We start from the raw sequence: 279,753 nt of genomic DNA, 5'->3' as shown, positions 1-279,753 counted from the left end.
CACCACTCACAGACTGCACAATGCAGATGCAAAACGGCTTTTTCAACAACAAAAAATGCAAAAGCTGGCAATAGAAACAGAAAATGCTGGAATTACTCAGCGGGTCAGGCAGCATCTAACTCTGTTTTCTCTCTCTACAGATGCTGCCTGGTCTGCTGAGTATTTCCAGCATTTTCTGTTTTTATTTTTTAAGGGTCCAGACCTGAAGCAGCCACTGCGGATTTCACAAAGTGTTTAATTCACTGCCACTTCTCACACGACAACGCAAAATCGTGGAGCAGAAACTGATAGCCAAGTTCCGCACCCATGAGGACGGCCTCAACCGAGATCTTGGGTTCATGTCACGCTACATGTAACCCCACCTGACGCAGGGTCATCCAGACTCGAGTCGACATTGGCTTGTTCTCTCTACACAGATGCGGCCGGACCTGCTGTGATTTCCAGCAAAAAAAATGTTTTTTGTCTGTTCTTTTGTTTTTCATACAGACCCCAGCATCTGCAATATTTGATCCCTTGTGACCCCACCTCATTGTTCTTTGATGTAATGTTTTCCTGACTGACCTGTTTAGACACCATTCACACCTTTGATTGCTGTGATTATCTCTCTGCCGAGGTGTGATAAATGGCAGTTGGAAACATTACCTGTAAACATCTGACATGATTCTCTGACTATATAAGCTGTGTCTTTATGCATTTCTCCACTTCACCTGACGAAGGAGCAGCGCTCCGAAAGCTTGTGATTTCAAATAAAGCTGTTGGACTATAACCTGGTGTTGTGTGACTTCTTACACTTCTCTTCCAGGAATGCTCTTTTGTGTGTAAAGTTAAGGCACATGGGATTGGGGGCAAGGTACTGACTTGGATAGAGAACTGGTTGGCAGACAGAAAGCAAAGAGTTGGAATAAACGGGTCTTTTTCCGAGTGGCAGGCAGCGACTAGTGGGGTACCGCAGGGATCAGTCCTAGGACCTCAGCTATTCACAATATATATTCTTCTTATCGTGTCCACGGACAGTCTATACATAGCCCAGCCAGAACTGGACACATTTTTGCGCCTTGTTGTTGGATTCGGCAAGATCTGCAACAGTGCAGGGTTCCTCTAACGATGGGCATTGCAGGAGATGTTGCATAGTCTGTGCCTCAGTTCCACATATATATTAATATATATTAATGATGATCTAGACGAGGGAACTAGATGTAATATCTCCAAGTTTGCAGATGACACAAAGCTGGGTGGGCGTGTGTGCTGTGAGGAGGATGACAAGAAACTCCAGGATGATTTGGACAGGTTGGGTGATTGGGCAGAAGCATGGCAGATGCAATATAATGTGGATAAATGCGAGGTTATCCACTTTGATGTCAAAAACAGGAAGGCAGATTATTATCTGAATGGCAGTAGATTGGGAGAAGGGGAAGTGCAACGAGGGTTAATAAATGAAAGTCAGCATGGATTTGTTAAAGACAAATTATGTTTGACTAACTTTGTCTTGTTTTGCTCACTTTGTACAAAAATAATAAATTTCAGGACAACGGAGTATTACAATTTAAACTCTTTTAATGAAGCATCAGGTCTGTCAACTCATACAGCACAGCACCGTGTGGACAAGATGGAGTCAGGACCCCCTGGGTCTTCTAAAACAATAGTAGTCCTTACAGATGCCTGCAGGCCAATGACAACTCAGCATGTGATCACGTGAATATAATAGGTATTCCTTACAGATGCCTGCGGGCCAATGACAATTCAACATGCAAATGTTACATCCCCTTTTAAAAAGGAAAAATGTTATGCATTACTTTTGAACCCTTCTTCTACATAATGTTCTCAGTAGCATCAACATATAAGTAAACTCAACATTTAACTAGCACTGAAAACATCTCAACGTTTTCTGAAGGGGGAGGGGGATCAGCCAGTTGTCGTGGTACATGTAGGTACCAACGATGTAGGTAAAAAGAGGGAGGAGGTCCTACAAGCTGAATTTAGGGAGTTAGGAGCTAAATTGAAAAGTAGGACCTCAAAGGTAGTAATCTCTGGATTGCTACCAGTGCCACGAGCTAATAAGTTTAGAGAGAGTAAGATAGATAAGCTAAATACGTGGCTTGAGCAGTGGTGCAAGGGAGAGGGATTTAAATTCTTGAGGCATTGGAACCAGTTCTTGGGGAGGAGTGACCTGTACCAAGGGGACGGTCTACACCTGAACTGTGAGGGAGCCGATGTCCTCGGGGTAATATTTTCTAGGGCGGTTCGGGAGGATTTAAACTAATTTGGCAGGGGGATGGGAACCTAGGTAGTGGAAAAGAGGGAAGTCATATGAAGTCAGAAATAGATGGTAGAAAGGTGAGAAGCAATAAGCAAAGGAGAGAAACACAAAGGGCCAAACTAATTCATAATGAGAGTGTGAAAAAAGCAAGCCTGAAGGCTTTGTATCTTAATGCTAGAAGCATTAGGAACAAGGTGGATGAATTAGTTGTGGAAATAGAGGTAAACAAGTATGATTTGATTGGGATTACAGAAACGTGGCTGCAGGGTGGGCAAGGCTGGGAACTTAACATCCAGGGATATACAATATTTAGGAAGGATCGGCAAAAAGGTAGGGGAGGTGGGGTAGCATTGCTGGTAAAGGAGGGGATTAATGCAATGGAAAGGAAGGATATTAACTCGGATGAAACGGAATCTGTATGGGTAGAAATGAGAAATAGCAAGGGGAGGAAAACGTTAGTGGGTGTGATATATAGGCCTCCAAATAGTAATATGGAGGTGAGGGAAGGCATAAAAAGGGAAATTAGAGAAGCGTGCGATAAGAGCACAGCTGTCATCATGGGTGACTTTAATTTACATATTGATTGGACTACCCAAATTAGTAAAAATTCTGAGGAGGAGGAATTCCTGGAATGTTTTCGGGACGGTTATCTGGACCAATATGTCGAGGAGCCGACTCGAGATCAGGCCATTTTAGACTGGGTATTGTGCAATGAGAAGGGACTTATCAGCAATCTTCTTGTACGAGGCCCCTTGGGTCAGAGCGATCATAATATGATCGAGCTCTCAGTCGAGATGGAGAGTGAGGAAATTGAATCAGAGACTAAGGTCCAGAACTTAAATAAAGGGAATTACGAGGGTATGAGACAGGAATTGGGTAAGATTGATTGGGTGGTGTTTCTGGGGGGATTGACAGTGGATAGACAATGGCAAGCATTCAAAGATAGAATGGAAGAATTCCAGAACATGTTTATACCGGTTTGGCATAAAAATAAACCTAAAAAGGTGACTCAACCGTGGATAACGAGGGAAATTAGGGACAGCATAAAATCAAAAAAAAGGGCATATCAACTGGCAAAAAAAAGCACCAGACCGGAAGATTGGGGGCAGTACAGGATACAGCAAAAGAGGACAAAGGGATTAATCAGGAAGGGGAAAATAGAATACGAAAGTAAACTTGCAGCAAACATAAAGACAGACTGCAAAAGCTTTTATCGGTATATCAGGAGGAAAAGACTGGTAAAATCCCAAGTCGGTCCCTTGCAGTCCGATTCGGGAGAATATATAATGGAGAATAAGGAAATGGCAGACCAATTAAACTCATACTTTGGTTCTGTATTCACAAAGGAGGACACAAATAACCTCCCAGGAATATCGGCAAACATAGGGACTAATGAGAGGGAGGAGCTGACAGAAATTAGTATCTCTAGGGATATGGTGTTGGGTAAGTTGAGGGGACTGAAGGCCGACAAATCCCCGGGGCCTGATAAACTACATCCTAGGGTACTTAAGGAGGTGGCCCTGGAGATAGCAGATGCTCTAAGGATCATCTTCCGGAACTCCATTGACTCGGGAACAGTACCCGTGGATTGGAGGGTAGCTAATGTTACCCCAATATTTAAAAAGGGGGGTAGAGAGAAAGCAGGGAATTATAGACCAGTAAGCCTTACATCGGTTGTGGGCAAAATGCTAGAGTCCATTATTAAGGATAAAATAGCGGAGCACTTGACAAATGGGGAAAGGATCGGACAGAGTCAACATGGATTTACAAAGGGTAAATCGTGTTTGACTAATCTGCTGGAATTTTTTGAGGAAGTAACTGGTAAAATAGATGGGGGAGAGCCAGTGGATGTGGTGTACCTTGACTTCCAGAAAGCCTTCGATAAGGTTCCACACAAAAGATTATCATGCAAAATTAAGGCTCATGGAATTGGGGGCAAAGTATTAACGTGGATAGAGAACTGGCTGGCGGATAGAAAACAGAGAGTTGGAATAAACGGCTCGTTTTCGGAGTGGCAGGCAGTGACCAGCGGGGTGCCGCAAGGATCTGTCCTGGGACCCCAGCTGTTCACAATATATATAAATGATCTGGATCAGGGAATTGGATGCAATATTTCCAAATTCGCTGACGACACTAAACTAGGAGGAGGGGTGGGCTCTGATGAGGATGTCAGGAGGCTACAGTGCGATTTGGACAGGTTGGGGGAATGGGCGGATACGTGGCAGATGCACTATAATGTGGATAAATGCGAGGTTATCCACTTTGGGGGTAAAAACAGGAGGGTAGATTATTATCTAAATGGCAATAGATTGGGAGATGGGGAAGTGCAGAGGGACCTGGGTGTTCTTGTGCACCAGTCACTGAAGGAGAGCATGCAGGTGCAACAGGCGATTAAGAAGGCAAATGGTATGTTGGCCTTCATATCAAGGGGGTTCGAGTATAGGAATAGGGATACCTTACTACAGCTGTACAAGGTGCTGGTGAGACCGCATCTGGAGTATTGTGTACAGTTTTGGTCGCCCCATCTGCGGAAGGATGTTCTTGCCATGGAAAGAGTGCAACGGTGATTCACCAGGCTGATACCTGGAATGGCGGGAATGACCTACGAAGAGAGATTAAATAGTTTGGGCTTGTACTCACTGGAGTTTAGAAGATTGAGAGGGGATCTCATCGAAACATATAAAATTATGGCAGGCCTGGACAGGCTGAATTCAGAGAGAATGTTTCCAATGGCCGGGGAGCACAGAACCAGGGGCCACAGTCTAAAAATAGCGGGCAAATCATTTAAAACAGAGATGAGGAAGAATTTCTTCACTCAAAGAGTGGTGAGCCTGTGGAATTCCCTGCCACAGAGGGCTGTGAAGGCTAATTCAATAAATATTTTCAAGAGAGAATTGGATATATTTCTGAAGGCTAAGGGGATTAAGGGTTACGGAGAAAAGGCGGGGACGGGGTACTGAACTGGTAAGATCAGCTATGATCTCAGACGAAGATCAGCCATGATCTCATTGAATGGCGGAGCAGGCTCGAAGGGCCGAATGGCCTACTCCTGTTCCTATCTCTATGTTTCTATGTTTCTATGTTTCAATAACGATGTACTGTTTTTTTAGGGCAGCGATCCGCCTACACTCTTTGGCAGTTCACAAGTCAAGGATAACTCTAGGCTTGACCTCTCGTCGGAATGACGGTGTTGTTCCTTGGTGTTCAGGAGGTGCCTGCGATTGCGGCAGTACACCTGTCCTGGGGTGCGGACGTGATACGATCGCTGTGTCAGCTGGCTGGATGACGACTGCTGGCTTCCAGTAGTCATGCTCCTGGACTCTGATGGATTCTCCATTGTGCAGCGGCGGCAGTAGTCTAGCTGACCTGTCATAGTATCTCTTTTGGTGTTGCTGTCTCTGTACACGTTTTGCATGCACTTGCTTGCAGCTGACGACCTGCCAGGGCCTGTCTGGGATACGGTGAGGTATCATGGGCTCTTTGACATTTGATGGGCGGCGTTCTAGACAAATGGAACATTTTCCGACAATGTCCTCAATGTGTTTGCACATTCCGGGCCAAAACATAATGTCAAATGTGGTAAACCACTTTTATCGTTCACTATCGTTACACTATAGTTATCACTGTTGTATTGTTATCACTGTTCTCACTGTTGTATCACTATACGAGGTCGCCTCTTGTCGCGCTGTTATACCTGGGCTGACCACCTCCGACTCCGCCCATGGCTCCACCTACCTGCCCAGGTATAAAGGTAGTCGACTGGCTGGTATTCCTCCTTGTTGGACCCGATCGCCCACGAGGGTGGGCTCTGTTATTTAGTCAATAAAAACCTTTAGTTACGTTCCTAACTCGTCGCTTTTTATTGGACGAATTGATAGGTATATCAATTTTATTGACTACATTTTAAAGATGTCTACTACTGGCCAGCCAGAAGCCCTCCCAGAAGCACAGCCACAGCAGCTTCCAGACACTGGGCTACACCAGCCACACCAGCCGGCTTGGCTGCAAGCCCTCAAACCACCGTACCTGGATCTAAACCCACAGGCAGCAAACTCAGCCCTCAACTTCAAACACTGGCTGGACTGCTTCGAATCCTACCTGGAAGAATCCGGCGTCCCTCAGAGATCCAAACTAAGAGTTCTGAACGCCCAAGCGAGCCCGAGAGTATACGCACTCATCCAGGACACGACTACATACGAGGCCGCTATCAACCTACTGAAACAGCAGTACCGGAGCCCGGTAAATTACATGTACACCAGGCACCTCCTAAGATCCCGCCCGCAACAGCCAGGAGAGTCTGTAGCTGAATTTTTACGGGCGCTAAGAGCACTCGGCAGGAACTGTGACTTTAAAGCGGTGACGGCTGTTGAAAATACGGAAGATAATATCCGCGATGCCTTTGTGAAAGGCCTACGGTCCGACTACTCATGGCAAAGACTGCTTGAAGCTAAAGACTTCGACCTGGACAAAGCTGAAGCCCTCGCTCTCTCCCTAGAGGTGGCCCATCAGGACCAGGAGGCGTTTTCCAGGTACTGCTCGCGACCCTGGGACTCGGGCCCGACCCCTACCGCAATACCCTTCGCAGCGCCGCCCCCGGGACCTACCTCAGCGTCGGCGTCCCGGACCCGACCGGGACCGCCACCCCCGGTACCGGCTCCGACATCGGGCACCCGCGATCGGGCCGCCGGCTGCTTCTTTTGCGGCCAGGAGAAGCACCCGAGGTCGCGCTGCCCAGCCAGGAACTCTACCTGCTCAACCTGCAGGAAGAAAGGCCACTTCTCTAAGGCCTGCAGGAGCGGATCTTCAGAGGCCAGCAGTGCCTCATGCGAACTGTGGGGGCGGCCATCTTCTTTCAAGGCAACTGAGGCCAGCATCCCCACACGTGAGTCATGGGGGCGGCCATCTTTGATCAAGGCAACCAACCCCAATAGTGCCTCATGTGAGTTATGGGGGCAGCCATCTTCTCCGCCATTTTGTCCTACCTCGTGGGAGACGCCATTTTACCCACCACGCCCGACTGCCACCGGGCCCCCGGACCCGACGACCGCCTCGCCCGCAGACGACAACGACTCGCTTACCTACACACTAGCCTCCGTCACTCTGGATCAAGCCCGCCCACACCACCTGTCCAAGTCGATGATGGACATCAAAGTAAACGGCCACGCCACGACCTGCCTGTTCGACAGCGGAAGCACGGAGAGCTTCATCCACCCAGACACGGTGAGCCACTACTCCCTCCCTGTCCTGCCAACGCGCAACCGAATCTCGATGGCATCGAGGTCCCACGCCACGGACATTAGCGGCTACTGTGTTGTGACCTTGTCGGTTAAGGGTACGGAGTATAAAAATTTTAAACTCCTCGTCCTCCCCCAGCTCTGCGCTGCCGTCCTACTAGGGCTGGACTTCCAATCCCACCTCCAAAGTGTAACCCTAGCATACGGTGGACCCCTCCCCCCCACTCACAGTCGACAACCAGCGAATGTTAAACCGCCCACCGCGTAACACCTGCAGCCTATCCACCCTCAAGGTGCCGCCACCTTCCCTGTTCGCTAACCTCACCCCCGACTGCAAACCCGTCGCTACCAAGAGCAGGCGGTACAGCGCTGGGGACAGAGCCTTCATTAGCTCTGAGGTGCGGCGCCTCCTGAAAGAGGGCATTATCGAGGGGAGCAACAGCCCCTGGCGTGCCCAGGTCGTGGTCGTTAAGACCGGCGATAAAAATCGCCTGGTCATCGACTACAGCCAGACCATAAACAGATACACCCAGCTGGACGCATACCCCCTTCCCCGCATATCTGACATGGTCAATCAGATTGCACAATACCGCGTATTCTCGACCATCGACCTTAAGTCGGCCTACCACCAACTCCCTATCCACCCCGAGGACCGCCAGTACACCGCCTTCGAGGCGAATGGGCGCCTATACCACTTCCTTAGGGTCCCCTTCGGTGTCACCAACGGGGTCTCGGTCTTCCAAAGGGAGATGGACCGGATGGTTGACCAGAACGGACTGCAGGCCACATTCCCCTATCTAGATAACGTCACCATCTGCGGCCGCGACCGGCAGGACCATGACGTGAATCTGGAGAAATTCCTCCGTACGGCCCAACGGCTGAACCTCACCTACAATAAGGAGAAATGTGTGTTTAACACCTCGCGCCTTGCCATCCTTGGCTGTGTAGTAGAGAACGGACTCATCGGCCCCGACCCCGAAAGAATGCGCCCCCTCATGGAGCTACCCCTCCCCCACTGCCCTAAGGCACTTAAGAGAACCCTGGGGCTCTTCGCCTACTATGCCCAATGGGTGCCCAATTATGCGGACAAAGCCAGACCCCTCATGAAGTCCACATCCTTCCCCCTCACGGAGGAAGCGTGCGCGGCCTTCTCCCTCATCAAGGGAGACATAGCCAAGGCCACAATGCACGCAGTGGATGAGTCCATCCCCTTCCAAGTGGAGAGCGATGCATCCGACTTCGCCCTAGCCGCTACCCTTAACCAGGAGGGGAGGCCGGTGGCCTTCTTCTCAAGGACCCTACAGGCCCCCGAGATCCGACACTCGTCGGTCGAGAAGGAAGCCCAGGCAATTGTGGAGGCGGTACGGCGCTGGAGGCATTACCTGGCAGGCAAACGATTTACCCTCCTCACCGACCAACGTTCGGTTGCTTTCATGTTTAATAACAAGCTGAGGGGCAAAATCAAGAATGACAAGATCTTGAGGTGGAGAATCGAGCTATCCACCTACGATTATGATATCTTGTACCGGCCAGGTAAGCTGAACGAACCCCCTGATGCTCTTTCACGAATTACATGCGCCAGCGCGCATATTGATAGACTTCAGACCCTCCACAACGACCTCTGCCACCCCGGGGTCACCAGACTTTACCATTTCATTAAGGCCCGCAACCTGACCTACTCCATCGAGGAGGTCAGGACCATGACCAGGAACTGCCAGACCTGCGCCGAGTGCAAACCGCACTTCTATAGGCCGGACAGAGCAAGCCTGATCAAGGCCACCCGCCCCTTCGAGCGCCTGAGCATCGACTTTAAGGGGCCTCTACCGTCATCTGACCGCAATGTGTACTTCCTCAACATCGTTGATGAGTAGTCCCGTTTCCCTTTTGCCTTCCCCTGCCCAGACATGACCAGTACCACGGTCATCAAGTGCCTGAACGACCTCTTCGCCTTGTTCGGGTTCCCGAACTATATACATAGTGACCGGGGCTCCTCCTTCATGAGCGAGGAACTCCGTCAGTTCCTACTAGCGAGAGGTATTGCAGCAAGTAGGACCACCAGCTACAACCCCCGAGGGAACGGCCAGGTGGAAAGAGAGAACGCGACGGTATGGAAGGCCGTCCTCTTAGCCTTAAAGTCTAAGGGCCTCCCAACCTCCCGCTGGCAGGAAGTCCTCCCGACAGCGCTGCACTCCATCCGGTCACTACTTTGCACTGCCGTTAACGCCACCCCCCATGAACGAATGTTTGTCTTCCCCAGGAAGTCGACTACGGGAACCACTCTACCAACCTGGCTGACCTCTCCGGGGCCCGTCTTGCTGCGAAAGCACGTGAGGGCCCATAAAACGGACCCCCTGGTCGAGAGGGTGAACCTCCTGCACGCCAACCCCCAGTACGCCTACGTGGCTTACCCAGACGGGCGGGAGGACACTGTCTCCTTACGAGACCTCGCACCCTCAGGCACTCCGGAGACACCACCTTTACCCCCCCCCACCGCCCCCCCAATTCCAGCCCAGGTAGACGGCATGCCGGAACCCCACGAGCCTTCGCCGACCATGCAGACACCAGCATTAACACCGGATACTGCAACACCGCCGCTGCGACGATCGGAGAGGCTTACGAGGCCTCCGGACAGACTGACATACCAGAACTGGTAGTACACTTCACCCCGCCGGACTCAAATCTAAACAAGGGGTGAATGTGGTAAACCACTTTTATCGTTCACTATCGTTACACTATAGTTATCACTGTTGTATTGTTATCACTGTTCTCACTGTTGTATCACTATACGAGGTCGCCTCTTGTCGCGCTGTTATACCTGGGCTGACCACCTCCGACTCCGCCCATGGCTCCACCTACCTGCCCAGGTATAAAGGTAGTCGACTGGCTGGTATTCCTCCTTGTTGGACCCGATCGCCCACGAGGGTGGGCTCTGTTATTTAGTCAATAAAAACCTTTAGTTACGTTCCTAACTCGTCGCTTTTTATTGGACGAATTGATAGGTATATCAGTCACGTGCTCTTTGTTTGCATTTTTCCCATGCCCATATGTCCAGCATGAATTTTTGTCAACATCTCTTCTCTGAGACTGGTAGGAATGATGATTTTCTCCCCTTTGAAGACGATGCCGTTGATTTGTGACAGTTCCGTCTTTGTGGTTCCAGAAATCAGATATGCTCTGAGGGCATTTCTTCCTTTCCTCAGGCCATCCTTCATGTATGACTTTGCTCAGCAGTGTGAGTTGTGCATCTTTCTCTGTTTCTGCTCGGATCTCCTTCAGTTTTGAGTCACTCACAGGTAAGCTGTTGTACACCATGTGCACCTGCACATCCATGCCTTCACTGAGGCTGCTGTCCTGGTAGCTAAGAGACTTTCTGGAGAGCGTGTCTGCGACAGGAATGTCTTTGTCTGGACGGTGAATGATTGTGAAGTCATACTTCTGTAGCTGAAGGATCATTCTCTGTAGCCTTGGTGGGGCTGCGGCTAGTGGTTTCCTCATGATTGACTCGAGGGGCTTGTGGTCGGATTCCACAATGACTCGTCAGCCATAGACATAATGGTGGAAACGCTTACATCCAAACAGAATTGCATATAGCCCTTTCTCGATTTGAGCATAGTTGATTTCACTGTCTGAGAGAGATCTGGAAGCGTAGCCGATGGGCTTTCCTTCTTGCAGTAATACTGCGCCTAGTCCGTACTTTGACGCGTCCACTTGTAGTCTGAGCTCTTTGTTGGGGTCGAAGTAGGCAAGAACTGGTCCTGGTTCTCTGGTGATTAGGTCTTTCATTTTCTGAAATGCTGTGTCATGTTGTTTGTCCCACAGGAACTAATTGGATTGTTTGAGCAACTGACGCATGGGTGCGTTGATTTCGGAGAGGCTCAGGGCAAACTTGGCTAAGTAGTTAACCATGCCTAGTACTGTCTCTAGCTCTGCGCGGTTCTTCGGCGGCTCCATCTTCTTGATGGCGGAGATTTTCTCTGGATCCGGCTTAATGCCATCAGTTGAGAGGCGATGCCCGAAATAACTGATCGCGGTGGATCCGATTATGCTTTTCTCGGGGTTGAGCCGGATACCTTTCTCCCGTGATCTTTGTAGCATCGCACGGAGGTTCCTGTCATGTTCCTCTCTATTCCTGCCATAGATGAGGATGTCGTCTACGATTGCGACTACTCCGTCGAGGCCTTCATAGGTTTCGTCGATCTTCCGCTGGAATTCATCCTGAGCTGAGATAAGACCAAATGGTAAATGCAGAAATCGGTAGCGTCCAAATGGTGTGTTGAATGTTGTTAGCTTAGATGACTCTTCCGTGAGCTTGATAGTCCAGTATCCTGATCGTGCGTCCATTACACTGAAGTAACATGCTCCCACTAGCTTGGGTGTGATGTCATCTAGCGTTGGTAGAAGGTAGTGAGGGCGTTTGATAGCCTTGTTCAAATCTCTGGGGTCGAGACAGACTCTGAGCTTGCCTGTACATGGTTTCTCAACCACTACTAATGCGTTGACCCACTCTGTCGGTTCTGTTTCCCGGACGATGATTTCTGTATTCTCTATGCTCTGCAGCTCCTCCTTCAGGCGACTACGTAGAGCAAGGGGTATCCTTCTCGGTGGGCAAACCACAGGGGTTGCTGCTGGGTCAAGGTGAATAGTGCATTCACCTGGGAATAGTCCGATCCCTTTGAAAACGTCAGCAAACTCCTCCATGACTGTCTGCTTCTCAACTGGTGCTGTCAATGATAGCACTAGCTTGACGAGGTCCATGTCTAAACATGCCTTTAGACCTAGCACTGGAGGTGCTTGAGTGTCAATAATGTAAAAGTCCAGCATCATGTCGCTTTCTTTGTACTTGCATTTCATCACGCATGTGCCTTTTACAATGAGCTGATCACCCCCATAGCCGGTCATTCTGCGTGAGGTGGGCTGTAGCTCACACTCATCCTTCAAGCTGTGATACTCGGAGGAATTACATTAACCTGAGATCCAGTGTCTAGTTTAAACTTAAGCTCTTTGCCCTGTTTTCCTATCTCAGTATCGGCATAGGCTTGCTCAGTCTCTGAAATCTGTTTTTTCTGTGACACAGAATCAATAAACAGTTCCTCTGCATTTGGCTCTCTATCTGGCATTTGGCTGTCACTCACTGTGTGTACTGTTTTTCCGAAAACAGTCTTGCAAACTTTAGCAAAGTGGTTCCGTTTACCACATTTAGTACATTGCCTTCCTTTGGCAGGGCAGTACTCCTTTTCTCCATGCCAGTTGTTTCCACAATATCCACAGTTTTTGAAGCATTTTATGTCTGTGTTGCCCATTTTTAGAACTCTCGCTGTTCTTTCTGTTCTGAAACATGCTCTCTGGGCAGTGTTCTTTGGTGTGTATCTATTAACTGCGTGCACTGTCTGTTCACATGAGCTGCTCGTGGTGCCGGTTATGGTTTTCAACTGTGCTTGGGCTATCTCATGCGATCTAGCTATGTCTATAGCTTTGTCCAGCGTTAGCCCGGACCCAACATTCAAAAGTTTCTCTCTCACTTTAGCTGAATGTATTCCAAACACGATGCGGTCTCTGACCATCTCATCTTTAGCTGCATATTCACAGTCTTTTACCAGCAGTTTTAACTCAGTCACGAACTGTTCAAACGACTCACTAGCTCCTTGTGCTTTCTCCTGAAACTTGTACCTAACGAATATCGTATTTGTCTTGGGCATCACATATGCTTCAAAACGGTCAAAATAACTTTTCAGTACCTTTGCTTCATCCGCGGTGAGAGACCATGTGTTAAAAATGTCTCTCCCTTTTTCTCCGATCCATAGGAGTAGGTAGCTGCATCTTTCTTCCTCCCCTTTGCTTTTCAACGGACCCGAGAACATTAACTCCACGTGTTGCTTGAACTTGCACCATTCTCTATGTAAGTTCAAAGATTCCCAATTCATTCGAGGTAAGGGAGCTCCAACGATGTCCATTTCAAATCCCTGTTCTGACACCATGTCTTGTTTTGCACACTTTGTACAAAAATAATAAATTGCAGGACAACGGAGTATTACAGTTTAAACTCTTTTAACGAAGCATCAGGTCTGTCAACTCATACAGCACAGTACCGTGTGGACAAGATGAAGTCAGGACCCCCTGGGTCTTCTAAAACAATAGTAGTCCTTACAGATGCCTGCAGGCCAATGACAGCTCAGCATGTGATCACATGTGAATATAATAGGTATTCCTTTCAGATGCCTGCGGGCCAATGACAATTCAACATGCAAATGTTACAAACTTGATTGAGGTTTTTGATGAAGTAACAAAGAGGGTTGATGAGGGTGGTGCGGTTGATATTTTGTATATGGACTTTCAAAAGGTGTTTGATCAAGTACCACATAATAGACTTAGCAAAATTGAAGTCTTTGGGATTAAAGGGACAGTTGCAGCATGGATAAGAAATTGGCGAAGGGACAGAAAGCAGAGAGTAGTGGTGAACAGCTGTTTTTCAGACTGGAGGGAAATGTGCAGTGATGTCCCCCAGGGGTCGGTGTTGGGACCACTGCTCTTTTTGATATATATTAATGACCTGGACTTGGGTATACAGGGCATAATTTCAAAGTTTGCAGATGACACAAAACTTGGAAATGTAGTGAACAGTGAATAGGATAGTAACAGACATAGTGAGACTGGTGAAATGAGCAGACACATGGCAGATGCAATTTAATACGGGGGAGGAACAACATGGAGAGACCGTATAATTTAAATGGTAGTATTTTGAAGGGGTTGCAAGACCAGAAAGACCTGAGGGTGCATATTCACACATGACAGATAAAATTTAATGCAGAGAATTGTGAAGTGATTCATTTTCGTAGGAAGAATAAGGACAGGCAATATAAATTAAATGGTACAATTTTAAAGGGGGTGCAGGAACAGAGGGACCTGGGGGTGTATGTACACAAATTTTTGAAGGTGGCAGGACATGTTGAGAAGGCTGTTTGAAATGCATACGGGATCCTTGGCTTTATAAATAGAGGCATAGAGTACAAAAGCAAGGAAGTTATCCTAAAACACTGGTTAGGCCCCAGCTGGAGTATTGTGGCCAATTCTGGGATTTACATTTTTTGAAAGTGGTCAAGGCCTTAGAGAGGGTGCAGAGGAGATTCCAGAATGATACCAGAGATGAAAGACTTCAGTTATGTGGCGAGACTTAAGAGAAACTGGGGTTGTTCTCATTTGAGCAGAGAAGGTTAAGGGGAGATTTGATAGAGGTGTTCAACATCTTGAAGGGTTTTGATAGAGTAAATAAGGAGAAACTGTTTCCAATGGCAGAAGGGTCAGTAACCAGTGGATTTAAGGTAATTGGCAAAAGAACCAGAGATGACATGAGGAAAAAAAATTTAAGCAGCAAGTTGCTCATGATGCTATGCACTGCTAGAAAGGGTTGTAGAAGCAGATTCAATAATAACATTCAAAAGGCAATTGAATAAATATTTGAAGGGGGAGAAAAATTGCATGGCTATGGGGAAAGAGCAAGGGATTGGGACTAATTGGATAGCTCTTTCAAAAAGCCAGCACTGACATGATGGGCCAAATAGCCTCTTGTATCATTCTATGATTCTAGGAGTAAGAGGATTGACCAAGGTCTGGTTTGGTGTTAAGGGCCATACCGCCACTGCAGCGGTATTGGGGTAGGTGGTGGAAAGTATAGCCAGTAAGACAGAGGAGTAGGGATTGGTTGGAGTAGGGATTATGGGTGGTAAAGTACCTGAGAGAGGAGAAATGAAAGGTGGTGTGACAAGAAGGGAGGAAACAAGTTCTAGCTCCGATGGAGAAATTCTGTGCAAGATAGACCCATGTTAGGGTTTGCAGAAAGACAACAAATAAAAAGTGTTTTGTATCCACCTTTTCCCCTTCCTCACACAGCTGCTGTTGTCTTGATTTACTGTTCCAGAGAGGGAATATGATCATATTTATTTATGCGGCTACAGTGCATCAGTAAAACAATTTGTTATTGAATAAACAATTAAAAAAACTTTTATGTCTCTGGGGAAACCTCTTACAAACCGGTATATGTTCTTTTATTGTAAATATTCAACCAACCTTGATATAAAACAGCATAACTTCAGGCTTATTGTGAGCAATGCCATAGGACATCCACTAGTAATATATTAAAAACAGTACTTTTTTTTGTATTCATTCACAGGATGTGGACATCACTGGCAAGGCCAGCATTTATTGCCCATCCCGAATTGCCCTTCAGAAGGTGGTGGTGAGCTGCCACCTTGAACTGCTGCAGTCCATGTGATGGTACTCCCACAGTGCGGTTAGGTAGGGAGTTCCAGGATTTTGACCCAGTGACGATGAAGGAACGGCGATATATTTCCAAGTCATGATGATGTGTGACTTAGAGGGGAACTCGGACATAGTGGTGTTCCCATGCACCGGTTGCCCTTGTCCTTCTAGGTGGAAGAGGTCACTGGTTTGGGAGGTGCTGTCGAAGAAGCCTTGGCGAGTTGCTGCAGTGCATCTTGTAGATGGTACACACTGCGGCCACATTGCACCAGTGGTCAAGGCAGTGAATGTTTAAGGTGTTGGATGGGGTGCCGATCAAGCAGGCTGCTTTGTCCTGGATGGTGTCGAGCTTCTTGAGTTGTAAAGGAATAGCCATATTCCAAGAGATACACCATCCTATGAATGGAATTTTGACTTTATTAAAACATGACATACTGGGTCTGGAAATCTAAAAGCCTCAATGACACAAGCTGTAAACAGAATACAGGCTTTTGAGATAAGATGAGTTGTTAACACAAAGCTGTAAATACCATACAAGCTTTTGAAATGGGAATTGGTTGTTGACACTGATACAATGGCCCTATTGGAGAAGGGTTGGAGCTTCCAGAAAGTCTGAGCTTTGGAAAGAACACAATAAGATTTACCCAGTTAAATTGTTTTAAACAAACACTTTGTAAACAGGTACATGAAAGAGCACAATGGTATAATGTTAAGGTGTCATAAACCAACACTATGGGAAACAGAAACACAGAACATTAAAGAACCATATGCCTTCATAAATATGACACCAAATGAAAGACAGGAGACATAAGTCTGTAATACAACCAATTGAGGTAGCTAGGAAGACAATCATGTACTCGGTTGAAGTATTTTTAATTTACATGTTGTAAAAAGATACAAACAGAAGACTTTGTAGATATGACATCAATAGATGCACCAAGCAATCACATGGTTTTTGTATTGAACTTGGAACACATAGGAGACTCGAAGTCTACTTACAACCAGCTAAGGTGATTTAAGAATTGAATAGAAGACCTTCGTAAAAATGGCATCAAATAAACCACTGCTGTCATGTTGTCTTTATGATAAGTTTTGAACACCTACACAGCAGACAGAATTCTGCAAGCTATCAGCTGAATTGACAGTAAGAATAGAAAGATGTCAACAGAAAGATGACTAGAGATAATTAGCTTACATCAGCAGAAAACTTCAAAGGATATACAGGAAACGTTTTTATCCGGCACTGATGGGACCGGCGTGGTGCCGGTTGATCAAAAAGTCCGGATTACAGAGAGGTATACTTACCAAGGTATGAGAGCCCCATACACAGCCACAGGTGCAGGAGCCCCGGTTACACAGCACTTGTGCAGGAGTCCCGGTTACACGGCCACAGATCCAGGAGTCCCTGTTGCACGGCCACAGGTGCAGTAACCCCAGTTACACGACCACAGATCCAGGAACCCCGGTTACACGGCCACTAATATATAGTAAAACTTACCTGAACCTACTCCTGAATTTTGCCGGTTAAGAGAGATTTCCGGATATTTAGGTGCTGGTTAAAAGAGAGTTTCCTGTACCACTGAAAAAAGGGTATAAAATAAAGAACTGTCAAATAGGAAGACAGAAGTCGCTGGAAGGGGCAAGCGATTCTCAGCTTCAGAGAACCACTCTGTAAGTCTACAACTCTTTGAGTCTCGGGTAATCAAGGTATTTGATTTTGGTGGATATCCTGGATTAAAAATAAGAAGTAGAAATGTAAACATGTAACGAAGTTAAGATTTGAGAATAAGGATCTCTGAGAATAAGAATTGTAAGCTTTTTGTTTTTGAACTGTTAATGTTGCGACTGAATCACCAGCTGTTAACGACATGCCGGTTCTTTAATAAATCTATATATTTTGAGAATTGTCTCACATAGTACTTCTGTACCAAACTTGCAAACTCAACCTCTGTACACTCTTTGGTGAGGAGTTGCAGAATTCTGGGGGATATCATAATATCCGGAAGGTTACAGTCTAGTTAAACTTATTAAAAGTGCTATCTGGAGGACGGTAACATCTTCAAGTCGTTCCTTTCCTTTAGGGAGAGATAGTCTGGACCTTTAGACCCAATTAAGCGTCTTATAGGATTCGGCTATCTTTAACTTTAGTTGAAGGTGAACGTCTGGGGAATACGCCTGATCCGGGGTAGCCCAAAAACGGCTACGACTAGTAATTATCCCTTCAGAGTGTTGTTGGAGCTGCACTCATCCAGGCAAGGGGAGAGAATTCCATCACACTCCTAACTTGTGCCTTGTAGGTGGCAGAAAGGCTTTGGGGAGTCAGGAGGTGAGTCACTCACCTCAGAATCCCCAGCCTCTGACCTGCTCCTGTAGCCACAGTTTATATGTGTGAGGGTGCCAGTCAGTTCCTTCTATAGCCTCTAGATGGCACCTTCACTTGTTTGTTCTCTCTTTTAGTAAGACCAAAAAACAAGTTAAACAAGAAAACTGTAACTAAAAATCTAGTAAACTTATAAATAAAAATTCAACAATCAAATTAAAATTTGGTCATTTAAACCGATTATGCACTCCAGTCCCCGCGGCACCCACCGGTCACGAAATTGCTCGAGCACGCCGGCGGACACCGCATGCTCCATCTCCAGGGCCACCCGGGCGCGAACATGGCCGCGGAAGCGAGGGAGGCAATCTGGCTGGATGACCCCCTCGACCGCCCGCTGCCTGGACCAATTAATGGTTTTTTTTGCCAGGCCCAGGAGCAGACCCACGAGGAGGTCCTCCAACCTGCCCGCTCCCCTCCGCACCGGGTGACCGTAGATCAGGAGCGTGGGACTGAAGTGCAACCAAAACTTGAGGAGCAGCCCCTTCAAATAATGGAAGAGGGGCTGCAACCTCTCACATTCAATATATACATGAAATACGGACTCCTCCAGACCGCAAAACAAACAGGCGGTCTGGGAGTCCGTAAACCTATTTAAGAATCTATTGCACGGGACTGCCCTGTGCAATACCCTCCAGGCCAAGTCCCCAATAGAACAAGGGAGGACTCCCGCATAGAGAGCCCCCCATTGGGGACCTCCGCCTCCGTCGGAAGGTAAAACGGCACGCCACGGCGTGTCCGGACGGCAGGCGAAGATGGCAAAGTGGAAGGTGTGCAGGAGCAGCCCGTACAGGAAACCCCTCCGTGCGGAATGAAAAGGCACGGAGGGTATTTCCTCGAGACGGCTCAAGTTGTGAGGCGTCGATCCCCGAGGGGAGTTTCGGGGCAGGGCGCCGATAAGGAATTCCGTCCGGACGGGGGTAAGCTTGGACGGGATCGCCCCACGCGCCCGAGCCGCCTCGATACACCTCGTGGCGCCGGGGGGCAGCATCGCATTCACCGCCCCGATGGCATCGACCGCGAGCCGGACGTTCTCCCAGGACATGCGTCGCGCCAACTCCTCTGGCACCATCCAGCCCGCTCCTCCGCCATCGAGTAGGTCCCCGACTCTAGTCACCCTACCAGGCACAGCCCTGCGTTCCGCCAGCCACCCGAACTCGCGGACGTGGAGGTGCGGATTCCTGAACAGTGGCTCCCGGAGGACAGCCGCCATTCCTGATGGGGGAGAGCTCCGCCTGGAGGCGACGTAGTTCCAAACCCATAGTAGTTCCTGGTAGAAGACAGGCAGCTCTCGCAGGCTCTCATGCCTGCCGCTCACTTCCACAAACAGGAGCTGCATGTCGTAATTGAGGCCGTGCAGCTGGCGGACAAAATACGTCGCCAGCGCACACCATCTCGGAGGATTCTCGACGTACAGGTATCTCTGCACCGTCTGAAGACGGAAAGTCGCAGCCTGGGTGCGGGGGCACACCAGCGCCTGACCGCCCTCCCTAAGCGGGAGACTCAGAACCGCGGCAGAGACCCAGTGCTTCCTTTTGTCCCAGAAGAAGTCGACGAGCTTCTTCTGTCTCTTGGCGACAAACGCAGGGGGAGGGATCAAAGTGACGAACCGGTACCACAACATGGCGGCCACCAGCTGGTTTATGACCATCGCTCGACCCCTGTAGGACAACACTCGGAGCAATCCTGTCCAGCGTCCTAAGCGTGCGGCGACTTTGGCCTCCAACTCTTGCCAGTTCGCCGGCCAGGCGTCCTCGGCAGGGCTGAGGTAGACTCCCAAGTAGAGGAGGTGCGTAGTGCTCCAGGCAAAGGGCCTGAACTCCTCCGGCAGGGAGTCCACCCGCCACTGACCCACCAGGAGTCTGGAACATTTCTCCCAGTTGATCCTGGCGGAGGATGCGTCCGAGTAAATCTGCTGACATTCCTGCATCCTCCGCAAGTCAACGGGATCCGTGACCATGAGGAGCACGTCATCGGCGTAAGCCGAGAGGACCACCTCCACGCCCGGCCCTTGCAGAGCCAGTCCCGCCAACCTCTTCCGCAAGAGGCACAGGAAAGGCTCTACGCAAATGGCATATAGCTGGCCGGACATGGGGAATCCCTGACGCACCCCCCTCCCGAAGCGAAGGGGCGCCGTCAAGGACCCGTTAACTTTAATCAGACACTCCGCGGCAGCGTACAGAAGTCGGATCCGGGCGACAAAATGCGTCCCGAACCCGAATGCGCGCAGAGTCCCGAGAAGATACTCGTGATCCACCCTGTCGAACGCCTTCTCTTGATCCAGGGAAAGGAAGGCGACCGACAGACCAGCCCTCTGGGAATGGTGGACCAGGTCCCGGACCAGATGGATGTTATCATGGATGGTCCGGCCCGGGACCGTGTAGGACTGGTCGGGGTGGATCATGTGGGCCAGCACGGTGCCAAGGCGAACAGACATGGCCCTGGCAAAGATTTTGTAATCCGTGCTGAGGAGGGAGACCGGGCGCCAGTTCTTAAGGAGGCGGAGATCACCCCTCTTAGGTAGCAGGACAATCACCGCCCTGCGCCAAGAGAGGGGCATCTCCCCGGTCGCCAAACATTCCCCCAGGACCCGCACGTAGTCGCCCCCCAGGACGCCCCAGAACGCCCTGTGGAACTCCACGGTCAGCCCGTCCAGCCCCGGGGACTTCCCCCTAGAGAGCTGGCGGAGGGCGCCGGACAGCGCCTCCAAACTCAGAGGAGCGTCCAATTTTTCGGCGCCCTCCAGGCCGACCTTCGGCAGGTCCTCCCACAAAACTCTGTGCGCGTCCTCGCTGGACGGATCCAGAGAGAACAGAGCCCCGTAATAGGCGCGGGTCTCCGCGCGGATTCCCTCCGGATCCGAGACCAGAGATCTGTCGTCGGCCAGCAGCTCCAAGAGCTGCTTACGGACCCCCCTGTCTTTTTTCCAGCGAGTAGAAGAAGGGGGAGCCACGGTCCAGGTCCCGCAGGAACTGGATCCGCGACCTCACGTACGCGCCTCGGGACCCGACGAGCTGCAGGTCCTTCAGCGCGCCCTTCTTCTCTTCGTACACCAGCCGCAGGGCCGGGTCCTCGACGACTTGGCCGAGACGGGACTCCAGGTCGAGCACCTCCTTCTCCAACTGCCCGACCCGGGCCTCCCGCCTCTTGGTCGACCCCTTCGCGTACTCCTGACAGAAGAGACGGATGTGAGCCTTGCCCACATCCCACCATAGCCTCAAGGAGGGGAAGCCCCCCCCGCTTCCTTCTCCAGCCGGCCCAGAACCGACTAAACGAATCCCGGAACCGTGCGTCCTCCAGCAGCAGATTGTTAAAGTGCCAAAACGCGGACCCCCCCCGTGCGCGCGGCAGAACGAGCTCCGCCCACACCAGGTGGTGGTCCGTGCATGGCACCGGCCGCATGGAAGCCGCCGGAACGCAGGAGACGTATGCCCGGGAAATGTAGAGGCAGTCGATCCTGGACGCTCCTCCCCCAGACCTCACCCAAGTGAAGGCGCTGGAGTCGGGATGGAGATTTCGCCAGACGTCCACCAAGTCGAGGGACCCGACCAGGTCCCTCAACTTCCCCGTCGCCGCCGGGCATGGCAGGGGGCCCGTACGGTCCCTCGCCTCGAGGGTACAATTAAAATCCCCCCCGAGGATAACGCACTCGCCCGCGTCGATGGAGCCCAAAAGAGTGGACACTTCTTCAAAGAAGCGCGCCTGCTGCGCACCAGCCCCAGGGGCGTACACGTTCACTAGATGGAGCGGCACGCCCCCTAGGCGAACAGTGATCTGGAGCAAGCGGCCCGGCACGAGCTCCTTGACCCCCAAGATCTCCGGCTGAAAATGCGGGGCCAGCAAGATAGCCACCCCACTGGAAACACTGGAGAGGTGACTCTTGCTGACCCCTCTTTGCCACGTGGCCTCGTCTCCCGGAACGGTGTGGGTTTCTTGCAGGAAGCACACCGCATACTTCCCGTCCCGAAGGACCGAAAAGTTATTAAATCTGCGGCTAGCTTCCCTGCTGCAGTTGATGTTGAGGCTGGCTATGGTTATCTTCATTTCAGAAGCATAAACCAACCCCTACTTATGACTAACGGGGGAAGGGAGGGCGGCCGCTAGTCGACCGCCACTCCCTTAGCAGCCGTGAGGAATAGCCGGAACTGACGCAGCTCGGGCGGGCCCACGCCCGCGTCCGCGCCCATGGTTTTGAAGGCGACGTGGGCCGACCCGATGAGCAGCGCCAGCCCCGACCATCTGTCGAGGGCCCGCCGGGTGCTGTGGCGACCCTGGCACGTGGCCACAAAGTCCCGGAGTTCCCAACTGGGAATGAGAATGAGGGGGGTCCCGGCGAGGGGCGCGAGGTCATCCATCGCCTCATCGGCGATGGAATCCAAGTCCTCCTCCGCCCCCACCACCGAGTCCCCGTCCTCCTCCGGGGGGTCGCCACCGGCGGCCGACCCGTCCGCCACGCAATGCGCAGCGAGCGGCTCGGCCGCGACGGCCGGCCCCGCCTCCGCCCGGATCCCACCCCCAGGATCGGTAGCGGAGGATTCCTCCCTGGGCTCCTCTAGGGGGGCCGGGCCAGAAGACGGCGGCGGTTCGGAGACCCCCTCCGCCCCAGGCGCCGGAACGACCGGAGAGACCGGAGAATATGTAAAACCGATCCCCTCCAGGTCGCCGGGCGCCAGAGACACAGACAGAGGGACCTCCTCTACTACGCCACCGGCCTCCGACCCAGCAGATGGGGTAATTTTTGTACACACCTCGACGAAGTCGAGCAGCACCTGGGAAAGGTCCGGGCCGCTCTGGGCGAGCTCATCCTCCGCGAGCCCGCCCGACCCGGACCCCAAGCCGCCCGACCCGTCGAGGGGTAATGCCACCGATAGGGGATCAATTTCCGCCGCGGGTTGTTCCGCGACCCCCCCCATGGGCAGGGTCTCGTCCCCATCCCCGGGAGGCACGAGCTGGGCAGAACCTCTGCCTCAGCCTCCCTAGGGACAGGCAACCTCTGCCGTTCGCCCGTGATGGTGTTAGCGGTGGGGTGGTGCGCAGTACCCGCGGCGGGCGACGACTCCCCCCGACCGGAGGGACCTTCCTCCTCCCGGTCCTCCTCCTCATCCAGGGGGTCGCGCCTTCTTTTAAGTGCGGAGGGGTAGAGGGAGACCTCGATTTCTGCAGAGGCCTCCCCCGCTCCCTCCGGTGGAGCGGGTTTTCGGGTCCCTCGGGCCCAAGCCCGGCCGCAAGTTCTGGCGCTACCGCCTCGGCGGTCGCGGCCACAGGCTCGGGCACGAGGTCCCCCCCGCCGCCGCACTCCGCGATTAACGCGGCGACGCTCTCGGGCGTCAGGGGCTCCATATTATGGGGCACGCCCTCCACGGGGGGACCTGCCCTACGGTTCTTGGTTTTCAACCGCGCCTTCTTCCCGACCGGACGCCCCTCCTCCCCCCCGCCGGAGGCCTGGATGGCGTCGACCTCCGACGACGACCGTACCCCGGTAGCATTTGTTTGGGGGGGGCACGGCTAGACCCGGGGGGAGGAGCGGCGGCGGCGCCAGCCTCGGCCACGCCAGTCGCCCTGGCGGCCTTGGAGGCGGGGCAGTTTTCCCGTACGTGCCCCACCTCCTTACAGGCGTGGCACCGCACGCCGTCCGTCGTCCAGAAGACGCGGTATGGGGTCCCCTCGTGGAGGACTGTAAAGGCCCCGTCCGTCTCCCCCTCCCGCGCCAGCTGGACAAAAGCCTGGCGCTGGAAGGAGAAGACATGGCGAAGGCTGGCCTCCCGGAATCCGAGCGGGATCGGCGAAATCCCCGACCTCACCTCCCCAAGTTGGAGCAAGTGGGGGAGGAGGAGCTCACCGGAGATAAAGGGCGGGACGTTTGATAGTACAACCCTCTATGCAGTGGCCTCAAGAGGGTCCACCGGCAGGAAGGTCCCGCCCACGGTGAGCCCCTGGGCGATGGCCAGGGCCACCGCCCGCTCGGACTCCAGGAAGAACACAGCCTTCCCATACATTTTCGAGGCGGCGACTATGGCCGGAGGGCCGACAACCCCAGCCATAGCCTTAACGCACGCCTCGATGGTCATGTTGGGGTGGGTGTAGCTCTTCACCCCAAGCTTCTTTGTGATCAGGCGGAACGGCGACGGGGCAGCAGCAGAAGCGGGAGCAGCCGCGGCTTTAGTCGCCACTGCCGCATACGTTCTCGCCGGCCCCGCCACCGCCGCAGATGTGGACGCCATAGTGGGGTGGATCTTACAAGAGCTACACACACCCCAAAGTCACAGGCCTGAAAGTGTTAATGGCCTTGGTGTAGGTGTCTTCCCCTGAGCAGAGGGAGTGTAAATTAACTGGCCCGCCTCTCCCCTTGATGGTATTAATTGGGAGGGGGGCCCTTTCTTCCCTCTGCTCAATGGGTAATTAGTAAATAAAAAAGAGGTGCCTTTTGGAGAGGCAGAGAGAGGACAAGGAGAGAGAGAGAGGGGGGGTGGGAAGGAGGGGGGGCCGCAATGGCAGGGTCCCCACTCAAGATGTTATTCGGTGGGTGGGTGTCGGCAGGGTGCACTCCCCCGATGGAAAACAAAGTCTTAAGATGGTCTTCGGGCAGGGGGAGAAGATGTCTTCGCCTGGGTAGGCTGGAAAAAGCCCAGGCTCAGCCCACACCAGGTCTTCTCGATGTGAAGGAAACAAGCTTCACCTGGGCAGGCTCCAGCCAACCCAGGCCAGGCTTTCCGGCCCGTCTTCTTTCCTCCCGCCGCCTAGAATGCAAAGTCTTTAGGGGTAATGCACAAAGACACCCACCTGCAGACGTTGAAGATGCAGCAGCTCCTCCCCTCCTTCCAAGTTGTAGTGGAGTGGTATTCTCTCCCCTCTCTCCCTCTCCTGGGCTGGAGGCCAAATGGGAGGCAGTGCTGGAAGGCCTCTCCAGTTGAATGCTGGCCTCCTCCTCTGTCCTCTCCTCCTCCCTCTCCAGGCACCTCTGTAGATGGTTGGTTGTGGGTTGCTCACAGCAGCAGCAGGAACAGCAGCTCAGCAGCACCTGGTTGTGGGTTGCTCACAGCAGCAGCTCAGCAGCACCTGGTTGTGGGTTGCTCACAGCAGCAGCAGGAACAGCAGCTCAGCAGCACAACCTGCTCCTCTGAAAGCAAGTTCTCAAATGAACTCCTGTGAAGGTGCCAGTCAGTTCCTTCTGGAGCCTCTACATGGCACCTTCACTTGTTTGTTCTCTAGCCTTTTGTTAATTGTTTCCTAGCCAGCCTCCCCTTTTTTGTATAAACCAAAAAAAAACATTAAATAAATAAACTATAACAATCCTTTAAATAGACCTAATAAATCAAATTAAAATTTGGCCCCTTAAATCAATTACGCACTCCAGTCCCCGCGGCGCCCACCGGTCACGAAAGAGCTCGAGGGCGGACACCGCGTGCTCCATCTCCAGGGCCACCCGGCCGCGAACATGGCCGCGGAAGAGAGGGAGGCAATCCGGCCGGACGACCCCCTCGGCCGCCCGCCTAGCCAGCCTCCCCCCTCTTTTTTTTTATAGACCCAAAAAAAAACATTAAACAAATAAACCCTTTAAATAGACCCGATTAATCAAATTAAAATTTGGCCCCTTAAATCAATTACGCACTCCAGTCCCCGCGGCGCCCACCGGTCACGAAAGAGCTCGAGCTCGCCGGCGGACACCGCGTGCTCCATCTCCAGGGCCACCCGGCCGCGAACATGGCCGCGGAAGAGAGGGAGGCAATCCGGCCGGACGACCCCCTCGGCCGCCCGCTGCCTGGACCAATTAATGGCTTTCTTGGCCAGGCCCAGGAGCAGGCCCACGAGGAGGTCCTCCGACCTGCCCGCTCCCCTCCGCACCGGGTGACCGTAGATCAAGAGCGTGGGACTGAAGTGCAACCAAAATTTGAGGAGCAGCCCCTTCAAATAGTGGAAGAGGGGCTGCAACCTCCCACACCCGACATAAACATGGAACACGGACTCCTCCAGACCGCAGAACAAACAGGCGGCCTGGGAGTCCGTGAACCAACTTAAAAACCTATTGCACGGGACTGCTCTGTGCAACACCCTCCAGGCCAAGTCCCCAATAGAACAAGGGAAGACTCCCGCATAGAGAGCCCCCCATTGGGGACCTCCGCCCCCGCCGGAAGGTAAAACGGCACGCCACGGCGTGTCCGGACGGCAGGCGAAGATGGCAAAGTGGAAGGTGTGCAAGAGCAGCCCGTACAGGAAACCCCTCCGTGCAGAATGAAAAGGCACGGAGGGCATCCCCTCGAGACGGCTCAAGTTGTGAGGCGCCAAACCCCGAGGGGAGCTTTGGGGCAGGGCGCCGATAAGGAATTCCGTCCGAACGGGAGTAAGCTCGGGCGGGATCGCCCCACGCGCTTGAGCCACCTCGATACACCTCGTGGCGCCGGGGCGCAACCTCGCCTTCACCGCCTCGATGGCATCGACCGCGAGCCGGACGTTGTCCCACGACATACGCCGCGCCAACTCCTCCGGCGCCATCCAGCCCGCTCCTCCGCCATCGAGTAGGTCCCCGACTCTAGTCACCCTGCCAGGCACAGCCCTCCGCTCTGCCAGCCACCCGAACTCACGGATGCGGAGGTGCGGATTCCTGAACAGCGGCTCTCGAAGGACAGCCGCCATTCCTGACGGGGGAGAGCTCCGCCTGGAGGCGACGGAGTTCCAAACCCATAGCAGTTCCTGGTAAAAGACAGGCAGCTCCTGCAGGCTGGCACGCCTGCTGCCCACTTCCAGAAACAGGAGCTGCATGTCGTAATTGAGGCCGTGCAGCTGGCGGAAGAAATACGTCGCCAGCGCACACCATCTGGGAGGATCCTCAACGTACAGGTATCTCTGCAGTGTCTGAAGACGGAAAGTCGCAGCCTGGGTGCGAAGGCACACCAGCGCCTGACCGCCCTCCCTAAGCGGGAGACTCAGAACCGCGGCAGAGACCCAGTGTATCCTGTTGTCCCAGAAGAAGTCGACGAGCTTCTTCTGTATCTTGGCGACAAACGCAGGGGGGGGGATCAGAGTAACCAACTGATACCACAACATGGCGGCCACCAGTTGGTTTATGACCAACGCCCGACCCCTGTAGGACAACACTCGGAGCAATCCTGTCCAGCGTCCTAAGCGAGCGGTGACTTTGGCCTCCAGCTCGTGCCAGTTCGCCGGCCAGGCGTCCTCGGCCGGGCTGAGGTAGACTCCCAAGTAGAGGAGGTGCGTTGTACTCCAGGCGAAGGGCCTGAACTCCTCCGGCAGAGAGTCCACCTGCCACTGACCCACCAGGAGTCCAGAACATTTCCCCCAGTTGATCCTGGCGGAGGATGTGTCCGAGTAAATCTGCTGGCATTCCCGCATCCTCCGCAAGTCAACGGGATCCGTGACCATGAGGAGCACGTCATCGGCGTAAGCCGAGAGGACCACCTCCACGCCTGGCCCTTGCAGAGCCAATCACGCCAACCTCTTCCGCAAGAGGCGCAGGAAAGGCTCCACGCAAATGGCATATAACTGGCCGGACATGGGGCATCCCTGACGCACCCCCCTCCCGAAGCGAAGGGGCGCCGTCAAGGACCCGTTAACTTTAATCAGACACTCCGCGGCAGCGTACAGAAGTCGGATCCGGGCGACAAAATGCGTCCCGAACCCGAATGCGCGCAGAGTCCCGAGAAGATACTTGTGATCCACCCTGTCGAACGCCTTCTCCTGATCCAGGGAAAGGAAGGCGACCGACAGACCAGCCCTCTGGGAATGGTGGACCAGGTCCCGGACCAGATGGATGTTATCGTGAATGGTCCGGCCCGGGACCGTGTAGGACTGGTCGGGATGGATCATGTGGGCCAGCACGGTGCCAAGGCGAACAGACATGGCCCTGGCAAAGATTTTGTAATCCGTGCTGAGGAGGGAGACCAGGCACCAGTTCTTAAGGAGGCGGAGATCACCCCTCTTAGGCAGCAGGACGATCACCGCCCTGCGCCACGAGAGGGGCATCTCCCCGGTCGCCAAACATTCCCCCAGGACCCGCACGTAGTCGCCCCCCAGGACACCCCAGAACGCCCTGTGGAACTCCACGGTCAGCCCGTCTAGCCCCGGGGACTTCCCCCTAGAGAGCTGGCGGAGGGCGCCGGACAGCTCCTCCAAACTCAGAGGAGCGTCCAATTTTTCGGCGCCCTCCAGGCCGACCTTCGGCAGGTCCTCCCACAAAACTCTGCGCGCGTCCTCGCTGGACGGATCCGGAGAGAACAGAGCCCCGTAATAGGCGCGGGTCTCCGCGCGGATTCCCTCCGGATCCGAGACCAGAGATCCGTCGTCGGCCAGCAGCTCCAAGAGCTGCTTACGGACCCCCCTGTCTTTTTTCCAGCGAGTAGAAGAAGGGGGAGCCACGGTCCAGGTCCCGCAGGAACTGGATCCGCGACCTCACGTACGCGCCTCGGGACCCGACGAGCTGCAGGTCCTTCAGCGCGCCCTTCTTCTCTTCGTACGCCAGCCGCAGGGCCGGGTCCTCGACGACTTGACCGAGACGGGACTCCAGGTCGAGCACCTCCTTCTCCAACTGCCCGACCCGGGCCTCCCGCCTCTTGGTCGACCACTTCGCGTACTCCTGGCAGAAGAGACGGATGTGAGCCTTGCCCACATCCCACCATAGCCTCAAGGAGGGGAAGCCCCCCTGCTTCCTTCTCCAGCCGGCCCAGAACCGACCGAACGAATCCTGGAACCGCGCGTCCTCCAGCAGCCGGTTGTTAAAGTGCCAATACGCGGACCCCCCCCGCGCACGCAGCGGAACGAGCTCCGCCCACACCAGGTGGTGGTCCGTGCACGGCACCGGCCGCACGGAAGCTGCCGGAACGCAGGAGACGTATGCCCGCGAAATGTAGAGGCGGTCGATCCTGGACGCTCCTCCCCCAGACCTCACGTAAGTGAAGGCGCTGGAGTCGGGATGGAGATTACGCCAGACGTCCACCAAGTCGAGGGACCCGACCAGGTCCCTCAACTTCCCCATCGCCGCCGGGCACGGCTGGGTACCCGTGCGGTCCCTCGCCTCGAGGGTACAATTAAAATCCCCCCCGAGGATGACGCACTCGCCCGCGTCGATGGAGCCCAAAAGAGTGGACACTTCTTCAAAGAAGCGCGCTTGCTGCGCACCGGCCCCGGGGGCATACACGTTCACTAGATGGAACGGCACGCCCCCCAGGCGAACAGTGACCTGGAGCAAGCGGCCCGGCACCAGCTCCTTGACCCCCAAGATCTCCGGCTGAAAATGCGGGGCCAACAAGATAGCCACCCCACTGGAAACACTGGAGAGGTGACTCATGTTGACCCCTCCTTGCCACTCCAGGAGCCACGTGGCCTCGTCTCCCGGAACGGTGTGTGTTTCTTGCAGGAAGCACACCGCATACTTCCCGTCCCGAAGGACCGAAAAGTTATTAAATCTGCGGCTAGCATCCCTGCTGCCGTTGACGTTGAGGCTGGCTATGGTTATCTTCATTTCAGAAGCACAACCAACCCCTACTTAAGCCTAATGGGGGAAGGGAGGGCGGCCGCTAGTCAACCGCCACTCCCCTAGCAGCCCGGTGAAGAATGTCCGGAACCGACGCAGCTCGGACGGGTTCACGCCCGCGTCCGCACCCATGGTCTTATAGGCGACGCGGGCCGACCCGATGAGCAGCGCCAGCCCCGACCATCTGTCGAGGGCCTGCCGGGTCCTGCGGCGACCCTGGCTCGTGGCCACAAAATCCCGGAGCTCCCTGATGGGAATAAGAATGAGGGGGGTCCCGGCGAGGGGCGCGAGGTCATCCATCGCCTCATCGGCGATGGATTCTAAGTCTTCCTCCACCCCCACCACCGAGTCCCCGTCCTCCTCCGGGGGGACGCCACCGGCGGCCGAACCGTCCGCCACGCAGTGCGCATCGGGCGGCTCGGCCGCGCCAGCCGGCCCCGCCTCCGCCCGGATCCCACCCCCAGGATCGGTAGCGGAGGATTCCCCCCCGGGCTCCTCTAGGGGGGCCGGGCCAGAAGGCGGCGGCGGTTCGGAGACCCCCTCCGCCCCAGGCGCCGGAACGACCGGAGAGACCGGAGAACACGTGCAACCGATCTCCTCCAAGTCGCCCGGCGCCGGAGACACAGACAGAGGGCCCCCCCCCGCTACGCCACCGGCCTCCGACCCAGCAGATGGGGTGATTTTCCCGCAGACCTCGACGAAGTCGAGCAGCACCTGGGAAAGGTCCGGGCCGCTCTGGGCGAGCTCATCATCGGATGACTCGCCCGGCCCGGTCCCCTGGCCGCCCGACCCGTCGAGGGGTAATGCCACCATTAGAGGGTCAATCCCCGCCGCGGGTTGTTCCGCGACCCCCCCCACGGGCAGGGTCTCGTCCCCGTCCCCGGGAGGCACAAGCTGGGCAGACGCTTCTGCCTCAGCCTCCCCGGGGACAGGTGACCCCTGCCATTCGCTCGCGATGGTGATAGCGGTGGGGTGGGGCGCAGCGCCCGCGGCGGGCGACGACTCCCCCTGACCGGAGGGACCTTCCACCTCCCGGTCCCCCCCCTCGTCCCAGGAGTCGCGCCTTCGCTTGAGCGCGGAGGGGTAGAGGGAGGCCTCCATGTCTTCAGGGGCCTCCCCTGCTCCCTCCAGAGGAGCGAGTTCTTTGGGTCCCCCGGACCCAAGCCCGGCCGCAGGTTCCGGTGGTCCCGCCTCGGCGGTCGCGGCCACGGACTCAGGCATGGGGTCCCCCCCAGCTCCGCACTCCACGAACAATGCCGCGATGCTCTCGGGCGTCAGGGGGTCCATATCAAAGGGTTCGCCCTCCGCGGGGGGACCCACCCTATGGTGTTTGTTCTTGCCCAGCGCCTTTTTTCCGACCGGACATCCCTCCTCCCCCCTGCCGGAGGCCTGGATGACGTTGGCCTCCGACGACGACCGCGCCCCGTTAGCTTTTGTTCGGGAGGGGGCGCGGCTAGACCCGGAGGGAGGAGCGGCGGCGGCGCCAGCCTTGGTCGCGCCAGTCACCCTGGCGGCTTTGGAGGTGGGGCAGTTTTTCCGCACGTGCCCCACCTCCCTACAGGCGTGGCACCGCACGCCGTCCGTGGTCCAAAAGACGCGGTACGGGGTCCCCCCGTGGAGGACCGTGAAAGCCCCGTCCGTCTCCCCCTCCCGCGCCAGCTGGACAAAGGCCTGGCGCCGGAAGGAGAAGACATGGCGAAGGCTGCTTTCCCGGAGCCCGAGCGGGATCGGGGAAATCCCCGACCTCACCTCCCCAAGTTGACGAAGGTGGGGGAGGAGGAGCTCACCGGCGATATAGGGTGGGACATTCGACAGGACAACCCTCTGCGCGGTGGCCTCCAGCGGGTCCACCGGCAGGAAAGTCCCGCCCACGGTGAGCCCCTGGGCGATGGCGAGGGCCACCGCCCGCTCGGACTCCAGGAAGAAGACAGCCTTCCCGTACATTTTTGAGGCGGCGACTATGGACGGAGGGCCGACACCCCGGCCATAGCCTTCACGCACGCCTCAATAGTCATGTTGGGGTGGGTGTAGCTCTTCACCCCGAGCTTCATGGTCATTAGTCGGAACGGCGACGGGGCCGCAGCAGCAGCGGGAGCAGCCCCGGCCTTGGCCGCCGCCGCCGCATAAGTCATTGCTGACCCCGTCACCGCCGAAGAAGTGCTCGCCATAATGGGGCGGTTTTTAAGGAAGAGCCACACACACCCCAAAAGTCACAGGCCCTAAGATGTTAATGGCCTCAGTAAGTGTGTCTTTCCCAGAGCAGAGGGAGTGTAAATTAACTGGCCCGCCTCTCCCCTTGATGGTATTAATTGGGAGGGGGGCCCTTCCTTCCCTCTGCTCAATGGGTAATTAGATAAAAATGAAAGAGGTGCCTTTTGGAGAGGCAGAGAGAGGACAAGGAGAGAGAAAGAGGGGGATGGGAAGGAGGGGGGGCCGCAAAGGCAGGGTCCCCACTCAAGATGTTATTCGGTGGGTGGGTGTCGGCAGGGTGCACTCCCCCGATGGAAAACAAAGTCTTAAGATGGTCTTCGGGCAGGGGGAGAAGATGTCTTCGCCTGGGTAGGCTGGAAAAAGCCCAGGCTCAGCCCACACCAGGTCTTCTCGATGTGAAGGAAACAAGCTTCACCTCGGCAGGCTCCAGCCAACCCAGGCCAGGCTTTCCGGCCCGTCTTCTTTCCTCCCGCCGCCTAGAATGCAAAGTCTTTAGGGGGAATGCACAAAGACACCCACCTGCAGACGTTGAAGATGCAGCAGCTCCTCCCCTCCTTCCAAGTTGTAGTGGAGTGGTATTCTCTCCCCTCTCTCCCTCTCCTGGGCTGGAGGCCAAATGGGAGGCAGTGCTGGAAGGCCTCTCCAGTTGAATGCTGGCCTCCTCCTCTGTCCTCTCCTCCTCCCTCTCCAGGCACCTCTGTAGATGGTTGGTTGTGGGTTGCTCACAGCAGCAGCAGGAACAGCAGCTCAGCAGCACCTGGTTGTGGGTTGCTCACAGCAGCAGCTCAGCAGCACCTGGTTGTGGGTTGCTCACAGCAGCAGCAGGAACAGCAGCTCAGCAGCACAACCTGCTCCTCTGAAAGCAAGTTCTCAAATGAACTCCTGTGAAGGTGCCAGTCAGTTCCTTCTGGAGCCTCTACATGGCACCTTCACTTGTTTGTTCTCTAGCCTTTTGTTAATTGTTTCCTAGCCAGCCTCCCCTTTTTTGTATAAACCAAAAAAAAACATTAAATAAATAAACTATAACAATCCTTTAAATAGACCTAATAAATCAAATTAAAATTTGGCCCCTTAAATCAATTACGCACTCCAGTCCCTGCGGCGCCCACCGGTCACGAAAGAGCTCGAGCTCGCCGGCGGACACCGAGTGCTCCATCTCCAGGGCCACCCGGCCGCGAACATGGCCGCGGAAGAGAGGGAGGCAATCCGGCCGGACGACCCCCTCGGCCGCCCACCTAGCCAGCCTCCTCTTTGTGTTTAAACCATAAAAAATACATTAAACAAATAAACTGTAACAAAAAGTCCAATAAACCCCTAAACAAAACTTGACAAATCAAATTAAAATTTGGTTACTTAAATCGATTACGCACTCCAGTCCCCGCGGCGCCCACCGGTCACGAAAGAGCTCGAGCTCGCCGGCGGACACCGCGTGCTCCATCTCCAGGGCCACCCGGCCGCGAACGTGGCCGCGGAAGAGAGGGAGGCAATCCGGCCGGACGACCCCCTCGGCCGCCCGCCTAGCCAGCCTCCTCTTTTCCAACCAAAACAAGTTAACAAATAAACTAAAAAATCCAATAACCCTTTTAAATAAACCTTCACCAATCAAATTAAAATTTGGTTGTCTAAATTAATTATGCACTCCAGTCCCCGCGGCGCCCACCGGTCACGAAAAAGCTCGAGCTCGCCGGCGGACACCGCGTGCTCCATCTCCAGGGCCACCCGGCCGCGAACATGGTCGCGGAAGAGAGGGAGGCAATCCGGCCGGACGACCCCCTCGGCCGCCCGCCTAGCCAGCCTCTTTTTTTATAAACCCAAAAATAAACCCTTAAACAAATAAACCCTTTAAATAACCCGTTTAATCAAATTAAAATTTGGCCTCTTAAATCGATTACGCACTCCAGTCCCCGCGGCGCCCACCGGTCACGAAAGAGCTCGAGCTCGCCGGCGGACACCGCGTGCTCCATCTCCAGGGCCACCCGGCCGCGAACATGGCCGCGGAAGAGAGGGAGGCAATCCGGCCGGACGACCCCCTCGGCCGCCCGCCTAGCCAGCCTCCTGTGTTAATTCTTAACGGCCTGTTAGCTGTTCATGGGTTGCACCTGGTTTTCTTGGTATATAAGTTCTATGGTTGTTTCACTCTGCTCAGTCCTAACCAGGTAACCGGAGGGACTAGCCCTTGCTCTGTGGCTCCTGACTTTAACTAGTTGGGTGCCATGGTTCTCTCGAGCTTTGTATTTAAGATGTATTCTCGAGCTTGGCGTTTAAGATGTATTCTCGAGCTTTGTGTTTTAGAAGTATTCTCGAGCTTTGTGTTTAAGATGTATTCTCGAGCTTGGTGTTTAAGATGTATTCTCGAGCTTTGTGTTTAAGAAGTATTCTCGAGCTTTGTGTTTAAGATGTATTCTCGAGCCTTGTGTTTAAGAAGTATTCTCGAGCTCTGTATTTAAGATGTAACTAACTGTGTCCTTGTTTCTTAGTCTTGATAAGGAGCTGGGCTGGACTGGCGTGTTGCCATGCTGGCGCTTGTCTTGAGCTCTTGAGAAGCCTGTTACCCCTGCAGCAGCCCTTCGTGATAGCTTGTTTCGAGTTACGTCTCGGCAAGCTGGTTGTGCTTGTGGTAAGCTTATCCCAGCTCATTATGGACAAGTATGATGCCTCATGGAAGCTGTCCTGAGTTCCTATTCTTGACTAGCCATTTTGTAATTTGTCTCGCGTTTTATGTATATTGTTCTTGTCTCGAGTTCTATGTTTGATGTGGGGTTCCTGTCTTGAGTTCTTACGTATGCTGTTGTGTTCCTTGTATGAATCTAGTTATGTGTGAATCTTGTTAAGTAATGAATAATGAATAAAGTATTGTTTCTTAAGATTGTATACCTGCCTCGAGCCTGGTTTCTGCACTTGGGTCCAGAACCTACCTTATCCGGAGATCACGGCCTCGTGGCTCCCCAAACCCTGACCATATGTGGCTGGTCCAGTTAAGTTTCTGGTCAATGGTGACTCCCAGGATGCTGATGGTGGGGGATTCGACAATGGTAATGCTATTGAATGTCAAGGGGAGGTGGTTAGACTCTCTCTTGTTGGAGATAGTCATTGCCTGGCACTTGTGTGGCGTGAATGTTACTTGCCACTTATCAGCTCAAGCCTGAATGTTGTCCGGATCTTGCATGCAGGCACGGACTGCTTCATTATCTGAGGAATTGCAAATGGAACTGAACACTGCAATCATCAGCGAACATCCCCACTTCTGACGTTATGATGGAGGGAAGGTCACTGATGAAGCAGCTGAAGATGGTTGGGCCTAGGACGCTGCCCTGTGGAACTCCTGCAGCGATGTCCTGGGGCTGAGATGATTGGCCTCTAACAACCACTAACATCTTCCTTTGTGCGAGGTATGACTCCAGCCAGTGAAGAGTTTTCCCCCTGATCTCAATTGAGTTCAATTTTACTAGGGCTCCTTGATGCCACACTCAGTCAAATGCTGCCTTGATGTTAAGGGCAGTCACTCTCTCCTCACCTCTGGAATTCAGCTCTTTTGTCTATGTTTGGACCAAGGTTGTAATGAGGTCTGGAGCTGAGTGATCGTGGCAGAACCCAAACTGGGCATCGGTTAGCAGGTTATTGGTGAGTAAATGCCGCTTGATAGTACTGCTGACTACACCTTCCATCACTTTGCTGATGATTGAGTGTAGACTGATGGGACGGTAATTGGCCGGATTGGATTTGTCCTGCCTTTTGTCGACAGGACAGACCTGGGCAATTTTCCACATTGTCGGATAGATGCCAGTGTTGTAGCTATACTGGAACAGCTTGGCTAGAAGCGCGGCTAGTTCTGGAGCACATATCTTCAGCACTACAGGTGGGATGTTGTCAGGACCCATATCCTTTGCCGTAACCAATGCACTTAGCCGTTTCTTGATATCGCGTGGAGTGAATTGAATTGGCTGAAGACTGGCTTCTGTGATTGTGGGGACCTCAGGAGGAGGCTGAGATGGTCACCCACTCGGCACTTCTGGCTGAAGATGGTTGTGAATGCTTCAGCCTTGTCTTTTGCACTTGCCTGCTGGGCTCCATGCTACATGCATAGACATCAAATTCTAGACATCGGTTTTGACATCACATTTTGCTACAGATGCGGAACAGTTTTAAAATATTGTGTGGGTCTGAGCTGGAGCCTGAAACTGATAAGTATATAATAATATGAAAAGTTCCCAGAACATACAATTAAATTATGAATAACTTCTCTATTCCAGTTTGTAAAGTTCCCTGCCCAAAAAATAAATAAAATTGTGATATTAATAACCTGGGGATCCTTTTATTTGACTAGATTTTGTGGCCTTAAAGGTTCACTTTACATACTGAATATAACATTGTGCATTATATAACAATTCTATCCTTGTAAAACAGCATATCATCTGGCTTGCTATAAGCAATGGCACAGTACATTTGCTAATAATATTACACAACTGTGCAGTTCCTGTCTCTCACGCTTCAGGTGTTACGTTCTGACATCACACTTCCTGTATCACATTCTGGTATTGCGCTCTGGTATCATGCTCTGATACCAAATTTTGCTGATTGGCTCAAATTTGATATTCAGAAAACAGCAATAAATCAGAACTCTAACTGTGACCAGTGAGCAAAGTCTACCAATTAAAAAAAATGAACCAATTAAAATCAATCAAAAATCTTTTACACAATTCTTTAAGCCACATAAGTCACAAATCAGTAATTACGAGAAGTGATGAAAATCTACCAACGAAAATAACTAGAAAATAAACCATTTATTTGTTCAAAAATTAGCAAAATCATTTCAGCTGCTATTTTCTCAGTAATTGAAATTTGAAGTGTCAAAAATAAAGTTTATAACACATCCAAGGCATAAAAAGTATGCCTATCACAGCAACTTGATTGAGATTACCCATAAAATTGTCTTCTGTGCCTTTGAAAACTTTCATGCAAGTATGTACCTGGATGCTTCAGCCTCTTTCTCAAAAGCCTGGGATTGGAATTAAATATTCTTCCTAAAATTGTTCTCAAAAGCCTAGGATTGGAGTTAAATTTCTCCCCAAAATGTTCACCCTGTCAGCCGAAGGGAGTGACTGACAACACCCGTGCCTGCAATTCCCAGGATGCCAGAGTTTGAGCATATGCAGTGTGGATGGCGGGATTTTTCAGGGGGTCAGCGGGCCCGTTCGGTGGCAGGTCGGGTGGGAAAAAAAAATTTTTGACCGGGTCAGGGGCATCAGCCCCGACCACATTGCTGCGCAGGAGGCATGGGATGGCCTCACCATGGCCAGATTTACATCACTTGAAGTTGTACACCCTGGCTGCCACATGATGCCCCAGGTTGGCACCACCCCATACCAACACCATAAAGCATCCGTACAATGCCCAAGCCATTCCTTTCACACTCATTACCACCGTTATGTCTCACCATTCACCGCAGCTCACTAAGCCACTTCCAAAGGTGCACACAAATCTGTCCAAGAACGCAAAGTGTTGAAAATAAAGGTTTCAATGTTTGGCACCACATTAACAGAAACTTTACATGAACATTGCATAAAACACCCAAGTGCCTACCCTTGTGTGTTAGTTGGTATGATTGGACTAGGATGAGGATGAGTGTGAGGGGTGGCTAGTGAGATGGGGAAGTGATAATGTAGATAGAGAGGGATGGGTGGAGGTGCAAGGCAAGTTGGTGTGAGTAAGGATGTGTAGGAGTAGGGTAGGGAAGGCAGAGTGATGGGGATGTGATGAGTGGCACAGCAGGATGAGGTTGGGTGTGGCTTTCCAGTAACATTTCGTAATCTACTGAGATCATTGAAAGGTTTGTGCCACTGCAGCCTGGTCCTCCTGATGACATTCCTGCTTGTGTCTTCCTGTGCAATGTGCAACCAGGCTGCATTCATCTCCTGGGTAGGTCTCTTCCGCCCATTGGGAAGAGAGCCTCCCTGTGTGCTGTGACGCATATGGAGGGAGTCATGGGAGAGCTTGGGTGCAGCCATGCACCTCTGTGCAGTGCTTGTCAGTGTTTGCAGCACCTCAATGCTGTAGAACACTGACAGCACAAATGTCAAAATGTGCATAGTCCCTTTAAGGAAACCGACTGCTGGCAAAATATGTCATCAAATGACGTCATCAGACCCGCTTCCTTCAATTGGCCGGCAAACGCGCTGGGCGGGCTTAACAAGCCCAATCCGGGGAAAATCATCTTGGATAGTGGGCTAGAGCAAGGCCGGGGTCTACCACCGACATCGCCCGCCACGGGCCCGCCGAGGTGGGGGAAATTGCGGCCGATATCTCTCAGCATGGATCACTTTTCAATCTCGGTGCAACAACTGAAAGTGTGCCTTTCCTTATGCTATAATAATATTTATGAAGTCCTTAATTTTTCCAAATTATTTGAAAACAAGCTGAATTTTGGAATATTTTAAGATAAGGTTTCACAGGAAAACTATATTCAAGTGCTAATTTTTTTAACTTCACAGACAGGCTAAGAAAAGCTCCCGAGAGAAAGAGAGAGAAAAACACAGCGGCAATGGGTATGCAAAATACCGTATTTTATAAGGAACCAATCAAAAAACAATTGTTTCTTTCCCTTGGGCAGAAATCTCAGAATTTTATTTCTAAATTCTAACTCCCACTGCAACAGATTAACCTCTGATCCATCATTAGCAATACTGCAGCAGATCTGCTAGTAATATTATAAAATCAGTAAAACCGAATGCATTTATCTGGTCATTATCACATTGCTGTTTGTGGGAGTTAGCTGTGTGCAAATTGGCTGCCGCGTTTCCTACATTCCAACAGTGACTACACTTCAAAAAGTACTTCATTGGCTGTAAAGCGCTTTGGGATGTCCGGTAGTCGTGAAAGGCGCTATATAAATGCAAGTCTTTTTTTATTTCCAACTTGTCCATCATATATGAAATATTTCATTGTCGCATATGCAAATTCTGTGCAGCTGATTGGCTCAAATTTTACATTTGTAAAAAAGCGACAATTTAGGACTCTAGAAAGTGCCAATTTGTACTCAGCAAGCTGAGCAATGTGATAATGAACAGATACAGGAAACTTTGTGCTATCTGGCACCGATGGGACCGAGTTGCTGCCGTTCCCTCAAAACTGCCGTACACTCCAGAACTAATGTTGAAACATACGGAGATTTTCATCTCCGTATGAATCAACAAACCCGCCTCTAAACAGTCGGCAAGCGTCTCTGTAGCGTCTCTAGCTGAAGCTGTTGCTTAGCTACAGACGTTGCAGAGCTTGACTGTTCAAAAAAAGCAAAGAAAAGAAACGAAAAGAATAAAAAAACGGCTCCTGATTTTTGCCGGTGGCTCGAGCTTGCCGGATGGTTCGCCTCCAGATAACACAAAGTTTCCTGTAGTCTGTTTTTTTGTTATGTTGATTGAGGGATAAATATTGGCCAGGACATCGATGCTAGATCAATTGTTAATTTTAAATTGGAGATTGATAGCTTTCTGTTAACCAAATGTATTAAGGGATATGGGCCAAAGGCGAGTATATGGAGTTAGGTCGCAGATCAGCCATGATCTCATTGAATGGCGGAGCAGGCTCAAGGGGCTGAATGGCCTACTCCTGTTCCTGTGTTCCCCTGCTCTTCTTCGAAATAGTGCCATGGGATCTTTTATGTCCACCTGAGAGAGAGCAGGTTTAATGTCTCACCTGAAAGACAGCACATTCGACAGTGCAGCGCCCCCTCAGTACTGCGCTGAAGTGTCAGCTTAGATTTTTGTGCTCAAGTCTCTGGAGTGGAACTTGAACCCATAAACCTTCTGACTCAGAGGCGAGAGCGCTACCAACTGAACCACTGGCTGACACTCTAACAATGAGCAGTGATAAAAATTTACCAATAAAAAAGTAGAAACTGTACCAATCAAATCACTTAAATAACAACAACTTGCATTTATATAGTGCCTTTAACGTAGTAAATCGTACCAAGGCGCTTCACAGGAGCGTTATCAAATAAAATTTGACACTGACCCACATAAGGAGGTATTAGGACAGGTGTGACTTACTTAAAAGCAGTCAAAAAATTTTTAGCCACAACAAATCAGTAACTAAGAGAATTGGCAAAAATCTACAAAAATAGAAATGGGACCAATCAAATAGTTGATTCCCCCCCTCCCCAAGTAAATTTTACAACATAACTTACTTAGAAAATTAGCTGTGTTTATGTACTTTCATAATGTTTTATTCTCTGCCTCTTTCAAAAGCTTGTCACTGAATATTCTTCCCACAGCTATCCTCTTATTAGCTGAAGACAGTTAATAATTAAGCCTGTACCTGCAATTCCTAGGATGCCAGTCTAAGCAAGTGCGGTCTAGAGAATCACCCGACATGCATCAGACTGATTACTCTCACCTAACAACTTAAGGGATGTTTTCCCTCGGGCTTCAATTAATATTGTGTGTTTATTTTCCCAAAATATTTCAAGACAAGTTGGAGCATGAATTTTAGAAACTTTTTGAGAGGTTTCACAGCGAAAATATTTTCAAATGCTTATTTTACTTCACAGAAAGAGGTTGAGAGGCTGCTATGTATGAGAGCGAGAGAGAGATCACTACAGTACTTGTGCTTTTTTTGTTTATACTAAGAATTCAAAATTATTTTTGATATAATGATTTTTTTGTCCAGTTGCCCTAGGTAAGAAAATCATAATCAAATAACACTTGCTTCCTTTCACTCAAGATATACAGCTATCGTCAATACATGCTCCAGCATCCTCTCCCTGGAGCCGCATAGTATCTTACCATGAACAACACCATGGGAAATCAGCTAATGTATAATGTATATAAAAGTCTTGCATCTAGTGTGCATATGTCACACACTTCAGATGTCACACATTGTTACAGATGCAAAATAAATTTTGAAAAAGTCATCCATTGAACTATGGATCCTTAAATCTCTAAATACCTGTCATCTTTGTCATCTGGTTGACCACCATTTATAAGTAGCTACAATTACCTTGGTTTGCCAATTTAGAACATTGTCCTTAAAGACACAGGGCAGTTAAACATTGCAACTGTGCTTGAGATCCAAGATTATCCATGAGTAATGCCATAGGAAATCCACTTTTGTTGTATTAATACCATGGTTTCTGCAGGGGTACTCCTGCTCTTACGTCAAAGTTCCTGCTGTATTTTTGGTGGAAGATCAGTGGAAACACCTCAGAAACTGACGGCGGTTTATGCTCTTTCTCTCAGGTTTCCATTGATGTTCCACTGAAGTTACGGTGGGAAATCATGCGAGCCCCGCAGAAATGTTATTCCCATACATAACGGCATTCGGGTTTTCTGTTGTAACATGTTACATGTTGGAGTTTTTACCCTAGATAGTTTAATTGGGTTCAGCAACTCATACCATTCCTATGGACAAGCTCTTACGCCGGATGGCTCAGAGTGTGCGTTTGCCTGCCCAGTATCTAGGTAAGTTGTATAGACTCCAGGGATTGAACAGAAAGCTTTGGCTTATTGGTTATATTACTTGCTCTCGTGTAACTTTTCTCGTCTTCAGAAGGCAGTAGAATAAACACTTTACTACACCGAGGTTTAGGCTATAAACTGTGAAACAGATTTATTAAACAATAAATGAATAAGTGAACAAAAGCAATGAGACACTGTAGATTTACAGTAGCTATAGTATAGTATCGTTTCAGCCGTGGCTCAGTTGGTAGCCCCCTCGACTCCGAGTCAGAAGGTTGTGGGTTCAAGTCCTACTCCAGGGATTGAGGGATTGCTGCACTGTCGGAGGTGCCGTCTTTCCAATGAGACGTTAAACCAAGGCCCTGTCTGCCTCTCAGGTGGACATAAAAGATCCCATAGGACTATTTCAAAGAATAGCAGGGGAGTTCTCCCCAGTGTCCTGGCCAATAGTTAGCCCTCAATCAACATCACTAAAACAGATTATCTGGTCATTATCACATTGCTGCTTGTGGGAGCTTGCTGTGCACAAATTGGCTGCCACTTTTCCTACAATACAACAGTGACTACACTTCAAAAAGTACTTAATTGTCTGCAAAGCGCTTTGGGACATCCAGTGGTCATGAAAGGCGCTATATAAATGTAAGTCTTTCTATAGTCTTAGCTATTCCCTTACAGAAGATAGAAAATCACAGTAATTTCTGCTATACTAAACTGCAATGTAAATAAAACTGGAAGGTCTTGAACTGTATTACCTGATCTCAACCATGATCGTAGTAAACGTGCTCCAGTGGTCCTCAGGTACCCTGTGTTCGGATGGGGTGTCTGGTTCCAATCACTATCCAGCACCCCACAATGGAAAAAGGTGTTGGGTAAGAACAGGATTGGGCTCAGCTGTTACACCTCCAGTGATCAATTAGCCCGCTGGCACTCAGTGTCAGGATTAATTGTCATTTGGGTCAGGTCCTCCAGGGCAACTGCCACCCATAGAGCCCCACCCCAACAAGGACTCAGTGATTTCAGGAGAGGAAGCGAGGAGAGAAAATTGATGAGAAAATATGTTTTTGAACATATCTTATTAGTCTTGCCTTAAGAAATTTGTCAACCATGTTGTCTCAAAAATGAAGCATTCTTGTCAATAGTGTATGATGGTAATGGTTTCTTTCTATCATAGTACATATGGTGTGAAAAAACAGTTTACTCATAGAATATTGCCCAGCTTGTTTTGATACAAAATAACATAAAGAAGATGTTATCTCTGGTATCAGAGAGGGAAACCAAGTAATTCAATTCAAATACAAGCACCTTGTGGGTTTTGTTTGAATACATGTTTGATTGACAACTATCTGAGTTTATATTTTATATATTTAAATTTCCTTTTTTTCCTGGCCAAATTTTGAAAAGTATTTCTCAGCCTGTCCAATTTAGTAGTCCCTCTGAAGCCAACAGTGAAATAGAGAGACTCTATGGATAGTCAGGAACAAACCACCACATCTTCCAACTTGGGTGAGCAGAAACCAGGAAATTGGATAGCTACTGCTTCTGCCCAGTCTCTGCTGAAAATGTGTTTACCACAACTTATGCTTGGGTTGTATGCCCATGTATTTCATCATGCTCATTTCAGTGGTAGCCTAATTACACATGCATTAAGGAAATTATTTCCACTATTTGGGCAGAAGTCCTGACCAGTTGTACTTACGTCCATGAATTGCAACACACTAAGTATGCTGTTTGTGTTGTGTGCATCTCTGTGTGAGAGTGAGGGGGAGGGAATGACATAGGAACTATTTAATACATAGAAATACATACAAAATGGAAACAGGCCATTAGGACAAACCTGTTGAAAACGTAGAAAACGAGGTTAAGAAGTGTGTGTGTAACACTCAAAATACTAATTTGTAACATAACATTGGAGGCGAGGGGGATGGTGGCGTCTTCATCAACGGGGCAATGTCCTTGTTTACCCTCCATGAAAGCAGTAGTTCTAATTACATTTATCCATCCTGTTTCCATATCCCTTCAACCCCTTTTCCCTTCATTTCTGGTACTAGACCACAGCACAGGGCCTGTTTGCACAGTGTAAGGGGATACCCCCTGACAAATCCAAGTAATTTTAAAAGCTATATGAGGCCAGAAATAGAAGCATTTTAAGATTTTGTCCATGAAAAGTTCGGAGGAAGTGGTTGCTACATTGAGGGTTTTTTTTTGCATCTGTGGAGCATAAGCTTAAAAATAAATCTGTACTGAGAGTATAGAGGTTTATGCACATTAAATCCCAGAAGGCTCTAGTAATGGGGGTTTGCTTTTTTTCCCTTTCTGGAGATCATAAATGATTAAGAGATCTTCAGTTTGCTGATTGGAGCACCAGACCCATGTGATCCCAGGTACGCTTCCACACACGATGCGCTCCTGGGATCCATGGGCCACTGCACTGCCCTCTACTACGTAGTGTCAAACAGCAAGTTCACGAAGGAGGGTCCCCATCAGGTAAGTGCGCATTCGGTTCGGATACCCGCGGCATAATCCTTAATTACGCCGCCGACTGCAAAATCCAGGCCAATGTTTTCTTCATCCCTTAATGCCCTTGTAGGGAAGATTGTCCAAAGTGATCTCCAAAGAAGCTATGGGCTTGTAATTTTGGTGTGCTCCTTAAGTTTGTATCTACTCTCGTGCACAAGGTGCCACCTTGCTTTGTAAAGAGAGAAGTAATCTTTACATTGTATGCACAGTGACAGGAATGTGCCAAAGCTGCAACCCATCCTAGTGTCATTAAATGACCATGCATCATTCAAATAGGTTGTGTTACAGTACTCATGAACGAAACCCTTTGAAGATGCGAGTGCGCCAAGGCTTTCAGTTGGAAGTTACTACTGTAATGCGTGTTCTATGGGTATACATTGCCAGCAATGAAAGAGCTAGGTTGAGTTATGGTTTGAAATGGGCCAGCAGTAATTATGCAACAGATTGCCAAGCAACACTTTGTCATGCATACTTGGACCATGTGCATGCTAAATGGTACGACATGGTAGGCTCACCATGGCAGTTTCCTTAAGGTGTGCCACCTTCATCCTGATTGCCACTGTAAAGTCTGTGGGTTATATGGTGAATTAATACACAGACTACAAGAGTAACTTTAACAGGACTTTACTATTCGAAGGTCAGGGCGAATCTGCCCAATAAATCCTTACACAGCACTTATATACCGGTGTGGTCACCACCGGTATTACAGTATACAGTAGCCAAGATAAAGTAATGCAACCCTTAAAATAGTTCTCTTAAAGGTGGAACGTTACATACACTACAATCCTCCCTTTTTAGGTTAACAATATATACATATTCCCATTAATATAACATCTTAACATATATACAACTTTATGTGAAACAGTTCACAGATTCAGTCTCTCTGGAGGCTTCCGGACACTGTCCGGATAACGCCTCGGTGGTGTAGTCGTTTTCGGTGGTGTAGTAGGTTCTTCTGGCAAGGTCGATTCGGCTTGAAGGACCGTTTCAGGTTCATCGGATTCCAGTATTACCGGATCGGAGGTAGATGCTCTGGGTATCTCTGCTTCAACATTAGACGTATAGAGTTGTGGAGTAGGTTGGGCCTTTGTGGATGATTCTATGATCTGGTCAACATGGCGCCTTATTATGCTTTCACCAATGTCCACGGTATACATCAACGGTCCTAGCCTTTTTCCAATAGTTCCCGGCTGCCATTTCTCGGTACGGTAGTCCCGGGCCAAAACTTGTTGACCTATCTGAAAGGATCTAGTTGGCCTTTCATTCATGCCTTGAAATTGCCGGTTCTCTACGTCCCTTCTGACGTTTGGCTTAATCAAATCCAGCCGGCATCTTATTCTTCTATTGAAAAACATCATGGTGGGAGTTTGGTTTGTGACCGCATGTGTTGCATTCCTGTACGCCAACAAGAAGTTATCTACCTTATGTTGTAGATTTATGTCTTCATTACCCATGGCCTTTATGGCCTTCTTGAAGGTCTGGACAAACCTTTCAGCTAATCCATTGGTGGCGGGATGGTATGGGGCGAACGTATAGTGCTTGACCCCATTGCTTTTTAAGAACTTCCTGAATTCTTCGGACACAAATTGCGGTCCATTATCAGAACAGATCTGTTCCGGCAGCCCATTCCTGGCAAATATGGTCCTTAATACTGTGATGGTTTTTTCCGTGGTGGTGGAGGACATTTTTATTACCTCCGGCCACTTGGAGTGTGCATCCACCGCGATTAAAAACATTGAGTCCATAAATGGACCAGCAAAGTCGATATGTACCCTTTGCCATGGAGATGAGGGCCACTCCCATGGATGCAGAGGAGCTTGTGGTGGCGCGTTTTGGACCTTCTGGCATCCTAGACAGCTCTTGGTTATTTCTTCGATGTCTCCATCAATACCTGGCCACCACACAAACGCTCTGGCTAGGTTCTTCATTTTCACTCCACCCAGATGCCCCTCGTGAAGCTCCTTTAGTACTTTCTGCTGGAGTTTGGGTGGAATCACCACTCTAGATCCACACATCAAGGTTCCTCGGCACACTGACAGCTGTTCTCTTCTGTGCGAAAATGCTGGCAGCATTGGTTCGCCATGTACTGGCCATCCCTCCACCGTTAAATCGTAGACTCGTGAGAGAGTCGGGTCATTTCTTGTTTCCTTTTCGATCATGGAATTTGTTACTGGTAGACATTCCATTATGGTTGAGTGGAACATCTCCACTGGGTCCACTGTAGTCGCCTCTTCTTCCACTGGCAACGGTAGGCGCGATAACCCATCAGCATTTCCATGCTGTTTGGACCTTTTGTATTCGATGTCATATTGGTGTGCCCCTAGTAGAACGGACCACCTCTGTAGCCTTTGTGCTGTCATAGTGGAAACGGCCTTGTTAGGGTTGAATATGGACACCAACGGCTGGTGGTCTGTCAGCAATGTAAACTTCTTGCCCTGCAGGTAATGATTGAATTTCTTTACTCCCCACACAAGGCTGAGAGCCTCCCTATCTATCTGAGCATAATTTCGCTCAGCGGAGGTCAATGATCGGGACGCAAATGCGACTGGCCTTTCCGAGCCATTTGGTAACTTGTGTGAGAGTACAGCTCCAATACCATAAGGGGAAGCATCACAAGCTAGACGAAGAAGTAGCATTGGGTTGAAGTGAGCCAACACTTCCTCAGAGGTAATCAACGCCTTGCTTCTGCGAAAGGCCTTCTTACAGTCCTCGCTCCACTTCCATGGTACTTCTTTCCGCAACAGAGCATTCAGCGGATGCAGCACCGTGGATAGATTTGGTAGAAACTTATGGTAATAATTAATCAACCCCAGAAACGACCTCAACTGTGATACATTTTCCGGAGCGGGGGCCTTCACGACTGCTTCGATCTTGTCAGGTGACTTGTGCAGCCCCTCTTGGTCAATGACATGACCGCAGTACGAGATCCGCTTCTGGAAGAACTCACATTTCTGGCGATTAACTCGAAGGCCATATTCCTTCAACCTGGTGAGCACCAGTTTCAAATTTGTGAGGTGTTCCTCCTCGTCTTCTCCCGTAATCAGGATATCGTCCAAGTAACACTGAGTGCTTGGAATACCCTGTAAGACCTGCTCCATGGCCCTCTGCCAAATTGCTGGAGCCGAAGCTACTCCAAAAACCAGTCTATTATATCGATACAAGCCTCTGTGCGTGTTGATTGTGAGATACTGGCGTGACTCTTCCTCGACCTCCATCTGTAAATATGCTTGTGCCAGGTCTATCTTGGTGAAGTGTTTCCCGCCAGACAATGAAGCAAAGATATCCTCAATCCGCGGAAGCGGGTATTGTACCGTGTGAAGCACCGGATTAACTGTGATCTTGAAGTCTCCGCAGATGCGGACCTTCCCCGGTCCCCCTGGCTTGCTACTTGATGAAGACTTCATGACGGGAACAATGGGCGTGGCCCACTCACTCCAGTCCACCTTCGACAGTACCCCTGCACATTCAAGCTCTTCCAGTTCTGCCTCCACAGCAGGTCGTATCGCGTAAGGTACCGATCTGGCTTTGAAAAATTTTGGGCTTGCATGTTCTGCAATCTTGATTTTTGCCTTAATTCCTCTCAGTGTTCCCAGTCCCTGCTGGAATACCTCTTTAGCTTCGTCCAATATTCTGGACAACCGTTCAGGTTTGACATCTTTCTTTCCGAAATCTACCGTCATTGTGTTTAGTGAGTGCCAGTCTATCTTTATTTTCCTGATCCACTCCCGTCCCAGAAGTGGTGGACCTCCCTCGGGTAGCACATATAAGTCCATTCCTTGGTGATCTTTGCCCTTGTGTCTCACCTTGACTTTTATCTTTCCGATGGGGTATACTTTATGCCCCGTGTATGTCTGCAATACTATCTCCGTATCCCGTAGGGGAATATGTTTGAATAACTTTTTGTAATCTTGTTTATTCATGACCGTCAACGCCAATCCGGTGTCCACTTCCAGCTTCACTTGGACTTTTGCAATCTGCAGTGTGACCCAGATAGTTTGTCGGTCAGCTTCTTTACTCACATTGTGAATCCTCAGACTACCCAGTTCCTTGCTGTTGGGGTCTGAATCCGAATTCAGTTCATCTGGACTCTTCACAGTCACCTTATGTACCTTTCTGTACTTCTTCTGCGGTGACTTATTGTTGCTGGTCTTCTTTCCTGACCGGCATACTTTAGCTATGTGACCAAGTTTGCCACATTTTCTACATTCCTGGTTTTTAAACCAGCATTGGTTCTGGTCGTGTGTTGTCTTCCCACAACGGTAACATTTCGCTGTACCCGAAGTCATTTGATCCACACTGAGTACCGCTGTCTTCAGCTGCATTTCCGCTGTGCCTCTCGCTGCGGCTTCGTGCGATGCTGCAATAAGGACAGCCTTATCAAGTGTAAGATCGTTCTCTTTGAGCAGTCTCTTTTGTGTTCCTTCCTTCGACATCCCGCACACGAACTTGTCTCTCAGTGCCTCTGTCAGATTTACCCCAAACTGACAGTCTTTTGCTAGCCTACGCAGTTCAACCAGGTACTCCGCGTTGCTTTCCTCCTTTAGTTGCGTTCTCCCGTAAAATTTAGTTCGTTCCACTAACATCAGCGGTGTGGGGTTCACATGATCCTTCAGGACAGCAACAATATTAGCGAAAGACTGATCCGCCGGTTTAGCTGGTGATAGAAGATGCTTCAATAACCCGTATGTCTTCGCACCCATTGAGTTTAGTAAGGTTAGAGCTTTATCATAATTTGCTATCTTATTGACCTTACAATATATCTCGATGCGTTCTACATACGTGGTCCAATCTTCCACATCAGAATCGAATTCGTTGATGTTGCCACGCTTAGGCATCTTCACAATCTTCCTGAGAAACAACAACGAAATTTTTCTTTAACTTTTTTTTTTCCAAAAATGGCGGTTTCCCGCGCTTGTCTTCTTCCCCCGCCCACTTTCAAAATGGCGGTTTCCCGCTCCTGTCTTCTTCTCCGCCTACTGGCGGGAGGGGTAAGCTTTTCCCTCGGGCGACGACCGCTGGCTTTCGGGGTTCGCAGCCTGCGTGCCGGCTTCAGTGCGTTCTTTGTTCCCTTTTCTCAGCAGGGCAACCGGCGCTGGGGACAACCCGTTGACGGCGAACAGTTCCAGCCGCTGGCTGAATCTCCTCGGTCTCCCTCGCTCGGCTCTGTCTCTCCCGCTCGCTCGGGCTCTGTCTCTCTCTCAGCGGCTTCCAATCGCGCCTCCCAGCCCTCTTGCAGTCCGGTCCTTTCCTCCCCCGGCTGCGGCTGAGTTCTCCGCGGTTTCTTATTTTTATTTCTTCCCGCGCCTTACGATCCCGGTCACAGCGCCTCGCGACCTCGGTAGCTGCCCGGCCTTTCGCCGGTCGCGGTCGAGCTGTCTCACGACGCTGTTGCATCTCCCAGCCCGCTTGTAGCCCGGTCTCTCACACCGGCTGCGTTCCCGCTGGTAGCCCGGTCTCTCACACCAGCTGCGTTCCCGCTTGCACCGCGGCTTCCGTGCCCCACGCTGCCCCAGTCTCAGCGCCTCTGGGCCCGACTTCTGTCCAGCTCCTTTCCCCCCCGACCGTGGTCGAGTTCACCGCCCTTCCTCCGTTCTTTTTTTTTATTTTCCCCCTACTCATAGTCAACGTGGCCGACTTGCTTCTCGTGGCTGATCGGCTCACTCACCACCGTGGCAGAAGGGACGATCACTGCCTGTTGCTGATGGAAGGCTTCGTGTCTGAATTCTTCCTTCTTCCTTGCTCTGCAGACTCGAGTCTTCTCTCAGCAGAATGACGAGGGCGGGTGCCTCCTCTCGATGCTCGTTAACTGCTTCGGATGTATCGCTGCCGCAGGGTAAGATCGAACTCGTCGCCACTGTAAAGTCTGTGGGTTATATGGTGAATTAATACACAGACTACAAGAGTAACTTTAACAGGACTTTACTATTCGAAGGTCAGGGCGAATCTGCCCAATAAATCCTTACACAGCACTTATATACCGGTGTGGTCACCACCGGTATTACAGTATACAGTAGCCAAGATAAAGTAGTGCAACCCTTAAAATAGTTCTCTTAAAGGTGGAACGTTACATACACTACAGCCACCTCCAACCAGGCACGCTGCCCTCCTGTCTTCTGGGAAGGTACTCTGGAGTAGCAAACAGAGCAACTTTCCTTATACAGTAGCACCTTTACTTTGCTAGCCATCAAGCAGAGGGTTGAAGAACTGTGTCATCAATAATCCAGACTGCATTTTCTGGCTCCACATTTATTGTGCTAGCCATTGGTTTATGGCAGCCTTTTGATTGCTCCGAAGAGATTTCGTGAAGGCTGCAATAATACAATTGCCCTCATATACAAATATTTAACTTTAAATGACCACACCTTTAACATTTTCCCAGCATCTTTTAAAAGGTACTAAAACACATTTGAGCACCCAGTCATAGGCTCTCTATGGACTGCATAATTTAAATATATTACATATACACCCATCATGGGAAATGCTGTTTGTAGCATTCGGGCAAAGTGTGTGTGTAAACTTGCGACATTCCAGTCCTGCTATTTCAGCACCAGGAGCCGGGACTGGAAAATTTTCGCAAAGGTGTCTCTATCGTTGGGATTATATATCTTGGCTAGATTTCCTGAAGTTGTCAGCATTGAAAATAAAATAACATTTCTTTTGGCCCTCTGAAGAAATGTAAAGAACTCATCAACATCTGGAGACGTGGAGTAAGCCTCACAGATGTTCAAGAATGAGGATTCCACCTTTTTATTTCAGTGCATCACGTTCATAATCCATGAGGATAAAGGCCATGTGGAAAAATCTACTGTGACTACAGTACATGATTTTGAATGATGCAAACAGTGAATTGTAGTTTCCCTGGGCCAGCTTTAATTGTCAATATGGGTGCTTAAATTTCTACTGACTGGTATTTTTTAAAAAGCTGCTTACAATTCTAAGTAGATTAACAACTGGCACACTGAACTTACTTTAACAAAATGAAAAGCAGCATTATAAGAGAGCTGAGAATGCCTCAATTAAGTGAGAATAGCCAGTGCATCAATTGCCTGATCTCTTATTTCTATATTGTGTAGTAATTGCTGGTTCAAATCCAACTGGGTTTCTTAGCCCTTTTCTGCCCCCTAATCTCAATAGTTCACTGCCCATAATGATAGATTGAAGAGGGCAGCAGATATACATCCATATGTATACTCACACGTCAATAAACTCAAATTGCTAGCCTCCAACAACTTTTTCTTTAAATGATGAAATTAAATCAAAGTAGCCTTTGCTCAGAAGAATAGAAAGAACATAAGAACATAAGAAATAGGAGCAGGAGTAGGCCATTCAAGCCTGCTCCGCCATTTAATGAGATCATGGCTGATCTTCTGCCTTAACTCCATTCACTGGCTCTATCGCCATATCCCTTGATGCCCTTTCTAGTCAGAAATCTATCGACTTCTGTTTTGAATATATCCAATGACTGAGCCTTCACAGTCCTCTGGGGTAGAGAATTCTAAAGATTCACCACCTATGTGAAGACATTTCTTCTCATCTGAGTCCTGAATGGCCTACCCTTTATCCTGAGGCTGTGGCCCCTGGTTCTAGACTCCCCAGCCAAGGGAAACATTCTCCCAGCATCCACCCTATCAAGCCCTGTAATAATTTTGTATGCTTCAATGAGATCCCCTCTCATTCTTCTGAATTCAAGAGAATACAGGCCTAGTTTACTCAATCTCTTCTCATACGACAGTCCCGCCATCCCAGGAATCAATCTCGTGAACCTTTGTTGCACTCCCTCTATGGCAAGTATATCCTTCCTTCGGTAAGGAGACCAAAATTGTACACAGTACTCCAGGTGTGGTCTCACGTAGGCCCTATATAATTGAGTAAGACTTCTTTACTCCTGTACTCAAATCCTCTTGTAATGAAGGCCAGCAAACCATTTGCCTTCCTAATGGCTTGCTGCATTTGCACATTCACTTTTAGTGACTCATGTACAAGGACACCCAGGTCCCTTTGAGCATCTGCATTCCCCAATCTTTAACCATTTGGGAAATACTCTGCCTTTCTGTTTTTTCTACCAAAGTGGATAACTTCACATTTATCCACATTATATTCCATCTGCCATGTTCTCGCCCACTCACTGAGCCTGTCGAGATCCCCTTGAAGTCTCTTCACATCCTCTTCGCAACTGACACTGCCACCTAGCTTTGTATCATCAGCAAATTTGGAAATGTTACATTTAGTCCCCTCATCCAAATCATTGATATAGATTGTGAATAGCTGGGGCCCAAGCACCGATCCTTCTAGTACCCCACTAGTCGCAGCCTGCCATCCTGAAAAAGACCCGTTTATCCCTACTCTTTGTTTTCTGTCTGTTAACCAATTCTCAATCCATGCTAGTATATTACCCCCAATTCCATGTGTCCTAATTTTGTTCACCAACCTCTTGTGTGGGACCTTATCAAAGGCCTTCTGAAAATCCAGATACACCACATCTACCGGTTCCCATTTGTATACTCCACTAGTTACATCCTCAAAGAACTCCAATAGGTTTGTCAAACAGGATTTCCCTTTCATAAATCCATGTTGACTCTGCCCAATCTTACTATTAGTTTCTAAGTGCCCAGTTATTGCATCCTTTTATAATAGATTCCAGCATTTTTCCAACTACTGATGTGAGGCTAACAGGTCTGTAGTTCCCCGTTTTCTCTCTCCCTCCTTTCTTAAATAGCGGGGTTACATTTGCTATCCTCCAATCAGCAGGAACCGTTCTAGAATCTATAGAATTTTGGAAGATGACAACCAATGCGTCCACTATTCCAATGGCCACCTCTTTCAAAACCCTAGGATGTAGGTCATCCGGTCCTTGGGATTTGTCGAATTTTAGTCCCATTAATTTTGCTAGTACTGTTTTTTTTACTAATAATTAAGTTCCTCATTCTCGTCACACCCTTGGTTTTCTCGTATTTCTGGGAGGTTTTTTGTGTCTTCCTCCGTGAAGGTAAGGCCTCAGACCGCGGGTGTCGGCGGGAGGTGCGAGCGGGAAGCTTTAAAAAGCTTCAGAGACCCAGGTAAGGCCTTAGACCGCGGGTGTCGGCGGGAGGCACGAGCGGGAAGCTTGAAAAAGCTTCAGAGACCCAGGTAAGGCCTCAGACCGCGGGTGTCGGCGGGAGGCGCGAGCGGGAAGCTTGAAAAAGCTTCAGAGACCCAGGTAAGGCCTCAGACCGCGGGTGTCGGCGGGAGGCGCGAGCGGGAAGCTTGAAAAAGCTTCAGAGACCCAGGTAAGGCCTCAGACCGTGGGTGTCGGCGGGAGGCGCGAGCGGGAAGCTTGAAAAAGCTTCAGAGACCCAGGTAAGGCCTCAGACCGCGGGTGTCGGCGGGAGGCGCGAGCGGGAAGCTTTAAAAAGCTTCAGAGACCCAGGTAAGGCCTCAGACCGCGGGTGTCGGCGGGAGGCGCGAGCGGGAAGCTTTAAAAAGCTTCAGAGACCCAGGTAAGGCCTACCAATCTCCAGTCTCCGAAGTCAGAGGGAAGGAGAGGGGTAAAAAGTAATCCAAGTGTGACGTCACCAGAAAGCGGGTAAGTGATTGGTTGGTGAGTATTTCTCTCTTTTGAAGCTTAAACTCTGTGGTTTATAGTTTCTAAGGTGCGATATTCGTCATCTAGAATCGAGACAGAGGGTATTTAAGAATAATATTAATAAATTTAATTAATTACATAGAATGGGAGATCAGGTGATGTGTTGCTGCTGCAATATGTGGGAGCTGGTGGACACCATTGATGCTCATGGTGATCACATTTGCAGTACGTGTTGGCTGCTCGAGGAATTCCGGCTCCGTGTTGAAGAGCTGGAGTCCGAGCTTCAAACACTAAGACACATCAGGGAGGGGGAGAGTTACCTGGACTCTGTGTATCAGGAGGTAGTCACACCAATTAGATTAATTAATTCAGATGTAGTCCGTGGCCAGGGTCAGGATGGTGTGACTAGAAGTGAGGCAGGTACGGGGATCCAGGAGGTAGTGTTGGAGGAGCCGCAGCCCTTGCTCTTGTCCAACAGGTTTGAGGCTCTTACTCCCTGGGAGGATGGGAACGGGGACTGCGGGGAGGATGAGCAACCCGGCCACAGCACCGTGGAGCGGGGGGCCATTCAAGTGGGGGGAGATAAAAGAAATGTTGTAGTGGTAGGGGATAGTATCGTTAGGGGGATAGATAGAGTTCTTTGCAGCCGAGAGCAAGAGTCCCGAAGGCTGTGTTGCCTGCCCAGTGCCAGGGTTAAGGACATCTCCTCTGGGCTGGAGAGAAACTTGGAGTGGGAGGGGGAGGATCCAGTTGTCGTGGTCCATGTTGGTACCAACGACATAGATAGGACAAGGAAGGAGGTTCTGCTGAGGGAGTTTGAGCAGCTAGGGGCCAAATTAAAAAGCAGAACCACAAGGGTAATAATCTCTGGATTACTACCTGAGCCACATGCAAATTTGGCTAGGGTAAATAAAATTAGAGAGTTAAATGCGTGGCTCAAAGCCTGGTGTGGGAGAAATGGGTTTTGCTTCCTGGGACACTGGCATCAGTACTGGGACAGAAGAGAGCTGTTCCGTTGGGACGGACTTCACTTGGCCAGTGCTGGGACTAGGATCCTGGCGAATTGAATAACCAGGGCTGTAGAGAGGGCTTTAAACTAATTAGTGGGGGGGAGGTTTTAAGAGAGCGAAAAATAAAAATGACAGCGGAGAAGGCAATAGAGCAAGGTAGCAGTGGGGGAATTAAAAACCAGAGCATGTCAGGAAGGGACAGAATGTATAATGATAAAGGTAAAGTAGTAAAAGTGGTAAAAGCAGGAATAAATTGTCAGAAAACATATTTGAAAGTTCTTTATCTGAATGCACGCAGCATTCGTAACAAAATTGACAAGTTGACGGTACAAATAACTACACATGGGTATGATCTGGTGGCCATTACGGAAACATGGCTGCAAGATAATCATGACTGGGAACTAAACATACAAGGGTATTTGACAATTAGGAAGGACAGACAGGAAGGAAAGGGAGGTGGGGTTGCTATGTTAATCAAGGATGGAATCACTGCAATAGTCAGAAATGATATTGGGTCAAAGGATCAGGATAGTGAAATAGTTTGGGTGGAGATAAGGAATAAGGGGAAAAAGTCACTAGTGGGCGTAGTCTATAGGCCTCCTAACAGTTGCAACTCTGTTGGTCGGAGTATAAATCACGAAATAGTTGGGGCTTGTAATAAGGGAACAGCTATAATCATGGGGGATTTTAACTTTCATATTGACTGGACTAATCAAATTGGGCATGGCAGCCTTGAGGAAGAGTTCATAGAATATATTAGGGACGGGTTCCTTGAGCAATATGTAACTGAACCAACCAGGGGACAGGCAATCTTAGATCTGGTCCTGTGTAATGAAACAGGATTAATAAAAAATGTCCTAGTAAAGGATCCCCTTGGAATGAGTGACCATAATATGGTTGAATTCCAAATTCAGTTTGAAGGTGAGAGAGTTGGATCTCAAACCAGCATACTGAGCTTAAATAAAGGAGACTATGAAGGTATGAGAGTAGAATTGACTAAAGTGGACTGGGAAAACAGATTAAAGTGTAAGACGGTACAAGAGCAGTGGTCTACATTCAAGGAGATATTTCACATCTTTCAAGATAAATATATTCCACTGAGGAAAAAGGGGAGTAAAAGAAAAGACAGCCATCCGTGGCTTAGTAAAGTAATAAAGGGTAGTATCCGACTGAAAACAAGGGCATATAAAGTAGCCAAATCTAGTGGGCGGATAGAAGATTGGGAAGCATTTAAAAGCCAGCAAACAATAACTAAAAGATTAATTAAGAAAGGGAAGATAGATTATGAAAGTAAACTAGCAAAAAATATAAAAACAGATAGCAAGAGTTTCTACAGCTATATAAAAAGAAAAAGGGTGGCTAAAGTGGACATTGGTCCCTTAGAGGATGGGACCGGGAAACTAGTGGTGGGGAACATGGAGATGGCAAAGACGCTGAACAAATATTTTGTATCAGTCTTTACAGTAGAGGACACTAAAAATATCCCAACACTGGACAAACAGGGGGCAATGGGGGGGAGGAGGAGCTAAAGACGATTAAAATCACAAAGGAGATGGTACTCAGTAAAATAATGGGACTTAAGGCGGATAAATCCCCCGGACCTGATGGCCTACATCCTAGGGTCTTGAGAGAAGTGGCAGTAGGGATTGTGGATGCATTGATGATTATTTTCCAGAACTCCCTGGACTCAGGAAAGGTCCCGGCAGATTGGAAAACTGCTAATGTAACACCTTTATTTAAGAAGGGAAGTAGACAAAAAGCTGGAAACTATAGACCAGTTAGCCTAACATCTGTGGTTGGCAAAATGTTGGAGTCCATTATTAAGGAAACAGTAACAGAGCATTTGGATAAACATAATTTAATAGGACAGAGTCAGCATGGTTTTATGAAGGGGAAGTCATGTTTGACAAATTTGCTCGAATTCTTTGAGGATGTAACATACAGGGTGGATAAAGGGGAACCAGTGGATGTAGTGTATTTGGACTTCCAAAAGGCATTTGACAAGGTTCCACACAAAAGATTACTGATCAAGATAAGAAATCACAGGATTGGGGGTAATATACTGGAATCTGTGGAAGATTGGCTATCTAACAGAAAACAAAGAGTTGGGATAAATGGTTCGTTCTCGGGCTGGCAATCAGTAACTAGTGGTGTTCCGCAGGGGTCAGTGCTGGGACCCCAACTCTTTACAATCTATATTAACGATTTGGAGGAAGGGACCGAGTGCAACATATCCAAGTTTGCCGACGATACAAAGATGGGAGGGAAAGCAGTGAGTGAGGATGACATAAAAAACCTGCAAAAGGACATAGCCAGGCTAAGTGAGTGGGCAGAGATTTGGCAGATGCAATATAATGTTGGAAAGTGTGAGGTTATGCACTTTGGCAGAAAAAATCAAAGAGCAAGTTATTATCTAAATGGAGAGAAACTGCAAAGTGCTACAGTACAAAGGGATCTGGGGGTCCTGGTGCATGAAACACAAAAAGTTAGTATGCAGGTGCAGCAGGTGATCAGGAAGGCCAAGGGAATCTTGGCTTTTATTGCAAGGGGGATGGAGTATAAAAACAGAGAAGTCTTGCTGCAGTTATACAGGGTATTGGTGAGGCCACACCTGGAATACTGCGTGCAGTTTTGGTTTCCATATTTAAAAGATATACTTGCTCTCGAGGCGGTTCAGAGAAGGTTCACTCGGTTGATTCCGGAGATGAGGGGGTTGACGTATGAGGAAAGGTTGAGTAGGTTGGGACTCTACTCATTGGAGTTCAGAAGAATGAGAGGCGATCTTATCGAAACATATAAGATTGTGAGGGGGCTTGATCGGGTGGATGGGGGGAGGATGTTTCCACTGATGGGTGAGACTAGAACTAGGGGGCATCATCTAAGAATAAGGGGCTGCCCTTTCAAAACTGAGATGAGGAGAAACTTCTTCACTCAGAGGGTAGTAAATCTATGGAATTTGCTACCCCAGAGAGCTGTGGAAGCTGCAACATTAAATAAATTTAAAATGGAGATAGACAGTTTCCTAGCAGATAAGGGAATTAGGGGTTACGGGGAGAGGGCAGGGAAATGGACGTTGATGCGCCTCAATAACTTCAAGGCTCAAAGTTAACTGGATAAAACAAGGCTTTTATTAGCAAAGAAAGATGCCTGTGTCTTCACCTAGCTTTCTGCTGCAAGACAAGCCTGGGCTTGTCTTAAGTAGGGCCAGGTATGGGCGGAGCCGACACACCCAATGGGGAGAAAGGGGGCAGTGCACTATATACAATGCAAGGTAAAACACTGGAGCAGGCAATACAATATATGTAGTTAAATACAGAGTCTGATGAATGACATATTTCATCACAGACGTGAGTCTAGATTCGGATCAGCCATGATCCTATTGAATGGCGGAGCAGGCCCGAGGGGCCGTATGGCCTACTCCTGCTCCTACTTCTTATGTAAGACAGAAACAAAGTATTTATTTAATTTCTCTGCCATTTCCTCATTCCCTATTATAAGTTCTCCCGTCTCTGACTGTAAAGGACCTACATTTACCTTCGCCAGTCTTTTCCTTTTCACATACCTGTAGAAGATTTTACAATCCGTTTTTATATTTTTTGCTCATATTCCATTTTCCCTTTCTTTATCAATTTCTTGGTCCCCCTTTGCTGATTTCTAAAAAGATTCCAATCCTCAGGCTGACCGCTTTTTCTGGCAACTTTATAAGCTTCCTCCTTTTGACTTAATACTAGTTTTAATTTCTTTTGTTAGCCATGGTTGGATCACTTTTCCTTTTGGGTTTTTATGCCCTAGAGGAATATATGTTTATTGCAAATTATGCATTTTTCCTTGAATGTTAGCCATTGTATGTCCACCTTCATACCTTTTAGTGTAGTCTCCCAATCTACCATGGCCAACTTGTCCCTCATACCCTTGTAGTTTCCTGTTTAGATTGAAGACCTTAGTTTTAGATTGGACTACATCACTCTCAAACTTAATGTAAAATTCAATCATCTTATGGCCACTTGTCCCTAAAGGCCCCTTTACCACAAGATTATTGATTAGCCCTTTCTTATTACACAGTACCAGATCCAGAATAGCCTGTTCCCTGGTTGGTTCCTCCACATACTGATCCAGGAAACCATCTCGCATGCATTCCAAGAATTCATCCTCCACACCATTAGTTGTAATTTGATTTGCCCAGTCAATATGTAGATTAAAGTCCCCCATGATTACCGTATTGCCCTTGTTACATGCACTTCTAATCTCTTGATTGATACTGTGCCCTACATTACCATTACTGTTTGGTGGCTTGTACACAACTCCCACCAATGTTTTCCACCCTTTGCTGTTTCTTAGCTCCACCCAAACTGATTCCAGTTCTACATCACGATCTGCCAAGCCAAGATCTTTTATCTCTACCGTACCGATGTCATCCCTTATTAACAGCGCTACGCCACCTCCTTTTCCTATTTGTCTGTCCTTCCTAAATGTTGAGTACCCTGGAACATTCAGTTCTCAGCTTTGGTGACCCTGCAACCATGTCTCTCTAATGGCAATTACATCATACCCATTTCTATTCGTGCCATTAATTCATCCACCTTGTTGCGAATGCTACGTGCATTTAGATAAAGTGCCTTAAACTTTGCCTGTTTAATATTTTTCAACACTTTGCCTCTCTTTACTGTTGGTCTTTGTTTCTGCTCCCTACTAGTTTTGCTGACTACTTTTCTAACTTGCACTTGCAGCTTTGTTTCTCTCTGTTCTGGGCCCACACTTAGGCTCCCAGTCCCGACAAACTAGTTTAAATCCTTCCCACCAGCACAAGCAAACCCCCGTGAGGATGTTGGTCCCGTTTCTGCCGAGGTGTAACTCGTCCAGCTTGATGCCCAGCAAGTTTATGGCTTTATTACTACAGAGGTGATTGAAAAAATTTTGGAATTAGTTAAATTTCTTTCCCTTAGGAAATTCTTTATAGTTCTTTGTTTGGGGGTGGAGCTGAGACATGATCTACTTTCAGATCTTTGCAAATACTACTCCTTGAATTGGCCATTTGGCATGCACACACAGCTTTATATGACTCACTCACGGATTTCCCCTTTCCTGTTACTTCTGCTCACAAATTAAGGAATGTACACTCAGACCTACATCTTAATATTTTGGCAAACAACCATAATACTCCTGGGATTCTTATATTGGTCTTTTCCATCCATGGATAATGCACACTTGAGAGGACACCCGTTTAATTTTCAGCCTTTAGTTTTGGCACTTAATCTGATGACTCCATTTCATTAACCCTTTCTGAGGTGAAGATTCTAAGTTTCTGACTTAATTTATGTTATCACAGACTGCAGCAGTTCAAGATGGCAGCTCACCTCCAGCTTCTCAAGGGCAATTAGGGATGGGCAATAAATGCTGGCCTTGCCAGCGACACCCACATCCCATATATACCAATAAAAAAAAAAGAGGGTTTGTTAGACATCTCTTGAATTGTGTCAGGTTTCTACAATTACTGTCCCAAGGAGAGCCTTATGTTTTATCACAAAGGAGATGGAAACTACCAATCTTTTAAATTTATGTTGGTCAAATTGTTGCTGAAAAGCAAAAATTTGCAGGGCTATGGGGAAAGAGCAGGGGAGCGGGACAAATTGGATAGTTCTTTCAAAGAGTCGGCACAGGCACGACGGACCGAATGGCCTCCTTCTGTGTTGTATGATTCTATGAGTTTAAAGTAGAAAGTGAACCATTTTGAGCTTGAGTGCCATAAAGTAACAAAACTTAGATTTACCATCAGTTGCTCAATTTCTCCCAACAGTTTTTCCAACTATTGGCTTGTGGTTCATAATTTTCTTGTTTGCACTTATTGCCATTTGCTGTGTCTCCCCATTACAGGCTTTATTTCATGCAAGAACAAACTAATCAATACACAAACTTCAAATGAACACTTTCAGCTGCCATGAAGATTCCCAGGTTGCTGTTTGATACGGTGGGTGCAATCAAGATTTATTCTTGTGACTTAGTTTTATTTTGATTCCTTTTTTTTTGGAACTTGTACCTCCCGTAGCACTAGAACTGGTCATCGATTTACCATAATTGTATTTCAGTCTTTGAATATAAATGGCTATATTTTAGTGCAGTACATTGTAACTATATATGTGGCTGACCTTTATGAATTGTGGAGGAACACTATTGATGCTCCACAATTTACAGGAAACTTTCGTTTAACCGGAGGTTAAATGTCCGGAAAGCTCTATCCACCGGCAAAATTCAGGAGTCGGTTCAGATAAGTTTTTTTACTTCTCGTTGCTTTTTTTCTCCAGTCGTGGCTCTGCAAGGTCTAGCTGAAGCTGTTGCTTAGCTACAGAGATGCTTGCAAGCTACGCCGACTGTTTTGAAGCTGTTGCGAAGCAACAGGGTTTGTTGCTTCACACGGAGCTCAGAAGCTCCGTATGTTTTAACATTAGCGCTGGTTTCTCCGGCAGTTTTGATGGGACGGCAACAGCTCGGTCCCGTCAGTGCTGGATACCAGAAAGTTTCCTGTACAATGCACCTTCAGTTTAGACATTGTGACCATATACCCTTAATCAGAAGTGTGATTCTAATTGTAATTAGCCTCACCATGGAGAAAATCCTAATTTAATTTGTTGAGTAGCTTTATTACCGACAGCAACCATAGACAAGGGTTAGTAAGAGAGTCTTGAGCTCTGCTGAGACAGATTAATCTTATGCATCAATAGCAAACCGGGGCACAAACTGCAACTGAGTTTGATTAATCTACTAAAAATAACCAGACTATAACATTCTCAAAAACACAAGGGAGATACTGCTTTTAAAGAAATAAAACCATTTACTTCCTTTAAACATTTTCTCTAAAATTATGTACCTTTGCCTGTGAAGTGATGAGAGCAGCTGGCACTGTTGCCAACAGTTTACACAAATTGACTTTAATGTAATTAGTTTCACAAATTTGTAGTTCAAAGCAAGATTTTTTTTTTTTTTAGTATGCTCACATAAAAATATGGAATATACATTTATCAAGAATGCTTTTTTAAGACAACTGTGTATACATTAGAATCTGTAACAAAAATATTTTTTGTAGGGATCTTGGTCATGCCATGTTACAATACCTATTTTAGACACAATGTAAAGGGTAGGATTTTATGTCAGCTTTCAAGCTAAAAATAATTTACAACCAGCAGGAGCAAACTAATACTGTACAATACACAATTGGAGTGATGAACACTTTTCATTTTTCACCACGGAGGACTAATATAAAACAACCATTGATTCAACTCTGCCTACCAAGACACTCCACCAATTAGTTTCTTCGCTCTCCCGCCCTCCAGTGATATGGAAATTTAGCATTAGAGATTGGTGGGTATATTAGGTAACACTATACGCTTGATTGCAAATATAGAAACATATATAATTTGATGTGCACTACACCTTTACAATAAATGACATCAATTTCCATACAGTGATATAGTGTTACATGCCTATTAGATTCTACTGTACAGAAGTGCAAAATTAGCTGCAGTGATTTTAGTGTAACTGTTGCTGAAGGTTACTGGAGAAACCAGACTGTATATCACAACACAGAATTTAGAATCCAATTATCAACTTGGAGCAGATATAGTATGCAAACAGCAGAGATTTGTTCCAGTCCTTAAAAATAAATTCAGTCTGATGTGTGAAAAGTGCAGGCACTATGGGAACACATCTGTGTTATTATCCCTCTTATTTTCACTGAGTAACATCACTGAAGTTGTTCTTCCTGGTTTTAGGGAGTTGAGGCGAGCAGATCTTGTAAGGTCTTTGCAATATGTGGCGGCCGGGTTGGGGCTTGATCAATTAAGCTTTGACCCATTGGTTCAAACAGAGCCTTTGCCAGTTTAGCTGCAGCTACACGAATGTTTCCTCCACTACCAGGAAGTGAACCACTATTTGTCATGTTTCCCAGAAGATGCCACAAAACCGGCAAAACCTTTTGCTCAACAATCTGAGGCTTCCGTGTGTATACAGCTGGTACCAGATCTGAAATGGAAAAACAAAATGGTAAATCTGAGTGAGTACTGTTTTTTTTTTTTTTGAAGATGAAAGGTCAATGTACTAACCCACTGCTGCATCCAGTGAGACATTCAACGTGATTGCTACCCAGTGAAAGTACGCTAGCCTAGTGGTTACGGCCAACAACCTTGAGATAGATTGAGAGGTCAAATCCCATCGTGGTAAATTTGTGAAACTAAATTCAAAAAATCTGGTCATTTGTGGACTAGTACCAGAAAGTAACCATGGAAGCTGTGGGGTTGTTGTTAAAACCTAACTGGTTCACTGTCATTCAAGGAAAGGAACTTGCCACCCCCGACTAGTCTGGCCTACATGTGACTCCAGTCACACATTGAGGTGGACTTTTATTGCCCTCATGGCAACTAGGGGATGGGCAATTACAGGAAACTTTGGTTTATCCAGAGGTTGTATGTCCGGAAACCTCGACCCATCGGCAGAAATCAGGAGCCGTTTTGTTAGGTTTTTTTTCTTCTCGTGGCTTTTTTTCTCTTCTCGTGGCTTTTTTCCCCCCAACAGTCGGGCTCTGCAAAGTCTCTCTGAAGCTGTTGCTAAGCTACAGAGACGCTTCCAAGGTACGGGCCGACTGTTTAGAAGCTGTTGCTAAGCAACAGTGTTTGTTGCCAGATACGGAGCTGAAAACCTCCATATGCTTCAGCATTAGCGCTGGTCTGTCCGGCAGTTTTGATAGATCGGCAACAGCTCGGTCCCGTCGGTGCCGGATATCACAAAGTTTCCTGTACTACTGGCTTGCTAGTGTTGTCGATATCCCAATAACAAATAATAAAAAAGTGAAGCTGTCATCAATCTAATTTTACAACCTCCATAATTCAACTCTGGTGGTTTCTACAAGTGATTATTTCCACTGTTCCAGCAGCAAAAGAACCCTTGCACATCAGAGAGTATTTGATCATCACTACACTTTCAATCATATTCCAAAACCAGATATCAGTATAATAGCTGGATGTCTATGCCTTACATCCACCATTTTGAAGGGGAGAAGAATTGATTTTGTACTAGTATATGTATTTCTGCACTCTCAGACTGTGTTAATTAACTTACATTAGCAGTATAAGGAGCAAGATCATTTCTGCTTTCAATTTTCTTTTCTCATGAAATTCAATTGAGTCCCTCTACATCATTCTTATCTAGACTTTCTCCAGTGCACAAAAGTCTATTTGAAAGCAGAGTGCCTGAGACTCCATACACTATTACAAAGATGATTTATAATGTTTCGACTTTTATCAAATCCCAGCATTTGATTAGTTTTATTGGTAACAACTTCATAGGATCATAGAATCTTACAACACAGAAGGATACCATTCGGCCTATTGTGCCTGTGCTGGTTCTTTGGTAAAGCTATCTAATTAGTTCCTCCCCCCCCTCTTTCTCAATAGCCTGGCAATTTTTTCCTTTTCAAGTATACATTTCCCTTTTAAAAGTTACTATTGAATCTACTTCCACCACCCTTTCAGGCAGTGCATTCCAGATCATAACTCTGTATAAAAAAAAGTCTCCTCATCTCTCCTCTGGTTCTTTTGTCAATTGTCTTAAATCTGTGTCCTCTGGTTACCAACTCTGTAGAAATGGTTTCTCTTTATTTACTCTACGAAAAAAACCCCATAATTTTGAACACTTCTCCCCTTAACCTTCTCTGCTCCAAGGACAATTCTCAGCTTCTCTAGTCTCTCCATATAACTGAAGTCCCTCATATCATTCTGGTAAATCTCCTCTGGACCTCCTCCAAGGCACTGACACCTTCCTATAGTGTGGTGTCTAGAACTGGATACAATATTCCAGCTGTGGCCTAACCAGAGATTTATAAAGGTTCAGCATAACTTTCTTGCTTTTGTACTCTATGCCTATATTTATAAAAAGTCAAGGGTCCCATATGCTTTTTAACCGGCTTTGTCAACTTGTCCTGCCAATTTCACAGATTTGTATATGTGAACCCCCCCGGTCTCTCTGTTCCTGCACCTCCTTTAAAATTGTACCATTTAGTTTACATTGCCTCTCATTCTTCTTTCCAAAATGCCTTACTACACGCTTTCCTGCATTAAATTTTAGCTGCCATTTATTTGCCCATTTCATCAGTCTATGTCCTCCTGAAGTCTCCTACTATTCTCACTATTTACTATATTTCTAAGTTTTGTGCAATCAGCAAACTTTGAAATTGTGTCCCCTATACTCAAGTTCAGTTCATCAATATACAGTATATCAAAAAGAGCAGTGATCCTAATACTGAACCCTGGGGGGACACCATTGTATACTTCCCTCCTTCCTAGTTCTATGTGAAGCCCATAGGATTAAAGGAACAGTGCCAGCAAGGATACTAGATTGGCGGAGACAGAAAGCAGAGAATAGTATACTCTGCTTTGTCGCAGCCAATTTCGGATCCATGCTGCCACCGCCCCTTTAATTCCACGGTCTTCACATAAAATAAACAGCACAGAAAGAGGCCATTCGGCCCAACTGGTCGACTACTAGTTTGAAATTCCTGTCCTTCAGCTGAGCAGTGACTATGGGGCCGAATGAATTCACTCCACTGTTGTTGGTTCTGAACTAGCCTGGTCGCTTCAGTCATCTGTATGGCTTTTGTGTGACAGGTCACTCTTGACACGGTCTATCCAGCACTCCCTTGGCTTCTTGTTTCTTCTGTATGCTGGGCAATAAAATGTATTCTAGCTGTTTCCATTCTTGAAATGATCCCATGCCATCTCTTCCTTAGATCTTCTGTATAATCGGGTTTCTTGTCCAAGTCATCATCTTATAGTATCATTCGTGATTCCTTGCATCCTTGACACTCCCACTATTCCTCTCAACTAACTCACCTGAACAGTGAAGTGTGGACGTCGTTTAACTGGGCGACAACTGACCTGGCATGAATTGTCTCTCATCTTTCATAATTCATCCACTATCAGAGGTTTAGAATTCACCAAGTGTTCAACTACTACTCCTTGGCTACTCTCACTAAGTTTAGCATGCCAACCGAGGTAAGATCCTGGAGTGTGGCACTTGGAGCCAGTAGTGAGAGCTGGGTGAGTAGTCAGGACCAACTGCTACTAAAGCCACCCAGTATTTATACTCTACACAAGCCTCCTGCTGCCGCACTATTTAACTCGTCCCACCCTGCCCCCATACTCCTCTATTCCCTCTTCCTTGTGTATGCATCAAGCCTTCCCTTAAATTTGTCAATATGATCTGCTTCTACCACTCCACGTGGCAGCGAGTTCCACATTCTCACCACTCTGTGCAAAGAAATTCCTCCTAAATTCTTTATTTGATCTGTTAGTAGCTATCTTATATATATGTCCTCTTATTCTGGACGCATCCACAATTGAACAGTTTCTCCATACCCACATCATCAAATTTCCATATCCTAACAAGACTGTACGTAAAAAAGATTCTCCTAACTTCTCCTTTTGGAGATGATTTAAAATTAACGTTGTCTAGTTACCGAGGCAATGACCAGTGTAAATAGGTTTTCCACAATTCTCCCCTTAACCTTCATTGTAATAAAAGAGCTCCCATTTCTCTAGTCTCCCTTCATAACTAAAACTTGTCATCCTTGGTATCATTTTAGTGAATTGTTTTTGGATCCAAGTCCATCTGCTCCTTTTAAACTTTTACCATTTAGTGTTCAAATTTGTCTGCATTAAATTTCATCTGGCATCCATTTGCCCTATCTATTAACCTATGTTTTCCTAAAGTCACTCCCAGTTCCCTTCATAGTTAGTCATGCTCCTATTTGTGTGTCGTGGCACCTGGAGGGCAATACTATTTACTTCCTTCAGTCTGAAAAACAACCATTAACTACTACTCTGTTTTCTGTCCTTTAACTAACTTCCTATCCATGCTGCCACACTCCCTTTAATACCGTTTGCCTTTATTTTAATCATCAAGCCTCCTATTTGGCATATCAACACTAAGATCTTTACACACATCCACTCTTTTTAAAATTAATACATCCCATTATTTCCTCAAAGAACGAGCGTTTTACAAGTCCACAGACTGTCCTTAATGAATTCATATCTTTATAGATGACAATCAATTTTATCCTGTATTATGGACTCTAGAAGGTTACTCACGACCAACACTAGGCTGACTGGTCGATAATACCTGCTTTGTCCTTCATGGCAAATGTTTTGCACAAGTGGAAAAAAATTGGTGAAGCACCGTCATTTCCATACATGATTCTATTTAAAGATACTGCTGCGACATAGTTGACAAAACTATTCTTCTCCAGGAAGGAGTTTACATTTTCAAATTTTTTTTTAATAAAGTGTTTCACTGCCTGAAAAACAGCTTTTTTGCCCAGCGTTCCAGCCAATCAAAAGCCCCATTCTGAAGACTAATACGATTATATAAATGTGACCTTTGTGAAAATCTTCTGGAACGGCTGCTGTCGATAATACTTACAAGCAGCTAATGCAACCGGAGAGTGCCTGGGCAAGTAAACTGGTTTGTGGCATTCAAAGAATTAAAGAGGAAACTCCTGTTAGGTAGGAAATGCTTTCAATGCATTTCTGAAAGGATATATAGGAACATAGGAACAGGAGCAGGCCATTCAGCCTGTTCCACCCTTCAATGAGATCATGGCTGATCTGCAATCTAACCCCATATACCTGCCTTTGGCCCATATCCCGTAATATCTTTGGTTAACAAAAAGCTATCAATCTCAGATTTAAAATGAATTGATCTAGCATCAATTGCCGTTTGCGGAAGAGAGTTCCAAACTTCTACCACCCTTTGTGTGTAGAAGTGTTCCCTAATTTCACCCCTGAAAGGTCTGGCTCTAATTTTTAAGACTATGTCCCCTAGTTCTAGAATCCCCAACCAGAAGAAATAGGGTAGATGGAGAGAAACGCTCTGTTCCCCTTAATATCCTGAAAACTTCGACCAGATCAGCCCTTAACCTTCTAAATTCTAAGGAATACAACGCTAATTTGTGTAATCTCTCCTTGTAACTTAACCCTTGACATCCGGGCATCATTCTGGTAAACCTACGCTGCACTCCCTCCAAGGCCAATATATCCTTCCTGAGGTGTGGTGCCCAGAACTGCTCACAGTACTCCAGGTGTGGTCCAACCTGGGTTTTGTACAGCTGCAGCATAACTTCTACCCCCTTGTACTCTAGTCCTCTAGCTATAAAGGACAGCATTCCATTAGCCTTTTTGATTATTTTCTGTCCCTGTTCATGACATTTTAGTGATCTATGTACCTGAACCCCCAAGTCTATTTGGACCTCCACTGTTTTTAGCTTTTCACCATTTAGAAATCAAATCAAATCAAATCAACTTTTATTGTCATTGTTAGTGCACAAGTGCAGTACAACGAAATGTAAGCTTGCGGCTCCCGAGAGTGTGCAATTTGGATTAGGACACTTAAACATTCAACATACATTTATACATTTGGCTTGCAGTATATTAGCATAAATATGACCATAATAAAGTGCATTGGCAGATGTGCAGGCTTTAGTGTTTATTTGTGGAGTTCAGTAGGATGACAGCCCTGGGAAAGAAGCTGTTCCTAAATCTGGTCGTACGGGTGCGAATGCATCTGTAGCGTCTTCTATCCTGTTCTATCCTTTTTAGTCCAAAGTGGATGACCACACATTTGCCTACATTGAAATCCATTTGCCACAGTTTTGCCCATTCACTTAATCTATCAATATTTGCATTGACTTATAATGGAAATCAGCTCAGATTACCATGAGATATCTGGCACATATCTTTCCAGCCAACTGTCGAGACCCAGGAATGGCACCTATCCTGTTCATCACCATGCCAAATTGCATGTCTGTATTTCTTCCCTAGTGTGGTGTTCTCCTTCTACATAATAGTATTGGAGAAGAGAAATACACTTCACCTGCAAGTCTCTCAGTCATGTCTTGTTTTGCTTTTCCGTTCAAGAACTGAGCCTTGTTGCAGAAATGTTGGAGTAGCAGTAAGTTATCTGAATACAAATGAAAAAAAAACAATATTTAAAGAAAGGACTTGCATTTATATAAGAACATAAGAAATAGGAGCAGGAGTAGGCCAATCGGCCCCTCGAGCCTGCTCCGCCATTCAATAAGATCGTGGCTGATCTGATCCTAACCGCCAATCCACTATCACAGGACTATCTCCTGAATCTAACAGAATTAGACACACGAAACAGGAGCAGGATCAGGCTACACGGCCCCTGGGCCCGCTCCGCTACCCACAGGGCCATGACCGATCCGAACCTAGACTCATGTCCAAATTCCTGCCCGTTCCCCATAACCCTTAATTCCCTTTTCTTCTAGGAAACTGTCTATTTCTGTTTTAAATTTATGTAATGATGTAGCTTCGACAGCTTTTTGGGGCAACATATTCCATGGACCTACCACCCTCTGAGTGAAGTAGTTCCTCCTCATCTCAGTTTTGAAAGAGCAGCCCCTTATTCTAAGACTATGCCCCCTAGTTCTAGTTTCACCCATCATCGGGAACATCCTCCCCGCATCCACCCGATCCAACCCCTTCACAATCTTATATGTTTCAATAAGATCGCCTCTCATTCTTCTGAACTCCAATGAGTAGAGTCCCAATCTACTCAACCTCTCCTCATATGTCCATCCCCTCATTCCCGGGATTAACCGAGTGAACCTTCTTTGTACTGACTCAAGAGCAAGTATGTCTTTTCTTAAGTATGGACACCAAAACTGTACGCAGTATTCCAGGTGCGGTCTCACCAATACCTTGTACAACTGAAGCAATACCTCCCTATTTTTATATTCTATCCCCCTAGCAATGAAAGCCAACATTCCATTGGCCTTCTTAATCACTTGCTGCACCTGCATACTAACCTTTTGAGTTTCGTGCACCAGGACCCCCAGATCCCTTTGTACTTCAGTACTTTCCAGTTTCTTGCCATTAAGATAATAACTTGTTCTACGATTTTTCCTGCCAAAGTGCATAACCTCACACTTTCCAGTATTGTATTCCATCTGCCAAATCTCTGCCCACTTACTTAGCCTGTCTATGTCCCCTTGCAGGTTTTTTATGTCCTCCTCACTCACTACTTTCCCTCCCATCTTAGTATCATCTGCAAACTTTGATATGTTACACTCGGTCCCCTCCTCCAAATCGTTAATATAGATTGTAAAGAGTTGGGGACCCAGCACTGACCCCTGCGGAACACCACTGGTTACTGATTGCCAGTCTGAGAATGAACCATTTATCCCAGCTCTCTGCCCTGTTAGATAGCCAATCCTCTATCCATGCCAGAATATTACGCCCAATCCCGTGATTTTTTATCTTAAGCAATAATCTTTTGTGTGGCACCTTGTCAAATGCCTTTTGGAAGTATAAATACACTACGTCCACTGGTTCACCTTTATCCACCCTATATGTTACTTCCTCAAAGAACTCCAGCAAATGTGTCAAACATGACTTCCCCTTCATAAAACCATGCTGACTTTGTCTTATTAAATTATGATTATCCAAATGTCCTGTTACTGTCTCCTTAATAATGGACTCCAAAATTTTACCTACCACAGATGTTAGGCTAACCGGTCTATAGTTTCCAACCTTCTGTCTACTGCCCTTTTTAAATAAGGGTGTTACATTAGCACTTTTCCAGTCTGCCGAGACCTTTGCCGAGTCCAGGGAGTTTTGGAAGATTATTACCAATGCATCCACAATCCCTACCGCCACTTCCCTCAAGACCCTAGGATGTAAGCCATCAGGTCCAGGCGATTTATCCGCCTTGAGTCCCATTATTTTACCGAGTACCACTTCCTTAGTGATTTTGATCGTGTTTATCTCCTCCCCATAGCCCCCTGCTTGTCCAGTGTTGGGATATTCTTAGTGTCCTCTACTGTAAAGACTGATACAAAATATTCATTCAGTGTTTTTGCCATCTCCATATTTCCCACCATTAATTTCCCGGTCTCGTCCTCTAAGGGACCAACATTTACTTTAGCCACCCTTTTTCTTTTTATATAACTATAAAAACTCTTACTATCTGTTTTTATATTTTTTGCTAATTTACTTTCATAATCTATCTTCCCTTTCTTAATCAATCTTTTTGTTATTTTTTGCTGTCTTTTAAAGTTTTCCCAATCCTCTATCCTCCCACTAGATTTGGCTACCTTATATGCCCTTGTTTTTAGTCGAATACTATCCTTAATTTCTTTACTTAGCCACGGATGGCTGTCTTTTCTTTTACACCCTTTTCTTCTCAGTGGAATATATATTTTTTGGAAGTTGTAAAATAACTCCTTAAATGTACACCACTGATCATGTATCGTCTTACCCTTTAATCTATTTTCCCAATCCACTCTACTCAATTCCGCTCTCATACCTTCATAGTCTCCTTTATTCAAGCTTAGCACGCTTGTTTGAGATCCAACCTTCTCACCCTCTAATTGAATATGGAATTCAAACATGTTATGGTCACTCATTCCAAGGGGATCCTTTACTAGGACATTTTTAATTAATCCTGTCTCGTTACACAGGACCAGATCTAAGGTTGCTTGCCCCCTGGTCGGTTCAGTTACATACTGCTCAAGAAACCCATCCCTAATACACTCAATGAACTCATCCTCAAGGCAGCCCTGCCCAATTTGATTTGTCCAATTAATATGATAGTTAAAATCCCCCATAATTATAGATGTTCCCTTATTACAAGCCTCAACTATTTCCCGATTGATACTCCGTCCAACCGAGTTGCAACTGTTCGGAGGCCTATAGACTACACCCACTAGTGTTTTTTCCCCCTTATTATTCCTTATCTCCACCCAAACTGTTTCATTATCCTGATCTTTTGACCCAATATCATTTCTCTGTATTACAGTGATTCCTTCCTTTATTAACATAGCCACCCCACCTCCCCTTCCTTCCTGCCTGTCCTTCCTGATCGTTAAATAACCTGGTATGTTTAATTCCCAGGCAGTCACCCTGCAGCCATGTTTCTGTAATGGCCACAAGATCATACCCATATGTAGCTATTTGTGCCATTAACTTGTCTATTTTGTTACGAATGCTACGTGCATTCAGATAGAGAACTTTCAAATGTGTTTTGTGACACTTTTGAAGATGTGTCTTTCACATCTTCAGGATATCCCAAAGCGCATCATAGCCAATTAATTTACCTTTGAAGTGTAGTCAATTGTTATATAGGTAAACATGATAGCCAGTTCACATATAGCAAGGTTCCGCAAACAGAAAATTAATGAATGGCCAGACTAATCTGCTTCTTACTGATGTTTGTTGAGGAAAGAATGTTGGCTGGGACATTAGGAGAACTCACTACTTTTCTTTAATCGTGCTATGGGATGTTTTATGTCCTAAACAGGGAGATAGGGCCTCTGTTTCAGTCTCATCCAAAAGACGGCGTTTCTGACAATGCACTCCAGTACTGCACTGGAGTGACAGCCTGGATTAAGTGCTCAGGTCCTCAATATGGCCTAGAAATTCAGTATAGCCACTTTTGGGGCGGTAAAGTCGGGCGGGCGCTAAAGTTAGCGCCCGCCGGAAAGTGGAGGCCACTTCGCCGATATTCAGTAGCTTTGGCCAAGGAGTTTGGGCGAGCGCTGAAACTGGCGTTGCACCCCTATCTTTAGGCGCTAAGCCGGCGGTGCAGAGTGATAACGCCGAGGCCGGGCGCAGCGCAGGTGCGGTCATGTTTTGATTGACAGCAGACACCCTGACGCCGGCCAGCTCTTAAAGGGGGAAGGGTCGACTTGGTCTGCTGCCACGCCCTGGATAGTGGAGCCCTCCAGCTAGGCCTGAACACTGCTGCTGGACCCAAATAGCGCCTGAAGCCATGCAGAAGGCCCGTGAACGAGCGCAGCACTTCTCAGAGCATGCTTTGAGGGTGCTGCTTAGGGGTTTGGAGAAGAAAAGAGATATCTTGTGCCCGGACAGTGGCAAGAAGGCTCCCAAGAGGCTGTACAGGAGAGCCTGGAGGGAAATCGCCCAGAGGGTCACAGCCAACAGCGATGTCCCCAGGACTAGTGACCAATGCCGCAAGAAGTTCAACGACCTCACTCGGTTGGTCAGGGTGAGTACCCTTTCCAGTGTCCTCCTCATCCTTGCATGTGCACCTCACATTATGGGCAAAGGGACCTCAAAGGCCTAATGGCCAGCCCTCCTCCAGCAGCTCTGGCACTGGCATGATCATCAGTAGCACTTTCTGCACTTGACACACTGGCCAAGCTATTCGACCATGGGAGGCAGTGCACACAACAACAGGGCACCACACTGGCCAAGCTATTCCACCATGGGAGGCAGTGCACACAACAACAGGGCACCACACTGTACTTAGAGGCCGTCCTTTCTCTTGCAGGCCAAGCTGGCGCAGAATCTGAAGAGCCGGACTGTCACCGGGGGAGGCCGTGTCCAGTTCCAGGGGCTCAGTGACCTGGAGGAGCGCGTGGCTCGACTCATGCGTGCCCGGGTGATTGGCCCCGTTGCTATTGGAGATGCTGACCCTGTGCTGGGCCCCAATGGTAAGGACATGACCGTTTGGACCTCTCTCGTTCCCCTTGCGCTTCAGATCTACATCCTTTGCCACTGTCCCACCAATGCGCATAATGCCACCACTCATGCCTCCCTCGCTGATGCCCTGTCCTCACTCTAAAGCTACTCTTGCGCCTTCCTGCTTTCAGCTGGTGAGGAGGAGGTCCCTGAAGCTGCGAGTGTCAGTCCCTCGGAAGAGGAGGACGACGAGGACCAAGAGGAAGGCGGCACATCGGGGGAACCCTCATCCGCGCCAGGGGATGGCAATGGAGGGGACACGTCTTGCCTGGAGGAGAGCCAGGGGGAAGTGTTGCAGGGGGGTGTAGCTCCTGTGCCCAGTGGCGTCCAGCCACGCGGGAAGGGTCGGGCAGCACGGCTGCCTTCTCCCCAGAGGGGGGAAGTGTTGCAGGGGATGGCAGTTGCTGGGCCCAGTGGCGTCCAGCCACGCGGGAAGGGTCGGCCAGCTCGGCGGCCTTCTCCCCAGAGGGAGAGTCCGGCCTCCAGTCCGGAGACGGTCCTCGCCCAGGAGGTGCGCCTCCTTGATCAAATGTCCGCGGATTCGGAGCGGCGCCACACTGAGTTCATGGGGGTTGTGGGACAGTTGCCTCAGGCCATTGAGTCCCTGGCTCATAGTGTGGCCGATTTCGGGGACTCACAGGCCAGGGGTGTCGAACAACTCGCGGCAGCACAGGACGCGAGTCGAGAGTTCATGAGTGGTGCCGTGCAGACACTGGCTGGTCTGATGCGGGCACAGACCAGGGCAGTACGGGCACTCACTTCTGCCACACTCGCTGTGTCACGGACGCATCGCCAGGGCACCCGCCGCGCTGCTGCAGCACAGTGGTCTGGCCTTCACCAGATTGCTGCGCTTGCTGCAGTGCCAGCCCGGCCGAGTGCCAGTGTCTCTGGCGACCAGCGAGCGCCTGGCATCAGCCAGCTTGCCCCCATTGCTGCAGCCGCCACTGCCACTCCCCCAGCAAAGCTGCGACGAGCTGCTGGAGAGACTGATGCTGCCCAGCCACAGCTGCAGCAGTCAGCAGCCGGCCCTGCCTCGTCTAGGCCGACACCCAAGGGCATCTGCCGTCACGCTTTGTGCCCCTCAGGAGCCTTCCCCCAGCCTTGCAACACCCACAGGGCCCAGGTTGAGGCGGAGCAGCAGGTCGGGCAGGGGCCGGAGAAGCCTGCACAAGGACTCGCCCTCTCGGCACACCAAGTAGAGTGTGTTGCCAAATGTTTTTTTATATGGGGGTGTTTGTGTTCTGTATGGGGGGGGGGGTTTATTTTGGTAAGGCCGAAGATGATGGCAAATGTTTTTTTAGATGGGGGTGTTTGTGTTCTGTATGGGGGGGTTTGTCTTGGTAAGGCCGAGGATGAAGGCCAATTGGATGGACAAGTTTTGTTATTCCTCCCCAGGTTGTGGGAGTGAGATATGTTTTTGACTGTTTTTTGGGGGTCTTGTCTGTTTTTGTGTTTCATGTGGGAAGGGCCCTGAGTTTGTTAAATAAAGCTTTTTATTTATTCAGCTTGTCCATGTGTCATGTTTCAAGTGGTTGTTGCGTTAACCGGCTGAGGGCTTGCGGAGCGGCTGCATTCAGGTGCGTTCATTGCCACAAGCCATTCCCTGACAGGGGGCCTAGAAGTGTCGTTCAATAAGCCGCCGGCGGACGGCCCTTGGGGCTCCCTCCTGGGCTGGTACTCCTCCTCCTCCTCCTCCTCATGCTCCTCCTCCGTGGTGGTCCAACGTGAGGTGGCAGTGCCGGAGTCCTGCGGATAGCCAGGTTGTGCAGCATGCAGCAAACGACGATGAACTGGGAGACTCTATCCGGCGAATACTGTAGAGATCCGCCGGAACGATCCAGGCAGCGGAACCGTTGCTTGAGGACGCCAATCGTTTGCTCTATGATGTTCCTTGTGGCTTGATGGCTTTCGTTGTATGCCTCCTCAGCAGGGGTCCTGGGCGCGCGGAGCGGGGTCATAAGCCATGTACACAAAGGGTAGCCCTTGTCCCCGATAAGCCATCCCCTTGGTGGAGGCTGTGCTTGGAACATGTCAGCCACAGTAGTCTGGCGCAGGATAAATGCATCGTGGCTGCTTCCTGGAAAGCGGGCATTGACAGCTAGGATGCGCTGCCTGTGGTCACACACCAGCTGTACATTGAGGGAATGGTAGCCCTTCCGGTTGCGGTAATCCTCGGCATTGTCGATAGGTGCCCGCATAGCCACATGCGTGCAGTCAATGGCGCCCTGCACCATGGGGAAGTCGGCGATCCTGGCAAATCCGACTGCACGCTGCTCCTGCCTCTCTAGGGTCATGGGGAAGGAGATGAATTGGTGTCTCCTTGCGAAAAGGGCATCGGTGACCTGCCGGATGCAGCGATGCACGGCGAACTGGGAGATGTTCGCTATGTCCCCAGCAGCGGCTTGGAAGGAGCCGCTTGCATAAAAGTTCAGAGCCACCGTGACCTTCAATTCCACCGACAAAGACGTCCTGCACATCAGCTGTGGACGCAGATCTCTGTGAAGCAGCTGGCAGATCTCTGCAACCACCTCCCTTCTGAAGCGCAGCCTCTTCACACAATGCGCGGCAGTCATGGTGAGATAGGACACCTGCTGCCGGTATTCCCTGAGTGGGTAAGGCCTACGTTGCCGACGCCTGATGGCCCCTCTGCGTCTAGGCATGGCTGCCCCTCTCACACAGCGTCTGCGAGCCCTTCGCACATAATGCTGGAACTGAGGGTTGGAACCCCATGCAGCCCCCATAATATACTTGCAAACAGTCAAATCACAATGAGTCAAATTTCCAAGCTCTGGCCAGAAGCCAAAAATACCTCTCCTATGTTGTCCCAAATCAGTAAGGTCTGTTCCTTGGTCTCTGTCCAGAAATCCAAAGCACTAAAGTCATTGCAGCAAAATGGCTGGCCTTTATACCTCAGTCTAAGTGCCCTTTAATTAGCGCTCCCCGAGGCCCACAGGGCCTCTGCTGCGTTCCACTTCACAGTTCTTAACAGCGCCACGCCCACATTGGGCGGGCGCCACTGAAGTTCCGGTTTGGGGCGCACAAACGGCGTTGCACGACGAAATGACGTCATAAGGTGCGCGCGCTTGCGCTGGCGCAAAATGTCAACTGAAGTTGGGCGTAGGCGCAGATCGCTCTGCGCCCGGGCGCAAAGTGCCTAGCGCTCGAAATCTACTCCTCTTATGGCGCTAACGGCTGGCGAACGCAACTGAATTTCTAGGCCTATGTATTTAGATGATGAACTTTAGAAAAAAATACTAAACCAGCACATTTGTCTTGTATGTTTAATCCAGTTCAAAAAGAGCTGAAGACATTTTCCTAAGCGATTGTGGTAAAAAATACCGTGAATTTTTATGCTAATCAAGTTGAGGGATGTTACTGCTGTAATTTCTGATAACCAGTGACCGTTCCAAGCACTACTAAGTTAGACCCCAAACATGAGCCTCAGTGCCTCCCCTTTGCCAATGCATTATTTTTCTATTTGCAACACTAGCCACCCTGTGGTTTCCAAGCAAGACTGCTAGTTTTGTACTGTGGGCCTAACTCATTTCACGCAAGACCCTTACAACCAGACAGAAGAAACTTCAATCCATCAGCCTGATCTGCATTTGTACCCAGGTCCCAGAGATGAATGGCTAGTGTCTATCTAATCTACTGCACCAAGTACCTACTTCCCTAATCTTCAAAAATGGGTAAAAGAAGCAAGGCCCCATCTTGCTTATTTATATCAAAAATCTAGCATATGGTGTACTTACTTCCTGCCCATAACTCAAAATCATAACAGGAAGTACTGTTTATGCTTTTTATGTCAACATTTAACACTGAAAAATCACCAAGTAAACATTAATGTAGGGAAAACTGTATCTAAAGATGTAAACATTTAATAACAAACTGTGGCAATCACTCAAAATGCTGATAAAATATTAATTTACTATTTTTGAGTAACTGAAATTTCCATTGACCAAAATAAGATTAAGACTAAAAAAAACCGACATTTTAATATATGATAAAGCTCACCCAATGAAATATTACTTGTGTCTTGAAATAAAAACTTTAAAGTTTTTATTTCGAGGCCTCAGTCCGTCTCAAAAGCTTGAGCTTTACTGGATATTTTTACCTTACAACAGTTAGCGCTTTCAATGACACGTACTTTGAGCATGGGCAGTTTGCAGAATTAGACAACATGCAATCTGCATCAGGAGTTGAAGGCTAGAATGGTGCATCCAGTGTAGATGACAGTTTCTTTGCATTTTTCAAAAGATTATAAAAGCAACTGGAGATTTAATTCTCAAAGCGTTGTTTCAGGCAAGCGATGATATTTATTAGGAAATGCTGTTTTCTGTGTGAACTGCTCAATCACTTTAGAGAGGCAGCACCTGTGATTAGGAAGACCAATGACTGTGGCTACATTGTTGATGGTTAGAAAAGAAAACAGTGCAGTTGTTATGATGCTGGACCAGTAATCCAGAGGCCTGGACTAATAATCCAGAGAACATGAGTTTAAATCCCACCATGGCAGTTTGAGAATTTGAATTTAGTTTTAAAAAACTGGAAATAAAAAGCTGGTATCAGTAACAGTGACCATGAAGCTGTTGGATTGTCATAAAAACCCAATGAGTTCACTATTGCCCCTTACGAAAGTAAACCTCCCGTCCTTACCAGTGTCTCCAGTCCCACACCAATGTGGTTGATTCTTAACTGCCCTCTGAAGTTGCCTAGCAGGCCACTCGGTTGTATCAAACTCTGTCAAGTAGAGATAGGCACTAAATGACGGCCATGCCATTGATGCCCATGTCCCAAGAATGAATGTATAAAAAGGGCCCCCCCGCCAATGTACCCAGATTCCAGGATCCCTCTCCTAGAAATCTCGCAGGTTTTCTTTTTGGGGAGGGGGTCCCCGGGTCCAAAAACTAGGGCTGCAGGAACACTGGTGCAGGAACCTATCCCAGTACTGTCAGACTCTGGGTCCTCTTCTCAGTGCTCCCTGATCCCAGGGCTCTCCCAATGCTGATAAGTCTGTGTCCGTAGTAAACTTATTTGGCATAACAGCCTTGTTCTTATAAAACAAATCTTGCATTTATATAACTTACAATGCCATGGAAGATCTGCTATTATAAAATTTCTGTTGATATATCTTTTTTATATGGCATTTTAAACAGTCCAAGATGTTCTGAGTTCATGATCAACCTAGCCAAGGCAGTCTCCTGAAAAAAAGCCATTTATGTTAAGTGCATCAAACATTACTTCCTCTTTGAAACTTTGGCTGCATGTGAAGCTTGTGGGCACATAATGGTCACGAAGGCTTGTTCTCAAGACCAAGCTATTATATATCGCCTTTAACGTAGAAAAGTGGCCCAAGGTGCTTCACAGAAGAGTGAGGAAAAAGACACCAAGCCAAAGGAGAATAGTAGAGCTGACCAAAAACTTGGTCAGAAGTACATCTCAAAAGGAGGTAGAGAGGCAGAGGTGGTGAGGGAAAATTCCAGCGAGCATGGATGCCAATCGTGGGTGAAGAGAGAGGGAATGCACAAGAATTCAGAGTCAGAGAAACAAAGATGATCCAAATGTTGGAAGACAGCATTTAACATGTTATCTGTTGAAAAGTAAAACTGATTAAAAACATTTGGAAAGGCATGGGTTAATCAAAGAGAACCAGCATAGATTTGTTAAAGGCAAATCGTGTCTGACTAACTTGATTGACTTCTTTGATGAGGTAACAGAGAAGGTTGATCAGGGTAGTGCAGATTAATTAATTATATATATATATATATATTATATATATTATACTAGCTGGGGAGCCCCGCGTTGCGAGGTCAATTTTGGGGCGCGAGGGCAATTTTGGGGCGTTTGGTCTCCCTGCCCCTGTGTGTCCCACCTCTCCCTGTCATGTCCTCTCCCTGTCCTATCCCTCCCTCCCCTCTCTCCCTCCCCTCCCCTCTCTCCCCTCCCTCCCTGTCTCCCTCTCCCCCCCCCACTCCCCTCTGTCCCTCTCTCCGGCCCCTCCCCCTGCCTAGCGCCTGAGGTCCGGTGCCGTTGCTGAGGTCCCCCGCGTATCGCGCGGCTGATGGACGGCCGCTGCGGGCGGGCGGGCAGCGCATGCGCGGTGAGTGTGGGCGGCGCATGCGCGGTGAGTGCGGGCGGCGCATGCGTGGTCAGTGCGAGCGACCCGCGGGAGCCGGCAAGGCCGTTAGCGAGCGGGAAACTTCGGGCGGCGCGCCCGCGCTCCGTCCGCGACACCTGAGAGGGGGAAGTAGAGAGAGACAGAGAGGGAAGAGGAGAAGGAGAGAGAGGGAAGAGGAGAGAGGGAAGAGGAGAGAGGGAAGAGGAGAAGGAAGAAAGAGAGCGAGAGAAATTTTTTCAGCTTCAGGCCCCGAGTCCCCCCTGCGCGAGGGTGAGGAGGAGGGGGGGGGGGGGTTGCTAAACACAATATAAAACTCAAATAAATTGTTAATTAATTGCCTAACACATAATTGAAATATTTACCTTAGTTCCCTAACACACAGAAAGTGTGGGGGAAAAAATCGTGGAAAATCAAGATGGCGGCCACTCACCTCGGTTCAGAAGGATAAGGCCCGCCCACACACACACCGATTGGTCGACCGGTCAGGTCACCGAAGCGTAGGATTGGTCAATCGTCGAGTCACTCGACACTCAACTGTAGGAAGACCTCGACGTCACACGGTCGCTAATGAGATGCTAATGAGCGGAACGCTGAACGTTTTTGGGATACCGCGGGCGGGATTTTTGTCCGGCCGAAATGTAAATACGCCTATGACCGGTCCGGAATTGCAAGCTTTCTTTTGAGGCGACACGCGCGTTGGTACGCTCTGTAACTTCCAAACGTATAGAGACCAGGCGGACAGACAGACAGACAGAAGAGCCGCTTTATATATATAGAAGATATATATATAGACTTTCAGTAGGCATTCGACAAAGTGCCACACATGAGGCCTGTTAAGAAGATGGAAGCTCATGGAATTATGGAGAAAGCGGCAGTATCAATATGGAATTGTCTCAGTGACAGGAAGTAGAGGGTGCTGGTGGATGGATGTTTATCAGACTGGGAGGTGGATTGCAGTGCTGTTCCCCCAAGGTCAGTTTTGGGGTCTAGTACTCTCTTCAATTCTTATAAACCCCCTAGACTCAGGTGTAGGAAGCAGCATTATAAAGTTTGCAGATGATGAAGGGAATGCAATGGATGTTGTCTACATGGATTTTCGGAAGGCGCTTGACAAAGTACCACATAGAAGGCTGGTTAACAAAATTGAGGCTCATGGAATAGGTGGGTCAGTGGCAGCTTGGATAAGGAATTGGCTTAAAGACAGAAAACAGCGAGTTGTGGTAAATGGCTGTTTTTCAGACTGGAGGATGGTAGACAGTGGTGGTCCCCAAGGGTCAGTGCTGGGACCACTGCTTTTTTTGATATGACCTGGATATTGGAATACAGAATAGAATTTCTAAATTTGCCGATGACACCAAACTTGGGGTGTGGCAAACAGTGCTGATGATACCAATCGACTGCAACAGGACATAGAAAGGCTAGCAGAATGGGCAGATGGAATTTAATACAGAGAAGTGTGAGGTGATGCATTTTGGCAGAAGGAACAGGGAGAGGCAATATACACTTAATGGCACAGTTTTAAAGAGTGTGCAGGGACAGAGGGACCTGAGAGTTAATGTGCATAGGTCCCTGAAGGTGGCACGACACATTGAGAGTGGTTAGCAAAGCATATGGGATTCATTAGAAAAAGGAATGGTGCCAGAGGACTGGCAGACAGCTAATGTTATTCCTATATTTAAAAAGGGAGACAGAACAAGTCCTGGGAACTATCGACCAGTTAGCTAAATGTCAGTGGTAGAAGAATGGAATCTTTACTCAAAAGGTGTAATAGAAATACGTCTAGAAACCAAAAATATGTCAGTACAGTACAGATTTCAAAAGAGGTCATGCTTGACCAACCTTATTGAATTCTTTGAAGTAACAGAAAGAGTAAACAAGGGTAATGCAATAGATGTAATATATTTGGATTTTCAAAAAGCCTTCGGTAAGGTACTGCATAGTAGACTCATGACTAAAGGTCAGAACATGTGGAGTCAGGGGACAGGTAGCAGAATGGCTAGCAAGCTGGCTACAAATCAGAAAACAGAATAGGGATTAAAGGCTGGCAAAAGGTGGGAAGTGGTGTTCCACAGGGGTCGGTGCTGTGACCACAGTTGTTCACAATTTACATTAATCATCTGGACTCGGGAATCAGAAGTATAATTTCAAAATTTGCAGGCAACACCAATTTGGGAGGTGTAGTTAATCGAGGAAGAATGTGACAAAATACAGGAAGACATTAATCAGCTTGCAAAATGGACATGTAATTGGCAAATGAATTTCAATATAGATATGTGTGAGGTAGAACATTTTGGTAGGAATAATAAGGAGGTCATATACCTCCTGCATAGAGGCAGAGGGCATGGCTGAGGTACTAAATGAGTACTTTGTATCTGTCTTTACCAAGGAAGAAGATGCTGCCAAAGTCAGAGTGAAAGAGGAGGTAGTTGAGATACTGGATGGGATAAAAATTGATAGAGGAGGTACTAGAAAGGCTGGCTGTACTTAAAGTAGATAAGTCACCAGGACCGGATAGGATGCATCGGGAAGTAAAGGTGGATATTGCGGAGGTACTGACCATAATCTTCCAATCCTCCTTAGATATGGGGGTGGTGCCAGAAGACTGAAGAATTGCAAATGTTACAGCCTTGTTCAAAAAAGGGTGCAAGGATAAACCCAGCAATTACTGGCCAGTCAGTTTAACCTTGGTAGTGGGGAAGCTTTTAGACTTGTTGTTTTAGTTATTTTTCGGACTGGAAGAAGGTATACAGTGGTGTTCCCCAGGGGTCGGGACTAGGACCACTGCTTTTCTTGATATATATTGGCCCAGAAATTCAGATCCCCACGGGCGAGTACGCGCTGTGTACTCACCCATAGTGCTGGTTTCGCGCATGCACTGCGTGTGTGCTGGAAACCAGAACTTCCGTTCTCTTGAAGGAAGGGGTTTGAAGGTCAAACGCGTGCGCCGGAGAGGCAGCGTGTAGACCTGGAACTTCCGCTTTTTTCCACAGGTTTTTCAGTGCGGGCAAGTCCCTAGCAGCTGCGCGTGGAAAAAGCAGGCACAAGGCCTTCTTTTAACAAGGTAAGAGGTGAAGTAAGCGAAATTAAAACTTTTTTCCCCCACAGGTTTATCATTTTAAAATACTTTAAAGAAAGGTAAGTTTATTTTTAGCCCCATTAAAAACTTTAATTTTTTCAAAAATTTAAATTTTTGTTTAAAATAGTTAATATGTAACTTATAGTTATTTTAAAAATGTGATTAAAAAAATTATTTGAAGTTTTACTTAGGTTTTGGGGCCGATCTCTATTCATGGATTTGACAGGTCTTCCTGTCAAATCTATGAATGTGGATTCCCTGCTCCGATTGGCTCCCCATGGCCCACGTGATCTCAGGGATGCTGCGAACTAGTTGCACCCCTGGGATACGCGTGCCCTGCACACCGGCAGCTGGAGCAGGCCCAGGATCGGAATTCCACACAGGCCCACAGCACAACGGCAGGCGCGCTATGTAAGTGCAGGTCGGGGGCTTGCGCCCGCGGGAAGCCTCCGACCCGAATTTCTGGGCCATTAATGACTTGGACTTGGGTGTACAGGGCACAATTAAAAAATTTGCAGATGACACAAAGCTTGGAAATAGTGAACAGTGAGAAGGATAGTGATAGACTTCAAGAGGACATAGACAGGCTGGTGGAATGGGCGGACACGTGGCAGATGAAATTTAACGCAGAAAATTGCAAAGTGATACATTTTGGTAGGAAGAGCGAGGAGAGGCAATATAAACTAAAGCGTACAATTCTAAAGGAGGTGCATGAACAGAGAGACCTGGGGGTATATGTGCACAAATTGTTGCACTTGACAGGGCAGGATGAGAAAGCGATTAAAAAAAGTTTACGGTATACAGGGCTTCATAAATAGAGGCACAGAGTACAAAGGCAAGAAAGTTATGATGACCCTTTATAAAAACACTGGTTCGGCCTCAACTGGATTAGTGTGTCCAATTCTGGGCACCGCACTTTAGGAAGGATGTCAAGGCCTTAGAGAGGGTGCAGAAAAGATTTACAAGAATGGTTCTAGGGATGAGGGACTTCAGTTACATGGATAGACTGGAGAAGCTGGGTTTTTTCTCCTTAGAGCAGAGAAGGTTGAGAGGAGATTTGATAGAGGTATTTAAAATCATGAGGGGTCTAGACAGAGTAGAAAGAGAAACTGTTCTCATTGGCGGAAGGGTCGAGAACCAGAAGGCACAGATTTAAGGTGATTGGCAGAAGAACCAAAGGCGACATGAGGAAAAACTTTTTACGCAGCGAGTGGTTAGAATGCGCTGCCTGAAAGGGTGGTGGAGGCAGATTCAATTGTGGCTTTCAAAAGGAAATTGGATAAGTACCTGAAGGAAATTTTTTTTCAGAGCTACGGGGAAAGGGCAGGAGAGTAGGATTAGCTGAAGTCCTCTTGCAGAGAGCCGGCACGGGCTCGACGGGCCGAATGGCTTCCTTCTGTGCTGTAACGATTCTATGATATACTGCTTGGATAATAAGAGTCTGAATGAGGTAGAGGAGCAAAGGGATCTATGGGTACAGATACATAATCACTAAATGTAGCGATGCAGGTGGTTAAGGCCAAGCTCATTTCTAGAGGGAAAAATCTGAAAGGCAGAGAAGTTATGTTAAACATGTATCGAACCTTGGTTAGACCACATTGAGTACTGTGCACAGTTCTGGTCTCCATATTATTAAAAGGATTTAGAAGAATTGGAGAAGGTGCAAAAAGGATTCACAAGGATGATACCAGAAGTGAGAGGATATACTTATCAGGAAAGGCTGAACAGGCTGGGGCTCTTTTATGTAGAAAAGAGAAGGCTGACCTGATTGTGGTCTTTAAAATAATAAAAAGGTTTCATAGGGTAGATGTAGAGAAGATGTTTCCACTTGTGGGGGAGACCAGACGTGGAGGTCATAAATATAAGATAGTCACTAATAAATCCAATAGGGAATTCAGGAGAAACTTTTTTACCCAAAGAGTGGGAAGAGTGTGGAATGCGCTACCACAAGCAGCAGAGGCAAATAGCACAGATGCATTTAAGGGGAAGCTAGATAAGCACATGGGGGAGAAAGGAGTAGAAGGATATGCTGATTGGGTTAGATGAAGTAGGATGGGAGGAGGCTCATGTGGAGCATAAACACCAGCATTGACCATTTGGCCTGTTTCTGTGCTGTACACTCGATGTAACTCGATGCATGCCACCACCGTATGGGAAACTCGGTGCAGCCTTTATTGGAGGGATCCCCCGCCGAAAAATCCAGGCATTGGGAGCGTTGTTTCAGGATGCTAATCACCTGCTCTATCACAGTGCGAGTACTGCTATGGCTCTGGTTGTAGCAATGTTCTGCTGGAGCACGAGGCTGATATAAGGTGGGGGGGGTCATCAGCCAGGTGTTCAGAGGATAATCTTTGGTTACCAGGAACCACCAATGTACTGCCCGCTCCTGTCAGAAAACTCGTGACAGATTCAACTCCCTCAATATGGTGGCATCATACCACCTCCACGGGAACCGTGCACATACCTTCATAATCCTCATATTATGGATGGTTGATAAACTGGATATTCTCCTAGTGAAATCCTTTCCAATGAAGGAATGCGGTCTGGCTCATGGAAAGGTACCTGAATAGCCACGTGTTCAATCAATAACCCCTTGCTGTTGGGGAAAGCCAGCAATCCCCGAGAAACCAACAGCTTGCTGATGTTGGCTCCTGCTGTCAATGGGAAAGATGTGGATGTTTGCCTTCTGAAATAAGGCGACTGTCACTTACCGAATACAGGAACGAACAGCAGATTGGCCAATATGTGCCATGTCAACTGCTACAACCTGGAAGTACCTGGAGGAAAAGAAGTTCAGGGCCGTTGTTAACTTGGACGGCCACTGGCAAAGCATGCCCTCCTTGAAGGTTGGGCTCCAGGTCAGACTGCAGTAAGTGACACAGTACAGTTATAGCCACACAGTTCAACTGCAGCATTCACAGACACTGTTCCTCTGAGAAGTTGTGGTAAGTGATGCTGGGCTGGGGACAGTCCCCACTCCCCCTCCCTGCTTCTTCACAAGAGGCCTGCAGCCTCATCAGCAAGTTGCAGCTCCCCGTTGCTGCTGCTCCTTCACTTCCTCCACTGACCATATAGGGGCACGCAAAACCACTCATTTTAACGAGACCTTCTACCTTCCAAGAGGCTAGAAGGCGGCATTAACAACTTCTCACACAATTATAGGGAGAAATGAATAATTCCTATTAGAACAGATCATATAATCCAGCTGTTTACCTGTAAGTGCCCCTTTAATTAACACTCCAAACACACTCTCAACGTACTACAACGCCCAGTTTCCTGTGTGGGCCCTGTGCTTAGTGGTAATCGTGCTGAACAGCCGGACAACTGCAATGGGGTCTTATCTGCATGATAGAAACTCTACTTAAGTAATACTGGCACCAGATACAGATGGGCACCTGGGCTGCCCAGTCCTAACTCGTCAAGATGGCAGCTACCATGCAAACAGGGTGGTAAGTACTGCACCGCCAGTTTAACCTCGTTTGCGCCATCCTCCTACCTTGTTTCAGGGTGTCAAAAGCCAGCTTGGAGTAGTATAAGTTTTCCCTATTCTGTCCTCGCTTCAATCTTTTTACATCATGATGAGAGGGGACTCTGGGCAGAAGTGTGTCCATGCCACGTACTTCAAAAGATTCCATTAAACGATTCTCAAATGGACTCTAAGAAAACCCCCCATGCAGCAGAATGGTTCATTTATCCAATTAATTTTATCCTCTCTGCTACTCCTGATGTTGACTCCTTCCTGGGGTGCAATTCCACAGTTGCCAGGTGTGCCCTACCACCTCACAAGTGACCACTCCAAGTTTTGGCAAACTATTTTACCATTGGAGGCATCATAGCAGTGCGTGATCCTGTCCCCACCGGACATCCAATTGGGCATTGCAGGCAGGAATCTCTCAATAGTAATTAGGAATGGGAACCCTAGTTGATATTTCCCTCCCGAATGCAGGGGTGATAAAGATAATGTATTGACCTGGTCACTCAAGCGGAGATCACTTAGCTTCATAGAGGGCATAAAGTCTGATGATGAAATTCAAGGTGGCTGATGATACACATGTACCAACTGTCCAACTTACCTCTTTTCTTCCATTTTCAACACGGTATATAAAAAAAGTCAGAACTTGTAATGTACTCGACCTATACAGATACTAAACTTTAGTCAGATAGGTGTACAAATACATACCTTTCTACAAAGTGTTTTTATTCTAAACAAATGTCCTTCCATTGATGTAGTCAGACTATGTCTATCACCTAACATATACACACATACTTAGAGACAGATAATATAAACAAACAAGATTTTGATTACAGGACAGAATATCTTGAAACAATTATTTCTGCCACTTCTACATACCTGTATGCTGAATGAGGGTGTGAATAACACTGATGGCAGCATTATAAATCCCAAGATTCTTGGAATTCAGATTGTTGTCTACAATAGCAGGGACAAGTATATTCAAAACTTGAGCCAGATTATCCTTCAGTAATGGAATTATTTTCTGCATGGTTTCTAATGCCATCTGATTCACTTTGCTGTTGAAGTCATGCAATCGAGGTTTGAAGGCATCAAAGATCTAGAGGGAAAAAGTTATATACATATCTTTATATGGTCATTTTAAAGTCATATTTTAGTAAGGCATATCATTGCTAGGGAATGGAGCTTTTACTTTTCTCGCTTCACATTAAGCATGAGGGGAATGGTAGTATAGTAGTTATATTACTGGACTAGTAATCCAGAGGCCTGGACTAATGATCCGGAGACAGGAGTTAAAAAAAAAAATCATTCCTGGGATGTGGGTGTTGCTGGCAAGGCCAGCATTTATTGCCCTCAAGAAGGTGGTGGTGAGCCACCTTCTTGAACCGCTGCAGTCTGCACAGTGAAGGTGCTCCCATAGTGCTGTTAGGGAGGGAATTCCAGGATTTTGATCCAGCGCCTATGAAGGAACGGCGAAATAGTTCCAAGTCAGGATGATGTGTGACTTGGAGGGGAACTTGGAGGTTATGGTGTTCCCATGCGCCTGCTGCCCGTGTCCTTCTAGGTGGAAGAGGTCGTGGGTTTGGGAGGTGCTGTCGAAGAAGCCTTGGCGAGTTGCTGCAGTGCATCTTGTAGATGGTACACACTGCAGCCACGGTGCGCCGGTGGTGGAGGGAATGAATGTTTAAGGTGGTGGATGCCAATCAAGCGGGCTGCTTTGTCCTGGATGGTGTCGAGCTTCTTGAGTGTTGTTGGAGCTGCACTCATCCAGGCATGTGGAGAGTATTCCATCACACTCCTGACTTGTGCCTTGTAGATGGTGGAAAGGCTTTCGAGAGTCAGCAGGTTAGACACTCGCTGCAAAATACCCAGCCTCTGACCTGCTCTTGTAGCCACAGTATTTATGCGGCTGGTCCAGTTAAGTTTCTGGTCAATGGTGACCCCCCAGGATGTTGATGGTGAGGGATTAGGCAATGGTAATGCCGTTGAATGTCAAGGGGCAGTGGTTAGACGCTCTCTTGTTGGAGATAGTCATTGCCTGGCATATGTGTGATGCAAACGTTACTTGCCACTTATCAGCCCAAGCCTGAATGTCGTCCAGGTCTTGCTGCATGCGGGCATAGACTGCTTCATTACCTGAGGAGTTGTAAATGGAACTGAACACTGTGCAGTCATCAGTGAACATCCCCACTTCTGACCTTATGATGAAGGCAAGGTCATTGATGAAGCAGCCGAAGATGGTTGGGTCTAGGAAACTGCCCTGAGGAACTCCTGCAACGATGTCCTGGGTCCGAGATGATTGGCCTCTAACAACCACAACCATCTTCCTTTGTGCTAGGTATGTCTCCAGCTAATGGAGAGTCTTTCCCCCGATTCCCATTGACTTCAATTTTACTAGGGTTCCTTGATGCCACACTCAGTCAAATGCTGCCTTGATGCCAAGGGCAGTCACTCACACCTCACCATGGAATTCAGCTCTTTTATCCATGTTTGGACGAAGGCTGTAATGAGGTCTGGAGCCGAGTGGTCCTGGCGGAACCCAAACTGAGCATCGGTGAGCAGGTTATTGGTGAGTAGGTGCTTCTTGATAGCACTGTCGATGACACCTTTGTTAAGTCTGTGTGTTCCAGTTGTATTAAGATTAATTACTGACACAGACTACAAGAATAAAGTTTCAACAGGTCTTTACTAGTTGGAGGTCAGGACTATACTAAATACAATATCACTACACAGTACTTATATACCGGTGGTCACCACCGGTATTACGTATACAGCAGCCAGAGAAAGTAGTACATCTCTTAAGGTGGAACAGGCTTAAGTTCTCTTAAGGTGGAACAGGTTACATACACCACAACCTTCCATCACTTTGCTGATGATTGAGCGTAGACTGATGGGGCGGTAATTAGCTGGATTGGACCTGTCCTGTTTTTTGTGGACAGGACATACCTGGGCAGTTTTCCCACATTGTTTGGTAGATGCCAGTGTTGTAGCTGTACTGGAACAGCTTGGCTAGAGGCGCGGCTAGTTCTGGAGCACAAGTCCTCAGCATGACAGCCGGGATATTGTCGGGGCCCATTGCCTTTACTGTATCCCGTGCACTCAGCCGTTTCTTGATATCACGTGGAGTGAATCGAATTGGCTGAAGACTGGCTTCTGTGATGGTGGGGACCTAATGAGGAGGCCGAGATGGATCATTCACTTGGCACTTCTGGCTGAAGATGGTTGCAAATGCTTCAGCCTTGTTTTTTGTGCTCGCGTGCTGGGCTCCGCCATCATTGAGGATGGGGTTGTTCGTGGAGCCTCCTCCTCCTGTCAGCTGTTTAATGGTCCACCACCGTTCACAACTGGATGTGGCAGGACTGCAGAGCTTTAATTTGATCCGTTGCTTGTGGGATCGCTTAGCTCTGTCTACAGCATGCTGCTTCCGTTGTTAAGCATGCATGTAAGTCCAGTGTTGCAGCTTCTCCAGGTTAGCGCCTCATTTTTAGGTACGCCTGGTGCTGCTCCTGACATGCTCTTCTACACTCCTCATTGAGCCAGGGTTGGTCGTCTGGCTTGATGTTAATGGTAGTGAGGGATATGCCAGGCCATGAGGTTACAGATTGCGGTGGAATACAATTCTGCTGCCATTGATGGCCCACAGTGCCTCATGGATGCCCAGGTTTGAGCTGCTAGATCTGTTCTGAATCTATCCCATTTAGCATGGTGGTAATGCTACACAACACGATGGAGGGTTACTGCTACCAATACTGTCTGCAACAGGTAGATTGGTGAGGACGAGGTCAAGTAGGTTTTCCCCTCATGTTGGTTCTCTCTCCACTTGCTGCAGGCCCAGTCTGGCAGCTAGGTCCTTCAGGATTCAGCTAGCTCGGTCAGTAGTGGTGCTACTGAGCCACTCTTGGTGATGGACATTGAAGTCCCCCACCCAGAGTACATTCTAATGTTCAAATCCCACCACGGCAGCTGGGAAATTTAAATTTGGTTAAATAAATCTGGAATTAAAAAGTTAGTATCAGTAATGGTGACATAATTGTTGTAAAAACCCATCACTCATGTCCTTTCTGTCACCCTTACCCGGTTTGGTCTAAATGTGACTCCAGACTCACAGCAATGTGGTTGACTCTAACTGCCCTCTGAAATGGCCTAGCAAGCCACTCAGTTGTACCAAACTGCTACAAAGAACAGCGGTTCAAGAAAGCGGCTCACCACCACCTTCTCAAGGGCAATTAGGGATGGGCAATAAATGCCAGCACTGCCACGAATTAAAAGAAAATGCCACAGATCAGGCATAGCATGGATTCGATACAGTATAACAATGCTGCCTCTACATTACTGAAACATGGCTACATAAAGAACAGGACTGGCAACTTAAATATTGCAGGTTATAACAATCAAAGGCTAGGGAAGGAAAGGGGGGGGTGGGGTAGCTAATTAAGAGATAACAAAGGCAGTAGAAAAAAGGTACATAACTAACAGAATGATACAAACAGAATCCATATGGATTGAAATAAAAGATAAGGGATTGATCACGCCAATAGGGATATTCTACAGACCACCCAATAGTGGAAAGGAGGTGGAGGAAGAAGTATGGAAGCAAATATGTGAAGTGAGAACATAAGAACATAAGAAATAGGAGCAGGAGTAGGCCAATCGGCCCCTCGAGCCTGCTCCGCCATTCAATAAGATCATGGCTGATCTGATCCTAACCGCCAATCTACTAGTAAAGGACATAGAATAATAATCATGGGAGATTTTAACTACCCCCAAATAATACTGCAAGAGGTAGTGATAGGGGTACAGGGAATGGAGTTTTTACAATGTGTGCAGAACTCCTTTCTTATCCAGTGTGTAAAAAGCCCAAGAGAGGGAGCACTGTTGGATCTAGTAATGGGAAATTAACCCAGACAGATAAGAAAAGTAAGCGTAGGGGAACATCTAGGAAATAGCAACGACAATATAATAAAGGTTTAAGAAAGATTGAGAAGGACACAAGAAAGACAAATACCAAAGTAATATATTGGGAAAAAACTGATTTTTAGGATACAAGAATGGAACTAGGGAAAATAAACAGGAAAACTTTACTGACAAAGAAACAGAACAGCAGCCATAAAAAACAAAGCACTGGGGTTCATTTCTAGAGGGATAGAATTGAAAAGCAAAGCAGTTACGTTAAACTTATAAACTATAGAATCTTGGTTAGACCACACTTGGCGTATGGTGAACAGTTCTGGTCTCCATTTTATAAAAAGCATATAGAAGCACTGGAGAAGGTGCAAAAAAAATTTACTAGGATGATACCAGAACTGGCAGGTTATACCGATCAGGAAAGATTGAACAGGCTGGGGCTCCTTTCTCAAGAGAAGACTGAGGAGTGACCTGATGGAGGTCTTTAAGATTTATGAAAGGATTTGATACGGTAGATGTAGAGAAGATGTTTCCACTTGCAGGGGAGACTAGAAGTAGGGGCCATAAATATAAGATAGTCACCAAGAAATCAAATAGGGAATTCAGAAGAAACTTCTTTACCCAGAGAGTGGTGAGAATGTAGAACTCGCTACCACAGGGAGTGGTTGAAGTGAATAGTATAGATGCATTTAAGAGGAGACTTGATAAGCATACCAGGGAGAAAGGAATAGAGGGTTATGCTGATCAGAGTTAAATGAGGAAGGATGGGAGTGGAGCATAAAGGCCACCATGGACTAGTTGGGCTGAATGGCCTGTTTCTGTGCTGTATATTCTATATAATTCTACGTAAAAAGAACTGAATTGAGATTGACTAGATTCTTCAATAAAACCCTTGCAGGAGCGCACAGGTTTTCATGCAGACAGTCAAATCAGGTCACAGACGTAAAAGGACAGTGTACTACGCCACAGTGTCTCTCAGTTATTATGCATGTCATTTTTATTGTTTAACTGGGAAGGACAAAAAAAAACACCGAAATCAGGGCGGTCTTGCTAAATTGTCAAATACAGATTCATTTATGGAGATGGGATTATGTAATTGGAATGTAGTATGTGGCACGTCATTTAATGATGTTTTGACATTAAATGTGCTGTCCTTATAAAACAATTTATTTTTGGAAAAGAAACAAAAGTGAATTAATAGAACTACATATTTGCATGATCTGCCCTTTTTGTTACATCCCCTCCTCCAAATACAGAACCTCTACAAGGCTTTAAAAACTAGACCTTGATTCAGAAAACATTAATAAGTTTCAATTATTCATTTATCAGTGATGATTTAAATAGTTGCTCCTAGGTTACCTTAACGATGTTAACTATAACAAGTTCCTGGTTGTTCTGACAATCTGTTAATAACTGCTCGATCCCTCGGCTACGATCCCGAAAGTCCTTTGCACTCAATAGGCCTGTAATTTCCTTGAGGTATTCTGCATTTTCCATCAAGTTTCGCGGAGATGGTTTCCATGTATCACGTAAATTCACTGCTCCTTCTGCGATATCCCTGTTATGAATTAAAATCCATAATCATAAAACTTTCTTCAAATATGAAAGTGTGTAAAAAGCTTCTGTTTAAAAATCAACCCAAGGTGTGCTCACATAAAAACGTATTGAAAAAGGGATAATGTTCTCAAAAATGATCTGCATTAGAAAAATAGTTACCTTTGCCCTTTCTTGATTGTACATTTTTAATGTGGGTTTGCTGCTAAAGACTCAGTTTGATTTTCCTTAGGAGTTCTATCTGCAGCCAACTATAAACATCATTAATTGAGGACCCTATAGTGCACCTAACTACACTGAGGTAGCACCTTTACTTCAGGCGGCTTGAGGGATGACCAATATGAATAAAGTAATAGGAACTCAATCAGGAGCTGCAACAGAACTGGGAAGTGAAAATTAAAAATTAGCCCACACACAAAAATAATTCTAATTCGGGTTCTCAAAATTATATTTTTTAGAAGATAGCTAGCTGTGGAAATGTTTCTGATTTCTTCCTGAGATATACTATTACTACTGTGTCTCCATGGTTACAATTTATGTTCCGATCTGTATCATAACAATACAGCAGAATAAAGTGGTACATTTTTGCAGTCACTAGATTCTGCAACAATGAAAAATTGCCCAGTATGGTACAATACTCAAGTTATAAACAATATATATTGTTGGATTAAGTATAGATTATGCATGGAAACCATCTTCACGAAACTTGATGGAAAATGTTGAAAACCTGAAGGAAATTACAGGCCTATTGGATGCAAAGGACTTTAGAGATCGTAGGACTTTTTTTTTGGGAGAATGGAAAGAAGTGTGAAGAGAAAGAGCGAGCAGAGAAAACCCAGACCAGTGGGGATGTCCTGCCTGGGCAAAGTTTCACATCTTCCAGCATTTGACCTCTCAACAATACAGGTCAACTAAAGATGCATGTGTTACTGTCTAGTAACTGTAACAAAATTAATGAATGTAACTTGCAGATAACATATGAGAGTCAGCAAGATGCTAGATTCAAATATATTTCTCCCCCCCGCGCCCCCCGGCTATTACAATAGTTGCATTGGCATGATATATTCTACATACTGCATTCAAATTATAAAATCCAAGTACATTGAAAAAATAGAAATTCAGCCACTACATTACAATGTTCTTTTCGCAAAGAGCCAATTATTGATTAACTGCAAAGTAAATTTGATAATACCTTCCTGTTAAACTTTGTACTTCCCTGGAGCTAGATGAAGCTCGCATACTTCCTCCACTACCAGGATGTCGTCTACCCTTTGCTGATGGGGTATCTAATGGCATTTCTCCAAGGCCCTTACAGAAATAAAAGCATAATTGGGTTTAATATTATCAGGAAAAATAAGTCAATGTGCCAAAAAATTCAATCATTACTTTAAAAAATGTCATGCTATAGTTAATAAAGTGGCAAAAATATTTACATTAGGAATGACTGAATTATTGACAGGTCCTTAAATACCAACTGTATTGTACCTTTTGTCGAAGATTATTAACAGTATCTCGAATATAAGGCAGGTCCTTGGGTGGCAAATGCTTTTCAAGCACTTTGTCAAAATCATGGTGAGACATCATAATAAACAACATCTTGCGTCCATAGTATCTGTAATATGGCAAGAAGTCACTGCATCACCTACAAAGACTTATGTTTCAATACCTTAATTACCAAAGTAAAAAGAGTATGTAACCCAGGGATAATAAACTACAATCAAAATTCCAGTGGGTTAGACATCTTGACAAAACAGAAACCCAAGCAGGGGTGCATCCTACTGATCTTCTCAGGCTTTAACCTAATGAAAAATGGAAAATTCATTTTTATACTCAATAAACATTTTTGATTAGCAGGCAAGCAGCTAAATGTCCTAATCTTGCTAAATACAGATTTACAAGATTGAGAAATCTTCCTCCTAGAGTGCCAGGTTACATATCTAAATAAGAGAACATCTACTATTGGTCTTGAATAATGCTTACATCAGAACGCAGTAAGACGATTAAAAAAGTTAGAATTGAGTCAGCTTGGCTCAGTTATTATTCTCTCAGAAGCCTGGTTCCATCCTTGCCTAGACTACACTTGGAGCACTGTGTGCAGTTCAGGTCTCCATGTTACAAAAAAGGCTTATTCGGAGTGTAAACAAAGGCATAGACCAGTTGGACCAAATGGTCCGTTTCGATGCTGTAGATTCTATGTAAAAACTAGTGCTACTGCTGACATCATTGAAATTGGAAATTTATCACCCTGGGAACAACTGAATCAGCCCCATGGTCTACAAGTTGAATCACTAGATTGTTCTATAAAACTCAGCATTAAAAGACATTTACTTGCCTAGTTTCTTGTGATCCATCCTGTGCAAATTTTGCTACAGCAAGTATAATTCGATCAGTTATATCTTTAATTCCAGGTAAAAGCCGTCCTGCTCCCATTTGCTCCACTACATTGGCAAGATGCTGTGCAGTACATTTTCTTACCACAGCATTAAGATGGCTGAACAAAGGCAATGAAGATACAATTAAAGATGTGTTAAAAAGGAAAATTAGTCAGATTTCTGAGTAGTTATGCTAATTAAGTTATCCGTTGGTAAACCTTATTAACTAGAATATCAACCAGTCACCAAGGAAACACAACCTTCAGGAGAAGAGGGTAGGGGAGAAAAACAGGCAGAGAAAAGTGAAGAGGGCATCAAATGTTTCTTCCAACTACCATACGACTTCCTCATATGGCCTTCTTCAGTTCTGTTAACTAGAGGCCATCAACTGGACTTCAACAATACAAAATAAAGGCTTTCTTTATTAGAAAAACTTCATTAGAGCAAAAGTATGCATAGGATAGGTAAAATAAACACAAGCAAAGCAGACAGCATGCTCACAGAAGCCCCACAATAACCCTGTTTACTTATTTGCCTTGTTGGGATGTGGCTTCCCTCCATTTGGCTCCTTTCCCATTCAATCAGAAATTTGTTGTGTGGGAAAACTGCAGGTGCAAATCTACTTTCTAGAATACCAGCAACCAAAGAGATGCATTTGACAGCAGCCATATTTTCGATTATCAATTTATGCAGTCACAGATTTTAAGTCTGAAGTGCGAGATAGATGTTTGGACAGAGGCCTGTCCTGAACTTGGAATCTTGTGACACAGGCTTCAAACCCAAGAAGATAGACTTTGGTTGACGTGTAGAACTTGATACCTTATTTTCCTCCTCATTCCTTCCCCAACACAGAAGGAACAAATAGAAGAACAGCAAGATTTATAGTCCAAATTTCAGCTTCTGCATGTAATAAGCTGGCCACCCTTGAATTTTTCCCTCCTAAAATTCAGTATGTGTGTTCATTGAATGACTATCCACGTTAGAGTAGTTGTCATGTTACTGGACTAGTATTACAGAGGCCTGCACAATAATGCAGAGAACACGAGTTCAAATCCCACCATGACAGTTTGAGAATTTGAATTCAGTAAAGGTCACCATGAAGTTGTCGGCCACACCAATGTGGCTGATCCTTAACTGCCTTCTCAAGAGGCATAGCAAAACAACCCAGTTGTATCAAACGTTCTCGGTAAAGAAATGCCGGCCTCGTCAGCGATAACCAAATCTCAAGAATGAATTTTAAAAATTCACAGATAATGAACATGGTAGGCAGACAGAGCTTACTGAAGTTAACTTTTTTCTTTAAAAGGGACTTTACATAAAGCCAACTAAAAATTCAAAACAAAATAAAAAAAATGTTGAATGTCTCACTCAGGCTCAAAAAGTATTCTAGTATTGATTGAAAGGCTTCACATGCTCATGGTGACATTCCAGTGAATCAGATATAGAAAATGGGAGCAGAGTTGCTGTGTTAGGCCACTTTTCTATATACTGCAAAAATGGGAAGACTCTTAATACATGGGGAAAGGCGGCAGTGATTTCAATTTCATTTTTTTTTAAACCAATGAAGTTAGACTATTGTACAGAATAAAATAAAGCAAGATTTAATTTTCACAATCAACCCTTTTGATCTCTCTGCAAACCATATCAAATAGAATCCTCAACAAGAATCAAAGGAAATGAATAAAACATAGAAACAGTAATATGTTCCTGTTAAAATATACATATTAAAATAAGTGTTATGTTTACTTCAGTCCGCCATTTATTAAGGATGAAAGCGCTCGTGCTGGGGTAACGTTGATGACCATTGCATTCAGTGCTTTGTCCACATCCTCTCGTATGAAGGCATTAGATTCACTTGCTTTATGCAAAAGGATTTTAACACTATTATCCAGCTCCTGATCCATATTCTTCTTGAAAACTGTGTACATGTCTCCTAAGCAGAGCACTGCTACTCGTGAAACACCAGAGCGTAGGTTTTTCACCTGTAAAATAGGAAATATACATAATTGATTCTGAAAATACAGCTTATGGAAACATTTAAAATTTAAATTCGGTTCCTAAATCATTTTACTATATTTGCCTACTTAAATATACCTACCTGTTTATGCAGGTTTCAATAATAAAAGGAATTTGCATTTATATTGCGCACCTTGAACATACTCCGCATGTCCTAAAGTGTTTCGCAGCCAATGAATTACTTTTGAACTGAGTCATTTATATAGGCAAAATACAGCAAGGCCCCACAAACAGCAAATTAAGTTTTTGCTGGTGTTAGGAAGAATGTTGGCCGGGACACTGGTGGGTGGTTGGTGGGGGGGTGCTTACAAGAAAACAGAGATTTGGTTCAACAATTCATCTGAAATATGGCCCCTCCAAAAATGCAGCATTCTTTCCGATAGTCCACTGAAGTAACAGCCTAGATTTTAGGCTGCACATAGTGACACCACTATTCCTGGCCAGAATGGAGATGATTGGCTGAGGGGAATTACCCATTTATCTAACGGGGGGAGGGTCTCATCATTTACCCCTCTCCAGGATTATGGTATATGTCTAGATAGTGATTAGTGAAAGTAAACTCCTAATCGTGAAGGATGCAGGCCCACTTACAGGAAAGATCGGTGATGCTAACCGAAAAGAATCTCAGACAGATCTGAAATTTGTAACTGATACCACTGCAATTTATATGTTTGGGGTTCTCACTATTATTTGTATTTTAAAAGAGCACACACTGTTTGAATAGACAGGAGTTCCAAATGATTTTAGGAATTAGGAATAGGAGTTGACCATTCAGCCCCTGGAGCCTGCTCCGCCATTCAATTAGATTATAGCTCATCTGCACCTCAACTCCATTTACCCACCTTTAGAAACATAGAAGATAGGAGCAGGAGTAGGCCATTCAGCCCCTCGAACCTGCTCCGCCATTCAATGAGATCATGGCTGATCATCCAAATTCAGTACCCTGTTCCGGCCTTCTCTCCATATCCCTTGATCCCTTTCGCCTCAAGAAATATATCCAACTCCTTCTTGAATATACTTAATGAATTGGCCTCTACTGCCTTCTTTGGTAGAGAATTCCACAGTTTCACCACTCTCTGGGTGAAGAAATTCCTCCTCATCTCTGTCCTAAATGGCTTACCCCTTATCCTTAGACTGTGACCACTGGTTCTGGACTCCCCGACCATCGGGAACATCCTTCCAGCATCTAGTCTGTCTAGTCCTGTTAGAATTTTATAAGTTCGATGAGATCCCCTCTCATTCTTCTAAACTCCAGTGAGTACAAGCCCAATCGACCCAATCTCTCCTCATAAGTCATTCCTGCCATCCCAGGTATCAGCCTGGTGAATCTTCGCTGCACTCCTTCCATGGCAAGAACATCCTTCCTCAGATAAGGCGACCAAAACTGCACACAATACTCAAGGTGTGGCCTCACCAAGGCCCTGTACAACTGCAGCAAGACATCCTTGTTCCTGTACTCAAACCCTCTTGCTACGAAGGCCAACATACCATTTGCCTTCTTAACCGCCTGCTGCACCTGCATGCTTACTTTCAACGACTGGTGCACAAGGACGCCCAGGTCTCGTTGCACTTCCCCTTCTCCCAATCTATTGCCATTCAGATTATAATCTGCCACCAAAGTGGATAACCTCGCATTTATCCACGTTATATTGCATCTGCCATGCTTCTGCCCAATCACCCAAACTGTCCAAATCATACTGGAGTTTCTCGGCATCCTCCTCAGCACACACGCCCACCCAGCTTTGTGTCGTCTGCAAACTTGGAGATATTACATCTAGTTCCCTCGTCCAGATCATTAATATATATTGTGAATAGCTGGGGTCCAAAGAGCGATCCCTGCGGTACCCCACTAGTCACTGCCTGCCACTCGGAAAAAGATCCGTTTATTACAACTCTTTGCTTTCTGTCTGCCAACCAGTTCTCTATCCAAGTCAATACCTTGCCCCCAATCCCATGTGCCTTAATTTTACACGCTAATCTCTTATGCGGGACCTTATCGAAAGCCTTTTGAAAATCCAAATACACCACATCCACTGGTTCTCCCTTATCTATTTTACTAGTTACATCCTGAAAAAATTCCAGTAGATTAGTCAAGCACGATTTACCTTTTGTAAATCCATGTTGACTTTGTCCGATCCAGTCACTTTTTTTCCAAGTGCTCTGCTATTACATCCTTTAAAATGGACTCTAGCATTTTCCCCACTACCGATATCAGGCTTACCGGTCTGTAATTCCCCGTTTTCTCTCTACCACCCTTTTTGAACAGTGGGGTAACATTAGCTACCCGCCAATCCATGGGTACTGTTCCAGAGTCTATAGAATTTTGGAAGATGACCAGCAATGCATCTACTATTTCTAGGGCCACTTCCTTAAGTACCCTAGGATGTAGATTATCAGGCCCTGGGGATTTATCGGCCCTCAATCCCATCAATTTCCCTAACACCATTTTCCTACAAATACTGATTTCCATCAGTTCCTCCCTTTCATTAGACCCTATGTTCCCCGACACCTTTGGGAGGTTATTGGTGTCCTCCTTTGTGAAGACAGAACCAAAGTATGTATTTAATTGGTCTGCCATTTCTTTGTTCCCCATTATAAATTCCCCTGATTCTGACTGCAAGGGACCTACGCTTGACTTCACCAATCTTTTTCTCTTCACATATCTATAAAAGCTTTTACAGTCAGTTTTTATGTTCCCTGAAAGCTTACTCTCATACTTGGCCTAACTCTAGTTTATGTCCCATCGTTCTTGATTCTCCCACCAGAGGAAACAGTTTCTCTGTATCTACTGTATCATATCCTTTTAACATTTTAAACATCTCAATTAGATTAACTCTCAACCTTCTAAACTCAAGGGAATACAAACCAAGTTTATATAACCTGTCCTCATAATGTAACCTTAAGCCCAGATATCATTCTGGTGAATTTGCGCTGCACCCCCTCCAAGGCAAATATATCCTTTCTGAGGTGTGGTGCCAAAAATAGAATGCCGTACTCCAGATAGGGTCTGACCAAGACTCTATACAACTGAAGCAAAACTTCCTCCCCTTTGTATTACAGCCCCCGTGAGATAAAGGCCAACATGCCATTGTCTTTTTGTACCTGTCTACTAGCTTTCAGTGATTTGTGTACTTGGGACTCCCACCCAAATCTCTCTGCTCCTCTGGAATTCCTATTTTCTCACCATTAAGAAAATACTCGGATTTATCTTTTAAGTCCAACGTGGATGATTTTGTACTTGCCCACAATGAACTCCATTTGCCACAAATTTTCTCACTCGCTCACACTGTCTATGTCCTTTGCAATGTCTGGCTACCATCTGAACTACTTACTGTCCCTCCTAACTTAGTGTCATCTGCAAAGTTGGATATACAACTCTCCATTCCTTCAAAGTCATTAAGAAATATGATGAAAAGTTGAGGTCCCAGAACAGATTCCTGGAAACACCACTTTTCACATCCCGCCATTAAGAGTTTGTACTTTTTATCCGCATTCTTTGTTTCCTACCTCCCAACTTATTTCCAGCCCATGTCAAAAGGTTATCTCCAATTCCATGCACTCACATTTTCAGTAAAGTTTGAGATTTGCTGTGCAATTAGAATAATTTTGCAACCATATGAAAAATAGTGATTAACATCCATTTTTCAGATTGCGGCCCCAATTTTGATGCTGGAATTTTATTTGAACACATTTTATCCTGGTTTCACATAATAAATAGCGTTAGTATGGTCATTAAATAACAACCTCTTGAACAACAGCAAAGACGGCCTCATGCAGTCTTAATGTTAACACATCCGAGTGGTATGCAGACAAACATCGAATACAATTGATGCCTTCAATTTTCTTCTCCCTGTGAAAACATTGAAAAGTGAATTAGTAATACTAAATTAGATTCCAAGTACCAATGATAAACACTAGGAATACCAAAAAAAACTGCTACTATTCTAATTGGAAGACAACAATCTCATCCAATGCCCTTTAATGCAATGTTTAAAGGAAGAAAGTAAGTCTTGGCGGGGGGGCAGGAAAAGAGTACTTTATGTTAAAAGTACTCTCATTTTAGATTGAAGTGGCTTCAGATCAGCTTGCAGACCGTCCTAAAACATGGTTTCTCATTTCCTGTGGAACCACTCCGAGATGCACTTCATTGGTGACACCACTGAAGCAACCTAGCAGGAAGAATGATTTGAGACAGATTTGAAAGTCTCCATGAAGAAAACTGACATTTTCATAGCAAAATGTTTTGGTGTTCCAGCAAGCTGTGCCAATCCAGCATTTGGAAGATTAAACATTGAAAACCAAAAGTTATAGTATAGTCTCTATTTTAAATAAGTGAATGGTATAGATTTTACATAAGACAGTATATCGTATATTATTAAAGGTAGTAATATCTTACTCAGCTGACCACTTGCATAACTATGATTGGTTACAGATATCTAAAATTAGGTTTATTACACCAGCTTTAATAAAGAATATGAAAGTTTGGCTGATCTGATGTAGATCATATAACCACAATACAGAAAATTCTAATGTTAATTAAAAAAAACTCAAACCATACCAGTCTTCCTCAGATAAACGTTTAAGAGCTTCTGATAGCGCAAGGTCTGGTTTGGAGAAAGGTCTCAATTCAGATGGATCTACAACCTCTGGACTAGGCAAAACTGATGGTGTTTGATCTCTGCGTGATGCTCTGGGACCTGGCGAGTTCTCCCCTCCTATTAGGGGGAGTAAAAGAAAAGATTGTAAAAAATTACTTACAATCACATTTTGATTTTGTTCATCTTCATTGCACACAATAATTTTGGATTCAGTTTTAAAATTACTTAAATTTTGAGAACCTATATAGAACATAAGAATTAAAGCATTATAAGGAAGGATTCTACTTTACAATACACAACCAAAATACAATTCAACTATGTTCTTAAATGTCTTTCTGAAAGCTTGGAGCTTCACTAAGGTTAAAAGAGGCCATTCAAAAAAATATTTTGGGTGTTTTGCAATTTTTTTTAGTAAGAAATTTTCTTACAAAACCCTACTGATGGGAATGCCTAGCTTCCATGTCATCACTGAAAATGATTTTCCTGCCTATTCTAAAATGATACAGCACAGGAGGAGGCCATCATGCCTGTGCCTTGGGCGGGTTGTCTTATGAGGAAAGGTTGGACAGGCTAGGCTTGTATCCGCTGGAGTTTAGAAGAGTAAGAGGGGACTTGATTGAAACATGTAAGATCCTGAGGGGTCTTGACAGGGTAGATGTTTCCTCTTGTGGGAGAATCTAGAACTAGGGGTTACTGTTTAAAAATAAGGGGTCACCCATTTAAGACAGAGATGGAGGAGAAATTCCCCCCCCACAGAGGATTGTATGACTTTGGAACTCTCTTCCTCAGAGGGTGGTAGAAGCAGAGTCTTTGAATATTTTTAAGGCAGAGGTAGATAGATTCTTGATAAGCAAGGGGGTGAAAGGTTATCGGGGGTAAGCGGGAATGTGGAGTAATCAGATCAGCCATGATCTTATTGAATGGCGGAGCAGGCTCGAGGGGCCTACTCCTAATTCGTATATATGTTCGTGCTGGCTCTTTGTTCAAGCTATCCAATTAATCCCACTCCCCTGCTTTTTCCCCATAGCCCTGTAATTTCTTTCCCTTCAAGCATTTATCCAATCCACTTTTCAATGTTACTATTTAATCTGCTTCCACCACCCTTTCAGGCAGTGCATTTCTGATCACCACAACTTGCTGTGTAAAACACTGTTTCCTTATGTCGCCTCTGGTTCTTTTAAGGTCACCTTAAATCTGTGTCCTCTTGTTACTGACCCTTCTGCCATTGGAAACAGTTTCTCCTTATTTACTCTATCAAAACCGTTAATGATTTTGAACACCTCTATCAAATCTCCAGTTAACCTTCTCTGCTCTCTGATAAACACATGGGAGTATGATATTGTTGCTATCACGGAGACATGGTTGAGGGAGGGGCAAGACTGGCAGCTCAATATTCTGGGGTACAGAATCTTCAGGCGAGACAGAGGGGAAGGTATAAGAGGAGGGGGTGTTGCAATATTAATTAAGGAGTCAATTACTGCAGTAAGGAGGGATGATATATTAGCAGGTTCCTCTAATGAGGCCATATGGGTGGAGCTTAAAAACAAAAAGGGGGCAAGCACTTTGCTGGGAGTGTACTATAGGCCTCCAAACAGTCAAGGGGAGATAGAGGAACAGATATGTAGGCAAATTTCAGAGAAATGTGCAAATAATAGGGTAATAATAATGGGGGATTTCAACTTCCCCAATATTAACTGGGATAGTCAGAGTGTGAAAGGCTCAGAGGGTGTAGAATTCTTAAAGTGCATCCAGGAGAGCTTTTTGAGCCAGCATGTAGAAAGTCCTACAAGAGAGGGGGCGGTACTGGACCTAATTCTAGGGAATGTGGCTGGCCAAGTGGAAAAAGTGCTAGTAGGTGAGCACTTTGGTGACAGTGACCATAATATGGTGAGATTTAAGGTGGTCATGGAAAAGGACAGGGATGGGCCGGAAATAAAGGTTCTAAATTGGGGGAAGGCCGATTTTAATAGGATAAGGCAGGATCTGGCCAAAATGGACTGGGATCAGCTACTTGTAGGAAAATCCGCATCGGAGCAATGGGAGGCTTTCAGAAGGGAGATTGAGATCATACAATGGCAACATGTTCCCGTAAAGGTCAAGGGTGGTTCCAAAAACCACAGGGAACCTTGGATGTCAGGGGATATACGAGAATGGATTAGGAAAAAAAGGAGGGCTTTTGGCAGATACAAAAGGCTAAAGACGGAGGAAGCCCTAGAGCAGTACAAAAAGTGCAGGGGGATACTTAAAAAAGAAATTAGGAGATCAAGGAGGGGCCATGAAATAACACTGGCGAGCAAAATAAAGGAAAATCCTAAGATGTTTTATAAGTATATTAAGGGTAAGAGGATAACTAGGGAAAAAATACGGCCCATTAGGGACAAAAGTGGCAATCTGTGTGTGGAGCCGGAAGATGTAGGAGGGGTTCTAAATGAATTTTTTGCATCTGTTTTCACTATGGAGAAGGACGATGTAGACATAGAAATAGGGCGGGGGGACTGTGATATGCTCGAACATATTAACATCGAGAGGGAGGAGGTATTGGCGGTTTTAGCTGGCCTAAAAATGGATAAATCCCCAGGCCCGGATGAAATGTATCCCAGGCTGCTGTGTGAGGCAAAGGAAGAGATTGCGGGGGCTCTAACACATATATTCAGGACCTCTCTGGCCACAGGGGATGTGCCAGAGGACTGGAGAACCGCTAATGTAGTACCATTATTCAAGAAGGGAAGTAGGGAAAAACCGGGGAACTACAGGCCAGTGAGCCTAACATCAGTGGTAGGAAAATTATTGGAAAAAATTCTGAGGGACAAAATTTGTCTCCACTTGGAGAGGCAAGGATTAATCAGGGATAGTCAACATGGCTTTGTCAAGGGAAGATCATATCTGACTAATTTGATTGAATTTTTTGAGGGGGTGACTAGGTGTGTGGATGAGGGTAACGCAGTGGATGTGGTATACATGGATTTCAGTAAGGCCTTCGATAAAGTCCCGCACAGGAGACTGGTCAAGAAGGTAAGAGCCCATGGAATCCAGGGTGCCTTGGCACATTGGATACAAAACTGGCTTAGTGGCAGAAGACAGAGGGTGATGGTGGAAGGTTGTTTTTGTGACTGGAAGCCTGTGGCCAGTGGGGTACCACAGGGATCGGTGCTGGGTCCCTTGCTGTTTGTGGTCTACATTAATGACTTGGATATGAATGTAAAAGGCATGATCAGTAAGTTCGCGGATGATACAAAAATTGGTAGGGTGGTAAATAGCGAGGAGGGTAGCCTCAGTCTGCAGGACGATATAGATGGGTTGGTCAGATGGGCGGAACAGTGGCAAATGGAATTTAACCCGGAAAAGTGCGAGGTGATGCACTTTGGGGGGACTAACAAGGCAAGGGAATACACAATGAATGGTAAGACCCTAGGCAAGACGGAGGGTCAGAGGGATCTGGGTGTGCAAGTACACAGATCCCTGAAGGCGGCGGAACAGGTGGATAAGGTGGTAAAAAAGGCATATGGGATACTTGCCTTCATTAGCCGAGGCATTGAATATAAGAGCAAGGAGGTTATGATGGAGCTGTATAAAACACTGGTTAGGCCACAGCTGGAATACTGTGTGCAGTTCTGGTCGCCACACTACAGGAAGGATGTGATCGCGTTGGAGAGGGTGCAGAGGAGGTTCACCAGGATGTTACCAGGGCTGGAGCGCTTCAGCTATGAAGAGAGACTGGGCAGATTGGGTTTGTTTTCCTTGGAGCAGAGGAGGCTGAGGGGGGACATGATTGAGGTGTACAAAATTATGAGGGGCATAGATAGGATGGATGCTGAGGAGCTTTTTCCCTTAGTAGAAGGTTAGGGGGCATAGATTCAAGGTAAAGGGTGGGAGGTTTAGAGGGGATTTGAGAAAGAACTTTTTCACCCAGAGGGTGGTTGGAGTCTGGAACTCACTGCCTGAAAGGGTTGTGGAGGCAGGAACCCTCACAACATTTAAGAAGCATTTGGATGAGCACTTGAAATGCCATAGCATACAAGGCTACGGACCAAATGCTGGAATATGGGATTAGGTTAGACAGGGCTTGATGGCCGGCGCGGACACGATGGGCCGAAGGGCCTCTATCCGTGCTGTATAACTCTATGACTCTATAACAACCCCAGCTTCTCCAGTCTCTCCACACAAGTCCCTCATCTGCACCAACTCCAAGGCTTCCTAAAGTGTGGTGCTCGGAATTGAACACAATACTCCAGCTGAGGCCTCACCAGTCTTTTATAAAGGTTTAACATAACTTCCTTGCTTTTGTATTCTATTCCTTCATTAATTAAAGCCCATTATTCCATACGCTTTTTTAATAGCCTTCTCAACTTGTCCTGCCACCTTCAAAGATTTGTGTACATACACCCTCGGGTCTCTGTTCCTGCAACCCCTTTAAAATTGTACCATTTAGTTTATATTGCCTCTCCTCATTCTTATGAAAATGTATCACTTCACACTTCTGTGTTAAATTTAACCTACCATGTATCTGCCCATTTCACCAGTCTGTCTATGTCCTCCTGAAGTCTGTTAATATCCTCCTCATTGTTTACTACATTTCGGAGTTTCATTATATCTACAAACTTTAAAATTATGCCCTGTATACCCAAGTCTAGGTCATTAATATATATATCAAAAAGAGCAGTGGGCCTAATACTGACCCCTGGAGAACACCACTTGTTCCCTTTAGTCGGAAATACAACCAACCATTCACCACTACTCTTTGCTTTCTGTCCCTTAGCCAATTTTGTATCCATGCTTCTACTGTTCCTTTATGCCATGGGCTTTCATTTTGTTAACAAGTCTATTATGTGGTACTTTATCAAACGCCTTTTGAAAGTCCATATACACATCAACCGCACTACCTTAATCAACCCTCTCCATTACTTCATCAAAGAACTTAGTCCAACACAACTTGTCTTTAACAAATCCATGCTGAATTTAATTTATTAGCCCATACTTTTCTAAATGCCAATTAATTTTGTCCCAGATTATTTTCTAAAAGTATCCCCACCACCAACGTTGGGCTGCATGGCCTGTAGTTGCCAGGTTTATCCTTCTTCCCCTTTTTTGAACAGTGGTGTAACATTTGCAATCCTCTGGCACCAACCCCATATCTAAGGAGGACTGGAAAATTGTGGCCAGAGGCTCCACATATTTCCACCCTTACTTTCTCAGTAACCTAGGATGCATCTCATCCAGACCAAGTGACTTTTCTACTTGGAGGACTGCCAGCCTTTTAAGTACCTCCTCTATCTATTTTTTATCCTATCCAATATCGTTGCTGCTTCCTCCTTTACTGCTACATTGGCATCTAGGTGAAAACTGATGCAAAATACTCATTTAGTACCTCAGCCATGCCCTCTACATCCACAAGATCATCTCCTTCTTGGTCCCTAATCGGGCCCACCCTTCTTTTGACTACCTTTTTACTACTCATATGTTTATAAAAGACTTTTGGGTTCCCTTTTATGTTAGCCGCTAATACTTTCTCTTTGTCCCTTATTCCCTTTTTTAGATCTGCTCTAAAATCTCCAATTTAAAAAAAAAGGCATCTGACGCCAAGGGTTGCACACCTGAAATATCAATAACCTGTGTTTACTCTTTATAGATGCTGAATGACCTGTTGTACATTTCCAGCATTTTACATTTTTATTAATGGTCAATGTGTCCTGTACTGAATCTCATCACTACAGGATAAATGAAGGGGACGGTGGTTGTTAGTAGACTATAGGAACTGTAAAACAGAAAATAAAAACAGGTAAAGACGGGAAATGGAGAAATTAATGTAGAGAAGAAACAAGAAACAGAGAATGACTGAAATAAAACTAGATGGTGACATTTGATGGAATGCAAAACCACCAGCTAGACATTGGCCCAGAATTTGTAGTCAAGGCGTAACGCCTCTATCCTGATAAAAAAAAATCCGCACTTACCTTCAGGCTCCTGGGCTTCGGGTCCTGGACCTGCATACGTACGCCCGCGTAAAGGCCTATGGATCCCAGGGACGCAAGCGGTTCAGAAAGTTCCCTGGGGTCACTTAGGCCAGGTCCGCCAATCAGAAAGGAGGATTCCTAATATGCTAATTGGGATTCCATTTACGAACGGATTCCCCAAAAGCACACAAAGAATCCCCAAATAATTAAATAATTTATACAACTTTAATAAAAATAAATGTTCCCATTTTCAAATTTAATTAGAAGTCCCTTCAATAAAGCATATACTTGTACAATTTAAATTTTTTGAAAAACTATTGAACATTTTAATCCAGGCCAAAATTTACATAAACTAATTTTAAATGTTTGTGTATGATTTTTTATTAAAAAATTTTTAATTTAAGATTTATATCAATCCTTATACTGGTGAAAGCAGGCCCTACACCGGCTTTTACCAGGTGTAAGGGTTTTGTGGGCATTTGCTGGGCAGTAGTTGGGCAAATAGCCCAACTCTGCACCAGCGAGTGATTTTTAGGTCAGTGTGGATGATCTGTCATGGTGAACCTTGACAGATCGCACGTTCTGGGTTTTCGCACATGCGCAGCGCATGCGGAAACTCGGAACTTGCGGGACCTTTTCTGATGGCTTACGAGTGACAAATATGAAACAGTTCTGGGTTCCTTCACCTTAAAGCATGATGCCACTTCTACAATTCAATAACACAAACTGGGCTTGGCTGGAGATTTCACATTCCATCAAATACTCCCTTTTAGGCCTTAATTCAAACTTTAGATTTAATAGCTACTCCTTACCAGAATTTGGTGAGCTAGAAGTTCGATTTTTCCTCATACTAGTGCTGCGTTTGAGTTGCGAAGGACTAAGAGTGGCTATTTCTACAGGTGAAGAATCAGTTTTCAACTTAAGAAAAACATCACCACTGATGCTCAAACCTAAAAAGACAAATGCTGTCTGAAGTTAAAATTTTAGTTATAAATTCTTCGAATTTAGAAACTTACAAATCACCATCCAACTCCTCCAATACTATCAGTTCTGGTTTTCAAAAATAAAATTAAAATTAAAACTAGGGAAGAGCACAATCATTGTGCATTTCATTAATAAGAACTGTATCAAAATCCCACCCATCAAAAAACAAAACTTCAATTGTGGCTAGAATCTCCATTACTGTGGCTCTTCCTGGTCAACAAGCCATGCTGGTGAAGCTTACACTGTGACAAGATATTCCCTCACCAATTTCTTTCCTTTCCACAGATGACGTGGCCCAGAATGTGGAAGATCTCTTAACAAACCATTTATACATTATTGAGAAGGTAACCAATGCTCATAAACAAAAGTGTATTGCACAAAGGAAACAATCCAATAAGATAAACTGCTTATGAAGTTTATTCAAAATATTAAATGCTTTCAAGTTAATGTTTGGATAGACTTAGTTAGATAGCACCTCAACATAATCATCCATACTATTGGTGGTAAGGAGGAATTTAAAATAAATTAAACAGTAGAATTTTGCAATAGGCTTAATGAATTATTAACTCCTAGGATGATGCCAATGAGACCGATTTGTCAGCACTCATGCCGTTGGGCCAAAGAATTACCTCATTGTGTAAAAGGAGTGTCCAATGTCATGCTGAAGGGGAAAAAATGAAAAGATTGATAGTCACTTTAAAGACACAATTAGGTTAATTCTCTATGTCCTGAGCCTTGGTTGCTGAAAAACCATCTTTAGAACCAATTTTCTACCAACACCAATTTTGGATGTTGTGGAATCCAATTCCAGAATCAACAACTTGCAATAATATAGCACCTTTAATGTAGAAAAATGCCCTGAGCTCAGAGGAAAATGGATGTCGAGCCAAAGAAGGAAAGATTAGGAAGGGTGACCAAAAGCTTGGTCAAAGGAGGAATTGGAGGGTAAAGGCAGAGGGATTTAGAAAGAAAATTCCAGGGCGTGTAACCTAGGCAGCTGTAGGCACATCCATCAATGGCGAGGCAAAGGGAGGGGGTGATGTACAAGAGGCCAGAGTCAGAGGAGCGGAGAGTTTGGAAATGGGGGAGCTGTTGTCGGGCTGGAGGAAGTAACAGAGGTATGGAAGGCACTAGGGGACCAGGAGCTAATGTTTTTTCATGGGGATGGGAGCGATGGGCTAGCAGCTGTGGTGAAGGGTAGAAAATGAAGAGCAGAGTTTTAGTTAAGCAGAAAGTTAAGGCAAGATGGGATGCTAACCAGGTGATTATTGGAGTAATCAGGTCAGGAGGTGACAAAGTCATGTATGAAGGTTTCAGCAGCAAGATGGTCTGAGGTCAGGGCAGATATAGGGAATGTTAGAGGTGGAACTTGGTCCTCTGAGAAGATACGGTGTCTGAAACTCAGCTCAACATTGAACTAAATGGTGAAATTGAGAGAAGTCGGGTTCAATCTAAGACAGTAACCAGGAAGAGAGTCTGTGGTGAGGGTCTGGAGTTTGAGACGGGGCTGAAGATGATGTCTTTAGTCTTCCCAATGTTTATCTGGAGCAAGTTAAGATTCGTCCAAGACTGGATGTCAGACAAGCAGTCCGACAGTACAGAGGTAGTGGAGGGGTAGAGCTAGGTGGCACTGGTGTACATGTGGAAGCTGTCCCTATATCTATGAACAAGGGGCAGCTTGTAGATGAGGGGACCCAAGAATAGATCCTTGGGAACTCTGGTGGGGACACTGCAGGGGTGGGAAGAGAAGCCATTGTTTGAGATGCTGGCCCTGATATTTAAGAGGAGCTGGGGAGGGAACGGGGGAAGGTGTACTGGCTGGAAAACCCTGGAGTACGAGTTTAACGGAGGTCCTGCCTAATTTTTGTGACTCGGTTTCCCGGCCCGCTGCCAGCTAGATTGAGGAGCAGTCTGGCAGGAAGGCCTGTGGCACTGGGCCGCAGCCAGGAAGAGGAGGGAGGGAGGGAGGGATGGGGAGCCTGAGGACCTCGGAGGGCTGGGGGCCAGGAGATGACATCCAGGGGAGAGGGGGACTGTGAACAGATTGGGGAATGTGGGGGTCCGATTGCAGGGAGGGAAGCACTCCTACTTCTCCTGGCCCACAAGCAGTGCTGTAAAGGCACTTACCTGAAGGATCCAGCCCTTCTTGCCTTCCTTTAGCTGCCGAGATCCCAGAGCCCTGGGAAACCTGGCCCGCAGGTGCTAAATGTAAAACGCCTCATTAAAATATTTTAATGCCGGACCCATGGTTAAAACCAGAACTGGAGGCAAGTCGGGTCGGTTCTCCGATTTTTCAATTTTTAACCACCCTGCGTGGGTTTAAAATGATCCCGACTGTTTCTATGATCGGATAGGTAAAACTGGAACCAAGCGAGGGCAGTCCCACTGAGCTGGGCAATGCAGGCTGCAGAGAGGTCAAGGTGGGTAATGCACAATGGTCACACTCACAGAAAATAATATATGAGTTAGAAGAGGATGAGGAAAAGGGAAGATAGGGAGAGCAAGTGTTTCAATTTTTAAAAAAATGTTTAAGTTATAAATACAAGATTAATTGCAATAATACTATTCCTGAGTGGTGTTTAACTCAGCACTGGTTAATAATATTAGTGTCACACTGTATAATCTGAAACCTCAATAAACTAGCCAGCAGAGCATAGAATTCCCTGGAGGTGCTGGCAAACTAATAATTAAATACATATTCGTATGCAAAACTTTCCTATGCAAAATGAGAAAAAAGGCCACAATTTGCAAAAAACAGAAGCTGATCTATACAGTAATCTTACTTTCAGTTCTAGTTTTGTCTGGATCTATGTTCCTTAGTCTTTCGTGTAATCGTTCTTCCTTCTTTACATGATCGTTGTGATTATGGTCTCCTTGTTCCTCTGAACGACACTGTTGAACTCCTTCCCGTTTCCTTTGCTTCATTTTATCCCGAGCTGATTTTGACATGGAGATCTTTTAAAGAAAGAATATGCATTTATATAGAAAAAACAAACTTGCATTTATATAGCACCTTTCACAACCTCAGGACATCCCAAAGTGCTTTACAGCCAATTAAGTACTTTTGAAGTGTAGTCACTGTTGTAATGTAGGAAATGTGGCAGACAATTTGTGCACAAGGTCTCACAAACAGCAATGTGATAATGACAAGATAATCTGTTTTTTAGTAATGTTGGTTGAGGGATATTAGCCAGGACACTGGGGAGAACACCCCAGCTCCTCTTCGAAATCGCGGTGCGAGATATTTTACGTCCACCTGAAGGGGCAGAGTGCAGCTCTCCCTCGGTACTGCACTGATGTGTACACCTGGATTGTGCGCTCAAGTCTCTGGAGTGGGACTTGAACCCACAATCTTCTGACTCAGAGGCGAGAGTCCTACCCACTGAGCCACGGCTGACATTTATAGTACCTCATCATGGCTCAGAAATGTCCCAAAGTCTTCTCGTACAATCAATTGCTTTGAATTGCAGTTATTGCTAGGTGGGTAAATGTAGCAGCTATTTTGTGCAAAGCTAAGTCCCCAAATCGCAATAAGGTGACTGATTAGTTATTCTGTTTTTGGTGGTGTTTATTAAGAGTCAAATGTTGACCAGGACACCAAGATGCTGAGTTTTTTTTTGTTTTAACATCCACTAGACCACATAGATGGAGTCTCAGTTTAACATTTCAACTGAAGGACAGTACCTCAGGCAACACAACAATCCTTCAGTACTGTACAAAAATATCAGTTTAGATTATGTGCTGAAGTCTTGTCATTGGGCCTGAACCTGCAACCTTCTGACTTATAGGCGAGAATGAGAAGAGTCAAGCTGCTACTTCTTGCAAAAGATAATGCATCACTTGAGTTACAAAACCCATTACTTCTCTTCAATCACAAAGATCATCCATAATTCTCATCTTCAGAGTATTTGGGCAAAGAGGAGTACACTACAGGTAGACTATCCTTTATCCGAAAACCTCGGGACCAGCCGTGTTTCGGTTTTCGGAAAATTTCGGATTTCGGAAGGTATTTTATAAGACTGGGAAATTTGTCGGGGGTGGGTCGGCGGGAGTCGGGGTCGGCGGGGGTCCGCTGGCGGGGGTCGGGGTCGTGCGCCACTCTGGTCATATCGTGCGCACGACTTACGCTGAACGAAAAAACCTTCGGTTTTTAGAGGGTTTCGGTTTTCGGAAGTTCGGATAAAAGGTAGTCTACCTGTATTACATTTACACCATTTTATAAACAGTGAGTTTTAGTCAAAGAACAGTGTACACTTTTGGGAAAGCAAATAAATGAGAATACTTTTTGCATGAGAATTTATTTTTAAACAGCATGTCTACCATTGTATCTATATCTTAAATATTAAAACTTTTGTGCTTTACATAAATATACATGTTTGATCCAAAATTATTATTTTTTTTTAACCAAAATTACATTCATTTAGACAACTGAAACTCAATGCATGACAGCTGACTTGATATTTATTTTATCTTTCACAAATGTAATAATTCTGCTTTCAAACTTATGAATTTTACAATACTGAGAAATATGATGCAGATTCTGAATACCAAATTTAAATAATTAGGTAAACCAGTAACTGTAAAACTGTAAATAATCCAACAGTAATGGGTCATAATTTGCTGCAGCGGGGCATCTTATGCGCCTACCGTTAGTTAGATTTGCTCTTGCACATTTAGGTTTTAAAATTTTTTGCATGGCAAGTTGCTGAAAGTGTGAGCGGATAACGGTGCTGCGAGGGAGACAGGGCATCTGGGACCTAAGTGAACAAGGCAACAACAGGGTATTTCCTTAACCAATCAGATTGTGAAATAAACAGCGCAAGGATTGAGAAGGAGGTGTAAATTAGAGTGGAGTGGGTGAATTAAATGTCAAATCAGGTACAGAAAGAGAAAAGAGGGAAAGAAAGATTGGATTGAGAAAGATAGAAAAGTTTAAAAAAATTACTTGAAAAGGGTGAAATGATAAGACTTAACTTTCTGTGGCTAGTTTAGTTCTTATCTACCGTGCAAATAGAGCAACTTCAAGCCATTCAATGTATTTCAATGGTGAGGCAGACAGCGAGATGCCGTTTTTGCGAAGTAACTCAGACAGCAACTTTTGGATATTCACATTTAACCGTGCATCTGCCTCTCACCTGAAGTTGCTGTATCATTGGTGCATAAATAACTGAGTGCCATTAGCCTCACTGTTATTTTGACAGCAAAATCTGGCCCTATATATCATGTATTGCGAATTAATTGTTAACATGTATAGGCAAATAAAACAGCATGACTGGTTGGATGAATTAGTGGGACAGATCCGAAACCTGGATGTGAATCTATTAAACACTGATGGAATAAAAGTTTTCTCATTCTGCTGACTATATTAAGAAAGAAAGAAAGAAAGAAAGGAGAGAGAAAAAAAGAAAGAAGCGCCATTCACGATCACTGACATCTCAATTAAGTACTTTCGGAGTGTAGTCACTGTTGTAATGTGGGAAACGCGGCAGCCAATTTGCCCACAGCAAACTCTCACAAACAGCAATGAGATAATGACCAGATAATTTGTTTTTGTTATGTCGATTGAGGGATAAATATTGGCCAGGGCACTGGGAATAACTCCCCTGCTCTTCTTTGAAATAGTGCCTTGGGATCTTTTACGTCTACCTGAGAGCAGAGACGGGGCCTTAGTTTAACGTCTCATCCGAAAGACGGCACCTCTGACAGTGCAGCACTCCCTCAGCACTAGCACTGGAGTTGTATTACAATTGTAAATAAATACGTTTTAGTCTCAATAAGTTCCTTGTAGACATGATTCTACAACATAAAAAGTTCATGGTTTGACTCAAACTGAATTGTAAATAGCAAGGCCACAAAGTTAGCTTGTACAGAATGACTGCTCCGAGACTGAGGTTATGACAAATTAATAGGGCAGCAGTTGAGGTAATTTAGCTCTGCATCAAATCTAAACTGAGAATGCTTGACGAGTGCAGGTATAAAAGTATTATATTTTAACATAGTGAAGTGTATTACTGTGCATGAACAGATCAGAAGTGTTACTTCTTGACACCATAACGACAATGTAATACTTTGCTTGCATTCCAGCCCTTTTATATTAAACCCGATCACCTCCCATCTGTCAAGTGCTATTGTAGCAGTTACCTCTCTTTCATTCTCTGGAGCATCAAAGCCAGTTTGGCTACACTGATGTACAGCCCTTCCATAGATTCCTGAAGGAGGCTCCATTGTCTTTAGGTCACATGTATCATCCCCACTATCAAGAGACGGGATTATGGCTTGGCTGTACGTTAACTGAACTGACTGGGGACTTCCAAAGACTCCTTATGAAACGGAAGCAGAAAAAAAATTGGCAAAGAGCTACCTTATTTTGAAAATTGCAATGCATGTCAGTACACCAAATACATTCCAATTTCACCGATTTATAAATACATACACAAAAATAATCCAATACTAGCCAAAGAATGAACTACGGAAGAATTTTCATAGAATTATAGCATCCTAATTATTGACAATCTGGGTAGTCTTGTATAGCTCCGACAAGTCAATGCAATGCAGCACTTACATTGAACAGAATTCAGAGATTTTTTTCATTATGGCATAAGGGGAACATGAAGAAAAACTGCTCATAAACCTACCTTTTCCTACAATAACTACAGAGTCCTCAGGGAGCCCATTTCCAGAATTTATATCATGGTTGTTCTTCTGCTGCATACTGAAGGTAGACCCCGTCAGTCCTAAAACAGTTATTAGTTGGTTAAAAAAAATGAAAGAAATAACTTGCATTTATATAGCACCTTTCACAACTGTAGGATGTCCCAAAGTGCTTCACAGCAATGAAGTGCAGTCACTGTTGTAATGTAGGGACATTCAGCAGCCAATTTGCACACCGCAAAATCCCACAAACAGCCATTAGTTTCAGATAATGGGGTCCGTTCACCATCTTCTAAAATTATTTGCATCTGTAATGAGAAAATTGCTTCCATTCATTCAGCACACCAGGGTCTCTGGCTAAACACGTAATGCAGATCCCATAGCTCTCATACTGAGATTTAGGGGGTTGGGGGGGCGGGTGTGGCGGGGAAAGAGAAGACTTATTTAATATGGTACTTTTGATTGGCAGCTCACCCAACCAATCCTTGACAGAGCGCACGGGGGGGCGGGGCAGAGGCTTATTAAGCTTTTGGCTTCCCCTCTCTAACGACAGTTTGCAGCAGACTTGAGCTTAGAACAGTCAGAGTGTGAAAGGAGTTGAGCTAAAGTTAGACAGTCAATGATACCGACTAGCAAATGGAGATAGGCCCATGTCAAGGGTAAAGTTTGTCATAATTTACTATTTCTGAAGTTACAATGAGCGATAGGAAATAGGTAAAACCTCCGGTTAAAAAACTGTTCTGTTCATTCATGTATTTTATGTAAAATAAGCCAGTTTGTTGGTTTACAATTGATTTTGTCTCACTAGAGAACTGCCTTCCAGAAGATAAGAGAGACACACATCTGAGATCACAGTATCAAGTACACACAATGAAAGAAAATGCCCCCACCAGGGGCTATGTTATCGTTTGACTAGATTTTGGGCAGGAAAGGCATCATAGGGGTAGAAAAAGATCTGTGCATACCCAAAATTTAACACCGCAACAAGTAAAAGGGACAGAATTTTAATTTACAGATTTTAAAGGGCAAAAGATAACCTTCAGGAATATCAAATTCAGTAATTGATAGAATACTTTTATAGCAACAGTATTGGAATTGTGAGTGAATATTCTCATTGAGATGTTTGATCATAAAACGAGCTGTAATCCAAAATAATGTTCGTCTTTGAACTATTATTTACCACAGGCAGTTTTAATTTTGTGAAATCAGCTGCAATTCCTCCCAAGGTTGTACTTTTTGCACATTCTGCAATATTTATATAGAATTCTACACCATTTTCAAAAGGAAATGATTGTATTTTCTTCTCCTGAACTGAATTCATCCATAAGTTACATGTTATTCATCATTCCATTTAGCTTCATCTACTTTACAATTTCATCTGTATGATTTGTAGCAACTCTATGTATAAATACAACTATTCAGAACATAATACATTCTTCATACAATTGTGCAATTTTGGCTTGGTGATCGCAATGCAGCCTATAAATCACAGAGGATGTCTTAGCAATAGAAATCTCACTACAGTTTGAAAAACAGATTTAAATTTTCAAAATGGGCAACAATTACTTAGGTAATACAGTGACATCCCAAATTAATATTGTATGATTGGCTCCACATAACACCGTATCAGAAATCCACAGTTTAAAATGTTCCCAGAATCCAAAACGCACATGCTTAACAGCAATATTGTGAATAAGGATGGTATTGTTAAAGCAAAGACTGTCATATTTATTAGTTATAATAATCATGTATAAAAAGGGTTAATTAACTATTACAATTACTGAGCCATTTAGCAAAATAAAAGCACCATTTTTACCATATATAGCTATGTGATACGAGATATTTAATTTATGTATCAATAACGTACATGAAAAATTATGCATTTGTAGATCTATATGAAAAATATCTTGCATAAATAACTATACTAACCTCTTGTAGATTTATTACTAGTTATATTTTTTTGCTGCTCTTTGGATTGAAATTTAGAGATAGAGTGAGGCACTTCATTTTGTTTCTCTTCTTCAGAATCTGGGATTCCATTTCCATAAGTCATGCGTTGACCAACAATACTCACGTCGGAGGTTGTTCTATCACGGAAAGTTACTCCTGTTTTTTTTATTAAAAAATACCCATTAGTGCAGGCATTATTTTTATGCTATTTTTGGTCCCTCTTTTTTAAGGATCTTTTCCCCTTTTCTTACAAATGCCATGCAGTATTTAATGGTCAAGGTGCAACATATTCACATGCCCCTCAGAATATCGTGACCCTTCCTTCGTTAGCACCTTTTACTTACACACACAGTGCAGATCAGAAGCTAACCATTGGGGTGCATTGTGGGCAAGAACCAATAGGAGGTACTCTGGTAACCAGATGGTTATCAAGTACCAAGAACACGGCTAGAGGTAACACCAAGACTGTGCTCTGTATACTTGTTTAATATTTATAGATTTATTTAAGATTTATATTAAACCTTATAATAGGTTTGTGTTTATATTTCCTGCTGCATGTGTATGAAATGCAAATACAAAGGATATACTTTAAAAAAAATAAAAGCAAATCTAAAGGAATCTCAAGAAACCGTGGAGGGAACATGTTGGGTGACTGGATTTAAGTCAGGTTCACTACCAGTTTATACACCAGAATCTGCCTGCTCCTCGGTGGGTCTGGTCTATGTTGGTTGTTAATTCAGCTAATTTAGTGATGAATTATGACTAGGAAGACTTCAAAAACACATTTAGACCAGGTTCAGAATAATTTGGTTTCTTTACCACTGTCTATAGTGAAGAAATAAAACAAAGCTGAGTTTGTCTGCAGTTTTGGAGGTACTTCACTCAGAAATTGAATCACATACAACTGTGAAAGTATTTTGCCCCCCCACCCCCCCCCCCCCCGAGTAAAGTTCTGTTAAATCAACAATCTACCTCTCCACTGCCTTTCAATACAATTTACCACTTCATTCTCCTCCAATCTATCTGATCTGCAGCAATGTTCCTGTTAATTTTTTTTGGGTGCGGGACCCATTCAAAATACCGTGTATGCGCGGTTTTTCCTACTGAAAAGCCGACTGCACGGGAGGTCTAAAGCGTTGCGCGGCCGCACAGCTTAAAGGGAACATTGATCTGCAGTCCATCTCCATGGCACTATCCTGTTACAAGTGATGTAGTGTCTGCAATGTTACAGCTGCTCCCACAAAAGTAGGGGGTTTGGCACACAGACAACTGCAAGAGACTTGGGAGGACAGAACGATTCGACCAGCGGCAGATTCAATTTCATGTAAAAGTAGTGTAGTGGTTGCGTTACTGGACTAGTAATCCAGAGGCCTGGGTTAATGATTTAGAGAATGTGAATTCAAATCCCACCAGTTTGAGAATTTGAATTCAGTTAAAAAATCTGAAAAGCTGGCATCAGTAAAAAAAAAAAAAAAGTGTGACCATGAAGCAGTTGGATTGTCGGGAAAAACTCAACTGGTTCACTAATGTTCTTTAGGGAAGGAAATCTGCTATCCTTACATTGTCTTGCCTATATGCGAATCCAGTCTCACACTAACGTGGTTGGCTCAACCGCCCACTGAAGTGACCTAGCAAGTCACTCCGTTGTATCAAACCAATACGAAGAATAAGAATAAGAATAAATCCAGAAAGTTGGCTGCAACCTAGGCATCGATTCAGGACACAATGAAGGCACGCCCAACCCAGTCGACCCTGCAAAGTTCTCTTCACCAATATTTGGGAATTGACACCAAAGTTGGGAGAGCTGCTCCACAAATTTGTCAAACAACAGCCTGACAGTCATACTCTCAGACAGAAACATACCCACCAGCCCATGTCCCCTGAGCAGTACAGGCCCACCTGAGGCGGCATATAGTCATGGTGGGAGTGGACCTAGGAGTCCTCAACATTGACTCCAAACCCCTTGAAGTCTCATGGCTTCAGGTCAAGTATGGGCAAGGAAACTGCTGATTACCATCTACCACCTTCCCTCAGCGAATGAATCTGTACTCCTCCATATTGAAAACCACTTGGAGAACTTACTGAGGATAGCACAGGCACAGAATGTACCCTGGGTGGGGGACCTCAATGTCCATTTCCAAGAGTGGCTCGATAGTACCACCACTGACCAAGCTGGCCAAGTCCTGAAGGGCATAGCTGCCAGATTGGGCTTCCATCAGGTGGTGCGAGAACCAGCACGAGGGAACAATCTACTTGACCTTGTCCTCGCCAATTTACCCATCACAGATGCTTCAATCCATGACAGCACTGCACAGTCCTTATATAGACCAAGTCGCGTCTTCCCACTGAGGAAGCTTTCCATCGGATTGTGCGGCACTACTACCTTGCTAAGCGGGATAAATTTTTAAAAAATCTAGCAGCTCAAAACTGGGCATCCATGTGACGCTTTAGGCCATTGGCAGCAGAATTATATTCCACCACAATCTGTAACCTCATGGCCAGCAGCACCTGAAAACGAGGTGCTAACCTGGTGAAGCTACAAAACAGGACTATATGCATGCTGAACAGGGAAAGCAGCATGGTATAGACAAAGCAAAGCAATCACACAACCAACATATCAGGTGAAAGAACGGCACCCCTGCCACATCCAGTCAGGAGGAGGAGAAGGCTCCATGAACATCCCCATCCTCAGCTATGGGGAAAAGCATTTGATATGTTGGCATCAAATTGTTGTAAAATGTAGATTTAAGTGACATCCAATATATACACCCTTATTACATGCATGAGTGAAAAACGAATCGGTGGAGATTTTATAAAATCACAGTTCCACTCAACAATACCAACAGCAACTGCTTGGGTTTGTATGGCACTCCTCACACGAGGGAGAAAAAAAGTTGACACAAGCAGAAGGGAACAGGGGGGAAAGGGACTGCAACTTTAATAGCCTAGTGGATAAAAGTGCTGCCTGAGCAATACAGACCCAAAAAGGTGTCAAGATGCGATTCCTATTCTGTACTGAATTAGCATATATCTGCCAGGGCAGTACTTGGTGTGCTATAAAAGGCTTCAAGGGCAAGGTTCCTCCCTCTGGTGACAATCCAGTGATTCCTGCTGGAGAACAGCAGATAGCAGAGGAAAAGAGAGGAAGGAAGCATGAAAACACATGAAAAGATGTGATGTCCTCTATAAACAAATAGCCTTCCAACGCACACTTTGCCGTGTCTGAAGAATGGCCACTCAGGTGAACGAGGGAAGACTTCCAATGCATGTGGAGAGGAAGGAAATAAAATTGGCAAAAAGAGAAATGCAAATAATATAAAAGATTAATAAACACACATACACACACAAAAACACTATTGAAACCAAAGCCCCAATTGCAACCTAACCCGTGCGGCAGAAACAGGGGACGTTTGGGTTGGGTGTCAGTTTTACACCTGCCTGATTTTACATTTCATTAACTTCAATGGAGTGTAAAAATCGGGCAGGATGTAAAATGGGCACCCGACGCGAGCACACCAGACGGGTTAGGTTAAAAATCGGGGCTCAAGTTTCTAAAGACTGTGTGCAAGTGAATAAGTGAGCAATATATGCAGATATGTACTGCAATATGATACAGGTTTCGGAGTTACCTACAAGCATGCTTGAAGTGAACGAAGTGGTACAATAATTACATTATAAAACCTATATCACACATCTGGCTTGCCTTGCAATTTCTTAAGCAAACAAACAATGAATGTTAAAAAGTGGTACCCGAGATGGGGTTGTATTCCGCTGGAGAAGGCCTGGCCTTTCCTGATGGTATTCGACCATGACGTGGTTTGGATCCTAATTGGGAACAACCATCAGACCTATTGAAACCACAATAAACCAGTACATCAAGGAGTTTGAAAGATCAATGCAAATGTTTTAAGATATATATCAAAGAGGTATTCAATCAAACCTAGTAGCTAATAAAATTATTGGTGCTAGTTTAAAATAATTTAAATATAGCTTTAAATAATTATCACATTACCACAGCAGCTACATTGTTATCACAATGAACTGGTCAAGAAGTTTTGCTAAGCTCAAGATGGAGAAGATTATAAAATAATTGAGAAAGCTAGAGGGTAAAATAAAAAAATGAAAACGAGGATATAAAACAAAAATAAAATGAAGCAAAGACCAATAGAAAGACTGGATGAGCAGACCACAGTAAAGTCCATCAAGATACTGCTGTAGCATTCACCTGTTGGTGAATTGGAACTGAAATACAGATTAGGCAGATGGTGCAAGTTTGATTGCCGGTCTTTGCTAAATTAGCTTAATTCAGCTGGAGTGGTGGTAGGGGCTAATACAATTAAGAACATAAGAACATAAGAAATAGGAGCAGGAGTAGGCCAATCGGCCCCTCGAGCCTGCTCCACCATTCAATAAGATCATGGCTGATCTGATCCTAACCTCAAATCTTCTATCACTCTGCATCCACCCAAACCCATGTGATCTCACGGGAGAGGCGAAAAACCAGATAAAGGCCCAATGGCCAATTTGGGAGAAAAAAATCTGGGAAATTCCTCTCTGACCCATCTAGGCGATCGAAATTCTTCCAGGAGATCACTGTCCCTATATTTTCTACAGTACTTACCTTCTGTAAAGGTGATCTCCACCCCAGCCAGGAACAGGAATAAAACCATCTCCTGAAATCTAACACAGAATTAGAACACAGTAGGAGCAGAACAAGGATACACGGCCCCTGGGCCCACTCCACTACCCACAGGGCCATGACCATTCCGAACCTAGACTCATGTCCAATTTCCTGCCCGCTCCCCGTAACCCTTAATTCCCTTTACTTCTAGGAAACTATCTATTTCTGTTTTAAATTTATTTAATGATGTAGCTTCCACAGCTTTCTGGGGCAGCAAATTCCACAAACCTACCACCCTCTGAGTGAAGAAGTTTCTCCTCATCTCAGTTTTGAATGAGCAGCCCCTTATTTTAAGATTATGCCCCCTAGTTCTAGTTTCACCCATCATTGGGAACATCCTCACCGCATCCACCCGATCAAGCCCCTTCACAATCTTATATGTTTCAATAAGATCGCCTCTCATTCTTCTGAACTCCAATGAGTAGAGTCCCAATCTACTCAACCTCTCCTCATATGACCACCCCCTCATCCCCGGGATTAACCGAGTGAACTTTCTTTGTACTGACTCGAGAGCAAGTATGTCTTTTCTTAAGTATGGACACCAAAACTGTATGCAGTATTCCAGGTGCGGTCTCACCAATACCTTGTACAATTGGCCTCAGCGCCCTTGGGAAAGGGGTGGGGGGAGAAATCCCTCCAGGTCTCCCACTCCTGCTTGTTATCTAAATAGTCCTGCTGCAAAGTGAATATGTGTGGATATCTGGGAGAACAGAATAGTATTGCCTGTTATCCTCTCCACAGTCAAACTGTTTGCTGACACTCACTGTTCAGGCTCAGGTTGCCCAGTTGGGCATGAATGGCCAGTGGGTACAACCCTGGCTCTTGTGGGAATTGGACCCCAGCATGAGTCAACAACTTTAGGAGAAGGCAGGGGAAAATTTTAAGGGTGAGAAAAAGCTGTTGTTGGAAATAAAGCAAATCTGTATTGATAAATGTACTGTCAGCTTAAGCTTAAACACTATCTATTGTGAAGAAACAAATATAATTTATAACAATCATTGAAATGGTTTCATTTAAAACAGTACTTTACATCTAAGCAGTCTCAAATTTAGTAGGCAAATTTTTACGAATGCTAAAATGTTACTCCACGCTGGAGATATTGATCCTTAGACTAATTAATTCATCTGGGTACAATCAGGTTGTAGAAGCTGTAGAGGTTATCTGCTCATCAGCAACTCTTCGCAGTTGGATACATTTTTATGAATGAAAGATTGATCTGCTTTACTCCATGACATTATCAATTCTACAATTGGCTGTGAAACTAGCCGTTAGAACCAGAATTTTCTTTTGTAAAACGATTGTTATTCTGAAGTCACTCCAAAATAAATGGCGAATGCCAGGAAAACAAAGTGCTTGAACTCTTCCAGCAACACGGAAATTCATGAATCTGGGTACTGGGTAGTGTCAATAGGATGACTGAATATAACCATTTACTTTCCAATTAAAGTGGTATTTACAGTGCACATTTTAGTCCAAAAGGTTTATATTATTGTAATATAAAGCTACTCCTGATATTGGAGTGCCTGTGCGTGAGCTGAAAACAAAGTAGTTAGACCAGACAGGCAGGTGCTTCCCCAATACAAAAAGGTAATTAAAAAAAGTTAGGATAAATTGGATCAGATTAGGTTAAAAATGCAAAATTAAAGTTAAATTAAAAATAGAAAAGAAAATGAGAAGTTACTAAAGTTACAAGATGAGCAGAAGTACTTAAAATAATTGTCGTGTTTATTTTTGCAATTTAAGGCTAATAGTAAAGTTATTCTTGCATTGCAATAGTTTTATTAATGCAGTGTATAATTTTTTTTTGTTAGCACAGTGCACAAGCTATAAACTTAAAAAAAAAACATGCAGGTGGAAGTTTCCTGGATCTGCCAGCAGTCTAAGTTGTGTCAACCATACCACCCATTCTTCAGGCATCACCATGAAGAACAAAAACAAAGAATAGAGAAAATAAGACATGGTTGAAGTGTGAAATAAAATAGTAAAATAAAGAGCAACAACATATTGGTAGGATTATTTTTATTATACTATGCAAACGTTTAGGCATTATTAACTTTTGTGAAAACTAAAAAAAAGTGAGCCCTCTGGAAAAATTGATGAATTTGGCAGTGTATCTATTATTAGAGGCACAAGGCAGATATTGAGAACACAGTAATACTGAATACTGTCAATTTTATTACTTACATTTTCTTGTCACAAGGGCTTAAAGGCAATGGAGACGTCAAAGACTCCTGGCTGTAAACATCGCTTTCACTGTAAGTGCTTGCGTAAGGCGATGAAGTACGTGATGTGGAATCCACACCAAGTTCCAGTTTAAGGGCTGAGTCTGGACTCTCAACATCAGATGCACTGCTGCTCAGTTTAGCTCTTTTCTTTGCAGCACTGTTTCGCAAAGACTTCAGGGCACTCATCATCTGTAAGAAATAAGAGTACATCAATTTTGGTAACAGAAAGTAAAACCTAGTATTGCAATCTCACTCTGGAAAAAGAGAAGAGCTCTAACTTGCAGTTTTACTTTTTGAGAGAGGCATTTGGAATTTCATGTTGAGAACAAGGCAGTTCAACAAAAAATGAGCAAGACAGCTTTTTAATATGTCAAAGACAACATAAAAAAATATAGACTTGAGAATATTTTGTTTGGGATTTTTTATTGCCTAATCTCCAGTGTTATAATCTGTCATTGGATGATCTTCCTAAATCGGGAAGATGGGATGTGGTCCAAACCCACAAACACCAGCAACACTGCTGTTTAGTTGACTATGAAATGGACTGCAGTGATACAAGAGACTCCTTCGCCCCTCAGCCATTTTGTCCTTACTTAACTCAGTCTATTCATTTTAGATCACAAACCACAGTTTCCAGGGAAAGCACTAATATCAAGTCATTTGGCATTGGAAATTGAACTGCAGTCTTCTAGTTGAAATCCTACTACTCTAGCGATTTTGCAAGTGGTTGCTTAGAAGAGACTTTATTTGAATCATTTTTGTACATTAAAAGGACGGAGTGACCTTTTTTCCTCACCATCACTACAGAATATTTAATCTCACTCCATGAGGAGACCCGAGTGCCCTGCAATATTCACAACCATAGGCACGCATTCTGTTCCTATAGGCTCTAAATGGCTGGTAGAAAACATGTAAATGGTGCAGCAGAATCTCTGATCTATATAGCGCTTTTCATGACCTCAGGATGTCCCAATGTGCTTTACAGCCAGTGATATACTTTTGAAGTGTAGTCACTGTTGTAATGTAGGGTTTTAGTGATGTTGGTTGAGGGATAAATATTGGCCAGGACACTGGGAGAACTCCCCTGCTCTTCTTCGAAATAGTGCCATAAAATCTTTCACCTCCCACTGAAAAGGGCAGACAGGGATCTCAGTTTAACGGCTTTTATCTGAAAGATGACAGCTCCGCAAGCCCAGCACTCCCTCAGCACTGTACTGAAGTGTCAGATTTTGTGCTCAAGTTTCTGGAGTAGGACTTGCACCTCGGAGTCAGACGGTTGTGGGTTCAAGTGTTACCTCCGAGTCACGGCTGAGACATTTGATGACTGTTGGTCAAGCCCCATACCAATGTTTGAGTTCAGAATTTAGTTGACACTCCTCTGTAGACCTGACATTACAGTGTATTGTTGGGGGCATAGTTCTTTGGTTGAGATATTAAGCCAAAGTGCTGTCTGCCAGTTCCAGTGGTTTCGGTGGACATTAAAGATCCTACATTATTCAAATAGCAGGGAGTTCTCCCAGTATCCCGACCAATATTCCTCCCTCAACTCATGCCACCAAAAAAACTAGATTAACTGGTAATTCATCTGATTTGTTTTTGGAAGGTAGCTGGCACAGACTAGCTGCCACATGTGCCGACGCAACGGTTACTGTACTTCAAAATAATTCCTTGTGGTGAAGTGCTTCATATAAATGTAAGCATTTACATTTTCCATATTTTCTGTTTTACTAATGCATATATTTACAGAATAAGTTGAATCTTTTTGAAGCATGTATACACTAACTTCTTCATGATCTGTTTCATCTTCGTTGTTGTCCAATGAGGAAAGATCCAATTCCAGATTTTTGTCAACATTCTTCTCTTCCTCCCATACCTCCTCTGATTCTGCTCCATTTGTTCCTTTCCCATCACCATATACAGCTACTTCTGCTTCAACCATTGGACTTGTACCCCTTGGAATGGGAGGAACAGGCTTTGTAGTGTTGAGATCTCTGCGAGACGATGGCGACCTTACCAATGCAGGTTTGAGTGATATGGGAGAACGACTTTCTTGTGAGCTGTCTCCTGGATATTCACAGTTAAGTAAATATACACAATATGATATACAAGATAGTGAACTAACTGAAAAATATAAATGACAGGAATCTTTCTGTTCTATTTTGATATATTTAAATAAAAAGGTAATGCAAGTAGAAAAGTTATTGGATCTCCAAATTGTTCATCATTTGAAACTGACCACTACAATCCTTTCACAAATGCAAACTCTTCCTAGGGAGAAAAGTACTACAAAATACAGAATACAATCTTTAACTTTATTCAGACATTCAGCACCTGCAAAGCTGGAAGTGCAATGCATCTATTGCCGCCTTCCATGTAGATTTTACACTTTAATGGTACAACACATTCAGCAATGTTGATGAAATGGTATTGAACATTTAGGTCTGATAGTACAACTGTAAAGAATACACTATAGAAAACAGTAATTTCATTTCTCTTGGTAAAATTTATTTAAAAACAAACAAGGAGTGCCTAAAAGCAAAAGCCTTGCTGAAAAGTTCAATGCCAGACTCTAATTTTCTGATTGGTGTTATATCCAACAGCAACCCACTTTTGCAGTGTTAAAGTAACAATCAGAAAATCTAGGCCTAAGTGCTTAGCCTCCATCATTAGAAATTTAAGATCAATGTTATTTTAATATGAATATTCACAAAGCAGCTTACTGCGACATAGTTTTATGAAAAAAAAAATGCTGCTGTATGAATTTCATTAAATAACAGTACTTTCACACCTCCTAGTCTTCCTTAATCTCTGCAGCTTTTGACATGATTGACCGCACCAACCTCCAACACAACCCCTCTACTGCCCAGCTTGGTTCCACGCTTTCCTATCCAATCGGATCTCAGCCATCTCTAGCAATGGCTTGTCTTCTCACACCCAGCATAGTTACCTCGGGAGTCCTCCAGGGATCCATCCTTGACTCCCACCTTTTTCTCAACTACGTGATGCCCCTTGGTGAAATCATCCAAAGACATGGCATCAGCTTCTGCATATATGCTGATGACATCCAGCTTTACCCACTCCACCTCCTCTCTCGACCCCTCTCTGCTGTCAGACTGCTCGTCTAACATCTAGCATTGGATGAGCCAGTTTCCAGGCTAATGCCCCGCCACAAAGATTGTACACCTTACTACCAACTCTATCCTCCTGCCTGGCCACTGTCCCAGGCTGAACTAGACTGTTCGCAACCTCAGTGGTCTGTACACCTCCCACCACCCTGCGGAACTCCATTCCTCTGACTCTGATCTTTTGTCCGTCCCCCCTACCTCTGCCCATGACTGGTGGCTGTGGCTTCAGCCACCTACATCCCATGTTCTGTCATTCCCTCCCCAAGCTCCTCAGCCTTTCTTCCTTTTAAGACTGTCCTTAAACGTTGCTGTTCCTGGTTTGCAGAAGTTATTTTCTTTTCCTGGTCTAGTGTATTTCTAAGGGGAAAAAAGTTTCAATTACAAAGCTCCTCCATTGGATCTGGTCCATTTCATAGATTCAGTGGGAAACTGATGCACGGAGATGACATTAGCCAGTATGACTCCTGCTGTGGCATGGCTCTATGGGCAGCAACACTTGGATACCTTGTTCCAAGAGACCATTCTCCATTTGTGAGCCCAGATGGGAAGCATCGGTGGTCTACACAATTCTGGGATGCATCACGGCAAACTAAACTTGCCCTTAGCCGATTTCCACATATGTACGCTTTCCAGTATACAGCGATCATGAGCAGGAACTCTGGCTGATTCTTCCCTTGTGCCCACCCTTCCTCCATTCGGCCCACAGAGATCAAGGCTAATTTTACTATCCACTTTGCTGCACCAGCTGAGATAAACTAAATCACTATGGACTAGGAATAAAATCTGGAACCTTCCTAGTATGCATATCTCAGTACCACACCACATGGTGTATTTACCCATTGAGTGACTGGGTAACCCTGGATTAAGAATCTCACTGCAATAATTTCTACTGTCAAATGTCAGAATATCTATTTTGGGGAAGTTTAAGGCTGTGTGAATAGAAGTAAAAGTTAAAAAGTCGAAGGATGTATCTTGATACATTTCAGATACATACTTAGCAAGCCTACTTAAGATTGGTAGCCAGGTGAACTGGGAGCCAGTAGGAACAATACTTTATTATGTTACTTTCTCCTCACAGATCCCTCCCATGGCATATACTAACTGCAAGTGACTCACTTCACGTCTCTGCCAGAGTTGCTCTTAGCCAGTTATGAGGCGGTGTACAAGTAAGGCGTGGTGATGGCTCTCTTTTCGCTCCTCCTCTTCCTTCCCTGGAGTAGTACCTGTCTTAGTTTTGTACTTGTTGACAATGCAGTGGGTGAAGTCAGGAACTTGGTAATGGGAGGAATCACTGATACAAATTTATGTCCTACCGTTCTGCTGTCATGAACTAGCTCTGCAAAGCACTTTTGTATGTGCTCTTATTTCACTTTATTAAAAAAAAACACACTGTTGTTTGAATATGCCCTGAAAATGAAATTACTGTTTTCAAAAACTTATTAAAAGAGGGAAAATTCAGTGGTCTCAGCCAATACATTACTCAGTCATGGATCATACTGAATAGTCTCACATGATGACAAAGACCACTAATAAATAATCCAAGGCAAGCATCATTCAAGGGCAGCACGGTGGCATAGTGGTTAGCACTGTTGCCTCACAGCATCAGGGACCCGGGTTCAAATCCGGCCTCGGGTGACTGTCTGTGTGGAGTTTGCACATTCTCCCTGTGTTTGCGTGGGTTTCCGCCGGGTGCTCCGGTTTCCTCCCACAGTCCAAAGATGTGTGGGTTAGGTTGATTGGCCATGATAAAAATTGGCCCTTAGTGTTAGGGGGGATTAAATACGTGGGGTTACGGGGATAGGGCTTGGGTGGGATGGCTGTCGGTGTAGGGACCGGGTGCTAGGGTTTGGATGATCAGCCATGATCTCGTTGAATGGCGGAGCAGGCTCGAAGGGCCGAATGGCCTACTCCTGTTCCTATCTTCTATGTTTCTTCTCAAAGTAGATATTAATTCATTGCACAGAGGTGCTTTTAGGTCTTTAAGTGATTTTACAGTTTAAGTTAGGCAATTTCAAATGTTGAGGTAGCCAACTTGTTTAATATGACTATTAGCTGGTGGAATGCCCAAGGTGAGAATGCAGTGATGTGTAACACCTTCTCACTCACTACATGATAGTGAACAGGGAAAAATATTTTTTTTCATAAAAACACAGTTGTTAGTTAATGGAATATCTAACTAGAAATAATGGTTATTATAAATAATAGCTTTTAAAAGGAAAGTACTGTAGATAAATATTTAAATAATGAGTATGGAAAAATGATAGTAAGTAGATAGCCCTTTGAGACCCGGTGCTGGTATGATGGGCCAAACAGCATCTTTGGTGCTGTAAAATTCTATGATCTCATGGGGATAGAAGAAGAGTGAGATTTAAAAAAAAAATCAAATGTTAACATTTCCTATAAACACTGAAATGGACAAAGTTAATAAAGTTTTAACACTCAAAGCTCACTTACCAAAAACGAGCAAATCTTCAGACAACTGGTTGGTCAGCCTCCGAGAACTGGGTTTAGAAACCCCTTCAAAATGTTTGGTAGGCCATGAGTTAGAAAAATTAACACTTTGTTCTTGAAATTTTTTTGAGGATCCTTCAGATACAGAGGCGTGGATTGGCCTAGTTCCAGTTGGCAATGGAAAAGATGGAAGATAGTGAGGCCCTTGGCTGGAGCTGGAAGTTGGGAATGGTGTAGTTTCGATAGTCATAGGATTGTAGAAAGCATGGTTCTTGCTTGAAAGAGCCAAGCTAGAACGAACTGCTAAAACAAAAAAGGCACTTAAATTATTTAGTTTTTGCAAATGCCTAGCTGAATTTAAAACGCATTACAATGAGAAATGAAAGCAAGTTATCTAAATGCATGGAGAGGACACAAGAGGAAGATTCCAACAGGCCAAAAGTGACTCAATCATATGTGCTTTATAAAACGCTCACATCTACTCCTTACTTTACATTAATATTTCTGAAGATGTACTTTATATATTTTTTAAATTGGTTTAGATAAAAATTAACAAATTGAGCTTATTTCTCCTCTATTCCGAGAGAGAGGGTAGAGAGATGAAATCTTCAATTGATTGAGCTACCCGAATCCAACTATTCTTTAAATGTAGTGCTACTGCCATAAAGTACCGAAATACTGGAGATTTACAACACTAATATATTTATGGCCTGCTGCATAAAGACAAAAACAAGCAGCTTTTCCTTTTCAAGTGACAGTCGATTATTAATTTTTGTATTTAAACTGATGCATAAAACAAAGAACAAGTGGAACTGTGACTTAGTTTTGAAGCTTGACGGTAGAGATGTTCTTGGAGACTGAATTTATTTTTGAGCGTGGGGGGAGGAGGAAAGGTAGAACTGGAAATAGTTCTGGCTGTGATGTAGCAAGGTGATTTTGGTGTTGACTCCTCTATCAAATAAAAAATAAAGCAGCATTCATAAAATTACTTAACTCTTCTCTATTACTATGCCTTGACATACTTGTTCTAGTTCAGATATGGTTCAGTATGTGAACAAAAGGGTGCTCTCAATGCTATGTATAAATACCTCACTGAGCTATGATGTTAAACCTCTTTACAGACACATACAATAGGTGTAAGTTAAAGTACATTAAAGTTATGATACTACAGTACCTTGTATCAGGCAGTAAAATAAATCGACATTACCACTATTTCAGTAATGCCAACCCCACCATTTCATAAATAATGAGACAAAATCTTAAAAATCATGAGATTTGGTATAGAAATCATGAGTTGCTATTTGTTCCCGACCCAACCCCTTGCTGACTTTTGTTCCCGGTCAGGAAGCGCATTCCGTGACCTTTGCTCCTGGACAGGAAGCGCATTCGGCCATCACTAACCGATCACTGACATAAGAACGCAAGAACATAAGAAATAGGCGCCTTGTACATCTCATTACAAAAAGAAAAAAAAAAGGATTTCTGCATGCATGGGGTGTGGATCTAATTTCCCCAAAACAGGCCTCTGGATTACTAGTCCAGTAACATAACCACGACACCATAGTACCATATGTGTGAGGGCATACAACAACATCTTGTATTTATATAGCGCCTTTAAGAGGAAAACGTCCCAAGGCGCTTCACAGGAGTATTAGAAGACAAAAATTTGACACCAAGCCACATAAGGAGAAATTAAGTCAGGTGACCTAAAGTTTGGTCAAAGAGGTAGCTTTTAAGGAGAGTCTTAAAAGGAGGAGAGGTAGCGAGGCAGAGAGGTTTAGGCAGGGAATTCCAGAGCTTAGGGCCTAGGTAACAGAAGGCACGGCCACCAATGGTTGAGCGATTATAAATCAGGGATGCTCAAGAGGGCAGAATTAGAGGAGCACAGATATCTCGGGGGGATTGCGGGGCTGAAAGAGATTACAGTGATAGGGAGGGGCGAGGCCATGGAAGGATTTGAAAACAAGGATGAGAATTTTGAAATCGAACCGGGAGCCAATGTAGGTCAGTGAACACAGGGGTGATGGGTAAACGGGACTTGGTGTGAGTTAGGACACGGGCAGCCGAGTTTTGGATCACCTCAAGTTTACGAAGGGTAGAATGTAGGAGGCCAACCAGGAGTGCATTGGAAGAGTCAAGTCCAGAGGTAACAAAGGCATGATGAGGGTTTCAGCAGCAGATGAGTTGAGGCAAGGTCCGAGACGGGCGATGTTACGGAGGTGGGAATAGGTGGTCTTAGTTATGTTGCGGATGTGGTCGGAAGCTCATTTGAGGGTCAAATATGACACCAAGGTCGGATGAGCATAGGATTGGCTCAGCCATGAAGTCCTCCATGATCATGCGGTTTGCCAACACTAGCTGTCTGGGTTAGTACATAAGGAATAGCTACTTTGACAATGTACGAGGGGGCATGCAATGCCTGTGAAACCGTAGCCCAGCATGAGTCAGTGCTTTCAGAGGATGAGAGAAGTAAACAGAAGAATAATAGTCCATCAGGAAAACAGATCCAGAAAATAGATTTATGTTGGGGCAAGGACAGTGAGTGGAGTATTCGTTTCTTGTTCCTATTCGTGCCCTACGTCTGTAAAGTTTACATTGGAGGCTGGATTCCAGTAACTGCACCCGCAAGATTCTGTGCACAAAACACACATCGTTGGCGGACGTTACCAAGCACAGAGTTTTAAGAACAAATGCTTAAAGCAGCTTCTCCGATTCTGACTGTTCACCTATCGTCAAGCACTCATGCTGCCCTCAACACTTCTAATGAAATAGATTACATAGGATTTATGGCACAGAAACAGGCCATTTGGCCCAACCAGTCCATGCCGGTGTTTATGCTCCACTCGCGCCTCCTCCCGTCTATCCTCATCTAAATCTATCAGCATAACCCTCTATTCCCTTCTCCCTCATATGTTTGTCCAGTTTTCCCATTAAATGCATCTATACTATTCGCTTCAACCACTCCCTGTGGTACAGAGTTCCACATTCCCACCACTCTTTGGGTAAAGAAGTTTCTTCTGAATTCCCTATTGGATTTCTTGGTGACTATCTTATATTGATGGCCTCTAGTTATGCTCTTCCCCACAAGTGGAAACATTTTCTCTGTATCCACTCTATTAAAACTGTTCATAATTTTATAGGCCTCTATTAGGTCACCCCTCAGCCTTCTTTCCCCCTCCCCCCCACAAAGAGAAAAAGAGACCCAGCCTGTTCATCCTTTCCTGATATGTATACCCTCACATTTCTGGTATCATCTTTGTAAATCTTCTCTGCACCCTCGCCAGTACCTCTATATCCTTTTTATAATATGGCGACCAGAACTGTACGCAGTACTCCAAGTGTGGTCTAAACAAGGTGCAATACAGGTTTAGCATAACTTCCCTACTTTTCAATTCTATACCTCTAGAAATAAACCCTAGTGCTTGGTTTGCATTTTTTATGGCCTTGCTAACCTGTGTCGCAACTTTTAGTGATTTATACTCAGAGATCCCTTTGTTCCTCTACCCCGAGACTCCCACCCTCCAAGGGATATGACCTCCCTATTCTTCCTACCAAAATGTAATACCTCACATTTGTCTGTGTTGAACTTCATTTGCCAATTATTTTCCCATTCTGCAAGTTTATTAATGTCCTCCTGTAATTTGTTGCAGTCCTCCTCAGTATTGACTATCCCCCCCCAATTTGGTGTCATCCACAAATTTAGAAATTGTGTTTTTGATTTCCAAGTCTAAATCGTTAATGTAAATTGTGAACGGCAGTGGTCCCAGCACGGATCCTTGTGGAACAGCACTACCCACCTTCTGCCACTGTGAATAGCTACCCTTTACTCCCACTCTCTGCTTTCTGTCCTGAAGCCAGCCAGCTGTCCATTCTGCTACTTGTCCCCCGACTCCGCATTCTCTGACCTTGTTCATCAGTCTATTATGAGGTACCTTATCGAAGACCTTTTGAAAAATCTAGATAAATTACATCTACTGCATTACCATTGTCTACTCTCTCTGTTACCTCTTCAAAAAATTCAATAAGAGTTTTTTTTGTTTCAGCCCTTGGTAAACATCTTAGTAACTTTCTCCAGTGTCTTTCCTCCGTCACTGAGTTATGAAGTTAAATGTTTTTCAAGCATTTAACCATTAGTTTTCTTCAAGGTTTACTACATCTCCTACAGACTTCCCATTAGAAAGGCAGGCAAGGTTTTTACCAGAAGCCACTATGAGTGGTTGTGCAGAAACTCCTCCCCACCCAGTCTCCTTGTTTTGCACATAGGAAACGTGCATTTCTTATCCTTTTGCCCCGATCCTTTTTGCAAACTGCATCGTTTTTTTTTTTAAAAAACCTATTTTAAAAAATCTTCCCTCCTTTTTTTTTTTGCAGTACGATCCCTTCCCGGATATAGTATTAATTTGGAAGTGCAAATAGAGAGAGCCTGGACAGTTGCATCGCAGGAGGGAGACTCACTTTGGGAAATTTACCTCCAGAAAACAAAATGACCATCCAATATTCCACTTGACAATCGCCGTGTTTCTCCACCCCCCCCACGCACGCGTACGCAAAGCGCGTTTTTTTGCACATGCGCAAATCGGCACATTCCGCTCCCCACCAAAAAAAATCGCGAGATTTAGGCGTTCCATCGCGAGTGAAGCTTTATTTCACTCCAAAACCGCGTCTCTAGCGATGGACTCGTGAGAGTTGGCATTACTGCCACTTGTTAAATCATGTAATTTTATCATGAATTCTCTGACAGTAAAAAAAAAGTAACCAGAAGATGGTCAAAAGACATTAGTTTCCTACATTATAGACACCACACTGCAGGCAGTAAACACTTTGGGGGAAAAATTGGGTATCCCCCATTTTGGGGTGCTAATTATCACCTCCGACTGCAAAATTCACCTCCATCGCCCCTGGAGGCGATTTGAGCGCTAAATCAGACACTACATACATCTCTTAAGGCGCAAACGTCAGGGAGCGAAGCGCTACCTCAGAACGCTATAGAAGCTCAGGCGATGTCAGTTACCATGGAACCCAGACAGACTGGCGCCGTCCAGTTCTTAAAGGGGAGGGGCCATCTTGCTGGCCAGCCACACCCTGCCCATTGCAGCCTTGAATCTCGGCCTGGAGAGACCTCTAAAGCAAATTGTTGGAAGCACTAATGGATAGGCCCAGGTAAAGAGCTCGGCACTTAGGAACCTCAAAAGTTGTGCTGAGGGCCAAAACCCCTTTGAACAGCGTTAAATCTCTCCCTCTCAACCTGCGTGTACCAAAAATGTTGCAGACAAGAAAAGGCAGGAAGCGCCCGCCTTTAAACAGCGCTCCCCCAGCCCCTTCCCGACTTGAAAACTTTCCCCTCTACTTGTTGTTCATAGCAGCAGGCGCTAAGACAGGGGGCGCGACTCAATATCCGGTCCGGGGCGCTACACGCTCGACTGACGTCATGATCTGTGGGCGCAGGAAATCTTGGCAGTAGTGTTTAGCGCCACTACAAAACGACTGGTCAATTTAGTGAGTGGCGCTAAAATCGCCGCACTCGGGCGCTAAGTTCCTAGCGCCCCGTTAGGGCCCCCCCCCCAGCCGCCCACCCCCCAAGGCACTTACCAACTGAATTTTTCCCCCTTTGTTTTTATGGTTTACAACATCACCTTAGCCCCCCCGATATGTTACTGCCTTGTAGCACACTACAGATGGTGTGCTATCCGAATGAAGCATCCTATGTATTCAAAGGAATTTAAGCTAATTAGCAACTAATAAATAACTGATACCTTTGTCTTGTGACAACTGATTTCCAATTCCCAAAAATTGCAGGTCAGAGTCCACACTCTGACTTTGTGTAGTTAACATTCTGGAGGAACCAAAAGGTATCCTCCTGCCTGAAGCATGAGACTGAAGTGGTTCCCCAAATCCTAGTAACAAAAGGAAAGTAAATGTTATTTTTAGCAATCAATTCATTCATCTATTTTTCCATTACCAGTTATGACTGTAATCTTTAAGATTAAATCAAAGTATTTTCTGCAGTAACAACATGGGGGCTCCTATTTCCCTTATTCAACAGAACCAAGCTTAATTTTTACTGAAATTGTATCTTTTTTAAGGAACTATTTTAAAAAAGGCACCCCGCATCATGCATCATTCCCTGGCTAAGAAATCATGCTGGAAGAAGACCCTGTTACTTACTATCATGCCTTTGCAAAAAATAGCTTGTAATCAGAAGACAAGGAGAATAGCCAGGAGGGTGATCTGTATTCTAACATTCTCTCCTCCAAAATCAGGAAAAACATCTTGCAGCTATTTGGTAGCTTTGCCTAAAGGCAAGGCAGACTTGCCCATCAATATTCCCTTCCTGTGAGCATAGTGCTAGGTCGCCATTCAATATGTTCTTGCACCCAGCTGGATCAAGAATTTGCTACACAGAGAATCAAAGACACATCCACATCTTGCCACTTAGCTGGGTCGCCTGCTGTAAGGCCATGATTGGTCAAGTACAGAAAGCATGTACAATGGTTGTGAAGACTCCTTGAGGGAGGGTCTTCATCTGTAAGTTTAGACAAAGAACTCGACATGCCATTGGGCACCTTGTTTTAAGGGGAACCTCTATAGGTTAAATGGTCCTGTCCATATATTACCTCAGGCCCACCCCATAAAAGAGAATAAAAGGAAGAGCTAGCTCAGACCGTGGAGCGAAGGGCTCCCAAGAGTGGAAACGGTGGTCTAACACTCTTCAGAGTGTGGACCCATGGGGACTCTAGTCTAACACTCTTGGGTAGTTCAGAGAAAGAGCGCGAGACCTGCGAGACAAGAAGGAGAACAAATAAGAGTTGTTTGCGTACGCCAGCCGTCTGTCCAATCAGGTCTGGTACCAGCTACTTGTCACGGTCATATGTTTTTGCTGTATAACTAGTGTGTTATCTGTCCTAAACTCCGACTAAACACAATATACCCACCATATTGGTTTGCACTTGATCCTGATTATTTGAAAGACGAGAGATACATGAATCTCTATAGGTCTTAAAAAGTTAAATTATGAGGACAGGTTCCATAAACTTAGCTTGTATTCCCTTGAGTTTAGATGGTTGTGGGATGATCTAATCAAGGTGTTTAAATTGACAAAAAAGGATTCAATAGAGTAGACATAGAAACAATTTCCTCTGGTGGAGGAATCCAGAACAAGGGGGCATAATCCTAAAATTAGAGCTCGGCCATTTAGGGCTGAAATCAGGAAGCACTTTTTCACACAAATGGAATCTGGAACTCACTCCACCAGGAGGCTATGGGTGCTGGGTCAATTGAAGTTTTCAAGATTAAGATATAGATTGTTATTGGGTAAAGGTATCAAGGAATATGGAACAAAGGCAGGTAAATTAAGTTGAGGTACAGATCAGCCTTCCGACAAAGGGTCATTGACCTGAAATGTTAACTCTGTTTCTCTCTCCACAGATGCTGCCTGACCTGCTGAGTATTTCCAGTATTTTCTGTTTTTATTACAAATTAGCCATATGATCTAACTGAATGGTGGAACAGGCTCGAGGGACTGAATGGCCTACTCCTGTTCCTATGCTTAGCACAGCTTCTCTTTAACCTTTCAACTTGCATCATAAAAATTTGAGGCGAGTCGAAAACCGGTTCAATTAAATTACTTCCAGCTTGAATGTCTACTACCTTATGTACATTCCAATTGTGTTTACGTCAACTTACATTGCAATGAAAACATGAACTTTTGTTTTCACTGCATCCACTGAATCATAACACTGATTTCAGAACACATTTTTAAACAAATTAAATTAGTACTAGCTTAAAATTCAATCTATGTTTCAACATAAACCCATAACATAGCAACACTTCTTCAGAATTATATTGTTAAATAATAGACCACATAATTGTACTTTCAAATAATCTTTAAGTATAGGTATAGGAATGGCCACGGCCAAAGTAAAGGCTATCTAGTAATAAATACCGCAACTAACTCAACATTATGATCCATTTAATCACAGGGTAAATCCATCTAGAAGACAATACACTGCAGCTAAAATCAAGCCTGGTCTTGCCCAGAATGTTCATGCTGCTATTGTCAACATAGCGTAGAATTCTTTTTCACCATAATGATTTGATACGATTAAGGCAACAAATGTCAAGTCTACTTGCACTGGACAATTATCAACAGAAGGAAGGTTTTTCATTTTGTCAATAATGTACTTAAACAAATTAAAGCAATGATTGATTTAGTTTTTCAGCATATTCTATGCAGGTGTCTGAAACAGTGATACATCTCCCTAGAAAAAATCTCTACAATATTCTCTCAAACTCAACCAGTGGAACTGCTGAATGTACTCCTCGTTTAAAGAAATCTGCCGTTTTGCTGAAAATCTCTCAGTATTGCTCAAAGTTAAGTCAGAGGATGTGCTGTTTTATACAGATGGACCATTACAACATGTTCCTACATTACAACAGTGACTACACTTCAGAAGTACTTCATTGGCTGTAATGTGCTTTGCGATGTCCTGAGAACGTGAACGGCGCTATACAAGTGCAAGTCTTCCCTTAAAAAAAAAGCACAATATATTATTCTGCTGCTAAGCACACCCGAGGATAACTTAGTGTGGCCCTATTTGCCTTCCTCAGATCAATTAAATGGATCTTGGAGGCCAAAACAAGTTTAAAATAAATCAGCAGGAAAACATGGGCTTTCTAATGCGACTACTGAGGTCAATTGGAAGCATTATTTTATTTTTGGGGAAGTTTCTCTGTAGATTGGAAATATGTGCTTTTTTTTCTTTTACTTAAAAAAAAATCTGGTATAGAAATTTGCATGAGTAACACTCAGTGTGATTAACATGCTTCCAAACTTTTATAGAAGTTTCGGTCAAAAGAAATCTCAGTAAGTAGAAGCTCTCAAAAATATCAAAATCCTAGAAAACTACTTGGCACCAGCATGAGAATTAATCTAATGTGATCAACTTGTCGATGGAATGTCTGGTCTAGCCAAGTGCTACTACTCTTGTAGTGGCTTTCAACTTACCAGAAATATTTTCCTCCCTACATTTGGTATCAATATTTTCAAGCAAGCAATTAGCCAATCTTGGTTTGTGAAAGATGTACCTAAAATTCTACATCTATACAATAGAACAATTTAATGATTTTGTTCCTTCCTTTTTGCCAATTAGTTATTCTATTGCCTGTAGTCCACCAAGTCTTGCATTATTCCACCTGGTTTTTAGACAAGGTACAATGGCAGAGATGATGAGTCTGCTGAGTCTGTTGCCATAACAGGTACAGGAAACTTTGGTTTATCCGGAGGTTAACTGTCTGGAATGCTCGATCCACCAAAATTCAGGAGTCGGTTCAGTAAGTTTTTTTTCTTTTCGTTGATTTTTTTCCCACCAGTCAGGCTCTGCAAGGTCTAGCTAAAGCTGTTGCTTAGCTAGAGACTCTTGCAAGCTACGGCCGACTGTTTAGAAGCTGCAGGGTTTGTTGCTAGATACGGAGCTCAAAAGCTCCGTATGTTTTAACATTAGCGCTGGTTTGTCCGGCAGTTTTGATGGGATGACAACAGCTCGGTCCAGTCGGTGCCGGATATCACAAAGTTTCCTGTACTACCCAAGAACATTTGACTGCAGCCGATAGGTACATGCAGCCACAGTTCCTCAACATACCAGTTTGAAAATGTTAACCACGGTGGGGTAGCAGGAGCTATCTTGTAAGTAAAGGAACTGTGGCTGCTGCTTAAAGAATTTTCTATGACATTAAAAAAAAAGGGACAGCAGCAGTTTATTAAGACACAGAACAACAGGTAAACCAAACCTCACCCATATAACGAGAATGAATAAACAAAAGTGGCTTCCCTCCGCACACAGAAAAGTATAGCTTGAATCAGGCACTTAGCTTCACATACAGTTAAATTTTCCGCTAATGTATGTCTGTTATTGGCATACATTCTTCCTGTAGTGTCTATAAATCAGGCATTACTTTTTTCAGAAATAACAACAGAAAATGCTGGAAAAACTCAGCAAGTCAGGCAACATCCGTGGAGAGAAATTTGAGTTGACGTTTCGGGTTTGACCCTTCTTCAAAACTGGAGAGAAAAGGAACTAGATCGAAGGCAGGGCTGCGATCGGACAAAAGAATAAAAGAACCAAAAGAAGTAAAAGAGATTAGAAGCTAGACGAGATGGTAATAGGCTGTGATTAGGTGTAAAGTGTACTGGCAGGGCAAAAGATAGCTGCCAGGTGTGAGAGAGAAACAAAAGGAAAGGGGGGGGGGAAAGGAAAGGAGTGGAAAAATATAAGTGAAAATGAAATAGGGGCCGAGGTTATGATCTGAAATTGTTGAACTCGATATTGAGACCGGAAGGCTGCAGAGTGCCTAATCGGAAGATGAGGTGCTTTTTTCAGTACCATTTCATCACACCAACAGTTCTACCTGGCTTTACTACCTACACTGCCAGAAAGAGAACAATGAAGGGAAAGAAGAGTACTACTTCACTTTTATTGAAAACTATTAAAACAATCTGTGCAAAATTATAGACAATTGCCACACCAAAGCATCTTAAGGCGATTTCTTGATTTTTCATTCAACCTATACAGTAGCAAAGGTATCCTTCTGGTTCTTTCATCTTGGAAACTACATTCCACCTCTGGTTTTTGCAAAGCAAGGAAGACAAAAAGTGGGGATTTTTTTTGCATTAGATGGAATTCAAAACATCAGCTAGGCACATAGTAGGCCATTCAGTCCCTCGAGCCCGTTCCACCATTCAATGAGATCATGGCTGATCTCCGACCTAACTCCATGTACCCGCCTTTGGCCCATATCCCTTAATACTTAATGTCCTGACCAATATTTATCCCTCATACAGCATAACAAAAACAGATTATCTGATCATTATCGCATTGCTGTTTGCGGGAGCTTGCTGTGCGCAAATTCACCGCTGCGTTTCCTATATTACAACAGTGACTACACTCCAAAAGTACTTCATTGGTTGTAAAGCGCTTTGAGACGTCTGGTGGTCGTGAAAGGCGCTATATAAATGCAAGTCTTTTTCTCTTCTTTCCCTTTGGTTAACAAAAAGCTATCAATCACAGATTTAAAATTAGCAATTGATCTAGCATCAATTGCCGTTTGCAGAAGAGTTCCAAACTTCGACCATCCTGTGTGTGTATAGAAGTGTTTCCTAATTTCACTCCTGAAAGCTCTGGCTCTAATTCTTACCCACTAGTCCTAGAATCCCCAACCAGCAGAAATAGTTTCTCTCTATCTACCCTATCTGTTCCCCTTAATATTCTGAAAACTTCAATCAGATAACCCTCTCAATTCTAGGGACTACAACCCTAGTTTGTGTAATCTCTCCTTGTAACTTAACCCTTGAAGTCCGGCTATCATTCTGGTAAACCTACGCAGCACTCCCTCCAAGGCCAATATATCCTTCTTAAGGTGTGGTGCCCAGAACTGCTCACAGTACTCCAGGTGTCTAACCAGGGTTTTGTGCAGCTGCAACATAACTTCTAACCCCTTGTATTCTAGTCCTCTAGATATAAAGGCCAGCATTCCATTAGCCTTTTTGATTATTTTCTGTACCTGTTCATGACCGTTTAATGATCTATGGACCTGGACCCCCCCCCAAGTCTCTTTGGACAGCCAGTTTTTAAGCTTTTCACCATTTAGAAAGTACCCGGTTCTATCATTTTTAGATCCAAAGTGGATGACCTCACATTTGTTTACATTGAAATCCATTTGCCACAGTTTTGCACACTCACTTAATCTATCAATATCTCTTTGTAATTTTATGCTTTCATCTACACTGCCTCCAATGCCGCATATCTTTGTCTCATCGGCAAATTTGGATACATGACTTTCTATGCCATCATCCAAGTCGTTAATAAATAGTGAACAGTTGAGGTCCCAACACAGATCCCTGCGGGACACCACTAGTCACATCCTGCCAATTTGACTACCTACCCATTAACCCTACTCGCTCTCTCCTGCCACTCAGCCAATTTCCTAACTAGGTCAATAATTTTCCCTCAATTCCGTGGGCTTCTACTTTGGATAACAGTCTCTTATGTGGGATTTATCAAATGCCTTCTGGAAGTCCCTATAAATAACATCCTTAGACATTCCCCTGTCCACACTTTAGTCATCTCTTCAAAAAATTCAATCCGGTTTGTCAGGCATGACCTACCTTTCACAAATCTATGCTGGTTCTCTCTGATCAACTAGAAATTTTCGCGTTCAGTCACCCTATCCTTAATTATAGACTCTAGCAATTTACCGACAACAGATGTTAGGCTAACTGGTCTATAATTCCTTGGTTTCCCTCTCTCACCGTTCTTAAATAGCAGAGTGACATGCGCAATTTTCCAATCTAAAGGGACGGTTCCAGAATTGAGAGAACTTTGGAAGATTATAGTTAGGGCATCTGCACTGTGCTCACCTACTTCCTTTAAAAGCCTGGGATGGAAACCATCTGGTCCTGGGGATTTGTCACTATTTAGTGCCATTATTTTCTTCATTACTGTTATTTTACTTACGTAAATTTTATTGAGACCCTGTCCCTGATTTAATATTAGTTTCCTTGGCATTTCTGGCATGCCTTCCTCTGTAAATACTGAGGCAAAATAATTATTCAACATGTCTGCCATTTCCTTAGTATTGACAATATCACTGCTTTCAGTTTTTAAAAAGGGCCAACATTGCTCCTGACTACCCTCTTTTTCCCAATGTAATTGTAAAAATTCTTCATATTGATATCCCTTGCAAGTTTCTTTTCATACTCCCCTTTTGTGGATCTTACTACCTGTTTTGTGACCCTTTGCTGTTCTTTGTATCTTTCCCATTTGCTAGGATCAGTGCTATTTTTTGCATTTTGTATGCTTTTTCTTTTCGTTTTATGCTGTCCCTCACCTCTTTAGTCGTCCATGGCTTTTTTGTTTGGCAAGTAGAGCTCTTGTCGCTCAGGAGTATAACCTGGTTCTGCAGCACGTTAAATTCTTTTTTAAACATCTCCCACTGTCGTTTTACCCATTAACAGATTTGCCCAGTTTATTGTGGACAGTCTCTGCCTCATCCCGTTGAAGTCGGCCTTACCTAAATCTAGAATCTTAGTAGCTGTTTCGCGTTTCTCCCTTTCAAAACGCTATGTTCAACCCGATCATGTTATGATCGCTATTGGATAAATGTTCACGCACAGTTAGGCTGTTAACTAAATCTGCCTCATTACTCATTACTAAATCTAATATGGCTTGCCCCCCTTGTTGCCTCTAGGACACATTCAAGAAACTCACTCCGTTTCTGACAGGTGCTAGTGGAGAACCAAGGGTCTAATGAGAATGAGAAACTGAAAGAAATTAGTATTAGCAAAAAAAAATACTGGAGAAATTAATGGGACTGAAAGCCAAAAAATCCCTTGGACCTGATGGCCTACATCCTAGGGTTTTGAAAGAAGTGGCTATAGAGATAGTGGATGCATTGGTTATCATTTTTCATAATTCCATAATTCTAGAACGGTTCCCGCAGATTGGAAGGTAGCAAATGTAACCCCAATATTTAAGAAAGGAGGGAGAGAGAAAACGGGGAACGACAGACCAGTTAGCCATCAGTAGTAGGGAAAATGCAAGAATCTATTATTAAGGACGTGGTAACAGGGCACTTAGAAAATTATAATAGGATTGGGCAGAATCAACACGGATTTATGAAATGGAAATCGTGTTTGACAAATGTGTTGGAGTTTTGAGGTTGTAACTAGCAGAATACTGTAGATAAGGGGGAACCAGCGGATGTGGTGTATTTGGATTTTCAGAAGGCATTCGATAAGGTGCCACACAAGAGGTTATTGAACAAAATTAGGGCTCATGGGATTGGGGCAATATACTGGATGGATTGAGGATTGGTTAAGGGACAGAAAACAGAGTAGGAATAAATGGGTCATTTTCGGGTTGGCAGGCTGTGGCTGGTGGGGTACCGCAAGGATCAGTGCTTGGGCCTCAGCTATTCACAATCTACATCAATGATTTGAATGAGGGGACCAAACGTAATATATCCAAGCTTGTTGTTGATACAAAGCTGGGTGGGAATGTAAGTTCTGAGGAGGATGCAAGGAGGCTTCAAGGGGATATAGACAGGCTAAGTGAGTGGGCAAGAACATGGCAAATGGAATATAATGTGGAGAAATATGAAGTTGGTATGTTGGCCTTTATTACAAGAGGATTTGAGTTTAAGAGTAAAGACATCTTACTGCAATTATATAGGGCCCTGGTGAGACCACACCTGGAGTATTGTGTACAGTTTTGGTCTCCTTACCTAAGGAAGGATAGATTTGCCCTAGAGGGAGTGCAACGAAGGTTCACGGGATGCAGGGATTGTCCTTTGAGGAGAGATTGAGTAGACTAGGCATATATTCTCTATAGTTCAGAAGAATGAAAGGTGATCTCATTGAAACATACAAAATTCTGACAGGGCTGATGCAGGGAGGCTGTTTCCCCTGGCTGGGGAGTCTAGAACCAGGAGTCACATTCTCAGAATAAGGGGTCGGCCATTTAGGACTGAGATGAGGAGAAATTTCTTCACTCAGAGGATGGTGAATCTTTGGAATTCTCTACCCCAGAGGGCTGTGGAGGCTCAGTCGTTGAGTATATTCAAGACAGAGATCGATAGATTTTTGAATATTAAGGGAATCAACAGATATGAGGATAGTGCAGGAAAATGGAGATGAGGAAGATCAGCCATGATCTTATTGAATGGCGGAGCAGGCTCAAAGGGCCTAATGGCCTACTCCTGTTCCTATTTTTTATGGTCTTATGTTCTTATGTAAAAGATAGCCACAGGTCATGCCTCTACTGACTCCACAGATGCATTCCCAGCCAATTGAGAAGACCATATTACATGAGTTATGGAAGGCACGAACAGTAGTGGTTTGACACTAGCCAGATCATTGGATCTGGTTTTCCATGACCGAGAAGCTTCTGTAGATGGAGACTAGCTTTACTAGAGAAAAGATTTAGGACAGTACTTGGATAACAACTTTGTTCAGTTATAGCATTCCCCTTAAGAATCCTGCTCTGCCATCAGTCCTAATTGTGATCTTGAACTGTGTGTAATCCAGGAGGTTTGAGAGTGTTCCAAGAGCCCTAATATGAAAATTAGCCAGTTTATTATTGGAGTCAAATGAACGAAAATTTGAAACAAAGTACTCCTGACTTCCTCCATGATCTCTTTGAATGGAGAAACAGGCTCGAGGGGCTAAATGGCCTACTCCTGGTCCTATCTTCCTGGGAAGAAAGTTCTCATTAGCTAGCTGGCCAAATATGGAAGACTCCTTGCATGCTTGTAGAGCTAGGGACAGGAGGGGATTAAGGTGGTGGTGGTGGTCAGGAAGAGGGAAATTTTATGTGCATGTCTGTGCATATTTTTGTAGTAGTCAATTCACAGTATGAAGAGTGTGATCATCTTGAACTTTTTGCCAACCTTTTTCAGTTTTCGGAGTTCAGCCAAGGCAAAACACCTTACTTGTGGATTGAAAAAGATCAGGAAAAGAACCTAAATTGTCTCCCGTTCTTAGGATGTGAAATAAAGAATAGATTTGCCTTCCAAAGTTAGGCTTTATTAACTTTAAAATTAGCAGCATATCTTTCTACATCCAGTCCCAACTAAGGCTAGAAAAGGACTGAATTTAAGGTAGCCACAACACATCATGTGATCATCAACTACCAATGAGATTACAACACATATCCCAAGGCAGTTAACAAACAACGAATCATAATACTTTTACTAATCAAGGAATAATCAGCACATTCACCCCTCCTTTTAAAATATACTCCAACCCAACAACCCCTACAATTTACAACCAATCACCTACAACTAAACTATGCACAAGAATAAAACTATTTACATAACACAATACTAAATGAACAACAACAAATAATAACATTACGCATAAGTATTAAGTATCTCTCAACTAAAACAATATACTATAATATTTCAACAATTTTTAAAACATTACTATCAATTTAAAAGTCCATCTTCAATCGGTCGACCGGCTATCTTGTTCGTGTCGACCTTCTTAACCTTGGTGAAATTCCTTGCCCTCCCACGCCAGAAGGCACAGAAGTATCTTCAACAGGAAGGCTATCCATATCCCGATTCTCAACGGTTTCCGGCTTAGAAATCCCATCAGAAGATGAACTGGGACGGTCATAAACATCTACCAAAGGCTGACGAATAGAAGTATGATTATCTGCAATCGGATTGGAAATATTCGTAGTATCTGTAACAGCATCCACCTTATCCGAATCATGACCATTATTAATATCCTCAGAAGAGGGCTGGCCCCCACAAGGAGCCAAGTCTTTAATTGAAACAGTACTTTCTTTCCCATCTTGGAATCGAATATGAGCATATTGGGAATTTGCCTCCAACAGCTCCACCTCCTCCACCAAGGGGTCATGTTTTGACAATCTAACATGGCGTCGAAGCAACACAGGTCCCTGCATAGTAAGCCATGAAGGTACCGAATATCCCATAGTAGATCTCCGCGGATAGTTAAAGAGCCTTTCATGGGGGGTCACATTAGTAGCCGTTGAAAGCAGTGATCTAATGGAATGCAGGGCATCAGGCAGCACCATTTCCCACTGTGTATTCTTAAGGTTCCGGGATGTCAACGCCAACATAACTGCCTTCCAGATCACCCCATTGTATCGTTCGCACTGTCCATTACCCTGGGGATTATACGGGGTAGTTCTACTAGTAGAAATTCCCCGACTCTGAAGGTATTCCTTCAACTGGGAAGACATAAAAGAACTTCCCTGATCCGAATGGATATACGCAGGCATCCCAAAGATGACAAAAAGTTGAGTCAAACATTTAATAACTGTAGCAGCTGATACATCTGCACAAGGAAAAGCAAAAGGTAACCTTGAAAACTCATCCACAACAGTAAATATATATCGGTTTTGAGTAGTTGAAGGAAGAGGTCCCTTAAAATCAACACTCAAACGTTCAAAAGGAGAAGTAGCCTTTATAAGTTGAGCTCGTTGAGGCTTAAAGAAATTCGGTTTACACCGAGCACAGATAGAACATGATGAAGTCATCCGCTTGACGTCTTCAACTGAAAAAGGCAAGTTCTTACTGCGTACAAAGTGTATCATCCTCGTAACCCCAGGATGACATAAGGCATTGTGAAGATTAATAAGCGTATCTCCGTGAATCACAGAACAATAAGCCCTCGACAGTGCATCAGCAGCAACATTATCCTTCCCCGGACGATAAACTATGTCAAAATGGTAACATGCCAACTCAATCCTCCATCTCATTATTTTATCATTTTTAATCTTTCCAAAATGTTTAACATCAAACATAAAGGACACAGATTTTTGGTCAGTTACCAGCGTGAAATGTCGCCCCGATAAATAATGTCTCCATTTACGCAATGCTTCTACTATTGCGTATGCCTCTTTTTCTATTGAGGAATGTCTTTTTTCACTATTATTCAAAGTACGTGAGAAAAAGGCCACAGGTCTTCCATTTTGGTTCAAAGTAGCCCCAATTGCAAAATCCGAAGCATCCGTCTCAATCACAAAGGGAACCTGCTCATCAATGGAATGCACAACTGCTCCTAAAATATCCTTTTTAAAATTCTCAAAACATGTCCTGGCCTCCCATGATAGAGGATATGTCGTAACCCGAATAAGAGGCCGGATCTTCCGTGAAAAATTTGCAATCCAATTAGAATAGTAAGAAAACAGTCCAACAACTCGTTGCAAAGCCTTAGAATTAGTAGGACAAGGTAAATCGATCAATGGTCGCAGACGTTCTGGATCTGGTTTAATCTTATTTCCCGAAATAATATACCCCAATAGATTTACCTCAGTAGTCGAAAAGACACATTTCTCTTTGTTAAAAGTTAAACCAACTTTTTCCGCAGCTTGAAGGAATCTTTTTAAATTAGAATCATGCTCCACCCTTGATTTGCCACACACTGTGATGTCATCTAAGTATGAAAAGGTGTCAGAGAAGGAGTTATCACTTATAAAAGCATCCATTGCCCGTTGAAAACAAGCAACACCATTAGTAACACCAAATGGTATTCGGCAAAACTGATACAGCTTTCCACCAGCCTCAAAGGCCGTATATGGTTGATCCTTCTTAACAATAGGAATCTGATGATAAGCACTCTTTAAATCAATAGTGCTAAAAACTTTATACTGAGATACTTTATTGATAAGCTCATCAATCTTAGGCAAAGGGTACGCGTCTAATTGAGTATACCTATTAATAGTTTGGGAATAGTCTATCACCATTCGTTTCTTGTGTCTCTCATTAGTCGTGACAACTACCTGTGCTCGCCAAGGCGAACAACTAGGTTCAATGATTCCTTCCAATAAGAGACGTTGAACTTCAGAATTAATAAATTCTCTATCCTGACTACTATACCTTCTTGACTTGGTAGCAATTGGCTTACAATCCGACATCAAATTAGAAAAAAGTGATAATGGAGGAATAGATAAAGAGGTTAATCCACAAATAGATAAAGGTGGCTTAGTCCCTCCAAATGAAAGACTAAGAGACTCGTGTAACTGAAGAACATCATGTCCAATCAAAATATCCGCACAGAGATTAGGCAAAACAGATAGGCGTATATCAGTATACGTATTACCCAGAAGAACCATTTTCACAAAGCAACAACCAGCTATTTGTGAAGTAAGGGTCGTCTGAGCCATACACACCTGATACGTAACAGGCGAAATTTTCAAATGCTTCTCCTTCGCAAACTGAAGACTTATAAAACTCTCAGTACTGCCCGTATCTATAAGGGCCTTCACTTCCAACCCATTAACTTGAGCCGTAACTATAGCTTTGTTTAGGCCATGAGCAAATGCAGCAGAAATTGATGCAATAAACGCCCTATCTAAAGGCTGAATAGTCACAGAAGAGGTAGTGGAGGAAGACCCTCCCACACCAGAAGGAGGGAAGGTAATTGAACCTGATGATTTGCACACGTGCATAATGACCTCTCTTGCCGCATTTACTACACACAGCCTCCCGAGCAGGACACTTCAGACGAGGGTGCCGGATATTCCCACAAAAATAACACTTCTGAATCCTAGAGGCAACGGCCGCCGAAGTAGAAACTGTTTCAAAATCTAGTAAACCACTCCCATTAAGTCCACATAATTCCTTTTCATCCGAAACTGCCGAAACCATAGTCGCAGGCCGATTAAGAGCATAAGAATCCGAACTTCTCTGAGCCACATCCAATGTAGAAGCTTGCTCAAAAGCACTTTTAAGATCCAGAGTCTTATTTTCTAACAACCGCTGATGAATTGATCTAGACAGTAATCCATTAATAAAAGCATCCCGTACCGATTCGTCCTTATGTTCTTCAGCCGTCACAGCCTTATAATTACAGTCAACACTAAGGCACCGAAGTGCTTGTAAATAAGTATCCAAAGATTCTCCCACCTGCTGCCTACGGGCAGATAAAAGATGACGTGCGAATACCTCATTCTTTGGTTTAACAAAAATCTTTTCCAATGTAGAAATAGCCTCTTCATAAGTTTTACAGTGCAAAATATATTTATATACATCCGGGTCAATGTAGTTGATCAGCATATTCAGCTTATTTAGAGCCTCTTGATCCAACACGCCCAAAAAGTTTTTAAATGTACAATACCAATGTTTCCATTTATCATCCACTCCAGCAGAATTGGGGTCAGCCTTGAATCGTTCTGGTTGAAGATATCGCTCCATTCTAACAAAAAGTTAATAAATTGAAATAAAGAATAGATTTGCCTTCCAAAGTTAGGCTTTATTAACTTTAAAATTAGCAGCATATCTTTCTACATCCAGTCCCAACTAAGGCTAGAAAAGGACTGAATTTAAGGTAGCCACAACACATCATGTGATCATCAACTACCAATGAGATTACAACACATATCCCAAGGCAGTTAACAAACAACGAATCATAATACTTTTACTAATCAAGGAATAATCACCACAGGATGGCACTATAGTGTGGGACCATATAAAACTGTCACCTCTTTGAATGCATTATACAGTGGAGAGAAAACATGAAAAACTAGATGGACCAATATCAAACCATATCAGTTTACAGCACAGAAGGAAGCCATTTGACCCATCAGGTCTGTGTTGGCTCTTTGCTAGAGCAATCTAAAACAAATCCCACTGCTCTCCTCTCTTAACTAAAGCCCTTTATTTTGCTTTGTTTCAAATAATAATCCAAATTTCCTTTAAAAGATGCAATGGTCTCTGCCTTAACTATTCCTTGTGGCAAAGCATTCCATGGTCCAACAGCTATCCGTGTTAAGAAGATTCGCCTAACCCTCTCCTCAATCTGTGATAATTCTAAATAGATGATCACTTGTCATTGAGACCTCAACCAGAGGAAATACTCTTTCCCTATTCACCCCATCAAAGCTTTTCATAATTTAAAAAAACTCCAATAAACTTCCTCAGCCATCTCTGCTTTAATGGAAATAGTCCATGGATCTCAAGTCAGTCATCATAACGATAGTTTCTTATCCCTGGTATTATGCTGGTGAATCTATGGGGTGAACACTTTATGGCTTTAATGTTCTTTCTATAATGGGGCACCAAAAACTGAACACACTAACTATGACCTAACTATAGTCTCGTACAAATTAATCATAACCTCTCTGCAAATTGGTTGCTGTGTTTGCCTATATTACAACAGTCACTACACTTCAAAAGTACTTCATTGGGGGTGAAGTGCTTTGGGGCACCCTGAAAAACATGATATAAAAGCAAGGTCTGTCTATCTTTGTTTTTGTATGCCCAATTTATAAAACCCAAAATGCTGGAGGCCACCTTTGGAACGGGCGCCTTGAAAGAATTTCCTTTATCAGTATTGCGTCTCACTCATTCATATGAGCTATGAAATTCACCAGTCCTATCTCCCATGTCTTTTAATAGTGGAGGGAGGCTGTGGTTGATGCAGACTTGGAAGGCATTGGGCTTGATGTGTAGACTAGGGCACAGTGATCGGGCTTGATGTATAGAATAGGGCACAATGATAGACAGTATTGACTATACAGTACTTACAGCTACCTTGAGAAATGATCCATAACAACAGTGTACATTGAACCACACAACTGACCTATGCTGGGTACTGTTCCACTTATTTGGAAAATTTTACAGTTCATGCTCTCTCAACTTTTTACTCTTATTCACAGCAAGAGCATTCTCCATAAGAAAACCAATTTTCACTATCTGAAGATTGCAAACTTATGCATGCCATGAATGGAAGTGGTCTACTTCAGGACTTTTGCACTTCACTGGCAGTCCACTCTTCGTGGATTCCAACTAAACTTCCACCCTTCGTGCTTCGGATCCACCCAGGATTACAAATATCTCCAAGATATTCATCGTTCCTCGAACTACTGCTCTCGCCGCATCCTGAGATCCACGCTCAACGCCATGCGGCGCCACATGAACACACTCGACTTCTCTCTTCAGCAACACCGGCGCACTCTATCTCAAAGCTGTCCGGGTCCTCAGTTCCACTTCATCCTTCGACTCATCCGACGCTTCAACAAAAAACTTTTCTTCTTCCTTTCCGATGTCAAGGATCGCAAGCTTCATCAACTCTTGGACACCAACGCCCCTCCGGAACCTTCTTCCCCTTCACTTTCCTCTGACCCCCCTTCTCCCAATCTCACCCCCTGCCGTGTGTTTACTATCCCCTCTGACCTTCCACTCTCTGACCCTGAACGATCAGTCCTCAGCAAAGGCCTGAGCTTCATCCCCTTACGCCCCCACCTCAATGAATTTCGAGCTCGGCACGATGCTGAGCTCTTTTTCCGCCGCCTTCGTCTCCGTGCCCACTTCTTTGGCCAGGAGTCCTCCCCCCGCACAACTGACCCTTTCTCCCGCTTGCAGAATTCCCATTCTACCTGGACCCCTCCCCCTGGCCTCTTACCCTCTCTAGATCTTTTCATCGCTAACTGCCGCCGTGACATCGGCCGTCTCCATTTCTCTGCTCCCCTCACTCACTCCAACCTACCTCCCTCTGAACTTGCAGCACTCCATTCTCTTAGATCCAACCCTGACATTGTCATTAAACCCGCTGACAAGGGTGGTGCTGTTGTTGTTTGGCGTACTGACCTCTACCTAGCGGAAGCTGAACGCCAACTCTCCGACACCTGCTCCTACCTCCACCTGGACCATGACCCCACTACCGAACATCAAACCACCATTTCCAAGACTGTCACTGACCTCATCTCCTCTGGAGATCTTCCCCCCGCTGCCACCAACCTCATAGTTCCCCAACCCCGCACAGCCCGCTTCTACCTCCTTCCCAAGATCCACAAACAGGACTGCCCTGGTAGACCCATCGTTTCAGCCTGTTCTTGCCCTACGGAACTTATCTCTTCCTATCTTGACTATCTTTTCTCCCCTTGTCCAGTCTCTTCCCACCTACATCCGCGACTCTTCGGACGCCCTCCGCCACTTTAACAGTTTCCAGTTTCCTGGCCCCAACCGCTTCCTTTTCACCATGGACGTACAATCCCTCTACACCTCCATCCCCCACCCGGATGGCCTGAGGGCACTCCGCTTCTTCCTCGAACAGAGGCCCGACCAGTCCCCATCCACCACGACCCTCCTCCGCCTGGCTGAACTTGTTCTCACATTGAACAACTTCTCCTTTAACTCCACTCATTTCCTCCAAATCAAAGGTGTTGCCATGGGTACCCGCATGGGTCCTAGCTATGCCTGCCTTTTCGTGGGCTATGTGGAACAATCTTTGTTCCAGTCCTACTCGGGTCCCCTCCCTCACCTCTTTTTCCGATACATTGATGACTGTATCGGTGCCGTTTCCTGCTCTCGCCCCGAACTTGACAATTTCATTCACTTTGCCTCCAATTTCCACCCTTCCCTCACCTTCACATGGTCCATCTCGGACTCTTCCCTTCCCTTCCTCGACTTCTCCGTCTCCATCTCTGGGGATAGGTTATCGACCAATATTTACTACAAGCCCACTGACTCCCACAGCTACCTGGACTACACTTCCTCCCACCCCGCTTCCTGTAAGGACTCTATTCCATTCTCCCAGTTTCTCCGCCTCCGCCGTATCTGCTCCGACGATGCCACCTTCCACACCAGTGCTTCAGACATGTCTTCCTTTTTCCGCAACCGAGGATTCCCCTCTACCGTGGTTGACACTGCCCTCGACCGTGTCAGTTCTATCTCCCGCACCTCTGCCCTCACCCCTGCCCCTCCCTCCCGGAACCACGATAGGGTTCCCCTTGTCCTCACCTTTCACCCCACCAGCCTCCACATTCAACGGATCATCCTCCGGCATTTCCGCTACCTCCAAAGTGATCCCACCACCAAACGTATCTTCCCCTCCCCTCCCCTTTCAGCATTCCGCAGGGACCGCTCTCTCCGAGACACCCTAGTCCACTCCTCTATCACCCCAAACAGCCCTTCCCCTTCGCCTGGCACCTTCCCGTGCAAGCGGAGGAGATGTAACACCTGCCCCTATACCTCCCCCCTCCCCACTGTCCAGGGCCCCAAACACCCCTTCCAGGTGAAACAGCGATTTACCTGTACTTCTCGCAATCTAGTATACTGTATTCGCTGCTCACGATGCGGTCTCCTCTACATTGGGGAGACCAAACGCAGATTGGGTGACCGCTTTGCGGAACACCTCCGTTCAGTCCGTAAGGGTGACCCCGAGCTTCCGGTCGCCTGTCATTTCAATTCACCGCTCCATTCCCACTCGGACCTCACCGTCCTTGGCCTCTTGTACTGTTCCACGGAAGCTCAACGTAAACTCGAGGAACAGCACCTCATCTTCCGATTAGGCACTCTGCAGCCTTCCGGTCTCAATATCGAGTTCAACAATTTCAGATCATAACCTCGGCCCCCATTTCATTTTCACTTATATTTTTCCACTCCTTTCCTTTCCCCCCCCCCCCTTTCCTTTTGTTTCTCTCTCACACCTGGCAGCTATCTTTTGCCCTGCCAGTACACTTTACACCTAATCACAGCCTATTACCATCTCGTCTAGCTTCTAATCTCTTTTACTTCTTTTGGTTCTTTTATTCTTTTGTCCGATCGCAGCCCTGCCTTCGATCTAGTTCCTTTTCTCTCCAGTTTTGAAGAAGGGTCAAACCCGAAACGTCAACTCAAATTTCTCTCCACGGATGTTGCCTGACCTGCTGAGTTTTTCCAGCATTTTCTGTTGTTATTTCACTCTTCATTCCTGTCCACTCCAAAACGCAGCGAACACCACACTGTCTGACTGGGTTGTTCAGGCTAAAATTAAGTGTCACATTTATTTACAATTATATTATAATTGTGTAATTAAAATGATTTAAATAGACCAAAAACAGCAAATAGCCAGAAAACAACGCTCGACTTGCATAGTAATTTAAACTGCCACAAAAACTATAATACCAAACTCATGTTTTTTTCAAAATCGTTTAACTAAGTCTATGATGAGTGTAACATCTACAAGATGTACTGCAGCAACTCGCCAAGGCTTCTTCGACAGCACCTCCCAAACTTGCAACCTCTATCACCTACAAGGACAAGGGCAGCAGGTGCATTGGAAGACCATCTCCTCAAAGTTCCCCTCCAAGTCACACCATCCTGACTTGGAAATATATCGCCGTTCCTTCATAGTCACTGGGTCAAAATCCTGGAACTTCCTACTGAACAGCACTGTGGGAGTACCTTCACCACACAGACTGCAGCGGTTCACCACCACCTTCTCAACGGCAATTAGGGATAGGCAATAAATGTTGGCCTTGCCAGCGACTCCCACATCCCAAGAATGAATTTTAAAAAAAATGGGTACTTGAAGCTCCACAGATCCCCATCCAATATTCCAAAGGTAAACAGAAGCAGACAAACAAGGATCGGAGAACTAAACACTAAAGGGGAGAAATTAAGTTGTTAGCGCCAGCCGCTAGCGCCTTAAGAGGGCGATAAGTGGGGCGCGAAGCGGCTAGCGCCCGGGCGCAGCGCAATCTGCGCCTCTCACGAAATTGAGCGGACATTTAGTGGCGGCGCAAAACTGCAACGCCCGCTCAGCTGCGCGCGCAGATCCTTACGTCATTTCATGGTGCAACGCCCTTGGTGTGCCCCCAACCAGAACTTCAGTGGCGCCCCCCCTTCTTTCCGCCTGGCGCTCCCAGCGACTGGTTGACTGGAACGGTTCCCAGTCGCTGTGGGGCTGGGGGGGCGCTATTTAAAGGGGGCTCTTCCTGGCTTCTTAGTGGTAGCCATTTTTCGACCACTCCTTCTGTGAGAGAGAGAGAGAGAGAAAGAGAGAGAGAGAGAGATTTGCAGAGAGACAAAGGGAGAGAGCTTTCTGCATTGACTCAGCGCTCGCACAGGTACTTCTGGCTTCAGCCCAGAACTTTGCAGTTGGATTGATTTTTCAGTGCCATAGCCTTGAGTGGCCACATATTATGGGGGCTGCAATGGGTGGAAACGTTGGGTTTCTCCATTGCATGGAGAGGGTTCAGAGACGCCGAGAGAGAGTGCCAATCATGGCCAGATGGAGGAGGGCCAACAGGCGTCGGCACAGGACACCTTACCCTCCCAGGGTATACCGCCAGCAGTTCTCATACCTCAACATGTCTGAGGAGCAGTGTATTCGGAGGCTTCGATTCAGAAGGGAGGTGGTCACTGAGCTCTGCCACCTGCTTCAGACAGATCTGCAGCCTCAGCTGAGGAGTAGGACGTCTGTCGGTGGCAGTGAAGGTGACAGTGGCTCTCAACTTCTATGCCACCGGCTCCTTCCAATCCGCTACTGGGGACATTGCCAATGTCTCCCAGTTCGCGGTGCATTGCTGCATCCGCCAAGTCACTAATGCCCTCTTCAAAAGGAGACATCAGTACATTTCCTTCCCCATCACCCTGGACAAGCAGCAAGAGCGCGCGCAATGGGATTTGCAAGAATAGTGGGCTTCCCCATGGTCCAGGGCGCCATTGACTGCACGCATGTGGCTTTGCGGGCGCCGCAAGAAAATGCTGAGGATTACCACAACCGGAAGGGGTTCCATTCGTTGAACGTGCAGTTGGTGTGTGACCACAGACAGCTCATACTAGCTGTCAATGCCCGCTTTCCAGGCAGCAGCCACGACTCATTCATCCTGCGCCAGACTTCTGTAGCAGATCTTTTCGAAGCCCCGGCTCACCCAGGAGGTTGGCTTCTCGGGGACAAGGGCTATCCTTTGTGCAAGCGACCAGGAACATCATTGAGCACACAATCGGTGTGCTAAAGCAACGCTTCCGCTGTCTGGGCCATTCCGGGGGAGCCCTTCAGTACTCGCCTGAGCGAGTCTCCCATTTCGTTGTAGTGTGCTGCATAACCTGGCTATCCTCAGGACTCAGCCACTGCCAGCAGACATTGGAGGACCACCAGAGGAGGAGGAGGAGGAGGAGCACCAAGACGGGAGGGAGGCACAAAGTGCAAGGGCCGTCCGTCAGCGGCTTATTGCAAGTCGGTTCTAGGCCCCCTCTGAGGGAATGGCTTGTGCCATTGAAAGAACATGAATGGAACCGTTCCACAAACCCTGAGCCGGTCAAGGCAACAAAAAGTTCAAAAGACCAAACATGCACAATCTGAATAAAGACAATTATTTATTTAGCAAACTGTGCCCTTCCCGCATGACAAACAAATACAGAGAAACCCCCCAAAAAAGTCAGACACATAACTGGCTCTCACAACCTGGAGACAATGAACAAAAGAGTTAACCAAAAATGACCATGATCCTCGGCCTTCACTTAAAAAAGAGACAGCATTTTGCCACACCTCCTACTTTTTGGCCTGCGAGGATGATCTGCCTCGCTTGAGAGATTGGCCCCTTCCCACCCTACAGCTCCTCCGCAATGGGACCCCAGTGGCTGCAGCAAGGCTGGGGGAAGGCTGCCGAGTGTCAGATAGAGAGTCGGCAGATGCCCTTGGGGGATGGCCTGGACCAGCTCTGGGCCTGGAGGGCCCGGTTGCTGACTGCTCCAACTCTGCATGGGCGGCAGCAGTCTATCCTACGGGTGGTGGCAGCTGCAGTGGAGGAGTGACAGTGTTGGCAGCAGGAATGCTGCCATCCTGACAGAGTACAGGCACTCCCTGGTCGGACGACACACTGGCACTCGCACGGGGCAGCACTGAAGCATGCGCAGCAATCTGCTGAAGCACAGACTGCTGGCCTGCTGCGGCGCGGCGAGGGCCCCGGCGAATCCTGCCCGATCCAGCGAGGGTGGCAGCAGTCCGTGCTCGTGTGGCCCTAATCTGCGTCTGCATCAGACCAGCCAGTGACTGCATGGCACGACCAAGCAGTTGCGTGGAAGCCGCCTGTGCTGCACCGAAGTCCTGCAGACTCCTTGCCTGTGCTGCCCCGAATACCTGTACATGCCTTGCCAGTGACTCTATGGAGTGAGGCATCCTTGCCACTGCAGCCATGAGCTCAGTGTGCCTGTGCTCCGCCTGGGCGCCCATTTCAGCGAGGAGCCGCACCTCCTCTGCGCTCACTGTAGCAGGACTGGAGGCCAGACTCTCCCTCCGGGGAGAAGGCCGCCGAGCTTCCCTACCCCTCACCCCCCCCCCCCCGCGTTGCTGCAGCCCGATGGGCCCCGGAGCTTCACCCTCCTCAGACCCTTCCCCCACTGCTCCCCTCCAGGGAAGACGCGTCCCCATTATGGCCATGGGCTGCCTCGGCTGAGGGTGGCACTGATGGTCCGGCTTCCTCTGCCTCCTCCTCGTCTTCAGAATCACACAGTGGCAGCTTGAGGGCCCGCCTCCTCACCTGGCGAATCAGCATCTGAAAGCAGGGAGGTACAAGAGTTGCTTTAGTGTGAGGACAGGGCGGCAGCGAGGGAGGCACGAGTGCTGCAATGCACTGCATTGGTTCGATAGTGGCAAAGGATGCTGGTGTGAGGCACAAGTGGAAGGAGAGAGGTCAAAACGGTGACCTTACCATTGCTGTCCAGAACGGGGTCGGCATCTCCAGTGGCGACGGGGCCAATCATCCGGCCTGCCATAATCCGTTCCACTCGCTGCTCCAGATCGCTAAGGTCTTTAAGTTCAGGACGGCCTCCCCCGGTCCGTTGCTGCTGCCTCCTATTGTGCGCCAGCTTGCCCTGCAAGAGAAAGGACGGGCTCTCAGTACAGTCCTGATCTTGGCTGCACTGCCTCCTATGGTGGAATAGCCCTTACAGTGTGTAAAGTGGTGAATGTGCATGCGAGTTTCATGAAAGGCCCATAGGTGTTGGATGAGGGCTGGGCATTGGGGCTTTCAGGACCCCTTGGCCATAAAGTGAGGTGCACATGCAAGGATGAAGAGGATACTGGAAAGGGTACTCACCCGGACAACCCGAGTGAGGTCGTTGAACTTCTTCCTGTATTGCACAGGGGTCCTAGGTACCATGCCGCTGGAGGTCACTCTGTGTGCCACCTCCCTCCAAGGTTTTCGATATTCGTTGGGCAGCGTCCTCCTGCCACTGTCCGGAAACAGGATAGATCGCCTGCGCTCCACTGCGCCAACCAGAACCTTCAGGGCCCCCTCACTGAACCGCTGCGCTCGCTCCCTGGCCCTCTCCTTGGTCCTAGGCATTACAATGTCGCAGCAGGTCTGTCCAGGCTGAGAATCAGGGCTCCAATGTGCAGGGCGTGGCTGCAAGCCAAATCAACCCTCCCCCTTTAAGAGGTGACCGGCGCCAGTGTGTCTGCCTGCAGTCGCTAACTGGCCGCACCAGCGCTGCGCCCGCCCTCGGTGGTAGCGCCTCGCCTCTCTGGCTTAGTGCCTTAGGATAGTCATGCAGCGCCTGCTTTAGCGCACCAAGAACCTCTTGGGGGCGAAGCAACTCAATTTCGCTGAAGGTGGCGATAATTTGCGCCGGGCACTAAATTTAGCACACGCTCGACTATAGCGCCCCAAACGTGGCGATACTGAATTTCTAGGCCTAAGACTGTTATCTATATATACTCGTGGTTTTCTTTGAAGTGGAGTCTGGCTTCGTTGAAGAACACTCAGATCAAAGCAGTCCTTTTCCACTCGGCATGCAAACATGTTTTTACCAACTGGGTTGAGAGACTGTAAAAAGCAACTCCTTGACGGTTTGTTTTATTTCCTTTTGCCTATCAAATAGCTTGGCTCCGAGAACAGCCCATACGTTTCCAAATGAATCAGTGTTAAAAACACAAGAAAAAGGAGTAGGCCATTTGGCCCTTCGAGCCTGCTCCGCCATTCAATAAGATCATGGCTGATCATCTTCCCCATCTCCACTTTCCTGCACTATCCCCATATCCCTCGATTCCCTTAATATTCAAAAATCTATCGATCTCGGTCTTGAATATACTCAATGACTGAGCCTCCACAGCCCTCTGGGGTAGAGAATTCCAAAGATTCACCACCCTCAGTGAAGAAATTTCTCCTCATCTCAGTCCTAAATGGCCGACCCCTTATTCTGAGACTGTGACCCCTGGTTCTAGACTCCCCAGCCAGGGGAAACATCCTCCCTGCATCTACCCTGTGAAGCCCTGTCAGAATTTTCTATGTTTCAATGAGATCACCTCTCATTCTTCTAAACTCCAGAGAATATAGGCCAGTCTACTCAATCTGTCCTCATAAGACAATCCCCCCATCCCAGGAACCAGTCTGGTGAACCTTCGTTGCACTCCCTCTATGGCAAGTCTATCCTTCCTTAGGTAAGGAGACCAAAACTGTACACATTGGGGCAGTAATTCCTCCCCAAACGCGTGAGTACGGAAGGGGTACTCACGCGTCTGGCCGGAGGAAATGCCGGTTTTCAGCATGCACAGCGCATGCGCTGAAAACCGGCATTTCCTCTCCTCTAACCCAAGAGGTGAAGAGGCTAGCGCGTGCGCTGTAGGGGGCAGCGCGTGCGTCTTGGATTTCCTGTGTTTTGGGGGATTTGCGCATGTGTAAAGGCCTCCGGTCTTTACGCTTGTAAAAAGTACACGTAAGTATTTATTTTTACAGGTAAGTGGTGTTTTAGTGCAATTTAGAATTTTTTTCCCCACAGGTTTATTATTTTAAAGAATCTACAATAAGGTAAGTTTAGTTTTAGACCCTTTTTATTAAAAATTTATTTTTTTCAAAAAATTGTTTAAATTAAAAAAAAACTTATTTATACTTAATTTAATGATTGGGATGTTTTTAAAAATGTTATTTAAAGTTTAAGTAGTGTTTTGGGGTGCAGTACTTTTCATGAGTTTGACAGTTCTTACTCTCAAACTTATGAATGAAGTTTCCCCTCCCCTGATTGGCTGAACAGTGCTCACCTGATCCCAGCCGGCACATCGCACTAACTACGCCGCTGGGTCAGGTTAGCACAGCGCGCCGACATCAGAACCGGGCCACTGACAGGAAATCCACTGCCGGCCAGGTTTCAGATGTCGGCGCGCCGGGTAAGTGCACATCGGGGGCTTGCACGCGCGGCAAGCCCCCGACACCAAGTTCTGGGCCAATACTCCAGGTGTGGTCTCGCCAGGGCCCTATATAATTGCAGCAAGATGTCTTTACTCTTAAACTCAAATCCTCTTGTAATAAAGGCCAACATATCATTTGCTTTCCTAATTGCTTGCCGTACCTGCATGTTAACTTTGTGTTTCGCATCACATTTCAAAGATGCTGATGCAATTTATGAGTACATGTAATGAAACTGGGCTAGCTAACTGTTCCCCATCCCTCCCCCACAAAAAAGCCATCTCTAAACAGATTTGTGTATTGTCTTACTTCACCCACATGGACTAAGAACTCATAAGAATACAGCTAATAAGTACATTTTAAATTCACAATATATTGATCTATCTAAAATTTAATACAAAGATATAGTAGAGATTTTATGGTTTCAAGCAAAACAGAGCTCTGCTTTCATCACGGTGCTGACACAAATGAGGTTCACTAGTTATGCACTGCATTGCAATACGAGTTACCTTCCTTTTTTAAAAATTTGGTTAATCAAGAAATTCCATTAAAATAGGCTGCTCTGCTCAAGTGTATGAATAGGCAATCCATAAAAATGCTCACAAATATCACAAAAAGAATAAAACCAAACTAAACTAAAATCAAGGAAATCATTGTACTATGCTACAGACTACTGTGATTGTGCACAGCTAATTCAAACTCTCAAGATCGGTGATTTGAAAAGAGTGCTTCAATAAAAAAGGCTACACCCACTGCCAAAATATACCTACGGTATGCAAAGTGACTCATCACCACTGGCATACTGATCAGGTCTGAGAATTAAGAGAAGCAGAAAGCTAATTGCTCTCTGCCTAGAAGTACGCATTGTTTGGCTAGCTACTAGTTATCACTTTCTCTAAAAATAGACACCACAAACTTTGTGCAATTACTATTCCCAACTCAGGATTCACAACAGTCATAGTTCTAAACAAAAGTCTAAACTGAAATCTACCACAGACAAGGTGTTCTGTTACTTTCTGAATTTAATGGTGTGGTGATTATTTCCTATGTTCAATAAGAAGTATTGTGATTGGTGAATGGGGTGGTTGTTCTCTGTATTAGTAAGAAGTATTGTAATTGGTTGTTTGTTTCTACTTTGAGATATATGCTGTAAACTCATTGGTAGTGGATGTCAGGTGATTTGTGGTGGCCATCTTAAATTCAGTTCTCTCTAGTCATTGTTGGAGACTGGTGTTGAAAGATGTGCTACTGGGTTTTTAAAGTTAATAAAGCCTAGATTAGAAAGGCAAATCTATTCTTTATTTCAATTTATTAACTTTTTATCAGAATGGAGCGATATCTTCAACCGGAACGATTCAATGCTGACCCTAATTCTACAGGAGTGGATGATAAATGGAAACATTGGTATTGTACATTTACAAACTTTTTGGGTGTGTTGGAACAAGAGTCTCTGAATAAGCTGATCAACTACATTGCTCCGGATGTGTATAAGTATATTTTGGACTGTAAAACTTACGAATTGGCTATTTCTACATTGGAGAAGATTTTTGTTAAACCAAAGAATGAGGTATTTGCACGTTACCTTCTATCTGCCCGTAGGCAGCAGGTGGGAGAATCTTTGGATACTTATTTACAAGCACTTCGGCACCTTGGTGCTAACTGTAATTATAAAGCCGTGACGGCCGAAGAATATAAGGAAGAATCGGTACGGGATGCTTTTATTAATGGACTACTGTCTAGATCAATTCGTCAGCGGTTGTTAGAAAATAAGACTTTGGATCTCAAGAGTGCTTTTGAGCAAGCTTCGACATTGGATATGGCTCAGAGAAGTTCGGATTCTTATGCTCTTTCTAATCGGCCTGTGACTGTGGTTTCGGCAGTTCCGGACGAAAAGGAATTAGGTGGACTTAATGGGAGTGCTTTACTAGATTCTGAAATAGTTTCTACTCCAACAGCTCCACCTTTTACTTCGGTGGCTGTTGTCTCTAGGATTCAGAAGTGTTATTTTTGTGGGAACGTCCGGCATCCTCGTTTGAAGTGTCCTGCCCGGGAGGCTGTATGTAGTAAATGCGGCAAGAGAGGTCATTATGCACGTGTTTGTAAATCATTAGGTTCAATTACCTCCTCTTCTGCGACTATTCAACCTGTAGAGAGGGCGTTTATTGCATCAATTTCTGCTGCATTTGCTCATGGCCTAAACAAAGCTATAGTTATGGCCCAAGTTAATGGGTTAGAAGTGAAGGCTCTCATAGATACGGGCAGTACCGAGAGTTTTATAAGTCTTCAGTTTGTGAAGGAAAAGTGTTTGAAAATCTTGCTGGTTACTTATCAGGTGTGTATGGCTCAGACGACCCTTACTTCACAAGTAGCTGGTTGTTGCCTTGTGAAATTGATTCTTCTAGGTAATACGTATACTGATATACTCCTATCTGTTTTGCCTAATCTTTGTGCGGATATTTTGATTGGTCATGATGTGCTTAAATTACACGAGAGTCTTAGTCTTTCGTTTAGAGGGACTAAGCCACCCTTATCCATTTGTGGATTAACTTCTTTATCCATTTCTCCATTATCACTTTTTTCCAATTTGATGCCGGAATGTAAGCCAATTGCTACCAAGTCAAGAAGGTATAGCAGTCAGGATAGAGAATTTATTAATTCTGAAGTCCAACGTCTTTTATTGGAAGGAATCATTGAACCTAGTTGTTCGTCTTGGCGGGCTCAGGTAGTTGTCACCACTAACGAGAGGCATAAGAAACGAATGGTGATAGACTACTCTCAAACTATTAATAGGTATACTCCATTAGATGCGTACCCTTTGCCTAAGATTGATGAGCTTATCAACAAAGTATCTCAGTATAAGTTTTTTTGCACTATTGATTTAAAGAGTGCTTATCATCAGATTCCTATTGTTAAGAGGGATCAACCATATACAGCCTTTGAGGCTGGTGGAAAGCTGTATCAGTTTTGCCGAATACCATTTGGTGTTACGAATGGTGTTGCTTGTTTTCAACGGGCAATGGATGCTTTTATAAGTGATAACTCTCTCTCTGACACCTTTTCATATTTAGATGATATCACGGTGTGTGGTAAATCAAGGGTGGAGCATGATTCTAATTTTAGAAAGATTCCTTCAAGCTGCGGAAAAAGTTGGTTTAACTTTTAATAAAGAGAAGTGTATCTTTTCGACTACTGAGGTAAATCTACTGGGGTATATTATCTCGGGAAATAAGATTAAACCAGATCCAGAACGTCTGCGACCATTGATCGATTTACCTTATCCTACTAATTCTAAGGCTTTGCAACAAGTTGTTGGACTGTTTTCTTACTATTCTAATTGGATTGCAAACTTTTCGCAGAAGATCCGGCCCCTTATACGGGTTACGACATATCCTCTATCATGGGAGGCCAGGACATGTTTTGATAAATTTAAAAAGGATATCCTAGGAGCAGTTGTGCATTCTACTGATGAGCAGGTTCCCTTTGTGATTGAGACGGATGCTTCTGATTTTGCAATTGGGGCTACTCTGAACCAAAATGGAAGACCTGTGGCCTTTTTCTCACGCACTTTGAACAATAGTGAAAAAAGGCATTCTTCAATAGAGAAAGAGGCATATGCAATAGTAGAAGCACTGCATAAATGGAGACATTATTTATCGGGGCGACATTTCACGTTGGTAACCGATCAAAAATCTGTGTCCTTTATGTTTGATGTTAAACATTTTGGAAAGATCAAAAATGATAAAATAATGAGGTGGAGGATTGAGTTGGCATGTTACCATTTTGATATAGTTTATCGTCCGGGGAAGGATAATGTTGCTGCTGATGCACTGTCGAGGGCTTATTGTGCTGTGATTCTCGGAGATATGCTTATTAATCTTCACAATGCCTTATGTCATCCTGGGGTTACGAGGATGATACACTTCGTACGCAGTAAGAATTTGCCCTTTTCAGTTGAAGACGTCAAGCGGATGACTTCATCATGTTCTATCTGTGCTCGGTGTAAACCGAATTTCTTTAAGCCTCAACAAGCTCCTCTTATAAAGGCTACTTCTCCTTTTGAACGTTTGAGCGTTGATTTTAAGGGGCCTCTTCCTTCAACGACTCAAAATTGATACATATTTACTGTTGTGGATGAGTTTTCAAGGTTTCCTTTTGCTTTTCCTTGCGCAGATGTATCAGCTGCTACAGTTATCAAATGTCTGACTCAACTTTTTGTCATCTTTGGGATGCCTGCGTATATCCATTCGGATCAAGGAAGTTCTTTTATATCTTCCCAGTTGAAGGAATACCCAGAGTCGGGGAATTTCTACTAGTAGAACTACCCTGTATAACCCCCAGGGTAATGGACAGTGCGAACGATACAATGGGGTGATCTGGAAGGCAGTTATGTTGGCTTTGACATCCCGGAATCTTAAGAATACACAGTGGGAAATGGTACTGCCGGATGCCCTGCATTCCATTAGATCATTGCTTTCAACAGCTACTAATGTGACCCCCCCCCCCCCCCATGAAAGGCTCTTTAATTACCCGCGGAGATCTACTACGGGATATTCGGTACCTTCATGGCTTACTATGCAGGGACCTGTGCTGCTTCGACGCCATGTTAGATTGTCAAAATATGATCCTTTAGTGGAGGAGGTGGAGCTGTTGGAGGCAAATTCCCAATATGCTCATATTCGATTCCAAGATGGGAAAGAAAGTACTGTTTCAATTAAAGACTTGGCTCCTTGTGGTGGCCAGCCCTCTTCCGAGGATACTAATAATAGTCATGAGTCAGATAATGTGGATGTTGTTATAGATACTACGAATGTTCCCAATCCTATTGCAGATAATTATACTTCTATTAGTCAGCCTTTGATGGATGTTCATGACCGTCCTAGTTTACTTCCTGATGGGATTTCCAATCTGGAAACCGTTGATAATCGGGATATGGATAGCCTGTCTGCAGAAGATACTTCGGTGCCTCCGGGTGTGGGAGGGCAAGGAATTTCACCAACAAGATATCCGGTTGACCGATTGAAAATGGACTTTTAAATTGATAGTAATGTTTTAAAGTTGTTGAAATACTATATCTGTATTTTAGTTGTAAATAAATTAATTATAAATTGTAAAGGTTATTTAGGTTGGAGCATGTTTTAAAAGGAGGGGTGAATGTGGTGATTATTTCCTATGTTTAATAAGAAGTATTGTGATTGGTGAATGGGGTGGTTGTTCTCTGTATTAGTAAGAAGTATTGTAATTGGTTGTTTGTTTCTACCTTGAGATATATGCTGTAAACGCATTGGTAGTGGATGTCAGGTGATTTGTGGTGGCCATCTTAAATTCAGTTCTCTCTAGTCATTGTTGGAGACTGGTGTTGAAAGATGTGCTACTGGGTTTTTAAAAGTTAATAAAGCCTAGATTAGAAAGGCAAATCTATTCTTTATTTCAAATGGTAAGCAGGAGAATATGAAATTTATTTCTATAAGAGAACCAATAACAAACTGTAGATTTTTATTTTATACAGTGGCAGTGGTTTTTCTAGAGAAGAACACCTTTCACTCTTGCATACCATTTAACCATATTTTTTATATGCACTTTGTAGTACTTAAAGTATATTACATTTGTCTAAAATGTGTGTATATAACCAATATGCAGATAATAAAAAAGTGTGTGGAACTTTGGAAGACCAAAACAACAAAATGTGTTCTGGTGATGTCACAAATCACAATACAGGTACACTATCCCTTATCCGAAAGCCTTGGGACCAGCTGAGTTTCGGTTTTCGGATTTCAGAAGGTATTATTAGAAGACTGGGAAATTTGTATTTAATATAAATTTTAAAAGTTCAGGCTACCTCTTGTGACTGTTCCGTGTCTCATGCCCCTTCCTGCTTCTCTGGAAAGCCGGATATCGGCTGACTCCTACTAAGCTGGCCCGCAAATCAGGTCGGGGGAGAAAAGAATATCGGACGGGCCGCTGTATTGTTGGGTTCACTCTCCCGGTACCTCCTTCACACTGCCTGGCTCGGCCTGCCATCTCCTGCCCAGGAGGGAACTCTGTGACCCTCTGCCCTGCTCAGCGTAAGTCGTGCGCATGACTTACGCTGAACGAAAAAACTTTCGGTTTTTAGAGGTTTTCAGTAGTTCGGATAAAGGATAGTCTACCTGTAGTAAAGCTTCGGCCTCTTAAACCGTTTTACGTTACCACAACTGATTTAAGATTACCATAACTTGTACCAATAAAAGAATTCAGTGGGATTACTGCTGCTTACATTTTTGTAATGTTTCAGTTATAAAATATAAAAGGAACAATGGTAAAATAATCTTTGTTGTTTGGCAATACTGTAAAATGGAATCATTATGGGACTAGGCAGCTATGTTAGTTTTAACTTCACTATCTTTGTTTAAGTTGGCTCCAATTATTATTCAGACAAGTTAAAGGATTTTCCTGGTTTAAAAATAATACTTTACAGAAAGACAGATTGTTTTGTTATATGACAAAACACAAAAGAAAGTTGAAATAACAACAGAAAATGCTGGAAAAACTCAGCAAGTCAGGCAACATCCGTGGAGAGAAATTTGAGTTGATGTTTCGGGTTTGACCGTGAAGAAGGGTCAAACCCGAAACATCAACTCAAATTTCTCTCCACGGATGTTGCCTGACTTGCCGAGTTTTTCCAGCATTTTCTGTTGTTATTTCGGATTTCCAACATCTGCAGTATTTTGCTATCGTACAAAAGAAAGTTGGGTGGCCATAATGGTGGTAATAACAAACAAACTTGAAGTGCACAAAAATGGGAACTGGGTGTATTACAGCAAAATAGTTGGGAATGTCTTACAAAATGTAACACAAATCGCCAGGTACATAAAAACAGCTCAAGAGGCCCAAGCTTTATTCTTGTGATTTGTGACATCACCAAAACGCATTAAATTTGATTGTTTTGGCCTTCCAAAGTCCCACACATCTTTTATTCTCTGCATATTAGTTATACACACTCATTTTATACAAAGTGTAATATACTGTTAGAAACATAGAAAAATAGAAGCAGGAGTAGGCCATTCGGCCCCTCGAGCCTGCTCCACCATTCAATATGATCATGGCTGATCCTCTATTTCAATACCATATTCCCGCTCTCCCCATGATGCCTTTTGTGTCTAGAAATCCATCTATCTCCTTCTTAAATATATTCAGTGACTTGGCCTCCACAGCCTTCTGTGCTAGAGAATTGCACAGGTTCACCACCCTCTGAGTGAAGAAATTTCTCATCTCAGTTCTATATGTCCTACCCCATTGAAGTAACCAAATTACTATTATACTTCAATTTTTATGTTAGAATATGTATAATGTAGCACCAATGTACAAGGTGGAGGTAATGAGTTAATTCATAGAGTTAAACGATCTATAGGTCTATATATTGCATTTACCCAGCTAAGCTTTAAAAACATGATTAAGTGACTTCAAATGCTGAGAAATTAAACTGCAGAGCAACTCGTGGGAAGATTGGGGAGGATGTGTGCTCGGCCAGGCGAGGCAGCACATATACAAGATAACGTACCCAAGAATTTGTTTGTTCGTAAACTCAACAGGGTTCCATTACATCCAAGTATGGTGGGACTAATCAGAATGTGCTTGCTTTGCAGAAGCAACCCGAGACAAGGTCAAAAGTCTGTGCTTTGCACAGACTGAACGGGGACTGTTATCTTAAGAAAACATGTAACAAGCAAACCACCTGGCTAGAGGCAAATTAAGAGGAGGCCCGCAGTCACAGAAGGTGACGGGACCAACTGATAACAGAACTGTGATCTGTAGGCGGCAGGAAGGATGAAATGTCATGGTTTATAATTGCTATTTAGCAATAACTCTGTATATGCTGATAAGCGTTGCACGCGCCTCTCGGGCAGGGGTTTGATTTTTGTATAATTGTGAACATTGCTAGGATATCGGTGGAGTTGGACTTACGCAGCGACGTGAAAGGTTCTCCCCAGGCCTGAATAAACCGTTGTGACTCCAATTATTTGGTCTGTCTTTCTTCCAACAAGCCGGTGACATCAACCTTGTATATCACTTGGTCCGTACTGTGGGGGCGCATATCACCCATATCCTGAGACTGTGACCCTTCGTTCTAGACCTCCCAGCCAGGGGAAACATCCTCCCTGCATCGTCTATCTAGCCCGGTCAGAATTTTATACGTTTCAATGAGATCCCCTCTCATTCTTCTAAACTCCAGTGAATACAGGCCTAGTCGACCCAATCTCTCCTCATAAGACAGTCTTGCCATCCCAGAAATCAGTCTGGTGAACCTTCGCTGCACTCCCTCTATGGTAAGTATATCCTCTCTTAGGTAAGGAGACCAAAACTGCACACAGTACTTCAGGTGTGGTCTCACCAAGGCCCTGTATAACTGTAGTAAGACATCCTTGCTCCTGTACTCAAATCCTCTTGCAATGAAGGCCAACATACCATTTGCCTTCCTAACTGCTTGCTGCACCTGGATGTTTGCTTTCAGTGACTGGTGTACAAGGACACCCAGGTCCCTTTGTACATCAGCATTTCCCAATCTATCACCATTTAAATAATACTCTACTTTTCTGTTTTTCCTACCGAAGTGGATAACTTCACATTTACCCACATTATACTGCATCTGCCATGTATTTACCCACTCACTCAACTTGTCTAAATCGCCTTGAAGCCTCTTTGCATCCTCCTCACAACTCACAATCCCACCTAGTTTTGTGCCGTCAGCAAACTTGGAAATATTACATTTGGTTCCCTCATCCAAATCATCATCATGGATATATATTGCGACTAGCTGGAGCCCAAGCACTGATCCCTGCGGTACCCCACTAGTCACCGCCTGTCACCCCGAAAAAGACCCATTTATTCCTACTCTCTCGTTTCCTACCTGTTAACCAATTTTCAATCCATGCTCGTATATTACCTCCAATCCCATGTGCCTTAATTTTGCACACTAACCTCTTATGAGGGACTTTATCAAAGGCCTTCTGAAAATCCAAATACACCACATCTTAAACTAACTTGGCAGGGGGATGGGATACAGAGTGGAGCTATAATAGGGGGTGATGTACAGCCAAATATAGAGGAAAAAATAAGTCAGACTGGAAGGCAGAGCAAATATGTAACGGCACAAGGGAGTAGGGCAAGGCTAAATGGCATTTATTTTAATGCAAGGAGTCTTACGAATAAGGTGGATGAACTGAAGTTGTTGATGAACACATGGGAGTATGATATTGTTGCTATCACGGAGACATGGTTGAGGGAGGGGCAAGACTGGCAGCTCAATATTCCGGGGTATAGAGTCTTCAGGCGAGACAGAGGGGGGGGTGTCGCAATATTAATTGAGACAATTACTGCTGTAAGGAGGGATGGTATATTAACAGGTTCCTCTAATGAGGCCATATGGGTTGAACTTAAAAACAAAAAGGGGGCTAGCACTTTGTTGGGCGTGTACTATAGGCCCCCAAACAGCCAGGGGGAGATAGAGGAACAGATATGTAGGCAAATCTCAAGTGTGCAAATAATGTGGAACTCAATGCCTGAAAGGGTGGTAGAGGCAGGAACCCTCACAACATTCAAGAAGCATTTGGATGAGCACTTGAAATGCCATTGCATACAAGGCTATGGACCAAATGCTGGAAAATGGGATTAGACGGGACAGGGATGGATGGGCGGCGCAGACACGATGGGCCGAAGGGCCTCTTTCTGTGCTGTAAAACTCTATGACTCTATGAATAGGGTAATTATAGCGGGGGATTTCAACTTCCCCAATATTAACTGGGATAGTCAGAGTGTGAAAGGCTTAGAGGGTGCAGAATTCTTAAAGTGCATCCAGGAGAGCTTTTTGAGCCAGCATGTAGAAAGTCCTACAAGAGAGGGGGTGGTACTGGACCTAATTCTAGGGAATGTGGCCGGGCAAGTGGTAGAAGTGTTAGTAGGTGAGCACTTTGGTGACAGTGACCATAATTCGGTGAGATTTAAGGTGGTCATGGAAAAGGACAAGGATGGACCGGAAATAAAGGTTCTAAATTGGGGGAAGGCCGATTTTAATATGATAAGGCAGGATCTGGCCAATGTGGACTGGGATCAGCTACTTGAAGGAAAATCCACATCAGAGCAATGGGAGTCTTTCAGAAAGGAAATTGAGTACAATGGCAACATGTTCCCGTAAAAGGTCAAGGGTGGGGCCAACAAGCCCAGGGAACCTTGGATGTCAAGGGATATACGAGAATGGATTAGGAAAAAAAGGGGGGCTTTTGGCAGATACAAAGGACTAAAGACAGAGGAAGCCCTAGAGGAGTATAAAAAGTGCAGGGGGATACTTAAAAAAGAAATTAGGAGAGCGAGGGGCCATGAAATAACACTGGCGAGCAAAATAAAGGAAAACCCTAAGGTGTTTTATAAGTATATTAAGGGCAAGAGGATAACTAGGGAAAGAGTAGGGCCCATTAGGGACCAAAGTGGCAAACTGTGTGTAGAGCCAGAAGATGTAGGTGGGGTTTTAAATGAATTTTTTGCATGTGTGTTCACTATGGAGGACGACGATGTGGACATAGAAATCAGGCAGGGGGATTGTGATATACTTGAACATATTAGCATAGAGAGGGAGGAGGTACTAGCGGTTTTAGCAGGCTTAAAAGTGGATAAATCCCCAGGCCTGGACGAGATGTATCCCAGGCTACTATGTGAGGCAAAGAAGGAGATTGCAGGGGCTCTGACACAAATTTTCAGAACCTCTCTGGCCACAGGGTATGTGCCAGAGGACTGGAGAACAGCTAACGTAGTACCATTATTCAAGAAGGGTAGTAGGGATAAACCAGGGAATTACAGGCCAGTGAGCCTAACATCAGTGGTAGGGAAATTATTGGAAAAAATTCTGAGGGACAGAATTAGTCTCCACTTGGAGAGGCAAGGATTAATTAGGGATAGCCAGCATGGCTTTGTCAAGGGAAGATCATGTCTGACCAATTTGATTGAATTTTGAGAGGGGGTGACTAGGTGTGTGGATGAGGGTAGTGCCGTGGATGTGGTTTACATGGATTTCAGTAAGGCTTTTGATAAAGTCCCGCATAGGAGACTGGTCAGGAAGGTAAGAGCCCATGGGATCCAGGGTGCCTTGGCACATTGGATCCAAAACTGGCTTAGTGGCAAAAGGCAGAGGGTGATGGTGGAAGGTTGTTTTTGTGACTGGAAGCCTGTGTCCAGTGGGGTACCGCAAGGATCGGTGCTGGGTCCCTTGCTGTTTGTGGTCTACATTAATGATTTGGATGTGAATGTAAAAGGTATGATCAGTAAGTTTGCAGATGACACGAAAATTAGTGGGGTGGTAAATAGCGAGGAGGGAAGCCTTGGGCTACAGGACGATATAGATGGGTTGGTCAGATGGGCGGAACAGTGGCAAATGGAATTTAACCCTGAAAAGTGTGAGGTGATGCATTTTGGACGGACTAACAAGGCAAGGGAATACACAATTAACGGTAAGACCCTAGGAAAGACAGAGGATCAGAGGGACCTTGGTGTGCATGTACATAGATCCCTGAAGGCAGCAGAACAGGTGGATAAGGTGGTTAAAAAGGCATATGGGATACTTATATTCTATGCCTCGGCTAATGAAGGCAAGAGCAGGGAGGTTATGATGGAGCTGGAGTAAACGCTGGTAAGGCCACAGCTGGAGTACTATGTGCAGTTCTGGTCGCCACATTATAGGAAGGATGTGATTGCTTTGGAGAGGGTGCAGAGGAGATTTACCAGGATGTTACCTGGGCTGGAGCGCTGGGGTTGTTTTCCTTGGAGCAGAGAAGGCTGAGGGGGGACCTGATTGAGGTATACAAAATTATGAGGGGCATAGATTGGAACTTTTCCCCTTAGTAGAGGGGTCAATAACAAGGGGGCATAGATTCAAGGTAAGGGGCAGGAGATTTAGAGGGGATTTGAGGAAGAACTTTTTCACCCAGAGGGTGGTTGGAATCTGAAACTCACTGCCTGAAAGGGTGGTAGAGGCAGGAACCCTCACAACATTCAAGAAGCATTTGGATGAGCACCTGAAATGCCATAGCATACAAGGCTACGGACCAAATGCTGGAAAATGGGATTAGACAGGACTTGATGGCCGGCGCGGACACGATGGGCCGAAGGGCCTGTTTCTGTGCTGTAAAACTGTGACTCCCACTGGTTCTCCCTCATCTATTCTACCAGTTACATCCTCAAAAAACTCCAGTAGGTTTGTCAAACACGATTTCCCTTTCATAAATCCATGTTGAACTTTGTCTAATCCCGTTGATATTTTCTAACTGTCCTGTTATCACATCCTTTTATAATAGACTCTAGCATTTTCCCTACTACTGATGTTAGGCTAACCTGTCTGTAGTTCCCGGTTTTCTCTCCCTCCTTTTTTAAATATCATTTGCCACCCTCCAATCTGCTGGAACTGTTCCATAATCTATAGATTATGGAAGATGACAACCAATGCATCCACTATTTCCATGGCTACCTCTTTCGTACACTGGGATGCAGATTATCAGGCCCTGGGGATTTATCAGCTTTCAGTCCCATTAATTTCTCCAGCACTATAACACTGTATTATAAAGTACATAAACAAAATATGATATGCAAGAGTGAAAGGTTCTTAGAAAAATCACCACTACTGTGTAAAATAAAAATTAACTACAATTTGTTTTTGGTTTATTTGCAGAAATAAATGTCATATTCTATTACCTCTTGCAGCATATCCTCAGCATATATTGGAAAAACATTTTAAAATCACTGTTGCTTCATAGTGTCAACTTGGCTTCGTGGTAGCACCCGAGTCAGAAGGTCATTGGTTCAAGCACAACAGGGAAAAAAAAAGCTAGGTGCCATAATGGTGGTACTGTAACAAGAAACTAACTTGAAGCGCTTAAAATTCTGCTTAATTGATCTTTCTCCTATAAATTGAACCGATAGTAAAAAGGTTTCTGTGGCAACAATCACAGGTCCCTTAGCCAAACAAAGTGTTTCCATAGCAAAGTCAGTTCTGAGTTCACCAGAGCCTTTAAATTTACTGCTTTCATTATGTAAATCAAGTTCAGAGAAGAATACCTTTGGAATTTATTCAACTATTCTAGGTTTTGTCCTGCAATATTTCTAAGTAACTTCTCCTGTTTACTTAATCCAGTTGAGCATTTTTCAGTCTGCTGAAATGTCGGGAGTAATAAAAAAAAACCTCAGGACGCAATACAATGTTGGTGTCTAATTGATCTTCAGTCTTTTAGCTAGGGTTTCATCCAGTAATATATATTTAAGTCAGATCAATATTTGCACTCAGCAGTTTTCATGCAAGAACAGAATTGAACAATAAAACTCTAAGAAAAAGACAGCTTTAAAAAAAAAAAACCACACTCCTGCTGCTTAGCTCAAGATGATCATTTTAATCAACTTTTATATTGCACAGCTAAACTTTATTTTGTTAGGACTCCATTGTACTTTCAACATTACATCTCCACGGAGCGGAGTTTTGCTAGGGCTCCTTGGTGCCATACTCGGTCAAATGCTGCCTTGATGACAAGGGCAGCCACTGTTAGCTCTCCCCTGGCATTAAGCTCTTGCCATGAGGAGGTCTGGAGCCTCGTGGTTATGAGCCTTGGTGAGCAGATTATGCGTGAGTAGGTGTTGCTTGGGGGCACTACTGATGACTCCTAATAAACATGTTTCTGAAAATATGACATCATCAGGATATCGCTTGACTAGTCTATGCAACAATTCTCCCAACATGGACATCAGTCTCCAGATGTTAGTGAGGAAGACTTAAGAAATTTCCCAAGACTTGTCCTGATACGATGTGTGGGTTGGTCCACCTGATTTTTTTTCCTAATATTGCTGTTTATGTATCCCACAGAAGAATATTCCAATTGCACCCACAATTTAAACTTTGGGCAAGGTTTACTTGACGTTTGAAATACTACTTTCACATTGTGCATGAAGTAAAACATTTCCTTCCTTGCTTTAAAAAAATGGTAATTAGTTATCAAAAGCTGCCCAGAGCACCAGTGTATAATCATACAATTCACAGAACTGGAAATAACAAAACATAGCCATGCTGGTCATCACTTTGTGCCAGTACTAGCTGTTCAACTACAACAATCTACTCCAATCCCATTTCCCTGTCTTTTCTCCATATCCTTTTATATTATTTTCAATTACCCATCCAACTCTTTCTTAAATTATATCTTAGTGTCTTCCTCAATAGACACTTGTGGTAAAACATTCCATGTTCTAATAATGTTTTGTTACAAATTTATGGGTCAACAGTAGACATTCACTCAAGTTCAGCATCACTGGTCCCTTCCATAACTGGACCTCTCGGCCTCTACAATCTGGAGAGCACCTTTACTGCCCAATATCTAGTTGCAAAATAGTGTTAACCGAGGATAAGAGGCAAGATTCCTTGTGGGGTGTTATAATTTTACATGCACCATCAGGAGGGGAACTGAAAAGCACCAGTGTGAGTCGAGGCTAAATGTAAACCAACAAAATGGGTTTAATTTCATGAAATGCATTAATAAACAGATCATTTTTCTAGTGAAATACAACGACTGATAAGAAATATATGTATCATGAAAAGCAACAAACATGCCAATCTTCCCCAGCTAATGGGCTAAACTCACTTTACTGGTTAGTTGTCCCAGCACTAAACTTTCTCTTGCAGGATATCAGTGTTCATATCTCAGCCAGGAGATATGGTCTCTCTCTGGCTCTTAAAGTGAAACCTCCCAGTCCCTCTCACTGCTTCAGTCTTACTTCTAGAGAGACAAAGGCTGACTGACCTACGACTTCTCCCTCAGCTCAGTGTCAAGGATTGGCTCTTCAAGAAGCCAATGAAAGTTAACACCTTGAATAAGAAACCCTCCCTTGGTGTGGGAGTTATGGCAACTGTATTGTCTGTCTAGCTACCCCTCTCCACCACCACCACTGGGCATACTGAATGAAAACCATTGTATTAAAAGTTGCTAACTAGTATAAGATATGCTTGATGGCAGTCTGTTGTGCCAAAACTGATGTGGCATGCAAGGACTTAATTTTAGTATTCCAACTAATGGTCCTAAATAACATCCTAGATGGTTTGTCTCTCTCTGAGACTTGACCCTTTGTGAATTAATTTAACTTCATAGCAAAATCATAAATTAAATCAAACACACTTCCAGGCCAAATAGGTAAAAATCACAATATGTTACGCACAAAAAATTGTTTCTAACTTCCTCTTTCATTCTTAGTGTAAATCCCGTGTCTATACCCTCATTATGCTTTTGTTAACTTGCGAAAACAATCTTTCACTAATTACCCTCTTAAAAAGTTTCATAATTTTGAAATGTCTATTAGAACCCTTTTAACTTCCAGTAAAAAAACACACATTTTCCAAGCCATTCTTCATAACTATAACCTCTTATTCCTGGTATCATTCCAGTGAATCTTTGCCATACTTTTTTCACGGTTCTAAATTCCTTCCTAAAATGCATGCAACTGTGGCTTAACCAATGTGTTGAAAAATGTAAGATCACTTACTTATTTGTATAGCCTTTTCTACCTGCACTCCCATCTTTAAAATGTCTATATATCTGCACCCCTAGGTCTCACTGCTCCTCCCCTCAGTTAAGAATCTTACAGTTTAGAGCATATTTCCTTTCATGATTCTCCACCGCCCCCTCTCCACATTTTTCTGCATCGGCCACCTAACTACCAACTGTTAACCTGTACCCGCCTGCATTCTTCATAAGGTTGTCATGCACATAATTTGGTATCAGAAACTTTGCTCTCATTTCTCGTCTGCCTCTGGCCTAATAATTTAGACAAATGGAAAATGGGCGGTTCCAGCACAGATCCTGTGGAATACCACTGCCCACATCTCATCAATCCAAACATCTACTTACCCGTTTGTTTCTGTGCCCCAGCCATCTCTCTGTCTATGCACCTTTATTTTCACCTTAAGAGGCACCTTATGAAAATAAACCTGCCACATTTGATTCCCTCAAAAAATTCAATTCAACTAGAGATGTTAACCCTATTTATTTCCAAAATCATTCATTTCCAATATCCACTGCAATCCTATCCAACACGATCAAGGAAAGCTGAAGGAACATTTTACACTAAAAGTAACAAGAACTTTATAGACTTTTGATAACAAGGAAGTTGTATTTCACACACCTTCTATTATGCATTGTTCAGCATTACAAAATCTCAGAGCCATTTAAGAACATAACATAAGAAATAGGAGCAGGGATAGGCCATACGACTCATCGAGCCTGCTCCGCCATTCAATAAGAATTTCTACATCAACTCCAGTTTTCCTGCCCCATATCCCTCGATTCCCTTCGTGCCCAAAAATCTAGCGATCTCAGGTTTTGAATATACTCATCAACTGAGCATCCACATCCCTCTGGTGTAGGGCATTCCAAAGATTTACAATCCTCTAGACTGTACAGCCAGGGGAAACAGCCTCTCAGCATCTACCCTGTCAAGCCCTCTAAGAATTTTATACATTTCACTGCGATCACCTCCCATTCTTCTAAACTGTAGAGTGTATAGGCCCATTCTACTCAATCTCTCCTCAGGACAGCCCTCTCATCCCAGGAATCAATCTAAAATGAACCTTCATTGCACGCCCTCGAAGGCAAGTATATCCTTCCTTAGGTAAGCAGACCAAAGCTGTACACAGTACTCCAGGTGTGGTCTCACCAAAGCCCTATATAATTGCAGCAAGACTTCCTTACTCTTGTACTCCAATTCCCTTGCAATAAAGGCTAACATATCATTTGCCTTCCTAATTGCTTGCTGTACCTGCATGGTAACTTTCTGTGATTCATGTACAAGGACCCTCAAATTCCTCTGAATACCAACATTTATTAATGTCTCACCTTTTAAAAAATATTCTGCTTTTCCATTCATCCTGCCAAAGTGGATAATTTCACACTTCCCCATATTATACTCCATCTGCCACCTTCTTGCCTAATCACTTAACCAGTCTATATCCCTTTGCAGCCTCTTTGCGTCCTCCTCACAGCTTACTTTCCCACCTAGCTTTGTATCGTCAGCAAACTTGGATATATTACACTCGGTCCCTTCATCTAAGTTATTGATATAGATTGTGAATAGCTGAGGCCCAAACACCGATTCCAGCGGCACTCCACTAGTTACAGCCTGCCAGCCTGAAAATGACCTGTTTATTCCTACTCTCTGTTTTCTGTCAGTTAACCAATCCTCAATCCATGCTAATATATTACCCCCAACAAATGGGGTTGTACTCTCCCAGCTTGTCCTACTTAAAACACCAGCTGATGCTTGTCACCTCCTGCCTGACTCACCGCTTGTAATCGATTCTAAGGTGACACCAAATTGGGTACAACAGCCCATTAATATCAAGCACAAGCGAGTATTAATACATTTCAGTATTTTAAGCAATAATTTACACAGAAGTAAAACGGTATTATCCCGTTCCTCCTCTGGGTAGTGTGCATAGTCTAGCTGGCCCCTTCCGGTGCAGCATCTTGACCTCTACAACTAGAAGCTGCTTCATCTGTGTTCTTATATCGCTCTCAGTCACGTGACCCCCCAAACCTGTCAGGGTTCGCACCTTCCCAGATTCATCTTCCCTTATCAGACAATGTGTATAGTGTCTGCTTTCTAACTTGGCTGCTTGATTAAATTAACCTTTATTTCCTTTTGGCTATCGGAAAAATACAAATGTCACACTCCCAGCCCAGTAGTTTAATGTGATCAGGGACAATCTGTTTACTAGTTCTGCTTTTCCCATCGTTTCAGGTAATCACACATACCAGCACTTCCTAACCTAATGACGATCTCCTGATGCAATTATACAAGTTCCAATAGTCTTTGTTCTCTCAATGCATCAGCAGCTGTTTTAAGTTTAAATTAGGTCTATTTGACTACATCCGGCATGATGGTAAAGCAGGCAGCAAAAGATGTCAATTTCTAAATCCTTACAGACTCCCCACCTTGAGGGTGAAGAACAATTTCTGATCCCTCATTACTTAATCAATAATGCTCATTGATAGTTATACATTTACCATGACGATCGTTGCATCACGTTTAAATAAACATAAAGGTAATTAAAACATTGAATACAATTGCTTGCACTATTAAAGTACATTGAGATTATTCGATACTATGGGTGTTTCCCCACATTATGGGAATTTCCACTACTCATGATCCCCTAACTTTTGTACATGTCACTCAGCTGCCTCATTGTCCTGAAACATGTTCTAGGCTATATCTTACACATCCCAGGCACCAAAATGAATAGAAGTACCAGACAAATAAGCTGAATTTAATCTTTCTTGGGCTTAGGCTGATCCATGTCAGACAAAAGATTGGTGTTAGCAGGCTGTGTAACAAGGTAATGTTTCATGCAAGGCTTTATTTCGAGAACTCTGACAATTATTCAGGAAGACAGAGATTGGTTGATGGATAAAGAAAGTTCCACTGTCAATGTGGAGGCAAAGTAATGATTTCAAGTGCCATGGAAATAATTAAACTGAAAACAACAGAGGGAGAGTGGTAACATTTACAAATGTTCTAACTTTCCCTCCAGACCCAATGCATGAAAAAGGGCCTTGTTTAAAGTGACTTACTACAATACTAGCGAATCTCAAACATCTTACCAGAGTTTGTCAGGCTAGCTAAGTTATTCTCAAGATTTGTACTTCTGACATTAGGTTTTCTGGTAAAAAACACATCATCAGCAGCTTGCATCATTTGACTGGTCCTTATTCTTGGAGACTGCTGCACATCATTGTACGGTTGAACCTTCAAGAAAAAAAATGATTACATTCAATGTTAAGTTCTTTAAAATATAACCCAAAGCTAGGTATTTTTCAGAATATCAGTTATTCAGTTAGTCTAAAAAAAAAACTAGTAACCTTTATAGACTATTCACAATCTGTACTATGCATGTTCCAGTACTCTAGAGAAGTTGAATATTAAGTAACATTTGACTCAGTTCATAGAACAACAATGTTTTAAGTTATCCTAATTCACATGGCGCTAATTCACTGCTCTACATTTCCTCTAAAAAAGACAAATATCCTACAATATTTTAAGTCAGTCACACTTACTTAAAAAAAACCATAAACACATCTAACTACTAGATTTTAAATTTCCAGTGGCACTAATGAAGAAATGTAATGCCCATCATGTCATTATTTATACAAAGATTACCTTGGTAGTGAGCCAAAAAAACACTTTTTTAAAATTATTGTACAGTAATTTGGTCTGCTAAAAAGTGAAGGCAAAAAATCTCATGTTGGTGCTTTGGAGAACATTTTTCATTATGGTTCAGAAAACCTAGACAAATATGAACTTTTAAAAAACCATTAAACTTTCTAAATATTTCCTTGGTTGCATTATGTTTCAGAATAAAAAATATACAATTTTAGTTAAACTAAATATTCAAATTGTGCATTTTGTTTGTGATATGATTTTTCAGTTATACTATTGGGAAATGATAAAATGCTGATCTGAAATATTTCCTATTTATTGAAATCTATTGGGCAATGTTATTCAGCAAATTACATCACGTGCAACAGAAAGACACTTTGCAATCACTGCTTTCTAATCATCTGATTTTACTGTTCACAAGATTAAAATTTAAAGTTTTAAGAATCAGTAGGCCAATATGCACTTTAAATTGATCATTCTAAACCTGTGCTCACTGCTATTTAAAGAAACTTCCTCGGATATTTTAGTACTGCTTTGTAAACATATACATAGAGCAAACTGATAAAATCACCACTTTACCAATGTGTCATTTTCCACCATGTGGCTGATGTTGGCTTGGTAGATTGAACAGTTCCGGCTTCACAATTTTCTAACGAGAAAACAGTATTTAACAACATGTAGGATCTCCAGTTGTGCGTCATTTGTTAATGGATCTATCAGCCTAGAGGAGTGCTATAGAAAGAGAGCACTGTTTTGGCCCGAGTGGGTAAAAACTTTTTTGGTTTCTCAAAACATATCATTTCTGCTTTGACAAATCCAACAAAATTAATTCCAGTTGGTTGTTTTGTAACTCAATCAAATCTACATTCTAATATCTTTGGGTGAATTTATGTGAAGATGGGAGATGTCTGCACTGGGATCTGAAATATTTTCCCACTTTTATAGTGCCCAATACCAGCATCAAGCACTCCCAGATCAACTATATTACAGACCATTAGGGTATTAGAGTTAGCTCCCCACCTCCCAATAATATGCTTTAAACAATCTCAAAAGCAACTCCAAACATATCCATTCTTGTAACCTCTTTAAATTAGATTGCCAATTTGTACCAAATTATGAGCAGTTTGCCCTGGGATAAGGGTGTCCAAATATATCACAGTGGTAGTAAAAGTGCAATGGAAATTTAAGATCTCATCTCAACCAAAATAGCCTTTCAAATTACTCGTGCTTAATTGAAGTGGCTGTACAGCATGGTTCACTGACTTTTAAAACGTCAACTAACTGGCAGAAACTCATTTCCCTACAGATTATTGGGATGCACTACAGTAAAAAGAACAAGTAAAAAAAATGTTTTGTTCATCGAACTCACTTGCAATCAGCCAATAACGGTGAGATTGTGGCTGGGCAACTAAAATGTACTCTAGCACTTGCTTACTATATGGACATTAAAAATCAGGAGCGAGAGAAAGCCCACAGCCTGCCAAAAGAAAGAACTCGCATTAATGTAGCGCCTTTCATGAACTCAGGACGCCCCAAAGCACTTCACAGCCAATGAAGTGTAGTCAATTTTGTAGGAAATGCAGCAGCCAATTTGCACACAGCAAGGTCCCACAAACAGCAATGTGATAATGACCTGATTATCTGGTTTATTTTGAAGTAATGTTGATCGAGGGATAAATATTGGCCAGGGAAGAACTCCCCCACTCATCTTCAAAATAGTGCCACGGGATCTTTTACATCCACCTGAGGGCATCACACCTACTCCATCCAGACAGCATGTATGTTTATTCTATAATGGACTTCACTGCTAAATGGGGAAGCCCATTATTATAGAATATATTGTGGTAAGCTGGTCTTTTTTAATATAATAAATACAAGCTGCCTTCAACTAATATCTGTATGTGTAAAGGTGTATTATGTCAGCAGAGCAATTTTTTATTATTGGGAATCAATAATTTCTTAGCTAATATGGTATATGATTAAAAACAGTGAAATGCGCATACAAATGACTTAATACAGATCCCCCACCCCAAAAGAAGAACTTGCCTGACAACCATAATGCATAGTTAATCTGGTCATTTTTGTGCTGCATGGTTACCGCAGAGATGGAGGAAGAAAACAAAACTTTTATTCACTAGCCTATCTTGTTCTTTGCTGGTAATCAAGAGAATTAACAGTTGTAGTTGTAGATAACTTGTTCACAGTTAAACCGTAACTAGTAAGAATTGACAGAGCAGAGTTATACCATTAATGCATCACCTACCCCAACTTAGAAATCTACTGCACACAACTAGAGGCACTGAAAAAAAGTTAATTGGCAACTTTGCCACCCCCACCATTTCGAAGAGGTATATTTGTGCCAAGGTTCAGTCTGACCTTTCCCAGACTCCGCCTTACAGAATGTGCTAGGAGACATTTAAGATAAGTTACCCATCAATAATATTTTTTTAAATTAATATATTTTGGGTATTAGAGCACAAACTCAACAAGAGCTCCAAGTAATCAGCAATACAGTAATTTCTACTTGCTGCCCGGAAAGAAACCCCAGCTGCTGGTGATAGCATACCATTACCATTCAGATAAGTGAAATGAAACCCTTCTAAAACTACAAAAACACATTTTTAGTTTTTTTTTTTGGCTTGGTAAATATATAATAGCAACATTTAAATTGAAAAAAAATCCAATTACCTGTTCCTTAATGAAATCAATGGTGGCTAGACTACATGATAACATTACCAACACACCAATTTAAGCTGTCCAAGATACTGATGGAATTTACTGGGCATATCTAAGTATTTAGTTCAGTATAACATTCTAGTTATGAAGTGGTCTTTGAACTTTATATCTGTCAATTATTTGCCGAACAAATATTTGTTAGCAAGTCTTGCTGGTATCCTCAATACATGCACTTAATCCTTAGAATACAATTAGAGGGGAGATATTCTGCTTTGGCCGTTGCAACACGCACTGGGAATGCCAAAGCAGGAAATCTCCCCATAAAAAGATACAATATATTATGAGATAGTAATGGAAATTGAAAAATGAAGTAATTTAGGACCAAACATAAATAAAATTAATTATGATTTTTAAAGCATTATTGTTTTAGCTCACCAGCTCAAATATAATGGCCCGGGTTTTACGGGGCCTATGACCGTGTACGCACACGTAGTCGTAAGTGCCCCGCAAGTTCTGAGTTTCCGCACGTGTGAAAATCCAAACTTGCAATCTGTCAAGTTTCAGCTTGACAGATCATCCGCATACACAGGAAATGGACATTCGCTGGCGGAGAGTTGGGCTATTTGCCCAACGAATGCCCACGAAACTCTTACACCTGGTAAAAGCAGGCATAGGGTCTTCTTTTACCAGCGTAAGGGTTTAAATAAATATTTAGTTTAGGTTACTTTTGACCCCTTTAAAAAGGTTTACATTTATTTTTCAAAAAATTACATTTTTGTTTTAATTGTTTAATTAAATTGTATTTTAATTAATTTTAAACATGATGATTTATTTTTATTTAGGTTGTGTGAAAATGTATTTTTTATGTCATTCCTATTATGCTTATGGGGATTCTGTGCGTAAATGGAATCCCCGTGAGCATAATGGGAATCCCGCTTTTCGATTGGTTGGGACAGCCCACGTGATCCCAGGATGCTTGCGAACCGTGTGCACTCCTGGGATAAGTGGGCCTTTTATGCAGGCATACGCCTGCAGGCCCAGGACCACAAGAATCCGAAGATACAGAGGCACCAGGTTAGGTGCGTACTTTTCTTGCGGATCGGAGGCATTCGCCTGTAGGAATCCTCCGACCACAATTTCAGGTCCATTATATTTTAAAAAACATTAAACTTTTAACCAGTAAATGGTTACTTATAAAATTGTTAACTATTTAATAATAAATTGCTAGTCTCATTCGAGTGTGAACACACATCTTCACAGTGTCAGATAATCTTTATGTATTCTGCCAGTGTTGCTTAGATACAACTGAAGCACTCTATGGCTTCACTGAACAAAATATCTTCAGCAGAGGCAAGAATATAAAAGGCAGAAAAGGTCCTGGCCTTCAACAGAGTATTATTTAGGTTACTACCTGTATTACTGAAGATGGATTTTAATATGAAAAAGCCAATTTAAAGCTGTAGCTGCTATTTAAAAAAATGCTTCACCAACCAAATTTAAAACTGATGAAAATGCAACCAAAGCCATAAACACACATACACCCTAATAAAGCAAACAATTAATGAGAGGTCCTAGTTTTTATATAAATTAACAAATCAACAAAGATTTTCGTGCTTCTGTTCCAGCTACTGCATATTCTTGTTCACCCGCATTTTGCTGTTGGTAAATGCAGTGCTTTTATGTTTCACAGGGAAAAAGCCCCGCTATACAGATACAGGAAGGAAAATAACTGGACAGGCTAACCGACATAGTAAGTTTCTGCAATTTGGTAGGAGCCCAAATAGACAAATAATTCTGTAACTCCCACATAATATATAAACACACACTCACTGTAATACTGCATAAACAGGGTCAGCAATTTACTATTTCCAGCTTCTTGTAATCTTTAGGCACTGCAGTATTCCCAATGCTGCTGTGTCAACTAGCCAAGAGGAGGTGTGCGGTATCACCTCGGCCTTCAATATCACCTTCCAGTAAGGATGCACCTCCCTCTATAAAGTTTTGCTGAGACGGAGAACTCTGTATGGAGAAAATGATAAACACACATTCTACTACTCCACAGCAGAATGAGCTCCTGCATCAACAGGCAATGTGACCTGGTCATCTGCTATATAACTCTTACATTTCTGGGTTCTTTTACCCTTTTTATTCCAAATATTTTTGGCTTCTGTATTTCACATTACTGTCATAGGCGAGTCCTAGTTTCCCATGGAACCTTACTGTGCGCAAATGGGCTGCCGCATTTCCCTACATTACAACGGTGACTACACTTCAAAAGTAATTAATTGGCTGTAAAGTGCTTTGGGACATCCGAGGCTGTTAAAGGCACTAAATACGTTCAAGTTCTTTCTTTGACAAGAGTTTAAAAATGGTTAAGACATTCTAACTTACCTGCTTCAATTCGAACAGTACTTTTTAAAGACAATGATTTTTATTTATATAAATAAAACTAGCTGAAGTGCCCGGCGGTGCCGAGGCTTTTTCGAGGGCATGTTGTTGTTGGAAGAGAGAGAGAGAGCGACTGGGGGGGAAGAGAGCGCGCGACTGGGGGGAAGAGAGAGAGCGACTGGGGGGAAGAGAGAGAGCGACTGGGGGGAAGAGAGAGAGCGACTGGGGGGAAGAGAGAGAGCGACTGGGGGGGAAGAGAGAGAGCGACTGGGGGGGAAGAGAGAGAGCGACTGGGGGGGAAGAGAGAGAGCGACTGGGGGGGAAGAGAGAGAGCGACTGGGGGGGAAGAGAGAGAGCGACTGGGGGGGAAGAGAGAGAGCGACTGGGGGGGAAGAGAGAGAGCGACTGGGGGGGAAGAGAGAGAGCGACTGGGGGGAAGAGAGAGAGCGACTGGGGGGAAGAGAGAGAGCGACTGGGGGGAAGAGAGAGAGCGACTGGGGGGGAAGAGAGAGAGCGACTGGGGGGGAAGAGAGAGAGCGACTGGGGGGGAAGAGAGAGAGCGACTGGGGGGGAAGAGAGAGAGCGACTGGGGGGGAAGAGAGAGAGCGACTGGGGGGGAAGAGAGAGAGCGACTGGGGGGGAAGAGAGAGAGCGACTGGGGGGGAAGAGAGAGAGCGACTGGGGGGAAGAGAGAGAGCGACTGGGGGGAAGAGAGAGAGCGACTGGGGGGAAGAGAGAGAGCGACTGGGGGGGAAGAGAGAGAGCGACTGGGGGGGAAGAGAGAGAGCGACTGGGGGGGAAGAGAGAGAGCGACTGGGGGGGAAGAGAGAGAGCGACTGGGGGGGAAGAGAGAGAGCGACTGGGGGGGAAGAGAGAGAGCGACTGGGGGGGAAGAGAGAGAGCGACTGGGGGGGAAGAGAGAGAGCGACTGGGGGGAAGAGAGAGAGCGACTGGGGGGAAGAGAGAGAGCGACTGGGGGGAAGAGAGAGAGCGACTGGGGGGAAGAGAGAGAGCGACTGGGGGGAAGAGAGAGAGCGACTGGGGGGAAGAGAGAGAGCGACTGGGGGGAAGAGAGAGAGCGACTGGGGGGAAGAGAGAGAGCGACTGGGGGGAAGAGAGAGAGCGACTGGGGGGAAGAGAGAGAGCGACTGGGGGGAAGAGAGAGAGCGACTGGGGGGAAGAGAGAGAGCGACTGGGGGGAAGAGAGAGAGCGACTGGGGGGAAGAGAGAGAGCGACTGGGGGGAAGAGAGAGAGCGACTGGGGGGAAGAGAGAGAGCGACTGGGGGGAAGAGAGAGAGCGACTGGGGGGAAGAGAGAGAGCGACTGGGGGGAAGAGAGAGAGCGACTGGGGGGAAGAGAGAGAGCGACTGGGGGGAAGAGAGAGAGCGACTGGGGGGAAGAGAGAGAGCGACTGGGGGGAAGAGAGAGAGCGACTGGGGGGAAGAGAGAGAGCGACTGGGGGGAAGAGAGAGAGCGACTGGGGGGAAGAGAGAGAGCGACTGGGGGGAAGAGAGAGAGCGACTGGGGGGAAGAGAGAGAGCGACTGGGGGGAAGAGAGAGAGCGACTGGGGGGAAGAGAGAGAGCGACTGGGGGGGAAGAGAGAGAGCGACTGGGGGGGAAGAGAGGGAGGGGAGGGGAGGGCGAGGGGGGGCGGGGAAGGGAGGGAGGGCGAGGAAGGGAGGGAGGGCGGGGGGGGGGGGGCGGCGGGCGCCCCCCCCCCCCCCCGAGGTGAAGACCGCCGATTGCGCGCGCAGCAGGAGCTGAGACGCGGCGTCTCTCTCGGCCGGCGGGCCCGGTTGCCAGGGCAACCGTGACGCTGACCAAGCCAGAGAGAGACACGCCGCGTCTCAGCTGCTCCTGCTGCGCGCGCGCGCCCCCCCCCCCCCCCGAGGGTCGCGGCCGCCCCCCCCTCCCCCCGAGGTGAAGACCGCCGATTGCGGCTGTGCGAGACGTCCGGCGGGCCCGGTTGCCAGGGTAACGCTGGACGCTCAGCAAGCCCCGGCAGAGAGAGACGTCTCAGCTCCTGCTGCGCGCGCACCCTAGCGGCGCTGGGCTGAGGCTCGGCCCTCCAGCCTTCGAGTGGGACTGGGAGTTGCCTAGCTCGGGCGTGGGTGCGGAGGAGACGCCGAGGCTTCTAGGCCTACCTGGAAAAACGGGGAAGGTAGGAAAATTAATGAGATTAGATAAGTTAATTACTTTCTAAATCATTTTTTTAAAAAACAATATGTGTTTTAAAAGCAACGGTTTTTTTTTTTTTATAAAGACGCAGAAAGCGGGAAAACGAAAGGAAAAGTTTGGAATCAAGATGGCGGCGACTCACCTCGGTTCAGAACGATAAAGCCCGGCCACACGCGCACCGATTGGCCCGGCGGCACACGCCAGCAACCCGGCGTACGATTGGTCGAGCTCGAGGTCACTCTGTCGCTAATGAGCGGATAATGAGCAGAATGTTGAAGGTTTTTGGGATACCGCGGGCGCAATTTTAGCCCGGCCGAAACGTAAATACGCTTAAAACCGTCTCGGAAGCGTAAGCTTTCTTTGGAGGTAACGCGCGCGTAGGTACGCCCTGTAACTTTCGAGTGCATACCCGTAAGCACACGCGATGACAGACAGACAGACATATAGACAGAAGTACCGATTTATATATATAGATAGATGTGCTCTTCCTATACCTTATCTTTGGAAATCTTCAACCCAGCCAGTTTACCACTATCAAGTAAAAGTACAGCAACACAGATAAGATGAGCAGCCTATAAAAAATGCCCCTTTAGATTATGCAGTTTGAGAAAATGGGCCAGACTGTAAGGTGGACAAGAACATGCAGAGTCCTCAGTTAACAGCATTTTAAAACAAACAGCTGGCTGAGACCCAGAAGCAGGTTGCTTTAAAAAGCTACTTTGAGTTGTTGCAGTAGCGTTTTTCCAATAATGGTGATTTTACTCACCCTCATTTCTGTTCCACATCAGTAGTGGGTATAGTGATTGGTATGAATTGCAGAACTCTACACAGCTTGGTGCCCTTTCTCATTTATAGGCCAGCCAACAGGAAGTGTGTGTTGGACCAAAATTTGCTTCCATAAACTATTTAAAATTTACATCAGCACCCTATTTATATTACAAAACCTCTTTCAATGTGATCACTGCAGCAACTGTGCTGCCCAAACTCTATACATGTGCAGCTGTTCAGAAGACCCAAGTGTAACAGTTTCTGGCCATCAACCTTCCCCAATGTCAGAAAAGGTTCATAAGGCCAGCAATGTGAAACCTTGCTGTTGGCCTGGATAAGCAACTGAGACCTCAGCTTACTCGCGAATGGATCAAAATGGCAGTGCGTTGTCCAGCTCCCCTGGTGGGTATTTACTTTTGTTGCTGGTGGTGCTTTGCTTCTAGAACCATGAAGTGAAACCGTCTCTTCAGATGGTGTTCGGTGCCTCAAAGCTTGTATGCCACGCCGTTTATATTACAGTGCTGGCTCTGAAGGCAGCCCATGCAGAATTAACAAAGGGGTAAAAATACATAATTCCTTGAAAGTGCAAGTGCAGATAAAGACATAATAAAGGCCGAGAGAATTTGGGTTTTATAAATAGGAATTCTTGTAACAGCACAAAGCAGCTAAACAGTTGAAGTATTTTGGCAACATTAGACCTAAATCATATGTATCCTCCCAATTTTCTGTCCTCCCCCATCCTTCCTGTAGGTACCAACTTATGCTGGGGTACAGCAAGTGTCAGCAGGCCTTTTGGCCATATAGGCCTGCCATATAGCCATGCCATATTTTGTTCTCATCAAATATCCATACATACACACTTTTGCAATCAGGAACATGAAACTTGGCTGATTTTCCCCTGTCTACCACAGGGGCACCGAGGCCCATTGTAGACCACCAACTGCTACCCCGACTGAGGTCAGATAACCTGGGACCTTCTCATACCTTCTTGTCTTAGTGCTACATCTTTACGCACTAGGCCATCAGAAGAAATTGATTCATACCTAAATCAATGAGGTAACATTTCAGTTAGACATCAAAAAGGATCCAAACTATTCAAATTTCTATGACCATAAAAAAATGTTGGCAAGTGTAGCTGAATTCAGGAAAGAATATACAAACTCAGTTCTGCCAGATGGATTGAGACATGACAGCTTCTCTCTTCTCAAAAAGGAATGTTTTTGTATGTGGCGAGACATGACTGACACTCTTTCACAAGTGCTGAAACCATTGGGAAAACCATGGTTTTCTGAGAACCTGGCCTATCTGGAGACATGCCCTTCAATTTCATAACAACTGGAACCACACATTATGTTTACTTCAATTTGCTCCATCTGCTCTTGGCAAGTGTCAAAGTCCTCTTCCAACAGGAGAACAATGAGCAGCTTTTTATGTATGCAAATTTGAAAAATTAAATATGTATTTAAACAAATTTATTTTGCAAACACGTATATAGATGGAAGCGCTTCATCTTGTGTCATTAAGGGAATCAGAACTTTGGGTTTCATCACCAATTCTTACACTAGATATCCTTGCTAGCTGAAGATGAGAATTGCCTGGTGCTGTGCACGATAAAGAACCATACAAGTTTATAGCACCAAATTAGGTCATTTGGCTGACTGCATTTGTACCTGCTCTTTACTACTTCAATTCAAAACAAATCCCACTCTCTGGTGCTTCGCCCCCACCACACATAACCCTCAACAAGTATGTAGTTTTGGCTACAATCTATTAAATGGGTAGGCGTCTCAATAATATTTCCAGTTAGACTAAATACTGCATCTTATACTGCGGTACTCAATAGTCTTTGTGCGGTCCGCACAAAGTGGAGGAGAAGCATCCGGGAAGGTGCCGAACACCTCGAGTCTCTTCGCCGGGAGCAAGCGGAAGCAGCGCAAGGAGCGCACGTCAACCCAAGCACCCCACCCACCCGCCCCTTCAACCACCGTCTGCCCCACCTGTGACAGAGACTGTAGGTCCCACATTGGACTCATCAGTCACCTGGGAACTCATTTTTAATGTGGAAGCAAGTCATCCTCGGTTCCGAGGGACTGCCTAAGAAGGGAAGACTCAATAGTCCCAATAAGTTTGTGGCAAACTTTGGGGGATGCATAAACAGAACTTTATCACCTGCTAATAAAGTCAGGGTAAGCATTTCTGCAATGTGAAACACTGGAAATTAGAATTTTTGTAGTTTTTACCTTTCCTTCAGTAGAATGATCATCGATGCACATAAAAAAATCAATAGCAAAAATGCATTTTGCAAAATCTGATAAAAAATGCTCACTTAGGTGGAACCTTCACACAGCGGCTGGACCTGGGGGAGAGCAGTGACCGGCGAGGTATAAAAGCGGCAGCAGCGAACGAGGCCCGACCACAGCGGCTGGACCTGGGGGAGAGCAGCGACTGGCGAGGTATAAAAGCGGCGGCAGCAGCGAGGCCCGACCACAGCGGCTGGACCTGGGGGAGAGCAGCGACCAGCGAGATATAAAAGCGGCGGCAGCAGCGAGGCCCGACCACAGCGGCTGGACCTGGGGGGAAGAGCAGCGACCGGTGAGGTATAAAAGCGGCAGCAGCAGCGAGGCCCGACCACAGCGACCGGCGAGGTATAAAAGCGGCAGCAGCAGCGAGGCCCGACCACAGCGGCTGGACCTGGGGGAGAGCAGCGACCGGCGAGGTATAAAAGCGGCGGCAGCAGCGAGGCTTACCAACTCAGCAGTGGGGAGAGGGGTAAAAAGTAATCAGAGTGTGACGTCACCAGGGAGCAGGTAAGTGATTGGTTGGTGAGTATTCCTCTATTTTTTAAACTTTAACTCTGGTTTATAGTTGCCAAGGTCTTTCTGGTGTAGCGGGGACTGTTGGTAAACCATACAAGCGCCCTAGTGTATATCTTTAATTGGTGGTATTGAATTAATTTAAATTAATTAAAGGGTAAGTCATGTCAGGACAGCCCAGCCCCGTGTTATGCTCCTCTTGCTCTATGTGGGAATTCAGGGACGCTGCCTGTGTCCCTGACGACCATGTGCGCCAGAAATGTATCCAGCTGCAGCTACTAGTAGACCGCATTGCGGCACTGGAGCTGCGGATGGATGAGTTTTGGAGCATTCACGATGCTGAGAGGGTCGTGAGTAACACGTTTAGTGAGTTGGTCACACCGCAGGTAAGGGCTGCACAGGCAGAAGGGAAATGGGTGACCATCAGGCGGAGCAGTAGAAGCAGGCAGGTAGTGCAGGGGTCCCCTGTGGACATCCCCCTCTCAAACAGGTATAGTGATTTGGATACCGTTGAGGGGGATGACTTACCAGAGGAAGGCAGCAGCAGCCAACTTCCTGGCACCTGGGGTGCTTCTGCTGCTCAGGAAGGGAGGAAAAAGAGTGGGAGAGCAATAGTGGTAGGGGATTCTATCGTAAGGGGAACAGATAGGCGTTTCTGTGGCCGTAGACGTGACTCCAGGATGGTTTGTTGCCTCCCTGGTGCCAGGGTCAAGGATGTCACTGAACGGCTGCAGGGCATTCTGAAGGGGGAGGATGAACAGTCAGAGGTCGTGGTTCACATTGGGACCAATGACATGGGTAGGAAGAGGGATGAGGTCCTGCAGCAAGAATTTAGGGAGCTAGGTAGCAGATTAAAGAGTAGGACCTCAAAGGTTGTAATCTCTGGATTACTCCCGGTGCCACGTGCTAGTGAGTATAGGAATAGGAGAATAGAGCAGATGAATGCGTGGCTAAAGAGTTGGTGCAGGAGGGAGGGCTTTAGTTTCCTGGATCACTGGGCCTGCTTCTGGGGAAGGTGGGACTTGTACAAGTCGGACGGGTTGCACCTGAACCAGAACGGGACAAATATCCTTGCGGGGAGGTTTGCTAACGCTGTTCGGGGGGGTTTAAACTAACTTGGCAGGGGGATGGGATACAGAGTGGAGCTATAATAGGGGGTGATGTACAGCCAAATATAGAGGAAAAAGTAAGTCAGACTGGAAGGCAGAGCAAATATGTAACGGCACAAGGGAGTAGGGCAAGGCTATATGGCATTTATTTTAATGCACGGAGTCTTACGAATAAGGTGGATGAACTGAAGTTGTTGATGAACACATGGGAGTATGATATTGTTGCTATCACGGAGACATGGTTGAGGGAGGGGCAAGACTGGCAGCTCAATATTCCAGGGTATAGAATCTTCAGGCGAGACAGAGGGGGGGGGGGGGGGGGTGTTGCAATATTAATTAAGGAGACAATTACTGCTGTAAGGAGGGATGATATATTAACAGGTTCCTCTAATGAGGCCATATGGGTTGAACTTAAACAAAAAGGGGGCTAGCACTTTGCTGGGAGTGTACTATAGGCCCCCAAACAGCCAGGGGGAGATAGAGGAACAGATATGTAGGCACATCTCAGAAGTGTGCAAATAATAGGGTAATTATAGTGGGGGATTTCAACTTCCCCAATATTAACTGGGATAGTCAGAGTGTGAAAGGCTTAGAGGGTGTAGAATTCTTAAAGTGCATCCAGGAGAGCTTTTTGAGCCAGCATGTAGAAAGGCCTACAAGAGGGGGCGGTGCTGGACTTAATTCTAGGGAATGTGGCCGGGCAAGTGGTAGAAGTGTTAGTAGGTGAGCACTTTGGTGACAGTGACCATAATTCGGTGAGATTTAAGGTAGTCATGGAAAAGGACAAGGATGGACCGGAAATAAAGGTTCTAAATTGGGGGAAGGCCGATTTTAATATGATAAGGCAGGATCTGGCCAATGTGGACTGGGATCAGCTACTTGAAGGAAAATCCACATCAGAGCAATGGGAGTCTTTCAGAAAGGAAATTGAGTGAGTACAATGGCAACATGTTCCCGTAAAGGTCAAGGGTGGGGCCAACAAGCCCAGGGAACCTTGGATGTCAAGGGATATACGAGAATGGATTAGGAAAAAAAGGGGGGCTTTTGGCAGATACAAAGGACTAAAGACAGAGGAAGCCCTAGGAGGAGTATAAAAAGTGCAGGGGGATACTTAAAAAAGAAATTAGGAGAGCGAGGAGGGGCCATGAAATAACACTGGCGAGCAAAATAAAGGAAAACCCTAAGGTGTTTTATAAGTATATTAAGGGCAAGAGGATAACTAGGGAAAGAGTAGGGCCCATTAGGGACCAAAGTGGCAAACTGTGTGTAGAGCCAGAGGATGTAGGTGGGGTTTTAAATGAATTTTTTGCATCTGTGTTCACTATGGAGAAGGACGATGTGGACATAGAAATCGGGCAGGGGGACTGTGATATACCTGAACATATTAGCATCGAGAGGGAGGAGGTACTAGTGGTTTTAGCAGGCTTAAAAGTGGATAAATCCCCAGGCTGCTGTGTGAGGCAAAGGAGGAGATTGCAGGGGCTCTGACACAAATTTTCAGAACCTCTCTGGCCACAGGGGATGTGCCAGAGGACTGGAGAACAGCTAACGTAGTACCATTATTCAAGAAGGGTAGTAGGGATAAACCAGGGAATTACAGGCCAGTGAGCCTATCAGTGGTAGGGAAATTATTGGAAAAACTTCTGAGGGACAGAATTAGTCTCCACTTGGAGAGGCAAGGATTAATTAGGGATAGCCAGCATTGCTTTGTCAAGGGAAGATCATGTCTGACCAATTTGATTGAATTTTTCAAGGGGGTGACTAGGTGTGTGGATGAGGGGAGTGCAGTGGATGTGGTTTACATGGATTTCAGTAAGGCTTTTGATAAAGTCCCGCATAGGAGACTGGTCAAGAAGGTAAGAGCCCATGGGATCCAGGGTGCCTTGGCACATTGGATCCAAAACTGGCTTAGTGGCAGAAGGCAGAGGGTGATGGTGGAAGGTTGTTTGTGTGACTGGAAGCCTGTGTCCAGTGGGGTACCGCAGGGATCGGTGCTGGGTTCCTTGCTGTTTGTGGTCTACATTAATGATTTGGATGTGAATGTAAAAGGTATGATCAGCAAGTTTGCAGATGAGACGAAAATTGGTGGGGTGGTAAATAGCGAGGCGGGAAGCCTCAGGCTACAGGACGATATAGATGGGTTGGTCAGATGGGCGGAACAGTGGCAAATGGAATTTAACCCTGAAAAGTGTGAGGTGATGCATTTTGGACGGACTAACAAGGCAAGGGAATACACAATGAATGGTAAGACCCTAGGAAAGACAGAGGATCAGAGGGACCTTGGTGTGCATGTACATCGATCCCTGAAGGCAGCAGAACAGGTGAATAAGGTGGTTAAAAAGGCATATGGGATACTTATATTCTATGCCTCGGCTAATGAAGGCAAGAGCAGGGAGGTTATGATGGAGCTGTACAAAACACTGGTAAGGCCACAGCTGGAGTACTGTGTGCAGTTCTGGTCGCCACACTATAGGAAGGATGCGAGATGCTTTGGAGAGGGTGCAGAGGAGATTTACCAGGATGTTACCTGGGCTGGAGCGCTTCAGCTATGAAGACTGGACAGGCTGGGGTTGTTTTCCTTGGAGCAGAGAAGGCTGAGGGGGGACCTGATTGAGGTATACAAAATTATGAGGGGCATCGATAGGGTGGATAGAAAGGAACTTTTCCCCTTAGTAGAGGGGTCAATAACAAGGGGGCATAGATTCAAGGTAAGGGGCAGGAGATTTAGAGGGAATTTGAGGAAGAACTTTTTCACCCAGAGGGTGGTTGGAATCTGGAACTCACTGCCTGAAAGGGTGGTGGAGGCAGGAACCCTCACAACTGTTGCCTCACAGCGCCAGGGACCCGGGTTCAAATCTGGCCTCAGGCGACTGTCTGTGTGGAGTTTGCACATTCTCCCCGTGTCTGCGTGGGTTTCCTCCGGGTGCTCCGGTTTCCTCCCACAGTCCAAAGATGTGCAGGTTAGGTTGATTTGGCTCTGATAAATTGACCCTTAGTGTTAGGAGATTAAATACATGGGGTTACAGGAATAGGGTGGGATATGTGTCGGTGCAGGCTCGATGGGCCGAAATGGCCTCGATCTGCACTGTAGATTCTGTGATTCTGTGAACATTCAAGAAGCATTTGGATGAGCACTTGAAATGCCATAGCATACAAGGCTACGGACCAAATGCTGGAAAATGGGATTAGATTAGGCAGGGCTTGATAGCCGGCGCGGATGCGATGGGCTGAAGGGCCTCTTTCTGTGCTGTATAACTCTATGACTCTATAACCGGTGACCAAAAGCTAATAAATAAAGCAGTTAATGACTACCACTAGGCAAGTCCAATATGGTACATCCAAATTGAAAATGTCTTTAAAAATAAATGAATTGATGCCAGGGGCTACTGTACAGAAGCTGTTTAGAGGCTGGAATTTAAGAATGTTACATGACAAACAGTTTCATCCCTCAACTATATCTATCTATTGTCATAAGCAAAAACCGTTATTTTGACAAGTTAAAATCAGTTATAATTCTTTTTGTTCAGGTTTAGGATTGGGCTGCGTTACCACTAGATCAAAGTCGCAGTGTTTGAACAGCACACAGTGGTGCAGTAGGTTGCAGAACCAAGCAGCGGTGGGATGTAGGTTCTGCTTTGCACGCTGCTGAGCTCTTGATTTCAGCCACATGATTCTGAGGCGGAAAAACCAGCAAAGGAGTTATCTCCATGCTACTTACATCAACCTCTCAGAACAGGGCTGGCAGATGGCAACCACAGTTATGTCCACGATTCAGCAAGATAGAAAGATTTCAACCCCCCTCCCAAAAACACCAGTTCTCAGTGTTAAATTTCAAATCAATAACTTGTGTCCATTTGGACTACTTTGGAAGATCAAAGTCACTGAATTATTTATTTGTACTCTTCGGCACAATATAAAATCAAAACCACACATTTTATCTTTCAGATTATTAGCAGCTCCATTACGGCTAACGGAATCTAGGTGCGCCAAATCTTACCTGCTCTGCAGGAGCCGTATTGGAAAACCTAGTTTGCTGACCAGACCCCCTGGTAGCCGAGCTGGTGTGCTCCCACGGTAATTTGTTCTTCCCTCGGCCAGCGCTTAATACTCTTCTGAATGAGGTATATTCATCTGTATTGGGGCTAGGTGATCCGTAGCCCAAAGAATGAGTCTCATGATCACCATGGTAACTGTGTGCACTCTGGGTTCTTCCACTAGCCAGCAGCCACTCAGTATCTGCTCCTAATGGCATCTGTATCCCTCTACCGTGGGCAGAAGATGGCATAGGTATCGCATATTCCACAAGTCCTTGAGGAGTTAATTTTGGCAGAGTTCTTCTGGCTAGTCTGGCTTGCACTGCAGCCATCACACCATCTCCATCTTCCTGCAACTCCACAGTATCCACTGCCTTAACTAAAAATGTCTTGTTAGAACCAATGGATGAAGCTAACATGGCAAAAGCCTCTAAAGCTGCATGGCGGATCTTTCTCTTGGAGTCAGTCAATGCTGGAGCAACAACATGACAAAGACTGGGCAAATCAAAATCTTCACTTGGATACGTCAAAAGTGAAGCAATGACAATATTTAATATTTCTTCCCTTACTCTAGAATTTTTGTGTTTTATATTGTCGAGCAGCATATCAAGTACTTTTTGAGGACCAACCTGCTTCATTAAACCCATAAAAACTTTCATATATTCCTGTTTGGTGACAACTTTATTGTCACCTAGTACTTTTATTGTTGCAGATGTAATGGGTTTGAGATAATTTACCACACCATGATTTAACTTAACTACCAGTAAGTTGATGATTTCCAATGTACCATGTACAACTTTAAAATTTGAGTCATCAAGCAAAGTACATAAAAAGCCAATAAAACCTAAAATAGCTGTAGAAGGCACAGTCATAAAATTAAAATCATCGACAACATTCTTTAGTTCTTCAACAGCGTGCGTTCTACTCTTATAATCTTCCCGGTCTAGAAGCCGAACATATAATTCTTGTGGAATTATTCTAAACTCCAGGTTACTATGGTCCTTCGAACCTGGCCTGGGGAATTGAGAGGCATCTTTACCGCTACCGATGGATTTCCCACGAAATCCCGAACTTGCCTTGAAGTTTCTACTTTGTTCCAGCTCAGGAACGTTACCTCCATTCAAATTGGCCTGTGGCTCAAATTTTATTTCCATTAATTTGTTATAATCTCTTCTAAGGGTCGGTGGCAAACGCTTTAAGTAAGAGTTGAACTCTTCATCGCCGATATGGTGTTTTATATGTCCCATAGTTGTAAATGCGGAGAACGGGTCATCCAGACTACTACCATTTAGTTTTTTAGCTAAACAAAGGGTTACATCAAATAAACTGTCGCTGTTGAATTCCTTAGTAAGCAAGATGGGTAAAATAATAGTTGTTGCTTTCCGAACAACAGGATCGTGGTTTTCAAGCCCATGCTCTATCAAAGCCCAGAAAACGTCCTTGGAGATGATAGAACATTTTAAATATACATGCAAAGTTTGCACCAGCTCTTTGCGCACGGTCGGGCTGTCGTCCCGGAGACTCCATATCAGCTTGGGTAGCACGGCAGCCCTACAGTAATTCAGATCCGAATCCGATCCTTGGATAATTTCTGAGATCAGCTGAATGCAGGAGACTTTGACTTCCCTTCTCCCGTCTACCAGCACTTCGCTTAAAGTTGAGAAGAGAGTTTTCTTGTTGTCAAAGACCAACCTCCCTGCGTTTTGCCTGACGTTGGCACGGAGGGCTTGGAGTGCCTCGGTGCGTTTGGTCAGAGTCTGGCTGCTGAGCTGCCGAAGAATGGCATCTTCTTCCATGTTAACCGCCGGGGAGCTGGGAAGCACCGCGGCTGCTTGGCTGCCGTTGCTGCTCGCCGACATCACGAGTATCGCTCCTGCGGGGGGAGCTGCCGCCGCTGCCGGCCACGTCTTTGCCTTCAGTGCGGTTAGCACTTGGGTAGCGGTGCTGTTCGTGCTTCAACGCTGGCCGAATGAACTCGGCAACTGAACCTGCCATGAAAGCGGCGCCCGGCCGAGCGCAAGCGACTGGAAACGCCGCCGTCTCCAGGGCTTCATGCCTTCCTCTCCCCTGACGTCGTTCAAGCGGTTTTTATGACATTTGTCTTTTATGTACAATAATAATCACCACGTTCACCTCCGCCCACACAGCGCCGTCACTCCCGCAACCTCACTTTTCTTCATAACAAACCGTCCCCGTCTCGTCTCGTCCCTCCCGCGCGCATACACACACACGCGCGGCGACTGCGCACTGCCGAACCTATCGCGCCCCCCACTCGGTTTGAAAAAAACTCGCATCAAAATGGCCGTAACCAGGCAAACCAGTCACGTGAACAAAACGAACCCTCGCTACAGAACGCTTCCATAGTGAAGAGAGGCCAACCCCCGACCCGGATGCTAACCACCTTTGCCCTCCCGCTCCCACCGTACGTCAATAGCACAAAGTATGCCGGGAATTGTAGTTCTAAAGCGTCACGTTGATAAGGCAACGCTGCGGGCATGAAAACTACAATTCCCAGAGTCACTTTGCGCTCCTGGAGGACTTTATTATATAAGTATAATAAAGTAATAGATCTTAAATCTCAACAACTGTGAGGTTGTTGTAATTTTAAACACGTAAGATGTTTTATAGTCTGCGATTTAACTGTTATTTGTGATTTTTTTTTTGTTGCTATAATAATCTTAGCCGGAAATTACGCACACCCCACCTGTTTTGTGTTTGTGTTTGATAGGTTTTGGGGGATTTGTTCGTTCATCTTCTGCTTGGCTGGTTATCATCGTAATTATATCAGGTGAGCTTGCTTGGATCCTACATTTCACATTTGATATATTTTATTTAGTTTAAATACAGTTGCTACTAAAGACGTCGTTCTAATAGATTTGCCCGTAACAGGCCCAGGCCCCCTACCTAATGAATAACTCCAGTGGATTGGTAGGTTAAGTTATTAAAAGTTAAAAGGTATGATTGTAAAATTATGTGTGTGTATACGTGAACTGTATTTTGTTTAGTGTTAGTTTAAAATATAAATTCAATATTTGAATGAAACCAACGCCACAAACCGAATTATACATATTAAAAAAAGTACGAACTTTTTTGTTTTAAGTTTTGAAGTCATTTTTCTTACCAAATGTTTTTCCGAATATTGTTCTTATTGCATTAAATAATCTCTCAAACCCTTGTCTAACGCAAATAAATATAACTGGATTGTTTTAATGCAAATTTATGGCCTAAATCCCCCTACTGATAATTTAATTTGCAACTGCAGAAAAACGAGTACAGGTATGAAGCGTTCTTTCAAACTCTTGACTTGAGAGGCATTAGATTTTTAAATGAGCAACAACGTTGAAAAGACAGTGACAGAGGAGTTAAAGTGGCACAATCTGCCTAACATTATGTTGTAATAGAAGGGCAAACCGCTTCAATTCCGAGAAAACTGGTAATCATCAACTATAACCCCAGTCTATTGACTTGTATGGCTCAAATGCTCATCTTGAATGTTAAATACTGCAGTTCCCTTTTTAAAAAAAAAAAAAAAAAAAAATTCTAAATTGGTTGCTTGACTAAAGCAAAATATTGTAATACAAAAAGCTTTTTATTTTTTATACTTAACAAATTAAAGTCAAATGCATTTTACTTGAGTCATTCTAAGCTGTAGATTGCAAAATCTGAACTGTACCACAATGGTTGTAGTAGACCTGTTCATAAGTAGATGTCTCCCAAATCTCTCTTTACCACACAAAGCAATGACTGAAAGTTTACCAACTTTTTCTAATTTTTCCCTGATTTTATTTGTAGAGGATCAATCTTATTTCAAAACCAGCATCAGTAAAACATAATGTTGGGTGTCTTAAGTTGTAATGATTGCACTATGACATCCACTTGAACTGCAGAAAAACGGTCAGTATGCACAACTTTAGCATTTTTTCCCTTTCAGACTTGAATTGTGCATTGGGAAAGTATTTTGAGCTGTACAATACTAAGTTGACTTACAGGTAGTGGTAGGAGCAATTTAAGATAATATACAAAAGTTTGATGTTCAGCATTAAGTCATACTGACTTAAGTTTGTTTTCTATATTCTATTGCTACTAGTATTCTAAGCCTAGTGACAACACTGTAATATTGTAAAAGTAATGTCATAAATATACTTTAAAGATAATAGAAAAACCAGAAAGCTGGAGCTGTACTTCGCCTGTGAGTGTGTTGTTCCTGACCATGGAGAAGTTGTGCATAATGCTGCAGTATTGGAAATTAAACATTACATTAACCAGGAATGCACTTCCTGAAAGATTTACAAGAATGATTCCAGGAATGAGGGACTTCAATTACGTTGATAGACTGGAGAAGCTGGGGTTGTTCTTCTTGGAGCAGAGACGGTTGAGAGGAGATTTGATAGAGGTATTCAAAATCATGAGAGGTCTAGACAGAGTAGATAGAGAGAAACTGTTCCCATTGGCAGAAGGGTCGAGAACCAGAGGACACAGATTTAAGGTGATTGGCAAAAGAACCAAAGGCGTCATAAGAAAAAAACTCTTTTATGCAGCGAGTGGTTAAGATCTGGAATGCACTTCCTGAAAGGGTAGTGGAGGCAGACTCAATCTTCTTTCAAAAGGGAGTTGGATAAGTATCTAAAGGAAAAAAGTTTGCAGGGCTACGGGGAAAGGGAGGGGAAGTGGGGCTCAACTGGCCGTATGGCCGCCTTCCGTGCTGTAACCATTCTATGATTCTATTATGCTATGACTGATGTTATTCGTCTCTGTGAGCACAAAAATAATAAAGACAATTGTCAGGTTGCCCAAATCGGACACCTTGGGTACTTGTACTGTTGTCATTATAACCACCGATAGCAATCTTTGTTAAATTGATTACAGTTTTAGAAGCTCAATTACTTATAAGGGAAGAGAACAGAGAAATGAAATTAGTTTGGGTAAAAGCAAGAAAATGGGACTGTGTAAAAACATAAAGGCCTCAATTCAGAGCAGGCAAGAAGAGCCAAATGCCTCTTCCTGCTCTAATATGTTCTGGCTTTGTTTTTGCATGGCTAGATTTAATAGGGAGCTTATTGTTATATTTAGGAAAGTTGAGCAGGATACTTAATGAGGGTCTGATTCCTTTCTTTATACTTTCTATCTGTCTTTCTACAATTTACTGTTTGTTGCATTGCAGTATATTGAATGTGGCTAATTAGCTGACAAGGGAACTGACCAATTATTTAATGAGTATCACTTTTACTGAACAGATATTTATCTATGCCACATCTACAATTTTATGCCTCTCTCTCTCAGATCATTTTGTCCTTATTACAGTGAGAGATGTTAGGCATTGAAGAATAGAAGAACTTTCTATTTGGAGCATTCTGTTAGTATTGAGCATTCCCAGGTCAACTACAACACAGTCAGATTTCTGGAATTCTGTTAGCATTGATCATCCCCGGGTCAACAAAAACACTGACATTCACAGCAAGTCTTCCTTTATTCTGCTCTAACTGTATCTGTGTCAAACTTAAGAGCACTCCTGCTGCACCAGAGATACTAGCCATCCTTGTGGCCTTTGAGTGAGATTTCAAACTAGTGTTACTGGTTAATGCACACTAGACACTGGGTTGAAACTACCCAAATTGACTTTTGTAGGATCCTTGCAATCAAAAAGAATCCTTCACCCCATTTAACTGTGTTGGTTTCAAATCCATATTCTAGTGGTGAAGGGACTGTGTGTTAATCCACTGTGCCATGCAGCTGCAGCAACCCTGAAGAAACTCAACACTATCCAGGACAAAGAAATCCATTTGATCGGCACCCCATCCGCTAGCTTAAATCTCCACCACCGATGTACCATGGTTGCAGCCATGGTACAATCTACAGGATGCACTGCAGCAAGCCGGCAAGTTTCTTCGGCAGCACCTCTCAAACCCTGACCTCTACCAACTAGGAGGACAAGGGCAGCAGGTGCATGGGAACACCATCGCCTTCAAGTTCCCCTCCGAGTCACACAACATCCTAACTTGGACATGTATCGCCGTTCCTTCATTGTTGCTGGGTTAAAATCCTGGACCACCTTCATCTCGCGGACTGCAGCGGTTTAAGAAGGCGGCTCATCTCCAGTTTCTCGGGCAGTTCAGGATAGGCAACAAATACCGACCGTGTCAGTGATGCCCACATCCCAAGAATGAATCTATTTTAAATCTGTTAATCTGTGTAATTCTGTCTAATATATATATTTCATTTCTTGAGAGGTTCATGGCAGATAGCAACTATATAATGTGATTGAATTCAACTGGAAGGGGATATTTGTCAATGTAGTGAGGTTCTTTGAATTTGAGTGTTTTTCACTATTTGGGAAAGGCTTTCAGGGATTGTGGGTTCAGTTTGCTTTGAGATTGTGAAGATAAAAAGCTGTGTGTATGTTTTAATGCTCTTTTTCAGGTTGCTGTTTTAACTTCATAATTTTGGGTGCAGTTAGCAGAAGGTAGAGGGAAACCTTGAGATTGCATGTACCACCTAGATTAATCTTCCACTGCACCACCTGCTGTCCTTGCAAGTGATTCCAGTTGTGGTAGTGCTCAGTAGCTCAAGACCTGGAATTAGCCTCTTTTGTAGTTAAAGTAAGGGCACAGGAGTGGAATTGACTGGTGCTACAGAGACCGATTGGGAGTCCGTTCACTGAAGAACTGGCCAGTTGTTTCATGAATATTCCCATTCAAAGTTCTCAAATAAATGCAAGCATTGCTTGTACAAGCATGAAGAAAGTCTTTGTTTGCTAGTAGCTGTTTCTATGCTTGTGTATGTGAGGTATTCATCGTTCATTAAATTTGATTAGATAAGTTTTTGAGAGTAAATAACCAACTAGGTTTAAAAATCTGTTTAGCCTGAAGATGCAGGGATCAACAATAGGTTCTTGGGGCACTTTGTATTGGCCATTGCTGGAAATGTGCTGGTTGTGTTGGGGCAGGTAGGAGTGGAACCATACAAGTGCAAGAACTGGACAACAGAGGAGAGGTTGACAGAGAAGAGTTGTATGGTCAACTGTGTCAAATGCCATGGAGGTTGTGGCGGACAAAGGGAAATAATGCACAGTGATCACAGCCATGGAGTATATCATTTGTGCCTTTGGCCACAGCTTCTAGTTCTGAAACTGACCGAATGATGCTCTGTTGCCGTGTAAATCTCAGCGTTTCCAGTATCTTAAAATCCTTTTGGTTCTGAGTATCTTTGACAGAGAACGAAGTAGAAATTTCAAGTGCCTTCACATTTGAATGATCTTGTAGAAAAACTGTTCACTGTGCTGAAGTCAGTGTCAGAAATGTAGGTCATACATGAGACGTTACTCATTGAGGTACAAAAAGCAGATAGTGGGTTCCGAATTGAGGTGGATTGGCATTGTAGCAGAAAAATCATATATAATTTGTTACTTTGCAAATAATTCAGATGATTTTCCTGCCCAGGATACATCCTAGCTCCAGAAGAAGACGTACTGGTGATGTGATGAACAAAGGTTAACATGTGGTTGGTCTTTCTCTCCTCCCACCCCAAAGCTCTGCTACATTTGGGATTTTGCTATGTGTGAAGATTACACTGAAGTGGCTCGCCTTGTGTTGCACCAATTGACTGTCCAAGTTAGAAACACAGAAGTTTGAGCAATCCATTGCCCTGTTCTCTCTCCATAAAACCTCTCTCTTTCTCTCTACTTCAAGTATTTATTTCCTCTTTTTAAAAAATGCAATGCTCTCTGTCTCAACTACTCCCTCTGGCAAAGTATTCCGTACTCTTAACACTTTGCATAAAGAAACTTCTCCAAACCGCTGCACTCTTAGTGACAATTTTAAATTGATGACACCCTGTTACTGATCCAACCAGAAGAATTAGTTTTGCCCTAGTCCCCATTTTAAAACCCTTCATAATTTAAAAAAACCTCTTACATTTCCTTGGCCTTCTCCGCTCCATTGGAAATGGCCCCAGTATCTCCAGTCTGTCCTGTTAACTATAGTTATTAATCCCTGGTATGATCTTGGTGGATTTACGCTGTACACTCTCTGTTGCTATAACGAGGTACCGTAAACTGCATTCAGTTCTCTTGGCTGTAGCATACTGCAAACGTAGCCTAACCATTATTTTGTGCAAATTGATCATTACTTCTTTACTCTTGTACTCCAATTCTTTCTTTAAAAAGTTCAAAATGCTATTTTTTTTATGGCTTTACCTGCTTGCATTTGCACTTTCATGGAATTATGTAGTTGATCCCCTAGATATCTCTGTTTATACACACCATTCGGTGCTTTCCATTAAGTTTCTACTCCCATTCCTTGTTTTCCTTCCCAAATGCATTACCTTGCCCTTCTCCACGTTAAATTGCATCTGCCATGGGTCTGCCCATTCCACTAAACTGTATATGTCCTCCTGAAAGCTTTTGCACTTCTCACTGTCTGCCAGCCCTAGACTTTTGTGTTGTAAGCACATTTTGATATATGCCCCCTATGCCCAAGTCCATATAATCTATTTACCGAATACAAAAGTAGATCAAGCACTGACCCCTGGGTTAAACAGTGGGATTCTTTTAATACTAACCCTCTGAAATTGGACTGGGTAAAACAATATTGTGCTTTTCAATAGGAAAGGTTAACTGGTTACAGCATTTAAAATAGTTGTTTCATGATTGCCCAAAGTTTGGTGTCTGGTTAATTAAACATCATGACTGGACTTCAATTACAGTCACTTCTTTTAGATATTTGTTTCAGAAGCTGCCTCCTCAGTATTGAAATTTTAATACTGCTTTTTTTCTAACTAAAGATGAACAAATGCATGTGTGTATGTCCTGTAATAGTTACAGAATTGTAGAACTCTTTTCTAGTGGTGAATGGATTATTGAGGGGATTGTCCCATATGTCCATTTTAAGCAGGATAAAGAGCAGCCTGCATTTTAAAAAAAACTCTTAATGGTTGTATACATTATCAGTGCTGTCATTTGAATTATTGACCTGATTTTATTAAAATATTCTAGATTGCCTTTTGACTTCTCCACATGTAAAGAAATACTTGCCACAGAGTAAGCCCTTAGTAAGTACATCTAAAATTAATGAGTGGTTTTAAATGATCTGGTTGTTACTGGCATCAAGATTTTTAATAACCACTGATGTACCTTGGATCACTACTATTGTTTCAAGATCTAAATATTCTTTTTAATTTTTTTAATTTTTTTTTATTTGAGAAGGGTTGTCTATTTGAAGCAGTTTTTATTTAAACAATTTGTTTATGGTGAATATTTTTTATACCAAGTTCTAATATTGTAATGGATAAAGGTTTCTTGGTTACAGTTGGATATTTTGTTCTGATTATCCTTTATTCTCTCATTCAGATGGACCAGTCCCCTCAATCCTACATGCTTGCCAATCTGACTCATCCACATTCTGAGCAGTTACTGCAGGGATTGAATCTTCTTCGGCAGCATCGTGAGCTCTGCGACATCATCCTCAGGGTTGGTGATGTCAAGATCCATGCACATAAGGTGGTGCTGGCCAGCATCAGCCCATACTTCAAAGCCATGTTTACTGGGAACCTATCGGAGAATGAAAACTCTGAAGTTGAATTCCAGTGTATTGATGAGGCTGCTTTGCAGGCTATTGTCGAATATGCCTATACAGGAACTATATTTATTTCACAAGATACAGTAGAATCTCTACTACCAGCTGCAAATTTGCTTCAAATCAAACTAGTACTGAAGGAATGTTGTACATTCCTTGAAAGCCAGCTTGATCCTGGCAACTGCATTGGCATTTCCCGGTTTGCTGAAACATATGGTTGCCATGACTTGTACCTTGCTGCCAACAAGTACATTTGTCAGAATTTTGAAGAGGTTTGTCAGACTGAGGAGTTTTTTGAGCTGAACCACACAGAGTTAGATGAAATAATTTCAAATGACTGTCTGAATGTTGTGACTGAGGAGTCTGTTTTTTATGCATTGGAGTCATGGATTAAATATGATGTGCAAGAAAGACAAAAATATCTGGCACAGCTATTGCACTGTGTCCGATTGCCATTGCTAAGTGTGAAGTTTCTGACGAGATTATACGAAGCAAATCAGCTAATTCGTGATGAGCATACCTGCAAGCACCTTCTAAATGAGGCACTTAAGTATCATTTTATGCCGGAGCACAGATTTTCCCATCAGACTGAGTTATTGACACGGCCACGTTGTGCTCCCAAAGTACTTTGTGCCGTTGGTGGAAAAACTGGACTGTTTGCTACATTAGACAGGTAAGTCGTTCAAGCAAGGTAGAATCCAAATGAACAAGCATCACTTATTTTCATACAGATAGTGTGGAAAAAATCAGCATCTCTCATTTTATCTGCATGTAGTATTTTGGTGGATGTACACTTATTAAGGTGATGGATCATAGTAGTTTGTAATGGAAACATTCCACATTTTGTGCAGTGTCTCCATCTGCTATGCCATTGGTTAAATGCAGTCGGGTATATGCCTTATAATACAACTATATGCATAGACACATCTGTACGGAAAGCACACACTCAAATGTACACACTGTTTGTCATCCCTTCAGTTTATTGTCTTTGCCATAATAAGGATATATGTTTTGACTCTTGTACTATATTTGTCTTTTGTGCTATATTTGGTAACTTGCTAAATCTACTATAAACATATCTCAACTTTTCCTATGTTCAACACAAGTGAGAAGTACCTGTGAAATAAAAAGATGACTGACCAGACAGCCCCGCTCATTTTATTGGTCTTGGAAAGGTTGATCTGCTCAAAGCCTTTCCCCCAACATTTAGCAATGTACATTTTTAGATTGTGGAGGGGAGAATCCCTGCTCTCTAGACATTTTAAATCTAGGTACGGTAGAGTTGACAAGTGTCCCCTGAGCATTTTGTAAACCATGTTTGACGCTGCATTTAATTTACACTTCATTCAGTACAAGGCTACAATCTTTGAGGAGTGTCACTGCTTCGCTTCGGAGCGAGGTCTGACTCCTCCGAGTTTTACACTGCAAGATTAGAATTGGTGCAAAATAGAAATTGTGCTGCACTGGCTCTACACTTGTATCCTAAGTGTGGCGATAGATGTGTTGGACACCCAGCTGACCAGAAACATTGTAAGATGCTTCTATTTAATTATCTGTTCAGAGTGACAAAGTTCTGTTTTACCACTCTGATCGGGAAGAACTTGGTTTTCTATTTGGAAACCCACACATGTTATAAATGGAAGGTATACATTTTTAGATTGTGGAGGGGAGAATCCCTGCTCTCATTTTATATACATTTCCTTGTGATGCTGAAAATTATTAGATTTAGTTGCTCATGAACTCTAGTCTGTCTGACTTGCAGAGAAAATGTGCTGTTGCCAGCAGCAGTATCACCTCCCAAGAATTGAAATTCATGTCAGTGCATTCATCTCTATCAAATCTGACATGGAGTAAGACATCAACTCTATGTATTGTAACTGCATGTAAGCATATGTATGCGGCAGATATCTGGAATATTGTAATCTACCCTCTTCTACACCCCTGCCTCATTGTTTTAAATTAAATTCTTCAACTCTTATTCTGTTAAGCAGACAGTTACACCTGTTCTAAATCCTTAAGTACTTATCTCAATAAAGGCTGGTTTATCTTATTAACCAGTCTTAAGTAATTGGTCTTTGGTCCTAGGGTACCTTTGGCAAATGGACATGCTAAGAACTATTGCTGTGCCCATCTCCAAAATGTAGGAGGTTTTTATTGCCTCAAGATTCCAAATATACAATGAACATAACTTTAAGCCTTTGATTGCATAAAGAGTGACAACTGTTTTGGAACTATTTTCAAAATCTGGCAATAGTTCTTCTGGGAGAGGAAAATAGACTGCTTGTTTACCTATAAGTTTTAAAATGATTTCCAAAAAGCAACTACAAATGTTTTGAAAATGGGCTTTATTATTTATTGGAAGATTCAAGATCAAACGTTCTGAATTTCTCTTAATTTTAAGTAGAATGTTGAACCACATAGCCAAAACAGTAGGGCACAAATTGGAGACATTCTTGCTCAAGCTAAGTCGTGCTTTGGTCAATCTATGCTTTGAGTACCAATCCAATCTGGTCACAGGGGAGGTAATCAAAGGTAGTCAGAAAAGAGCCCCGAGACTGATGCCTTGCAACAGAAATGAGTTGTGGGGAAAGACTGGAGAAACCTAGGCTGTTTAGCCTTGAAAGGAGGTGATTGACATTACTTTTTTTATTTTAGTTATCTTCATTTAAAAATCAGTTTGAGTGGACCAAACCCCATCTAAATGTTACTGTTAACACACTTTTTAAAGGGTGGTATTTCTATGAATCCCTTTGGGGGAGCAAGAGAGGGGAGGTTTAGTCCTGCCAAGTACCACAATTCCACAGGCCGATTTCAAAATCGGACCAGGCATTATTGAAGAAACAGTTGGACGTTGTGTTTCTGGATTTTTTTTTTTTTTTAATTTAAATTTTGAACATTTTACAGTAAATGACATTTACAGAGCTCAAGCCTCGGCTCTTTGTACAAAGTCACACGCCCTCATGCCTACAAGACAGGGGTCCCAGTCTCTGCAAGTTGGTGATGTGATCTCCGAGCTTCTTGGTCATGTTATTGACCTAAGGGGGCTGAATTAATTTCCTCATTTGTGGTCTTTAGATAATGTCTGATTGTATTTAGTGCTCTGTATGACCTCATCGGCTTGCGCGTCATGCAGTGTTTCCTGTAATTTATTTGGGTGCGTGGCCCCTTTGTGGCTGTGCGGCACATTCAAATTTTCGCGCATGTGTGGTTATTCCAGTTGAAAAGCCAGTGAGCGGCCTGCGCGGGAGCTCCAGACCGCTTAAAGGGTACATTGGTGCCACAGATAATCAATAGGTACTGTTTTACAATATACAGTTCCATAAATAAAATCGGCCACCCAAGATCGGGCTCTTCATGAGTTCTTGTAAATTTAAAAAAAAAAAGTCCATTGCTACTAATCAATAATAGCATTGCTTCACAGTACAGCAGGTTTAACCAAGTACAAAATGCTCTGTTTAATGCATATTAATGATCCGATGTAGCAGAGATTCATTCGTTGAAATTAATCAACAGCAGACTTTACATAAGGCTCTATTTATTTATTTTAGCTATTCAACCATGGAAAAAAAACTTTGGCAACCATTTTAAAGCTGAAAAATAGTAGAAAACTTGAGAGCCAAGTAAAAGTAGCACTGCATCCGAAATGGCCCTAAAAACAATTGCATTGTATTAAGGGGCAGCTGCCCTTATATTTTTCAGATTGCTGAACTTGTAATTATAGTCCTAAATTCATCTAAGCAAACTTTTTTCCTTTGTTGTTAATGCATATGTTGGCTCCTACACGACGCCAGTACAGACACGATCGGCCGAATGGCTGTGTGCAGTAAAATGCTATACTACTAAATCCGTTTTTTTTGTTTGGCTGGTATTACGTCACCCTGTTGAAATAATCTTTTGAGAATTGTTTTGCTGCTTTTCCATAGTCCAGTTGCTACTTTTACTTTTCTGATGCCTCCACTTTTTGCTTGTAACCTCTTTGGAGATGCCAAATGTTTTTCAAAAGTACTAGTTGCTATTTTGATATCTCTTCAGTAGACATTTTTAGGGGTGCCTGCTCCAATTGTTGTTCTATATCCATATTTAGGGGTCCTCGTAGTTGATAAATGCAGCTTGGTCACAGTTCTGTGGGACTGTGCTGATGAAGTGAGCTTTGGTCTTTTCAATGACCACGGAATCCCAATGCAAGTTAGGGTTGTGGCATAAAAAAGTATATCTCCAAACACTTCTTTATGCTGCATGACCCCGAGGCATGCAGTGGAAAGGCTTCCTTTGGCCCATGTTGTGGCCCAGGTCTAAGCTTTGAGGTGTATGTGACAAAAAGGAGAAATGGTTACAGGGAGGGAGGGCCGCAGCCTGTATTAATATGGTACTCGGCACCCTAGAAGGGCTGCCACTTATGCAGGAACCTTTGCCAAAGCTGGTCGCATGACCATCTGGATGAAATATTTGTTGACTAATACACTGCATTAGATTTGTATGTTTAGAATAGTAAGTAGTTTGGTGCATTTAAAGCTATTCTACGTAGGTTCGTCCACCACTCCAGAGTTGTCTATCTTTCTTCCACCTCTGTAACATAGCCTGACTCTGCCCCGCCTCAGCTCATCTGCTGCTGAAACCCTCATCCATGCCTTTGTTACCTCTAGACTTGACTATTTCCACACACTCCTGGCCAGCCACCCAGCTTCCACCCTGCATAAACTTGAGCTCATCCAAAACTCTTCTGCCCGTATCCTAACTCGCACCAAGTCCCATTCACCCATCACTCCTGTGCTCGCTGACCTACATTGGCTCCTGGTCTGTCAGTGCCTCAATTTTAAAATTCTCCTCCTTGGTTTTTAAACTCCCTCCATGGCCTCGCCCCTCTATTTCTGTAGCCTCCTCCAGCCCTATAAGCCTTTGAGATCTCTGCGCTCCTCCAATTCTGGCCTCTGTGCAACCCCGGCTTTAATCGCTCCACCATTGACAGCCGTGCCTTTAGCTGCCAAGGCCCTAAGCTCTGGAATTCCCTCCCTAAACCTCTCTACCTCTCCTCCTTTTAAGATGCTCCTTAAAACCTACGTCTTTGTCCAAGCTTTTGGTCATTTGTCCTAATATCTCCTCATGTGGCTCGGTGTCAAATTTTGTTCGATAACGCTCATGTGAAATGCCAAGGGATGTTTTACTACATTAAAGGCGCTATATACATGCAAGTTGTTGCTTACCTGATGAAGCTCTGAGGTGTGGTGTGACTGGCTACAAGGTTTCTCTCTCTCATCCTCCTTGAAACTTACCTCTTTGACCAAGCTTTCAGTCACATCTTAATATCTCCTTTGGCTCTGTCAGTTTTTGTCATCTTATACTATTGTGAAGCGCTTTGGAACGTTTTCCTACATTTAAAGGCGTTCTATAAATGTTGCTGTAAACTGCAATCCTTTTATGAAATGATCTAACTTTTTTAATTTGTATAATTTTTCCTTCCCCATCCCTTCTGTAGCGTGGAGATGTACTTCCCTCAGACAGACTCCTGGACAGGTTTGGCACCACTCAGTAGTCCGCGCTATGAATGTGGAGTTGCTGTTGTTGATCAGAAACTTTATGTGGTAGGAGGAATTGCAACCCACATTCAGCAAGGCATCAATTATCGGAAACATGAGAATTTGGTGGAAGGTTGGAACCCGGAGACAAACAAATGGACATCTGTAGAAAGAATGAGTGAATGCCGAAGCACCCTTGGAGTGGCAGTATTAGCAGGCGAACTGTATGCACTAGGTGGTTATGATGGGGAAAATTACTTGCAGTCTGTGGAAAAATACATTCCTAAAGTCAAAAAGTGGCAGCCAGTTGCACCTATGGTGAAAAGTCGAAGCTGTTTTGCAGCTGCAGTTTTAGATGGAATGATATATGCTATAGGAGGCTATGGCCCTGCTCACATGAACAGGTAAAGCAGTACACTTTTTGTTGCGTAAAATATAACTTTTTAAACATTCAAAAATAGAGTTATAGATTATTACTTTAAAAGTAATTTTGTATTTAAGAGCAAATGGTAGAAATTTCAAAAATATTTATTGTAATTCATTAAACCAAAATCTCTTATTTTGTTCCACAATTTTCTCTTCTCTGAAGGTGCTGGCTCTTGCTAAGGTACAGTATCATGGATGCCAGTAACCCTTTAGCACCTCCATTCGCTGCCCAATTGGTGATTCTTCACACGTGATTGCTTACAACAAACTTCTGCATGATATTTAACACTTGGTGTGGAGAGTCTGTCTTCACTTAGTCTGCAGAATGCCCTCTCCACATCTCATTTAATCCTATCCAGCAGCAATGATTGAATTGTGAACAAGAATGGGAACCCTATCTGCGTGTGGGTTTTGCACCCCACCACCTCCCACCCCGGCCTCTCTGGCTGAGATCAGCTAACTCCATGTGTAAGGAATAGAACCTCCAAGTTTCTGCTCTTTGGGTTTTGTATCTTGTCCTTTACCCATTAAACCACCAGACAGGCCAGTGTGGTCAAACTTAACAATGAATGTTTGAGTTAAGACCACAAGACTGTTACTAGGGAGCATTAGTTGTGCCAAGTACAAATAGTTTAACCACTTGGGAAAATTTCAGAAATTAATCTATTGTCTTTCACATTCTAACAAAAGTTTACTTTGTGAGCTTTTTAATCATAAAAATACATGTGTGTAAGTTTTTAATTTTTCAAAGAATGACCAAATAACTCTCTGAATCAATTTCCAGATGTCAAACTTTGGGGGAAAAGATGACTATTGGCCCAAGAGGTCAGCAGTTTGGGGAGTGCCCCATTTCTTGGACAAACCAAATTTGCCTGCCTTTTCTAATAATCAAATTGTCACATTTTGAAATATTACTCAATTTTATGTACTGAAATAGTTCTACAATTGAACATTACCTGAACTAATTAGGTCCCAGTTTGAATTTTTTTACCATGTGTTTCTACCTAAAATTGCAGGTACGGTTGCTTATTGTGAATTACTGGACTTCGTTCAGAATTAAAAAAAATTTTTTTTTTTTAAATTCTATACAAAATTTATGGGGTTTTTTATGAATGCAAAATTGTTCTTTGCAAGCATTCAGTCTGAGTGAATACAAAGCTGCCCACAATTTGTCACTAAATTGACAATCTCACTTGGTCAATTTAAACATAGCTCATGTGAAAAAGGAAAATTCGTGATACACTTCTGAAATTATGGTTAATGGATGTTAGAATTATAGAATGGTTACAGCACGGAAGTAGGTCATTTGACCCGTTGAGCCCGTGCCGGCTCTCTGCAAGAGCACTTCAGCTAGTCCCACTCCCCCACCCTTTCCCCGTAGCCCTGCAAATTTCTTTCCTTCAGGTACTTATCCAACTCCCTTTTGAAAGCTGTGATTGAATCTGCCTCCACCACCCTTTCAGGCAGTGCATTCCAGATCTTCACTACTCGCTGTGTTTTTAAAAAAAAAAAAAAAGAAGTTTTCTTACATTGCCTTTGGTTCTTTTGCTAATCACTTTTTGGTTCTTGACTTTTCTGCCAATGGGAACAGTTTCCCTCTATCTACTCTGTCCAGACCCCTCATGATTTTGAACACCTCTATCAAATCTCCCCTCAATCTTCTCTGCTTCAAGGAGAACAACCCCAGCTTCTCCAGTCTATCAATGTAACTGAAGTCCCTCATTCCTGGAATCATTCTCATAAATCTTTTCTGCACCCTCTCTAAGGCCTTCACATCCTTCCCAAAGTGTGGTGCCCAGAATTGGACACATTACTCCAGTTGGGGCCAAACCAGTGTTTTATAAAGGTTCATCATAATTTCCACACTTTTGTACTCTGTACCTCTGTTCATGAAGCCCAGGATCCCGTAAGCCTTTTTAACTGCTTTCTCAACCTGCCCTGCCACCTTCAACGATTTATGCACATATACCCCCAGGTCTCTGTGCACCCCCTTCAGGATTGTACCCTTTAGTTTATATGTCCTCTCCTCATTCTTTCTACCAAAATGTATAATTTCACACTTTTCTGCATTAAATTTCATCTGCCACGTGTCCGCCCATTTCACCAGCCCTGTACACCCACGTCCAAGTCATTAATACATATCAAGAAAAGCAGTGGTCCTAGAACCGACCCCTGGGGAACACCACTGTATACCTTCCTCCAGTTCAAAAAGCAACCGTTCGCCACTACTCTCTGTTTCCTATCATTTAGCCAATTCCGTATCCATGCTGCCACTGTCCCTTTTATTCCATGGGCTTCAACTTTGCTGGCAAGCCTATTATGTGGCACCTAGTCAAACGCCTTTTGGAAATCCATGTACACTACGTCAACTGCATTACCCTCATCAACCCTCGTTACCTCATCTAAAAACTCAAATCAAGTTCGTTAAACACGATTTGCCTTTAACAAATCCATGCTGGCTTTCCTTAATTAATCCACACTTGTCCAAGTGACCAGTAATCCGGGACAACATTAACAGTTTCTAAAAGCTTCCCCACTATTGAGGTCAAACTGACTGGCCTGTAGTTGCTGGGTTCATCTTTACACCTTTTTTTGAACAATGGTATAACATTTGCAATTCTCCAGTCCTCTGGCACCACCCCCGTATCTAAGGAGGATTGGAATATTATGGCCAGTACCGCCGCAATATCCTCCCTCAATTCCCTCCGCATCCTAGGATGCATCCCATCCGCTCCTGGTGATTTATCTACTTTAAGTACAGCCAGCCTTTCTAATACCTCTATCAATTTTTATCCTAGCAAGCATCTCCACTACAGGTAGACTACCCTTTATCCGGACTTCCGAAAACCGAAACCCTCTAAAAACCGAAGGTTTTTTCGTTCAGCGTAAGTCGTGCGTACGAACGAAAAAACCTTCGGTTTTTAGAGGGTTCTGGTTTCGGAAGTTCGGATAAAGGGTAAGTCGTGCGCACGACCACACCGCCGACCCCGACAACCGCCGACGCCAGCCCCGACAACCTCCGACCCCCCCCGCCGGCCCCGACAACCGCCGGCCCCGACAACCGCCGGCCCCGACAACCGCCGACCCCCCCGCCGGCCCCGACAACCGCCAACCCCGCCAGCCCCGACAACCTCCGACCCCCCCGCCGGCCCCGACAACCGCCGGCCCCGACAACCGCCGACCCCGCCAGCCCCGACAACCGCCGACCCCCCCGCCGGCCCCGACAACCGCCGACGCCGACCCCGACTGACTTACGCTGAGCAGCGTAAGTCGTGCGCACGACCCCCCCCGCGGACCCCCGCCGACCCACCTTCCGAAATCCGAAATTCTCCTTTATCCGAAACTTGGCTGGTCCTGAGGTTTTCGGATAAAGGATAGTCTACCTGTACCTCCTCCTTTACTATGTCTATGGCAGCATCCTCTTGGTGAAGACAGATGCAAAGTACTCATTTAGTACCTCAGCCATACCCTCTGCCTCCATGCACAGGTCTCCTTTTTGGTCCCTAATTTCTCATATCTCTTACATCTGTCGTTTTTTTTGCTTCATCATATTCTCTATCTCTTTCGTCATCCTGAGAGCCCTGACTTTAGTTGCCCTGCCTTTCCCCCTAGTGGGAATGTACCTCAACTGTACCTGAACCATTTCCTCTTTAAAGGCAGCCCATTGTTCCATTACAGTTTTGCCTGCCAATCTTTGATTCCAGTTTACCTGGGCCAGATCTGTTCTCATCCCACTGAAATTGGCCTTCCCCCAGTTAAACAGTTTTACTCTAGATTGCTCCCTGTCTTTTTCCATAGCTAACCTAAACCTTATGATACTATGATCACTGTTCTCTAAATGTTCACCTACTGACACTTGCTCCACTTGACCTACCTCATTCCCCAGAACCAGATCCAGCAATGTCTCCTCCCTTATTGGGCCGGAAACATACTGATCAAGAAAGTTCTCCTGAACACACTTCAGAAATTCTTTCTCTCCTCTGCCCTTAACACTATTACGATCCCAGTCTATATTAGGATAGTTGAAGTCCCCCATTATTACTGCTCTATAGTTCTTGCACCTCTCTGTAATTTCTCTGCAAATTTGCTCCTCCATATTTTTCCCCACTAGTTGGTGGTCTATAGAATACACCTAGTCATGTAATGGCACCTTTTATTATTAACACTAGCCATATAGATTCTGTTCTTGACCCCTCCAGGATACCCTCTCTCTCCAGCACTGTAACATTCTTGACCAATACTGCCACACCACCTCCTATCTTTTCTGAACACCTTATAAACAGGAATATTTAATACCCAGTCCTGTCCTTTTTTGAGACAGGTTTCAGTTATTGCCACAACATCATATTTCCATGTGGCTATTTGTGTCTGCAGCTCACATACCTTGTTTACTACGCTTCGTGCGTTCACATACATACACTGTAAATCAATCTTAGACCATCCTGTATTCTTAGTTTGATCCCACCTAATACCTTGCTATTTCTTACTTTAGTGCTCTCTTCCTCTCCCAATCCGTTGAGCACTTTATTTCCTCTTTCTAATGTTACATCCTGGTGCCCATTCCCCTGCCAAATTAGTTTAAACCCTCCCCAACAGCACTAGCAAACCTCCCCGCGAGGATATTGGTTCCAGCCCTGTTGAGGTGCAACCCGTCCGACCTGTATAGGTCCTACCTCCTCCAGAACCGGTCCCAATGCCCCAGGAATCTAAAGCCTTCTCTCCTGCACCATCTCTCCAGCCATGCGCTATCCTCCTATTTCTATGCTCACTAGCACGTGGCACCGGGAGTAATCCGGAGATTAATACCTTTAAGGTCCTGCTCTTTAATCTCTTTCCTAGCTCCCTAAAATCTGCCTGCAGGACTTCGTCCCTCTTTCTACCTATGTCGTTGGTACTGATATGGACCATGACCTCTGGCTGTTCACCCTCCCGCCTCAGAATGAGCTGCAGCCGCTCGGTGACATCCTTGACCCTGGCACCAGGGAGGCAACATATCATCCTTGTCACATCTGTGGCTGCAGAAACACCTGTCTGCTCCCCTAACTATCGAATCCCCTACCACTATTGCTTCCCACTCTTCTTTCTTCCCCCCCAGTACAGCTGAGCCACCTGTGGTGCTGCAGACTTGGCTCTGGCTATACTCCCCAGAGGAACCGTCGCCCTCACCAGCACTCTGAACCGAATACTGGTTGGAGAGCGAGATGCACTACCTGCCTGATCCTCCTCTTCTGTCTGGTGGTCACCCATTCCCTTTCTGCCTGCTCTCAGCCTCACAGATGCACCACAGTGACGCCAGCTGCTGCTCAAACTCCAAAACCCGGAGCTCGAGCTCCTCCAGCTGACGACACTTCCTGCACATGTGGTTCTCCGGGACACGGGAAGCGTCCTGGAGTCCCCATGTGGCACAGGATGTGCATTCCATGGGACTGAGCTGCCCTGCCCTATCTTTACTTAATAGACTATTAACTAGAAACACTTACCAGCTAGTCGCCAATCAGCTCCTTCCCTGGTTGTGACGTCACTTTAGCTGTTTTACAGTTGTTGCTTTTGTTGCTGTTTTCGCTGGCGGTACTCCGCCTCCTCGCCACCGCTGCTCTGGTCTGCGCTCTCTCTGGGCCTCCTGCTCGATTTATACTCTGCCGCCGCTGCTCCAGTCTATTGTAGAGACAATAGAGTTGTACTGTACATCTTGGAGTCCTTGAAATTGATACTGGGTGCCAAAAACTGGGGAAGTAGTCATTTTCCCAACGCTGATATCACTCTAAGCAGAAAAATTCACCCAAAAATATAACATTTATAAAGTGCTGTATAAATCAGAAACTCTGTTTTTATCTATGAAAATCCTGATATCTCTCAGAGTTTTCTCTAAACAAATGGTTTATATATTATGCCAATATAACTACTTGACTCATGTTTCATACATAAAAACATCTTTCAGTTCTTGAAAATAAATATAAATTTTGGGGCCTTCCCTTAATGGCCTGGTGTGTAAATGTACCTTGTGTTGTAGTACTGAACTATACAGTTCTGGAAAATCCTGATTTGATCTCTGGCCTCTAATGAATTAGCTGACCTCAGCCAAGATTTGTTGGGACACTATACAGTAATTAACCTTGATGATCCCTGGGTTAGGGAGAGGGGGATAATTTTGTCAGGTTCTGGTGTTTGATTGCTAACCAATGACATCCTCTGGAATCAAATAGACCTTCAACACTTGCTAACTGGGCTCACACATGGAGGTGCTAGAGAGCCTCTGCCCCAGCATGAGGTGCTAAAGAGCCTCTGCTCCAGCAGGAGTCACTACCTTCAGGAAATAAGTGGAGGGGGAAATTGGTAGGGGAATCAACGTTTTAGTGATTGTGCCATTTCTGTTCCCACACACCACCCTGTCTTTTTTTAAGTCTCTGAAATTGGTAAGTTAGTGGTTATCAAACTGTGTTGAAATTAGTCTTGTGGAGAGCCACATGTATAGTAACTTGTTATCTGACTTGAGCTTTTCCACTTGAAGCAGCAATTGGAAAAATCATGTACAAGTGGAATTTAATCTACCTCCTACTTTTTACCTTTTTGTGTGTGAAAATAGTGTGGAGCGTTATGATCCAAGCAAAGATTCCTGGGAGATGGTGGCTCCGATGGCTGATAAAAGAATTAACTTTGGTGTTGGTTCAATGCTTGGATTTATCTTTGTTGTTGGTGGACACAATGGTGTGTCGCACTTGCAAAGTGTTGAGAGATATGAACCCCATCAAAATCAGTGGACCTTGTGCAGGCCGATGAATGATCCTCGAACAGGTAAATGAGTCATTTAGGTAGTCTCCGATCCAGTCTTGTGATGTTGCAATCTGTGAAAAACATTTAGTGTATGTAGTCTTAAACGATCTTTTAACAAAATTGATTTAATTAAATTATTACAGTTGTGATAGAGAGGAGTCCAGATCTTTTAACTGTACAATATTTGTTTATTTGTCCACCTAATTTTATGGAGTTTGTTTTGATCAATGTCTTTTTTTCTCCTCATGACAGGAGTTGGTGCAGCCATTGTAGATAACTACCTCTATGTGGTGGGAGGTCACTCAGGGTCATCATACCTGAACATGGTGCAGCGGTACGACCCAACCTTAGATACCTGGTCAGACTTTGCTGGTATGCTGTCATGTCGATGCAACTTTGGGCTGACTGCATTTTGACAGTTGGTTTGGTTATGAAGGACATACTGTGGTAATAAACCTTGCATGATGAGATGACCAATCATGCTGAGACCGAGGAGCTGCACAATCTGTTGGATTTTACTGAGAACCTTGGCTGCTACTATTGGTTTTTACTGTGCAGAAAGTTTTTGTTGATGTTTTTAATTGAATTGGTTACATTGTATGATTGTACACTTATGGGGAAGAAAAACTGATGCCTGAAACAGCCAGGGCTAACAAAAGCTCTAGCTTTTCCACCTTATAAACATTCCCCTCCATTTTAAATAGCTGTTACCTCCACCCTTCCTTATTTTAATCGTAAAGGATCACACAAATTCAAAACCAATAATTAACCCATTGTATGTATGCAAATTGAAGAGTCCATGTCTGTTTTTGTGCATTTATCATGTTCTATTTAACATCAGTGCTTCACAGTAAGAAAAATTATACTTAAGGGCTGCCTTTTCATATCTGTAACTCAACAATTTTTGAATACAACTTCCCATTGTGTGCTTGCTTGTAATGTGATTTATGTAATTGGTAGGGCTGGAATGATAAGTTGATAGTAATGTATAACACGCTATAAACATTTGCGTATGATTGTTCCTTTGACAATCTTCCATCTGAACCATGATGAGATCACCTGTTAATATTTAATATTTGATCTGATATTCAAAGGGACTAAACAGAAATGTATATCTAAAAAGGGATCTTAATTGGGTTATATATGAAGTTGCAATTTGTACTTTTCGTAGCTTGATAATGAGTTTAGGAAGTTCTGAACTTGCATAGTTACAAGCCTACATTCAAAGAACATAACATAGGCACACTGTTAACGATTTAGGTAGTTACTTAATGGACTTTGTGAATATGGGCTTAAGTGATTTATTTTAATCAGTACTGAAATTTCAGTATTTGTAACTGTTGCCGTGTTATTCAGCTTTAATGAGCAGGTGTTGGGTTTGTTGATGTGATCCTTTGTAATATTCTACAGCTGCTGTTGAGGGAGAGTGATTAGATTTAGTAACTGGTGCTATCCTCGGATTCAGGACACAGATGTTACATAAGTTTATGTTGTAGTATGTCTTCTAATGAATTATTTTGAATTTTTTTATTTTTACTCCCACGGTTTTGAGTAGGACTCGTATGTGCCTCTAAGCAATCAAACCTGGAGTGAAGGAATAGTTTATATAATGAATTTTCAGCACCTTTTTAAACCCTAACCTTGCTGAATAAACTCCAATTGCAGTGACTAACATTGTTAAGGTGGGTTAATCGTTCAGCTGTTCATTGCTATCATCTGCTTCTCATTTATGTATGATTTCCCCACTCCCAATGTGTACGTGGACCTGTTTTTGTTAACTAACTCTGGTTGCCAAACTTTTATGTTAACTGCTAAGCTACCTTTTGTATCTACAACACCAATTTGTCACTTTCCATTCTCATCTCAAAGCTGCAGTATCTTGCAGGAATTTTTTTTTTTGGCTGTTTAGAATGTACTTTACACTGATATACAGGAAAAAAAATGATGTACGTAATGCAAGAAAATTTAATGAGACATTAACTGAGGCTTGGAAGAAGTCTTGCATGATCAAGCAGAGGAAGCGCATTTGTAGAGTTGACAATGGGTGCCACAGAAAACCACCTCAAAGTGACGTGTTTTCCCCAATGGATATAAACTGATGATGCACCCCAATATAGTTTTTTTATGGATAGTTTGTTTGTTTTTGCAAGGTTTAACTATTTTAAAATAAAACAAATATTATCTCCCTATAAAATACTGCAGCTTTTCCTGTACTTTTAATGTGCAAAAAAAAAAGTAAGGGTTTTATGTAATTGTGGTAGAAGTTTGAATTTACTATCCTGTTTTAAACAGGCGAATCATTTCTTTTGGTTTGATTACAGCTACAGTTAGTATGTTTTGACCAGATCAGCAAAGTGCCAACACAATGTTTGTAAACATGGTTGGTAAGCTGTACATTTTAGTAAATGGTTCTGAGACTGCATGAACACATGTCTGTGCACACACTAGTATTTCAGGTCGGGCTGAATCATCATGCTAGTTAGTTTCTATCCTAACCCTCTAGAAGTTTCTCGACCTTGATGGTGAAGGCTACAAATGTTTGTTGATATTTTGAATAAAATGGTGCAATAACATTTTTATATGGCTTTTTTTAATGAGGTGTAATTTATACTTGTGTAAATGGAAGGATGGGTTGATTTATGGAACTGCCATTGTGCTCTGTAAATATAGCATCTGTTAGTAAAGTGTGTACAGTAAAATTTAACACTTGTGCTGTTCCTTGTGTAGATATAAAATTCCATCCCCCTGTGTCCTTCCACACTTCCAAGTACAAGTAAGTAGAACAAGATGATGTGCATTTTGTTCCACAAATGACAGCATGATTTCATGTACACTGAAGCTACAGTAAATAAACTAGCAAATGTCCACTGAAACAAGCATAGCCCCAGAGGCTTGGCAACCTACACATCCTGCTGGTTTAGTAGCACAAGTGTTAACCTTAATGGCAGTGGCTGATGTCATAGCAATAATTACTGTCAGTGATGGCATCTGAGAAAATTGTTACAATTTCAAATATAACTGGCTAAAACTAACAAGATTTTTTTTTTTAAAAGATGCACTTTAAAAAAAAAAAAAAAAAAAATTAATTTTCTATTTGGTATAAAGCATATGCCGAGTATAGGTTTTACACGTTAGTAATGAAAAACTAGATCCAGTTGTATAATTTTAAATAATTATTTTTGGCTCCATTCTCTACAGTGGAATATAGTTGGAGTGTTTCGTCGGTTTACATTTTTTTGTTGCATATTACGTACTTCCACTGGTTCAGTAACAATTTAACAAGCTATTTTGAGCAGTGACGAAGGGATTCTGAAATTCTGGTGACTTGACATGTCAAATATGTCAGATGCTATTATTTTGCTATATACTTCTTTAGAGATCTAATTTGGAATGTAATCATTTAGCCTGTAGGGTAGGTTTCTGACATTTGTTTACTAGTTGGAAGAAAACTCCACAGGCAACCTATTGATGTGGGCAAAGCAACCGTCTTTTGCAGAACTCTTGATTCTCCAATATGGCTATCAGGTTTTTCCCACAGTAAAAATAAGAGTATTTTTGTTAGCATCATACTCTTCAGTTCTGGTACACAAAGAAGTTTCAGCACCTAATAATTTGATTACAAGTGCAAAAATTAGCATTTACTAAAAGAAAATATGGTGCACCAACAATCCAATCTTGTCTTCAATTTTAGGAAATGCAAATGCTCAGTGGTACAATCAGTTCATACAAGATACTTAAATTTTTTTTTTTTTTAATGCAGATATATATTGGTCATAACCTAAAAATGGTCTTTCTAGAATAAAAACTTTTAATAATTTGTGATCTGGATTGCCCCATCTCCTACTAACCTTTTAATGCCAAGAGGAAGTTTTTTTTGATTAGAGGTATATGGAATGCATAAGGCATATTTTTGGACACCACAACTTTGCCTAATACAGCAGTAGATTGGTACTTTATGATGTTTTCCATGTACCATGCTTCCTCCTCTTAAGACTTTTTGCTGAAAATTTTGGATGTGGAAAAGGATGTAATTGGATGCAATGTTAATGATCCCATGTCTTGGACTTGTATTGCTTCTGTGCTCTGCACCAATGGGAGGCTTGGCTGCAAGCAAGCTATAAAGAAATAACTGGTGGTTTTTGACTAATTACTCCACTAACCAAATGTGTGGTTACATATGTTCTGTTTTGGATCACTGGAACATGAGGGTGACAACTTGCATAGTTTAGCTCTTTAATAGTTCATCAGTCCTTGTATTTTACCATATCCAAATTTGATCCACTCAATTATCAAGTTTATGAAAATAATGACACATCTGATCTGTATTCAATCCCACAAGTCTGAGCGATCTGAAAGATGCAGTCATTTGCAGTAATTGCAACTTTTCAGAATTGAAAGATTTGAACTTTGTATGAATTGCCTAAAATAACACTTTAATTTATATAGTGACAATGCACACTGGATTATTAGGAAAGTTTACAAATGCAAGTTAATTGTAAATTGAAAAGGGACATCGGCTTGTCTATAGTCATTATTGATTTCATAGCTTGCCTTAAAACTTTTAGCTCAATATTTAAAGAACTGGATTTTTTTTCTAACTGCCTTACACTCCGTTCTATCCTCTAAATCCAGACTGGTTTTTTTTTAAATGGGACTCTGAATCTTTGTAAATAAATGGTAAGGTAAAAACCTATTTGTATTGACTTGTAAGGGAATGACATAATTGTAAATGGTTAAATGTTAAAATGTGTTAGTGTGTGTAGTTGTATGCTCTGTACCTGCAAATGGCAGGAGTCTTTTGTTTACAGTATGACTATCATCTCGCTTGTTTTTGTTACATGGCAAAAGTGCTAAAGGACTGTTTCACACTATCATTCGAGTTCAGTTTTCGTAAGGCAGTGTCCAGATTTCATATGCTTTCTTGTGGTACAGCTGTGTCAATACTGTTGTTACAGTATTTCATTGAATGTGTTTACTAAATAAACACCTACTCAAAGAAATTCTGAAGTGTGTTCTTGTATTTCTCCCTTTCCACTCATCTCCTTGGCTTAGTACCACTAATATTTGATGCTGATAATCAGTACAAGATGATGCAAATCTAGTTGGTGGCTTGACTAAAATGAAACTTTACATCCAAATGTGGGTGGTGCATTGCTACCTGAAGGTTAATTTTTTAAGTAAATTGTTACTTTGCCCTTTACTACCTGGATTTCATTTGTTTTTATAACTTCTATTTGGATAATTTATTAGACTCAAATTAATGGAAAGGAGTGTCAGAACTCAAGGTTCAGCATCTTTACTGATTTTTAGTAGACCCTACTCCCAAAATCTACATATTGCCCCTTGGCGATGTCATCCAAAAATATGGGGTCAGCTTCCACGTGCATGTTGACTACAATCCAGCTCTACCTTTGCCACCAGCTGGCTCGACCCCACCACTGTTGCTGGGTTGTCACACTACTTGTTCAACATCCAATCTTTGCTGAGCCACAATTTCCTCCCAAGCACAAGTGACTACACTTCAAAAGTATTTCATTAGATGTAAAGTGCTCTGAGGTTGTGAAAGGCACTATAGACATGCAAGTTGTTTAGGTTAAATAATGGGAAGACCAAAGCCATTGTCTTTCACCCCTGCCATAAACTTTATACCATCCTTTTCCCTGGTCAGTCTCTGGTTGAATCAGATGGTTTGCAACCTCTATCATATTTGACCCTGACCTTTCGATCCCATATACTCACCCGCACACAGACCGCTGAAATCCTCATCCATGCCTTTGTCACCTCCACACTTACGCTCGCCTATCCAGTCTCTCATCCTCTGCCAGTCATAAACTTCATCTCATCCAAAACTCTGCTGCCAGTATCCTGTCCTGGTCACCCATCATCCTTGTCCTTACTGACCTACCCAGTTCCCCCTAATGCCTCCAATTTACAATTGTCATCCTTGTGTTTAAATCCCTTCAAAACAATGCGCCGCCCTATCTCTGCTTCTTCCCCCCCCCCCCCCTAAAAAAAACTGCGTCCCTCTGACTCTACCACTTTTTATGCATTCACCCTCCCTTTATGCCCCCCATCTTTGGTGTCTAGGCCCTACAATCTGGTGATCCCGCTCTTCCCCTCCATCTCCTTTTAAGACCCTCCTTTAAAATCCACCTCTTTGGCTAAGCTTTTAGTCACCCATTCTAATACCTCCTTCCTTGACTGTCAATTTGTGTCCAATTACATTCCTGTAAAGCTGGGACACGTTCTATGTTAAGATACTATAAGGATTAATTAGCAATCTTGTGTGAGGCCCCTTGGGGCGGCGCAATCATATGATAGAATTCTTCATCATTAAGATGGAGAGTGAAGTATTTGACTCAGACTAGGGTCCTGAATTTAAATAAAGGAAACTACGATGGTATGAGGCGTGAATTGGCTAGGATGGATTGGGGCATGTTACTTAAAGGGTTGACGGTGGATAGGCAATGGCAAACATTTAAACCGCATGGATGAACTACAGAATTTGTTCATCCCTGTTTGGCATAAAAATAAAACAAAGGTGACTCAACTGTGGCTAACTAGGGAAATTAGGGATAGCATAAGATCCAAGGGGAGGACATATAAATTGGCCAGAAAAAGCAGCAAACCTGAAGATTGGGAGCAGTTTAGGATTCTGCAAAGGAGGACAAAGGGATTAATTAAGAGGGGGAAAATAGAGTATGAGAGTAAGCTTGCTGGGAACATTAAAAACTGACTGTAAAAGCTTCTATAGATATGTGAAGAGAAAAAGATTGGTGAAGTCAAGCGTAGGTCCCTTGCAGTCAGAATCACGGGAATTTATAATGGGGAACAAAGAAATGGCAGAACAATTAAATACATACTTTTGGTTCTGTCTTCACAAATGAGGACACAAATAACCTCCCAGAGATGTTGGGGAACATAGGGTCTAATGAGGGAGGAACTGAATGAAATCAGTATTTGTAGGGAAATGGTGTTAGGGAAATTGACAGGATTGAAGGCTGATAAATTGCCAGGGCCTGATAATCTACATCCTAGGGTACTTAAGGAAGTGGCCCTAGAAATAGTAGATACATTGGTCATCTTCCAAAATTCTATAGACTGGAACAGTTCCCATGGATTGGAGGGTAGCTAATGTTACCCCACTATTCAAAAAAGGTGGTAGAGAGAAAATGGGGAAGCCTGACATCGGTAGTGGGGAATATGCTAGAGTCCATCATAAAAGATGTAATAGCAGAGCACTTAAGAAACAGTGACAGGATTGGACAGTCAACATGGATTTACAAAAGGTAAATTGTGCTTGACTGCTGGAATTTTTTGAGGATGTAACTGGTAGAATAGATAAGGGAAAAGCAGTGGATGTGGTGTATTTGGACTTTCAGAAGGCTTTGAATAAGGTCCCACATAAGAGATTAGCGTGTAAAGTTAAAGCACATGGGATTGGGGGGCAAGGTACTGACTTGGATAGAGAACTGGTTGGCAGACAGGAAGCAAAGAGTTGGAATAAACGGGTCTTTTTCCAAGTGGCAAGCAGTGACTACTGGGGTACCGCAGGGATCGGTGCTTGGACCCCAGCTGTTCACAATATATATTAATGAACTAGATGTAATATCTCCAAGTTTGCAGACGACACAAAGCTGGGTGGGCATGTGTGCTGTGAGGAGGATGCCGAGAAACTCCAGTATGATTTGGACAGGTTGGGTGATTGGGCAGATACATAGCAGATGCAGTATAACGTGGATAAATGTGAGGTTAGCCACTTTGGTGGCAAAAGCAGGAAGGCAGATTATTATCTGAACAGCAATAGATTTGGGAGAAGGGGAAGTGCAACAAGACCTGGGTGTCCTTGTGCACCAGTCACTGAAGGTAAGCATGCAGGTGGTTAAGAAGGCAAATGGTATGTTGACCTTCATAGCGAGAGGATTCGAGTACAGGAGCAAGGATGTCTTGCTGCAGTTGTACAAGGCCTTGGTGAGACCACACCTTGAGTATTGTGTGCAGTTTTGGTTGCCTTATGAGGAAGGATGTTCTTGCCATGGAGGGAGTGCAGTGAAGATTCACCAGACTGATACCTGGGATGGCAGGAATGACATGAGGAGAGATTGGGTCAATTGGGCTTATATTCGCTGGAGTTTAGAAGAATGAGAGGGGATCTTATTGAAGCTTATAAAATTCTAACAGGACTAGATGCAGGAAGGATGTGCCTGGTGGCAGAGGAGTCCAGAACCAGGGGTCACAGTCTAAAGATAAGGGGTAAGCCATTTAGAACAGAGTTGAGGAGGAACTGCTTCACCCAGAAAGTAGTGAACCTGTGGAATTCTCTACCACAAAAGGCAGTTGAGGCCAATTCATTAAATATATTCAAGGAGTTAGATATATTTCTTAAGGCTAAAGGGATATGGGGAGAAAGCAGGGACAGGGTACTGAATTTGGATGATCAGCCATGATCTCATTAAATGGCAGAGCAGGTTCAAGGGGCTGAATGGCCTACTCCTGCTCCTATCTTCTATGTTTCTAAATGCATATAGTTATTCTATGCAGTGACAAAATTTAAATAACCCAGATAAAGTATAATCTTTTTACATTGCCCAATCAGCAAACTCAATCCCACCTTCTGAAAACACTCCATTGGTAGACCTACAAGACTTCAGTAGCCCTTGCATATTGTGCCTCAATACTTTTACTGAATGGCTGTCAGTTTGACTTTAATCTCATTCTCCTAGAAGATTGAGACTATTAGTAATTTTGCTTGACATTTGTTGTGCCATATGTTGTGGCAGCCTATAGGGGGAAAAAAAAAACAAATCAAGTGAGACCAGCAGATTGTATAAAGCCCATTCATTGACAATTCGTTCTCTACAACAGGAGATGTGGTCAGCCTTTGGATTGTGACTGGAGCAGCACAGGTTTTTGCTGCTACTGAAGACAAAAATGAAACCGCTGCTGTTAACATTGTGAGTCAATCCAGAAATACTGAATAATTGGTGAAGCTTTATTGCTTCTCCTCACTGGAGAATCTGTGTCGATTACCATTTGGGTTGTTCCTGAGCCACCTGATCCTGGGAACAGATATAGATTGATGTAATGTGGCCTTTAGACAAGTACCAAAGGGCTGTTAGTGCTTAAAACTGCACCTCTGCAGGAGTCACTACTTTTCAGGAAAAGAAAGTTGGAAGAGGAACTAAAGGTTAGCATGAATTTCTGTATGAATCTTGGGCACATCACCAGTGTACAATGTATTTCTGCATATACAGGTCATTACAAGTTTTTGGAATGGTCTTATTTTGATAGTGTAGACTGATTAGCTTGTTAGTCATGTAAAAACAAATTTTTACTAAAAAAAATCAAGTCAAACACCTGCATGCTTGTCTTAACTGCTTTCAGACCTTATGAGAGAGGTCTGAATTCTATGTTTAAACTTAAGAGGTAAAATGTCAAGACTAAATAGTTCAGCTATCAGTGGTTTCAACACATTTACTTAAGACTTTTTAAAATAAGATAGTGGATTAAAACTTAAAAGGAGTGTTATGTTTTAGAATTACCCTTACTTTGCTCGGAATAATATCTTAACATGTTGTGCTGCATCTGACAATCAATTTCCTTCCTTTACCATGATGGCAGTATATTTGTTGTCTTGATAGCCCTTTAGTAATTGTACCTGGCAACTAAGTATTTCTAAATGAGCCAATTTTTCTCATTAATATTTTCAGTGAAGTATATGGTATTGTACTTTTCTTTCACTAGAATATCTGCATTGAGCTGTGTTTTTTGTTGTATCAATTTATTACAAATCTGAATTCTTTGCATTATCACACACTATTCAAAAATACCATGTAAAAACAGAAATACACTTTATTCCAGTATACAACTTTGTATAAAAATATTAAGTATCCAAAATACATCTGAAACAGTGCACCTTTGTACATATTTGCATAGTTTTAAAGTTAACTAAAGTAGTGCCTTGTACATTCAGTTGTAAATCTTTTGGTTAATAAATATCAACTTTACAGTCCATTTTTTTTCTTGGATGCCAAGTTGGTTTAATTTTCTCCCCACAGTCTTAAAAAGATAGGATGACTTATGTAGTCTTGTAGATCCATCGCCTTATTTTTGAGTAACACAAGTCACTTTTAATCACTTCTCGATCTCTAATATAGACGAGAGAGGACAAGAGCAGCAGCTCTGGAGGTTTATTTAATAACACCAAGTTCTCCGTTCTAAGCCCATCGTAATGCATCCAGTTACCATCAATCATAAAAGCAGCAGAGTAATGGTGCTCCTCCTTGTTGAAAAGTGTTGCTCCCTCCAATAGGTATCTAGGACCAAAGAGACAAGTTAATTTTCTAAACAAAGAATACTTCTCTCTCAACATCTCTTAAATAGGAACTTTAAGCTATAAAATGTTAAGGATTATCTCATGTTCTGCCAAGAGTTTCCAAAAATGGATGTAAACATCAATGTATAAAGCTATTTTCTTTTCAGTTCAAATTCTCCAATGGTCCTTCATTTAAAAAAAAATTTTGGACTAATGTATTTCTCTCTTCCCTGTCAATGAGCTTTAATTTCACCGGACATTTTAAAATTCTTTATGAAGGGTTGTACAAGGACTGTTTAAACATTCATTCCACAGTCTAAAAAGGCAACAATCTGGCTTCAGGATTCTCAGGCGTAGTACCAGAAGGTTCTGTTCAAGCAGGATGATTATGATTAGCTTTACTTTCTCTTCCCTCCCTATATAAACATAATTTCAGGTAGTATTTGATCTGCTGTCAGCTAAACAAAAACTTGCTGAATGATTCAGGCAGTTTGCAGTGACGTTTGGCATCTAAAATTAAACCAGTTAACTTTAGATGTGAGGTTGCTGTTCTACTGCACTCTTGATACACGCACCTCTTTAAACAGAACCATTTTTGTCAATGATCACTTAACGAGCACAATTATGCCACTCCCTTCAGTAGTATCGATCAGACATGTTGAGCAGGACATCAAATGTAGTAATCTCCAGATTACTCCCAGTGCCATGCACTAGTGAGTATAGGAACAGCAAGATAAAACTGGTCAACCTGTGGCTGGAGAAATGGCGCAGGAGGAAAAGCTTCAGATTCTTGGGACATTGGGACCTGTTCAAGATGGATGGGTTGCACCTTGAGCTGTCCATGGAGAGCTTAACTGGTGTTGTGGGGAGGGGCAGAGAAGACTGGGAGAGACAAATAGCACTAGAGTAAGAATAGTTCAGAAATAGGAGGGATTAGACAAGGGGCAAATGCAAGGTAGTCTAAGATGGGTTTGGAGTGCATATGTAAATGCACAGAGTCTGGTAAATAAGATTGGTGAGCTGCAGGCACAAGTTGCCACATTGGACTACGATATAGTGACAGTAAGAGTGTCCTGGCTCAAAAAGGTGAGTATTAGGAACTTAATATTCCTGGCTACAAGGTATTTAGGAAAGGGCGGGTGGCAGTATTGATCAAAGAAGCTATTCTAGCACTGGAAAGGGATGATGTAGTTGAGGGGTCAAAGAATCTATTTAATAACATAAGAATTAGGAGCAGGAGGCCAAACAGCCCTTCGAGCCAGGTCTGCCATTCAAGAAGATCATGGCTGATCTTCAACCTCAACTCCTTTCCTGCCCAATCCCCATATCCCTCGATTGCCCTAGAGTCCAAAATTCTATCTATTTCAGCCTTGAATATACTCAACGACTCAGCAGCCACAGCCCTTTGGGATAGAGAATTCCAAAGATTCACAACCTTCTGAGTGAATAAATTCCTCCTCATCTCAGACTTAAATGGCCAACCCCTTATCCTGAGACTATGCCCCCTAGTTCTAGACACTCCAGCCAAGGGAAACAACCTCTCCGCATCTACCCTGTCAATTCCCCTCAGAATCTTATGTTTCAATGAGGTCACCTCTCATTCTTCTAAACTCCAGAGAATATAGGCCCATTCTACTCAATCTCTCCTCATAGGTCAACCCTCTCATCCCAGGGATCAAGCTAGTGAACCTTCATTGCACCACCTCGAAGGCATGTATGTCCTTGCTCAGATAAGGAGACCAAAGCTGTGCACAGTACTCCAGGCGTGGTCTCACCAAAGCCCTGTACAATTGTAGTAAGGCTTCCTTACTCTTGTACTCCAGCCCCCTTGCAATAAAGGCCAACATGCCATTTGCCTTCCTAATAGCTTGCTATACCTGCACACTAACTTTTTGTGTTTGGTTAGAATTAAGGAATAGAGGAGCTATTATGCTACTGGGTATATACCATAGGCCACCAAATAGTGCGAAGGAGATAGAGGAGCAAATTACAGAAGGATGCAAGAACTGCAGAGTAGTGATAATGCAATAGCAACAGTATAAAGGCAAGGAGGGGGGAGGAATTCCTGAAATGCATACAAGAGAACTTTCTTGATCAGTGTGTTTCCAGTCCAACAAGGAAGGAAGCAGTGCTGGATCTAGTTCTGGGGAATGAAATGGTGATGTTTCAGTGGGGGAGTATTTGGGGAAGAGTGATCATAATATCAGGTTTAGAATAGTTATGGAAAAGGACAACGAACAATCAAGTGTAAAAATACTTAACTAGAGGGGGGCTAATTTCAGTAAGTTGTAAAGAGATCATGCCCAGGTGGATTAGAATCAAAGTGGTAGGCAAAACACTAACTGAACAATGGGAGGCCTTCAAAAGAGGAGATGGTTCAGGTAGAGTAGACACATTCCCACACAGGGGAAAGGAAGGGCATCTAAAGATAGAGATTATAAGACAGAAAAAGGAGGCTTATGACAAATGTAAGGTTCATAATACAGTAAATAACCAAGCTGAATACAGAAAGTACAGAGGAGATCTAAAAAAGGGAATAAGAGTGGCAAAGAGAGTAGGAGAATAGATTAGCAGCCAACATAAAAGGGAACCCAAAAGTCTTTTATAAACATAGAAATAGTAAAATGGTTGTTAAAGGATGGGTGGAGCTGATTAGGGACCAAAAAGGAGATCATCTTGAGGAGGAAAAGGGCATAGCTGAGATACTAAATGAGTAGTTTGCATGTGTCTTCACTAAAGAGAATGCTGCCAATGTAGCAGTGAAGGAGGAAGTAATAGCGATACTGGATAGGATAAAAATAGATAAAGAAGTACGTAAAAGGTTGGCAGTACTCAAAGTAGAAAGTCATCTGGTTCAGATAGGATACATCCTAGGTTAGAGGGACGTGAGGGTGGAAATTGCAGAGGCTCTGGCCACAATCTTCCAATCCTCGTTGTATGGGGTTGGTGCCAGAGAACTGGAGGATTGCAAATGCTACATCCCTAGTCAAAAAAAGGGGAGAGGGATAAACCTGGCAATTAAAGGCCCAAATAATCTGGGACAAAATAAATTGGCACCTGGAAAAATATGCACTAATAAATGAAAGCCAGCACAGATTTGTACATAAATCTTTGAAGGTGGCAGGACAAGTTGAGAAGGCTGTTAAAATGCAGATGGGATCCTTGGCTTTATTAATAGAGACGTAGAGTATAAAAGCAAGGAAGTTATGCTAAGCCTTTATAAAACACTGGTTAGGCCTCAGCTGGAATATTGTGTTCAATTCTGGGCACCACACTTTAGGAAGGATGTCAAGGCCCTGGAGAGGGTGCAGAAGAGATTTATTAGAATGGTGCTAGGGTTGAGGGACTTCAGTTATGTGGAGAGACTGGAGTTGTTCTCCTTTGAGCAGAGAAAATTAAAAAGGAGATTTGACAAGTGTTCAAAATCATGAATGGTTTCGATAGAGTGAATAAGGATAAACTGTTTCCAGTGGCAGAAGGGTCAGTAACCAGAGGACACAGATTTAAGGCGATTGGCAAAAGAACCAGAGGTGACATGAGGAAACTTTTTTTTTAATGCAGCAAGTTGTTGTGATCTGGATTGCACTGCCTGAAAGGGTGGTGGAAGCAGATTCAGTAGTAACTTTAAAAAGGGAATTGGATAAATACTTGAAGGGAAACATTTGCAGGGGAGTGGGACTAATTGGATAGTTCTCCCAAAGACCACCGGTAGGATGGACTGAATGGCGGCCTCCTGTGCTGTAGCAGTGTTATTCCACTAGAAAGAGCCATGTACAAGGAGAAACTTCTGGCTGGTTTAAATGTAAACGGGAGTTAAATTGAAATCAAAATTTCCAAGTTGGGGTTATGAATAGTCAAGGAGGAGTTTGAGCAAAGTCAAGCATATTCTTGCTATAAATTCCCTATCATGCCAAACTGTAGGCAACTGGCTAGCCTACTGGCCCCGTGTGTTTAATAGGAACCAGAAGTACTTTTCCATATAGATATAAAAAAACCATGAAACTTGCACATGCTGATTCTCTCTTTCTCCTTCCCCAGTTCAAATAAGCAGCGAGATCAAACATTTTGCCTGAAAAGTTTCTAGTCATTAAATTTTATTTAAGTTTACTTTTGCATTTTTGAAAGGAGAGCTTACCTAATGTGTAGGCATAAATATTATAGTCCAGACAGACCTCCTGGGATTCCTTTTATGGACTTGATTCTGGTTTGAAAAAAGTAAACACTCTTTGCAGGACCCAATTTTTTTTCCCCTTCCCTCCCCAAACAAAAAAGTGTGATGGCTTTATTAGAAACAAAACTGCAAAGTGATCAGTAACTCACCCCCCAAACTAAGAAGTATTTATTGTGCTATCACCCTCCACGGACCATGTCTATCGGTCATCGGGATATTCATTCCCTTTCAGGCTTGCAACACCATATAACCTCTTTTTTCCAAAATCTCAAATCTACTTCCTCTCCATCACTATCGAAGCAGGCGATAAAGAGTGAATTTCAATGTCAATCCCAACAGCTGATTTAGAACTCTGCAAGTGTAACAGGAAATATGGAATACTGCCTACAGTGGGTCAGATCCAGCACACAGTGGCATAGAAAATCTCAGGCAATGTTTCTAGTGATAACACTATAAAGAGTTTTAAAAATAGCCAGACTTGCCTCTTCATACTAGCTACTTTCAAAGAGACAGAATAATCAGCTAAGCTTAAAAAGCAGCCACCAAAAATGTGCACTTCAGCTAACATTTGAGTGCATTAATTGCTCAATTATTTTTACTATCAAGACTGCATAGATACCTTTGGCTAGTGAGAAATATGCCAAAGTCCTACCTTTGTTCTGCTACAGCCAAATTATATGGAACATAGGCCAATTCCTCAGATTTCCATTGCTGCATATTTAGGATGACAAATGGAGGAGCATCATGGCAAAAAATTCTGTGTGTGAATTCACGCTGACCATTACATCTAGAAGAAGAAATGCAGTGAGTAACAAAGACGTATGCTGGAAGCACCAGTCTCAGAGGTACCCATTGACCTACATCAAAAAAAAAGTCTCCATTACTGGAAGATTTGACTTTCAATTTAGAAGTTTACTGCGCTCCAACTAGCATGAGATTTCAGTCAAGATGTTTTGTAAGGTGAATTGGGCAATAAAACCTTATGCCATAACTCCTTCGTAAAGTGAACAGGTAACCCAGACAACTCGCCCCATGGTATGTGAAGAATGAGCACTCATTTTTAAGCAAAGGTACACTATAATTTTTCACTTAGCTAATTGCTAAAGCTAGTTAATAAAAAACACAAAAAATGGTATTACCAATGTTATTTATCACTAATAATTTCCCAATCCCTTGGGCTGCCTTAAAAATTTCCTTGTGGCAATCCAATGCTTTTAAAACTTTTTAAACTATTTAACTTCTGAAGTTCTTATCAAACTATTTGAGATACATGATCCACGAGTCAAAATCAACAGTCAAATGAAATGTAAATGCTCACTATGAATGTTTTAGAAAGCATAATTTATGTGCATTTGAAGTGATAGATTAAAAAAGTGATTAACACACGGATACAACAGAGGTCAATGGAGACACGGAATGCAGGAGTTGGTTTAACAGGTGTTTACTGAACAAAGTCTGGAGGTGAACTAAAAGATACAAGACGCTATACAGGCTTATATACCCGAGTGGTCACTACCAGTATTACAGTACACAGGGGCTCTTTAAAAAAAGGTACATACACTACAATTCCTCCCCTTTTAGATAATTAGTACATAACATTTTAAGTAATCATTAATTAATATGTTTACAAGAACAATAATCTACACAATTGCTGCAGTTAATCAATTATAAGTCAGTCTCTCTGGAGGCTTCCTGACTCGGTCCGGATAACGCCTCGGTGGTGTAGTAGTTTTCGGTGGTGTAGTTGGTTCTTTTGGCAAGGTCGATTCGGCTTGAATGCCAGTGTCGGGTTCATCTGGTTCCAGTATCACCGGATCGGAGGTAGATACTATGGGTATCTCTGCTTCATCATTAGGCGTATAGAGTTGTGGTGTAGGTTGCTCCTTTTCGGATGACTATGATCTGGTCAGCATAGCGCCTTATTATGCTTTCTCCAATGTCCACGGTATACATCAGCGGTCCTAGTCATGTGCAAATAGTTCCAGGCTGCCATTTCTCGGTACGGTAGTCCCGGGCCAAAACTTGTTGACCTATCTGGAAGGTTCTAGTTGGCCTTTCATTCATGCCTTGAAATTGCCGGTTCTCTACGTCCCTTCTGATGTTTGGCTTGATCAAATCCAGCCGGCATCTTAGTCTTCTATTGAAAAACATCATGGCGGGAGTTTGGTTTGTAACCACGTGTTGCATTCCTGTACGCAAACAAGAAGTTATCTACCTTATGTTGTAGATTTATGTCTTCATTACCCATGGCCTTCTTGAAGGTCTGGACAAACCTTTCAGCTAATCCATTGGTGGCGGGATGGTATGGGGCGGACGTGTAGTGCTTAACCCCATTGTTTAAGAACTTCCTGAATTCTTCGGACACAAATTGCGGTCCATTATCAGAACAGATCTGTTCAGGCAGCCCATTCCTGGCAAATATGGTCCTTAATACTGTGATGGTTTTTTCCATGGTGGTGGAGGACATCTTTATTACCTCCGGCCACTTGGAGTGTGCATCAACCGCGATTAAGAACATTGAGTCCATAAATGGACCAGCAAAGTCGATATGTACCCTTTGCCATGGAGATGAGGGCCACTCCCATGGATGTAGAGGGGCTTGTGGTGGGGCGTTTTGGACCTTCTGGCATCCTAGACAGCTCTTGGTCATTTCTTCGATGTCTCCATCGATACCTGGCCACCACACAAACGCCCTGGCTAGGTTCTTCATTTTCACTCCACCCAGATGCCCCTCGTGAAGCTCCTTTAGCACTTGATCCTGGAGTTTGGGTGGAATCACCACTCTGGATCCACACATCAAGGTTCCTCGGCACACTGACAGCTGTTCTCTTCTTTGCGAGAAGGCTGGCAACAGTGGTTCACCGTGTGCTGGCCATCCCTTCACTGTTAAATCGTAGACTCGAGAGAGAGTCGGGTCATTTCTCGTTTCCTTTTCAATGGTAGAATTTGTTACTGGTAGACATTCCACTATGGTTGAGTGGAACATCTCCACTGGGTCCACTGTAGGTGCCTCTTCTACCGTTGGCAATGGTAGGCGCGATAAACCGTCAGCATTCCCATGCTGTTTTGATCCTTTGTATTCTATGTCATATTGGTGTGCCCCTAGGAAAAGGGACCACCTCTGTAGCCTTTGCGCTGTCATAATGGGAACGCCCTTTTTAGGGTTGAATATGGAGACGAGGGGTTGATGGTCAGTCAACAAGGTAAATTTTTGTCCGTGCAGGTAATGGTTGAATTTCTTCACTCCCACACCAGGTTGAGTGCTTCCCTGTCGATCTGGGCATAGTTACGCTCAGCTGAGTTCAATGAGCGTGACGCAAAAGCTATCGGCCGCTCCGAACCATCAGGGAATCTATGCGATAATACCGCTCCCACGCCGTAAGGGGATGCATCACACGCCAGTCTGATTGGCAGTGATGGGTTGTAATGAGCCAACACTTCCTTGGACGTGATCAAGCCTTTGCATTTATGGAAGGCACGTTTACAGTCTTCGCTCCATTTCCAAATTACTCCCGTTTGTAGCAGTGCGTTAAGAGGGTGCAGAACAGTTGACAAGTTCGGTAAAAATTTATGATAGTAATTTATCAATCCCAGGAACGACCTTAATTGTGAGACATTTTCAGGTGCTGGGGCTTTTATGACCGCTTCAATTTTTTCAGGTGACTTATGCAACCCCTCTTCGTTAATTATATAGCCACAATATGATATTTGTTTCTGGAAAAATTCGCACTTGGGGTGATTTGCTCGTAGGCCCCGTTCTCTTAGCCTAGTGAGCACCTGCTCCAAATTGGCAAGGTGCTCATTGTCGTTTTCTCCTGTTACAAGGATGTCGTCGAGGTAGCATCGAGTCCCCGGAATCCCTTGCAGGACTTGCTCCATAGCTCTTTGCCAGATAGCTGGAGCTGATGCTACTCCGAAAACCAGTCGATTGTACTGGTACAGGCCTTTGTGTGTGTTTATCGTGAGGTACTTTTTAGAGGCCTCCTCAACCTCCATCTGTAGATATGCCTGTGCCAAGTCAATTTTGGTGAAACGCTTCCCTCCGGATAGTGAGGCGAAAATATCTTCTATCCTCGGAAAAGGATACTGTACTGTGTGAAGGACCGGGTTTACAGTCACCTTGAAGTCCCCACAGATGCAAATTTTTCTCTGCTCTTCAGATTTATCATTATTCAACGTTTTCTTCATGACCGGGACGATGGGTGTTGCCCACTCGCTCCAATCTACCTTGGATAACACGCCTGCCTTTTCCAAATTCTCCAGCTCTGCCTCGACTGCTGGACGAATTGCGTATGGCACCGGCCTTGCCTTAAAAAACTTGGGAATTGCCGCATCTTCCACTTTTATTGAGGCGGTGACGCCTTTCAAGGTTCCTAGTTCCTGTTGAAACACTTCCTTGGCGTTGGCCAAGATGTCTTAATCGTTCAGGTATGACGTCATCATCATTTTTTTTCTTACTGGTCACCGTCAGTGCCTGAATGGAGTGCCAGTCTAAACGTATCTTCCTGATCCATTCACGTCCCAACAGCGGTGGACCACCATCTTGCAGAACGTATAAATACAACTTCTGTATTTCCTTGCCGTTGTATACAACAGGCACCCTTATTTTCCCTCTGGGGTATACTTTCTGCCCCGTATAGGTCTTCAAGATAATGGATGTGTCTTTCAAAGGTATATGCGGAAATAGCCGCTCGTAATCCCGTCGACTTATGACGGTCAGAGCTGATCCTGTATCTAGCTCCATTTTAACTGGGGACCCCGCTATCGTGAGGGTAACCCAAATGGTCTGGTAATCTTCTTTGGCAATTACATTATGTAATTTGAGACAGCTTAGTCTCTTGTTTCCGGAGTCGCTATCGCTCTTCTGGTCTTCGGAGCTACTGTCAGTCATCATTTGTACCTTTCTGTACTTTTCCTTATTGATTTTTTTTCTGTCAGTGGATTTTTTGTTTCCAGATCGGCATACACGTGCAATGTGTCCCATCTTCCCGCATTGCCTGCATGCTTTGTCCTTGAACCAGCAGTCCCTCTGGTCATGGGTGGATCTGCCGCAGCGATAACATCTCTCGAAAACCCGTGTCATTTCATGGGTGCCGAAGTCCTTAAGCTTTTGCTGTATCCCTGCAGCTCCTCTTGCTGCTGCTTCGTATGATACAGCCACACTGAAAGCCTTGTCCAGTGTCAAATCTTTCTCAGAAAGTAGTCTTTTCTGTGTTCCTTCGCTTAGGAGACCGCAGACGAATTTGTCTCGTAGAGAATCTGCCAGTCCTGCCCCGAATTGGCAGTGCTTTGACAGCTTTCTTAATTCGGTGAGGTAATCAGCGTTACTTTCATTCTGGTGCTGATTCCTCCTGAAGAATTTGAATCGTTCCGCTATCAGCAGCGGTGTTGGGTTTAAGTGCTCCTGTAGGGTATCAACAATCTCCTTAAAATTCTTGTCCATCGGTTTGGCTGGAGTGATTAAGTTTCGTAACAGCCCGTATGTCCTTGCGCCCATCAGATTTAGAAGTACCGATGCCTTTTTATCATCCTCTACTTCATTCGCTGTGCAATATACCTCCACTCTTTCCACATGTGGTCCAATCCTCTATATTACTATCGAAAGCAGTAATATTGCCAGTCTTAGGCATCCTGAAAGTCAAAAATGGCACCTCCCGCACTTTCCTTTCTTCCCTGCCGAGAAAAAATGGCGCCTCTCGCGCTTTCCCACCGCTGCCGCTGCTGACAACGCTGTTCTCCGTGGTTTTTATTTACACAGATATTTTTAATAGTTGGAGACTCGTTCCCGCCGGACTCTATGGGACTTTTCCCTCCCTCTGCTTGGTCGGAACGCCGACCTGCTTTGCAGCGCCGGCCGTCTCCCGAGTGCTCTACCCTCCGTCTCCGTTTGCCTCCACCTTCTGACTTGCTGCTCGGCCCCGCTGCAGAGCCAGCCGATCGAGCCCCAGCCCACCGCCCAGGAAGGATTAGTGCAGTACCTGCCACCAGCCCGGCTAGCTGGTGAAACCACAGTTTTTTCTTTTTTTTTTTCCTTCGACCTTCGTCTGAGGAATCAATCTCCTTGAGGTGCTGCCGAATTGCAGGCAAGTCCGTTTCCAATTCGTCACCACTGTTGTATCCGTGTGTTAATGGAGACATGGAATGCAGGAGTTGGTTTAACAGGTGTTTACTGAACAAAGTCTGGAGGTGAACTAAAAGATACAAGACGCTAAACAGGCTTGTATACCCGAGTGGTCACTACCGGTATTACAGTACACAGGGGCTCTTAAAGGTACACACACCACAACCCCTCTACCCCTGAATGCCTGATTCAAGATAGTGTAGTAATTAAACTCTCAAATTAATTCAAATGTTTTGAGGGAGAGGTTAATTTTTTTTATTTTTTTTTATTTTTTTAAAGAAGGCAAGTCTACAGATTATCCAGAATTACCATTAATGTAAAATTTGAAGTTTTGCAAAAGGGTGGTGGGGATAGGGGAATAAGATGCCTCATCTTCCTTTTAGGAATGCACAGAAGTCAGCACAATTTTTGTAAAGAAATGTGTCCAATTTTAAATTTGTTGCAATACACCCTGGATAGAAGAACATACTACCTACCGTATATGAAAATTTTACATTACACTGTATTTAATGTTCAGGAAAAGTGTAAACTTCCTTTGAGGTACAAGTCCTAAATCATACTCCAAAACAGACAATCATGGGCAGGATTATCACAGCACTATTCAGATACATCCCATCAGGGAATGCTATATTCTTTATGACATATGATGAAGCTTATTTTTAAGTTTGCTAAAGTCACCCTGAAACTGCATGCTACAGTAAAATCAAAACTAAGTGCACAATTGGACCAAATGACAGTTACATCCAGTGTGAGTGAGGGCTCTATAGTTAAAACACCACCCACCCAGCCCACTATAGCTAGATACTAGGAAGTATGATAGAGCAGCAATGACACGGAGCTGGGAGCAGGTCTTTAAACAGTTCTCTCAGCCAGGGAATACGGGGGGGGGAAGTCAAGTGCAAAGTGAGGTTTTTCTTTGATAATTTTGGACGTGTTCAGACAGGCAAAGACAAAGAGGCCTTTGTTTACTGGACACCATTTTGGTCATTCATAATTCAGCTTTTGAGTCATACCAAATTAACTTGACATTACTTGCTCACTGCTTTACTTCAATACTGGCACAGCTCCATACAGATTCCTATCATAAGAAATCATTTCCTACAATGGGCATTAACCCAATGCATGCTAAACATTAAAGCAATTAAATGACTAGCAGATATATATGGCCTGTGTTCAGTTTGTAAGCACATGAAGCAAGTGTGTGAACATACCCGAGTTCTTCGCACAGCTCAATCCTGGGACAGAATAATTCATCTACAGCTGCTTGGATTACATCACCGAGGAGAGAATCTGGAGAAGGACTTTAGAAAAAAAAAAGATATTAGCATCTGAACTGGAAATCAGGTCATAAACAATAATACCTGCATCATGTCAATATATTATATAATAAATCAGTTTAAATAAAGACACAGAATTTCAGACTAAAAAAGTGTTCTGTTCTAGTAAAAGGCTCACAGTAACACAAGCTAATGTTGATTATAGTATAATGATTTCAAAACTGGCACAGCATATATCCTTTTGTGGTGGGACTAATTCTAGAAATAACTTGATTGTTTAATAATTCTGATTTGCATGATTTTTCTCACATAGCACAACGCATGAACAACAAAGTTTAAATTAACCAGAATCTACCTCCTAGAACTTGTATCATACGATGATGATAAAAACAGTGATGAAATCAATGAATGCAGTGTTTACGGATTTTGGTCATTTTCTTGCAAACTAAGCCTCCTTTGTTCAAATGCTTTTCCCAAAATGAATACACAACACGGAGATAGCATAACTGAATGCCTATAAGGTGGTGTTTGTTCAGTGCAAACTTTATTCTTTTATCATTACTTTTTCTGCTAGCTTCCTTAGTCTGTCTTTGAAAGCAGGTTTTCAACTTCAGCTACATCCTAAACACTCCCATTCTGCATTGAGGACAAACTTGTAGAGGTGTAAAGTTAAAAGTTCTTCTTCAATATGCCCTCAACATTAAGTTTAAAAGTTTGTGCCAATCAGTTTTATTTACACTGCCTTTGGATAAGTAAACAACAAGAATTCAGAACCCCTTCTCTCACCTTCACATGGTCCACCTCCGACTCTTCCCTTCCCTTTCCTTCCTCGACGTCTATGTCTCCATTTCTGGAGATAGGCTATCGAAAAACATCCACTATAAGCCTGACTCCCACAGCTACCTGGACTAAACTTCTTCCCACCCGCTTCCTGCAAGGACTCGACTCCATTCTCCTAGATTCTCCGTCGCATCGGTTCTGATGATGCCACCTTCCATACTAGTACTTCCGATAAGTCTTCCTTTTTCCTCAACTGAGGATTCCCCTCTACTGTAGTTGACACGGCCCTCAACCGTGTCCGTTCCATTTCCCGCACTTCTGCGCTCACCCCTTCCCCTCCCTCCCAGAACCATGATAGGGTTCCCCTTGTCCTCATCTTTCACCCCACCAGCCTCCACAGTCAACGGATCATCCTCCGCCATTTCCAGCGTGATCCATCACCAAACACATCTTCCCCTCCCCTTTCAGCATTTCGAAGGAACCGCTCCCTCCGCAACACCCTGGTCCACTCCTCAATCACCCCCAACAGCCCCTCCCCTCCCCAGCGTACCTTCCCGTGCAAGCGCAGGAGATGCAACACCTGCCCTTTTACCTCCACCCTTCCCACTGTCCAGGGTCCCAAACATCCCTTCCAGGTGAAACAGCGATTTACTTGTACTTCTTGCAAGTTAGTATACTGTATTCACTGCTCACGATGCGGTCTCCTCTACATTGGGGAGACCGCTTTGCAGAACACCTCCGTTCAGTCCGTAAGGGTGACCCCAAGCTTCCAGTCGTTTTGTCACTTTAATTCTCCGCTCCATTCCCACTCTGTCCTCGGCCTCTTACACTGTTCCAATGAAGCTCAACATAAGCTCGAGGAACAGCACCTCATCTTTCTATTCGGCACTTTACAGCCTTCTGGACTCATTGAGTGCAACAATTTCAGACTATAAGCACTGCCCCTATTTTTTCCAAGACGGCAGCTGTTGATGATTCTACCATCCCCATTTGCAACATTTAACCACTGCTGCCTTCCACCAGACCTTCCCTTTTTCCTCCCCCCTTTCCCTGCCTCTGCACCTGCTTAAAATCTGTTACATCTCTAACTTTTTCCAGTTCTGATGAAGGGTCACAGACCTGAAATGTTGACTCTGTTTTTCTCTCTCCACGGATGCTGCCTGACCTGCTGAGTGTTTCCAGCATTTCCTGTTATTATTCCTGATAAAAAGGGGTCAACTTTGGACTTTCCAGTTAGTTACATAATTTCTACACTGCCCAAATGGCAATAAATGATCATGTAACAGATGTTAAAGGAATCTTGGCAGTCATTTGCTTCTATGGCAGTTCTAGCCCACATTCCCCCCAATAAGCTTCAAAACCAATTGGTGTAATGCATTTCAATAGGACAGTCTGAGACCAGTTTCTGTTCTTACAGTACTCATTTGTTGCCTCCAATTTCGACCAATTGTACCTATAATCCCTCCCACAAGAGGCACACTTTAATTTGCATAGATACAATTTTTTCAATTTAACCAAATATATTTAAAAAACAGATCTCACAGCTTTGGCATAAAACAAACCCATTCTATCATAGGAACATGTATGGTGTTGTAGCACCTACAGACTGGCGAAGGTAAATGTAGGTCCTTTACAGACGGGAGAATTTATAATGGGGAATGAGGAAATAGCAAAGAAATTAAATAAATATACTTTGTTTCTGTCTTCACGGAGGAAGACACAAAAAACCTCCCAGAAATATGAGAAAACCAAGGGTGTGGCGAGAATGAGGGACTTAAAGAAATTACTATTATTAAAAAAAAAAAAATAGTACTAGCAAAATTAATGGGACTAAAAGTCGATAAATCCCAAGGCCTGGATGACCTACATCCTAGAGTTTTGAAAGAGGTGGCCATTGGAATAGTGGACGCATTGGTTGTCATCTTCCAAAATTCTATAGATTCTGGAATGGCTCCTGCAGATTGGAGGATAGCAAATGTAACCCCGCTATTTAAGAAAGGAGGGAGAGAAAACAGGGAACTACAGACCTGTTAGCCTCACACCAGTAGTTAGGAAAATGCTGGAATCTATTATAAAGGATGCAATAACTGGGCACTTAGAAACTAATAGTAAGATTGGACAGAGTCAACATGGATTTATGAAAGGGAAATCCTGTTTGACAAATCTATTGGAGTTCTTTGAGGATGTAACTAGTGGAGTAGACAAAGGGGAACCGGTAGATGTGGTGTATTTGGATTTTCAGAAGGCCTTCGATAAGGTCCCACACAAGAGGTTGGTGAACAAAATTAGGGCACATGGAATTGGGGGTAATATACTAGCATGGATTGAGAATTGGTTAACAGACAGAAAACAAAGAGTAGGGATAAACGGGTCTTTTTCAGGATGGCAGGCTGTGACTAGTGGGGTACCGCAAGGATCGGTGCTTGCGCCCCAGCTATTCACAATCTGTATCAATGATTTGGATAAGGGGACTAAATGTAACATTTCCAAATTTGCTGATGATGCAAAGCTAGGTGAGTGTCAGTTGTGAAGAGGCTTCAAGGGGATCTCGACAGGGTCAGTGAGTGGGCGAGAACATGGCAGATGGAATATAATGTGGATAAATGTGAAGTTATCCACTTTGGTAGAAAAAACAGAAAGGCAAGAGTATTTCCTAAATGGTGAAAGATTGAACATCTGCATTCCCCAAAGGGACCTGGGTGTCCTTGTACATGAGTCACTGAAAGTGAATGTGCAGGTGCAGCAAGCCATTAGGAAGGCAAATGGTATGCTGGCCTTCATTACAAGAGGATTTGAGTACAGGAGTAAAGAAGTCTTACTCAATTATATAGGGCCTTTGTGAGATCACACCTGGAGTACTGTGTACAATTTTGGTCTCCTTACCTAAGGAAGGATATACTTGCCATAGAAGGAGTGCAACGAAGGTTCACGAGATTGATTCCTGGGATGGCGGGACTGTCGTATGAGAAGAGATTGAGTAAACTAGGCCTGTATTCTCCTGAATTCAGAAGAATGAGGGGATCTCATTTGAAGCATACAAAATTATTACAGGGCTTGATAGGGTGGATGCTGGGAGAGTGTTTCCCTTGGCTGGGGAGTCTAGAACCAGGGGCCACAGCCTCAGGATAAAGGGTAGGCCATTCAGGACTGAGATGAGAAGAAATTTCTTCACAGAGGGTGGTGAATCTTTGGAATTCTCTACCCCAAAGGACGGTGGAGGCTCAGTCATTGGGTGTATTCAAAACAGAAGTCAATAGATTTCTGGCTAGTAAGGGCATCAAGGGATATGGCGATAGGGCCGGTGAATGGAGTTGAGGCAGATCAGCCATGATCTCATTGAATGGTGGAGCAGGCTCGAAGGGCCGAATGGCCTCCTCCTGCTCCTATTTCTTATGACGCTCTATTTTAGGACAAGTTCACACTACTGCTTTAGCAGAATTATACTGCATTTCAGGTAAAATTACTGACTTAACTAGTAAAATTTGTGCGTTAGTCACCATATGATGTGTCCCAAACCGAGATTCCATAGGGTCACATGAACCATGACCTACTAAGAAGCTAATACTACTAAAAAAAAAAGTTTGTAGGTGTTTTTTTTAAACCGGACAAGGAGATAAATTCTGAGGAATCCCTGCACTCCGAGACAGAATGAAGCTCATTCTATTCCACCCAACTTCAAAAAGAACATTGCACCAGTTTGCATTATTTTATTTCCCACAGCAATTATTTATCAGTTCCTTGGTAACAAACTAGGTCAATTTAAGAACCGTTTTTGTCCTATGAACTCATACCCAGTGAGAACAGGGCTTAGACTGTCCTAACTCATTTCATAGTACCCTCAGTTTGCTGGATTCAATCTGAGGTACCAAACACAGGTTCCAATGCTGAAAGAAAAAATGTACCACCCAGTTTCCTTACTGATGTAAATAAAGGATCAACCTACTAGATAATAATTGTCTTGCGTTGATCTTCCTGCACACGTGCTGGACATCTCCCATTAGAACAGAAAGTCTCCTGAATAGTGGACATAAGGTTCTCCAGGTTTCTTGTGAAGTTTTCGTGTTCATTTCCAAAAAGATCAATTTCTAGCGAGGCCTTGTGAACTTCAGATTTGTACTGACATTTTTCCATTTTATCCCAAATCCACAACAACTTCACGGTTGTGAATTTATAAGAGTCCATCAAATACAGAAAGCGCTCAACAAACTCCTTCCCCAAGTAGCTTGACAACTCTCTACGAAAATTCTCATTTTCACTGAGAATCACATACAGCAACATCAAAAACCCATCAATGGTGCAAGTGTTTTTTAGGGTTATCCTCACATACAGTGGAGTGCAAGCCATTGCCTTTCTTCCAGCTTTAATGGTATACACTCCACCCCATGGAAGAACAGGTCTCCAGAAAGATCTATCTTCATTTGAATTATTTGTAACAGATGCTCGGATCTCTTCAAATAATGTTTTTGTCCTAGAATAAAGATAAAAAAAGCATTGTGCTTAGATATTAATGAAATGATACAAGCCAATGTAAACAGTACTGGGTGCTGTCAGTCAATGTAAAGATAAAACATCTTCAGTTTTTCTGCTCAGTTATCCTTCATGATGTGGCTATCCAGATAGGTCCAGAAGTTTTATTTTAAATCTAAAATGAGACTATTGGCCAGCAGGGTGATGTTGTCATGTAATAGAGATTACAAAACCAGACCTGAGCAGTTAGCCAATTGGATTGCTGAATTCACCAGCACAAATCAGCTGTTAGCATGGCACAAGTAGGAGATAATCAGCTAGCAGGGAGTGCCATACTTTTGAAATGCCTAGGATGCTACAATATTTAGAACAGAATGTGCTCTTCAATTGGTTTAGCAACTTTATTGTAGTCTGATGATCTTCAAGAAGCTAAACAATCTATAATTGTTTTAGCAAAGGATAACCTGGTGGATTTACTCAAATGCAGTTTTTACCAAGACAGAATATGCGCATAAAATATGAGTTTATTTACCAGTCTATTTATTAGTGGATATATTCATACAATGCTATCAGTGTTGAATACATAGAATTTACAGCACAAAAACAGGACATTCTGCCCAACAGACCTATACCGGTTATATGCTCCACACGAGACCCCTCCACCCGACTTCATCTAACCCTATCAGCATATCCTTCTATTCCTTGCTCCCTCATGTACTTATCTAGCTTCTATGCTATTTGCCTCAACTACTCCATGTGGTAGCAATTCTTATTGGATTTATTAATGACTATTTCATATTTATGACCCCTAGTTTTGGACACCCCCACAAGTGGAAACATCTTTGTCTGCCCTATCAAACCCCTTCATAATTTTAAAGACCTCTATTTGGTCACCCCTCAGCCTTCTCTTTTCTAGAGAAAAAAAAGAGAGTCCCAGCCTGTTCAGTTTTTCCAGATACTGGAACGGAGAGGTTATAACTATCATTCTCCTCTCAGTTCTAGTATAATCCTTGTAAATCTTTCTTGCACCTTCTCCAGTGCCTATATATCCTTTTTGTAATATAGAGACCAGAACTGTGCACAGTACTCAAAATGTAATCCTACCAAGATTCTATGTGCATTTAATTCCTACAGTACAACTCACCATCATCACACCAGCAGCTCGAAATATACAACTAATGTAATAGCTCCAAAGCAATCTATGGTTCAGATAAGGTCCTCAATCCACTAAAATTTCTAAGATTATGATCTTATCTGGTTTCAACTGAATTACACAGACAACTGCCTCTCCATTATTGATTATTCATACACATAGCTACACATTAAAACTGACTAACTTGTTTTTCCAAATCACAAAAGTTATGGAAAACAAGAACGGTACTAAAAACAATGGTACCAAACTTTTTTAATGATAAAGAAACTTTCTCTTCCCCTGCCATTGAATTACCAGAAAGGTCAAATTCCACACTAAATCCTGCCCCAAGTTCCAAGCTACTAGTCCAGCAAGTAGAAGAGAGTTGTATTCTCGTGACTGTTACTACTTCTCCACTAGCTGTTTACTACAGTCTACTGAAGTCGCTGAATTCAAATGACCCAATAATTCAATTTTTAAACTCTAAATTCCCACTTTCCTGTTATTTATATTGCTTAATTCAAGTTATTGGATAATTCAAATTTATTAGCGCAAGGATTACTTTGAATTATAAGGAGTAAATTGTATTTATTTCTTTTCATTTCTTCCTCCAAACGCAAAGCTCCAGCATCCCAGAGTGTTGGGAAGCTACTTTCTCACACCACCCACCTCCTGCCCTCCAACATACAATTAGAAGCAAAAGTATTCAAACTGTTAGAAATGCTTACATACTATAAAGAATTATGATGACTCTAAAATGTTTGACCAAATAATAACACTTGGATTCACTATTAAATTTAAATAAATGTATAGCTTTAGTACAGTGAAGAGGCAAGACATTATGATTGTGATACAACTTTTTGTATACAATTTGAAATTTAACTACATACCAGTCCCTAGAACATGAATGTGATACTGTATCAATTATTTTGTAGCTAATGTCTGCAGTTTTATTTATCAAATGGATACCTTCCAGTATGGACTTTTTTGGGAGAATATGCAGAAGGATAGTGGCCCTATCTAAATTAAATTAGTGTAACAGAGTGAACTCAACATTGTGTTTACGCTGACAATTAGAAAACCTCATGCTTGATCTGGGGTTGTGGAGTCTATTTTCAGTGAGATGTTACTGTTTAAGTGACAGAATCTCCATACAGTACATGTATGGCAAAGGTAATCAATTAGTTAGCACATGTAGACATTGCTCTGTACAGACACTTGCTATGTGTTTATGCCAAATCGCTATCTATAAATATCACATATGCCAACAAGAGCAGACCAAGGGGAATTGGCTTCCTGTTTACACTATGCTGCCTCGGAATTCATTCTGGCATTAAGAACTCCGACATATGTGGCGATCATTCATGATTGCCTGAATTGGCAGTGCAGAATTTAAGTTTATACTGCAGCCAAAGTAGATGTCATATTTGTTCTGGTGTATGGTATAAGAATCTAATGGATTGCAGTTTAAATACACACTGAGGCATTCATTCTAACTAGCTAATTTAGGTTAGTTATTAAAATGAATATATACTGCAACTTAAAAAAGGTCCTGTTCTGCAAAACTTACATGAGATGCTTACTACCACTTGTTGCTGTCTTTATCTAAACCTGAATGATCAAAGAACTTGCTAGGACCATCCAAATTATGAATGCACTACACAAATATTTTGTTTTAAAAGAAATGCAACTTTAAATATCTTGACAGTTAAAACTTCTGATTCTTTTGGCAAGTGTGTGTCTGGTCTCAGAATTATGTATCGTCTGAAGATGCTCTATTTATGCTACGCTAAAGCCAACTATTAGATGTACAAACAGGCCTGGTCTCCCTCCAATTTTTCCCTCCGTCCCTGTGCAAAAGTGTCTGGCCTCCACCGAACACTTCCCCACAACAGTACAGCTGAGATAGGGAACTTAGTATAGTAGTAGGAGAAACAAAGATAAACCTACATTCTGCCATTCAGCCTTTTTACCACCATGCTGTTTAAGGCTCTTCGTGAGGAGACTGAACAGCAGTGACAAAGTTGCAGATCATCCACCAACTGATCAAGATACCACAGAATCATAGAAAAGGAGGCCATTCAGCCCATCGTGCTTGTGCTGGCTCTTTGGAAGGGCAGTCGTGCTTGGTCCCACATCCCTGCTTTTTATCTGTTACCCTGTAAGTTCCCCATCCTCAAGTACCTGCCCAACTCTCAATTATTTATGGAATCAGCTGCACCACTTTTATAATGCATACAATTTACTAAGCAACCCGTTCCAAATAAAACAAAGTAGAGACTTTTTAACCAATAACTTGAACTGCTCCCCTACAGACATAGCTTTCTACAAGAACATTTTAAAAAGCCTGATATGAAGTCAAGGAGACGAAACCTTCAAATTTGATTATCAACAAGGAGTACACTGGAATAGATGCCACTGAAGACTTGTAAACAAATAAGTTATAGGTTGAATCATAGCTAACATTTATCTCAGCCTAAAAGGACAAGCTGTATTATCTTTATTCATGTAATCAGCTATTTCTATGTGAAACGTTATAGTCATGAATGCAACAAATGTAATTATAAGTGTATCCAGTACTAGTTTTCTTTTCCTTTTCTCCAATCTTAAAATCCATATCATAACCTGCTCCTCTTATGCTCTTAACAGTGGTAATACTTGCAACCTGCTGCATAGAACTGAAATACAAGAGTGAATTTTCTTGTCATACAGTTGCAAGCAGAAAACTTGCAAGATTTAAATTTTGTATTTACTTATCACTTTGCTACATATTCAAACACATTGTGCATTAATATCACAGAACCATTTCCTGAAGTAGTTCTGAAATATAGTCCACTAATCCCAGTTCTGCACAAACTATCCTGTTCATATTGAATCCATAGTATTGAAAGTCACTGATTATTATTTAGCAAGCAGCAGTACCCTTCGTTTTGGCTGTGATAGGTGTGTACAGGCCAGAGATTATAAAACTGCATCAGCCAAGTTTCAAATTAGTTCAGTGGTAGCATTCTTGCTTTTGAGTCAGAAGGTTGTAGGTTCAAACACCAATCCAGGAATTGAGTACTTCAAGGCAGTAATGAGGGAGTGCTGCATTGTTGGAGGTGCTTTCTTTTCGGTGAGAACTTAAACCAAGGTCTGTTCAGGTGGATGTAAAAGATTTCTTCAAAAGAAATAAACTGGTCCTTCATCTCATTGCTGTTTCTGACACTTTGTTGTGCACTGCTGCAAATGCCTACAAAACAATGTGACAACACTTCAAAAGAAATTCATTGTGAAGCACTTTGGGACATCCTGCGAACATAAAACGCACCGTATAAATACAAGTTCTTTCTTTCACTGACCCTTATAAGTGCTTCAGACAAAAAGAAAATGGCTAACTGGCCAAAACCATCTTGGCCAGCTTGCTTAAAGAAGCTCACTTTAAAAAAAATTATACATAAATCTTTTTGCAGCCACTCAAAAAAAATTATCTTTAAATAATGAGAGAACCGAATCCAAAATCCAGCTGCTTCCATCTTATTGTTTTTATGCCAGCTTCAATAATGGACAGAATAATGAGTTTGTATTTCACTATTCGCCCAGAGATGCATGACACATTCAGGGTCCAAATTATCAAAAAAACTGTACTGCAGTCAACTCCGCACAGCCACTTAGAAATGACAGTCCTTGCAGTGGGCCCATTTCAATTTTTTTTTAAACTGTCAGTATACATGTTTGGCCAATTCTATATAAAGTTATTAACACATTTTCAGGTTGAGTTTCCGCTTTAAAAAAAAATTAATTCATGAGCTGTGGGCTTCACTAGCAAGGCCAGCATTTATTGCCCATCCCTAATTGCCCTCGAGAAGGTGGTGAGCCGCCTTCTTGAACCGCTGCAGTCCGTGTGGTGAAGGTACTCCCTCAGTGCAGTTCGGGAGGGAGTTCCATCTTCAATTTACCACTACTAAGATTTCTAAGCAGCTTCATAGAAGCATGAAATGAGAAAACTCATTAACACCATTCCTTCCAAAGATCACTTCTTAAGACGAGTTAAAAACTACTAATGCAATGCTCTATAGCATTAATAAACTCCTGCAAATATAATAGAGCTGTTATAACCATAATACAAAACAAAGGTTTGGGAGTTTAGATAAATCAGAATTCCACAACTGAACCAGCCCAGAACACACTCAAGTACCCAGTAGTTCACTGGGGAAACGCACCACAGTGTAGTTCTGAGCTATATAAAAAAGTGCAACACTTGGTAGGTGTTGAGTTGCCTCATACACTTACACACACTTTCCCCTTGGGAACATTGGATGTGAGTGTGTGATATGAGTGTGTGATATATGAGAGAGAAAGAGGAACAAAAAAGCCAAGGACTAACGTTGCCGATTGCTGTCAAGTAACCTCTGCACCTTCCAAAATACATTGTTTAGGCTCACAAAGAATGATCATTTCGAGAGTTACAGAACATCCCAGGAACGAATAAAAAAACGCTGTCACTTGTGAAACCATACCTCAGCATGGGGTATACACCAACACTCATCATTTTTTATTGTTGTTGACGTGCAATGATAGCAACTCAGATCTTTTATCACCAATTTTACTCAGGTTACAGGTCGGATTTAAAAATGCGAGACCAAATCACTGTTACGGTTATAAAAAGATTGCAATTGTACTATTTTCCTATTGTGCATCTCGATTTATCCAATCCAACTTCTCCTTATCCAATTCTCAATCCGTAGTAAGACAGCAGTGCAAAATTCACCGTTAATTCTTGGCGTTGAGTTTTTTTTAAAAAGAGGAAGAATGTACCAGCAAAACAAACTTCGCAAAAAGTTGTGTGATACATGCCTTCACGCAATGGGAGTGAAATAAAGCTGCACAGAAATTCACTTCGCCCGAACAGGATGTAAATTACAAGGGACCAGATCCGCTGTCTGGAATGTAGAGAAGCCCCACGAAAGGCACGACTGGTCTCTAAAATCCAAAGTACATTTTGTAAACGAATGTTTATTTTCCAGAGCTGCACCAGTGTGAGGCCCAGCGACAGACACACCTCCTGCAGCCAGTAAACTCCACACAAGTTCTTCAGCAAAACTCTCACTCGCTTAAATTCATGGCGTAAAAAATATGATTCTTACCTCTCGGGCTGGCAATATCCATCCCCCGTCTGCTTCAGGAAGTTGTGGGCATCGCCCACCGTTCCGACAGTCACGCCGCAAGGCACAGAGCGAGCATCCATGTCGCCATCAGCCACCGGCTGTAAAGATGTCCTGTTCGCGCGACCGCTCGCTGCCTGTTGTTGTTATTGTGCAACGTCACCCACCGTCCCGGCGCACACCGCGCCTGCACGCGAGGCCGGGCCGGGCCGGGCCAGACCAAGGGGCGGGGCCAGTACGGGGGGCCGGGGCCTGGGCCTGTCTGGGCGCGTGTTGGTGCGTGACCTTCTGCACGTCCTGCAGTCAGCGCCAGGCGAGCTGTGCCTTGCTGCAATTTGCCAGCAGCTTTAGTAAAACTGAGGTCAATGGGGATTCAAGGTGAAAACCCTCCAGTTGTTGGGAGTCATATTCCCTTCTCCCTCATATGCTTATCTAACCGCCCCTTAAATGCATCTATACTAATCACTTCAACCACTCCCTGTGGTAGCGAGCTCCACATTCTCACCACTCTCTGGGTAAAGAAGTTCCTTCTGAATTCCCTATTTGATTTCTTAGTGACTTATCTAATATTGATGGCCTTTAGTTATGCTCTTCCCACAAGTGGAAACACTCTGGGCAGGATTTTCATTGGGCCGTGGAGGTGGGATTGGAGGCGTGTGGGGGGTTAAAATTGCATAAACTGGTGGGCGGGCCCAAGTCCGCCTCCATCCCGCCTCCAAGCAATTTTAAATAATTCGTGTCTAGTGGTCCCATTTCCGTCCCGCCTCCAAGAGGTGGGATAGGCCCTTAAGGCCCTTAACAACCACTAAATTGGCTCTATAATGCTATTTTAAAAGGCCTTTGTGAGTTTAACCCTTTTCCCACGTGAAACACGCCTGTTCTGAAACACGACGGTGAAACCTGGCGGGAGCACAAGTGGATTGCTGACCATCAGCTGCAGCTCAAACATTAAAGAGGAGATTTGATCAGCCATCATTTGCAGGTGGCAGGACTTAGTTGTCTCAGGTCTGGGGGAACTTTTAGAAGGCATAACCACAGCTGTGGAAATTTGGAGCCTGACGCCAATCTCCAGTGTGACCTCCTGGGAAACCCCTCTCGCCACCTTCACTCAGGGCTTCCTCAACTGAGGCATATACCAGAAGCATGGGAGCCATTTATTTCCTTCCCTTCTGGGCATTAGATGAGGAAGAAGACCAGCCGCGGCACCAGCAGAACCATGAACAACAGCAGCACCAACAACAGCAGCACCAACAACAGCAGCACCAGCAGGAGCACCAAGCTGCTGCTCACCCACCTGAAGCTGCACAGGCCAGAAGGGGCCAACGCATAGAAGCCCGTCGGCGCAGGAGATACCCCCCAAACAGGGTCTACAGACACAGGGTCAGCTACATCAACATGTCTGAGCAGCAGTGCCAAAGGCGGCTCCGACTTTCGTGAGAGGTAGTGGGTGACATCTGCGCAATGCTGCAACAAGACCTGCAGCCCAGAGGACCAGGTGGACAACCCTTACCAGTGGCTGTCAAAGTCACCACTGCACTCAACTTTTTTGCCTCAGGCTCATTCCAGCAGCAGACATCAGCGGCATCTCCCAGGCGGCCGCACACACTTGCATCACGCAGGTAACCGATGCCCACTTTGCCATCGTGCACAATCACATCCATTTCACTAAGGATCAAGCAAGTGTCACGGTGCGTGCGGTTGGATTAGCTAATCTGGCAGGCTTTCCAAGGGTGCAGGGCGTCGTTGACTGCACACATGTGGCCCTTAAGGCACCCCATCGCAATCCAGGTATTTTTGTAAACCGCAAGGGCTTCCACTCCCTTAACGTTCAGCTGGTGTGTGACCACAAAAAGGAAATTTTGCATGTTTGTGCCAAGTACCCTGGCAGTTGCCATGACTCATACTGTGCCAGTCCGCCAGACCAACTTAACGAATGGCTACTTGGAGACAAGGGCTATCCCCTGAGGATGTGACTAATGACGCCGTTGAGGAGGCCAGCCAACGAAGCTGAGGAGCGCTACAACTCCAGCCACATGTCCACCAGATCCATTATCGAGCAAACCATTGGTTTGCTGAAGATGCGCTTCAGATGCCTGGATAGATCAGGTGGTGCCCTGCAGTACTCAGCAGCCAGGGTCTCCAGAATCGTCATGGTTTGCTGTGCACTTCACAACATGGCACAGCGTCGTGGCTTGCAGATTCCTGAGGACCAAGTGGCTCCTCACTTATCCTCCTCAGATGAGGAGGGGGAGAGCGAAAACAAACATCTTGCAAAGGCCCATCAACCAGCGGCAGCAGTACGCGAGAACATAGCTGCCCGGGATGCAAGGAACGCACTCATCTTTGCCAGATTTGCTTAGCCTAGCCACTCAAGTACTTTTGCCTCGCATCTTCTTACCTGAGCATCGACAATGGCCAAGAACCAGCTGACTCCTAGCAACTTGACCACCATAATGACAATTCCAAGTAATCCTAAGCCCTCAATGTGAAAGTCCCATTCGTGAAATGACACACGCCACAACTACAGCAGTAGCCATCAGATTTTTTATTAACATTATTGATCTGATGGCTTTTTCACATAAAACATCAAATTTCACCCAAGTGACTACCCTTGTGACTATTTGTGCAGTATCTTTCTCTTACGCGTGCTCCTACGTGGTGCTTCCCCTGTGGCTTCAGCAGATGTGGAGGCCCCTTGCTCACTTTCCTGCTGCTCCTGTCTCGACACCTTTGGCGGGCGTCCTCTGGGGTTGCGAACCTGTGAGGGCTCGTCAACAGTCTGCTGCTCCTGCGGCTGTGCAGGGGTTGAGACGCCGATCTCAGCTGGGTGTGGACTCTGGTGGGGCTCTGACCGAGGGCTCTGCAGTGGCATGGAAGTGTGAGCGCTTGGAGAGGAGCCCCCACTTCCTTGATGTCTGCCACCAACTTCCCTCTCATGGGTCAGGTCCCCCTCAGCGCTTGCAAGTGGCTTGAGAGCACCTTGCTGCACATCAGGGGGGCCATGGGGACCCGTATCTGCATTGGCAGTCCTACTCAGAAGGACCTCCATGAAGGTCTGGTTTCTCTGCTCAATAGATGCCCATCGCTCCTCCAGAGATGTCATTCTATTCTGAGCACTCACCATGTTTTCTGCACTCTGGCGACTTATCACCTCCACGGAGGTTGCCATCCTTTCCATGGTGATGCGTTCATGCGCCAATGACTCCACAAAGGCTCTGCTCATGTTCGCTATGGACTCCTCCATTCGCTCCACACTTGCAGCGACCCTGGAGACAAAACCTGCCAGAGACCCCCGCATCTGTTCCTGGTGCTCCAGCACCGCTGATCTTGTGGATGGACCCAGAGGCAGAGGGTCGACATGCAGCTGAGCCGAGCTGGCAGAGTCCTGCGCCCTCCAAAGAGGACTCTCCACTGCTGTCCCTGTCTCCACAATCTGCTGATGCTCACTTGTGAGCTGTGATACATCAGGTGACAACACTACTCTATGTCCCGAAGGTCCCACCAAGGTGTGAGTGTCTGCGCTGGTGCTGGGTGCGGTGAATTCTGCTGACGCTGCACCCTCAGAGATTGCAGCTTCCTCTGAGGAATCTGGAAGCTCAGGCTCTTCCTCCTGGACAGTGGGGATGGGGGCTCTCGATGGTCCTGTGGGGGAGTAAAGGAAAGAGTTAGAGATGTGAGGTCAAGGTTACATACACATTGCATATTGCAGATGATCATAAGTCCATCTGTTAGAGCTTCAGAATCATTATCAGCGACTCATGCAATGTCAATGAGAGAGATGTAAAACTATTCTGTCACCAGCTTGCTGTGATGCACCCGTCTGTCCGTCCCCCACTTGCGCATCATCTTCCACTCCGAAGATTTCCAGGACCGCCTCCTCCCAGGGGGTGAGCTGGGCTACTGATGGTGGCCCACCTCCTGTCCTCGCTCTTTCCCTTTTATTGTGAGCTCTCTTTTCCTGCAAAGAGGGAGACAAGTGGAGTTTGAGTGAGAATGAAGGAGTGTGTAGAGATTCCATAGCATAGATACTTAGAAGGAGACAAAGATGGAGTGAGGTGGCAAGCCCAAGGGCCCTCCCTGTGTGTTGTCAGTTTTCATAGCATCACAGTGATAGGGAGTGCGAGGGCTGCATAGTCGAATAGTTAGGTGAATGTGAGCATCGAGAGAAAGGGAATGGGTAAGGGTGCATGGATGCCAGTGTCAAGTGGGATGTGGAGGAAGAGATTGCTAAAGCTGAGTGCTGGTGAGGAAAGGCAATGGGGATCAGATTGAGGGTGATGGGAAATGCATACTCACTTTTCCAGTACGCACAAGGTCATGAAATCTCTTCCTGCACTGTATCCAGGTCCTGCGGATAACCGTTAAGGTGTTGACCTCCTCTGCCACTTGCAGCCACACAGCCTTGGTCTGCTGGGGAGGCTTCTTCCTCCCTGATGAAATTTAGGGACATAGAGATCTAGCTCCCTCAACCAGAGCCTGCAGGGCAACGTCGTCGAACCTGGGAGCAGCCCTAGGTCTGTCGCTGGCCATTGTGACTCCAGGTTCCTCTAACAGTAAATGCCAAAAGGTTGGCAGCCTGCAGAAGAAGCAAGGCTTGTTGCAGACCTTAAATGCAGCAGCAATGATGACGTGATAAGATGCGACTTTCTGACTGGAAAAACTCATTTGCCAAGGGTTCCCACATGCTGGAACTCAATTGGACAATTAAGTTAAAATAGCATCAATCTCCCACATTGATTTATATTCATGTGGATAACACGAAATGCGGATTTCACGACACCAACCCGCCCCTGAATGAAAATCCAGTCCTCTGTATCTACCCTAACAAAACCTTTCATAATTTTAAAGACCTCTATTAGGTCACCCCTCAGCCTTAGACCCCAGCCTGTTTATCCTTTCCTGATAGGTGTACCCTCGCATTTCTGGTATCATCCTTGTAAATCTTCTCTGCACCCTCTCCAGTGCCTCTATATCCTTTTCGTGATATGGCGACCAGAATTGTACGCAGTACACTAAGTGTGGCCTAACCAAGGTTCAATACAAGTTTAGCATTGGTTGGACAAGTGAATGTCCGTCTAGACTCCTAGGTCTCTTTCAGCTTCATCATTAGCTATTTTAACACTGCTCATGGAGTATGTGCCAGTAATTGGCACCTGCAGCAGTTGCAAGGATGCACGTGCCCATGCTATCTTAAAGTACCAGCAACAGGGTTTAAGTAAATCTGCCATTCTAATGTCCTTTAGGGAAGGAAATCTGCCATCCTTACCCGGTCTGTGATTCCAGACCCACAGCAATGTGGTTGACTTTTAGCTGCCCTCTGAAATGGCCTAGCAAGCCACTCAGTTGTACCAAAACGCTATGACACACGACACAGACTGCAGCTGTTCAAGATAGTGGCTCATCACCACCGTCTCAAGGGCAATTAGGGATGGGCAATAGATGCCAGCGACACCCACATCCCGTGAATAAATTTTTTAAAAAGCCATAGTTCATTTGTAATTTTTTGTTGTTGCCAAAATCTGTGTCATTACCTGCCACTTCTTCAGTTCTTAGAGAGACCTGGCTGGGTGTGACGGGCGGGCCATTATTCTGAGAGGTGGCTGCCTCATCCATGCCTCATCCATGCCTCCTCCTGGTTGCTGGAAGAGATCTGCATGGGAACAAAGCCTGCCATGGAAGTGCTCTCTATCCGAATATCCAGTCTCTGGAATCCAGAACTGAGAACCTCCTGTCAACTGAAGCATCAGATTTCTATAGCGCCAGTCACAGTATTGTTCATTTCTTCAAGCAGACCTTTTGACTTTAGCATCTATGGGCCCTGCAGCAGTTCATTCTGTTTCCTCAGCTGACACCCTCACTTCCATGGCCTCACTGATTTATGCATCATCCAAGGCTCCCTGCTGACCCTAAATCTCTAACTCTCCTGGGGCAGCTATCTCTGTGCTGGGGACTGTGGTGAAGTGGAATGAGTGACTCCTGTTTATGGTGATGTGCTGGATCTGCAGAGTATGCTAGCGTCATAGTGAATGGGTGATTTTGTAGTAGTAGCAATATAAGGACACATTTCTGCATAAAAGTTAAACTCAAAGCTGTCAATATTCATGCAGAATTTTAGGAATGGATAAGAAATTGTCTGAATGGAAGAAAACAATAGGTAATCAATAAAGGAGTTATGTCAGGTTGGGGGAATGCCATATGGATTGGTGTTGGAACTACAACTATTTCTAGTTTATATCAATGACTTGGATTTAAGAAACTGCGAATTTGCCAATGATACCAAAGTATAGGAGGAGGCAGCAGAAAAACTAAAAAAAGGGATAAAATATGTAAGTGGGCAGACAAATGGCAGCTGAAATTTAGTGCAGACAAGTGTGCATACAAAGGAAAAATGGGTGACACACATACCCCATGAATGGTGTTAAAATAACTAATGATGAAGTTGAAAGAGACCTAGGAGTTCAGACACTCAACTTTTCCAACCAATGCAGTGCACCAATCAACAAAGCCAGTAGGATGTTGAACTATGTAGCCAGAGCATGATCGGTATGACTCCAACAACTGGAGGATTTTCATTTTGAATCCCATTGACCTCAGTTTTACTAAGGCTACTTGGTTGAATGCTGTCTTGATGTTAAGGACAGTTAATCTCGCTCTCCGAGCATTCAACTCTTGGATACCAGGATCAAGGCTATGATGAGGTCTGGATGTGAGTGGTTCTGGTGGAACACACATTTAATGTCGGCAAGAAGATTATTGGTGAGTAGGTACCCTTTAATGGCATTATTGATGACTCCTTCCCTCACTTTACTGATGACTGGGAGGAGGTTGGTAGGTCAGTAATTGGCCAGGTTAGGTTTATTCTGCTTTTAGTGGATACCACAATGGGAGTAAATAATGACAGGGAATAATAAGAGAAGAAAGCAGGAGCTCGGAATAGGGGGGAGAAAGCAGGAGCCTGGAGAAGGGAGAAACTGGGAGCTTGGGTGGGGGAAAAAGAAGGAGCTCAGAGGGAGAGGGAGAAAACGAGCTCAGAGCAGTGATCAGGAGGAGCTGATAGACAACTTTGCGGAGACATGTTTCTCCCCAGAGGTTACATAAGCAAGAGGCCTTAGCTGAGGATTCCAAGACCAAGAGCTCAGAGGCCTAGGCTGTAAAAAATCAATGATTCACGAGCATTGGTCTCATATGCAGGCAGTGGAGACACTTCTCTTGTGGTGCTGATGATGGGACAATTGGAGGAGTGCGGAACCCACATCTGCAATGCAACGAGAAAGGCAGGACATGGTGAGGAAGACCCAGGTAACTCCATTATTTAAGAAGGGTAGGAAGAATAAACTAGGAAATTATAGGTCTCTTAGTCTAGCGTTAGCTGTGGGGAAGTTACTAGAATCTGTTATTAGAGACAGAGCGACTGAACACTTGGACAAATGTGAGCTGATCAGAGAGAGCCTGTATGGATTTGCAAAGGGTTGAATTTTTTAGGAGGTAACAAACATGGTAGATAAGGGAGTGTCTATGGATGTTATTTATATAGATTCCAGAAGGCATTCAACAAGGTTCCACATAAGAAACTGTTAACAAAAATGAGAATGCATGGAATTGTAGGGAACTTATTGGCTTGGATAGGGAATTGGTTAGGAGACAGAGAGTAAGGATAATGGGTATGTACTCAAATTGACAGGATGTGACTAGTGTTGTTCCCCAGGGACCTGTACTGGGGCCTCAGCTTTTCACTATATTTATAAATTACTTGGATGAAGGAATAGTGAGCCGCATATCTAAGTTTGCTGACATCACTAAGTTAGGTGGCACAGTAAATAGTGTAGATGGGACCAGAAAGTTGCAAAGGGACATTGATAGATTAGGCGCGTGGGCAAAACAGTGGCAGATGGAGTTTAAGGACATACGAAATAGGAGCAGGAATAGACCATTCGGCCCTTCGAGCCTGCTCTGCCAAAATGTGGGAAAATGTGAGGTCATCCACTTTGGACCTAAGAATGATTAATCAGAATGTTTTCTAAATGACGAAAAGCTAGAAACTGTGGATGAGCAGAGAGATTTAGGGGTCCAAGTGCAGAAATCACTAAAAGCTAGTGGACAGGTACAAGAAATAATAATGCTAATGGAATGTTGGCCTATATCTCAAGATGGCTGGAATACAAAGGGGTAGAAGTTATGTTACAGCTGTACAGCACTCTGGTTAGACCCCATCTGGAGTACTGCATTCAGTTCTGGGCACCGCACCTCAGCAAGGATATATTGACCTTAGAGGGGGTGCAGATTCACCAGAATAAGACTGGGGCTAAAAGGGCTAAATTATGAGATCTGTTGATTAGACTAGGCTTGTATTCCCTTGAGTATAGAAGATTAAGGGGTGATCTAATTGAGGTGTTTAAGATGATTAAAGGATTTGATAGGGTAAATAGAAGGAATCTATTTCCTCTGCTGGGAGAGTCCAGAACAACGGGGCATAACAATAAAATTAGAGCTTGGCTGTCGGGGGTGATGCCAGAAAGCACTTCTTCACAAAAAGGGTAGTGAAAATCTGGAGCTCTCTCCCCCAAAGTGCTGTTGAGTCTAGGTCAATTGAAAATTTAAAGACTGAGATCGCCAGATTTTTGTTAGGCAAGGGTAATTAAGGGATATGGAACCAAGGTGAGTCAATGGAGTTAAGCTACAGATCAACCATGATCTAATTGAATGGTGGAACAGGCTCACGGGACTGAATGGCCCACTCCTGTTCCTGTGGCAGTCCAGGAGATCAATGTAACTGTCAGCCAGACATTAGGAGGAAGGATAAGAGCTGTTATCACTTCTGTAATGGTAACAGTTACTGCCCCTGTGTCCCCGCCACAAACTCCATTCCCTCATTACTGATTCCACCCCCTCCCTGGTCACTGTCTCAGACTGAAAAAGACTGTTTGCAACCTTGACATCCTATTTGACCCTGAGCTGAGCTTCCGACCCCATATCTTCCCTTTCACAAAGACTATCTACTTTCACCTCCACAACATTACCCGTCTAAGCCCCTGCCTCAACCCAACTGCTGCTAAAAGCTTCATCCATGCCTTTGTTACCTCCAGACTCAACTATTCCAATACTCTCCTGGGTGGCCTCCCTCTTCTAGCCTCAATAAACTTGAGCATCCAAACAGCAAGTCCCGTTCACCCATCACCCTTGTGCTCGCTGACCTACATTGGCTCCCAGTCCACCAACACCCTGATTTTAAAATTCTCATCCTCATGTTGAAATCCCTCTATGGCCTCACCCCCTCCTATCTGACATCGGTAGTGTCGGTGCTGTGCATTCTCTTAACTCAGCAGTGTCAGTGATGTGCCTTCTCTGAAATTAATAGTGTTCCCGCTGTGCATTCTCTGAACTCGGTAGTGTTAGCCAATGTCCCCGTAAAGCTGCGTGGCTGCACAGCGGTCTGGTGGTCCCGCGCAGGCCGCTCACCGCCTTTTAATGCAAGAATTTGTGCATGCGCGAAAATTTGAATGGGCCAAGCAGCCAGTTAAAGGGACCATGCCCCACAAAAATAGAGCGAACATTGGTGTTCGCGCTGTGTGTTCTCTGAACTCAGTAGTGTCAGCGATGTGCGTTCTCTGAAATCGATTGTGCTAATACTATGAGTTCTCTGCACTCAGTAGTGTTAGTGCTGTGTGTTCTATGAAATCAGTAGTGTTAGCGCTGTGTGTTCTCTGAACTCAGTAGTGTTAGCGCTGTGTGTTCTCTGAACTCAGTAGTGTTAGCGCTGTGTGTTCCCTGAACTCAGTAGTGTTAGCGCTGTGTGTTTCCTGAACTCAGTAGTGTTAGCGATGTGTGTTCTCTGCACTCAGTAGTGTCAGCGATGTCTGTTCTCTGAACTCAGTAGTGTTAGTGCTGTGCCTTCTCTGAACTCAGTAGTGTTAGCGCTGTATGTTCCCTGAACTCAGTAGTGTTAGCGCTGTGTGTTCTCTGAACTCGCTAGTGTTAGCGCTGTGTCTTCTCTGAACTCAGTAGTGTTAGCGCTGTGTGTTCTCTGAACTCAGTAGTGTTAGCGCTGTGTGTTCCCTGAACTCAGTAGTGTTAGCGCTGTGTGTTCTCTGAACTCACTAGTGTTAGCGCTGTGTCTTCTCTGAACTCAGTAGTGTTAGCGCTGTGTGTTCCCTGAACTCAGTAGTGTTAGCGCTGTGTGTTCCCTGAACTCAGTAGTGTTAGCGCTGTGTGTTCCCTGAACTTAGTAGTGTTAGCGCTGTGTGTTCTCTGAACTCAGTAGTTTTAGCGCTGTGTCTTCTCTGAACTCAGTACAGGAAACTCTTTTTTATCCGGCACCGACGGGACCGGCGTGGTGCCGGTTGATCAAAAAGTCCGGATTACAGAGAGGTATACTTACCAAGGTACGAGAGCCCCGTACACGACCACAGGTGCAGGAGTCCCAGTTACACGGCCACAGATCCAGGAACCCCGGTTACACGGCCACTAATATATAGTAAAACTTACCTGAACCTACTCCTGAATTTTGCCGGTTAAGAGAGTTTCCTGTAGTGTTAGCGCTGTGTCTTCTCTGAACTCAGTAGTGTTAGCGCTGTGTGTTCCCTGAACTCAGTAGTGTTAGCGCTATGTGTTCTCTGCACTCAGTAGTGTTAGCGCTGTGTGTTCCCTGAACTCAGTAGTGTTAGCGCTGTGTGTTCTCTGCACTCAGTAGTGTTAGCGCTGTGTGTTCCCTGAACTCAGTAGTGTTATAAGAACATAAGAAATAGGAGCAGGAGTAGGCCAATTGGCCCCTCGAGCCTGCTCCGCCATTCAATAAGATCATGGCTGATCTGATCCTAACCACCAATCCACTATGACAGGACTATCTCCTGAATCCAACAGAATTAGACACACGAAACAGGAGCAGGATCAGGCTACACGGCCCCTGGGCCCGCTCCGCTACCCACAGGGCCATGACCGATCCGAACCTAGACTCATGTCCAAATTCCTGCCCGCTCCCCGTAACCCTTAATTCCCTTTTCTTCTAGGAAACTGTCTATTTCTGTTTTAAATTTATGTAATGATGTAGCTTCGACAGCTTTTTGGGGCAACATATTCCATGGACCTACCACCCTCTGAGTGAAGTAGTTCCTCCTCATCTCAGTTTTGAAAGAGCAGCCCCTTATTCTAAGACTATGCCCCCTAGTTCTAGTTTCACCCATCATCTGGAACATCCTCCCTGCATCCACCCGATCCAACCCCTTCACAATCTTATATGTTTCAATAAGATCGCCTCTCATTCTTCTGAACTACAATGAGTAGAGTCCCAATCTACTCAACCTCTCCTCATATGTCCATCCCCTCATCCCCGGGATTAACCGAGTGAACCTTCTTTGTACTGACTCGAGAGCAAGTATGTCTTTTCTTAAGTATGGACACCAAAACTGTATGCAGTATTCCAGGTGCGGTCTCACCAAAACCTTGTACAACTGAAGCAATACCTCCCTATTTTTATATTCTATCCCCCTAGCAATGAAAGCCAACATTCCATTGGCCTTCTTAATCACTTGCTGCACCTGCATACTAACCTTTTGAGTTTCGTGCACCAGGACCCCCAGATCCCTTTGTACTTCAGTACTTTCCAGTTTCTTGCCATTAAGATAATAACTTGCTCTACGATTTTTCCTGCCAAAGTGCATAACCTCACACTTTCCAGTATTGTATTCCATCTGCCAAATCTCTGCCCACTTGCTTAGCCCGTCTATGTCCCCTTGCAGGTTTTTTATGTCCTCCTCACTCGCTACTTTCCCTCCCATCTTAGTATCATCTGCAAACTTTGATATGTTACACTCGGTCCCCTCCTCCAAATCATTAATATAGATTGTAAAGAGTTGGGGACCCAGCACTGACCCCTGCGGAACACCACTGGTTACTGATTGCCAGTCTGAGAATGAACCATTTATCCCAACTCTCTGCCTTCTGTTAGATAGCCAATCCTCTATCCATGCCAGAATATTACCCCCAATCCTGTGATTTTTTACCTTACGCAATAATCTTTTGTGTGGCACCTTGTCAAATGCCTTTTGGAAGTCTAAATACACTACGTCCACTGGTTCACCTTTATCCACCCTATATGTTACTTCCTCAAAGAACTCCAGCAAATTTGTCAAACATGACTTCCCCTTCATAAAACCATGCTGACTTTGTCTTATTAAATTATGATTATCCAAATGTCCTGTTACTGTCTCCTTAATAATGGACCCCAAAATTTTACCTACCACAGATGTTAGGCTAATCGGTCTATAGTTTCCAGCCTTCTGTCTGCTGCCCTTTTTAAATAAGGGTGTTACATTAGCAGTTTTCCAGTCTGCCGGGACCTTTGCTGAGTCCAGGGAGTTTTGGAAGATTATTACCAATGCATCCTCAAGACCCTAGGATGTAAGCCATCAGGTCCAGGCGATTTACCCGCCTTGAGTCCCATTATTTTACTGAGTACCACTTCCTTAGTGATTTTGATCGTGTTTATCTCCTCCCCCCCTATAGCCCCCTGCTTGTCCAGTGTTGGGATATTCTTGGTGTCCTCTACTGTAAAGACTGATACAAAATATTCATTCAGTGTTTTTGCCATCTCCATATTTCCCACCATTAATTTCCCGGTCTCATCCTCTAAGGGACCGACATTTACTTTAGCCACCCTTTTTCTTTTTATATAACTATAAAAACTCTTACTATCTGTTTTTATATTTTTTGCTAATTTACTTTCACAATCTATCTTCCCTTTCTTAATCAATCTTTTTGTTATTTTTTGCTGTCTTTTAAAGTTTTCCCAATCCTCTATCCTCCCACTAGATTTGGCTACCTTATATGCCCTTGTTTTTAGTCGAATACTATCCTTAATTTCTTTACTTAGCCACGGATGGCTGTCTTTTCTTTTACACCCTTTTTTTCTCAGTGGAATATACTTTTTTTGGAAGTTGTAAAATGACTCCTTAAATGTACACCACTGATCATATATCGTCTTACCCTTTAATCTATTTTCCCAATCCACTTTACTCAATTCCGCTCTCATACCTTCATAGTCTCCTTTATTCAAGCTTAGCACGCTTGTTTGAGATACAACCTCCTCACCCTCTAATTGAATATGGAATTCAACCATGTTATGGTCACTCATTCCAAGGGGATCCTTTACTAGGACATTTTTAATTAATCCTGTCTCGTTACACAGGACCAGATCTAAGGTTGCGCTGTGTGTTCCCTGAACTCAGTAGTGTTAGCGCTGTGTGTTCCCTGAACTCAGTAGTGTTAGCGCTGTGTTCCCTGAACTCAGTAGTGTTAGCGCTGTGTGTTCCCTGAACTCAGTAGTGTTAGCGCTGTGTTCCCTGAAATCAGTAGTGTTAGCGCTGTGTGTTCTCTGAACTCAGTAATGTTAGCGCTGTGTCTTCTCTGAACTCAGTAGTGTTAGCGCTGTGTGTTCTCTGAACTCAGTAGTGTTAGCGCTGTGTCTTCTCTGAACTCAGTAGTGTTAGCGCTGTGTGTTCCCTGAACTCAGTAGTGTTAGCGCTTGTGTGTTCTCTGAATGCAGTAGTGTTAGCGCTGTGTCTTATCTGAACTCAGTAGTGTCAGCGCTGTGTCTTCCCTGAACTCAGTAGCGTTAGCGCTGTGTGTTCTCTGAACTCAGTAGTGTTAGCGCTGTGTGTTCTCTGAACTCAGTAGTGTTAGCGCTGTGTCTTCTCTGAACTCAGTAGTGTCAGCGCTGTGTCTTCCCTGAACTCAGTAGTGTCAGCGATGTGTGTTCTCTGAAATCAGTAGTGTTAGCGCTGTGTCTTATCTGAACTCAGTAGTGTCAGCGCTGTGTCTTCCCTGAACTCAGTAGCGTTAGCGCTGTGTGTTCTCTGAACTCAGTAGTGTTAGCACTGTGTGTTCTCTGAACTCAGTAGTGTTAGCGCTGTGTCTTCTCTGAACTCAGTCGTGTCAGCGCTGTGTCTTCCCTGAACTCAGTAGTGTCAGCGATGTGTGTTCTCTGAAATCAGTAGTGTTAGCGCTGTGTGTTCTCTGAAATCAGTAGTGTTAGCGCTGTGTGTTCTCTGAAATCAGTAGTGTTAGCACTGTGTGTTCTCTGAAATCAGTAGTGTTAGCGCTGTGTGTTCTCTGAAATCAGTAGTGTTAGCGCTGTGTCTTCTCTGAACTCAGTAGCCTGCTTGACAATGACTGGATCAAATTATACACTGCAGACAACTTGAATTACTCTACAGCAGACTGGATCAAAATACACATTCCAGACAAAGTGTTGGGTGAGTATTGACCGCCCCCCACCCCCCCCACTTCCTGTTGGTGACAATAAGAAGGCTGCTCCTTCCACCATGTGGTGCAAATAGATGCAGCTGTTACTGGACGAGGAGTCCAGAGGCTTGGAATAATAATCCAGAAAACATGAGTTCAAATCCTACCATGGCAGTTCGAGAATTTGAATTCAGTTTTAAAAAGAATCTAGAAATAAAAAGCTGGTATCAGTAAAAGTTACTAAGAAGCTGTTGGATTGTCATAAAAACTCAATAGGTTCACTAATGTCCTCTGGGGAGGACACCTTCCGTTCTTACCCTATCTGACCTGTATGTGACTCCAATCCCACGACAATGTGGCTGACTCTTAATTTCCTTCTGAACTGGCCTTTGAAGCGGCACTTTTGGCTGAAGATGCTTGCAAGTGTTTCAACTTTGTCTATTGTATTCATACTGGGTTCTGCCATAGCTAAGGATGGTGATCTTCATGGAACGTTAGTTGCTTTTCCTGTTAGTTGCCTGATTGACCACCACTATTCTCGACTGGATATGGTACGGCTACAGAGGTTTTCTGTGCTCTGTTGGTTGTGGGACTACTTAGCTCTGTCTGTAACCTGCTGATTTTGTTGTTTAGCATGGAGGTATCCCTGTCTTGTAACTTCACTAGGTGGGTACCTTATTACACGGTATACCCAATGCTGTTTCTGATGTCCCTTTATACACTCCGCATTGCACCAGGATTGGACTTTCTGCTTGAATGCGATGGAGAAGTGAGAGATGTGCCGGGCCTAAGGTTACAGATTATGGTAGTATGCAAATCTGCTGTTGTTGCTCTCCCAAAAACCCTCGTGGTTGTCCAGTTTTCTGCTGCTAGACCTGTCCTTAGTCTATTCCACTTAGCATGGCAGTACTGCCACACTACATGTCCTTAAATGACGAAGAGACTTAACAAGGACTATGCAGTGGTCACTCCTACTTGTGCTATGGTGGACAGACATGTCTGCGGCATGTAAGCTGGTGAGGATGAGTTAAACTAGGTTACTTCCTCATATTGTTTCACTTACCACCTGATGCAGGTTCAGTCAGGCAGCTACATCCTTAAGGACTTGGCCAGGTAGGTCAGTGGTGGTATTACTGAACCACTCATGGTGGTGGACATTGCAGTCTCCCACCCAGAGTATATTCTGTTTCCTTGTTTCCCTCAGTATCTCCTCCAAATAGTGTTCAACATGGAGAAAGAAAGACTTGCAATTACATAGCTGCTTTTCATGATCTTAGGATGTCCCAAAGTGCTTTACAGCCAATGAAGTACTTTTTGAAGCGTAGTCACTGTTGTAATGTAGGAAATTCAGCAGCCAATTTGTGCACAGCAAGCTCCCACAAACAGCAATGTGATAATGACCAGATAATCTGTTTTTTTTAGTGATGTTGATTGAGCGATAAATATTGGCCAGGACACCGGGGATAACTCCCTTGCTCTTCTTCAAAATAGTGCCTTTTACGTCCACCTCCGAGAGCAGACGGGGCCTCAGTTTAACGTCTCATCCAAAAGACGGCACCTCTGACAGTGCAGCATTCCCTCAGTACTGCACTGGAGTGTCAGCCTAGATTTTTGTGTTCAAGTCTCTGGAATGTGTACTGATTTTTCAGTTGGGGGGCAGTAGGTGGTAATCAGCAGGAGGTTTGCTTGACCTTGTTTGGCCTGAATCCATGAGAACTCATGGGGTACAGAGTTAATGTTGAAGATGCTCAGGAACAGACCCATCTGACTGTATATCACTCTGCCCCCAGCTCTGGTGAGTTTATCCTGTTGGCAGGACAGGATGTGCCCAGGGATGGTAATGGATAAGTCTGGGATATTGGCTGATTGATATGATTCTGTGAATATGACTAAGTCAGGCTCTTTCTTGACTATTTTGTGGGACAACTCACCTAACTTGGATGCTAATTCCCAGATGTAACTGAGGAGGACCTTGTAGGATCAACTGGGCTGGGATTCCCTGAGGCTTATCTAGATCTGATGCTTGTCATTGCCAATAAGCCTGTCTAATATTTCTCTTATGATTCTGTTCTGTAGCATGTTAGGTCACTTCAGAGAGCATTAAGAGTCAACCACATACAGTATTGTGAGACTGGAGTGCACTCTGCAATCATCTGTGCAATTAACTGCATCAGTACGGAGCTGAAAGGATGTGTAGCTGCTTCCTATGCTGTCTTATTTATGCAGAAATATGTTGGGAGTTATTTGTGAAGTGAATGCTATGGACGTATAGGAGCTAATAATGTGACTCATGATATACTTTGTGCCTTAAGTGCCATGTCCTTGTATTATAGGGTGCACAGGAGGCTAATGAAATGTGCCTAATGCTGCATAATGTGGTAGACATGTACAGTGTGCGCTTGGAAGCTGGACACTGACTTTGGGCAAGGCCTATTTGGATGACAATTTTATTTGAATGATGGGACCTTGTCATAAAGTGGATAGGAGGTTGGAACAGTGTCCAGATGGCTGAGTGCTTGCTTAAATCAGGTGCTTCAAGGGAGGCCCATCCCCTTCAATTGGCTTCTAATTCTGAAAGGAAAAATCCTGTTCTTGCTGGATAGCTCTGAGCAACTGGTTGTTTCTGCGCTGTGTTGGTCTTGTAGTACAGGGGATGTTTTTAAAACAAATTGAAACCTTCCTGATAGCTACCTAAAGCAGCACTGCATCTTTTGTCACTGATTATTACGTAGTACATAGTATTTACTGCACAGAAACAGGCCATTCAGCCCAACAGGTCCATGACGGTGTTTATGCTCCACCCAAGTCTCCTCCCACCTTTCTTCATTTAACCCATCAAAATATCTGTTGGATCCGTGGTTCAGTGGATATGCTATTATTAAATAATCACACGGATGCTGTACATTAACAAATAACAGGTCTTTACTGGAGGAGGGTAGTCTCTAGACTGGGGGTACAGAGGCATGCACAAAGCTTATATACCAGTGTGGTCACTGCTGGTACTACAGTATACAGGAGCTGTAAAAGTAGTTCTGACTTAAAGGCACATACACTACAATTCCTCCCCTTTTAGATTAGTAATACCCCTAATATTCAAATAACAATTAACATTTCAACATGTACATTAAACAACAAAAGTCCATTTATAGATTCAGTCTTTGGGGCGGCTTCCTGACCCTTTCGGGATAGCGCCTTTCCGGAGGTTCTTGTTCTTGGTGCAGAGGCGATTCTGACCCCTTTTCATCGGGTAGTTCATCGGGTTCCACTGCTACTGGGTCTGAAGTAGATGCTACCGGTATGTCGGGTTCATCCCCAGGTACTCGAGACATGGGGTTGACGCATTCCTGTGACGCTAAGATCTGATCAACGTGGCGTCTCACAATGTTCTCCCCGACATCCACTGTGTACATTAATGGCCCCTGCCTTGTACATATCGTTCCGGGTTGCCATTTCTCTGTTCGATAGTCATGGGCCAAGACTGGTTGCCCTACATTGAAGCTCCTTGTCGGCTTCTCATTGATGTGCTGGAATTGTTTGTCCTCAACATTTCTTCGCACATTTGGTCTGAGCAAGTCCAGACGAGATCTCAACCTTCGGTTAAAGAACATCATGGCCGGGGTCTGGTTGGTAACTGCATGTGTCGCGTTTCGGTAGGCTAATAAGAAATTGTCTGTCTTATGCTGTAGTGGAATTTCATCATTGCACATGGCCTTTATCGCCTTCTTAAAGGTTTGTACGAACCTCTCAGCCAATCCATTTGTGGCTGAATGATACGGGGCGGATATGTAATGCCTTACCCCATTCCTTTTCATGGATTTTTGAAACTCGTCGGACACAAACTGTCGTCCATTATCAGAGCAAATCTGCTCTGGCAAACCGTTTCTGGCAAATATGGTCCGTAGGACTGCAATCGTTTTCTCTGTAGTGGTTGAAGACATTTTTATCACCTCAGGCCACTTTGAATGAGCATCCACTGCTATTAAGAACATTGAGTCCATGAATGGACCAGTGAAATCAATATGCACCCATTGCCATGGAGAGGAGGGCCACTCCCATGGGTGTAGAGGGGCATGTGGTGGTGCATTTTGGAACTTCTGGCATCCTAAGCAGCTCTTAGTTAGGTCTTCAATTTGTTGATCGATTCCCGGCCTCCACACATAAGCCCTAGCAAGGCTTTTCATTTTCACTCCCCCCAGATGACCTTCATGTAGCTCATTTAGCACTCTCTCCCTTAACTTGGGTGGAATCACCACTCTGGATCCACACATCACTGTCCCCTGGCATACTGACAGCTGTTCTCTTCTGGATGAGACTGCTGGCAACAGTGAGTCACCATGTGTTGGCCATCCCCTCACCGTCAATTCATATACCCGTGACAGCGTCGGATCATTGCGGGTCTCCTTCTCTATATCCGTGTTTGTTACTGGCAATCGTTCAATTATTGACGAATAAAATATCTCGATAGGGTCCACTGCTGGTGCTTCCTCCACAGTAGGCAGTGGCAGGCGCAATAGCCCATCAGCGTTCCCATGCTGTTTCTTGCCTTTATATTCTATTTCACATTGATTCACCCCTAGAAACAGGGACCATCTTCGTAACCGCTGTGCAGTCATCACTGGAACGCCCTTCTTAGGATTAAAGATGGAGACAAGTGGTTGGTGGTCAGTCAGCAAGGTGAACTTCTGCCCATGCAGATAGTGGTTGAATTTTTTTACTCCCCATACTAGGCTGAGGGCCTCCCTGTCAATCTGGGCATAGTTGCGCTCGGCTGAGGTTAGTGACCGAGACGCAAAGGCTACTGGCCTCTCCAATCCGTCTGGGAATTTGTGCGACAGCACCGCTCCAATACTGTAGGGTGATGCATCACATGCCAAACGAATTGGTAGTGCTGGGTTGAAATGGGCCAACACCTCTTTTGATGTGATCAATTCTTTACACTTCTGGAAAGCTCGTCTACGTTCGTCATCCCACTTCCATGGTACCCCTGTTTGCAGTAGGGTGTTCAGCGGGTGTAATACCGTAGACAAATTTGGTAAGAACTTGTGGTAGTAGTTTAGCAGCCCGAGGAACGACCTCAGTTGTGACACATTTTCCGGTGCTGGAGCCTTGACTACTGCCTCAATCTTGTCAGGGGACTTATGTAACCCCTCTTCATCGATGACGTGGCCACAATATGAGATCTGTTTCTGGAAAAACTCGCACTTGTGGTGATTAGCTTGTAGCCCATACTCCTTTAATCTGGTGAGCACCATCTCCAAGTTGGCGAGGTGATCACCGTCATTTTCGCCCGTGACCAAGATGTCGTCCAAATAACACTGGGTCCCTGGAATCCCTTGCAGGACCTGATCCATCGCCCTTTGCCAGATAGCCGGAGCCGAGGCTACTCCAAACACCAGCCAGTTGTATTGATAGAGACCTTTATGAGTGTTGATCGTAAGGTAATGTTTCGAAGCTTCTTCTACCTCCATTTGCAAGTACGCCTGGGCTAGATCAATTTTGCTGAAGCGTTTACCTCCAGATAGCGAGGCGAAAATATCCTCAATTCGTGGAAGCGGATATTGCACCGTGTAAAGGACTGGGTTCACTGTCACCTTAAAATCCCCACAGATGCGGACCTTCTTTGGTTCCGCAGGCGTATTACTCAACGACCTCTTCATTACAGGAATGATGGGTGTAGCCTACTCGCTCCAGTCCACTTTGGACAGTACTCCTGAGCGTTCCAACCCTTCCAGCTCTGCTTCAACAGCTGGTCTGATCGCATAAGGCACTGGTCTGGCCTTCAGAAACTTTGGGCTTGCATTTTCCTCTATTTTAATCGTTGCTGTTATTGCTTTTAGTGTTCCTAGTCCCTCCTGGAACACTTCTTTTGCGTCAGTTAGCATTTTTGACAATCGACCAGGTGTGACGTCATCATCCTTTTTGGCCTCAACCTTCAGTGCCTGTATGGAATGCCAATCTAATTGTATCTTCCGGATCCATTCACGTCCTAGCAGTGGTGGTCCTCCATTTGGCAATACATATATATCCATTTTAGGTATTTCCTGGCCTTTGTATATCACTTTCACCCTTATTTTTCCTTTGGGGTAGACTTTTTGCCCCGTATACGTCTTCAAGACAATCTCTGTAGCTTTCAAGGGTATGTGTGAAAATAGCCGCTTGTAGTCTCTTTGATTTACGACTGTTAGAGCTGACCCTGTGTCCAATTCCATTTCCACTTGGACTCCGTCTATCTGGAGTGTAACCCAGATAGTCTGGTGATCCTCCATTTCGGTTACCTTATGTAGTTTCAGACAACCCAGCTCCTTGCTTCCGGAGTCTGTGTCACTTTTCTGTTCGTCTGAACCACTGTCCATCACCTGGTGTACCCTTTTGTACTTCTCCTGTGGAGATTTCTTACTGTTGGTTTTCTTCCCAGACCTGCAGACTCTTGCTATGTGTCCTGCTTTCCCACACTGTCTGCACACTTGGTCCTTGAACCAACAATCTTTCTGGTCATGTGTTGTTCTGCCGCAGCGATAGCACTTCCCTCTTCCATAGGACATTTCATTGGTGCCATATTCTTGCGGTCTCCGTTGTATCTCTGCAGCGCCCCTTGCGGCTGCTTCGTGTGATACTGCCATACTGAAAGCTTTGTCCAGCGTAAGGTCCTTTTCTGATAGAATCCGTTTCTGGGTTCCTTCACTTTGTAGCCCACACACAAACTTGTCCCTTAATGTGTCTGCTAGTCCCGCTCCAAACTGGCAGTATTTCGATAGCTTGCGCAGTTCCGTTAGGTACTCAGCATTGCTTTCGTCTTTGTGTTGGTTCCTTTTATGGAACTTAAATCGTTCTGCTATCAGCAGCGGTGTGGGGTCTAAGTGGTCCTGTAGGATTTCTACTATGCTTTCAAAATTCTTGTTTACCGGCTTCTCTGTGGTTATTAGATTTCGCAGTAACCCATAAGTTTTTGCACCCATGGAATTTAACAGAACCAGTGCTTTATTAACATCTGGCACTTCATTCGCCCTGCAGTACACCTCAATACGTTCCACATATGTCGCCCAATCTTCGACTTCATTGTCGAACGTAGAGATACTGCCACTCTTCAGCATCCTTGGGTGTGAGATAACTATCACAAATGGCGCCTACCGCGCTTCCCCTTCTTCTCCGCTGGCACAAAATGGCATCTCCCGCGCTTTCCTTCCTTCCCGCGCTCGCCCTTCTTTTCCGCTGCGGCTTCTAAAAATGGCGCCTCCCGCGCTCTTCCTTCTTCTCCGCGGCTCAATGGCGTCTCCCCTTTCTTCGCCCCGCGGACCCTGTTCAGCCCGTGAGCCCTGGCTGTGCTCTGCGCGTTCTTCTTTTTATATTTTTCGACGCCACTCAGTCTAGAACCTGGCTGTTTCTTTACCCTCTCTCTCTCCGGTTTGTTTTCTTTCTCTCGATGCCGCTCGGTGTTCAACCCCCGGCTGCGCCCTGCGCTCTTCACCCTCTGTCTTACCCCATCGACGCTGCTCGGCTTTCTCTCCGCCGTCGGTCGGCTCCAGCCGCCGCTGCTCGGGAAGGGTCTGCGCTGGACCTGTCGTCGGTCTCTTACTGCTCGTTGTGGCTGGGGAACCAAGCCCGGCTCTCCACAGCCTCCCCTGCGAAGTTGGATTTCTGCCTGACTGCTGGGCGGTTGCTCGTGGTCGACGCCCGTGTTCCTGGCCTCGACTATTTTTTTTTTACGTTGCAGGTAGATTCGAATCGACACTCGTCGCCACTGTTGGATCCGTGGTTCAGTGGATATGCTATTATTAAATAATCACACGGATGCTGTACATTAACAAATAACAGGTCTTTACTGGAGGAGGGTAATCTCTAGACTGGGGGTACAGAGGCATGCACAAAGCTTATATACCGGTGTGGTCACTGCCGGTACTACAGTGTACAGGAGCTGTAAAAGTAGTTCTGACTTAAAGGCACATACACTACAATATCCTTCTATTCCTTTCTCCCTCATGTGTTTATCTAGCTTCCCCTTAAATGCATCTATGCTATTCGCCTCAATTACTCCTTGTGGTAACGAGTTCAGAAGTTTCTCCTGAATTCCCTATTGGATTTATTATTGACTAATATTTATGGCTCCTAGTTTTGCCAGGACAGACTTTGTTTCTGAAAGGATGTCATCTCTGAAGTCTGCACTCTCCTGCAGCCAAACTTGGAGACCAGTTCCTGCACAGGGATGGCTCTGTCAGAAGATGTCGAGGTTACAACTGCTTTAGTGTCTATCTGGCACACTCTTTTCGAGCAAGTGCAGAAAATCTCTGTGGCAACTTCCAAAATTCAGACCACAATTGTATAAAGCAGGTAGGTGACTCATTGTTTGTCGGGGTCAGGGTTTTCATTATACTTTCTGTAGAAAACAGTCAGCAGCAAATAAGAGGTCTCTAGCTAGAATCATGTGGGATAGATTTTTACTGTTGATGGTGTGGAAATTGTAGTGTATGTACCTTTAAGAGCCCCTGTGTACTGTAATACCGGTAGTGCCCACTCGGGTATATAAGCCTGTATAGCGTCTTGTATCTTTTAGTTCACCTCCAGACTTTGTTCAGTAAACACCTGTTAAACCAACTCCTGCATTCCGTGTCTCCATTAACACACGGATACAACAGTGGCGACGAGGATGGGATGGCTCTGCAGCGGGGCCGAGCAGCGAGTCGGAAGGCAGAGGCAAACAGAGACGGAGGGTGGAGCACTTGGGAGACGGCCAGCGCTGCAAAGCAGGTCGGCGTTCGGACCAAGCAGAGGGAGGGAAAAGTCCCAGAGAGTCCGGCGGGAACGAGTCTCCAACTATTAAAAATATCTGTGTAAATAAAAACCGCGGAGAACAACGTTGTCAGCAGCGGCAGTGGTGGGAAAGTGCGGGAGACGCCATTTTTTTCTCGGCAGGGAAGAAAGGAAAGCGCGGGAGGCGCCATTTTTGATTTTCAGGATGCCTAAGACTGGCAATATTACTGCTTTCGATAGTGATATAGAGGATTGGACCACATATGTGGAAAGAGTGGAGGTATATTGCACAGCGAATGAAGTAGAGGATGATAAAAAGGCATCGGTACTTCTAAATCTGATGGGCGCAAGGACATACGGGCTGTTACGAAACTTAATCACTCCAGCCAAACCGATGGACAAGAATTTTAAGGAGATTGTTGATACCCTACAGGAACACTTAAGCCCAACACCGCTGCTGATAGCGGAATGATTCAAATTCTTCAGGAGGAATCAGCACAAGAATGAAAGTAATGCTGATTACCTCACCGAATTAAGAAAGCTGTCAAAGCACTGCCAATTCGGGGCAGGACTGGCAGATTCTCTACGAGACAAATTCGTCTGCGGTCTCCTAAGTGAAGGAACACAGAAAAGGCTACTTTCTGAGAAAGATTTGACACTGGACAAGGCTTTCAGTGTGGCTGTATCATACGAAGCAGCAGCAAGAGGAGCTGCAGAGATACAGCAAAAGCCACAGGACTTCGGCACCCATGAAATGACACGGGGTTGAGAGAGATGTTATCGCTGCGGCAGATCCACCCATGACCAGAGGGACTGCTGGTTCAAGGACAAAGCATGCAGGCAGTGTGGAAAGATGGGACACATTGCACGTGTATGCCGATCTGGAAACAAAAAATCCACTGACAGAAAAAAAATCAATAAGGAAAAGTACAGAAAGGTACAAATGATGACGGACAGTAGCTCCGAAGACCAGAAGAGCAATAGCGACTCCGGAAACAAGAGACTAAGCTGTCTCAAATTACATAATGTAATTGCCAAAGAAGATTACCAGACCATTTGGGTTACCCTCACGATAGCGGGGTCCCCAGTTAAAATGGAGCTAGATACAGGATCAGCTCTGACCATCATAAGTCGACGGGATTACGAGCGGCTATTTCCGCATATACCTTTGAAAGGCACATCCATTATCTTGAAGACATATACGGGGCAGAAAGTATACCCCAGAGGGAAAATAAGGGTGCCTGTTGTATACAACGGCAAGGAAATACAGAAGTTGTATTTATACGTTCTGCAAGATGGTGGTCCACCGTTGTTGGGACGTGAATGGATCAGGAAGATAAGTTTAGACTGGCACTCCATTCAGGCACTGACGGTGACCAGTAAGAAAAAAAATGATGATGACGTCATACCTGAACGATTAAAAGACATCTTGGCTAACGCCAAAGAAGTGTTTCAACAGGAACTAGGAACCTTGAAAAGCGTCACCGCCTCAATAAAAGTGGAAGATGCGGCAATTCCCAAGTTTTTTAAGGCAAGGCCGGTGCCATACGCAATTCGTCCAGCAGTCGAGGCAGAGCTGGAGAATTTGGAAAAAGCAGGCGTGTTATCCAAGGTAGATTGGAGCGAGTGGGCAACACCCATCGTCCCGGTCATGAAGAAAACGTTGAATAATGATAAATCTGAAGAACAGAGAAAAATTTGCATCTGTGGGGACTTCAAGGTGACTGTAAACCCGGTCCTTCACACGATACAGTATCCTCTTCCGAGGATAGAAGATATTTTCGCTTCACTATCCGGAGGGAAACGTTTCACCAAAATTGACTTGGCACAGGCATATCTACAGATGGAGGTTGAGGAGGCCTCTAAAAAGTATCTCACAATAAACACACACAAAGGCCTGTACCAGTACAATCGACTGGTTTTCGGAGTAGCATCAGCTCCAGCTATCTGGCAAAGAGCTATGGAGCAAGTCCTGCAAGGGATTCCGGGGACTCAATGCTACCTAGACGACATCCTTGTAACAGGAGAAAACGACAACAAGCACCTTGCCAATTTGGAGCAGGTGCTCACTAGGCTGAGAGAATGGGGCCTACGAGCGAATCGCCCCAAGTGCGAATTTTTCCAGAAACAAATATCATATTGTGGCCATATAATTAACGAAGAAGGGTTGCATAAGTCACCTGAAAAAATTGAAGCGGTCATAAAAGCCCCAGCACCTGAAAATATCTCACAATTAAGGTCGTTCCTGGGATTGATAAATTATTATCATAAATTTTTACCGAACTTGTCAACTGTTCTGCACCCTCTTAACGCACTGCTACAAACGGGAGTAATTTGGAAATGGAGCGAAGACTGTAAACGTGCCTTTCATAAATGCAAAGGCTTGATCACGTCCAAGGAAGTGTTGGCTCATTACAACCCATTACTGCCAATCAGACTGGCGTGCGATGCATCCCCTTACAGCGTAGGAGCGGTATTATCGCATAGATTCCCTGATGGCTCGGAGCGGCCGATAGCTTTTGCGTCACGCTCATTGAACTCAGCTGAGCGTAACTATGCCCAGATCGACAGGGAAGCACTCAGCCTGGTGTGGGGAGGGAAGAAATTCAACCATTACCTATATGGATAAAAATTTACCTTGTTGACTGACCATCAACCCCTCGTCTCCATATTCAACCCTAAAAAGAGCGTTCCCATTGTTAAGTCTGTGTGTTCTAGTTGTAATTACTGACACAGACTACAAGATTAAAGTTCAACAGGTCTTTACTGGTTGGAGGTCAGGACTATACTAAAATACAATATTACTACACAGTGCTTATATAACGGTGGTCACCACCGGTATTACGTATACAGCAGCCAGAGAAAGTAGTACATCTCTTAAGGTGGAACAGGCTTAAGTTCTCTTAAGGTGGAACAGGTTACATACACCACAATCCTCCCTTTTTCGCTTAACAGTCATATCCCCATTTAACATAACATAATAACATATATAACTTCAGGTATAAACAGTTCAAAGGTTCAGTCTCTCAGGAGGCCTTCTGATTCGGTTTGGATAACGCCTTTCAGTGGTCTCTGATTCCTGTTGCTGAGGTGACTCCTCTAGTTGGTCTCCCATGCATTGGGTGTTATCATCCTCAGGTACATTCCCTGATGCTTCAGGTTCATTAACGTCTTCCACAGTTGTCTCTGTCGCAACCATGGGTTCGACCCTTGCTCTCGATTCTACCAGTTGATCCGCATGACGCCTTATCACATTGTTACCAATATCTACTGTGTACATTAGAGGTCCTTGTCTGGCCCGAATTGTTCCGGACTGCCATTTTTCGTTTCCATAGCCCCTTGCCAACACTGGTTGTCCTACGTCGAAACTTCGAGTGGTCTTGTTATTAATATGCCGGAACTGTTTGTTTTCCACTTCCCTCCGCACATTTGGTTTTAACAAGTCCAACCTGAACCGTAACCTCCTGTTATAAAACATCATGGCAGGACTTTGGTTAGTCACTGCATGAGCGGCGTTTCGATATGCCATTAGGAAATTGTCCACCTTGTGCTGTAGCGGAATCTGATCATCATTCATGGCCTTTATTGCCTTTTTGAATGTTTGGACAAATCTCTCGGCCAACCCGTTTGTCGCCGGATGATATGGGACAGAGGTATAATGTTTCACCCCATTCTTCTTTAAGAATTTTTGGAATTCTTCCGACATGAACTGTGGTCCGTTGTCCGAACAGATCTGTTCTGGCAATCCGTTCCTTGCGAATATTGTTCTTAACACCGCAATTGTCTTTTCTGAAGTAGTGGTATTCATCTTGATCACTTCTGGCCATTTGGAATGTGCGTCCACCGCAATTAGGAACATGGAGTCCATGAATGGACCAGCAAAGTCAATATGTACGCGTTGCCATGGGGCTGAAGGCCATTCCCATGGGTGTAGTGGTGCGATCGGAGGTGCATTTTGCACTTTTTGGCACCCAGCGCAGCTTTTTGTCAACTCCTCTATCTGTTGGTCAATACCCGGCCACCATACATAAGCCCTAGCAAGACTTTTCATCTTAACTCCCCCCAGATGACCTTCATGCAGTTCTTTTAGAACTCTTTCCCTTAACTTGGGAGGAATAATCACTCTTGTCCCGTACATCAAAGTACCATGGCAGACGGACAGCTGGTCTCGCCTTGCCGAGAATGCCGGTAACAGAGGATCACCACGTGTTGGCCATCCTTTCACTGTCACCTCGTAGACTCTGGACAGTGTTGGGTCATTCCTGGTTTCTCTTTCAATACTTGCATTGGTGACTGGTAAACACTCGATGATGGTCGAATGAAATAACTCAACAGGGTCAACTTTCGTCGTTTTTTCTTCTTCAGGTAGTGGCAGGCACGACAGCCCATCAGCATTGCCATGCTGCTTCGTACCTTTGAATTCTATTTGATATTGATGTGCCCCTAGGAAAAGGGACCATCTCTGGAGACGCTGTGCTGTCATCACTGAAACACCCTTCTTAGGGTTAAAAATGGATACCAACGGCTGATGGTCTGTCAGAAGTGTGAATTTTTGGCCCTGCAGGCAATGATTAAACTTCTTCACTCCCCATACAAGGCTGAGAGCCTCCCTATCGATCTGCGCATAGTTGCGCTCAGCGGAGGTCAATGATCAGGATGCAAACGCGACTGGCCTTTCCGTGCCATTTGGCAACTTGTGTGAGAGTACTGCCCCAATACCATATGGAGAAGCATCACAAGCCAACCGAATAGGCAGTGTCGGGTTGAAGTGAGCCAACACTTCCTCTGAGGTGATCAATTCTTTGCTTTTGTGAAATGCCTTCTTACAGTTTTCGCTCCATTCCCATGGTACCCCCTTCTGTAAAAGAGCGTTTAGCGGGTGCAGTACCGTGGATAGATTTGGTAGAAATTTATGGTAATAGTTAATCAATCCTAGAAACGACCTCAACTGAGAGACATTATCCGGAGCGGGAGCCTTTACAACTGCCTCTATCTTGTCAGGAGACTTATGAAGCCCCTCTCGGTCAATGACATGACCACAGTACGAGATCCGCTTCTGGAAGAACTCACATTTCTGCCGATTAACTCTAAGTCCATACTCTTTCAGTCTGTTGAGCACCAGTTCCAAGTTTGCGAGGTGTTCTTCATCACCATCACCTGTAATCAGAATATCGTCCAGGTAACTTTGTGTGCCTGGAATTCCCTGTAATACCTGCTCCATGGCCCTCTGCCAAATTGCTTGAGCCGATGCCACTCCAAAAACCAGCCTATTGTACCGGTACAAACCTCGATGCATGTTGATCGTGAGGTATTGGCGTGACTCTTCTTCAACCTCCATCTGCAAGTACGCCTGCGCCAGGTCTATCTTGGTGAAGTGTTTCCCGCCAGACAACGAAGCAAAAATATCCTCAATCCGCGGAAGCGGATACTGCACCGTGTGAAGCACCGGATTAACGGTGATTTTGAAATCTCCACAGATGCGAACCTTCCCTGGTTCTCCTGGCTTGTTGCTCGAAGGACATTTCATAATGGGAACAATGGGCGTAGCCCACTCACTCCAATCTACCTTAGACAGTACACCTGAACATTCTAGCGCTTCCAGTTCCGCTTCTACAGTAGGTCGTATTGCATAGGGTACCGGTCTGGCTTTAAAAAATTTTGGGTGTGCATGTTCATCAATCTTGATGTTTGCCGTAATTCCTCTCAGTGTTCCCAGCCCCTGCTGGAACACCTCTTTAGCATCATCCAATATTTTGGACAATCGTTTAGGTTTGACATCTGTTTCCCCGGAATCTACCGTTAGTGCCTTCAAGGAGTGCCAGTCCATATTCATTTTCCTAATCCACTCCCGTCCCAGTAGTGGTGGACCTCCTTCAGGTAGCACATATAAGTCCATTACTTGGCTTTCTTCGCCCTTGTGGACCACTTTTACCTCTATCTTTCCGATGGGGTACACTCTTTGCCCCGTGTATGTTTTCAATATAATCTCCGTATCCCGTAAGGGAATATGTTGGAATAACCTTTTGTAATCTTTCTTATTCATGACCGTCAATGCCGATCCAGTGTCCAATTCCATCTTTACTTGGACTCCTGCTATCTGAAGGGTGACCCAAATTGTCTGGAGATCTGCATCCTTACCAACGTTGTGTACTCTTAAGCTACCCAGTTCATTACTGCTAGCGTCTGAATCTGACTTCTGTTCGGTCGAACTGTTCTTTGTCACCTTGTGTACCTTTATGTATTTTCCTTGCGGTGACTTTTTTGTTGCTGGTCTTCTTTCCTGACCGGCATACTTTAGCTATGTGGCCAAGCCTGCCACACGTTCTGCATTCTTGGTTTTTAAACCAACACTGGTTCTGATCGTGCGTTGTCTTTCCACAACGATAACATTTTACAGTACTCAATCCCAATTTATTTGTACTGAGTTCCGGTGACCGTAGCTGCATTACTGCCATGCCTCTCGCTGCGGCT

At 44.5% G+C, this 279,753-nt stretch overlaps 3 protein-coding genes across 5 annotated transcripts; 1 reads left to right on the top strand and 2 right to left on the bottom strand.

The window, feature by feature from the left end:
- Nucleotides 1–61,161: 61,161 nt before the first annotated feature.
- Nucleotides 61,162–196,992, bottom strand: togaram1 (TOG array regulator of axonemal microtubules 1). The gene is given in 23 exon segments (XM_086002900.1): nt 61,162–62,368; nt 68,267–68,353; nt 86,446–86,665; nt 91,831–92,029; nt 93,218–93,333; nt 93,511–93,637; nt 94,358–94,516; nt 96,144–96,379; nt 100,158–100,263; nt 100,972–101,128; nt 107,775–107,912; nt 110,730–110,901; nt 114,088–114,266; nt 114,582–114,680; nt 116,527–116,703; nt 120,298–120,395; nt 123,413–123,642; nt 125,237–125,517; nt 129,033–129,332; nt 134,783–134,923; nt 178,093–178,237; nt 194,580–196,473; nt 196,475–196,992. Coding segments are annotated over 23 exon segments (5,652 nt in total). The 5' UTR covers nt 196,612–196,992; the 3' UTR covers nt 61,162–62,114.
- Nucleotides 196,993–197,193: 201 nt separating this feature from the next.
- klhl28 (kelch like family member 28) lies at nt 197,194–221,895 on the top strand. 2 transcript variants are annotated; one of them, XM_086002902.1, is made up of 5 exons: nt 197,194–197,404; nt 203,960–204,858; nt 209,659–210,102; nt 216,708–216,916; nt 217,148–221,895. In XM_086002902.1, the coding sequence occupies exons 2-5, from the start codon at nt 203,960–203,962 to the stop codon at nt 217,309–217,311; spliced, it is 1,716 nt and encodes a 571-aa protein (XP_085859028.1). In that variant the 5' UTR covers nt 197,194–197,404; the 3' UTR covers nt 217,312–221,895. The 2 variants fall into 2 exon arrangements, with proteins under 2 accessions (XP_085859028.1, XP_085859027.1); XM_086002901.1 differs by lacking the exon at nt 197,194–197,404 and adding an exon at nt 197,416–197,544.
- Nucleotides 221,896–226,733: 4,838 nt separating this feature from the next.
- dorip1 (dopamine receptor interacting protein 1) lies at nt 226,734–250,822 on the bottom strand. Of its 2 annotated transcripts, XM_086002904.1 has the most exons (6): nt 250,285–250,821; nt 248,081–248,390; nt 243,503–244,027; nt 238,714–238,803; nt 232,034–232,168; nt 226,734–227,211 (listed from the first exon to the last, which is right to left on the bottom strand). In XM_086002904.1, exons 2-6 carry the CDS (start codon nt 248,131–248,133, stop codon nt 226,974–226,976), a joined length of 1,041 nt encoding a protein of 346 aa, XP_085859030.1. In that variant the 5' UTR covers nt 248,134–248,390; nt 250,285–250,821; the 3' UTR covers nt 226,734–226,973. The 2 variants fall into 2 exon arrangements, with proteins under 2 accessions (XP_085859030.1, XP_085859029.1); XM_086002903.1 differs by lacking the exon at nt 248,081–248,390 and having other exon boundaries at nt 250,285–250,822.
- Nucleotides 250,823–279,753: the final 28,931 nt, after the last annotated feature.

The sequence above is a fragment of the Somniosus microcephalus genome, chromosome 12 (genome assembly GCF_052327205.1).
Source record: "Somniosus microcephalus isolate GS21.2 chromosome 12, FLI_Smic_1.0, whole genome shotgun sequence".
Taxonomy (NCBI): Eukaryota; Metazoa; Chordata; class Chondrichthyes; order Squaliformes; family Somniosidae; genus Somniosus; species Somniosus microcephalus.
This window is presented reverse-complemented; position numbering and strand designations above follow the sequence as displayed.

Bases quoted from the DNA above. Each gene is read 5' to 3' on its own strand.
- dorip1 (XM_086002903.1), bottom strand. From the start codon at position 250,385: ATGGATGCTCGCTCTGTGCCTTGCGGCGTGACTGTCGGAACGGTGGGC. The intron at 244,028-250,284 runs GTAAGAATCATA...TCTTTATTCTAG, and splicing joins GGATATTGCCAGCCCGAGAG to GACAAAAACATTATTTGAAG. The intron at 227,212-232,033 runs GTAGGACTTTGG...CTTTGGTCCTAG, and splicing joins TTGGCTGTAGCAGAACAAAG to ATACCTATTGGAGGGAGCAA.
- klhl28 (XM_086002901.1), top strand. From the start codon at position 197,524: ATGAATAACTCCAGTGGATTG. The intron at 197,545-203,959 runs GTAGGTTAAGTT...TCTCTCATTCAG, and splicing joins TGAATAACTCCAGTGGATTG to ATGGACCAGTCCCCTCAATC. The intron at 210,103-216,707 runs GTAAAGCAGTAC...GTGTGAAAATAG, and splicing joins GGCCCTGCTCACATGAACAG to TGTGGAGCGTTATGATCCAA.